Here is a 288,358-nt window from a genome sequence, read left to right on the forward strand (position 1 = left end):
ACTGACTTTTGTTAGTCAAAGCGAGTGTTGGAGCTGGGAGTGGGGGTCTGTGGTGGGACTCTTCAATTCACGGACTCTCCTTAGTGAAGTTCATTTGGTCCTCTCCAATCCCCAGCGTCCCTTTTCCTCCTAGCACCATCCTTCAAGGCCTGTCCTGAATTTAATTTTCCACCGGAGGTTGGCACATAGCTTAAGGCATCCCTTGGGAGCATAAACTGGTAATGACTTGAAATCTTAACCCCTAAAAGGATATTGATATTTTTTCAAAAGGTGCTCAGGAAGGTGTAAAAGAATTAAATCTCTAATGGCTGACTTGTAAATTGGGATTATCTTTATTCTGGAGACTTAGCTTTGCTCAAACATACTTTTTGGGTACAGATCTCCTCTGGGCATTCCTAAGGCCAGAATTACAGGCAAGAAAAAGTGGTCCTGGAGAGGAGGGTGGGTTGCAGTGGGGAGAGATCCATCAGATGGGTGCTCGGTAGGAGGATAGATACTGAAGAGGTGCGGGAGAGGCCAGAAGGCTGAACTTCCACATGGAGACAAACTAGAAGCTGGTTTTATAATCTTCCGTATCTGTCCTTCAGGGAACTTGCAAACTTTCTGGTGGCATGAGATGTAGAATATTACAATACAGATTACATAACAGGTTAAAAGCTGAGTCTTACAATGGTCATATACATGCACACAGGTTCTAGGTTCAAAGTCTCAAAGAAATTAAGTCATTGTGAGAGGATGTAAAATTGTGGACATTTGCCTATTAAGGAGACAAGCAAACTATTTTTTTCCTTTTTCAGATTTTTCAAGTTTTTCAGGTATGTCTGGTCAAGTTTTCTGTGGATATTAGCAACTATCAAGTATGAAGATTATAGAACAACAAAAAAAGCAACATTACATGTTTATGTCTTGCTCTGGAAGTCGAGATTTTTATTTCCTTGTGAAATAGATAATAAAAAAATAAAATTAACAATGTATATACACCATGGTTCTTTGTAACCCGAGTGTCACAAAGAGCTCTATAAAATATCTGAAGTGCTTGAGGTTGCCTAGAGGGAAAAGGTAAAGATTCTCACTACAGAGCTAATAGTTCCTGCTCAACAATTTGAATTTCACTTAAGAATAAACCTGAGAGCCCACATCTGGGAGAGCATGTTTACCTTTAATGTAGCAGTTTGGAGGTGGAGGCATTCCTGGAAGAGAACAATGCCTGATGCATTATAGGCACAAAAATAAAGATTTGTTGATGACACCGAAGCCCTGCCTCCACACCAACATTCTCTCAATTCACAAATACTATCAAAGGAAGAAAACTCTAGAACTCCATTAGAGTGGATATCTCCCCGCTCTTAATCTCCCAGAGATCATTGTTTCCTATTTCCATGGAAACTAGAAGACTTGAAATTGCCAAAACTTGAGAGACACTTGAGATGAAAGCCAGAAAAAAAAAATTAACAAAAGACAAATGTTACAGGCAGCATGTATGACAGTGTGGTAAAGTTTCTGACATTTGTTTGGGAAGATTTTCTTATTTCTTTGCTTGGAAGAATGCAATGATTTCCAGAATGTGGCCATAATAGCTTCACACCATGCTGCTGAATGTTCATCGAGTAGATTTTACTCTTTTCTAGAAAGGAAAGGAAAGACCCATGGGCCTTGGCAGCAATCAAGTGAATGTTAAGCTGTTGGAAATTGCTCTCCTGGCACACCTTGATGTTAACCACAATGAGGAGGCCAGTCTGGCTGAAGTGCCCTTGCTCCCTCCCTTCCATGCAGTGAACAAATATTTATTGAGCACCTACTATTCTCCAGGTAATGTGTCCTACATACAACTAAATGAAAAATTACAACTCAGATAAGAGCCCCTAGGAGAAGTACACGTAACTACTAGAGTGTGTAATAGACAGAACTGACCTGTCAGGGCGGCCAGGCTTTCCTAAGGAAGTGTGATTAAGCCGAGCAGGAGGAAACTAGGCAGTGGTTGTGGGGCCTGGGGAAGGAGAACATTCCAGGGAGCAGGAACTCTTGGGCAAAGGCCTCTGGAGGAAGTGAGTGTTAAAGGAATTGAAAGTAGGCCTGAGTAGCCTGTGTTGGCAGAGCTCCAGAGAGCAAAGGGAATGAACTTGGGGTAAGGCCATTTGGAGAGGTGGGCAGGGACCAGGTCATTCCTAATGCACAGTCTTGAGTCTTGCAGGGCAGGCTTGTTAAGGATTTGGTTTCTAACCCTCCCCTCTCCAGGGTGAACTCAAGCTGTCATAGGAGTGCATGGCATACAGTCCTTGTGTGTGACCTGGGAATGCAGATTTTGTTTCATCTGAAATCTGTCAAAACATTGCCATAGATTTCAGAAGTGAACCACCAAGTTCCAAAGGTTATAATTTCATTAAATGCTTTAAACCTAAATCATGTTCAGTAAATATTATTTTACACATGATGATTCAGTAGGCATCTTGGACTCATCATCACAAATGTCAATTATCATCCTATATTAACCCCTCAGAAGCCAGAGTTTGGTCATCTAATAACTTCTCCATTTTCTGGGACCTAGCTGGAATCTAGGAAGTCTGCAAGAGGCAAAATAAATGTGACAAAGATCGTGTACATTTTAACCAGGTGGGAGATTCTCATTAAGAACTTCGCTGATTTTACTTTACACATAATTGTAGAAATAAGGTTCTCCGGGTTCAGAGGCTACAACATGGGGAGAGCAATAATTCAGAAAGTGAGAAGCGACATTATGGGTGGTTATATGACAATAATTAACAGTAAGAGGGGCTAGGCATGGAGGTACATGCCTGTAGTCTTAGCTACTCAGGAGACTGAGGCAGGAGAATCACTTGAGCCCAGGAGTTTGAGTCCAGCCTCGGCAATACAGCAAGATCGACTCTAAATAAACAACAAAAAAGTGAAAGTAACAGGAAATAGCACAACTGTAAAGGCTGAGACCAACAAACCAAAACAAAACCTAGAACAAACTAAATAAAAAATGGAGGGAAAAGAAGGGAAGGGAAAGAAGGGGAAAGAAGGGAAGGGGAGGGGAGGGAAGTGGGGAGGGAAGGGAAGGGCAAAAGAAATAAAGAGAAAAAGAGAAGAAAAACCAAGCCAGCAATCTGGGTTTTTTGTTATGAACAAGCAACCTTGCGTACCTTAGTAGCTCTTAAGGGCATCATTGTGTTTATAATCAGTCCTTATAATATGCTTAAGAAGTCAAAGAAGTGTGTCATGTTTTAGAAAGATTTCTAGTGTGCAGGGTTAAGCCTGTATTTTTATTTTATTTTGAGACAGAGTCTCACTCAGTCACCCAGAATGGAGTGCAGTGGCGTGATCTCAGCTCACCGCAACCTCTGCCTCCCAGGTTCAAGCCGTCTTGTGCCTCAGCCTCTGGAGTAACTGGGATTACAGGTGCTTGCCACCAAGCCCAGCAAATTTTGTGTATTTTTAATAGAGACAGGGTTTTGCCATGTTGGCCAGGCTGGTCTCAAACTCCGGGCCTCAAATGATCTGCCTGCCTCGGCCTCCCAGAGTGCTGGGATTACAGGTGTGAGCCACCACACATAGCCCCGTTAAGCTTTTAAAAAGATTTTTGGGCCAGGAGCAGTGGCTCATGCCTGTAATCCCAACACTCTGGGAGGCCAAAGCGGGCGGATCACCTGAGGTCGGGAGGTGAAGACCAGCCTGACCAACATGGGGAAACCCCATCTCTACTAAAAATACAAAATTAGCCGGGAATGGTGGCGCATGCCTGTAATCCCAGCTACCTGGGAGGCTGAGACAGGAGAATCGCTTGGACCCCAGAGGCGGAGGTTGTGGGAAGCCGAGATCGCTCCATTGCACTCCAGCCTGGGCAACAAGAACAAAACTCTGTTTCAAAAAAAGAGATGTTTGGTCCTTAAAAAGTACAACTTCAGCTCTTTGGGAAACCTGTCCAATCTGGGTGGTTTTCACAAAAGTTCTGCATAACCATGGTTTTATTGCAACGTGATTCCGTGGGGGTGTGAGTTAATATAGATTTCACGTTGAAAAATGTCTGATACACCAGCTTTTACTGAAACCTCTTCATTTTCACAAGTTATCTAATTCTGGATTTGAACAAAGTCATTGGAAGTGACATTTTTCACATCTGAATTGTCATGATTCCTTTCTTGACAGGGAGTGAATTCTTGAATATTTAAAAATACTGTAGGTGATAAAATGCCGTTAATAAATTTGTTTCAGAATTTGGCTTTCATGTTTAAAATTTTAATTTTCATGTATCTTAAATGCAAATAATCTTTATCTAGGCATAAGGTGCCCCCTAAAGTTACCTGGCTGTCTAGATTTTACATCTTTACTTCCTCCAAATAGGAATGAGAATGAACAAAGTACTATTTGATCACTTTGAAAAATGCTCATTCTATATCCTTACAAAGTGAATTTTGGAATGACATTACTTTCTGTAAATACATCCTTCATACATGTCAGAGCACCTTTTGTCTCCCTAGAGAATATGTCTTAAACCTCTTTTTCTTGTACCATCTCACATTATCAGAGATATCTGCAAGAGAGTGACCTAGTAGGGTGAGGCAATTTTGAGAAAATCATTAATTTTCTAAATTATGATTCTCTATACTAACACTTTTTTAGTGTTTAAAAGTGGGAGTTTTTTCCTAGTTAACACAGGTAAATAAATACTGAAATAAATGTCTTTACATTATCCTATTAAATAGATTAAATAGTATTCTTTTGTTTATCCTGTGACAATCTTAACAAAATAGTTCATAAAAAGTTAGTTATTTAAAAGGGGAAATATTAAGGTTATAAGGAAATGTGGCATTTCCTATTTCTTTTGGCCATCACTGGGTTCTAAGCCTGTTTTGAAGCCTGATGAACCTTCCAGTTTTAAGATGTTTTCATTTAATAAGATCCTCACCATTGCACTTTGCATTGGAGTAACTAACAGAATGATAATAGCCTGGTAACTTTTACTAATATTTAAATGGTATAGAGACTATACGCTAAAATGTTTTTCTTTTCTGAAAATTGACACACGCAAATTATTTAATATTTAATGAAAGCAAATCTCTTTTACTTCTTGAGGGTAGAATTATTGCCCAAATCACAACATTTAAAACAAATTCATTTGTAAGCAATTTTGCCAGCCTGGTTTTTTGGTATATATTGAGATGCAATAATTTATTTTTCAAAATTCCAGCTTGTAACTTTAAAGGCTTCCATCTAAACAGAATACACTGTTCTTAGAAGCAGGTTGGAAAAGATTGGTTGATTGATCAGTGGTTGAATATATTTTCTTATAATTCAGCACATTTTAGAAGGGGACATCTTAAGGAATGAAATAGTGTGGGTTACTGAGTGACAATGTGGTGTGGAATATGATATTTCCCAATTTTGCCTATTCTGAAGAATTATCCAGGGCATGGGTTAAAAAGATAGATTCCAAGCTCCACCCCAGCCCTGCTGAATCAGAATCTCCAGGGGAGAGGTAAAGGAAATGTATATTTTTAACAAGTGCTCAGGGTGATTCTTATGACCTGACAAGTTTGGGAAATACTGGATAATGGAAAAAAATTCTGGCTTTAGAGTGAGACCGACAGAACTTGAATCCTTGCGTGGCCAGATAGCAGCCAAATAACCTTTGGCAAATTTCTCTGAGTCTCAGTTTCTTCGTTTGTTTCTTGTGTAAGAGGCATTAAATGAGTTACTGTTTGTAAAGGACCTAGTATGGTGTCTTTGCCCACTGTCCCAAAATACTAATGGTAAGATATTAGTGGCTTGGCTGGGCACTGTGGCTCACGCCTGTAATCCCAGCACTTTGGGAGGCCGAGGCGGGCAGATCACCTGAGATCAGGAGATCGAGACCATCCTAGCTAACATGGTGAAGCCCTGTCTCTACTAAAAGTACAAAAAATTAGCCAGGCATGGTGGCGGGTGCCTGTAGTCCCAGCTACTCGGGAGGCTGAGGCAGGAGAATGGCGTGAACCTGGGAGGCAGAGCTTGCAGTGAGCTGAGACTGCGCCACTGCACTCCAGCCTCGGCGACAGAGCGAGCTCCTATCTAAAAAAAAAAAAAAAAAAAAAAATTGTGGCTTGATTCTCAAGGATTCAACAAAGTTAAAATGAACCCTCTTCAAAGTTGGAGTAATGGTTTAAATTTTTCAGTTCTGGTTGATCATTCCCTGCTTACCTCTTCCTTTGCACAAGAATCTATTCCATGGAAATGACTGACCAGGAAGACTCTTTTGGCACTTTCTCCTGTTACTGGACATTTTTCACTGATGAAGTATCATCTATTCTCCCTCATTCTTCGCTCTTTTTAGCCATACAGAGTGAGATGCTCTCTCACTGCACAAGAGGGGAGAATGCCTGGTTCATAGGTTAACTATGCTGTTTTAGGCTTTTATTCTCCTCTAAACAAATTATATTCCAGGGAACATAATTGGCTTCGACTACAGTATTAAAAAATATGTCCCAGTATGAAAAAGAGAATGGAAATGAATATAACTTTGTGTCCATCTTCAAATGACTTGAAATTCCTTAGATCTAATTTAATTTCCATGTCTTGGAATCTTCCTACTAATGGCAAATTATTGTCTTAATTAGCTGAGATGACTAGCAATAATGATGAGGCAATGCCATTTTCTCCTGCAGGCCTCCTAAGCGCAGGACCCTGTGAAGTTCTTGTCACCAAAGGGTAGTTTTCAAACTTTAGTGTAAAGATGACTCATGTGGGGAGCCGCTACATGTGTTAATTTCCGTTTCCCAGCTCCAAAGTTGTGTGCATTTTGCCCTGGGGCACTCTAGGGGTCTCTCTTTGAAAACCACTGCTCCAGGAATTTGGTAAACCGCTACCGAATTTAATTCAAAAATTTCATTTCTAAGTTAAAGGAGGGTGGAGGAGCCATAAGAGATCTCTGGCTAGGACTCCACTGCCCTTCTCAAATAAATTCCTTTGCCATTCATCTGTCCATCAACCTATCTATGCATCTGACTGCAGTGGGCTGGGTGCTAGATGTGGTGCTCAGGTGGGTGTTGGGTGGGGTTTTCTCACTTCCTTCAGTTCATCAGTTTAGCTACTGGGAGTACTATTTATGAAGTGGGCCAGGGAGCCTAGCTCCTGACCACACTAGTGATGTGGTGTGATGTGATATGAGTCACTGCATATGGGAAGCAGTAGACTTTCTGTACTTTGATTTCCTACCATTGCCTAATGGTAAACACTGGAGGCGGCTCTATCCCTGATTTGGTCCCTGGGGTAGAAGCCTGCTGGAAAAGGGTAATCATAAGTAATTCAGTAATGATTTCTATGAACACCAGGAAAAACACTATAATTACTCAAAAAAATGAGAGATGGCAGAAGCACTAGCCAAAGATGACACACCATCACTCACTTCTCCCTTGGCTCCTGGGTGTAGCTAACCTCTGGGGAGACAGAAACCTTGCAGGACAATGCTGGGCATTCAGGGACTACAGAAATGGACAAGGCATATACCCAACTGTCAGAGAATTTCTAACCAGGGAAGAGAGGAAGAGGAAAAGAGAGAGAGAGAGAGAAAGAGAAAGGACAATGGCTTAGGCAAGTGTAAACATAACTCTGATGCTAGGCAGAATGGTATAAATGTCACAAGAACGATCCAAAGTGTTAAAGGGGCTTGAGGAGAGAGAGATCACACAGCCAGGTGGGTTTTCCCAGAGGAAGTGGCATTTGAGCAAATCCTTGTAGGAAGGGTAGGAATTTGACAAGTTGCAAGGGAAGGGAGAGACATTTCAGGCAGCAGGAACATCTTGAGCAAATGTGTGGGGTGGAGAAGTCCTGTTGGGACATAACAGAATTCCTGCTGGGGAACTGGGAAACGTTCTGTTGGGTTTTAGTGGGAGGCAAGGCTGAAAAGTTGGGTTTGGTCAAGATCAGATCTGAGTTTGGATTTCTCCCAGTAGGCAGCAGAGAGCCATTTACAGGGACTTAAGCAGGAGGGTGACACAATCCGAAATGTACTTTAGGAAGCACAGCAGCTGGGTGGAGGATGATTTGGAGGAGGAAAGGCTATACAGACACACCAGGGAGGAGGCTCCTGCAGAGTGAAGAGGAGGAATAATTGACTGTGAGCAGCCAGAGGGGCTGGGATAGACAATACAAGTCAACTGTGGGAGTTACAGGAAAGAGGCAAAGGCAGAGGAAAAAGCTTGGGGCCCTGGGAACAGGTGGCAACAGTATCAAAAATATAACGAAAGAAGAGAACCTGGATTCTAGGGAAAGGTGGTTCTTTGGGTTTGAGGTGGCCGTGGGCATCCTGGTGGTGATGGAAAAGTGAGCTGGCCACCAGGAAGAAATACGTGAGCCAGAGAGGGAGATGATACTTTAGGAAACGGTTATAGGGTGGGTGGTGGAAACTCTCCAAGTGGTGGATCAAGCAAAATGAAGAGGACCGTGATAGGCTGCAGGGCAGGGTATACATTAAACAGTTTGAAGGAAGATAAACAAAAAAGAGGGAAAAGAGGAGTTGGAGACACTGGAGGGATGGCAGAATTCCGGGAAACTCAGAGAGGGGCCCAGTTCAAGAGGAGGTCAGTAATCAGCGCCAGAGAGTGCAGGGAGGGCCGGCTGGGTCAGGCTGAACTGGTGGCCCCTCATTTGTCTCTGAATTAGAGAGCTTATAATAGATCCCTCCAGCAAACGACGGTGCCTTAAATCCAGTCTCTTGCTCGTTATAATAACGAAAGCTCTAAAAGTTAGGCACCTCCAAAGGTACCTACTTCCCTGTTCAATGTGAATTAATCTCTTCTACTAACAACCCCTATGACCCTGAATGAGTCATTTATCCTGTCTGGGGGCACCAGTTTTGTCATCGCTGACTTTCCAGTTCAGTGATTCTATGTGTTTATGTGTGAAAATGCTTGCTAATCTACACATTATACAAGCCTAAGTCGTATCATGAACTTCTGAAGAGAATAGAGCCCAACTTGTGTTTTACTTTTAAACTTACTGTCTTCTATACCTATGTTTTACACAATTATAAGATTATTCTTATTTTTAAAGAGATCTAGAAATGAAACCCCTGAAAGAGACTTCTCCCTCTACTTGCCCATAAAGATCCTCCAGTTTTCCGCACAGGCTTTTTCCTAGACATGGAGGAAGTGCCCAGAAAAATACTGGACGGATATACAAAAACATAATGCCACAAAAATTTTCCTAACAAGTAAGGCAGCTGCGGAAAGTCGGCCAGCGTCCCGACCCCAGGGACCTGCAGCCTGGGACTTGTGAAGGCCCACTGTGTAGCTCGAGGTTTCCAGGGCCTCGGCCCCGAATGGGCGATTTTCTTTAAAACGCCGAAGCGCGCTATCCCTTTAAATCCAGGCTGCAAGGCAGGCGGGTGGGGAGCAGCCAATAACCTTAAAAGATGCGAAAGTGTCAAAGGAGATACAGTTTATCTCCAACAATGGGAGCGGATCAGCACCACTGTTTACAGTAAAAACAGAAGGTGGGGCTGGGAGGAAGCCTGTCTCCGACGCGGTAATTAAGTCTGCGGCTTGGAAGCAGATTTGACCGAGCTCTGTGGAGCGCGAACAATGTCCGCAGGGCTCCAGGTTCAGAGAGGGACTCGCTTCTCCGCCTTCGCCCGCGTCCAGGCACCAGCGAGCTGCACTCTGCACTCGCTCTCCCTGGTCCACCCCTACACTGCCCGGACCCGAGGGGACTGGCCCTGCGGGCGCCGCCAAGGCGACTGAGAGCGCGGCGCGCGTCCCGAGCGCCTGGACTCCGCGCAGCCGGGCGCCGCGCACCCGGGTGCCGGGGTGGGAGCCGGGCCGCAGACCCAAGTGCGCCCGAAGCCGCCGTCCGCCGCCTGGCACGCCGTCTGCCGCCTGCTGGGCGATGTGTGCGCGAGCCCGTGGGGCTTGCGCGCGCCCTGCGGCGTGTGTACTCACAAAGGTGTGTCTGCTAACCCCACAGCCCGGGCTGCGTTCCACCCCGAGCTGGAGAAACCCCGGCCTGGAGCGGGGCCTTGTCCGCGCGGCCGCGGGGGCGACAAGGGCGGCCGGAGCTCCTCGACTTCTAGCGGGCGGGTCGGTTTCCTGGCCCGAGGGGCTGAGGCAGCGAGGGCGGGACGGTGGCAGCCGGCACCGGACGCGGGTCGCGCGGCTGCTGGGCACGTTCCGAGCGCTCTGCGTGTTTTCGGGCACAGCCCTGCAGCCGAGACAGAACGGACGCGGGGCTCGGGGATGGGCGCACTGCAGCCACGCGGGGTTAGCAGAGCGGGCGCGCTCCTTCCACACCAGGTCTGCAAAAGTGAAGTGGAAAGCCGCCGCCGAACGCAGCCATCCTCCCCCTTCCCCGCTGCAGCTTCGGCGGGTGGTGGGGAGAGCTCCCCTGGACCGGCTGGAGGGGAAGCTGGCAGGCGCTCGGGTTTGGCCGCGCCTCCTCCGCCTTCCTCTCCACCCGCGTCCCCCGGGGTCCATGCCGCATTTCTTTGTTTTGAAAGCGCCTCCTCCGCCCAGAGGCTTTTCCCCCGAAGGGCAGGGGGACGGGGGGGGTGGGGCATCGGCCCGTGGGCCCCGCCCTCCATTTAGCTCAGAACCCTCCCCTTCGCTCACCCCCTCTTCTCCCCTTTCCTCCCCCGCTGCGACCCACGAGGCGCATCCTCACTTCTCGGACTTCAAAGAGAAGCTGAGAACTGGAGGGGGAAGTGGGGTAGGCAGGGGGCGCAGAGACCCACCCACCTCAGGCCCGGCCCGGCGGCCCGCCCCCTCCCACGGGAACCCCGCCTGACCCCGCCCTCCCCCGCGTCACAGCAGCCTGACATTCTCACAACCCACCGGGCACCAAAACGGCCCGCCCCCGCCACCCCCGTGTCCGCCAAGCGCTCTATTTATGTTTCAGCCCAGCGATTTGCATAGGCCCCGCCCCCGGCCCTAGGTTCCCCCTATCAGAGCCCCGCCCCAGCTTCTGCGTCACAGCGGAGGCCCCACCTCTTGTGCCCATACAAGGAGCGGCGGGCCCTAGATGGCATCGTGGCGTCGCGACGGCGTGTGCGTGTCGCGCTTCCTAGTGCCGTTTATAGGGTCCCGGCACTTCCGCTGTCGGGTTAGAAGCGGCGCGGTCATGGCGGAGCGCGGACAGCAGCCTCCTCCCGCGAAACGGCTTTGCTGCCGGCCGGGCGGCGGCGGCGGCGGCGGGGGCAGCAGCGGCGGCGGCGGCGGCGCGGGTGGCGGCTACAGCTCTGCCTGTCGGCCAGGCCCGCGGGCGGGTGGCGCGGCGGCGGCGGCGGCGTGCGGGGGCGGCGCGGCGCTGGGGTTGCTGCCGCCGGGCAAGACCCAGAGCCCCGAGTCGCTGCTGGACATCGCGGCGCGCAGGGTGGCGGAGAAGTGGCCGTTCCAGCGCGTGGAGGAGCGCTTTGAGCGCATCCCGGAGCCGGTGCAGCGCCGCATAGTCTATTGGTCCTTCCCCCGCAGCGAGCGGGAGATCTGCATGTACTCGTCCTTCAACACCGGCGGCGGCGCCGCGGGCGGCCCCGGCGACGACAGCGGTGGCGGCGGCGGCGCGGGCGGCGGCGGCGGCGGCGGCTCCTCGTCTTCCCCGGCCGCAACCTCGGCGGCCGCAACCTCGGCCGCCGCCGCCGCTGCCGCCGCCGCCGCCGCCGCCGCCGCCGCCGCGGGGGCCGGGGCCCCGTCGGTGGGGGCTGCCGGGGCGGCGGACGGCGGCGACGAGACGCGGCTGCCTTTCCGCCGGGGCATCGCGCTGTTGGAAAGCGGCTGCGTAGACAACGTCCTGCAAGTCGGTGAGTCACGGGGCAGCCGCGAGCCGTCTGTCCGTCCGTCAGTCCCTGGGTGGGGGGGGGGTGCCCGCCTTTCTCCTGCGGACAGCCCCTAGTTCCGCGCGCGCCCGCACCCCTGCGGGTGTCCTCACTGGCCCGGACGGTCCTCCTGAGCGGAGCGCCCATTTCCTCCCTCCCTTCCCTGCCCCCCGTCGCCCCGGACGGGCCAGCGCGAGTGGGAAATGAATCAGCAGGACGCGCCCCTCCGTGGGCTCCGCGCCCCCGGCCCGCGCTCCCCTACCCGCCCTCCTCCGGGGAGCACATCCTGGAGGGCTGTTCGCCGGTTTCGGGGGTGGATGTGGACAAAGGCGCGGGCGGACGGCCGGCCTCCGGCGAGGGTGTGTGTGGCGGGGCTGTGCGGGGCGGGGGAGGGGGCGCGGGCCGCAGACAATGCCGGCCGCGGCCCGGCCGCTCGGCGCTCCCCCCCTCTCCCACTGCCTGTCGCTCGCTCCTTTTTCTTTCTGGCCCCCGCCCCACGCGATTTGAGGGGAGGGGAATACACTTAAAGCCGCTCGGCCGCCGCTCCTCCCAGGGCTCCGACGGGCGAGCGGCCGCGGCGCTCCCGGGTCGCTGTGGCGTCTGGCCCGGGCGAGCTCCACTGGCCGCCCGGGGTTTAAATGTCGTTTTCTTTGCGCCTCCTCAGTCTCCAAGCGGCGCAGAGGAGAGGTGGCGGCGGACCGGACTCCGTCTCCGGAGGGACATCTCGCCCGTAGGACGCTTACTAATTAAAGGGCGCGAGCCTGAGGAGGAGCTGCTAGCGCTTCCCTTTTCTCTGAAGCTGCCTCCAGACACCCCTGTGCGGGCCGCGGCGCAGCCCTTGTGCCCCGCCGCCCGAGTTTTGTTTGCGCTGTGTGGTCAGGTCGTGGTGCCCCGGGCGAGCCGCGGTCGGCAGTTGCGGATTTGCCGCTCGCAGCCAAAGGGGCGAGCGGGCTGCAGGAGCGCGAGGCAGAGGGCTCGGCGGCCGCTCCCGCGTCCCCGCGGCGCGGCAGCCCGGCACGACCCAGCACTTTGTTCTCATTTTCAGGTTTTTTTGTGCCCCTTTCAGTTTTCTGTCACCCTCCGAAAAGGAGAAACCAAACAAAAGAGTCTCTTTCTTTTCAGGGCTTGTAAAGTAGAATATATTTGACAAAGGCGAGAGAAGGACTTGTGATTTAGAGCTGCACAGCCTTCCTTTCTCTGACAGATCCTGAGAGTTTTCTCAAATACCTTAGTTTAAAAGTGTCTCCTGTTCCCCCTCCCCTAAAATGTTCTTTTTCCCCTGTCCAGATCTTTTTCAGCCATAGCGATGGGAATGTTTGAGCCAGACTGAAAAGAACAATGCTGTAGTGAAACTTCCCATTTTTTTCTCCTGATTGCAAATGGCATATTTTCTGACCCCCTCCCATGTTAGTGTACTTGAAATTGTAGCATGGTGAACCCGGCACCGAATGAATGGGGATAGATTTGGACGCATCTCTATCTCTTTGATTGTTAACTTAATCCTTTTTCTCTTTCTGTAGTCAGTTCCTTTTATCCTTCTTTTCTTTGGAAGTGGGGTGGGGGTCTGGATAGGGTCCCCAAGAAAGAATTAAGATTTGTTTTAATCCTGTCTGGTTAATTTGAATTCTAATGCCATCTGCAAACGTGGTTTTCTGCATGGTCATTTATTTCCAAAGGCAGCCCCCAGTGTTGCCTTTTCTATGTTGGGCACTCTTTCCTTCTGTCTAGAGGGGGTTTAGCTTTTGAGGCTATTCATCTATCCTTTTTTCCTTAAAACAAATCTAATTAACATTCTTCCTAGTTATACCTTTTTTTTTGTTTGTTTGTCTGTTTCCTGCCGGTTAGCGATGGATGGAAGCACATCTATGGCTTCTCAGTATAACAAACTAGAGTCTGCGAATTTTTATGGCTTGGCTGGCAATGTTGAGGGTTTTTTTTTTTTTCCCCCTCCCTCTCCCTGTGCTTGACTCCGCTTGCAAGCAATGAGGAATGACAGGAGAGCGCATAGGGAGGGTTTCTTGGCTGATTGCATTTAAGCCAGGAATTCACTGTGAAAATAAAGCCAAGGGGCGATAAATAAAAGAGGCAATCTTCTCTAGGAGACAGACACACAGCGTGGGCTTTGCCTGCTTTCATCAGTGGAAGAGGCCTGGGTGAGTAGTTGTAAAAGAAAATAGTAACTTTTTGAATAGTCCCCAAAGGGGAAGAGGCCACTGAATGGAATTGGCAGTGGTTGACGTGAAGTGGTGTGATGTTTCTCGTGTAGACTGAAGAGTTGACCACCACTTCAGAAACACATACGTGCTAAACAAGTGCTATACAAATTGTGGAAAATATTCTTTTTTCGCCTCTGAGTTCTGCCATTTGCCTTAACTTCGAAGTTGTATTACTTGTTGTGCCAGTCAGCTTTAGAGATGGAAGGCTGTTAAATGCCTGGCAGCTGGCACTGAGAGATAGAACACTTATGATCAGGGTTCCCCCCACCTCCCTTTATGGGGAACAGAGAGAGGGTGGCTAGATTAACCATTTAATTTAGCTTCAAGTAGTGGTTTGAATTGATATGCTAACTTGAAAGGCTTATTTTATAATTTTGATTTGAGGTAGAACGCTTTTGTTTGTTTCAGTTTCTTAAAATGGAAAAGAACAGAATACTTTGTTGATAGCACCATAAAGCAGTTTTCTGGTATTGCAAAATTACAAGTGTACAGAAAGTATTCATTGACTTTTGTAGAGATGACTAAATTATAGCTACAATAGGGAAAATCTAGTTGTTGGACTTTATTTTACATTTATGCTGTTGATAGTTTAAGGATTGAGGGGTTTGTTAGAAATTAAACCTATTGGTAGTTACTGTTTCTCAACTTCTATATTTTAAAAAGAAATTTAAGGGAAAAAAATAAACCTTTGTTATAGTAGTTGTAAGCAATATTTAATTGGCACAGAGCTTGCTCATCAGTTGATTATAGGAAAATTTTAGAGAAAGAGTAGTTGGCTTATTTTTGTTAAGTAATTTATATTGCCGGGCACGGTGGCTCACACCTGTAATCCCCGAACTTTGGGAGGTTGAGGTGGGTGGATCGCTTGAGCTCAGAAGTTCTAGACCAGACTGGGCAACATGGTTAAACCCTGTCCCTACCAAAAATAGAAGAACTTAGCCAGGCATGGTGGTACGCATCTGTGGTCCCAGCTACTTGGGAGGCTGAGGTGGAAGGATCACTTGAGCCCAGGAGGCAGAGGTTGCGGTGAGCTAAGATCGTACCATTGCACTCCAGCCTGGGTGACGGAGTAAGACTCCATCTCAAAAAAGAAAAGAAGAATTGATATTGATATTGGAAGGGAGCTGCCTCTATAGGTGCTGGTATATAAGTATTATCGACATCATTTAAGTAATGATTTAGAAGTTACATAAAAAAAAAATTTCCCCAAGTTATTTTCTGGCGAAGAGCTTCCCTGGTATGACCTGAAACTCAAACTTGGAAAAGAGATAAATTTAATTGGATAAAAATCAAAAGGGCCGGGCGCAGTGAGTCGCGCTTGTAATCCCAGCACTTTGGGAGGCTGAGGTGGGTGGATCATTTGAGGTCAGGAGTTCGAGAGCAGCCTGGCCAACATGGCAAATCTTCGTCTCTACCAAAAAATACAAAAATTAGGCATCGTGGCACATGCCTGTAATCTCAGCTACTTGGGAAGCTGAGGCAGAAGAATGGCTTGAACCCGGGAAGCGGAGGTTGCAGTGAACTGAGATCGCATCATTGCACACTCCAGCCTGCGCAACAGACTGAGACTCTGTCTCAAGAGGAAAAAAAAATCAAAAAGTTTCTGTAGGGCTGAAAACACTACAAATCAAATTTAGCAGTTAATTGGGCCAAATATTTACAGCACATTGGACCAAAGGTTGGTAGAAAACTTACAAAAATTGTCAAGAAGAGAGATGGATAACCCAATAGGAAAATGGGCAGCACATTTCAGAGAGGAAGACATGTAGATGGCCGGTAAACATACTCATCTTCATTCTTACATAAAGAGATGCAAATAGGCTGGGCGTGATGGCTCATGCCTGTAATCCCAGCACTTTGGGAGGCCAAAGTGGGTGGATCACCTGAGGTCAGGGGTTAGAGACCAGCCTGGCCAACAGGGCGAAACCTCATCTCTACTAAAAATACAAAAATTAGCCAGAGCGGTTGCGGGCGTCTGTAATCCCGCCGCTCGGGAGGCTGGGGCAGGAGAATCGTTTGAACCCGGGAAGCAGATGTTACAGTGAGCCGAGATTGCACCACTGCGCTTCAGCCTGGGTGACAGAGCGAGATTCCGTCTCCCCCCCCAAAAAAAACAAAAACAAAAAAAACGAGATGCAAATAAAAATGAGATGCCATTTTCTTCTACCACATTGGTGAAGACTAAAAAGACAATACCCAGAATTGGTTGAAGAGATTTGGGAAAAAGGATTCTGCCTACGCTGCTGCTTGACACCATCTTTTTCTGTCTAAGGAATTTATCCTATAGATAATACTGATATTAGTGTATAATGATGTTCTGTATAGTGATGCTCATTGCAGTGTGGTTTGCAAGAGTAAAAAGCTGGAGTTAACCTAAATTTCTACAGAAGGGAAGTGCCTAAGAAATACTCAGTGGAATACTATGCAACTATGAAAAGATGAATTAGATTTATATGTACTGACAAGGAAAGATGACCAGAATATTTTAAAACAAGTTAAAAACTTCATATAGTATGCTGCAATTTGTATTTAAAACAAAAATACTTGCATATAGATGCATAAAAACATCTGTAAGTCTACACAAGCAATCTTGGAAGTATGGGTATTTTTCGAGAAAAGCAGTTAAGTGAATGGTCAAGGTTTTTGGGGGGGACTTTAACTTTTTACTTTATACCTATTTTATGGTTGGGTTTTTCTTAAAACTAGAGGCATATATTTTTGTAATAAAGAAACTTACAAAAATTATCCTTGAGTTTTTAATTTATATTGTTTTGGTGTGTTCGCATATGTGTGTGTGTGTGTGCTTGAGTGTGTGTGAGGGTCCTTTCTGAAGGAAGGAGATACATTTTAAAAGGAATGGCCTTTTAAATGGCCTATTTTTCTATTTACTTTTGGGAGAAAAGAATATCGCCCAGCATTCCACATAACATTCTGGTAAACACATTCTTACACTCTTTTCATATTCATAACTTAAAGTTTTGTGTGTTTTTTTTTTTTGTGGGGGTGGCAAAGCAGTAAAAGAACATTATTAGAATTAAGATGGGTACAAATTTCAGTCAGATAATTTATTGGTTTTTGAATATTTTGATTTTTCTTTACAGACTAGAGATCACTAAATAAAGACGATTCTGAATGCACATTGAAAATTGGATGCTTGTTTATTGATAGTACATTTCATTGAATGCTTTTTCAAGGTTAATATAGAATAATTTTATGTCAGATCCTACCCTTTTTCTGCCTTTTGATTAATGAAATACACAATACATTTTGAAACCAGTTGCATAGGTATTTTTTATTGTTCTTTTGTGTGAGTTGAGATGTTTGATTTATGTAAGTGATTTTTGAAAGTATTTCAGTATTTGATAGGTCCTTAGTGTTGTTCTGAAGGAAGTTAAATTTTCAGTTTTAGGAATACTTGGAATTTGTTATCATACTTAGTTCTCTGAAGGATAATATTGCTCCATTGAGAAAATCTAAAATGTTCAAGAGACAGTGACAATAATGGAAGGTGAAAATGGCGGATTTGGGTTAAGCAAACATTTTCATTCTTTTTAAAGTCTTTAATTTCTTGCAACTCAGTTGTGTTACAAGTACACCCTGGGATTGAAAAGGCTATCCTCATTATTTTTTTTCCACTTTGCATTGAGTTTCATCTATTTTGCGGTTGTGAGACTGATGCCTGCCTTTTTAGAAACATCAGGATGCCCTTGGAACATGTCCTTTAATAGAATTATTGCAATTAATTGAACAGTTTAAGTCATTATTGTTCTAAGTATGTCCTCACTGATTTTTAAGATTTTTATCCTGGGCCTCTTTTTTTTCCACAAAAATGGATAATCAATTGCTGTCTCAATTCTAACCCTATGAATGTTTCATATGGAAAGATATGGACCAGCATCTCTTTCTGCTTACACTCATATTCACGGTTAAGAATGTGTGATTTCAGCTAGTAATGTGTTCAGTAATAGGCAGTGTAGGAATGACATGTTTTGTTTTATAAGAGTTGTCCCTTTGAAAAATCACATGAGACCAGCCTGGGCAACATGGTGAAACCCTATCTCTACTAAAATGCAAAAATTAGCCGGGCGTAGTGGTACACCGCTGTAATCCCAGCTACTCAGGAGGCTGAGGCGGGAGAATCGCTTGAACCTGGGAGGTGGAGGCTGCAGGCTGCAGTGAGCCGAGATTGTACCACTGTACTCCAGCCTGGGTGACAGAGCGAGAACCTGTCTCAAAAAAAAAATCACATGACTGGATCTGTACTATTTCCACATGCTTTATATTTTTTTGTGTTAGACTGTAAATTTTCTTCACTGAGGCAAAATAAATTTGGTACCTTTATTTTAAGAAGCTTACTTACATATACATATGATAAAACAAACTCAGTGTTAGAAATTTTTATAGGGGCAATCATTAAACTCAAACTGTTGTTGACTTAAACTGTTATATTTAAGAGCACAAATATCCTAAAAATGAAAGATTATAGGTAACTATAAATATCTTAGAAACAAAGCGGGTTATAGGCAGGTCTTTTTAAAAAGGTAGTAAACAGTATGAAACCCACAAAACCGTTTTTAGCTACCTTTCAAATTACTGTGGTATAATTTTTAAAATAGTGCTTTGTCACAACAAAAAGGCTAATTTAGTTTTTGTGATTTATTAATTTTTTAACATGTAAATATTTGGGGATTACTTTAAATTCAAAACCACGAACTGTTTCCCTCTTTAAGTGCATGTGCTTTGAAAAAATCAGTATCAAATGATAATTTGGAGAAAAGTGTTACTGAGTCTTGTCTTGTGAAGAGACGTTTTGTTTGTCAATCCTACCCAGATCTCAAAAGTAAAGTGTGTCTGTTAGATAAAAACCTGGTTGTCTTTTCAGTTTTTGCTTTCAGTGCCCTGTGTTCCTCTAAGAATATGCTTTGTACTTGCTTTTCAGTTCTTTAAAAATAGGACATTTCCTTATTTTTTTTCATCTAGAAAAGATCCCTAAAGCAAGCTTCAGAGACAATACGGTGCAAAATTCCTTGTCATTTTGAACTTTCAGCTGACTGAAAGATTGACTTTCAGCTGATAGTAAACTGTTGCTTGAGTATGCTAAATGTTTTATGTCTGCGGAATTCGCTTAACTAATTTTGTGTCAGCTAATGTATGTGTGTATATATGTCTACAAATATATATATGTGATGATGTCCACAGGTGAACAGAAAAGGAGACAAATTAACCCAGGTGTAATTTGAATGTTGTAACCACATGCATATTTCAGTGACCCCTCTGTACAGATCCACAGTTCATTTCTTCTTAAAATATGCTGAAAGAGGAAAGGTATTTTTGTAAATAAAATACTCTTGCATTATAGTTGTTATCTACTAGTGGAGCTATGGAGATTTCAGAGATAAAAAGATAACTTCAATTTCAGTTTTTCCCATTTTCCTGGTAAGAAAACTGAGGCCCAAACTCGTTGAGTAAATTGTTTAGAGTGGCATAGGAAATGGCAAAGCCGTGTTGCTTATTTTTCCTACTGTTTGGGCCGTGTCTTAGTTTGGTAGTCTCTGAAATCAAGCATATTCTTGAATGTAACTTGAACTCTTTGGAGGGGTTATTTGGCTAACATTTATTGAATGTTAATAAATGTATTCCTAGATAGCATTTTAGTTTCAGGCTAAATTCTAATGGCTGCAGTGCAGTAGTGGTTCTAGCATGCTCAGTTCATGCTAGTGTAAAACATTTGTGGATATTTGGAAATCGTAGTAATGTTTGAGATTAAAGTTCAGAAAAAGGATTGTTAACTACAAAACTGTATTACAGCTGTGTGATTATACAGCAAGTCCTTGAATAACATTGTGTCACTATGTCATTGATGAGAAAATAAAAAAGTCAGTTCTGGCCAGGGCCATTATCTTGGGTGGAGTTTGCATGGTCGGCCTGTGTCTACGTGGGTTTTCTTTGGGTACTCTGGTTTCCTCCTACATCCCAAAGATGTGCACCTTAAGGCAAATTGTCCCATCTAAATGGCCCCAGTCTGAATGAGTGTGGGTGTGTGTGAGTGTGCCCTACAATGGGGGTGCATCCCATCCAGGGTGGGTTCCTGCCTTTCTCCCTGAGCTGCTGGGACAGGCTCTGGCCACCTGCTACCTTGAACTGGAATAACTGGGTGAAGAATTACCTTGTTTTTATTAATCGTCGTAAAATGTATGTACATCTCACATTCATTTCAATGTTTAATATTAGAAGTGTTGTGGTCTTTATTTAGAAGTTTGGTGATGTTTTTGTGACCAGAAATATGCCATAGGAAATTACTGTTTATGTCAATTAGCCTATGATAAATTGGTTTTGTAATATGTCATTTTGATTACAGTCATTTTCCGAGAACCTATTGATGGCATTAAGTGGAGGACTTGCTGTTACATGAATGTATACATATACCCATATAATAAAGAATTTGCTGAAAGTTTGAAGTGCTGATACAGAACAACAGAAGTTTGCTCTCAACTTAGTGTATATATGAAAACTTCTCCAGTATTGTTTGTATTTGACCAGGTTTTTAAAATATAATTTATTGTTTTTGTCAACGTGCCTCCTCCTCCTTCACCGGTAAATAGTATACACATAATCCTTCAGGATGTACCTATACATATATGTACTTCTTTCACATAAATGATGTGGTCTCCAAACTGTAGTACTCTCTGTAACCTTTTTTTTTTTTTTTTTTTTTTTTGAGATGGGGTCTCCCTTTGTTGCCCAGGCTGGAGTGCAGTGGTGCAATCTCAGCTTACTGCAGCCTCTGCCTCCCGGGTTCAAGCGATTCTCTTGCCTCAGCCTCCTGAGTAGCTGGGATTACAGACATGCGCCATGACGCCTGGCTAACTTTTGTATTTTTAGTAGGGTTGGGGTTTCACCATGTTGGCCAGGCTAGTCTTGCACTCCTGACCTCAAGTGATCCACCCACCTCGGCCTCCTAAAATGCTAGGATTCAGATGTGAGTCACCACACCCGGCCTTTAAAGCCTTTTGTATGACTTGGGGCAGTTCTTCACTGAACCAGCTGGATGTGATTTATGGTGAGACTCTTTAACACTTCTACAACATTTACTAATAGTAAGAGTAATAACAACTAACATTTCATAGCACTTAACCAGGTGCCAAATACTGCCCTGGAATATAATCAGAAGAAGTGAGTAAGACCTACTGAGAGTATATTCCACTTCCCTCATTTCCTTTTGTGTTTCTTAACAGCCATATGAGTTAGGGACCATTATTGTTTCCGTTTTACAGATGAGGAAACCGAAACACAGGGAAAAAAGTAGAAATAACTTTTATTGCTGTTAAAAACAGAGCCAGACACATGCAGCCTCTTTGGTTGGTGCTCAAGCAATACTGTCCATGATGCATCATCATTACCTATTCCAGAAGGTTTAGCTTTACAGTGTGTTGCTACTTTCTAGAGTGACTTTCACAGTGGCCTGGATTTTAAATTGTGATCAAAGGTATCATTTTAAAATGTTATTTTTTTCCAATTGAGAGGATTTATTTAAAAATCATAAGGATATTTACACATATTAGGATTTAAAAAAATTTTGGTTGTCTTAAAATGGACATACTATAATATTGATCATCTTAACCATTTTTGTGTGTGTGGTTCAGCAGTGTTAAGTACATTTACATTGTTACGCAAATAATCTCCAGAACTCTAAAATTTTACTTGAAAAACTACTACATTAAAAAAAAATGTCTTTTAGGAATGAATTTCAGCTTTGGAGGATGGTTGTGTTGGGTGATTTTGATCATCTTCCATGAGATGTTAAGTTTTGAAAGAGAAATTAACTTGCAGGTTAGATCTAATCGTATATATGCAGCAAAGTTAGGTTTTCAAAATATATTTGAGAAATTAAATATCTCATTTTAAGGTCCTTTTAAAATGTTACAATTATATTATTTCTTGTTGCTGGTAAAGAGATTTGACATTCTTTGAAAGATAGGGTTTTATCTGTGCAATTCCTGAATGCTGATGTTAATTGGAAGGATGCAGTAGAACCTGTCAGTACATTTAAACTCTTACTAACTGAATAAGCTGATCAGATACTTTGGAAGCTCATTGAGTGAATTAATGTGCTTAAAACTCAGGTGACTGGTTCCCTATTCCTGCCTTGAGAGTCTGTTTACTTAAAGTATTTTTCATTGTTAGTTGGTATCAGATCTCTAATGTTGGAAGATTTTATAGAGAAAATATACATGAGAAGATACCATGTAGAATAAGTCCACAAAAGCAAGTTTTAAATTCTCTTACGTAATTACAATCAGTACAGATTAGAATTTTGTATACGCCAGGTTGTATGTGATAAATGTTTGCTGATAGTTACTAGCATTTTTATGAGTGTAGTACTGTGTAGGGATTCTGTAATTTAGGTATAAGGGGCATACCTGGAGTCTTTTCTGGTGTGGCTGTAGGTCTTTGTTGGTAGAGGCCTGGTCATGCTGAACCTTTACTCCTGCTGCTACCTTTTCTATTAACTCATTTCTACAAAGAATATTGTGATTTTTATAATAAGTACTTGTCATAAAATAAGATTCTAAAACCCAAATATCATGTTTGTAATCTAGTTGTTTTATGTGAGCAAACTTTTAAATATGTAATATGTTAGCCCTGTTCCTTTATGACTTTGTTTTTTAGTGTTCTGCAAGTTTCCTTATCCTTAGCACTTTGGACTTTTTTTTTTTTTTTGGTGAGACAGAGTGTCTCTCTTGTCACCCAGGCTGGAGTGCAGTGGTGCAATCTTGGCTCACTGCAGTCTCCAATCTCCACTTCCTGGGCTAAAGTGATTCTTCTGCCTCAGCCTCCTGAGAAGCTGGGATTACAGGCACGTGCCACCACGCCTGGCTAATTTTTTGTATTTTTAGTAGAGACGGGGTTTCACCATGTTGGCCAGGCTGGTCTGGAACTCTTGCCCTCAGGTGATCCATCCACCTTGGCCTCCCAGAGTGTTGGGATTACAGGTGTGAGCCACTGTGCCTGGCCAGGATTTTGTATTCTTGATGCCATTTTTACAGTTCTTTTTCCCTTCTTCCCCCAAATACCACTTGTGTAATTTTTGTCTGATATACGTTCAGCCCAGTGAACTAGCCAGTCTTTTCACGATTGTGGTTTATACTTTTCTCTAGACAGTGGTGAAGCTGATGAGTGAAATGACCAATGGCTGCTTTGTGATGATGGCAGGGTAGAATCAAGTGAGACTTGAGGGCAGCAGGTGCGGAAGACTGTGAACTCAACTTGCCTCACAGCTCCAGTTTGTTCTTTCTTTCTTTCCTTTCTTCCCTCATTTTCTTTCTTCTTTTCCTCTGTCCTTTCCTTTCTTGGGGATGGGGTGAGGGAAGGGAGGAGAAAGGAGTGTGTGGTAGAAAAGAAGACAAATCAGAAGAGATAAGTAATACCTACTGAGAGTATATTCCATTTCCCTCATTCCCTCCAGTTGTCCCCCTCTTCCTCCAATCACCCTTTAGGGAAATAAAGTTGAGGTCAGAAGGACCTATGTGTTACAGCTGCTGCTTAGCTGCTATTTTTAGCATGGCCCTACATCAGGCTGGCACCAGGCCACGACGGCACAGGGTCAGCACGTTGTGGGACTGCTGGTAAATGTCAAAAACTTAACTTTCAGATATCAAACAAAACTAAATTTCAGACATATTCTGTGCTGTGGTACTCTATTTGCTTTTATTTTTTCTGAAATAGGATGTACATGTTTTTAGAAGTGATTGATCTTTAATAGTAGCCATACATAAATCTTGGAATATGTAATGTATAGTTTATTTTAGGTAGGAGAAAGATTTAAGAATTGTCTTGTCAGGTCAGACGTGTAATCCAGCTCAATACTTTTCATTTTGCGGTGCCACCAAGAGGTGTGAAATTTGCCTGATTTATTTACTATGCCTCGGGGGTTCTTAAAATTGCTGTAGCTGTTGAAGTTGTGGAGTCTGAATTAGTTTATATAATTATAGGTGCCATCAGACATTAAAAAGAAACACATACTGTTTTTCCTACAGTTATCCCTGTTCTCTTGGCTAACTCATTTGTGTGTGTTTAGATTTGGTTAATACTCTAGTAATATATTTAAAACTTACTGTTCATTTTTGTAGGGAGCAGCTAGGTTTTAGTTGAAATATTAGTATCTGGGTCTAGATTCTATACACCCTAGAGCCAGTGTTATGTAGATTGTGTTTGCAAATTGAGTTTAAAGTTTTTGGATGCATATATGAATTTAAGAATGTGGCTATCTGTAAATATGTTGTATTTGTTCTTGAGTAATTTTGGAAAGAAAAATGTCACAAGGTGAATTTGTATCTTTGGAAGGGACTTTAGTAAGAATAGTAATTGTATTCTTTCTATAAAGGTACATAGAAAAACTGAGGGCATGTTGGGGATGATTTGTGTTGTACCATGAGCTACACTGAATACAAATGGAAACGCTGATGATTATTTGCTTATCCAGTGAGTAGTGGTGTAATGTTCTTAAATCCATCAGATGGCAGGATAACGTTTAGTAGTGCAATGATCTGACACCCTTCTTAAGGTAACACAAACTAATTGGCCCAAATAACTAGAAATGGAATCAAACTGATTTTCTTCACATTATCTTTAAGGTAGTTATTGGATGAATTCTGCTGAATTTACTCTTATGGAAATAAGAAAGCTTATGTTGAGGGATTTAGTGAAAGGTGAATTGCTTGGTCTAGTATACAACAGAAGGCAGATGTTTTAGAGTTTATTTACATTCTTACATCTTTTTGTTGAAACAGAGTGTCGCTCTGTGGCCCAGACTGGAGTGCAGTGGCGCGATCTCAGCTCACTGCAACCTCCGCCTCCCGGGTTCAAGTGATTCTCCTGCCTCAGCCTCCCGAGTAGCTGGGATTACAGGCGCCCATCACCACGCCCAGCTAATTTTTGTGTTTTTTTTTTAGTAGAGACGGGGTTTCACCATGTTGGCCAGGCTGGTCTCGAACTCCTGACCTCAGGTGATCCACCCATCTCTGCCTCCCAAAGTGCTGGAATTATAGGCGGTAGCCACCGTGCCTGGCCCACATTCTTAAATCTTAAAACAGATTCTTATATTTTGGATGACAGCAAGTTGGGTAGTTTGCTGAATTATTAGGAAACATAGTGAATATCTTGGGGATAGAATATCAAGTTCATTGAACTATATCATAGTGTAATCTTTCTGTAGTTAGAGGTTATAGTAGATAATTCAAAAGTGGCCTGGAGATAGATTGTCAGCTGACCTATTGATATCAATGTATCTCTCTAGATATGTGTATATGTATAATTTAATATGATGCATAGAACATTGTAGAGTACTGGATGTTAGTGGGTAAGAGACTACCTTTTGTATCTTTAATGCAATTTACGTTTTGTTTAGGTGAGTCATGTAAATTGATGTGAGCTCTAGCTTAACATGCCTTATTAAAACCAAAGCCCAGTAGGTAGTTTGATTAGTGCTGTTTAGAGTTTTTATAAGCAAAGTGCTCAGATGACTTTCCTTATTAGAACTTGTCAGAGCAGTTTCTTTGCAGTTTTCATGGATCTCCCTTAGCAACTTACTAAAGAGGCATTTTGTTTAAGCTGTTTCATAAATAGCAGGAAATTCCAAAGGCCTGGATTGTATTGCATTTTTGCTTTCAATAATGACTACTACTGTGGGGGAAAAAGCCGTTAAAATACTCTATTCATTTTAACAATTTGTAGCAAAGTACTTTTATTTTAAAATGGATGAATTTTTTAAAAAAGTACAGATTCAAGTTTCATTCAAGGTTTTCACTGTTTTCATTAAAATTTTTTGTAGTTTATATTTTAGATGTGTTAGACAACAATTAGTGATATAATAGCTAGTAACTATGAGTTTATTCAAAATTTACTGTTATGTAATTGGGTATGAATTTGTTTCAGTAGCTCATAGCTACTCCGTGTGGCATTTTGCTGAGTGAATTGTACCCATCCCTAAATTACCAAGTTACGCAAAGAGGAGCTGACCTTGAACAACATCTGGCAGTATTACGTGTTGTGCAAGAACAGGAAAGACAAATACCAAGCTCTGTGCAACATTTATGGTGGCATCACCATTGGCTAGGCCATCATCTTCTGTCAGACTCATTGAAATGCCAAGTGGTTGATCATGGAGATGATGCAGGCTGGCCACCAGGTGTCTTTGTTAAGTGGAGAGCTGACCATGGAGCAGTGAGTTTCCATCATTTGGAAGTTTCAGGATGAGAAGTTTCTCATACCAACAAATGTTTGCACTGGAGGGATTGATGTGAAGCAAGTCACCATTGTTGTGAACTTGGATCTCCCTGTAAACCAAGCAGAGGAGCCAGACTATGAGACCTACCTCTGGTGCATAGGGGGCACAGGACAGCTCTAGGAGAAAAAGGCCTCACCTACAACATTATTGAAGCAAATAAGCTGTGCGTGCTTATGAAAATCCAGGACCACTTCAACTTTAAGCATCTGGACCACAAAGATGTGGAAGAAATGGAATATATAGAATATTAAAGAGAAAACTGTATTGTTTGTGAAAATATCCTAATTTATGATAGAATGTCCTGGTGAGTTTTGAAGATAAGTTTTCATGCTGAAAACGTCCACTTTTCGACATGAAACTCACAAACGGCAAAATAAGTGTCATAGTACCCTTGGTTTTAAGACCTGAAGTATTTTTGAAACCAAGTTGATGTTAAGCATGTGATCTTTTTGAATTAAAAAAAAGCAAGATTTGGGCCGGGCATGGTGGCTCACGCCTGTAATCCCAGCACTTTGGGAGGCTGAGGCGGGTGGATCACGAGGTTAGGAGATTGAGACCATCCTGGCTAACACGGTGAAACCCTGTCTCTACTAAAAACACAAAAAGTTAGCCGGGTGTGGTGGCGGGCGCCTGTAGTCCCAGCTACTCGGGAGGCTGAGGCAGGAAAATGGCGTCAACCCGGGAGGTGGAGCTTGCAGTGAGCTGAGATCATGCCACTGCCCTCCAGCCTGGGCAACAGAGTGAGACTGTCTCAAAAAAACAAAAAACAAAAGCAAGATTTAAAAAAGAATGTAGTTTGTATTTTTAAAATAGCATACGTAGGATGAGTCTTGGTGGTAGTGGGTTAAGCCATGGTGGATTAAGCTCTGAAAAACCAAAAAATTCATGTAGCCGTATTTAGATATAGAGAGTTCTCACCCCTACCTCCATTCAGGTATTTGTACTTCATTGGGCTGCTTATTTAATATTCTTGTATAAAAACTTTTCACATCTAGATTTTCCCCCTTCATACTTCCTGTTAAAGATAGGAAACATTATAGTTCAGAATGTAATCTGTAAAAAGTTCAGTATATGACAGTCTATTTTAGGGTCGTTTCAGGGATTTATTGGCTTTACCACATTTAAACTGCTAGTTTAAAAATTTATGAGTTGCTGTTTTCCTCTTCGATCCTTTACAATTGTGCAACAATTAATTTTCTCTTCCTCTTTTGTTTCCCTTGTCTTAGAATTGAGCTTTGAACCCAACTCTTTCAGGAAGCCTTATTTAATAATCCTAAAACATTCTATGTCTTAGATTCATACTGTTTCTTCTTAAAAATCTGTAATAGTAAACCAGATCCATTTAGATAATCTGGCTTCCTTTCTAGATTGAGGGGCATTCTGTCTCTCCAGTGAATGTGGGTAGAACAATCCCTTCTGTAAGGGATTGTTGTGGAGACTGACCCTCGCCTGATTCACGGTCTTTTCCAAATTTGAGAACACAGCTGTGGAACTCATCGTTAATGTAAAAATCGGAGAAAATGAGGGACAGTTTTTTTTAATGAGAAATCAGAATATCCTTTGTAGGATTGTAGATTTCTAAGCATCTTTGATGAAGGAAGCATCAGTTGTCTAATCAAATTGAATCAAAATATGGAGTGCTAACAGATGTAAAAATACTCTACCATACACTGTTATGGAGTAGTCATTTTGAATTTATCATTGTTTAGCAGGTATTTCTAGTCTTGTTTTTTTGGGGTGAGAATTACAGAGCATTTAAATACAAAGTCTTTTTTTGGAGTGAAAGATGAATCTGCTAGTTTGAAAAAAAATTCTGGCAAATTTTAAATCTAGAACAGCCAACTACTGTATTAACAGTGCCAGTGCATTATATGCATAGTAGACATTGAAATGTCACTTGAATGAATGATAGCCTTAGAGTATATGCCAGCCCTGTGGGTGTCTGCATGAAATTCTCTTAATTGAAAAAAATAGCTCCAGTTTCTAATTTCTATTTGATTTTCTGAATGTGAATTGCTGTGGCATAGTCTTTGAGGGAGGTGAATAGGAATATGACTGCTGGATAAGTAGGCTGGTTTTCAGTACTGGGTTTGTCATCAATATATTTCTCCAAATACCGTGTAGGGTTTCTTTTTTTTTTCTTCTCATTTGACGAGACCTTTTCTTTAAGCTTGTTAACTTGCTAGTAGTAGCATCAGGCCAAAAGCTATTCTGAAAGCAATTTATTTATTAGATGATTCCAACTTCTAAACAGAAAGTAACTTGAATATTCCCATATAGAACAGTACTTTTGGGTTACCTAGAAAAATAATTTTGAATTATAAATGCCTTTGTGGGATTAAGTGATTGCTTTTTCCTTCTATTTGATGTTTCATTTTTAAAAGAAATTGGTATAACTAAGTTTAGTTTTTGAAAACTCTCCCTCTCACAGATGATATGCAAAAAAAACACATAACTTCAGAATATCCCACAAGATCTTACACATTGTGAAATGACACTGTCTAATTAATAGGAATGGTTTGCTACACTGGTCTCCAAAATGCTGATGACTTTCTCTTGAGGTAGAATTTGCTTAAGACTCAATTTGCATAACATGGGGTACTCCAGAGCAGTTTTCTGAACAATAATTTAACAATAGGGCTGTACTCTCAGTGCTTGGCCCCTGAGAGGGCTGGGTTATCCAGATATTGTGTGACCACCTGTTCCCATTTGTCCAGTCAGTCTTGGCTTATGTCTCTTTTCCTATACAGTCACCTCTTTCACTTGTACAAGTGTTCCAGTTTGGATAATAAAGTCTATGGTTACCCTAGGCATACATCTTGTTTCTCAGAAGGAAGAGGGCAAGATATAAATCAGTTTAGAATTGTGCGCTATGTGCACTTGTGTGTATAGGGAGAGAGTAAGAGAGGGAAGGTGGTGTTTTTTGGGATTGAAAGGTGACCTTTGGCTTATTTCTGGTCTCCGTCAGTGGGCTCTCCTCAATCTTTCATATATAGGAGATACATTTCTGTCTGTATCTCCTATTCAGACGAAAAGGAAGCAGTTAAGAGATTCTCAGTCTCCATGGGTTTGATGTCACCACCCCTGATTTTTTTTCTCAATTTAAAGATATGTAAATTTTATATTCTTATTTGAAGTTGTATTGTTTTAGCAATCTTAGATTGTTGTTCACAGGTACTGCTTTCATTTTAGGTACTTGCACTTAAGTAACGTATCATTTGCTAATCACATGGTCAGGAGCTTGGGGAAGATACCTGAGCCATTAGGAGGCGTCTTGTCTTACTATCCGTGTGCCTCTAGGCAGGACACTTACTGGCCCTGAACTTCCTCAAGTCCTTATAAAATGGGACTAATTATATCTTTATCACCTCTGTCGTAAGGCTGCTAAGAGGCTCACATGGGAATACATGAAAGTATTTGAATTCTAAATAGTACACAAAAGGGAAATAGATTGTTACACATCACTCCAGTTTTACCTAATTTCCTTCATTTATTCTTCTAGTTTTCTGTATTTTTCAAAAACTCTGTAATCATATATTGATTTCATAATTAGAGAAAGGAAACATTGTTTTAAAAAAATCTGTCTCATTACCATTAAAACACAAATTTCTCTATCCACAGATATATTTTTGTTAATAGTTTATTATAATTGTTGCCTGATCTAGTGCAGCTAAACAGAGCATGTTTTTTATTCATCGAGGTGTATCATGCCTTAATGTCCTAATTTCTCCCTTGTTTTTGACCCTAGTGACTAATGAATTTTTGTCTTCACTTGGAACTCTAGAATTTGCCTGAAAATGGAAAAGGGACAGCTAAAATCAATTCTATGTTATTCATGTGTAGAATGGACAGTTGTGGGCTGACCTCATCACTTAGGGTTTAGTTTCCAGGCTTCCCTGAATATGTACCATGGCAAGTGGAAGATGGAAGAAGATAGAACAACTCTTAGATTTATGTTTGTGAATTCCTTATGTCATATGACTGCACTAAGATCTACATTCCCTTCTTTTGGAAACTTTCATTAATAAATGAAGAGAGTTGGTTAGCATTTCCCCCAATTTAAAGATTTACAAATAAATTATTCAGAAAAATAATTTCAAATAAAATTTTAAGGGCTTATTATGAACTCAAATCTTACTTGTGGTTTTTTCAATTGTATTTTTGGGTATTCTCATAAATCCTTGCCTTGGAAAGTTGTGGTGATATGACCCAGACTACCTATTCCACATTCTATTTTTGCTATCACAGTTTAATATTTTCAGTGAAGTTTAGACTGGATTAGCCATCACATCAAGCATTTCCCCCCTTTCTGACCTGTTAGTGTCCTTTCTGCACTTCTAATTTGTACCATAGAGCGCCATTAAAAAAATTTTATATGCTATGTTTGTACACACATGCATGTGTAAGAGTGGACTTTGTGTATGTATAAGAGTGTTAATCAGCTTGCAAACTTTAGACAGGCAGGGCTCAGCTCTTAGAATCTATATTGCAGCCAGGATGGTGTTGTTCATACCTACCCTGTGCAGAACCTTCAGTGGCGTCCCTTTGTTCAGAGGCCTGAAGTCATTCATGGGTGTACAAGGCCCAGCATGGTCTGGCCTGGACCCTCAGCCACCTTCTGCACAATGTCCTCTCCTGCCTTTCAGATGTGTCTAGGCTGCCCTGCTACCTGCCTTTGCCTATGTTCTTTTTTCTGTCTGGAATGCTCTTCTGTGCTTGGTTCATGCCCTAATTGTCATCTTGGCTCAGAGAAATAATCCTGGCAACAAATTACCTCCTTTGAATCCTAATCATAGTTTTTTGTGTGATTTTTCTTTTTTGGATTGTCCTCTCCCATGAGATTGTAGGCTCCAGGAGAGCAGAAACTGTAAATATGTGTGTGAATATGTATATGTACATCTGTTTGTATCCATGGCTATCAGTATAACCATTTGCACATAGTTGTCTCTCAATAAAAGTTTGTTGAATAAATGGATGAAGGAAGTGGTGTTTTACTTTGGGAATATTTTCATAACTCTCCAGGAGGAGGCATTGCTTTTATTCAGTGGTTCCATCTATCTATTGCTTCACACCCATCACACAAAGAATATGCCAGTTTGAAAAATACAGCCTAGTTTTGTGTGTTTGGCTACTTTGGGCCACTCCCAGATTTTCCAAAGGTACACTTGCATTCACCTTTATGGTTAGAGGCACTTTCTTAGAATCTGAGTTTAAGAAACGGTATGCTATTTTAATTACAGTAAGTACTTTATCAAGGTCAGTTGTCTTAGAATGTGGATTTATATGACATAGTCTCTAATACATTCTGTTTGGCATGTATTACAGGGAAAAACCAAACAGTCCTGTTTGCAGCCAAAGATTGCAAGATGGTGGTAGGTGTGTAGTTAGAGCACGAGACTTTCTTTTGCTCACATGCATAGGTCAGTTCTCTTCTTTCCTGTCTTGTCAGTTCTCTTGGATGAGCAACTGTGTTTGGTCATGGGGGCAAGGCACTGACCTTGGAGCTCATGTGCAGGTCACTGTGGGCCATAGCAAGTCTGCCTGAACTTTTTTTTCCCCGTCTGTTGATCTGTGCATTCTTGCTTATGCTTGAGCTTTTTTTCAGTTTGTTTTTAATCTTTGCTTCCTCAAGTTAACATAAGTAGCAGGGTAGAATGATCTGCCACATGAAAGTCATTTCTGTCTCAAAGTGGTCTTGGAGAAACCTGAAATTTTTCAGTGTCTTGTTTGGGATGAGGATTGGGATGAGCTCTCATTTGAAACACATTTATTTGCCATTTTATATTGTTGCAGCTCAACATATTGACCACCTTTTGGGTAGTACCAGTTCTGTGCTTTACAAGCATGATTTCTAGCTCTCATAACAACTTTGAGGAGAAGGTATTCTCATTCTAAGGCTGAGGAAACAGATATGTTAAGTCACTTGTCAGGAGCATCTGGGAAGTCTGTGCTGGACTTGAACACCTAGGCCTCCCAGCTCTCAAGTGGGATCATGTTGTACTTTGTTTTCCAAGTGTTGCTAGAGGCAGCTTGTCTTTTTGCACATGTGTCATTCACAGTCCTCCTTGGTCTGTGATACCATTCAAATATAGTGGCCTGACCTCTGAGCAGTGTTTCACTACTTCTGAATGTATTATGTTTTATTTTTTTCTCTTTGATAAGTAGTAATGGATGTGTAACCCATTCACGATATAGTACCTTCTTGTTCCTTGGAGCTGATACTACACTCAGTTGAGGGTGACTTTTTCTTTGTTGGACATTTACAAATAATTTCAGTCACAACATTTAGTGACATAAATACTTTGACTTGAAACAATTACCATTTTCTCGATTTTTAGTGGGAGACTGGGGCAATGTGTGTAGGACATCCTTCAGAAACAGATGAGTATAACAAGCTGTGTGAGGCAGTAGAGGTGCACACACCTCAGTTACTGGAAGGCACAACTTCGAGTTCTTGTGGATTGTGTTGGCAGCCCTGTAGATAGATTCAGCAGATGCTGTAGACATTCTCTTACTACCGAATTATAGCTTAAAGACCTAACTCTTAGAGCAAGCCTTAAAATGTGCTTTCCCCGCTTTGTTTTAGGAAACTCTTCTGTTTGCTGATGAGGAAAGGTTATCTTTCCAGGCAGCATCCAGGAATGGTCTTTTGAATGTCTTCATGCCTTCTTGTGACCTCATTCCTGCTGCCATCGTACTTATCCCTGCTCAGATTAACTGCCTGCGTGTTCAACTTTATTCCATAGTTGGATCTACCTGTAGCATTTGCAGCTTTCTGTGTAGACTGGGCACAAGTTAAAAGCTTAGGAAGTCTATATAACTCACCATAATTTTAGCACTTTAACTTATTAAGGTACATGTTTTGGTTATCTGATTTATAGAAGTACCATGTAAAAATCCACCTATGCTGTACAATTGCTGAAATACTGAGTAAGCTCTGCATTTTATGACCAAGTTATAGGATGAATAATTACTCTCTGGAGTGAATGGTTCAAAATGAAATAACTGTATGCCTTAGGTGTGACGTGACACGAGATGTATTTAAGCCCCAAAAGTATGTAATTATCACACTACTCTTGCATAGACACACAAGTACATTTTTGCTTATGGCAAGAGTTTTATGTGCAAAAGAAAACTCACTTTCTGGTAAGCGAAGGAACAGTCCATTATTTTTGAGGGGTTCATAAGTTGTTTGGTATTAGAGGCTCCATTTCAATCCCCCTGCATTTCTTTAGGGTCTAATTTAAATTCATACATCACTTGATTCTAGAGTAAACCATTATCATACCCTGGATTTTGAATATTAAGGACAGTTGAGGGAGTTTCTCAAAGCACCATTTTATGACTTATAGTCTGCCTCTGTATTCAGTGACTTATTATATATTCCATTCTTAGACTGCATTTTGATCATCAACTGTATTAAGGCAATATATGTTGTACTTTATTTTACTTTCTACTGAAAGTAAGAGCTATTTTGTAGTCTATTTAGATTTTTAATTTTATAATCTGGTCTCATTTTACAGATCATGAGTAATTAAAGGTATCTCAAGCTGATTTGTCCTGTTTTTAATTCAGTATTAAAGTATTATTTTAATCACATTAAAAATGTGACTGATATTTTTTGTTTATCACAATTCTACTAGCCCCACTGAGTAACTGCTGCTGTTGAATTAGTGATGGGGTTATATCAGTTTCCCTTGTCAAAGGACCAGATACGTCAGCTTGGGTATTTAGCTTGGTAGTTGTGACTTAGTTTTCTGTTCTCAAGCCCAGGAGATGAGAATTCCTTATTCTGGGTGCCAGTGGAGGCCTACAGTGGCTCCTGGGTGTTCCTTTGGGCTAGAGAAAGTCAAGTTGAGATGCCCCCGGCTTTCAGACTAGAAAAATAAATAGCAGTGATGGTATTGATGTAGCTAAGTGATGTAGCTTACCTGTTTACAGTGCGAATCTCTTGAGAGACTTTAAAACACACACACACACACACACACACACACACACACACACACACACACACACACACACACACACACACTATTAGATGGCAGGAGCCAGAATGTTAACTTAGTTTTGTAACTAAGTGTTAGAGAACAATACATTTAAAGCTTTAAACTTTTAAAAAATATAATTTACAAGTAATTTGTAGAAAAGGATAGTAGATTGCTACCATTATGCTAAATATCAATCTGTTCAGTAAAGAGACTGGCAAATTTTAATTCATCTATAATTTTGCTGTCTGATGTGGTAGCCATGTGGCAGGCTGGAATTGAGATTACTGAAAGTGTAACACATGCACCAGAGTTTGAAGACTTAGTGCAATAAAAAGAATGTAAAACATTATGAACAATTTATTGAAATGATAATATTTGTGTTAAAAGTATTATTAGAATTAATTTAGCCTGTTTATTTTAATTTTTAAAATGTGACTACTAGGAAATTTAAAATTACATAGTGGCTTCATTATTTTTTAATTAGTGCTAGTCTCTAGGCCCTTTGGTCTCATAATAAGTTCTTTCTGTTTATGTATACAATTCAGTTATGATTTGATTACATACTTGATTTTAACTTTTTGCCAGCATAAATCTAAACACTGTAGTGATTCTTAAACCTTAGTTTCAAAACACTGTGTGTGTGTGTCTGTGTGTGTGTTTCGGCAGAGATGGAGCCTTGCTCTGTTGTCCAAGCTGGAGTGCAGTGTCAGAATCATAGCTCACTGCAGCCCCGAACTCGGGTTCAAGTGATCTTCCTGCCTCAGCCTCCCAAATAGCTGGGACTACAGGTGCACGCCACCATGCCCAGCTTCAAACACTTTTTTTAAGTTGCCCTTCACATTATTTGAGACTGTTTTTTATCTTAAATTTTAAGGCAGAAGAACCATCTGCCAATTGATTATTTTGTAGGTTTCAGACTTCATTGGCTGAGTTATTTACAATGAGTTAGAATTCATTTTATTTTCGTAGAAGTTCAGTGGGTTGGTTATGATATTTGGGATTTTATTTCTGGTAAAATACAATGAATGCTATTAATGAAATTATTGAAAGTAAGGGCAAAAACTGCAATTACTTTTGCACCAACCTAATATATTTACTTTAAAAAATCATTCCTTTGGACTTGGCTGTGAAAATTAAAAAAGAGAAAACCCTCATTCCTTAAAAACGTTGGCTTTTATAGTAATAAGCTGTCTTACAGGTTTGATATATATATAATATATATAACATAATATATAATATACATATTTTATATATATAATATATATAACATAATATATAATATATATTATATATATATATTATATATAATATGTATAATATATATATAAATATTTTATATATAATATAAATATATAATTGATAAATAAAAAATATATATTTTATATATAATTATGTAATATATATAATATGTATATAGTGTAAAGACAGAAGAAGTATGGGTTTTCTTGAGTTTCAGTGTTTCTTGGATTTTACTATCCAGTTTATAAAAAGGAGGAGAAACAGACCAACGTAAGATGGTCAATTCTTTGTTTTTTGTAGTATTTTTCAAAATGTAGTCTCCGGTTCAATAGCATCATCATCACCTCTTAATTTGTTAGAGATACACATTCTTGGGCTTCACATAGACATACTGACTGGGAAACTCTGGAGATGGGGCCTAGCATCTGGGTTTTAATAAGCATTCCAGGTGATTCTGATACGCACAGAACCACTGGCCTAATGTAGTGGTCAGGGTCCACCCAGGAAAAGAGAAACTACCCTTAAGTTTTTGAAACAGGAATTCAGTGCAGGGTATTGGTTATTCAGGTTATGCAGCTGAAACAGCAAGGTAGATTGAATGATGAGGGCTTTTAAAGCAGCACGAAAATAATACACAAAGATAATACAGTCACTAGGGTTAGGCTATGGGAATTTAGGAGCCAGGGTTCACCTCAGGAGACTGAAACCTCCTGGTAGGGGCAAGTAGGAGCTGGAGCCATGGAAGCAATGCAGCCATTGCTGGAAACACTACCTAAAGAAGAGATGGAAGGAGTGGGAGAAATGTTGTGAATCCTTCCTTCTCACCTTCCAGTTTTGCACCAGTGCCTCTTGTAGACTGAACCCAGAGAAAAGCCAGCTGATCTAGTAGCCTGAGAAATGGGGTCTGGCAGTGATCAGCTCACTTGAGATATAGAGCTCTCAGAGTGTATCTGTGGGTAAACACACCCAGAACTGGCTCATGTAGTAATTACAGTTTAAAACAAAACATTCTAATATAATTAAAAAATAATCTCAGAATAGAAGACAGTCTTCTTAATGGAATAATCATAGCTTTATGAAAACTAAACCATCCTTTTATAATTTCTCTGTTGGCTAGGGAAATGTTTTCACAAGTGTCTGTAAATTTGGAAACCTTACCTTACACCTTTGAAGGATTAAAAAAAAAATTTCCTGTTTACTCCAGGACCTGTTTTAGCCCTACTCTTCCTAGTTGATGAGTTACCAAGCTGTCCTTGGTTGTTAGCGCCATCTTATGGCAGACGTGGGAAAGTTGCCTCCTCAATTTTTGACAACTTTCCTGGAACATCCCTGGATGGTTTTTCTTATCTCTCCTCTCATTTATTGCTTAAAACTAAGTTCCACCATTTTGTATGTCTTCTTTGCCTCTAGTTATTTCCTTGCCCCCTTTACTTTTCCAGTGTTCTCTTTTTCCTGTTCTTTTTGTTTCAATTGTGATTATACATGGCTGATAAAAGTTACTACAGTGATAGCCCTGTAACAAGGAAAATGCAGCTTGTAGAATTTTAAAGTTAGAAATAATGTCTTGAACCTTTTAAGCCCTTGAAAGGATCTTGAAGATCCCCCAAAATCTGCAAAAAATCATGTATTTCCTCATTCTTTTAAGTTAATGTTTTTTTCCAGACAGTAGTATTTAACTGCTGTTATTTGAAGCAGTATTGTTTTAAAGTATTTATAAGAAATGGAAGCCTAAGAAGCTAACCACAATTTTCCCACTTGATAGGGAACTGTGTTCTGAATTCCAGTTGACTGTCTTAGAATCCAGTTATGTGTTAAATGGTCCAAAATAAAATCTAATATTTACGAATACAAATGAGTCTGGAACATATAGTCGTCTTATATTTAAAAGTTCTGTGTTTTCATTCATTAACTTTTATTCACTTTCCAAATATTAAGAAAATTGTAAATAGGTGAGGAACTGGTATGGTTTTACTTGAGAGCTTTTACCAGTACAAGGAAATGCTGCTAGTAAAAATTTGGAAATGGAGAAGGAGTTCTTTACATTTCTTGAGTTCTGGTGGAAGACCAGTGCTGTTGTTTTGGTTTAAGGTGCTGAGCCAGACGCTATAGAGCAGTGCTTCCCAGTCTCTTTTACCTCATAGCACACAGAAAATAATTTGTACTGCACTGGGGTAGGAGGTGATTTCTAATTGTAGATAAGCTGCTAACAGGCTAGTGATTGGACACTACTGGCTTTGGCTGGCTCAAGAGCTGAGGTTTTGCTGTCTGGGAACTTTAATCTCTCATATGGGGAAGCTCTGCTGTATAGAGGACATTTCAGGTGTAATGAACCTTAGTCTCATTAAGAGCGCAATACATATAACACACATAGTGGTAAATTATGATAGTGATGGTTTGGTGAAATGCTTAAGAAGAATAAGAGAAGTTAGCTCTCAATGAGATGGAAAGGATAAGGCTCTGCAGTGGGAGTGGATCAGAGAGGGCATTCCATCCAGATATGGAGGGACCAAAGGGGGAGTTTGGGGAATGTCAGAGATTTCTCATGTGGTTGGGGTGCAAGATTTGAGGATGCAAATAGGAGACAGGTATAGTGAGAACTACTGTTAAGAAAGAAGGCAGGGGTTCAGGAAGGCCGTATGTGGCTGAATGGACTTGTGACCTTGGGCATCACTGGTAGTTTTTATGCGGTGAATGACGTGATCTGACCGCTCTCCTCCCCTTTAAAAAAATATTCTAGGGCACCTGTAGAATGACCTGGAAGCTGCAAGCAGAGAAATCCCTGGGGAGGGGGAGTGCCTTCATCCAAGCTAGTTAAAGGCGTACACCAGGTGAATGAAGATGGGTGGACTTGCTAAAGAGGGAACCCGCAGATTTTGCTTATGATGTGAAGAAAACCACCTCAGATTTGGAGCCTGGGTGAGGGAAAGGATGATGGGACTGTTTTCAGAATTAGATTCTGTTTGGGAGACAAGGAACTCAATTTTGGATGTGGGTTTGATGCTTGAAGAGCAACAATTGTTAATATTGATAAAGTGCTTTCTAGGGGCCAGGTAGTGATCTAAAGTCTTTACTTTCTAAACTCATTTTATTTTCAAAACGACTGTAAGAAGTAGGTGCTATCAGTTAGTGTCCAGTCAGGAAAATGGAAAAAAAACAAAACAAAACACCAAAAACCTACCATTAGATAGATGTTTTCAGCAGAGAAAGATTTAATGCAGGGTATTGGTTATAGTGATGTTGAAAGGGCTGGAGGAACAAAAAGAAAAAAGTGTGTGTTGGGAGGGTAATGTTGGACCAGAAAAGCAGAGAGAGAGAGAGAGAGAGAGAGGGAGAATGTGTAAATGAATGTTGATTGTTGAATGAGTAAAAAGGAGAAGAGGATGTTATCAAGTGTCAGGTGTCCACTGCTGCATAAAGTGCATGCCCTGCAGGTCTGCTGGAGATCTTCATTGGTTCTGCTGCTTTGGAGCCACCACAGATGATGATGGAGCCTACAGTTATCTGTTGCTGCTGTTGGAGGTATCGCTAGAACCAGGAAACAAAAAAAGGCCCCTTTTCTTTCTCTCACCTTGCAGTCTGTTGACAGTGTTTCCCATGGGTGGAACCCAACTGGAAGCAAGTTGACAAGGGAGTTTGGAAAATATAGTTTATAGACTTCTAGCCCCTTGTAATGCGGAGAAGAATTGAGAACCAACAGAAAAATAACTGGCAGAGGAAGTAATGTTTTTAAGCTTGCTTTGCAGATGTGGAAATAGGCATGGAGAAGGTAAGTAGTTCTCCTAAGGTCACATAGCTATTATTTGGTAGAGTTGGGATGTGAATCCAGGCAGTGTGGTTTCAGAGCCTGTGCTCTTATCTCCTACTTTTTGATCTTGCCCCCACACATGATAATTGTTTGATTTGTCTCCTTACTGCTGAGCACTTCAAATGAGTGGCTGTTTCCATTGATTTTACTTATCTAGCACTTATTTTTATTTTGACTTCTGTTACTGGCTTTAGTTTTTTACCCTCACCTTTGGAATATCTCTCTTCAAGGTCACCACTGATTTTTATAGCCAATACAATGGGTTATTTAAGCTTCTGTTTCTCTTTGATCTTTTCCTGGCTTTTGATAACAGTAGCCATTTATATGGAATTACAACTTTGACTTCTGTGATGTTGAACTTGCTTGTTTTCGCCTTGTCTCACTGAGGCACCTTGGTTTTCTTCTTTCTCTACGCATTCCTTAGACCATTGCCATCTTTTGGATTGAGTTTGAATTTAGGTGTGTTATATAAGAAGCCCCTTAATGTTAATTTTATATTTAAATCAGGACGAATAAAAAGATGAAATACATATATATTCTTGTGGTCTTTTTCCTTGTGTGTGTGTGTTTGTGGGGGAGGGGGGTAAAGTCACAGAGGAGTGGGAGTAGGTCCCAATGTGGACTTTTCCCTGGGCTGAAGGAGAGGGACTTACTTTTGAATACCTACCATGTGCCAGCACTGTGCTAAGTGCTTTAAACACATTGCTTCCTTTTAATTATCCTGTGTGAGATTGGTAGTTACCTTTATTTTACAAATAAAGGTAACTGAAACTGACTTTGTGTGATGAAAAAGTAATAGAAGTGGGATTGAAACCCTCATCTAACTGCTTCTGACAGCCAGGTTCTTTCCTCTGGATCACCTGGAAAAATCTCCAGTTTCTTATCTGTTAAATGAGGAAACTTGGCAAGATAATTTTTAAGGCCCGTTTTTCAGTATCATCCTCCTGATTCTGTAACATACTAATTGTCCTGAGCAGTAGTTACCTCTTTTCTAAGTAAATATTGAAAAAGAAAGTTAGCATCCCACTACAGAAATGTGCTGTATTATTAAGACCAAGAGTACTGACAGGTTATTTGTAAGAAGTTATGAACTAGACAAAGACATTTAAAGTAGTCATGATACTGGATTTTCATGTTTGTTTCCAGGGAACCCCCCTTACCTCCAACTGAGGCTGCTGCCCAGAAGATTAGAAGCTGTGGCTTGTAACGACAGGGGCTCAGGATAAAGCCTTGGGACAACTCCAGTCTAAACAAAAGGCAACCCTGTTATTCTATTATACTTTATGTTGAAAGCATTTGCTCCCAGGTTATTAACTATTATCCTTTCCTCACAGGAAATTTAGTGTGAAATTTGCAAGAAGATCGTGGAAAATATACTTTAAGGACAAGATTCACTGTGGTGCAGTTTGGCACCTTTAGAACGCTAACAGACAAACCTAAAATGATTAACCATTATGTGAGTCTCCCACATGTTTTCACATATGGAAATAGGTGGTTTAAATGGATACCAACATCCTCTCTTGGTATACAGTACTTACCATAAAATATCAAGCGAGTATTCTTAGATATGTATCAGCAAAGTAAGTAAATTTCCAGGCTCTGTAGCATCTTTTACTGTCTTTACTTTATAAACATTCTCCAACCCTTCCTCATTCATGCCTTATTTTTTTAAAATGGGAAATTGAGATATGCCTTCTTACTCACTTTTTTTTTTTTTCTGAGACAGTGTCTCGCTCTGTACCCCAGGCTGGAATGCAATGGCCCCATCTTGGCTCACTGCAGCCTCTGCCTCCCGGATTCAAGCAATTCTCGTGCCTCAGCCACCTTAATAGCTGGAATTACGGGTGTGCGCCACCATGCTGGCTAATTTTTGTATTTTTAGTAGAGATGGGGTTTCGCCATTTTGGCCAGGCTGGTCTCTAACTCCTGACCTCAGGTGATCTGCCCACTTTGGCCTCCCAAAGTGCTGAGATTACAAGTGTGAGCCACTGTGCCCAGCTTTAACTTTTAGTTTTACAGGTTTTCCCTGCAGTAGAAGAAGCTTGCACAGGGAGCCTCAGCTCATGATTTTCCTCCCACCTCTCTGGCCACTCCTTCATTGAGTTTTGGTGCTTCATCCTCTATCTGCCCTCTAAATGTTGGTGTCCCTATCGTCTAAGGCTGGGCACTTTTCTCCTACCTGATGCCCTTTTCTTAGATTATGCCAATTATCCCAAAGCTTTCTGTGCCATCAAGTGATGACTGCAGTTTTTATTTCCAGGTCTGACTGCTCTCCTGATTGCTTGCTTATCTTTTATATCTGTTTAGGTCTGGCAGGCATTTCAAGCCATTTTTAGACTGCTACCCCTGTAAAGTAAGAAAATTTACATCACAACCCAGTACACACATACGTTACTATAAATAACAGAAACAGATTTTCACAAGACAAGACTTATCCCTAAAACATGCCATGCTTGCTGATGTTCTCAATAATACTGTCTCATTTCCATTAAAAAATGCTTTCTGTGACACACAGCATTGGCCTATGACCTCTTAGTGGTTCAGGAACCCACTATTTGAAAAACACTGTTCTTGAGCCACTGTAGATGTTTTTAGAGATGTTGTAGGGAGCCAGCTTACATATTGGAGACTGTGCCCTCCTTTCCCCACCCCACAGGGGGCACTGCCTGCAAGGAAGGTGTTTGATCTGAACCCTCTGAGGCCAATCAAATGGAAAAGGTTTAGTACAGGCTAACAGCACCAGTTTACAAGGCTATCCATACAAGAATGATTACATCAACTCGTGGAAAGTGTCATCATGGAATCAGAGTAACCTCTTGGTTATTTGAAATTGTTTGTTATATAGAATTGGTAAGAATACCCTGTAATCTAGTGACATATAGAACCAGTTTTGAATAGTAACAGAACTGCCTATAAGATTTTATAGTACTTACCTTGCACACTTCTGCTGAGTTCACAAAAGGCTGACTAAACCCTTGTTCTCGGCAATCTCATCTCTGATCCCAAAGTGTTCTCATACTTATTTTAGACTCAACATATTTTCTAATGAAGCTTCTGGAAATAGCTGGTATCATATTACGGAAACTTATTATTGGCACAGTGCCTTAATGATTAGTTGGCTTGGGGGGTGGGGAGAGACCCTAGCTATCAAGGATGGACGTAAAAATACTTTGCTAATATGAGCACTGCTGAGGTTTAAGTCATTCCTGAGGTAAGCTAAAATATGTTTAAAGGTTATTAAAAAGGCACACAGTTTCTCATTTAACATTTTGGTATTAACTTTAGAGGCCAAGAGTTTTAAGTAGTCTCTGTAGGATAGTTTGTTTCCTTCCTTCCTTCCTCCCTTCCCTTTCCTTTTCCTTCCTTCCTTCCTTCCCTCCTTCCTTCCTTCCCTCCTTCCCTCCTTCCTTCCTTCCATTCTTCCTCCCTCCCTCTTTCTTTCTTTTTCTTTCTCTCTCTCCTTCCTTCCTTCCTCCCTCCCTCCCTCCCTCCCTTTCCTTCTTTCTTTTCTTTTCTTTTCTTCCTTTCTTCTTTCCTTTTTTTCTCTCCTTTCTCTCTTTCTTTCTTTTCTGGGTCTCACTGTTTCACCCAGGTTGAAATGCAGTGGCATGATCACAGCTCACTGCAGTACCAACCTCCTGGGCTCAAGCAATCCTCCCACCTCCGCCTCCTGAGTAGCTGGGACTACAGGCACGCACCACCATGCCCGGCCCATAGTTTCTATTTCAGAAAACATAATAGCATACTCCATCCCCTCTAGATTCAAAAGTAACATAATTCTAAAATTGTAGTTGGTAGGTTTTTTGCATATACATGCTTGAATTAGGGCAGCTTAGTATCAAGGATCAGAAAATTATGGCCCACAGGCCAAATCTGGCCTGCCACCTGTTTTTGTGTAGCCTGCAAACTAAGAATGTTTTTTATTTTTATTTTTTAGTGGTTGGAAAAAAAAATCAAAAGAATAATATTTTGTGATGTGAAAATTATATGAAATTCAAATTTCAGAGTCTATAAATAAAGCCTTATTGTAACACATCTATACTCATTAGTTTATGTCTTAGTCCTTTGGGGCTACTGTAGCAAGATACCATAAACTGGATGGCTTATAAACAACAGAAATTTAGTTTCCTATAGTTCTGGAGGCTGGGAAACCCAAGATCAAGGTGCTGGCAAATTCAGTGTCTGGTGTGGGCCCTATTCCTGGTTCGTAGATGACACCTTCTTGTTCTGACCTCACATGATGGGAAGAATGAGGGGGTCATGCATGCCTCTTGTTTAAGGACACTAATCCCATTCATGAGGGTTCTGCCCTCATGACCTAATCGTCCCTCAGAGGTTCTACCACCTAACACCATCACATTGGTAAATTTGGGGGGACAAAAACATTCAGACCATAGCATTTAATGTATTGTCAATGACTAATTTCATGGTCTAATGGCAGAGTTGAGTAGTTATGACAGAAACTTTGGCCTTCAAAGCCTAAGATATTTACTATCTGGCTCTTTACAGAAAAAGTTTGCTGACCCCTGCCCTATTATGGTTCATAGCCTTTTTGAAATGTGACACATGCCAGGCACAGTGGCCCACGCTTATAATCCCAGGATTTTGGGAGGGGAGATCGAGGCTGGCGGATCACCTGAGGTCAGGAGTTCGAGAACAGCCTGGCCAACACGGTGAAACCCCGTCTCTACTAAAAATACAAAAATTAGCCAGATGTGGTGGCAGGTGCTTGTAGTCCCAGCTGTTTGGGAGGCTGAGGCAGGAGAATCAGTTGAACCCAGGAGGCAGAGGTTGCAGTGAGCTGAGATTGCACCACTGCACTCCAGCCTGGGCGACAGAGCGGGACTCTGTCTCAAAAAAAAAAAATTATATATATATATTTTATCAATCAGCTTCTTGGATAGGGAATGGCTGACACCTTGAATTTTGAAAAATGTTTGGGAATGGCAGTTTCTATGGTGTGACACAGAAATATAGCAGTCCTTGATATAGTTGCTGTAATAAGAATGGAACATTCTAAACTTTGTTTCCGATTTGACAGCTCTTTTATTTTTGAGGTATCTCAGATATATTTTGTATGATCCTTCCATTTCACCCTCCCTTGTGTGCTTTTATTTTAATCCATTGAAGACTTTGTCTCACAGTAAACAGTGTGATTATGTTCTCTTCTACCACTTAGCGGTTTTCAGTACTTAGGTTTGTCTAATGGGCTCATCACTGAAAGATGGAGTCAATTCCCTTTGCTGACTTACTAGAGAGTGTGTGCAAATAGCATTAGGTTGGCATAGTGTACTGAAAAGTTCTGTCAGACCACCATATTTGGCAGTAAGTTTGGTAAATGTGTCTAAAATGGGCACATCTGCCCAATACCTTAGTTCCTCTTCTGTAAAGCACCTTAAACCTCCAAATGTATCGTCTATCAGGTGTCTTTTTTTTTAAGATGGTCTCATTCTGTCACCCAGGCTGGCAGTGATTTTGGCTCACTGCAACCTCCACCTCCCAGGCTCAAGTGATCCTCCCACCAGTAGCTGGGACTACAGGCGCCGGGCACCATGCCTAGCTAATTTTTGTATTTTTAATGGAGAGTGGGTTTCACCATGTTGCCCAGTCTGGTTTTGAACTCCTGGGCTCTCAGCGATCTGCCCGCCTTGGCCTCTCAAAGTGCTGGGATTACAAGCGTGAACCACCACACCCAGCCTAAGTGTCATTTTTAATTTCTTTTAACTCTTAGCCAGAAAAGGTTGCATATGTTTTTATGCATTTTTTGAGCAATCTAATATACCAACCTGTACCCACTTTGCCTCTCTTTGTCCTGTATATTTGATTGGATGGGATAGTGGCCGTGCCACGTTTTAGTGTGCTCCAGCAAGACCAAGTTTATGTGTAGGTCTGAAATGTGTGGTATCCTCAGCATTCTTCAAACCTCACAAAGAAGGTGAATAAGCAACTCAAACTCTAAAAAGACAAAACTAGATGTTACAATGTCCACACACTGAAGTTTTTCTCTTAGCTAATTGGAAAGACCCAGAATCTTCTCTTAGAATTTGATATTCCTACTTAGAAATTGTTTTAGAAAGTTTAGCCTTCTAGTTTGTAGTGTATTTAGCTTTCTAGTTTAGCTTTCTAGTTGATAATGTATTTGAAAGAGGCACATGCTGGGTGTGGTGGCTCATGCCTGTAATCTCAGCACTTTGGAGGCTGAGGCGGCAGATGGCTTGAGCCAGGAGCTTGAGACTAGCTTGAGCAACATGGTGAAACCCCATCTCCACAAAAATACAAAAATTAACCAGACGTGATGGCGCACACCTGTAGTCCCAGCTACTTGGGGGGCTGAGGTGAGAGTATTGCTGGAACCCAGGAGGTCGAGGCTGCATGAGCCATAATCTTGCCACTGTACTCCAGCTTGGGTGACAGAGCGATCTGCTGTCTCAAAAAAAAAAAAAAAAAAGGCACAGAAGGCAATGCCTTATATACAGGCACATCCCCAGACAGTGTCAGCTTGATTAAGTGATAGCATGAGGAAGTAAAACCTTTAAAAAGAAAGAAGACTTAAGAATTCAACAAGAGCAGTTTGAGGCCATTTGGTGTGGAGCCATAGCCCCAGACACCTCACCATCCCCTGAGGATTCACTGTGTTACAGCTGAGAGTTTTGATCCCTAAGCGTGAGCCAGTCACTGTTTTCTAGGCATTACGTTTTCTCTTCATAACAATTCTGCAGTGTAGAAATGCTTACATCAGGCCTTAAGTGCCTTTTTTCTTTTTCTTTTTTTTTAATTGGGACAGGGTTTCATTCTGTAGCCCAGGCTAGGTACAGTGGTGCAGTTATAGCTCACTGCAGCCTTGTACTCCTGGGTTCAAGTGATCCTCCCAACTCAGCCTCCTGAGATTACAGGCATGTACCACCATGCTTGGCTATTTCATTTAAACAAAGGTTTTTTAGAGATGGGGTATCACTCTATTGGTCTTGAACTCCTGACCTCAAGTGATCCATCCTCCTGCCTTGGCCTTCCAGAGTCCTGATTTACAGGCATGAGCCACTTTACCCAGGTCCTTACGTGCCTTTTGTTGTTGAGAAGTGCAAGAACATTTTCTCTAGCTTTCTCAAGATTGCATCTACAAGCACAGGAGCTAGGATTTGAACACAGGTAGTCAGAGTCTGGAGTCTATGCTTTCTCCATTATCTCAAAGCCATACAAGAGAACAGGTAGATCACAGAGGCCATATAGTATAGTGGCTAGACTTTTTACCTTCAGATCCCAGTTTTCTTACCTTCTGATTGGTTAACTAATGTTTAGTGCCTCTGTTTCCACATTTATGAAGTACATTTAAAAGTTGTTTGTGGCTGGGCATAGTGGCTCACACCTGTAATCCCAACATTTTGGGAGGCCAAGATGAGACGTATAACTTGAGAACAGGAGTTTGAGACCAGCCTCTGTAACATAGGGAGGCCTCCATCTCTACAAAAAATTAAAAAAATAATTAGCCAGGTGTGGTGGCACATACCTGTAGTCCCAGCTACTTGGGAGGCTGAGGCAGGGGGATCACTTGATGCCAAAAGGTCGAGACTGTAGTAAGCAGTGATAATGCCACTGTACTCCAGCCTGGGTGACAGAGAAAGCACCTGTCTCAAAAACCAAAAGTTTCTACCTACACGGTAGGATTGTTGTGAGGATTCAGTGAGATTTCATGTTTAAATAGCCCAGTGCCCAGCACATGATAAAGAACTCAAAACATGTTAGCTGCTGTATTTTATATAAAACATAATTATTAGTAATTCATAGTAGATAAACCAATAATTCTCCACACTTAAGATAGATATTTTAAAATTTAGAAACATTTTACTCAGTTGAAATAATTTAAAAGTATTCATATTAATTGGTGTAATAAGTTAGGACTTATTTTAGGACTACTGCCAAATGACTATGCAAAATAATTGGCATAGTTATTCTAGATAATTGAAATGTCTTGCTTGATGTAAACAGTAGAAAACAAGAGAGAAAAACCTCTGAGCAGTCTGCCTTTGGTTTTCCCTTATGTTAGCCCTTGAATTTTTAAATAAATTCTTTTAAAATAACGTTTGGGCTTTGGCTCAGTAGGAGGCTTACCTTTTAAATTATCAGTTTGCCTTTTGGGTAAAAATCTATGGATTTTCTATTATGGGGTGTTAGTAGATGAAACAACTCTTACTGCTGGCCAGCTATCAAGAAAGGACATATATCTGGGATGTCATCAGATAATTTTATTTTGATCACATTGCTTGCACAAGAAGCAAGTCAGTCAGCTCTCTGATGGAGATCTGGTAAGGGGAGGAGAAGCAAATGAGAATGTCCTTCACCTTGGAAGTGTAGTTTCTGCTTTGACATCTAGCAGCTGTATGAACTTCTGTAGCTCACTTAAGCTTACCACTTACCACACCTATGATGGGGTGATAATACCTGCCTTGCTTAACTAAAAAGGCTTCTTTGAATATGAAGTGGCATATAATGTGTGAAGGGAGCATGTTGAAAGATACAAAGAAAGGTCTAGATACATTTTAGTTACCAAATAATATTTTGTATGTGATGTCCTTTTTAAACTATAGAGTGTTTACACACATATTCATTGGTGCTTTTAGTGTGTTGTACATCACTTCATTGGGCACTGGATATAGATTATAAGCTTCTTCCTACTATATTGTTCTAAGACCTGAAGACCCAGTGACTTTAATAGCAAATGTAGCAGCCTTGGTTAACTAAAATGCCTCAGTCCCTATTAGAGAATTTATCTTATATAACATTTATTTCAATCAAAATGATCTTTGAGCATAGGTCAGTGAAAGCCAAGTTACTATATTACAGAATTAACTATGTAATTTGGTCATTGGATCAAACTCAAATACATTCTTTCGACATGTCCCAATAAAAGAGCATTCTGTGTTAACCACCACTAACCAAAAGGCCAAATTCTCAGAATCCATTGTAGTAATGTATACTTTATGGTTGGCTACAGTTGAGTATTCCAGGGCTCAGGCTTAGATGACCTGGGGGCTTGCCTGGACTGTTTTGGTTTGGTGCTTTGGGTACCCACCTCTTCTCTCAGAAATACTTTACTATCTTAGAAAGATTTATTTGAAAGTGGACAGCCCTATTTATGTCTGCTTACTTGAGTGGTGGTTTATGATGATCCTGACTGACGGGGCATTAGTTTTTCCCCTTGTATACCTCCTCAAGCACAGCTCTGTATACTTACGTGAGAACCACCCACCATGCGAAAATAAAATGCATCCCTGCCATACCTCAGAAACTGTCAGTCTAGTAGGGGAGATGTTAAGATTTGCAATATTACTAAAAATGATTTTTTTATCTAATGATGTTAGTTTTTTAGATCAAGAGTTAAGTGGTGTAAATGGTTCTTCCTCTTCCCACAGATATTTCACTGGACATCTGAGATGTCAGATTTTACCAAAAAACAAACTACAAAACAGAGGCTATAGCATAAATCAGATTATGGAACATTCCAACTTAAAACTCAAATGGCTTTCCAATTGTATTTAGAATTAAATAACTTCTGAGATAACTTCTAAGACCCTAAGTGAGATCATAACCATTTTTTCTTTTGCATCCTCTGTACAAAAGAACTTGAACTACATCGAACAAATTATGAAACATCCTTATCATTGCACTGTTATTTTTGATTTTTGAAAAAGTTTCAAAGAACACTCAGATTTGTATTCTATTTTAAATTTGCAAATACCCTATGAAATCCTCCCCTCCCATTATTTAAAAGCTGTATAAAAATAATAGAAGCAATGAAACCACATTTTGAAACATGTGCAAGATACTGGGAAATGGGAAAAGTCATTCTATACCATTGTGTTAACCAACCATAGTCACTATTTTAGTGTTTTTCCTCCTTGTATTTCCTATGCATTAAATGCAGGTTTTCATTATTTGTACATTTTTATATCTAGCTCTTTTTGGTTTGACATTGTATGATAAGCATTTTTCTGTTATATACAAGTTATGTGTAAACATAAATAATTCAGTGGATTTATATTTTATTTGACCATTGTCTTATTTTGGACATTTAAATTTGTTTCCAAGTTTTCATTTTATGCATGAGGCTCAGATGGAGTGTCTTTGTGCATGTGGAGTAAGCACTGCCCTTCACTCTGCCCGTATTTTCTTTCGCCTTTAATATAGACTTCCAGAAGAGGAAATGGTGGGCCAAAGGGCATGTTGGATGTTTTTATGGCACTTTCTATGTATTGCTAAATTGCCTACCAGTTTCACACACCAATTGCCAGCAATGGATATTAGCATAGTTTTACAATTTTTTTTTTGCCAATTAACAGCAAAATAAAAAACTAAAGAACCCCTACAAGTTACCTGTTGTTTTAATGTGAAAATTTAAAGTTACTCACAAAGTTAAGTATTTTCCCATATGTTTGCGTATTCATTGCGTCTCCTAGTTTGTGAACTTTACTCCTGTCCTCTTTTTCATCAGTTGGTAAAGGTTGTGGAGGGCCATAGTGGTGGACAGCACGAGCTCTGGGGACAAACTGTCAGGTCTGCACCTGGGCTCTGCCCCAGGGTGGGGAATATGTCCTGGGGACAGAGGAGTGGAATATTTTTTATTTTTAGGAATTCAATTTCTTTCTATTATTTTTTTTCTAAACTTAGAAAAATCCCTTGCCTTTTTAGATGTTTAGTCGCCAGTTCTGAATTTCTTCAAGTTTAGAAAGTTCTTTTACCTCCTTACTCCACCTAGATTTTGTTTTATATTTCAAACTCTTAAAATTGATGACTTTATCAACTATCTACACTTATTATGAAGATGTAACAGGCATTCCTTAGAAATGAAATTTCTCACTTTGAAATTATAAAATTGGCACTGCATTTATAGTAAAACTAGATGTTCAAAAGTTTATTGGGTAATGATGTTTAAATAATTGGCTAATTTCTTTACCTAAATTGCTTTTATTTTAAAGAGAAGCACGTCAGAATTTTATTAGGCATATTAGCTAGTGCATGGCGTGGTGATTTGTTAGGTTTTGGGTATTGTAAGAGAGTTTTATTTGTTTAGAAGTAGTTGGCAAGATATTTATCTTTTGATTTTTTTTCCTAAAGGTGAGTTTTATATAGGAATCTGTACCTCGGGATCACGTGGCTTTGTGTACCAGGCGTCCAGGGAGCAATTAGGAGGGCAATCTGTTAAGTCTTTTGCCTCAGGGCAGAACCATTAGGTGTGCTGTGTATGTGCCTCAAGGGGTGTAAATAACTAAGCTATTCATGTACTCATCAGTTTCCTTTCAAGGCATCTGTGAAACCTTTAATCTGTGGAAGAATCAGAGAAAGTTGACCTATTGTATTATTATCCTCCCTCACCTGAATATTTTGATAAAGTATATTTTAGAATTTACAGATTGGACATTAAGCACATGAACTTTAAATTCCACTTTCCATTTTGATGTGAATGTTCTAAAAGTTCCCTATGATTTAAATGTAAGCAGATCTTTAATGTCTACAGAAGAGATTTTTTTTTTTTGTTGATTTATTATCTTTCGGAGTGAATAAATTCCATTTACTGATGGCTGAGATTTCTCACTGTCATACTACAGAAATGAGCAGCATTCCAGTTTGTTTCCTATATTAATTTTGGGGCATTATTGAAAAGAAATAATCATTCGTTTCCCTTTCTACCATTGCGCATAAATGCCATTTAAATGTGGAGAAATCTCTTCCACCTTAAAAAAAAAGCCCTCCTTTGACACTGAGCCTTTCTACCCCATTCTTACCCTCTGCCCTATTTTTTTTTTTTCATATCCAAATTTCTTCAAAGAGTGATCACATTCACTTTATTTCTTCACCTTGTACTTCATTCTTTTAACTTTGGTCTGCCCCAGCACTCCACTGAACCTGCTAAAGATGCCAGTGTTGCTAAATTCAGTGGGCTCTTCATTCTTCATCTTATTTGACAACTCAGTAGCACTGAACACAGCTGACCACTCTTTCTCATAACAGTCTTTACTGGACTTTGGTAAATCAAGATCTGTTGGTTTTTCTCTTACCTCTTTGGTAACTCCAGTCTTAGTTAAGCCACCTTCCTCTTCCCGCTTTTTGGACCCTTTTCCTACTCTCCTATACTCTCAAACCACTATGTACCAGGTTCAAGTGTTCACTTCTCCTGAGCTCCAGACTCCTGTAGTCCACCTATTCATAGGACATCTTTATTTATTTGTTACACTTGTGCCTCAGACTTAACTATTTTCCTTTCAAACCTGCTTTTCTCTATTAGTTTCCTAGTTCTGTAAATGACACCATCATTTATATCATTTCTGAGTTGTTCAAGTCAGAAAATTAGCAGCGTCTTATCATTTTTACCTCTTCAATATTTCTTTTTTTCATTTAGTTATTTAATTTAGATATGAATTAAGATTTTTTGTGTTTAATTTGTAGGAACATTTCTTAAAAAATTATAAATTATACAAGTCATACATGAATATATTCTTATAAAAATAAAAATATTACCTCTTTGTTACCCATAATTTTCACTTCCTTTCTCCAGAACTAACCACTATTATCAGTTTGGTTGCATACTTCCAGAACTCTTTTTATTCATTTACGTTTAAAAAATTTTAAAAAATACCTTATAGAGTGGGGTCTTAGTATGTTGCCCAGGCTGGTTTTGAACTCCTGGGCCCAAGCAGTCCTCCCACCTTGGCCTTCCAAAGTGCTTGGGATTACAGGCATGAGCCACTGCACCTGGCTCTATTTACATTTAAGTACTGATTTATTGAAGCTTTGCTAGAATGTGTCAGTCACCACTGGGTCTTTTTTTGGAGGGGGAATATTAGAACATTTTGACTACTAAAATTTCTTCTACTCAGTATTTCTTTTTTTTTTTTTTTTTTTTTTTGAGACGGAGTCTCGCTCTGTCGCCCAGGCTGGAGTGCAGTGGCGCGATCTCGGCTCACTGCAAGCTCCGCCTCCCCGGTACTCAGTATTTCTTAAATGAATCCTTTCTTCATCATACTGCTGCTACCACTGGTACCCTAAGTCTAATAATCACGTCTGGTTCATTGCAGTAACTTATTTTCTCTATTTCCACCCTTGTCACTGTGCAAATAAACTATCTTCTACATTGTTACCAAATGATCTTTAAAAATCATCTAATGATCATAATCTTTTCTTGCTTAAAATCTTACTGATTTTTCACCATTCTTAAGGCCAAAGTCTAAAATTCTTACTGTTGTCTACAAGGCCCTTCATCATCTGGCCCCACCTACTTCTTTAATATCATATCTTACTCCCCCCCACTCGTCAACAGAGAACTTTTTTTTGATATCTAAGATTTTTAGCATTAAAATTATAGGATGTAGTAGAAATGAAAGTTTAAAAATATTGCTTGTAAAATTATTCTTCATTTTAATGTATATTCATAATTAGCTCACTTTATGCATATGTGTCAAATGAGATAGTTTTTGTTAGTGTTTATGAACTGTAAAACATTAATGTAAAATATTGTTTCTCTTTACTTTTTGTTTCTATCTTGCCTTTTGCTTTCATCTACTTGATAAAAGATACTATACATGTGGTAATAATTCTGTAGGAATGTTGGAGTAGAATGGACATGATTTTCTAATTTGGAATGTCCTTTGAATGGAAAATTAGAAAACAGTCCATAAAATAAACCATTATGTTAGGGGTGATATGTTCAAAAGAAAAGATTTTTCCGGATCATCTGTAGAGGTCTTTTTAAATTCTTTATGCCTGTGTCTTTAGCTTCCATTTTAAGAAAACATATGGCCGCCATAGAATTGTTTCTTATTTATATTTAATTTATGGATAAACTCAGGGAATCTGCTATTTTAACAGTACTTTTGGCGTTCATACATTTTTCATATAGCCCTTCTGTCTGTAGGAGGGAGGTTAATGCCAAATACCATTATTGCCTGTGAGGAAGACCATCATCTTGTGATTGGACCCATACTAATGAAATATGAATGCTCTAGTTGAGCCATGAATCACATCATTTGTACTTGGTGGAGCAAAATTGCCAGCTTTTTATTTTATTTTATTTATTTTATTTTTTGAGATGGAGTCTCGCTCTGTCGCCCAGGCTGGAGTGCAGTGGCCCGATCTCGGCTTACTGCAAGCTCCGCCTCCCGGGTTCACGCCATTCTCCTGCCTCAGCCTCCCGAGTAGCTGGGACTACAGGCGCTCGCCACCACGCCCGGCTGATTTTTTTGTATTTTTTAGTAGAGACGGGGTTTCACTGTGTTAGCCAGGATGGTCTCAATCTCCTGACCTCATGATCCGCCCGCCTCGGCCTCCCAAAGTGTTGGGATTACAGGCGTGAGCTACCGCGCCCGGCAGGGTTGTTTCTTAAAGGTAAATAAGCTCCCTAAATTTGTCTGTAAATTGGAAGTAACTCCAGTGAAAATGCCAACAGGAATTTTTTTTTGGCTTGACAAACTAAGGCTAAAATTAATATAGAAATGAGCATACAATAATAGGAACACTATGAAAAAGAAGAGTAATGAGAGGTGGGACCAAGTCTATAAGATATTAAAGGGTAAGTCTCTCCGGCCCGGTTTCCCTCGGTGTGCTACTGTGCGCGCGATCCAGCACCATGGGGAAGCGGGACAATCGGGTGGCCTATATGAACCCAATAGCAATGGCGAGATCAAGGGGTCCAATCCAGTCTTCAGGGCCAACAATACAGGATTATCTGAATCGACCAAGGCCTACCTGGGAAGAAGTAAAAGAGCAACTAGAAAAGGAAAAGAAAGGCTCCAAGGCTTTGGCTGAATTTGAAGAAAAAATGAATGAGAACTGGAAGAAAGAACTGGAAAAACACAGAGAGAAATTGTTAAGTGGAAGTGAGAGCTCATCCAAAAAAAGACAGAGAAAGAAAAAAGAAAAGAAGAAATCTGGTAGGTATTCATCTTCTTCTTCATCAAGCTCTGATTCTTCCAGCAGTTCTTCTGATTCTGAAGATGAGGATAAGAAACAAGGAAAACAGAGAAAGAAAAAGAAGAACCGTTCACATAAATCTTCTGAAAGCTCCATGTCAGAAACTGAATCAGACAGTAAGGATAGTTTAAAAAAGAAAAAGAAGTCAAAAGATGGAACTGAGAAAGAAAAGGATATTAAAGGACTCAGCAAAAAGAGAAAGATGTATTCTGAAGATAAACCTTTATCATCTGAGTCCTTGTCAGAATCAGAGTATATTGAGGAGGTGCAAGCAAAAAAGAAGAAAAGCAGTGAAGAACGAGAAAAAGCAACAGAAAAAACAAAAAAGAAAAAGAAGCATAAGAAACACAGTAAGAAGAAGAAAAAGAAGGCTGCTAGTTCAAGTCCTGACTCACCGTAACATTAAGAAAAATCAGGATTCCCTTATAAAGAAAGTGCAATGTCTGAGGAAATTTCAACTGTGAAAACTACAACATATTTACTAAAATGCATGAATTTTCTTGTTTTTAGAATTATTCCTGGACTATTCAGTAGCCACTCAGATGCCACTGTGTGAAAGGGCCATAAATGTTGCCTGCTGCTTGAACATCTATTTTTTTCTCTTCCAGTGCTTGATAACTCTGGGAGATAATACACTGCAGTCGTACTAGTGGTTAAGATATTTGGGAATAAAATTAATACTTTTGACTAGAAGCGTCTAAGGATAAACCAACAGAAATTGAATCTGGATACATCTTTAAGATGTAATCAGAAATGACCAGATGACTCTAGTTAGAATTTTTGAAGGAGGGATTACATTAATATTTCAAAACCCTTACTCTGTAGATAAGTGTATTTTAATTTTTTCCCCTCGTATACTTTTATTTACCTGGGGAAGGAGCTTTTAGGGTTGGGGGGTGGTTTGCTATCTCTTTAGCTAGCAGAATAGTGTGCCTTTGATCCTCACACATCTGTATTATGGACACAGTAGCCATGCTTCACGGGGAGGTCAGAGCTGGCTACCAGCAGTCTTGCCCTTTACTGAGCTTAGTGTCATCTTTGGATGCTGTCATATGCTGCTTTGAGTGAACCAGAGAAACAGCCATTTGCAGCATGAGAAAGCCCCAAAAGCTCTGGGATTTACCTCCACTTCAGTAATAATGAATATTTTTTAGCATTAGAATGTGTTATGTCATTTGAATTAATTTTGACTACACTTTGGCTTGGGAGAGGAATTATTTTAAATAGACATTGGTACTTTTTGAACTTGATAGCTAAAGATTCTAAAATGCATGTTTTATACTAAGTTTTAACCAGTCAGGAAAATTTTATGTAACTAGTGATAGTTTATTTTTTTGTATGAATTTTGTTTAGGCTGCAATGTTTAGCTTTTGTTAACTCCTCACTCTTGCTGTCTTAAGTTCATTACTATGTTTAATGGCCTACTTGCCAAGATATTTAGCATGTAAAAAGCAGGGTTTTGATTAAAAAAAAAAAAGGCTTCATATTGAAGCTGAGACTTACAATAACAAGTTGAGTGGCAAGCCTGGTATGCTGTGTCTTATTGCCAGAATCTTAGTAAATGTAATGTTTAAAAAAAAAAGATATTAAAGGATAGTAAGCTACAATAATTAAAACTGTGTGATGAAGGCACATGTATAGATCTAGATCAGTGAAATAAAATATGAAGACAGGAACCTGGAGACTGCAGAACACACAGAACATGATAAAAGTAGCATTTTAAATCAGTGAGGGAATTTATTCAAAGGGTGTTGGGATAACTGGGTAGCCATCTGGAAAAAAATAAAGTTGGATCTATAATTTATACCTCCACCAGAATGAAATTTAAATGGATCAAACTTTAAAAGGCAAAGTCACAAAAGAAATAGAACTAAGCAGGGGAGAAAACTTGTATAGTTTAGAATGAAAGTTTTTTTTTTCTTGACATAAAACCCTGAAACAATAAAAAAAACAAGATTCATAAGTTAGATTGTATAAAAAATAAAAGATTTTGCATACTTAAAACTACCGCAAGCCACTTTGGGAGGCTGAGGCTGGCGGATCACGAGGTCAGGAGATCGGAGACCAGCCTGGCCATCATGGTGAAACCCCGTCTCTACTAAAAACAAAAAATTAGCCGGGCGTGGCGGCATGTACCTGTAATCCCAGCTACTCAGGAGACTGAGGCAGGAGAATCTCTTGAACCTGTGAAGCAGAGGTTGCAGTGAGCCAAGATCACACCACTGCACTCCAGCCTGGCGACAGAGCGAGACTTCGTCTCAAAAAAAAAAAAACCCCACAAAGTCAAAAGACAAGTTTGAAAAATGTTTACAGCTCCACAAAGATAGACAAATTTCCTTGATGTATGAAAAATGTCAACAAACCAATAAAAAGACTAACAATTCAGTAGAAAAATGGACAAAGAACAAATATGGAGATTCATAGAAATGAGAGATAAATGTACATGATGAGAAGGTGAGGTGCTCACTTGATTTATAAGAGAAATGAAAATTAAAACTACACCAGATGCCATTTTTTAAAAACCTATTACATTGATGAAAATAAAAATTTAGCAAATTGTTAGCCTGAATGGGGAGATAGGTACTTGAATTTTGTGTGGGAATGTAAATTAGGACAGTCTTTATGGAGGATAATTTTATAGAATCCATCAGATTTATAAATGCACAGACCTATTTGACCCAACAATTTAACATCCAGATTTTTATCTTATGCCAAACTGAAATGAAGAATGGCCAAGTTTTATTGAGGCATCATTTATAGTAGCAAAACACTGGAAACAAGCTAAATGTTCATTATAGAAGACTGGTTAAATAAAAATTTGTCCATCGAAGATGGAGTAGCATGTAGTTATTAAAAAAGAATAAGGAAAATACTGATAGAGGATGATGTAGATATTAAATGGGGAAAAAAGTAAAACTCCACAAGATGTAGAACAGTATATGTGTTTTGCTGCCGTTTGAGGAGAAAGGAGAAAATACAGAAATATTTATATGTTGCTTATGTATGCATACAACATTTGTGGATGGATTCACAAGAAAATGGTAGCCTTAATTTACCTTGAGACAAACTGAGGGACAAGGACACCCTTTAATACCTTTCAGATATTTTTTTTTTTTTGAGACAGGGTTTTGCTCTTGTTGCCCAGCCTGGAGTGCAATAGCGTGATCTCAGCTCACCACAACCTCCGCCTCCCAGGTTCAATCGGTTTTCCTGCCTCAGCCTCCCAAGTAGGTGGGATTACAGGCATGCGCCACCACGCCTGGCTAATTTTGTATTTTTTTAGTAGAGATGGGGTTTCTCATATTGGTCAGGCTGGTCTTGAACTCCTGACCTCAGGTGATCTGCCCACCTCGGCCTCCCAAACTGCTGGGATTACAGGCGTGAGCCACCACACCTGGCTACCCTTTCAGTTTTAAGCCATAATAAAAATTACATGAAATTGGGCTGGGCACGATGGCTCACTCCTGTTATCCCAGTGCTTTAGGAGGCTGAGGCAAGAGGATCACTTGAGGCCAGGAGTTCCAGACCAGCCTGGGTAATGTAGCGAGACCCTGTCTCTACAAGAAGATAAAAAAATTAGCTGGGTGTCGTGGTGCGTGCCTATAATCCTAGCTACTCAGGTGGCGGAGGTGAGAGGATTGCCCGAACCCAGGAGTCAAAAGCTGCAGTGAGCTACTGTGATCATGCCTCTCTACTCCAGCCTGGGCAATAGGGTAAGATCCTGTCTCTGAAAAAAAAAAAAAAAAAAAAAAAAGAATGTAAAAAGATAAATAAAGAATAGTTTGGAAGTTAACATTAAGTCTGTATCTTCAGTTTATTACTTCAGAAATGTTTTTCTTACTGCAATTTCAAGGCTAGACCTCGTGTAGGGAAATCTTTTTGTATCCTGGAAGCAATTTTTTTGATTTGTGAAGTGTTTTATTGCCTCTCTTTTCCTTTAAATCTTTATTGTCTAAACGATTGCACTGAAGTAGACTGTCATTTTAAAATTGTAGGGATTTACTTGTGGTCGAGTAATCCATTGCCTTTTATAGTTTCATTTTTCCAAAGGGTCTTTGGACGACTAGTTTTGAGTTGAAAACTATATGAAGACAAATAATTTAATACCACAAAGAAGTGAGGATCCTTTTTTCTAGTGTGTACTGAAAACAGCTCTTTTAGGAATTTTTCATTTCCATTGGTTTTTGTCTTGTGATATATGTCTTTTCATGAGGGATAAATTTTATTTGCACTCACTGTTTATGGAGTATCGAGTAAAAACTAGAACAAAGCAGAACGAACCTTCCTATACAATGCCTTCCCACAAAAACAAATACCTCCCTCAAAAAATTTCTGCTCTGAACATGAAAATGCTTATCTGCAGCTTGACATTATTAGTATGTCTGAGTCCTAGGGTAGGTAGGAGATCCAGGTATTATCATTCAAAAGGAACTGAAAGTGTGAGCACTCTTTGAAAAAGCACTATTAGCAATGTAAATGCCAAGTTACATCTGATAGGCAAACTCTTAAGCCTGTTTGTGTGATATTTAAGGTGAGAAAATAGTTTTGCCTATTCTTTATGACTTTGAATAGCCTTAGGACTATTTCATTCTGTTTATTACTCTGTCTTCATACTAGATTTCTTTTTTTTCTTTTTTGACACGGAGTTTCGCTCCTGTCACCCAGGCTGGAGTGCAGTGGCGTGATCACAGCTTACTGTAACCTCCACCTCCCAGGTTCAAGTGATTCTCTTGCCTCAGCATCCCGAGTAGCTGGGATTACAGGCACCCGCCACCACGCCCAGCTAATTTTTGTATTTTTAGTAGAGACGGGGTTTCGCCCTGTTGGCCAGGCTGGTCTCGAACTCCTGACCTCAGGTGATCCGCCTGCCTCGGCCTCCCAAAGTGCTGGCATTACAGGCATGAGCCACTGCACCCAGCCCACAGACAGTCATTAGTAAGTATTCTCTTGTAAGTTTTCCTAACAATTAACATCTGTGTACATTGGTTTTCTTGCTAAACTTAACTCTAATTTTTGCCAGTACTAATATGTAGTATCCACTCATAGTTTTTAGGACTTCAAAATCTGAGTGTATTGGGTATATGGTATCAGCGTCAGCATTCATATGAAGCCTGAGAGTCCTTTCTGTGTGTCAAGTCAGGAGGTGTAGGTGTAGGAAATGCTGATCCAGGTAGGACTGTTTGGCACCTAGCAGGTACTCAAGAAATGTTTACTGGAAAATGTTAACTTGAATCAAGGGAGATTATACTGTTATGCACTGGCCATTAAGTCTTCACTGTTGACTTTTGCTCTCTTTGGTTTTTATGCCAGAGATTGCTAACCCCTGGTTTAGAATTGTTACTACAAGCATAAAATCATTTATGGGCCGGGCGAGGTGGCTCACGCCTATAGTCCCAGCACTTTGGGAGGCAGAGGCAAGTGGATCGCTTGAACCCAGGAGTTAAGAAAGCCTGGGCAACATGGCGACACGCAGTTTCTAGTACAGAAAAAAAAAAAGAAAAAAAAAATACAGGCCAGGTGTGGTGGCTCACGCCTGTAATCCCAGCACTTTGGGAGGCTGAAGCAGGTGGATCACCTGAAATCAGGAGTTCAAGACCAGCCTGGCCAACACGTCGAAACCCTGTCTCCACTAAAAATACAAAAATAATTTAGCTGGGCGTGGTGGCACGTGCCTGTAATCCCAGCTACTCGGGAGGCTGAGGCAGGAGAATCACTTGAATCCGGGAGGTAGAGGCTGTAGTGAGCCAAGATCGTGCCACTGCACTCCAGCCTGGGCAACAGAGTGAGCCTCTTGTCTCAAACAAAACAAAATAAAACAAAAAACAAAAATTAGCCAGGTGTGGTGGTGAGCGCCTGTAGTCCCTGCTATGTGTATTCATAAACATTTATTGTTCCTTGTAGTATGTAATATATTTGTAGAATGAGTCATTCTGGGACTTACTTTTTAAAGAGTATTTTCCAAATTCTTTTTTAAAGTGAAAATTATCTTCAGCATTTTTTTCCTTTATGACTCTATTGAATTTAAATAAGGCAAGGTACATCTATCCTACACAAAGCTCAAAGTAACATTATGTGTGTCATGGCTTCATATTAAAGGATGAATAAAAGTACATGCTTGCCTCAGTGGTGAGCAGTTGTCCATAGTTTTTTTTGTTCTGTGACATGTGGCTACTTGGCTATGGAAAACTAACACACAGTATATTACCTCTTTGATCATCAGAGTGATATATTTTTCCCTGTTGTTCAGCTGTAACTCCATATAGTCACCCTTTTGAATGCCACAAGAAGGGCTCTTTTTCCCTTTAGTAATTGAGGTATTCATGCAGTGTGGAGTGAATAGATCCCTCCAACACAGTGCATTATATAGTAGTTTTTTGTGTGGATACATGTAATACAATCCGTTCAAAACAAATGTAAAATTTACTAAGGCTTTTCATGTGGAAGTAGAATGCATATATCTTTCTTGATATAACAAATGAATTTGGTTGTAGCTAACGTGTTGTACTAGTAAAGGTCCACCTGCTAAACTTTTTCTTTTTTGTTGAGGTATAGACAGTAGAGTGATACCGATACATGAGGAAAATGAGAACTGGAATGCAGGCCAAAAGCTGGTCCTTTCCAGATGAATGCAACCAAGACTAAGTAGCATCATGTTCATCTGATAGACAAGTGTGGCTGGTGATGGCTGGTCCTGCATGCTGTGTCATGCATGCCGATTCTCTCCACACATAGCTGTCAGTCATTTGGTGACAAAATAGCCAGAAAATGCATCTTTAATATTTTGGATTAGAAAGAGACAATCCTTTCTACCTCAACTTTTCTCTGATATTTTTTCAAAGGAATTGAGTAGTCTGCTGCCCCTTGGCATGGTACTCTGATCAACATTTATAATCTTAAGATGCATTTTTATTTATGATGAGGGACTCACCTAGAGTTACATAGCAATTAGTAATAAAATTGACTAGATTTTAATGATGCCAACGGTTCTTTCTTTAATAATTTCTTCAGTTTTCCAAAATAACAGCAGCAAAGTCGTGATGCCTTATGTGTAGAAAGAAAAAATTTGGGCTGGGCGCAGTGGCTCATGCCCATAATCCCAGCACTTTGGGAGGCTGAGGCAGGTGGACCACCTGAGGTCAGGAGTTTGAGACCAGCCTGGCCAACATGGTGAAACCCCCCTCTACTAAAAATACAAAAAAATTAGCTGGGCATGGTGGTGCACTCTGGTAGTCCCAGCTACTCGGAAGGCTGAGGCAGGAGGATCACTTTAATCTGGGAGGTGGAGGTTACAGTGAGCTGAGATCGTGCCACTGCACTCCAGCCTGGTTAACAGAGCAAGACTCTGTCTAAAAATAAAAAAAAAAGAAAGAAAGAAAGAAAGAAAGAAAGAATTTGGTGTTTAGAGTGCATGGGGAAGTAGGTAGGAAATTAGGGAGCTAATTTATAGCAGATTAAGATACAGAATGTCCGCAAAGTCAGAGAACATAGGATGCATTTAAATAACATGCTCAGTGTTATTTTCTTTAATCTCCAAACACCTTTCCAGGTGAAGTTCCTTTAATTTCAAATCATCGAATCTCATTCTTAACCTGAAAGTGGTACAATAAATACAGTCTCCAAAAAGTCTGGACACACAGGGAAAATTGTGTGTTATTCAGTGATCATCTTACTTGAAAATGTAACTTACATACTTTTAAAAAATAAGTTTATTGTATGTTTATTGAATTTTCAGATACCCTGTATTTTGCTTCTATTTAGGATTTCCTTTCTTTTTAAGTTTCAGGCATAGTGCTAAAATAACTAGGTACAGTCAACAAAGAGACTAGGCAGCTGACAAGCAGCCCCCACCCCACTGGGTTAAAGATCTAGGCAGCCTGGAGGTGGGAGGATAATGAAAGGCAGGTGATGGGAGTGGAGGACCATGTGCCTGGCTGGCTTTCTCTTTACCTCCAGCAGCTGGCGGTAGTCATAATTGAAATCTTGATCTTATTTTGAGTGAATGAAGACCAGGAAAGGTTGATAAATAACAATATTTGTTAATATTTCTTATTCTAATCTGGTACCTACTGATGTAGAAGAACTTTCTCTTTTTTTTTTTGAGACGGAATCTCGCTCTGTTGCCCAGGCTGGAGTGCAGTGGTGCAGTCTCAACTCACTGCAACCTCCGCCTCCCCAGTTCAAGTAGTTCTCCTGTTTCCTCCTTCTCAAGTCCTCCTGAGTAGCTGGGACTACAGGCACATGCTACCACGTCCAGCTAATTTTTGTATTTTTAGTAGAGACGGGGTTTTACCATATTGGTCAGGCTGGTCTCGAACTCCTGACCTCAGGTGATCCACCTGCCTCGGCCTCCCAAAGTGCTGGGATTACAGGGATGAGCCATCACACCTGGCCAGAACTTTTTCTTATACATGCTAATACCTTTTGGGATTGGTTTAAGTAATAGGACATCTTATTTTTTAAAACAAAAAACTTATGCTAACATCAGTAATATTTCTACTGAGAGTGGCCGGGCGCGGTGGCTCACGCCTGTAATCCCAGCACTTTGGGAGGCCGAGGCAGGTGGATCATGAGGTCAGGAGATCGAGACCATCCTGGCTAACAAGGTGAAACCCCGTCTCTACTAAAAATACAAAAAATTAGCCGGGCGCGGTGGCGGGCGCCTGTAGTCCCAGCTACTCGGGAGGCTGAGGCAGGAGAATGGCGTGAACCCGGGAAGCGGAGCTTGCAGTGAGCCGAGATTGCGCCACTGCAGTCCGCAGTCCAGCCTAGGCGACAGAGCGAGACTCCGTCTCAAAAAAAAAAAAAAAAAAAAAAAATTTCTACTGAGAAACACTACTACTTTACTGACACCTAAGAATTCTGCCAGATAAAATGTTGCTTTCTTTGCTAAAACAGAGCTCTTTGATCTTTGCTGGTAAGAATTCTTCTGAACTGAATAAAAGTTTTTAGAACATGCATGGTGGTGAAAAGTATACATAGCCCTTTGAGTCTGGGCAGGGAAGAAAGAAAGTTTCACAAAGGCTAAAACAAGCCACCACTCTCATAAAACCTGATGAACAGTTGAGTCTGAATTCATGAGATTATGGGGTTTAGAAAGTGTGAAGATGGATAGGCGACCAGTTTGGCTTTAGTGAGATTATTGTTTCTGTTTGCTTGGATAAAACTCAGGTGCTGGTGGGGTGACTTTGAATGTTGATGGAATATTAGAACTTTTGTGTCCCCCAAACTGCTTAAATCTTAGGTCTGTTGGACCATATGTAAATGGCCTTCTTTTCATATTCACTTTTTTTGCTCTGCCATCTTGTAAAAATCTTGGAGGAGGCCGGGCGCGGTGGGTCACACCTGTAATCCCAGCACTTTGGGAGGCCGAGGCAGGCGGATCACGAGGTCAGGAGATCGAGACCATCCTGGCTAACATGGTGAAATCCCGTCTCTACTAAAAATACAAAAAATAATTAACTGGGTGTGGCGGCAGGCACCTGTAGTCCCAGCTACTCAGGAGGCTGAGGCAGGAGAATGGCGTGAACCCGGGAGGCGGAGGTTGCAGTGAGCTGAGATCGTGCCACTGCACTCCAACCTGGGAGACAGAGTGAGACTCCGTCTCAAAAAAAAATCTTGGAGGAAACTCCTGCAGTCCTGGGGTTTGACTAAGTGGTCTGTGCAGCCCCTTCCATCTCTAAGGTGCAGTGCAGTCTGTCATTTCTAATGGCAGAACTCCATGGACATGGACAACACAAATACTGGTTAATGGTGTTTGGTATATTCTCTTCAAGAAGACAAATATTTTGAGAAATATTTTTATCAAAAGTGGTAAAAGGGAAACATTTTAGAGTTTAAAGGAGTTCTCCCAAGCCAGCATGTATTCCTGGGTTGTCCGGGAAATTCTCGGCTCACTCTTGAGTTTGACATCACCTTTATAGATGACCATAGTTGAAGCTTAACTATTTCAGGGCGGCATGATAAATGAGAAGAATAATGAAAGGCATCCGATTTGACAGAAAGAACACTTAATTTGTAGTTAGACCTGAGTTTAGATCCTGGTTTTAGCCATTACTACCATTGTGACCTGGGGCCAGTTTTTAACTCCTGTGGGCCTCAGTTGCATTAATTGAGATAATTTGTTTCTAGTATCTTGGCCCCTGCATTGGCATTCTATCAATGTTAATGCTCTTTTCTCTTTCATTGTTTCATACTAGAATGCACATCCTCTGTATAGCACATACTGTCTAACATAACCAGGCAGCGTAGTTTACTTGGCTTCTTCATTGAAAATCCATTCAGTTCTTTTGGGAGGCTTCCCTCAGCCCCTGTGCCCCAGGGTGTGCATAATCCTGCTAGCCATAGTGATGATGTCCACTGGCTCTCTTGTCTTTCGAATAGAGGCAAACACCCCAGACTGTTGGTGCCTGATTGGATTCGACTCATGGCCAGCTTTGGATGTGGGGTTTTCAGTGGGGTTCTTGCACAGGCTCAGGGGGAGAACCCTCCCAATAGCCACACTTCTTGAGGTGGTGGGCACAGGTAGGCATAGGAGGGAATGGAAACAGTGGCACTATTGCCCAGCAATTGGACTATGCTAAAGATGGGAAATATTTGAGGCCTAATCTGCATTTGGTTTTCATATATTTCATACTAATTAGGAACACATTTCAATGCTTTGAAGTTGTAAAAAGCTCTCCTGCATACATTCCAAATTGATGTTTCTCTGCCCTGGATATGCCATACATTTAGAGTACTACATCAGGGAAACACAGACCTCAGAAAGACCTTTGGTTTATCCCCAGTGCATCTGTGGACATTTCTCTTCCTGCTTCTGAGTTATTTGCCCGGAGTGATTTGCCTTTGCTTTGTACCTTGTTAGTTTTTTTCTCTCTCTGTTTAAGCAAGGATTAATGCTTCCTTTAATTGGGCTGTGGCTGTTTTACATGGATTGGTGATTGCAAAGCTTTTTGGAGCAGGTGTGGAGCAATGAATAGTCTTTTTAATTTCATTTTTTGATTTACATTTTTTTTATAACCACTTCTGCAACAAATGGTGAAACTCCATGGCTACCCTCTTTTTCAGTCAATGGTTAATGGTTTTTCCATACTCCCCAGCTGCTTATCATGGGCACAGCTGACAAAACCAGAAGAGCCTTTCTAGTAAGGTGAGCTGAGCTGGCATTTGTACAGGACAAAGGACTTTGGTAGAATTAGGGCTTTGACAAAGTGAACAAATGTAAAGGCAGCTGGAAACTTGAGTGTTGCTAATCAGGAATATATTTTGAGATTCTGAAGTTTCCAAAACATGTGTGTACTTAAGAAAAATAACCCAACAACGTGTGGGTTAATAGATTTTCCTGTTTTAAAAATCCCTTTGTGTGGGTTTTAAAGATGTTTTTCATACTTTTGAACAGTTTACTGTCTCAGAGAACATTACTAGCTCTCATTTTATTTTTGAGGCTCTTTATCCACGTGCTCCTGCCAAATGCCCTCTACCAACCACTCATTTATGGGCCGGTTCCTTTATCTTTAGTTGTTAAGACTCTTTTCAAGGGAGCCTTTGCCTTTTGTTGTATTATTTATGATATTGATAATGAGCATTCTATAGAGTTCAAAAGGACTTGTTCTGATTATTGAGAGTTTACTTCTCTGCTGGTAGTTGCTTATGTCAGAAAATAGCTTTCTATGGTAGATTGGCCATCTGCTTTTGGGAGAAATCTACACTTTCCCCCAGTCAGCAAATGGATAATATCAGTAATAAGATACAGTAAATTGGCTGCCCCAACCAAACAGCATATTTATATAAGTTGCCTGAAAACTAGGGTTGTGTCCATTCCATGTTCTCTTCCATATTTCATGCTGATGAAACTTACGATTATTTTAATTATCACCCCTGCACTAAATAAAATAATGGGATATTTCAAATGTAAGAAATTGAGAAAAAGGGCCATGTGTGATGGCCCATGCCTTTAATCTCAGCACTGTGGGAGGCTGAGGCAGGTGGATTGCTTGAGCTCAGGAGTTTGAGACCAGCCTGGGCAATGTGGTGAAACCCCATCTCTACAAAACATATAAAAAAGTTAGCCAGGTGTGGTGGCATGCACCTGTGGTCCCAGTTACTTGGGAGGCTGAGGTAGGAGGATTGCCAACTTGGCAAAACTCTGCCTCTACTAAAAATACAAAAATTAGGTTGGGCACAGTGGCTCATGCTTGTAATTCCAGCACTTTGGGAGGCCGAGGCGGGCAGATCACCTGAGGTCAGGAATTTGAGACCAGCCTGGGTAACATGGTAAAACCCTGTCTCTATTAAAAATACAAAAAAAAATTAGCTGGGCATGGTGGCGCATCCCTGTAATCCCAGCTACTCGGGAGGTTGAGGCAGGAGAATTGCTTGAACCCAGGAGGTGGAGGTTGCAGTGAGCCGAGATCATGCCACTGCACTCCAGCCTGGGTGACAGAGCGAGACTCCCTCTTTGAGGGGGGGAGAAAAGCACTTTCCTACTACCTAAGTTTTACAGAAGTGATATTTTACCCTTTCTCTCTCTCTCTCTTTTTTTTTTTTTTGAGATGGAGTCTTGCTCTGTTGCCCAGGCTGGAGTGCAGTGGCATGAACTCTGCTCACTGCAACCTCCGCCTCTCGGGCTGAAGTGATTCTCATGCCTCAGTCTCCTGAGTAGCTGGGATTCCAGACACCCACCATGATGCCCAGCTAATTTTTGTATTTTTAGTAAAGATGGGGTTTCATCATGTTGGCCAGACTGGTCTCAAACTCCTGGCCTCATGTGATCCACCCACCTCAGCCTCACAAAGTGCTGGGATCACAGGCATGAGCCACCGTGCCTGGCTAAGTGCTGCTTTTTAAATCAGTTGTGTGTTTGTAAAAGTCTATACTCTAGAACTGTAAGGCAAAGCACTTAACACATGAAACACTACAAGTGTATTTAAAATTGTTTGAATTAGTGGCCTGTCAAAGCTATCCTTTGAAAAACAAAACAAAAAACCTACAAAACCATCTCTACTTTCTCCTTTTCCTCTTGGAAGTTGGAACAGTTCACATTTCAAAACCTTGCTTGAGCTAAGTTCTTAAAAAACCTTGAAAAGACTTACATCAAGTGCTGCATACTGTTATAAAGGCTTTACATGTATTAATTTATTTAAAACTTCCAACAACCCTGTGAGAGATAAACCAAGGCACAGATATTAAGTAATTTGGCTTTGGCCACACAACTAATAAATGGCAGAGCTAGTATTTGAACACACAGTGGCTCAAAAATATCTATACTCTTAACTGCTTTGCTGTGTAGTGACTGAGAGCTTTGAGTTTTCTTGGATCAGAATTGTGGCTTTGGGCATTTTGCTGCAAGGAAACCTTAAAATGGAGATCCATTCTGTTTGCATCCATTGTTTGAAGTAGGAACAATTATGAAATTCGACAATTTGATAAAATTGTGGAATTTTGAACTTAGTTCATGAGTCATCAGAAGGACTTTGCCTTTAATGTGGTTTTCGAATATTCTAGATCAGTGTTTCTTTATTCTTTGTAACTTAAAGTTCTGTAAATGCATTTTGGTGTACCGGGACACATACCTGCAAACTCATTCAGGGAGAAGAAATGAGAGAAGAGATGAAAAATGCTGAAAGTTACCACGTGCCAGTGGAATTTTGGTTTGTTCTTTCACCTTTGAGGGCACTCTGTAGGGCTTCCTCTCATCTAGTTGGGGCTTATCTTTTTGGGAAGGTGCTCTCTCACCAGAGACTTGTTTTCATGGTACCACATTTGTATCCTGAAGTACAAATATACTGTACTTTTCTTGATGCTTTAAGAATCCTGCAGCTTGGCCGGGCGCGGTAGCTCATGCCTGTAATCCTAGCACTTTGGGAGGCTGAGGCAGGCGGATCACGAGGTCAGGAGTTCGAGACCATCCTGGCCAACATGGTGAAACCCTGTCTCTATTAAAAATACAAAAAATTAGCTGGGCATGGTGGTGGGTGCCTGTAATCCTGGCTACTCGGGAGGCTGAGGCAGGAGAATTGCTTTAACCTGGGAGGTGGAGGTTGCAGCCAGCCGAGATTGCACCACTGCACATGAGCCCAGGCGACAGTGCAAGACTCAGTCTCAAAAAAAAAAAAAAAAAAAAAAAGAATCCTGCAGCTTGACAGAAAAGCTGGGAAAGCGAGAAAGTCTTCAGTGATTCAAGGTCTAAATGCATTTGGAAATTATCACGTGGACCAAAAAATCTTGAATCTCAGAATACAATTTTGACAGATTTATTATGTGTTGTGTGTCTGTTTGCTCTGTCTTTGTGTTGGTCTTCCTGTGCAACTGTCAGTGTTGTCAGTAGAGGTTATAGCAGGCCACAGATATATCTTGATGAGGACATGCTGGGCAGAGAATAATTTCTTAGCCATGTGCTGTATATGCATGAGCCTTGATGTACAAAAGAGTGCATGTAGTTTTTGATCTGGGAATAAAAAAAGCAGGTTCTCTGACCAATCTAGGGAATTTCTGTAATGAGAACGTGTCATTAATGACATTTCCTGAGGGCATCTGCAGCATGAGACAGAATAGAATTTTTCTTTCTTTTTTCCATTTGCTGTAGAGTCCCTTTCTTCATCTTCATTCCATATCTTCTTTCCTTTTCTCTGTCAGCCTGCCTGCCTATCTGCCTGCCAGCCAGTCGTCTGCCTGTCTACGTATACATCACACCTTCGCAAAAGTATTCATGGGCAGCTACTGTGCTGTAATGATATTGTGACATTTCAGAGTAATCTACCATATTTGTTTTTTAAAGTTCATTTTTTTCTGTGCTATTTATTTTGACTAAGAAGGTTGCTGTAATTAACCCATACTTTTTAATCCTCTTGTGCCTTTTATAAGGAATAAAATTACTAGAATTCAGAAATAATGTGACTAGCATTGTACTCAAATCATAATTTTTTAAGATTAGATACCTTCAGATACCTTATTCCTCCAGTATTAAATTTGAATCTATGACAGAAATATTTTTAGTGTTTTCCAAAATATTTTTAAAGTGAAAATGTAAGTTCTCATTTGCTTGTACTGTCTTTTTTCCGCTCCTCCTTGAATTTGCCCCTTGCTCTGGAGAGCCTACAAAAGTTAAAACTTTTGTGAATGAGCATTGTCAGAATGCTATCTCAAAAATGGTATTTTTTTTTTCCAGTGGAAAATAACTTTTAAGACCCCACCAGCTGCAAAAACTGTTCCTGGCATTAAGCTCCTTCTTCCTTTGCAATTCGGTCTTTCTTGAGTGGTGCCATGAATGCTGTCTTCTCCTCCATGGTCTGGAAGCAGCCATGGCCAAACTTGGAGGTGGTGTCAATGAACTTAAGGTCAATCTTCTCCAGAGGCCGCCGTTTGGTTGGCACTGGCAAGGACTTGTGAAGGGTGAGCACTTGCTTCTTGGTGTCCACCACACAGTCTTTCAGCATGACAAAGTCATTGGTCACTTCACCATAGTGGACAAAGGCCCCCAGAGGGTGGCTTGTCAGACAGGTCATAGTCAGTGGAGGCATTGTTCTTGATCAGTTTGCTGTCCCTGACAAAGTATCCCTGGCTGATCTTATAGATCTTGTTGATCTCAGTGCTGTGACAGTAACCTTTCTGCCAAATGCATGCCACAGGTAAGGCCACAGGGGCAGGATGCTGTGTCCCAGTACAGGCCACTTTGCACAGGCCTCGATGGGTCTTGTGGGGTAGCTTCTTGGTGTGCCAACGACTGGTGACCCCTTTGTAGCCATTGCCCTTGGTCAACCTGATGACGTCGATCATCTTGTCCTGCTCAAACACTTGGTTCACAGGTACCTGCTGCTCAAGCCTCTCGTGGGCCCAGTCCAGCTTCTTGGCCATGGTGCCTCCCTTTACCTGGATCTCCATCAGGTGGGCCTTCCTCTGGTGCAGAGGAAGCAGGCACATCTGGGTGTAGGCAATGATGCAGATGACTTGGCGGTACTTCTTCATGCTGCTGAAGTCCTTCTCCAGCTGCTTCTTGCCATCCTCATCCTGACATTTCTTGCAGTACTTGGTAAAGGCCTTCTTCTTAGATTTATGCCGGTTTTTATAGAAATGTCTCTTGCATGCATCGCTGATGTGCTCAGCGAAGACAGTATTGAAGGTCTGGAGGCCTCGAGGGGTTTCCACGAAGCCCACAATGGCCACAACCACCATGGGTGGTATCTCCACAATGGTCACAGCCTCTATCACTTCCTTCTTGTTCACCTTGGATCCTGGCCTGTCGACTTCCCGCATGATGTTGGTCATGCCAGCCTTGTATCCCAGGAAGGCTGTGAGGTGGACCAGCTTGGAAGGGTCATCCTTAGGAAAGCTCTTCACCTTCCCATGATGCTTCCTGCTGCGCTGCTGAGGCAGGAAGCCGAGGGACCCATGTCTGGGAGCGGAGAACCTTCTGTGAGACATCATGCCATCAAATCCTGCCGGTAGAGCAAAAAATGGTATTTTCAAAACTTTTTGAGCCAGGGATCCTCTTTGCCATCCAGTGGGCTTGTACGGGTCTACCTTCATTTTGTGTATATTTTCCTTCAAGATTGTATTTCCCTCATAGATTGACATGCATTCGTGTTTTGACATTGAAAATTTGATGAAGTACTTTTTCCAGATAGAACTAAGAAAACTGTGACATTGATAGGGTGGCTGGAGTGTTATGTGAGATATCTTTATGTATAGATACTCTAACTTTCAATGTTGTGTTTTCTAGTAGTGTTGATGAATTTGCAGTGATGAGTCTATAGCTTTCTGCTGATTTCTCTAGTAGTATTGGAGAAAGACGGAAAGCAACACATGGTAGTTGCATCCAAACTGGCTACAGACATGCATCTATATACCTTTTTCTCCTGTATCTTTTATCCTGTAAAGTGGTGTTTGTGATGAATATGCCTGTTCTGGAATATGTCTTTAAAAATTTTTTTAAATGATTATATGAAAATCTATCTTTCTGTAGGGAATTCAGACAACACAGAAAATTGTGAGGAAGCAAAAATCACAGTTAACAGTTTGGTGAGACAGGAGTTGTCACTCTTAACAGTTTGATAATATGCACGCATGTGTGCTCACATGCACATACCAAAACATACACACGTGCCACTCTCATGATATAATGTGAGTAAAGTTATATAACTTCACATTCTGTTTACCGGCATTTATTTATTTATTTATATTGAGATGGAGTTCGGTGTTTTTACGCAGGCTGGAGTGCAATGGCGTGATCGCAGCTCACCGCAACCTCCGCCTCCCAGATTCAAGTGATTCTCCTGCCTCAGCCTCCTGAGTAGCCGGGATTACAGGCATCCGTCACCACCCCCTGCTAATTTTGTATTTTTAGTAGAGACAGGGTTTCTCCATGTTGGTCAGGCTGGTCTCGAACTCCCAACCTCAGGTGATCTGCCCACCTCGGCCTCCTAAAGCACTGGGATTACAGGTGTGAGCCACCGCGCCTGGCCCATCAGCCTTTATTTTTTAACTCAATACTTTGGCTGTTTTCTCCTGTTAATGAATATGATCTAAAATGGCCATGTTGTGTTCTCATATATATATATAAAATCTGTTTCTCAATACCTTTTTATATTTATTTATTTATTTATTTTTTGAGACAGAGTCTCGCTCTGTCACCCAGGCTGGAGTGCAGTGGTGCGATCTTGGCTCACTGCAACCTCCGCCTCCCAGGTTGAAGCGATTCTCCTGCCTCAGCCCTCCCGAGTAGCTGGGACTACAGGCGCACACCACCACTCCCGACTAATTTTTTTTTTTTGTATTTTTAGTAGAGACGGGGTTTCACCACACTGGTCAGGCTGGTCTTGAACTCCTGACCTCATGATCCACCCGCCTCAGCCTCCCAAAGTGCTGGGACCACAGGCGTGAGCCACTGCACCCGGCCTCTCAATACCTTTTTAATAGGTATTCAGTTTTTCACTATTATGAACAATTCTACAATAAACATTATTGGTGTATTCATCTTGCCCAGTTACATTCTGAGGGCAAATTTCTAGAAGTAGAATTGCTTATATAATTTTATTTTACATATAGTTATGCTTTATAGGAATATATTGAGAAATGTTTAATTTTTTTATAGTCAGCGCTCCCAGAAAGCTGATAATTTGTGCCTTTAAAAACCTACTTTTAGGCCGGGCGTGGTGGCGCATGTCTGTAATCCCAGCTGCTCAGGATGCTGAGGCAGGAGAATCACTTGAACTCGGGGGGCGGAGGTTGCAGTGAGCTGAGATGGCGCCATTGCACTCCAGCCTGGGTGACAGAGCGAAACTATCTCAAAAAAAAAAAAAAAATGTACTTTTAGACGGAATGTACTGTGCATCCAGTAGGGCAAAAATCATTCAGATTGCTAGACTTGAGGGTTCTTGGGTCTGGTTTTTTGTAAATTTTTTGTCTTCTTCTTTAGGTCTTTTCCAGATATGCGGCTTTTAATCTACAGGGGGCTTGGAAACAATATAACCAACCTTATTATATGATGTATAAAATAGAAGCAAGCAACCCCTGAGTCAAAGTATATGGAATGTTCTAGTGCTAGGGGTGGGATAGGAACATTGTTGGCTGGTTGAATTTTGCATAGGTAAGGACTTTGTTTTAGTTTGGGGAATATTTATATTGATGCTCTGTTTGATTAAATTATTTCTATTACAGAGCAGCCATTTATTGATGAATATAGGAGACAAAGCCATATAAATGGAGATAAAAGGCAAGCTCTTATGATTAAAAGAAAATTCCCATCCTTTAGGTTGCACCAGTACTCCCAGGAAGTGCTAGTGCAGTGTCTGCCTCCTCACTCCTTCCTTGTCTGGCACATCCCGCTTGGAGTGCTCCTTTTTGGGAGAGTGTGCCCTTGTCTCTGGGCATGTGCCCTGGGCTGTCAGGCAGTGTCTTCTCCAGGGCTGGGAGTGAAGACTCAGCCAAGTCCTGACTGCTTGCACCCTGGCACCCCCAGCATGGGAAGAATTGCCTGGCCTGCTAAGCAATATTAATTCTTCCTCCAGTATTGACTGTTTGATTTATACCAGCACTGGGTGAGTCCTGGGAATTCAGAGCTGACTCAGACCTTTTCCCCATCTTCTTGGGGCTCACTGGGTGGAAAGTAAGATGACTCACATTAAGTACCCTCTGAATGGTGTATATGATATATATGAGGGGGGAATTATCAGTTCTTCCTGAGGATCTGTGAAGTTGTCCAAAAGAGAAAGGGACACTTGGATTCAGTAATGGCAAATGAAAGGAATTAACAAGGCAAATACTGTTAGGAGGGCTTACAGGTGGTTGGCCAGAGGAGGGGGTATGGAAAGGCATTCTAGGCAGCAAGTAAAGCTTGTGCAAAAATGGAGTGTGAAACAGTTACCCCCTTTTTCCAATTCAGATTCTGCACAGCTGCTACAGGGGGTACTAAGTGTTAGAAGAGGGTAGTGCAGGACCCTCTGCACTATGGCAGGTCAGACCATAGTGGACGTTGTGTGCCGTGTTGAGGAGTTGAACTTGATCCTCTGGGGACAGAAGACTACCATCATGAGGCTTTAATTAGCTCTGTGCTTTGATTTATGGGCACAGTCATGATGAACAAATGAAAGCCCATTGTGCTCATTTTGGGGAGTTATAAAATCACTTTTATAAGTTAGGGGATGTGTTAAGCATTAGTACCAAAGGGGGTACATTTATAATGCAACTCATCCTCCTTTCAGTGCTCTCATGGCCTGGAAGGTGAGCAGAAAGAATCTTTTAATAAAGGGGGCACAATTTCAGTCAGATTGTGTAACTTCTCAGTGCTAAGACAACTTATCTAGGTGGTCCAACTTGGTGAAGGTATAAAAGTGTGTTGGTGGGGGGGCACTGGGTGTGTCCTTGCCCAGTCTTACCTGACAGACCAAGAGAGGACAGACAGCAGGCTATGTAAAGAGTAAGAGCAGTCTTTGTGCAGTGCAAAAAAAAGGCCATTTGCTGTGCATTGATTTTTTTCCCCCCATTCATACCTGTACACAGATATGGATCTATCAGGGTGTCATGTTCGAATACTGAGTTAAGCAATATCAGAGTTAAGATAAAAATCAACGGTTTAATTGATTAAATGAGCACAGGGCTATACACATGATGATAGCTCAGTAACTGATTTTTTAAAAACATGAGTTTAAAACAAAATGGATATCAAAAATTAAAAAACACTTGGTTAAAAATTTCTATGCTGCTTTTTGATATATCAGGAAAGATTAATATTTATAATTTCTAATTTATAAATTAAGACATTCTATTCACTTGACCTTTTAAGCAAAGTTTTTATAAGTAAGCCACAGTAGGCCATGAACTACATTAGTTATCTGATAGTAGAGTGTTCTCAGAGAATTTATTTTTCTACAAAATTATTTAGATGTAGTAAAGAAAATTGCTTTACTCAGTGCAGGTGGGGGTGTAGTGGGCTGTTGACTTTGAATACTTTATTAAGCTCTACTTTTTTTTTTATGGGAGGTATTGATTTAAGGCATTCTAAATCATTTATTAGATCAGTATATTGCTTGGAAACTAAAAGATCTGGAGAGTTTGTGCTTCTGTACAAGTCTACAGATAAACCGAGATTGGAAAGTACAGTCTGGTGTTTGGAGGCAGACGTGATCTTGGGCAGGGCGAACCAGAAGGCTGGGTTTAGCTTCTACTTACACCAGCACTGCTAGCTGTGGGCTTTGGATCTATTACTTTTCTTTATCACCTTCATCTTCCTCATTTGTAAAATTATCCCAGCAACACGTAACCTTCCTGACCATGCATATTTATTTTGAGAATTGAATGTTTTTTGGCCAGGTGCAGTGGCTCACGCCTGTAATCCCAGCACTTTGGGAGGCTGAGGCAGGCGGATCACAAGGTCAAGAGATCGAGACTATCCTGGCCAACATGGTGAAACCCTGTCTCTACTAAAAATACAAAAATTAGCTGGGTATGGTGGCGCACACCTGTAGTCCCAGCTACTCAGGAGGCTGAGGCAGGAGAATCACTTGAACCGGGAGGCAGAGGTTGCAGTGAGCCGACATCGCGCCACTGCACTCCAGCCTGGTGACAGAGTGAGACTCTGTCTCAAAAAAAAAAAAAAAAAAAGAGAATTGAATGTTTTCATTCAAATGTGAATACAACATTGTATTTAACTTGGAAATTCTGAACAAATGTAAGATGGCAGTGTTGGTGGCAGATTCTTTTTTCAATGGCATAGTGTCATATTTTAGTTTCATTCATATTGGCCTGGTTTAAATAGTTTACCAAGGTTGGTGGGTTATCTACACTTTAAAATTAATTAAACATTTTAAAATTAAGTTTTTGGTTAAAATTTTTACCTGTTGCTAAATAAAAAATATACAGAAAACACAGATTTTTTTGGGAGAAAGGGGAGTTAAATGAATTATCCGTCTAATGTCTTCCAAATATTCCTTATTAAATTGTTGAAGTGGACATAGTTATTCTCTTAGGAGTATTATAAACATAATAACAATAAATTTGTTTGCCCTTACAGAGTTTAAAATGACTGTTACCAATTTACAGGTTAGGTAGGGAACTGCTTCTCAGAGAGGGTAATGACTTACCCATGATTGTCCCAATATTCAGCAGTAAGATGTGGTACTAGAACTAAGTTCTGTTGCCATATTGTCAATATTTGCCTGAATTTGTTTGTTGTATGAAATAACCAGGTTTTTCAGTTTTGGACATTGGTTTAGACTCAATCTAAAAACCATTAAATTAGTTCAGGCTGTACCTTCCTGTCCGCCAAAAACATTATCCCAGTTGTGTGTAATACTGTATATATATCTAAAACATCTTATACAAATGTTTTTATGTAATCAAAATGAGTTTTCTTAAATTTAAATACATTGGATTTACCACTGATAAATTAGATTTTAATCAGATTCACCTTGAGTGTTATATTAGGGAGTCAGTGAAGTGCCCCCAGGGGGTGGCAATCATGACTATAAATCCTCATTTCAGGAGAAAAATGGCAGTTTGTTTTTGTTGGTCTGCACGTGCTGTGAATCATCAGCCCTGCAGTAGGGTCCTCCAGGGACTGTGGCATGCACAGCCCATCAGTGACAGCCAAGTAGTTGTGAGTGACTTTTTTTTTTTAAGAGGCAGTTTACTTTGTTTTAAAAACATGAACCTTTAAAAGAATTCCAAAAGTAGCACACACATTGAAAATTATAATCAAACATACTAAAGGAAAATGTTAAATGACTCCTAAAATTTTAGCATAGAAGTAATCTTCACCTAAATTTTGAATTAAATCTTTTGTTGTGAGTGACTTCTGAAGGGGATGGAGTCCTTATTGCCTTTTTAGCTCACTAACTCCAAGTGTAGAGAATGGGCTTTATGGTCCAAATCTACTTAATCCACGTTGAGAGGGAACAGAAAAGGAGTTTGGTCGCAGTGCCTAGCACAGAAAGAAATGAAATTTACCTATTAATGTAACTATTAAGAGACTTCCCACTTTACCTTCAAAACAAAAGGAATATCATTTTCATGTCTATACTTAGTCTTCCCTGCTGTCCTGTAAGCCTCTGGTTGCAAAATAGAATCTCAATAGTATTTCAGAGAATGGGACTTCTTGCCATCTGATACCTGTGAAACTCTTAAGTGATCTTGGGCCCTGCTCTCTTGCTGTGGTTCCAGTTGAAGTGTGGAGTCTCACAGCAGGGGTCCCCAACCCCTGGGGCCATGGAACCCTACAGGTCCCTGGCGTTCTAGGAACTGGGCCACACAGCAGGAGGTGAGTGGCAGGCAATTGAGCATTACTGCCTGAGCTCCGCCTCCTGTCAGATCAGCAGAGATTCTGATTCTTATAGGAGGGTGAACCTTATTGTGAACTGTGTATGCAAGGGATCTAGGTTGCACACTCCTTATGAGAATCTAATTCCTGATGATCTGAGGTGGAACAGTTTCATCCTGAAACTATCCCCCTACCCCTAGTTCATGGAAAAATTGTCTTTCATGAATCGGTCCCTGGTGCCGAAAAGGTTGGGGACTGCCGCCTTTATAGCATCAGCTCTCCTTGAGCAACTAGCCAGGCAATGTTGTATAGTGTTTAAGATTTGGGAGCCTTAAGTTCTGCATTTGAATCCTGGTTCCAGCACTTAGTAACTCTTGACCCTGGGCAAGTAACTTAATCTCTTGGAACCTCGTTTTTCCTTATCTGTAAAATTCAATAAAATATTTATCAACGTGCTTAAAAAATGCATAGCACAGTATTGTGGTACCTGATTAGCCCCAGCAGAGGTTCATTACAATTTTGATTTTAGGATTAAAGTAAACATTGTATAATTTCAGTTCTGAGAATAAATTTCTCTGAGTTATGAAGCAAACTGAATTTGTGTACTGGTGTCATTAGGATGCTTTTTAGTGAGAGAAGGAAGGATGACCTTGAGCTTATGGCGGAATGGTAGGGCAGGGGGCTGAAGGAGAGCAAGTTGTGTATAGTTGTTTTTTTTTTTTTTTTTTTTTTTTTTTTGAGACAGAATCTCGCTCTGTCACCCAGGCTGGAGTGCAGTGGTGCGATCTCTGCTCACTGCAACCTCCGCCTCCTGGTTTCAAGTGATTTTCCTGCCTCAGCCTCCCAAGTAGCTTGGACTACAGACGCATGCCACCATGCCAGGCTAATTCTTGTATTTTTTTAGTAGAGACGGGGTTTCTCCATGTTGGGCAGGCTGGTCTCAAACTCCTGACCTCAGGTGATCCACCCGCCTCAGCCTCCCAAAGGGCTGGGATTACAGGTGTGAGCCACTGCGCCTGGCTGTGTATGTTTTTTTTTTTTTTTTTTTTAAAGATAATCAGTGTCTATTATTTGAAAAATGTGTTTTATTTGAAAACACTGAGTTTGTCTAATTATGGATTAAATCCTAATATGTGACTTCGTTGAGAAAATTACTAACATTGGCATTCCAGTTTGTCTCACATACTGAAATCTCCTCTTTATTTACCAGAACAGATTCCATCTCTGTCTTTTGACTGAAGTGAAAACATAAGACCTTCTTTTGCCTTTTCCACAATCTGTCAACACCTACTGAGTTGGACAGAAGGTTTAAGCACAGTGAGGCTTCATCTTCGTGTTCCTGAGGGACCAGAATCCTCTGGTTACAAAGCCCTCAGAGCTAAATTCTTAGTGGGGACACATGTACAGTATCAGTGTACATTCAGGGTTGGTGTTTCTTTGGCTATCTGAGTAACTTTGAACATTACAAAAAGAAATGAAAAACAATCAAAATCTCTTGTCCTAAACACTGTAATTGGTTTCTCCAATTTCTACTTCCCACGTCTGAATGAACTTGTAAGAAGAAAATACTTCCTCTGTAGGTGGCCTGGTCAGGTTGGCCTGATACCTGGAGTGAAAAGATTGGAACAGAGTAAAGAGCACAAATCTGGGACCCTGGAAAACTGCCCTCTGGTCCTGGTTTTGCTGTTTAATGATTGTTATAACTAAACAAGGCAGTTTGCAGATCTGGCTTTAGTTTTCCTACCTGTACACTCGGGGGTATAGATGATCTCCAGAATTACGGAATCACAGGGTTGGAAGTAGCTTTGTGCAACCTTCCTGAGGGGCATGGACGTGATCTTTGAAGCAGTCTTGACAGGTCGCCATTACATCTCCATTTGTCTGTGTTCAGCCTTTGCTTGGCGTCCACTCTAGAGGTGGGGAACCGTTGGTTTTCAAGGTAGTTTTGAGCAACTTAATATTAGGTAGCTTTTCATAGTGTATGCATTCCTTGCCCTCCTGTAGTCCTAATTCTATGTTTTTCATTTTTTATGTGACAAATCTTTAGATATTGAACAAGAATTATGTCAGTTCTCTTTCCAGTTATGCTGCAAAAGCTCTGTCTGCCCTCCCTCCCTCTTTGATGTGATTTCAGACCCTTCACAATTATGCTAGCTTTCCTGAAATGTTCCAGTTTTTCATTGCCACTTTAAAAATGTGATTCTCAGAAAAGCATATAATACTTCAGATAGGAAGTGAGCAGCACAAGGCATGCTAAGAAGGTTTAAAAACTGTAATTTGATGAGTACAGCCCAAGTTGATTTTTTGTTATTGGTTTCTTTTATAGACAGCATCTGTCTGTGACATACTTGATGTTTTATTTCACATGGATTGATTGCTCATCAGCAAGGCCTCACGTTATAGATGGGCAGCTTATTTTTTTGACCCTTGGCAGTGCTTTATATTTTTTCTTTTGTGGATTATTTTATATCTGCTCCTTGTTCTGCCTGCTGAATCCTTCTGAACCTTTCATCTGCTCTGGGAATTAGTGATCCTGTCAGGCTGTTGTCTCCTTATTATCCTTACTGATCATACCTTTGAGTCCATCCCAAGTGGTTGATAAAAATGTTGACCAGGGCAACATGAAGTAGAGGCTCTTGTGGTAAACTGCTGGGGTCTTTCTGCTGTCTTTACATTTGACTGGTGGGGAACCCTGACAGTGTTTCCAGGCTCCTATTGACAATGTGTTTTTATTCTTGGTTAGATGTAATTTAGATGTAATTTGTCTTGCTCTGAAGTCTTGAACTCAGTTTGTTTTCTCATTAATTTATCGTCTTCTGTTTTGAAAATTCTGTATTTGTTTTTATGTTTATAGACGTTTGGATTAGTGGTGTTAGCTATTTTCCCCCCGACAATTATTATGTTCTCGTTAGCTTTTGTGTTAGTGGTCTTTACTAATACTGCCACCAAGCCCTCACCCATCTTTTCTTTGCTTTTTTTTTGCATTCCTGACCTGGAGTGCCTAGTACTGAGTGATAAATGGGGGTTGGGATGGTGGTGCTGGTGGAGCAACAGACGGAAGAAATTTCTTACATTAAGAAGGCTTCCAGTCTTTTTTCCAGAGGTACTGCTACAAATACATGCCAAGATTTTTCAAAAGACTGTAACTTTAAACAGTTTAAGAATATTCTGTTGGAGGTAAAGTTTAAAAAGCAATTCATAAAGAGAAACATACTGAAGTCTTACTCCAGATATCCTGATGGATGCTGTATGTTGAAAAATTACATTTTAGAAAATAAAGGGTATATAGATACCCTTTATTATGAGGTTTCATAAAATATCTCATATATTATGAGGTATATGAGATAGGTTAAAAAATCTGAATGACATTTACCTGAAAAATAGCTAGTAAAAAACATACTGTATAAGAATGTAATGGGATAATGGTGCATCAGAAATACTACATAAATTATCTGTCTAAAGAGAGGTATCCAGATTTGACATGGAGGTAGTTTATAGGGTAGGCCACATCTGCATTATTGTATTTTGTAACTTGTTCTTTGTAATATAATTTACTTAGTTGCATCAACCTATATGACCTTTTCTTAATTTGATATACTACAAAAGAAGCTTTAGCATAAATGTTTTCAAAATAATATCACTGCCCAAATGTCCCATTAAGCCAAGCATTTTATGAATCAGCAAGACCAGTCTCCTCTCCCTGCTGTCATTTCTTTTGTCCTTCCCCTTTTCTCCCTCCTGCCAAGTACTTGCATATCTGTGTGCTTATGTTAGCAGCATCCACACTGATACCTGTTCTCTTTTTTTTTCACCCTAGCTCCAGGGGTAAAAGGAGAGACTGAAAAAAAAATATTCTGGAAGTCTTAGATATGGGATAAAATTCAAGGAAATGATTTCTTATCATCTTGTCACCTTTAAAATGTCGTTAATGGAACATGTACATCCTGAGTTTGTAGATATTTCTGTGTTTGGGATGCCTTTTAGTGTAAAGTATCAAGCAGCAAATAGAGCACACATTCTGTAGAATTAAAGAACCTTAGAAAAGATGACTATGAAAATTTTAAGTACATTTAGGGGAAGGAATGATTCAATGGAGAGAATGAATTTGAAGATATATCCATAAATGCTTGAAGTTCTAATGTGGTTTTTAGTTACAGCAGATCTTTTAAAACTACAATGGAATTTTGCCATTATGTCACTCATTATAGTTGGAATTCTACTTTAACTAGATTTGTTTTCTGATTTATATGAAACCTTAATTGCTTGAAGTATAGACTTAAGTTAAAATTTTGTAGCATGGATTCCAGAGATTCTAGTTTGTTTTTTTTTTCCCCCCAGGAAGAAAAACAGGAAGTACTATGTCCAGAAACTAACCAAATGAAGGTGTTTTTAATGACTAACTTTCTTCAGAGAATAAGATACTGTATGGTTTCTAGATTACAGTGCTTTAGGGCTAAATGTGGAAACTGGAACTCCAATATAAGGTTTTGCACCTTAAAGGTTAAGTATCCATTTGTATCCAATAACAACTTAGGAAATTTAAAGTTGTTATTCCCACAATAATTATTACTTTGTCCCTATGGGAATATTTAGAATTTGTATTTTTGGGCATAATATCTTATTTATATTTCACTGTATTTATAGTTGAACCTTATATCTAAATGAATGAGAGAAATTAACTCATTTTTGTATGTAATTTAATTGTGTAGCATTCACTAATTGCTAATGATTTGCACACATGAACAAATCAAACAAAAATCTCTGCTCTTATGTTGTACACTTAGGTAATAAGGTGGTAAATGCATGTATCTAACTCTGGATCTCATGGTAAAATTAAGAGAGTAATTGTGCATTACACCAGGAATAATGTGCTGTTTACAAGTGGATGTCACTTGCCAAGTTTACACATCTGATTTAGAAGAAACAAAGATTTCAGACTTAATTGAGGACACATGTCTTTGATAGCTTTCTTGAGGTAACTCTAGTCCTTTAAGACTATCTTGAAACCATCAGCAGGATTTATTTTAAAAATCCTCCAGTTGAGGCAGCCATTTAAAATTGAGTAATTATTCCCTGGGGCCCAGTTCTTTATTACCAAAATTATAGCATTTTTAGGGTTTAGAACTCTCTTGGGCTCTTAAAGCCATGTTGTTTAGAAAAATTAAAATGTAAAAAATGGCCTAAGATTTCTAAACCATGTGACCTGTGGTCAGTCCTGTTCCTCTTGCTATAGAGCAGGGGACCATTGTAAACAGGAAAATTCTAATCCATATGCAGCTAGCAACTTCAGCCTTTCACAGACTAACAACTAAGACCACTATGAGCCCTATAGCTCCTTTATTTCTCGCATGGGTGCCTCATCACATGGAGGCCAGGGAAGAAGGAGCCTGGGAAAAGGAACACTTTGTCTTCAGATTTAGAAAGCACACTTGGAAAAGAAAAGAGAATCTTTTGAATAAAATCAGAAGGGAATACACGCCTGTAAACAAGATTCTGGAATCGTACAAAATAATGTATGCTTAGACTCTGCGTGTGAGTGGAAACCTTTTTTGGCCAGTGTAGATTTTTGTCATAAGAGGAAGCAGTTTTTAATGTGCAGTTCTTAGTTTTCAATCTTGGGAGCTTCTTGATAATTAAGTGATGTTTTTGACAGTGAGGAAATTAAATTATGTGGGAATTCACTCCCTGAAGTATATTTTTGAGTAGCTTTCCTTGGATAGTTTAACTGTAGTCTTGTCTTCCCAGGATGAATTAGGTGACTTATTGAGGTCTCTTCAGTAGCCATCTTGGGAGGTTTAAAAAAGTAATTTTTTTTTTTTTTTTGAGACGGAGTCTCGCTCTGCCGCCCAGGCTGGAGTGCAGTGGCGCGATCTTGGCTCACTGCAAGCTCCGCCTCCCGGGTTCACTCCATTCTCTTGCCTCAGCCTCCCGAGCAGCTGGGACTACAGGCGCCTGCCACCACGCCCGGCTAATTTTTGTATTTTTAGTAGAGATGGGGTTTCACCGTATTAGCCAGGATGTTAAAAAAGTATTTTTTGTACCACCGGAAAACTTTCCTTCACATTTTCTCACTTATCAGTTGCATTCTTAAAATGATTGCATTTTTTCCCCTTGTTCCCAATGGTTAAATTTTTATTTACTTTCCGATCTTTAGGGGAAAGAATGGCATAAATTAAGGCAGATGAAAAATTTCAAAGGGCTGCCATCGCCCTCTTGAAGTTCACATTGTCTCCAGCTCCTCTAAGCCATGGCTACCACCTCTCAAGGCAAACTCCCATCCCTGTTTTGCTGTCTTTGGCTAGGATTTGTTGGTAGGCAGCAGACCTTATGGTAGAGGAGGGAAGATGAACTTTAAAGAGAAAAGTTCTATAGCCACTGTTGCTAAAGCTTTTGCTCTTTCTATTCTTTTCTGCCAGTAGCTGCCTCTTTGTTTGCTGGGAGAGAAGTAGAAGAGAGAAGCTAAGTCCAAGAGAGGAGAGGGATTTCACCGCCTCCTTTAGCCTTCTTGCTCCTTTCATGGCTCTGCCCCATATTCTCATTTTCCAAACATTCCAATCACCTAGAGAGGGTTGTTTTTTTGTCTTCGGGTTTTTGGTTGTTTTTATAAAATAGAGTTCTTGGGGCCCACTTTTAGTTATTATACTTAAGGAAGTCTGGGGCTTCAGTCCTGAGAATCTGTGTATTTCTTGAGTTATGCAGGTAATTTTGATGCCCAGTTAGATTTGAGAACTGTAGGATATGTTTCCCACCCTAACCTTTGGAGGTCAGGGTCCTAAGTTATAGGAGTCAATACCAGTAGCAGAAATGGTTGGGCTTACAATATGACAAATAAGGCCATAAATACGAAGGGTTTCCGAACCAACAGCCAGAGCTTCTAGGAGTGAGAGACCAGTTGAACTTAACTGTAATTATCCTGTTGTAGAGGTTAGTTGCTATAATAGCTATATTTAAGGTGTATTAGCTTTTGTCTTCTTTTATATTCCTTTTCATTTGTTGATAGAAAGCTATGTTTGAAGATATGGTGGGTATACTGTAAACTCCAACCACCAAAGATGGGATTAATCAAAATGTATACTTTGTTCACATAAGTGGAATGTCTTAAGTAGATTTTTTAAATAAATAGGATCTACATTTTTCTTCTTTGTAGTGGCCTGTCTAATGGAGTATAGTTTCTTTCATCTTTTTATTAGTGAGAATTTAAATATATTTTGATGACATTTCTCTTTCAATTTCTTCACCACAACCACCATCATCGTCATGGAGAGGCTAATAGACTTTATGAGGGGCTAACTCCTCAGAGGAGGAAGAAATTACAGAGGTGGCATTTGAGCTGAGCCTTTAAAAATAAGAGAAGATTTGCATTAGAGATTGGTATTTTCTGTTCTTGGGAGGGTATTCCAGATACAGGAAAACTTGAGCAAAGACAACAGGCATGTTTGAAAAACAGTAGGCTTTGCTTCCATGAGGCCAAAGTGTAGGCTCTGTAAAACACAAGAGTAGAAGAGTAGATTAGAGACAGAGTGTCAAGAGCTCTAAAGTCATTTCTGTTTGGACTTTATTCTCAGTGTCATAGTTTCTATATGGAAAGGGGCTCAGAGTTTAAAAGAGTAACTCCATAAAAATAATTGTAGCACCACATCTTTATTTGGAAGATTAAAGTCTTTTATTTGAATTATATTTCAGAATCTTAAAATATGTATATGTATCACACAAAGAAAATACCTTTAAAGACTTTTTCTTTATGTATAGTCTGTGGTCCTGTGAGGTCTGGAGCTTGGGACTACTGTGAAATAAATGATAACCTTGTCATTCAGTAGACAGCCTGAGCTGCATTAGGGTCTTCTGCATCTCAGGGTTGGAGGCTTCTCCCTGCTTTGGCAGAATTTCTCTTCCCTCCAGTCTTGGCCTTCTCCATTAACACACAGGTACTTTGAACTTTATGTCTGCAGGTCTGTGTCATTTTGCTATCTCTTTGGGGAACCACCTGCCTAACCTTATGAGGTCCTGTTCAAAACTGTGGTTCTGCTCTTTTCAGCAACTGATCATTATTGCATATCACTGTCTTTTAACATCTACTAAAGCTGAAAACATTTGTATACTTAATATATTAATAGTATATTACTTGTTTATCAGTATGATGGTTTACATAAATGTGAAGCCTAGAAATTTTATAGGGACCTGGTGTAGTAATCCCTAACAGATATTGAAAGAAAGGTAAAAATTAGTTGAAAGGACTAGATCATCCTCATTCCTCACTCATTTTTCCTTAAAGAATATATTAAAAGGCAAAGTTGTCTACAGTCAGTATCAAAATTTTGTTTTAACAATGTTTTCAACATTTTACATCTTTCTGGTAATTTTATGAAGTCTCTGAAGACTAAAATCTGTCATAATTAGTCAGAAGTAATATTTCCGAGTAGGTATTTACTTTCAAAAAGCCTAAGTCTTTAAAGGTGGCATATGATACTATAATTTATCTCAGAAATCTTTTATTTATTTATTTATTTATTTATTTATTTATTTATTTTGAGACAGAGTCTTGCTCTGTCACCCAGGCTGGAGTGCAGTGACATGATCTCGGCTCTCTGCAGCCTCTGCCTCCCGGGTTCAAGCGATTCTCCTGCCTCAGCCTCCTGAGTAGCTGGGATTACAGGTGCCTGCCACCATGCCTGCCTAATTTTTGTATTTTTAGTAGAGACGGTGTTTTGCCATGTTGGCCAGGCTGGTCTCGAACTCCTGACTTCAGGTGATCCACCCACCTCAGCCTCCCAAAGTGCTGGGATTACAGGCGTGAGCCATTGCACCCGGCCTCTCAGAAATCTTAAAAAGGATTTAGTTTCATTTAAAAATAACAAACACAGTTCCCCAAATCTGAAATTTAGTTATTGAAACTGGACCATGTTGTCCATGGAAAACATATCTTACTTTATACCAGATTTTAAAATTAACACTGGTGTAAGTGCAGCCTAAAATTCCTCTGAGCCCCACTTTTACATAAGAAAAATTATTGAATATGATAAAGGTAGCATTTCCAATCAGTGAGAAAAGATAGGTTATTCAATTTGTGTTGGGACTAGTGGATATATATCTAGGAAAAAAAGTACAGACTCTAAATATTGAAAGGTAAAACTGAAAACATAAAAATATTTGAAGAAATCACTGGAAAATTATTCTACAAACTGCATGGGGAATGACAGTCTGTGATAATAGTAACCAAGAACCATGAAAGAATAGATTGGTAACAATTCAGCTACATAAAAATCCCTAAATTTCTCTATGGCAGAAACCATGAAACAGATAAATTTACCAAACTGGAAAAAATTTTCACAAATCATGTCACAAAGAGCTAATTTTCTTAAAATATATAAAAAAGATCTTTCAAAGTGTCATACACAAAACACTGCTTTTCGAAAAACATAAGCTCCTACAAAGCAGTAAGAAAATGATGAACAAATAGAAAAATGGGCAAAGGTGATGATTTAACAGTTCACAGAGAAATACAAATGGCTTCTAAAATATATAAAAAGATGCCCAACTTCGTTCATAATATGAAAAATGTAAATTAAGACTACACTAAGATACAATTTTTCACAGATCTGTTTTCTAAAAATAAAATAAGCTTGAGAGAGAGCCTCTTATCTGAATTCTGGGACAGCCTGATTTGCATGAGGGAAATAGGCATCCTCCTGCACTGCTGGTGGGAGGGTAAAGGTACAGTCTCAGTGGAGGACAGTTTGCTGTTACCTCTCAGAATTACAAATGCATGTGTTTGTTTTGATGTAGCAATTTCCCATCTAGGAATTTATTCTTGAAAGACAGTCATACAAGATTTTCACACCAGCATTATTTGTAATAGCAAAAAGATGGGAAATTACCTAAATGCTCATATATAGGGGACTGCTAAATTGTGGAATTCCATGCAATTCTAAAAAAGAATAAGGAAGCAAAGTAGAGAACATTATGTATAGAGTTTACCATTTTAAAAAGGAGAAAATAGAATATATGTGTATTTCCTTATGTATCACTAAAATACTTCTGGGTGAATACAAGAGAAGTAACAATTTATCATGGGATGAGAACAGGGCAACTGAGGGACGAAGTTGGAGGGAGATTTTGTCACTGTGTACCCTTTTGTTTTGGACCATTTGAAGCTATTGTCTCTTGACAATAATTTCAAGAAGATAAATTATGAAGGAGGGGGTCTAAAAAAGCTTTAAAATACGTTGTTTTAATAAAATGTTTTAATTTCTTTGCTTGAAAATTAACATTGCTTTAAGGGGGAAACAGCAGTTTAGGGGGAGCAAGTGCATTTAATTAAATTGCCTCTTCAGCAGTATTAAAAATCAGTCAGTTGTAAATTGGTGAGGAATATATTAAAACCCTATGGGAGACCAAGTTCTGAAGTTTGCTTCGAAGTTCGACCAGGAAAAGAAGGGGTTAAAGGTGTGATGCAGGTAAAGGAAGGGTTAAGGGCATTATGCAAGCTGTTAAATAAAAAGGAAGTGCATTACAAAATGCTGAGCTCAGGAGTCTGGCTGCCAGCCAAACCTTTGCTTTCCTCACTACAGCTGAGGGCTTTCGAAGCTTCCCACCAGTGGGTTTGTCTGAACTGTTTAGGAATGCGGCCGCGGTCGCCAGCTGACGTCAGCGCCGCCGGTTCAGCCGCAGGCCAGAGTCAGAGACTGACAGCGCGAGGGGCGGGGTTGGGAGTCAGGATGGGGCGAGGCCTGCGTGTGACTGATGGCGCGGGGGCGGGGCGGCGTGTGTGTGACTGACCCGACCGCGCAGAGGCGGGGTGGCACAAGATTTGCGTTTCCTTGATGACTTCTAAATTATGATTATAGATTTTCTTTGTAATGAGGGGAAAGGTTTTTTTTTTTTTTTTTTTTTTTCCCGTTTTTGAAATCCAGGCCTCTGTATTGCTTCACTTTAGGTATTAAGTATAAGCACAAAATTAAATGTAACACATACCAAATTGTCCAACTTCAAAGGCCATTTTGTTTTTGTTTTTGTTTCTGAGAACGAGGGGGCCACAGTAAAAACTTTGGTGATTTTTACCAGTGGAGGGGCTAGGGAGGTGATTTTTGCTGTTTAAGGAGGTTCTCAAATTTACTTACCTGCAGTCCATTTTCATTTCAGAATTGCTACCAGAAAGAAATTGTAAAAGTTTTCAAGCATGATTTTGTAAAGCAAAAGATCAAAAAAGGAGAGAAATTATGTGGAAAATTGGCAAGATTAATTATATCTCTATTAAGACCACCTTTGCGCAAGATAGTTTTGGGTTATTACTGCTGATTTTCAGCCTTTAAAGAAAAATGTGGGTTCTTGGTAGCAACTTACAAGGATGGTGTTTAGAGCTATAGTTCCCCCTTCTCCACCATACCCTGTTTTCTTGATGGTTAATTTTACTTTTAAAAACATTTGTATTTCTTGACTATTTATTAATTAGATCATTTTGCTTAGTCATACCTAAGAGTTTTGTTAGTCTTCGGTTTCTTAGTTGTATGAGTCAGAGTCAGGAATGCAAATTTATTAGCTTTTTGTGGAGAGGGATATGTGGGATGGTGAGAGCTGCGGGTGGGTAAGCATGGAGTGCAATACCAGTTCATAGACAAGGATCTAAAAGGAGCCATTAAGCTCCATGGAAAACATTGTTACTTGATCAGGCCAGTAAAGGAAGACTATTTTGAGTAGCTACTGAAGTTATCTGATAGTTAATTTAATTGATTTGAGTAACTCTTTCAGGGACCCCAGATTTGTAAAAGTGGCACTGTTGTGACTTTTGATAAAGGGAGTTTTAGCCTTTCATGAGAGGAAGCCTTGGACTTATTTGTCCTTCATGTTGAGAAGCTTCCGTATGATCTTCATGGTTTCCTTAGGCACAATCACTGTGATTTCACCTATGTATAGCAGCCCAACTAAGGTGAAGTCAGCATATAGACCAGGAAGATACAAAACTACGAAAACTCAGGACCAGCCTTGGCAAAAGGCAACATGTGTAGCCCTAAATTACCCCGGTACTCTAGTGCTCAGCCCCACATTGACAATTGCACAGAATTTAAGTGTTCTGAGTTTGTGAATAGTATTGTAATAATGGATGTATTTCCTTTTTTTTTTTTTTTTTTTCAGACGGAGTCTCACTCTGTTGCCAGGCTGGAGTGCAGTGGTGCGATCTCGGCTCACTGCAACCTCTGACTCCCTGGTTCAGGCGATTCTCCTGCCTCAGCCTCCCGAGTAGCTGGGATTACAGGCACGTGCCACCATGCCTGGCTAATTTTTGTATTTTTAGTAGAGATGGGGTTTCACCATGTTGGCCAGGATGGTCTCGATCTCCTGACCTCGTGATCCACCCACCTTGGCCTCCCAGAGTGCTGGGATTACAGGCATGAGCCACCGTGCCCGGCGATTTATTTCCTTTTTAAACCATCTGACTAGATTCTAAAGACTGGTGTTTTTCACTTAGATACCTTTTTGTTGATAGTACACTTCATGCAGAATAATTTTAAGAGTACAGAGTTGTAAACTACTGTTACATTGAACTCAAATATTAAGGTCATTTCATTTAATACATAGAATAGCCAACAGGAATATTTGACAGATTGAACATTGAATTAAGAATGAGGTATGAAGTGTGCTTAGTTTGCTAAGTCACCAGTTATACGACTTTGTCCACTTTTAATCTCATCGTGTCTTAGTTTCTCCAGGGGAAAATGCTTTTTATTAGTTTTCCTATAACAGGACTCAAGGCAAAAAACGCTTTTATGAAGACGTAAGAATATTCTGGTTAATAATACACTATGGTTTGGCATGCTTGGAAAGGGCAGCAGAAGAAATGGCAACCTGGTGTGGATGCTGACTGGTCTCTCCATCTCTCTGCTTGTCTGAAGCACTGCAGCAAAGTCGCTGGGAGGTCCTGTGCTCTAGGAGTGGAGCCTTGAGTGATTTGAGTGTGTATTTAGAATGAGGTTTCCTTTCTTTGTTTTTGCCAAATTAGTTATCAGTTCTTCTAAAATACAGTCCTCTCAAAATATGGAGTGAATGTTTGTGTCTTGTTGGATGAGTCTGTATTTGGACTTAAGTGTGACTCAATTGTTTTTTAAACTTTAATGACAACTAAGGTGAGCACATTTTGAGTTACAAAGGATGGGAATACAGTAAAAATTGCTTCCCTGAAGTCTTGATATTAGTGAAGAAACAACCCCCTAATTGGAAGCTTTTGGACAAAGCTAGAATATAGTTTTGCTTCCTGAATACTCTAAAATGTTTCAGGAAATTTCAACCTTGTCTTTAATAAGAACACTTTAAAATTACTTTTGTCTAGTTAACACATGTTTTGAAATATATTGTCTTCAATGTGTTAATCCACTCAGGCTCCTATAACAAAAATACCTTTAACCAGTAGCTTATAAACCATACAAATTTATTTGTCCCAGTTCTGGAGGCTAAGAAGTCCAAGATCAAGGTGCCATCAGATTGGGTGTCTGATGAGGCCCCTTTTCCTGGTTCCTGGATGGCACCTTCTTGCTGTGTCTTCATGTGGTAGAAGGAAAGGATGAAAGGTCTCTCTTGGGCCTCTTTTTAAGGGCCCTAATCCCATTCATGAGGGCTCTACATCCGTGACCTACTTAACCTTGTAAAGGCGGCACATCACCTTGGAGGTGAGGATTTCAACATATGAATTGGGGTTGGGGATAAGTATGCAGACCATAGCATGCATTTTCATTTTCATTCATATATTGAGATTTTAGGAAATTAATCAAAGACATTATAGCTGCTAATACCGATCAAATAACCAATGTAACCACAATAAATTGATTTAATTTCAGCCCACAAGAAATGAAAAATTGATCTTTGTTATGTTAGCCTTGTAACTTTACTTCTGGTAAATCTACAGTTTCTATTAGATGGTTTGAAACTTTGGACAAAGCACGTGATACCTTATTGCTTCCAATGAATCACAGGGAATTGAGATTGGGACCCTATACTGAGATCTCATGATAAAAAGAGAAAAACTTCACAGGAGAAAGTTGAACTGCTTTTTATGCAGGAATAGAACTTCTGGGTTGGTCAGAGTTGCAACTACCATAATTTAGATCTGGCATCGTTTGCTGGGAAATGGGGTCGGGAGAGAAGCAGCATCCTAGGTTTGATCCCCTGAAGACTGATAGCTCAGGTGTAGTGTGATTTTAGTATGTTTCAGGGCTTGAATTTAGAATCTTCCCTTTCCATTTCCTTGCATATCAGGAATTAGTGATGTGGAGGCATTTATTGTTTATGTTATTTGGGGCAGCTGGCAGCACATTTGTGTCTTAGGTTCTGTTTAGTGTTTTAACTATTTGCATATTCTTTTTATGGGCTACTTCTTGGCTTGCGTTGAGATGGAATTGAAGAAAGCAAGTTCCGCAGTGAAAACAGATTGTCAAAACCAGAAAAGAGGCACATTGTGCTCAGTTTTCAAAACTCTTCTGTTAATCTCTGTATTGGTTCCTAAGAACCCTGCTGAAGAATCTATGTTTTCTTAGGAGTGTCCATCTTGAATATTAATTTAAAATGGTTTATTGTGAATTTCCTCTCATTAAGCCTGGTCTTTTGTATTGTTTTCCATTTTATTGTTGAAAGTGTTTATCATTAAAATTTATTTTCTGTTCTCATTCATTCATTCATTCATTCCTTTTGAATACCTACTGTGTGCCAGACTTAAAGTCAGTTGCTGGGTACATATTGCTGAGCAAAAATAAACTTGCAGTATAATGGAAATTAGAGATTTTTTTTTTTATTTCACTATTGTTTATTTTCTTTTTTTTTCCTTATTTTTTCTTTTTTATTATTATTATTATACTTTAAGTTTTAGGGTACATGTGCACAATGTGCAGGTTAGTTACATACGTATACGTGTGCCATGCTGGTGTGCTGCACCCATTAACTTGTCATTTAGCATTAGGTATATCTCCTAATGCTATCCCTCCCCCCTCCCCCCACCCCACAACAGTCCCCAGAGTGTGATGTTCCCCTTCCTGTGTCCATGTGTTCTCATTGTTCAATTGCCATCTATGAGTGAGAACATGCGGTGTTTGGTTTTTTGCACTTGCAATAGTTTACTGAGAATGATGATTTCCAATTTCATCCATGTCCCTATAAAGGACATGAACTCATCATTTTTTATGGCTGCATAGTATTCCATGGTGTATATGTGCCACATTTTCTTAATCCAGTCTATCATTGTTGGACATTTGGCTTGGTTCCAAGTCTTTGCTATTGTGAATAGTGCTGCAGTAAACATATGTGTGCCTGTGTCTTTATAGCAGCATGATTTATAGTCCTTTGGGTATATACCCAGTAATGGAATGGCTGGGTCAAATGGTATTTCTAGTTCTAGATCCCTGAGAAATCGCCACACTGACTTCCACAATGGTTGAACTAGTTTACAGTCCCACCAACAGTGTAAAAATGTTCCTATTTCTCCACATCCTCTCCAGCCCCTGTTGTTTCCTGACTTTTTAATGATTGCCATTCTAATTGGTGTGAGATGGTATCTCATTGTGGTTTTGATTTGCATTTCTCTGATGGCCAGTGATGATGAGCATTTTTTCATGTGTCTTTTGGCTGCATAAATATCTTCTTTTGAGAAGTATCTGTTCATATCCTTTGCCCACTTTTTGATGGGGTTGTTTGTTTTTTTCTTGGAAATTAGAGATGTTAAAGTGTGTGTGAAGGAAGCTCCTGAGGGCAGGAGTGGGGTGGGGGTGGGGCGACCTGATGTATTCAAATAACTGAAAGGAAGGAACGCAGTGTGAGTTGTAGAGCAGAGCAGTATGAGGAGAGAGTGATACCAGATGGGGTAGGAGAAATGGACAGGGCAAAGATCATCCTGTGAGGTAATTCCAGTACATTAAAAGGAATTGACTTGAGTGTAGTGGGAAGCCATCCTCAGGGTGCTATTTGGAGAATATGTTGGTGAGGGCAAGAGTGGAAGCAAGGTGTTCAGTGAAGAGGGTAGTTGTAATAGTTCAGTATTAGCTTGGACTAGGGTGGGGCAGTGATGGAGAGAAGTGGACATATCAGCCCAATTTAGTGATGGCATTGGATGGGATGGGGAAAAAAAAGAAGAAAGAAGCCAAGGTGATTTTGAGGTTTCTATTTTGAGGATCAGGGGTGGTGACTGTTTATTGGAGCTGGGAATGAGGGGGAAAAGAACAGTTTTGGGACGTGACAAATCAAGGGTTTAGTTTTGGACCTGAGTCTGAGCTATGCAGTAGAGAGGTCAGGTAAATAGCATGGCTGAAATCTTTTTTCCTTTGCCCTGTAGAATTAGGGCAGAGGAAAAAAGATATTTCCTGTGCCAACTATAAAATTAGTTATGGTTTTTAAATTTGAAAATACAGGATTTTAGCTCAGACTGAATTACTTTATGGGAGGAGATGTCCGTCTCCTCTGTGGAAGGGGAAGTATTTTGAAATAGTTATAAGCCCAACAAACATATCCCCAAACTGAGGCAGTCAGCATGAGAGAACTCTGCTGTGCTCATTAAATATGGTTGAGAGGTAAACTGAATAAGATTATTTATGTTTCAAAGGGGTCAGCGTTCAATACTGCTGTTGAGTAATAGATTTTTAAGTTTTTCTTTGCTTACTTTTTAGGTTATTTTTCCTTAAGAGATTTTAGATGAGTTACGATAAAAAATGTTGAACACTGTGCCTTGCACCATCTAATCCCTTTCTCTGTGCTATTTTATCTAAACCCTAATTGTCAGAAGAAAGCTGTGAAATAGATGGCATTTTAATCCTGTCTTTATAGATGAGGAAACTGGATTGCGGGGAGGTTAGTACTTGCTCGAGGATACACAGCCAGCAAATGCCATTCCCAGGTTTGACTGGCACCAAAGCTGATGCTCCTCGTACTGTTCCCTATGGCTGCAACACAGAGCTAATAGTTTTGTTTTTGCAGTCTTTTCGGGAATGTGGTGGAGTTCAAGTAGGCTTTTGCATGTTAGTTTATGATCGAAAATGTATGAAGTAGAGCCTAGAAAGTAATTTAGAGATATTTCATATATCAAGAAGGGAGTGTTATTTTGATGTATGACATAGGAATATTTAGGATAAAAACCCTTGGGCTGGGCGCAGTGGCTCATGCCTGTAATTCCAGCACTTTGGGAGGCCGAGGTGGGCGGATCACCTGAGGTCAGGAGATCGAGGCCATCCTGGCCAACATATTGAAACCCTGTCTCTACTGAAATACAAAAATTAGCCGGGCGTGGTGGCACGTGCCTGTAATCCCAGCTACTCGGGAGGCTGAGGCAGGAGAATCGCTTGAACCAGGGAGTCACAGGTTGCAGTGAGCCGAGATCACGCCACTGCACTCCAGCCTGGGCGACAGAGTGAGACTCTGTCTCCAAAAAAAAAAAAAACGCTACTGATTCCTATGTAAGAATATGTTTGTGTGTTGGGATGGATATGACATGGGGACTGATTGGCCATATAAAGGTTCTGGGCCCCATTTCTCTACAGTTCACAAAGGGCACAGTTAAAAAATGGCATAACCAGTCAACTACAGGCCACTTAGTATCTGCTGCTGGATGAGCTCAAGTTAGTTAATGTATATGCTGCATTCTACCTCAGAAGGAATAATTGGATCTTTAAAACTTTAAAAAAGATTTTTGGTTTGTTTTAAACAACTGAGAATGTTAAGGACAAAAAAGACTTCATGAAACATTTACCAATGAAAGGTAATGGGAGCTTAAGTTATTCAAGATAAGTTTATCAGGGCTTAGAATACCAGCAATCTGATGTTACTATAAAACCAAAAGTGTGGATCGTAATCTAAATCTAACCTTCTTACATTTGTGTTGGGTGAGGAGTATGCAGAGTCTAGGAATCACTGGATACAAAAAGGGTTATATGGAAGTGTTCTCTTTGCATGTGAGTTTGTGGAACGAATGGCATTCCTTTGTTGCTGAATTAATCCAGATTCTTGGAAGGAATAGAGAGGAAGGAGGCAGAAAGGCCGGTTTTCACAGTGTTGTTGTACCTGCTGATAACTCACCAAGGCCCTGTTAAGATGAGTCAATTCTAATAACTCTTGGGATTTCCCTACTAGTGAAGCTTCTTTTACAGCTTCATCTCCCCCTCCTCCCGCAGAAACGATGAGACTTCTTGAAATTTTTAATAAGAATTTTAGACACTCTAGCAGTAGTTTCCAGGAGCCACAGCCTCTGATATCATGCTGCTTTTGATCTTCCTCCTAGCTGATTATATCACCTGTTAGAGCTTATACACCTCTGATCTCCTCCTGGGGGTATGATAGAATCCTGTTTCTTGATTCTCTCAGAAGTGATGAGTGACCAGCAGGCAGGCTTTTTAGCCAGGTGCTTAGGACCTCATGCCAATGAGATGAATCAAAGGTTTGATCCCTGTAGGTCCATCCCTCTTGGAGTGATTTAGTTTAGCTCTGCCCCTTCCTTTGGCCTCACGCAGTGCACTAGCCCCAGCTAGCTGCCTTGCCAGCAACCACCATTAGATTGCAAGACAGAATTGAAACACAAATAAGTTGCTAAGACTAGAAAACACAAAGCCTATTTGAAAGAACAGAAGTTGAGGAAGGTAGACAGGGAATGAATGAGAAGTATGAACAGAAAGACAACAAAATAGTGCATAAGGCCGGGCACAGTGGCTACGCCTGTAATCCCAGCACTTCGGGAGGCCGAGGCAAGGTGGATCACCTCGGTCAGTGATCAGGAGTTTGAGACCAGCCTGACCAACATGGTGAAACCTCATCTCTACTAAAAATACAAAAATTAGCCAGGCGTAGTGGCACATGCTTGTAATCCCAGCTACTCGGGAGGCTGAGGCAGGAGAATTGCTTGAACCCGGGAGGTGGAGGTTGCAGTGAGCCGAGATTGTGTCATTGCACTCCAGCCTGGGCAACAAGAGCAAACTCCGTCTCGAAGAAAAAAAAAATAAAAGCGCATACCTTTGTTAGCATCTGCCTGTAGACTAATGGAAATTAGGTTGGAACTGTAGTTGCAGAAATGAAAAGGACTTTGAGTTCACAAAGGAGTTCACTGCCTATATCTGTTAGAAGATCCTGCCTCAATATATATTATCTACATTAAACAGGTTTAGGAGATTATTAAATGAAAATCACTCAAGCGTGCCAACTAAAATTATTCAAGTTCAGTTTCAAAGTGGATTTTTTTAGTATAAATAGATGCAGGTTCCCAAAGAAGCCTTCAAATGGGTAGAAATGCTGTTTTTTCTTTTCCTATGGGTACTGTTTTTAGGTATGGTTAGAGGACACAGTTTCAGAACTGTAGAACACAGTAATTAGAAAGGCTGCCTAAGGGGCTGTGTGGATTGTGTGAGTAGAGTCTGAAACATAAATGAAAAGCAAAAGCTAATCAAAAGAGGTTCATGTTAGCATGTGCTTTTCTTGGTGCTCCATCATTACTGTAGCTAATCGGATCCTTACCACTGAAGTGCATACTTTTAAATTTGTACAGTTAAGGACTTTTGTTTTGAAATACTATAAGCGAATGCATGTCTTTTTCTATATTTAAATAACTGATATACTCAAGAGTTTTGGAGAATGGGTAGATTGTTTATCTGTGAATTTTTAAAGCAGATTGTACATATCACAGTTTTGCTTCATAAGCAAACTGTGTGGTTTTTCTTATTAGGAAGCTTCAAGAAAGACCTTGAAACCAAGTGAAAACCATTGAGGATATCACAGGATGGTAGAGTTTTAGAATTCGAAGGTACTTTATTGGTGATCTAATCAGTCCATCAATTTACATATGAATAACTGAGGCAGTGAGAAATTAAGTGGTTTGCAGAGGTCTAAATATCTAGTAGTGGGAGAATCAAAACCAGGACTACAGGCTTTTAACTTGCAGTCCAGTCCTTTTATCAGCACCAAATATGGTGATTTGAATGTAGATTATGCTAAAGGAATGGGGAATGATAACTGCTTTGTTCATAGCACTCATAAAACCTATCCAGGGATTTTGAAAGGCTCAATAATTTTAACACAAAGAAGGATTCAATACAGAACTAGTCTATGATTTATTTATTTATTTATTTATTTTTTTGAGGCGAAATCTTGCTCTGTCGCCCAGGCTGGAGTGCAATGTTGTGATCTTGGCTCACTGCAACCTCCGCTTCCCGGGTTCAAGTGATTCTCCTGCCTCAGCGTCCGAAGTAGTTGGGATTACAGGTGCCTGCCACCACACCCGGCTACTTTTTTGTATTTTTAGTAGAAATTTTCAAGACCTGGTTGGTCTCGAACTCCTGACCTCAGTTGATCCACCAGCCTCGGCCTCCCAAAGTGCCGGGATTACAGGTGTGAGCCACTGTGCCCGGCCTACTCTATGATTTTTATTTAAATGAAACCTTCTAGTGACTATCTAGATGAGTGAGGGGTCAAGACACAGAAACAAATGTTTCCAAGGGAAGTGGTAGATGGCGATAGAAATATGGATGTGGTACTTTAAGGACAGAGACAAGGGAATGGTCTTTAAGATGCTCTTTAAAATTTTTCAGTGCAGGGATAAAGTGTTATTATTAGAGAAATAATGTTTACTTTACGAGACACCTTGCTTTTCACATCCCTCAGCTCCTGTTTATAACTTACTATTATTTTTTTGAGACAGAGTCTTGCCCTGTCGCCCAGGCTAGAGTGCAGTGGTGCAATCTCGGCTCACTGCAACCTCCACCTCCCAGGTTCAAGCGATTCTCCTGCCTCAGCCTCCTGAGTAGCTGGGACTACAGGTGTGCGCCGCCATGCCTGGCTAATTTTTGTGTTTTTAGTAGAGACAGAATTTCACCATGTTTGCCAGGCTGGTCTTGAACTCCTGACTTCAGGTGATCCCCCTGCCTTGGCCTTCCAAAGTTTTGGGATTACAGGCATGAGCCACCACGCCCGGCCTCCTCTTTATAACTTAGTTGGGTTAGTTTCCATGTATAGTAATGAATTTTCTCTCAGGAAAGCCATTGTGGCCTATAGATTAAAGTTATTTGCCCTTTGTATTTGATACTATCAACATGCCTTGGTGTCTTTAGTCACTCTTTGGATTTGGCTCACCAGAGAGGTTTAGAAAGATTGAAAGATAATTCTACCATTATCTCACTGGTTATATTACTGTTGATGGTATCACATCCATTACAGTTCTCATGAACCACTGAGTAAATCAGTGCTGTGCTCTGGGCTCACTATTAAGTTGATTTTCATTTGTACTCAAGGCTATACCATTTGGATGTTAATATTAAGCTCTGCTTCCAGTCTTCAAGGTCTAGAACTGAGCTGCCCAGTAAGGCAGCCACTAGCCACATGTGGCTATTTAGATTTACATTAATTATAATTAAATAACATGGAACATTCATTTTCTCAGTGATGCATTTCAAGTGCTCAATAGTTACATGTGGCTAGTGGCTAATATATTGAACAGCTCAGGTATAGAACATTTCCATCATTGTAGAAAATTCTATTAGACAGCACTGGTCTAGAATATCATGCCTTGTCCACACAATGCAAGCCTCTCCTGAAAGGCTTTTTTCTTCTGAGGGATGTGCCCTTCAGGACAATGGTAGTTTGTGGCCCTTGCCTTCTGGTTGTATGAATTACAGAACAGGATATACAATAGGTTGATCTGGGCTGGAGTTAGGTGTGCAATTGTGTTAGAAGTAGTTGTGGTTTCATCAATAGAAATATCTTAGAAATTGCAATCAGAAGGTCTGGGTTGAGATCCAACTTTGCCCTTTACTAGAAACATGGATTTGGGTTAACCATTTGACATCTTTGAACTTCAGTTTTTTAACCTGTAACACGAAGATCATATCTCACAGGATTGTTGTGTCATATACATTAGAAAGTACTTTATAAACTGTAAAATCTATTCAGATATTTTTATGGTTATTTTAGGAACACCAAACATTTTAATTTGCAAGAGTAATCTTTAAATTCTTTCATCTTTGCCTGGAGGGCATCACATTGAATTAATTGATAAAGAATGAAAAAATGACTGTACAAAGAACCTAACACATGCTCTAGAGACCAGCACATTGTCTAATGACAGAATAGGATTAAGTGATGGAGCATGTGAAAGACCTACAAAATGATACTAATGTCCAGCTTTTTACTATATATCTGAAAGTTTTAACAATATTGTAGACATTTCACTTGCTCCTAGACCAGTAGATGACTCATTTAACATCAGATAGGAAGAAAGATCACTTATAATAAGGTTTTAAAATGTTCTCCATACAGAAGTTTCTAGTATTTTTTTTACCAGAACACAATTTTTTTTTTTTGATATCACAGTGAATTGGGGCATGGTGTTAAGCATTATCCATGTTTTATACTGACTAAGTAGCAGTAGAACAGAGGCTGCCGGGGAGTGGTGGTAGAGAGTGTGTAGGGAGGTGCACGTTAGAACAATTTGATTTGATAATTGATTATAATGATGATTAATTTTTAATTTTTAATTTTTGTGGGTACATAGTGAGTATGTATATTTATGGACTATATGGGATATTTTGATACAGGCATGGAACATGTAATAATCACATCAGGGTAAATGGCATATCAATCACCTCAAGCATTTATCCTTTGTGCTACAGGCAATCCTGTTATACTCTTTTAGTTATTTTAAAATGTAAAATTAAATTATTTTTGACTATAGTCACCCTGCTGTGCTAACAAATACTAGGTCTTATTCGTTCTATTTTTTTTTTTTCCTTCTTTTGAGATGGAGTCTTGCTCTGTCACCCAGGCTGGAGTGCAGTGGTGGGGTCTTGGATCACTGCAACCTCTGCCTCCCAGGTTCAAGCAGTGCTCATGTCTCAGTCTCCGAGGTGGCTGGAATTACCGGCGCACCCTGCTCAGCTAATTTATTTATTTATTTTTTATTAGAGATGGGGTTTTGCCACGATGCCCAGGCTGGTCTCAAACTCCTGGCCTCAAGTGTTCTGCTGGCCTTGGCCTCCCAAAGTGCTGGGATTACAAGCTAGAGCCACTGTGCCTGGCCTCATTCTGTCTTTGTTTTTGTTTTTGTACCCATTAACCATCCCCACTTTTCTTCCTAGCCTCTGGTAATCATCTTTCTACTCTCTTAATGAGTTCAGTTGTTTTAATTTTTAGGTCCCACAAATAAGTGAGAACATGCAAAGTTTGTCTTTCTATGCCTGGCTTATTTCACTTAACATAATGACCTCCAGTTCCCTTCATGTTGTTGCACATGATAGGATCTCATTTTTTCATGGCTGTATAGTATTCCATTGTGCATATGTATCACATGAAAAAAAATTTTAGGTTCAGGGGTACATGTGAAGATTTGTTACATAGGTAAACTCATGTCATGGGGGTTTGTTGTACAGATTATTTCATCACCCAGGTATTAAACCCAGTACCCAACAGTTATCTTTTCTGCTCCTCTTTCTCCTCCTACACTCAAGTAGGCCCCATTGTCTGTTGTTCCCTTCTTTGTGTCCATGAGTTCTCATCATTTAGCTTCCACTTATAAGTGAGAACATGTTTTATTTGGTTTTCTGTTACTGCATTAGTTTGCTAAGAATAGTGGCCTGTAAGTCCATCCATGTTCCTGTAAAAGACATGAAGTTGTTCTCTTTTATGGCTGCATAGTATTCCATGGTGTATATGTACCACATTTTCTTTAGCCAGTATGTCATCAATGTTGCCCATTTTTTAATCGATTAGATTTTTTCCTCTAGGGTTGTTTGAGCACAGCCTTGTATATTCTGGTTATTAATCCCTTGTCAGGTGGGTAGTTTGCAAATATTTTCTCCCATTCTGCGAGTTGTCTCTTCAGTTTGTTGATCGTTTCCTTTGCTGTGCAGCAGCTTTTAAATAATAAATTGATGTGATCCCATTTGTCCATTTTTGCTTTGGTTGCCTGTGCTTGTGGGATATTACTCAATAAATCTTTGCCCAGCCCAGTGTCCTGGAGAGTTTCCCCAAAGTTTTCCTTTAGAAGTTTAATAGTTCGAGGTCTTAGATTTAAGTGTTTAATCCATTTTGATCTGATTTTTGTATATGGTGAGAGACAGGGGTCTAGTTTCATTCTTTTGCATATGGATATCTAATTTTCCCAGCACCATTTATTGAAGAGACTGTCCTTTTCCCAAAGGATTTTCTTGGCACTTTTGTCAAAAATGAATTCACTGTAGATATATGGATTCATCTCTGGGTTCTCTGTTCTATTCCACTTACTAAGTGTCTATTTTTATGCTGGCACTGTACTGTTTTGGTTACTATAGCTCTGTAGTATAATTTGAAGTCAAGTAATGTTATTCCTCCAGTTTTGTTCTTTTTGCTTAGATAGCTTTGACTATTTTGGGTCTTTTGTGGTTCCATACAAAGTTTAGGATTTTTTTTTCTGTTCCTGTGAAGAACGTCATTGGCATCTTGATTGGTATTGCATTAAGTCTGTAGATTACTTTGGGTAGTGTGGACATTTTAACAATATTGATTCTTCTAATCCATGAACATGGAGTATATTTCCATTTTTGTGTGTGTCTTCTTTTATTTTTTACATTAGTGTTTTATAATTTTCATTCTAGAGATCTTTCACTTCCTTGGTTAATTCCTAGGTATTTTATTTGTAGCTATTGTAAATAAGATTACTTTCTTGATTTTTCAGATTGTTTGCTGTTGGCATATAAAAATGCTACTGATTTTTGTATGTTGATTTTGTATCATGCAACTATACTAAATATGTTTATCAGAACAAATAGTTTTTTAATGGAGTTTTTAGATTTTTCCAAATATAAGGTAATTTGGAAACAAGGATAATTTGACTTCTTCCTTTCCACTTTGGATGCCGTTTCTCTTCTTTTCTTTTCTTTCTTTTTCTTTCTCTTGTCTGATTACTTTAACTAGAACTTCCAGTATTATGTTGAATAATAGTGGTGAGGGCCAGGCGCAGTGGCTCACGCCTGTAATCCCAGCACTTTGGGAGGCCAAGGCAGGTGGATCACCTGAGGTCAGGAGTTTGAGACCAGCCTGGCCAACATAGTGAAACCCCGTCTCTACTAAAAATACAAAAAATTAGCAGGACATGGTGGCGGATGCCTGTAATCCCAGCTACTCGGTAGGCTGAGGCAGGAGAATCGCTTGAACCTGGGAGGTGGAGGTTGCAGTGAGCTGAGATCGTGCTATTGCATTCCATCCTGGGCATCAAGAGTGAAACTCCATCTCAAAAAAAAAACACAAAAAAAAAACAAAACGGCAACAACAAAAAACAGTGGTGAAAATGGGCATCCTTGTTGTTGGTCACTGATAATTAAGAAGCAGTTATAGATGTTGCATTTGTGCTAGTTTCTTATCTTAGGTGATCAGAAAGGAAGTGACAGAGGCAACCACTTTTAGTGAAGATACATGTAGAATCTTCAGCAAGTGATATTGCTACAAATCAGATGGCACCACCCAGATGGTAAGTTCACTGTGTTTATTCCAACTCTGCATTCCACTGTCAGTAGGATGGTTATCTATGCATTCAGCACTGCACAAATTGTACAAGCCAGTGAGCCTTCTGCCCAGAATCATAAAATGAAAGCAAGAATATTGGAAGCCAAAAAGACTTCTTCATATGTTTGAAAGTTCAGCTTTTCCTTTTCATTAAAAATTCACTTCCCCCCACTCCCCATGCAAGAATTTCGATACTGGCTGACGACATTTTATCCCTCAAAAGCCACCTCCTCAATGAACCTTTAGTTGCCTCCTCTCCCCCGTAAATGAGCAGCCCCTCCTCTGTGTCCTTAAATTCCTGTGCCTGTGTTACTGCCAGCAATTTGTGCCTTGATCACTTCTGCTGATGGCCAGTTTTTGAAGCAAGGATGCCTCTGAGTTGCTATCTCAAAAGTACAGTTCTCAAAGAAGGGGACAAAGACTGTGAGGAGGAAGAGGAATTAAAACTTGCTGTGCAGGCTTTGAAGGAACACATAGGAGCAGAAGTTAGAAGGAGATGGACTTTAATATAAGGAGTATCTTTTTCCATCTTTCTAAAAATAAAAGGAACTGCCTAAGTGTTTGAGGTGAGGCTAGGTAACTATTTACCAGAGATGATGTTACAGGGATTAGATATAAGGTACAGGGCTCGATTAGGTTATTTTTTGAGTAGTTACTAGCTCTGAGAGAATTATAATTGCACTTATTGGAAACTTAAGGGCAAACATAAAGGAGAAAATAAAGATGTAGAGAATGTCTTCTGAGGTGGGAAATAGAGAAGCCGGGGCTCAGACCCTGGTCTCGCCTAGGGAGAGCAGACGCTGACAGATAATCTCGGTTTTTTCCTCAGGCACTTCAAGGTCCATTTTAGTTCACTGCTTCTAATCTTGGGCTTCACCTCAGCTGTTTCCCAGAATCTTTCGAACCTCGAAGAGCAAGCTTCACTTTTGGGCTGTTCCAGCTCTGGTGCCAGTAGCCCACTCATGCTATGGAATTACTTTTGTTGAGGAGCTATTATAATATGTAGTTTAAGAGTGTGAGTTCTGAGCCGGTCTACCTAATCTTGGCTCTTTTTTTTTTTTTTTTTGGAGATGGAGTTTTGCTCTGTCACCCAGACTGGAGTGCAGTGGTGCGATCTCGGCTCACTGTAACCTATGCCTGCTGGGTTCCAGCAATTCTCCTGCCTCAGCCTCCTGGATAGCTGGGATTACAGGCGCCCGCCACCACGCCCGTCTAATTTTTGTATTCTTAGTAGAGACAGGGTTTCATTATGTTGACCAGGCTGGTCTCGAACTCCTGATCCACCTGCCTCGGGCTCCCAAAGCGCTGGGATTACAAACGTGAGCCACTGCGCCCGGCACTAATCTTGGCTCTTATGTGTAAACTTTAGCAAGTTAATTAAACTCTCTTTTGTGCCTCAGTTTCCTCACTTGTAAATATTAGGGAATATCTGGGAATAATAACTGGATTTTATCAAAACCAAGACCATTGATTGTAAAATGTGTCATTGCTTTCTGTACCCCTAAGGAAGAAAAAATATTGTCCATGGAACTATGATAGACCACTGAATATTAGTTACATCCCAATTTCAGAGAGGTTAAAATGGAGAAAAAGGTGTATATTCATAGAATTGATGAAATATAGCAGTGGCACATCTACATTTTAGGATTGTTATGAGGAATAAATTGGCATTTGTAAAGCATTTCCACTGGTATCTGGCATAAAATAAATGCTGCAGGGCTGGCTGTTTTTTGAACCTGTGCCAGTTAAAAAAGTTAATTTAGTCATCTAGTCAGTGTTTATGAAGCACCATGCTTAGAAGACACCGTGGTTCTAGACTATAATTCATGCTCTGAGAGTTCTCATGTTCTAGTTATAGGGAAACTCACAAAAAGAGAGAAATCCCCATACAACCTGGAAATGGGAACACAGTTATTTGGGAATTGTATAAGGAGCATAAGGAGTAAGATTAACTTTTGTCAGAGGAGTCAGGAAAAGCTTCAGAGGGAAAGAGGCATTTAAGGTTAACCAGGAAGGAAGAGAAGAGGAGGGTTCATCAGAAAGAGAAGGCCATTGGTAAAGGACATTTTGGGCAGAGGGAACAGAATGTGCAAAAGCACTGGGCTTATAAAAGGGATCAGAATGACAGGAATGTTGAGAGTATATGGGCCTGGTGGCAGCAGATAAATCTGAAGTGGTAAGCTGCCCCTGATTGTGAAGGGTCTTATGTGCTCAGCTAGGAACTTCGAACGTTATGTTCATTTAGTAAGAAATGGGCAGATAACTGGATTTCTTAAATAACGGGGAGTGATGTGAGCAGGATAGCTATCTTTCTTCCTATTTTATTATTATACAATAACAAAATGCCTTCTAGAAGCAGGATCTGCTCTTTTACACTCAGCTATGGAAACCTGGAGGCTGCTTTTAAAACATTTGACACAGTTAAATCCTTCTCTGACATCATGAGGCAGTTTAGGCCATTGCATGATTTGCAAGGTTGTAAAGTGATATTGTGATGAAGTACTATTTTCACAGTACTATTTAAATATAAACACTATACTTATCAAATTAAATGGCAGAATACTGAGTTGTGATACATATAAACCTTCTATATTAAAATAATTTATTTGATAATAATTTCAATGTATAGAAGTTGTGAGAATAATTCAGAGAATAACTGTAAACATGTTACCTCCATTAATGTATTTTTAACATTTTACACCATTTGCTTTACCACTTGATACATTTTTTTCTCTCTGCTCACACATACATACGCACTTATATATGCAAGCAATATTGTTTTTCCAAACCATTTTGGAATATTTTCTTACAAAACTACATACAGACAGCACAGCTGTCACCTTCAATAAATTTAACATTGGTAAAAACTTTTAACTAATCTGTTCATATTCCAGTTTTGTCAATTGATTGAATAATATTCTTCATGGGATTTTTTTTTTCCTTCACAGTAACAGGATCCATTCTAGATCCAGTTATGCATTTAGTTCTCAATGTCTCTTTATCCTCCTTTACTCCGGAGTACTTTGCAGACTTTCTTTATCTTTTATTACAACTGACATTTTAAAGAATAGCATGCCCACCTTTTTCTAATAGAACATTTCTTATTTGGGAATTTTCCTTATTTGAGTTTTTCTTTTTTTTTTTTTTTCTCATGATTAAATTCAGGCTGTGGATTCTCTGCCTGAATACTGTGTAAGTAATGTGTCCTTCTCAGGGTATCACATCTGGAGGCACACAAAATCCATTTGCTCCTTATTGGTAGTGTTAATTGTGATCATCACTCAGTCAAAGCGTTTTCCAATTCACTATGTAGTTACTCTTTTTTCTCTTGGAACTAATAAGCAATCCATGGGGAAACACTTTAAGACCATGACTATATCTTGCTCTTTATCAAAATTTCCCCCTAGACTTGGCATCTATTGATGGTTCATGACTGAATTATCTTTACTACAATGGCTGCAGAATAATTAAATAGCCTACATTTTAAAGTTTTTTGGTGTTTATATATACAGTCATCAGTCATCCCTTTGTATCTGTGAGAGGTTCATTCTAGGAACCTTGTGGATATCAAAATCCTAGGATGCTTAAGTCCCTTATATAAAATGGCATTTGGCTATTTTATATATTGCATATATATTTGCATGTAACATATGTATATTCACTTTAAATAATCTCTGGGTTACTTATAATACCTAATAGAATGCCTACACATAACTTCATTCACATGAATTCAATGTAGTACTCTGTACATGGCAAATTCAAGTTTTACTTTTTGGAACTTCATTGAACTTTTCTCCCCCAGATATTTTTTTTCTTTTTTTATACAGTGTTGCTCTGTCACCTAGGCTGGAGTGTAGTGGCATGTTTGTAACTTATTGCAACCTTGAACTTATGAGATCCACAGATCCTCCTACCTCAGCCTCCCAAGTAGGTGGGACTACAGGCACAAGCCACTGTGCCTCGTTAATTTTTATTTTTTTTTTGTAGAGACAGGGACTCACTTCATTGCCCTGGGTGGTCTCGAACTCCCGGGCTTAAGTGATCCTCCTGCTTTAGCCTCCCAAAGTGCTGACATTACAGTTGTGTGCCACCATGCCAGGATCCCTCAAATATTTTAAATCTATGGTTGGTTGAATCTATGGATGTCAAAGACCAACTGTATTCTAGTGTATATGTTTATTTAATGCTAATAAAACAACTCAAAAAAATCTTAAATTGTCAAACTTCTTATATTTAACATGATTTTTTTTTTCTGACAGAGTCCATAAAAATGGGATTTTATTGTAGGTACCACCTCTTCCATATTGAGAATCCGTTTTCCAGCTACTGGAGATGGCTTTCTTAATTTCTGCTTACTTTGAAAATGGCTCTTGGACAGGTTAGGTATATGCCCATTAGATCTCAACATTATCTATGGAGGGGACCACAGAGAATTTTATGTCTACAGTGGACAGTACACAAGGGAGCTCTAATTTATACAGAACTTCCTTAATCTTTTAGTTTCTGGCAAGAAAGACATTTGTTTTGACTTAAAGTTAAGGACTGTCATATGTTTTTTTGCAAAAAGAAAACACAGTCATGAATACTATGGTGAACTAACTCACTTGGCCTGCTTTGGTTCTCTTAACTGAAGTCCGTGCTCTAGTAATTTTCCTGAGTTTTAAGAGCCATTTTGGTGATTCTCTTAGGCTGTTTTATTTTAGAGATGGGGTCCCACTCTGTCACCCACGCTGGAGCACAGTGATGCAGTCTTAGCTCATTGCAACCTCAAACTTTCAGGCTCAGGTGATTCTCCTGCATCAGTCTCCCAAGTAGCTGGGAGTACAGGTGCACACCGCTACACGCAGCTAACTTAAAACAATTTTTTTTTTTTTTATAGACAGGGTCTGGCTATGTTGATAAGGTTGGTCTCAGACTCCTGACCTTAAGCCATCCTCCCACCTTGACCCCCTAAAGTGTTGGAATTACAGGCATCAGCCACTGTACTCAGTCTCTTAGGCTATTTTATTTTTTAAAAATTACAGGGATGTCAGAAATATTTGAAGGGATACAGAACATGGTCCCATTTCATTAGATATCTTCATATTATAACAACTTACATTGTTTGAGCTTTTAGTTTTCTGTTGTTTTTATTATTTTTTTCTTTCTTTCTGATCTGCTTTCAGTAGTCTTTACATGTTTGATTTCTGGGTAGTTTTGTGTTATTTAATAGCTGTGGCCTGTGCCCCTCACCTTGGCTGTCACTCTTATTGATAAGGCGGGGAAGAGGGAACACTGTAAATTATTTACTACAGGCCCACTACCATTGTTATAAAACAGATTCTCAATGATTTAGAGAAAAACTTACATTTCTTGGGAAATCTTCCATTACATTTTTATCATTTTATGTAAATGGCAGGGAAACCTCAATTTAAAACGAAACCTCTGTGTGTTGGGGGGACAGTCAAGTGTTGCTACTCATTTGAGGTTCATATTCTGACACATTCATTGAGTGCCTGCTTTGCATGGAGCATTGCTCTCCCCTACAGGGGGTAGGGTTTGTTACAGAGAGAATGATGGTGTGCTTCTTGCCTTAATCAAGTGGAACGTTTATCTTGCTTTTGTATTAAAATTTACCTGTATTGTAGTGGCGATGCTTAATTCAAGCCACAAGATGGTAGGGGCAGAGAGCCTATCTGTTTAAGGTAAGAGGTGAGGCCTAATTTAGAGAAGGGCGTTGGGAATGAAGAAGAGGCAGTAGATAAAGAGAAAATTTAGGGGAAGGCCTTGGCAAAATCTGCTTTGGCCGAGATGAAGGAAATGAAGGAATCTGGCATGGCCTGGAAGTGGTGCAGGTTTTGGCGGAAGATAAATTCAGCTATGTACATATCAAGTGTGAGGCGTTAGAGTGCAATATGAGTGGATGTAAATATCTATTTTCCCTGTGGAGCTAGCCAGCAAACATTTGGTCAGGAAGGATGGTGATAAGAAGAAAATAGGGATGAAGATGTAGACTTGAGAGCCGTCCTGTGTGTGTATGTGTCTATGTGTGTGTGTATTGTAGTGCAAGGTGTGGGAATGAAGGCTACTGTCTAGGAGGAAGAAGCATGTGGTAAGGCCTGAGGACAGGGACATCCAAGGACAGGGACACTCCATTGCTCAGCTCCAGTGGGTACTGATCACATTGTCTTTTGTGTGAACGGTATCCCCAGGATTTGTACAGAGGGGCAGATCTGCATGAAGTGAATGCAAACTTGAGAATCATTTAGATACATGAATGGTAAGTGAAAGGTACTGAGAAGAGATGTTCTGAGAGGTCAGTGGAAAATCATGCCAGTGCAGTGTTGCAGAAGCGAAGTCAAAGGGTTTTATGTTGTATTGTCAGATGCTGTAGAAGGGTCAAGGAGAATGAGGCCTGAAAGGAGGCCTTTGTGGTTTGCATTTATGAGATCAGTAATTAATCCTGAGAGAACTCTGACCATGGGATGTTTGGAATGGAAGCCAGATTGAAAGGGGTTAAGCAGGAAGAAGAAAGGTGGGAGGTGGCCTGAGGAGAGTAGCACTGAGACATGATTTTATCAGCTAGTTTCATGACATTGTAGAATATTTCTAGTGAAGGTAATCATATCAAAATGATTTTCCATTTTGGAGTTTGTTTTGAATTGTTGATAGTAATATTCTATAATTTTCCTCATATTTAGGAAAATTTCTCAATTTTCTATAATATTTTGGGAAATTAGTAAGATTCTCAAATTTGGTTTCCTGTTATATTAAATCTTATATTAATCTTAAATCTGATATTAGATCTTATATTTTACATAATATTATAGAAGCTGCTTGTGGTACAGTTGACCTTTATCACAAACCCATTCAACACAAGTTTGAACTGTGTGAGTCTATGTATACGCAGATTTTTTTTTCCAACCAAATGCAGATTGAAAATACAGCATATGGGGGTTCTGCAGGGCTGACTGCAGGAACTTGAGTGTATGAGGATTTTGGTATACTCAGGAGGTCCTAGAACTAATCCCCTCTTATAGTGAGGCATGATTGTATTCCCAGTATACATCTGTAAAACATAGCTATTATGAAAATGAATGATTTTTAAAAGGCTGTCTACAGTGAATTTCAGACTCCAGATACCTTGATCATTCCAATGAAACCGAAGTATTTTCTGATCTTGAATCAATATTTGTATAGTTGTGAAAGTTGCAGTTAGTAATGATGGCTTATGTTTTAAATGTTTAGATCATAGACTTGTGCTACGAAAATAAGAACTTTAAGGAAAAAACTGTTGTATTTGAATCCAGACAGTATTAAATAGGGAGTATACTCTATACAGTCATTACTGGTGTTGGGGCAGAAGGGATATGTATGAGAGGGAAAAGCTTTATTTAAAGGTTTTTATGATTTGCCAAAATATCATCTTATGGGTCGGGCATGGTGGCTCACGCCTGTAATCCCAGCACTTTGGGAGGCCGAGGTGGGTGGATCACGAGGTCAGAAGATTCAGACCAGCCTGGCCAACATGATGAAACCCTGTCTCTACTAAAATACAGAAAAAAATTAGCCAGGGGTGGTGGTACGTGCCTGTAGTCCCAGCTACTCAGGAGGCAGAGGCAGGGGAATCGCTTGAATCTGGGAGGCAGAGGTTGCAGTGAGCCGAGATCGTGCCACTGCACTCCAGCCTGGCGACAGAGCAAGACTCCATCTCCAAAAAAAAAAAAAAAAAAAAAAAAAATCATCTTATGGTAAATAAATCGTGATCTTTTTTTTCTTCCTGTATTGGTTAAAAGTTTGACTACTGGCTGGGCGCAGTAGCTCACCCCTGAAATCCCAGCACTTTGGGAGACCGAGGCAGGCAGATCACAAGGTCAGGAGATAGAGACCATCCTGGCTAATGCGGTGAAACACTGTCTCTACTAAAAATAAAAAAAATTAGCCGGGCGTGGTGGTGGGCGCCTGTAGTCCCAGCTACTCGGGAGGCTGAGGCAGGAGAATGGCCTGAACTCGGGAGGCGGAGCTTGCAGTGAGCCAAGATGGCACCACTGCACTCCAGCCTGGGCGACAGAGTGAGACTCCGTCTCAAAAAAAACAAAACAAAAAAACAAAAAAAACTTTGACTACTTCACCTACCCTCTTAATTCTTCATTAAAGAATGAGGCTTAATTAAGGCATAGCTTGTGTTGACATGGGTATAAAGTCAATGCTTAGTTTGCCTGAAGAAAGTTTCGGGTTTTCTTTTTTCTGTTTTTGTTTTTTTTCTTTTTTGGTCTTTCTTGGGACTGGGCTAAAACTGTAGTGGGTTTTTCTCCTTTCTGTTTTTTTGAACTACATTAGCCATTCACAGAACAGAAGCAAATAGCCATTTTTAAAATTCATGTCTTCAAATGTTAATTTGATGCTTTGAGGCATAAATGACCTTTCTAGCCAGCCCAGACTTGTCAAACAAAGGACTGATAGGAACAAGCTGCTGTTTGTTCTAATACAACAGGCTGTTTTTCATAGAGAATTTCAAAACAATTTTGCTTCCCTCTTCTCTAAAACATTAAATTAAACTTCGGCTTGTGCTAGGTTTGAATTTAGAAACAATTGTGTATACACAACCGTTAAATGGAATCCTGACCACCTGTGCAAAACGAACTGCAGGATTCAGCTTGTAAGCCAAGCCACAGAGTACGTAAGAGTGTTAAAAGAAAGAGAGAAAGAAGACCAAAAACAGTAGATGAGCAGAGTGAGGCATTGTTACATAGCTTCATCTTGTTATCCTTGCATATTAATTGAAACTGGTGAAATGAACTGAATCCGTGTTGTGGAATGACTACTGCACTGGGCACCAAACGATTTGGGTTTTCATCACAGCTTCACAGCTGGCTTATTAGCCTTGGGCCCCAATGCCCCATGTAATCTCCATGAGTTTCTTTATGTCAGATGGGAATCATATTGCCTATCCTGCCCCATGAACAACTGTTCAAGCCTGTTTGTTGTGAGGCACCTATGAGATAATATTCATTTGTCTTAATGATGATGTTGTTAACTTATTCCCAGTTTGTTCCAGATACTGTCTACTGACAGTGATCGTTCTTTTCTTGGTTATGATATAAGGAAGTAGATAAAAGATTTTAGTTTGGGTTTTTCATTGGGTTCTCATGTTCTAAAATAAATGACCAGGAATCAGGAAGCCAACAAAACAAAAAAAACAGTCCACCTGTAAATATTACATAACTCACACCTTCCATACCCTTACCCTCATATAATTTAATGTTCATTTATTTGCCTTGGTTTAGTACTCCATATAGAAGGAAAGAACACATGCTTTGTTTTGGTGGGTCGTTAAATTTTTTCTTCTTCGGAACATGAAAAAGGAAGGAAGGAAACTGTATTCATTTTTGTCTAAGCAAGGATAATGGCCTGTTAATGCAAATAAATGGAAAATATTCTCCATTATGTCTTGAAAATTTGTTTTTCTTAAGTTTTATTACAGAAAGTTTTAGTGCTATCAAAAAAGATTTATATGGAGTACGTTTGGCTTACTACCTTTCATTCCCCCTCTAAGCAAGACATAGAAAATTTCTATATTAATTTATATTTGGGGATTAGGTTTGTTTCTTAGGAGAAAAGGGATCATTTCAAAGTTTGATAGTGTCAAAGAAGAAGTTTCCTATTTACAAGAAGGCATGCGGTGTGGCATTTAATTGTGTGTGCATGTGTGTGTGTGTGAGATGTGTGTAGGAGCAAATAAATTAACTTTGGATCTGTAGTATATAATAGCTTAGCCTCTTGACCACAGAAATAAGATTGATTTATAGACTTAGTTGTTTTTTTTTTTTTTGAGACAGAGTTTTGCTCTTGTTGCCCAGGCTGGAGTGCAATGGCGTGATCTTGGCTCACCGCAACCTCCGCCTCCTGGGTTCAAGCAATTCTCTTGCCTCAGCCTCCCAGGTAGCTGGGATTACAGGCTTGTACCACCATGCCCGGCTAATTTTTTGTAGTTTTAGTGGAGACGGGGTTGCACCATGTTGGCCAGGCTGGTCTCAAACGCCCGACCTCAGGTGATCCACCTGCCTCGGCCTCCCAAAAGTGCTGGGATTACAGGCGTGAGCCACCGTGCCCAGCCTAGACCTAGTTTTTTAAAAAGTACATTTAATTATGTAAATATAAAGAAAACTTGACAAATTTTCAATATTGATAGAAATATATAGATCTTTTTTTCTGATACAAATATCAAACAAAAAATATAAATAAGCAATAAGAAGGAACAATTAATTGATGATCATTTACATAATCACATAACATGCATACATGGCCATGTCCATGTAAAATATCTGTATAATATATATGTATAATAAAAATATATGTATAATAGAAAAATATAATAAAAAATATATGTGTAATAAAAACATATAATAAAATATATGTATAAAATATATGTATTATATATACTATATATAACATCTATAAATATATGTATAATATATACTATATATAACATATATATAAATATATGTATTATATATACTATATATAACATATATAAATATATGTATAATATATATAAAAATATGTATAATACATATATACACATAGTAAAATATGTACATTTTACTATGGAAAACTTTTTAATACTACAGTTACTTAAAGTTTTTTTTATTTCAATAGTTTTTGGGGAACAGGTGGTTTTTGGTTACATGGAGAAGTTCTTTAGTGGTGATTTCTGAGATTTTGGTGTATCTGTCACCTGAGCAGTGTACACTGTACCCAATGTGTAGTCTTTTATCCCTCACCCCCCTTTCACCTTTCCCCCACGAGTCCTCAAAGTCCCTTATATCATTCTTATGCCTTCGCATCCTATAGTTTAGTTCCCACTTGTGAGAACATATGATATTTGGTTTTCCATTCCTGAGTCATTTCACTTAGAACAGTGGTGTTGAGCTCCATCTAAGCTGCTGCAAATACCATTATTTCGTTTCTTTTTATGGCTGAGTAGTATTCCATGGTGTCTATATACCACATTTTCTTCATCCACTTGTTGGTTGATGGGCATTTAGCTTGGTTCCATATTTTTGCAATTGCAAATGGTACTGCTATAACATGTGTGTGCAAGTGAATAGACTTAGTTTTTTTATGGGAGGGGTGGAGTGGAGGATGTGAAAAAAAGAAAATGTTTGTAAAATTAAAATTCTCATAAATTTCACAGGATGCTTTAAATTCTTTATCACAGTTACGAAACAAATACAGATCATTTTATAATTTATGATGAGCTGATAAGGTTTATGAAAATACAATATGCCCTTAAAATACATTTAACCTGTCTTTAAATGCTGTATTCCCTTGACACAATTTAACTCCTTGTGAAAAGACCCTTGTACTGGAAACCGAGAGATATAGTACCTGTGTTCTGGACAGAGTCTAACTACTGGCGAGTTGTATGACCTTGGGCAATTCACTTGACTTCTATGGACCTTCTGTCATTTGATAAATGATTGAAAATATGAAGATGTCTTAAATACTACTTAAAATCTTACTGTTTTTGTCTTTGGGGAGTACTAAAGGCAGTAATGGAATTTATTTTAAGTATATATTTAAAATATGATATTTGTTTTTCCCTTGAAGAGTTTTCATTTAGCCAAATGGATTGATTTAAAGTTTTTGACCACAGCTGCTAAAGAAATGTGTGCACAGCTACTGTTTTGGTAAACACAGACAAGTAACCAGATGGTAGTAATACTTTAAAAAGTTGGTCTATATGGGCTGGGAACCATCCAAATGGAATTTTTAGTGTTTCGCCTAGGTACTTTAGATTTAGTACACACTAAATGAGTTTGAGTGTGTTTTACTACTGCAGTGGCTAGAAAGAACAAATAGAGTATTATGTGGAATACAAATAATGCTTATTAAGCTTGCAGTTGATTCCTTCTGATAGATGTTCCAAATTGCTGTCAGACTATATTTACTTACTCATAAACAGATGTGGTTTTGCTTTAAATCAGGATAACTATTCCAAACTGAGTTATGCATATTTTAAACAACTGTTACGGATTACATTTTAAAATTATTGTTGATTAAGAAGCTGATTTATTATATTTTATAAGGTTCATTTTTGGTGGTAGTTTTAGATGACAGAGAGCTTAGATTTTTTTTTAATTTTTTGAAATCTGATTTAAGGTGGGATATCACCAGTTAAAAATTATTTTCTGGTCTGTAGTCAAGAATTGATATTTAAGATGAGCAATTTGTTATAATTTTAAAATTTTAGTCACTAGGCTGGGCGCAGTGGCTCACGCCTATAATCCCAGCACTTTGGGAGGCCAAGGCGAGCGGATCACCTGAAGTCGGGAGTTCAAGACCAGCCTGACCAACATGGAGAAACCCCGTCTCTACCAAAAATACAAAATTAGCCGGGCGTGGTGGTGCATGCCTGTAATCCCAGCTACCCGGGAGGCTGAGGCAGGAGAATTGCTTGAACCCAGGAGGCAGAAATTACAGTGAGCCGAGATTGCGCCATTGCACTTCAGCTTGGGCAATAAGAGCAAGACTCTGTCTAAAAAAAAAAAAAAAAAATGTAGTCACTAATTATCACTAAATGAGATGTTGGTAGCAGCTTGAACATCAGCTGGCCTGTGCTTTAACTGAACAATACAGTAGTAGTAATCTTAGTGTTAAATTTTACATATTGAAAGTATTAGAAAATATTTCCTTCACTTTAACTTAGTTTTTCCTCCTGGATGTGTTTTTTTAGTTTATTTCTTAAGATCTTTGCTAGGTAGGTGTCACACTGTTCATTAAATATACAGAACTTATATATCCTGCAGATCCTGACATTAGACTGTGAACTCACTTATTTATGGAAGCCCTATTCACTACCAGCTTTTCTGGTCTGATGATAGGTTCTGGCTACTTCCATGAATTTGTATGAGATTACTTACTTCTAGCATTCATGCTCACATGTTTTCACAACAAATACTTATTGAGTTGTTATTACTAAATATTAGGCAATGTGCTGGGGCAAATGGATGACCCTGGTCCTCAGAAGTGTACCTTCTAGTGGAAAGGTAAATGTTAAGTATCTGACAAATGTAAAACTGCAGCTGTGACAAAGTATCAGAAAGTAGAGCAAGATGGTTCTTGCTCCTCAGAAATAGAGCTAGTTCTGTTCATCAATATGAAAACAATGAAACTGGTCTGTCTTTCCAGGTTATAATGATTTTCAGCCTGAAATATTCTTGATGATTTTAATTATGTCGGCCTGCAGTCATTTCCACTGCCCATAATCTAATGTGTTTTGCCTGTTGACATGTTAAAGATGGGAGCCACTTAGAGCCATTCTTCGATCTTGCCCTTCCTACCTCCTCAAACTGAGAGTATGAGCATCTGCTTCAAGGCACACACGTTCCCAATTAGCTGGTGTAAAGTCACACTAAAACCAAGCAAAAAGGGTTCTGCAACATAAGGGAAAGGGAAGTGGAGGCACTAAGATTGCTTCGGCAGCCAAAGGATTCCTTGGGAACTTGTAAAAGGTAGAGTGGGGTGGGTGACAATGAACATGTACTTGTGGGTTTGTTTTCTGGGAATAGTGGAACCTAAACTTCTACATCTGAAAGGAAAATAGATTAACCTTTTTAAAGTTTATTACTGAATTTTTAGGCCTCGTGTTTTGGACATGTGAGTACAAGCCAGTGGTACAGTGCCAGTCATTTACTGCGGGCACCTGAGATTGCTACTGATCTACATCACATCAGCAAGCCAATAGTTGGCATTAGACTATGTAAAAAAACAAAATCCAGGCCGGGTGCGGTGGCTCACGCCTGTAGTCCTAGCACTTTGGGAAGCTGAGGTGGGCAGATTGCTTGAGCCCAGGACTTCAAGACCAGCCTGCGCAACATGGCAAAACCTGGTCTCTATAAAAAATACAAAAATTAGCTGAGCATGGTAGCGTGTGCCTTGGTCCCAGCTGCTTGAGAGGCTGAGGTGGGAGCTTGAGCCTGGGAGGTTGAGGCTGCAGTAAGCTGTGATCATGCCACTGCACTCTTGTCTGGTTGACAGAACCAGACCCTTTCTCCAAAAAAAAAAAAAAAAAAAAAAGAAATCCACTAGTTGACTCCTAGAACCATGAGTGTTCACTAACAAATGTAGATTTATAAAGCCAGAATAATCTTATTTATCTGAATGTCATTAATTACAGCAATAGTAACTATGGTTAGTAACTTACTAACTATAGTAAAGCAGTTCAAACTATTGTGCCAATATGACATTTTTAATTTTCTTAATTGTTTATTGTTAATCTAGTATCACTTAGGTTTGATTAGTGTAATATTGCCATTCAGGGTGTTCTTAAATACTGAACACTCTCAGTTTCCTGCTGAGTATGAAGGTTCATGAACAAAATCAATTATAATTTATATTATGAGGACCATATAACTTAAAGCTGGCTTAGCATATTATTTCTTTGCTATACATCCTATTCAGCTACACCTTCCCCCCATTCAGTAGCTCATTCAGTAACAAATATTGTCAGAGTTTACAGAAAAAAATTACATCTTTAATATGGAATGAATTGCTGATGAAAGATAGTCATGTTCGAAATATGACATTTAACATAAGTGTACAGATTTCCCAGTAAAAGAACAATTCCAGTATTATGGATTTACTAGCAGCTGTTGAAAATTTAACACCTCTTCTGCTTTCTTCCCCCACCTCATGACAACCTAATGTAAAACTATATTCAGGAGTAAGGAATCTAGAATATAAAGTAAATTGTATTAGTAATTGCAGGTCAGAAACTTATATTTAGTTATCAGACTCTGAGTCATGAGTTTTAGTATTCTGTGTGCTGTTCATGTGTGCCTTCTGTTACAGACAACACCAGGGAAGAGACCTAATAAAAAGTCTCATGTTCTTCAAAGAGAATAATTGAGAATAATGCTACTTAAGAGCACGTAATATCAGAGCAAACAGGCAATGAACAACATATAATTCTGTATATTATGCAGAGATATTAAATATACATATTAGTAAGGTAGCAGATGCTGTGGTGCTGAAATTGACATGTAAAATAGTACGCTTTCTCTGCAGGGCTCTGTTCCAGCCAGCACTCCTTTACATGTAATGAATAGTTAATTTTAGTCCTATGGTCCATAGGAGACTGATGGGGGACTGTGAGGAGGAAAGCATTCCAACTCCAAGAACAGCAGGTTGTGCTGAGATGTGCTTTTTAATGGAGAAACATTTTATAACTCTTGGGGGTAAATTTATAAAGACGGTTGTGCATGTGTTTTTGTATTTAAATTAAGGAATTATTAATACAGTTAGACAGCCAGGAGTCTGGCAGCTATATTGCAAAAGGGAAAAGCAGAATTTGTTGACTGGACTGAGCTCAGGAATATCTTGCACTTTTAAGAAAATTCCTATTAAACCTATCCTTTGTCCAAATGGAGCAATTCATCAGAAACAGACATTTGAGAATGTGTTTAGGTAGTTGAAATTTCAGGCTGACTTTTTAAAACTAACCTTTGGCTATATATAGGAAAAGGCAAATGACTTTTATTTTTCTGCCTCACATGGAAGTTCCCTTGCCATTTGAGATTTCCCTATGTTCATAATTCATTAATCCCATCTATCCAGGCAATATCTGGTGAGCATCTGTTATGTACCATTATGTTCTGGGAGCCAAAAATGAATAAAATCAATCTACACCCTCAAGCAGTTTGTAGTCTGCTGGAATGACAGACTTAAAAATGCTTATAACTAAAATATTTTATGTGCAGGACTAGGGTTTTTAAGCTAAAAGGCTGCTTTTTAAATTGTGAAATATAAAGTACATGTAGAACAATGCATAAAACATGTCAACAGTTAAACAGATAGTTATGGGATTATACTTTGTGTATTTTTATGTTTGCTTCTTTTATTCAACATTCTGTGGTTCATCTGTGTTGCTTGTAGCATCATCATTACTGTAGCATACTTTATTTGTTCTACTGTTGGTGGACATTACTGTTGCTTCCAGTTTTTGGCTATCATTAACAATGATGCTAAGAGTGTTCTTGATTATTTGTCTTGGTATGTTTGTGCACGCACCAATAATATATATCTAGGAATGGAATCGTTGGGTCATAGAGAATATACGTAGCTTTTAAGTTTACTAGATAAGTGATTTTCCAATTTAAAAAGACCTTTGAAACGTTTTTCTACATTGGTGGTTTTTAAAGTTATCTATTTTCTCATGGAATTTGGTTTTCTCATGAGAATAAGGTAGGAATGGTTGTATGTTGCTAATATGTAGTTCAAGTGCCCTTTCTACCTAATCTGGATTGCCAGGAATATGCTTGAAATGCCAAATCATGACTTAGTATTTTACTGTGGTAATTGGAGTAGTCTTTGACACATCAGGAAGTATGGGAATATGGGAAAGATCTTTGAGAGTGGAAACTATACCACAGTTTTGTTTAGTGCTAGGTAGGAAAGGTGAAAAAAAAAGCGCGAGAGTATATTAAGTATACAAAAAGCTTAGTGGTTTTAAAATGTTAAGCTCACATTTGGAAGTGTAATTCTATTTTAATCTCTTTCCTAATGGAGGAAGAAAGATGACTGATGTGGTAGGGTAATCTTGTTTGAAAAATTGACAACTCTGGCATACGGCCCAGATCTCTTTTCAGATTTTGTGTGAAAAAGAAAAATGGCAGCCTCTTAGTGCTATTCATTGGTGTAAAAAAAAAAAAAAAAAAAAAAGATATGGTTGAACCTAAGGGTGAAGTGCTAACTCTTCATATAGTAGGAGAGTAGATTAAAAGAGTTAGTGGATATTTCACATAATCAATGTCTCTTACCTTCCCAGACAGGAGAAAGAATGTCATGAGTATTAAAATAATTAGCAGAGCATTAAAGATACCAGGGACATTTAACTTACTTCTTGGCCTCCAAATTCATAAGAAATATGAAGGGTTAAATAAACCTTGCTTTTAAAAATACCTTTTCCCCACAGGTCTATGTGAGAACTGAATTTACAGGGTGCTTGGAGTTTCCTTTTGCTATTCAAAACATGTTAGAGCATGAATGTTTGGGGCGTTCAGGCCCTAAGCTATGTTGGTTGAGTGAAAGGGGAATTTTCTGTTCTATTCAACCAATTCAGGGAACATTTAATGCGTGCCAGCCATGTGCCTGGTCCTGGTAGGTACTGGGGACACAAAGATGAATAAAACAGCTTACAGTCCACTGGAACAGACAGGCATATAAACAATTCACTATAGTGTTGTGTGCTAAGGGCTATAATAGCGATCTGCAGAAAGTACTTTGGTCCACAAAAGAGACAACAAATACTTTTTTGTGTGTGGGGCTGATGAGGTTCTAGGTAACAGTGGCCTTTCGCTGTGTTGAGAAACAAACTTGAAATAGATCATACAGGTAACTAGGGACTTACAGAGAGAGGAGAAGGGGCATATTTGGCAGAGGAAATTGCATGAGCTAAGAGATTTATATTGTTCATCTAGATTAGAGATAATCTACATGAGATTATATTATGTATAAAAATTAAAATCTCCGGCAGTTTAGGCAGTGGGTCAAAGTTCGAAGTTGATAGACTTGATAGCTTTTCCTTTTTTTCTCTCAGCCAAGGATTGGTAATTAGGCAGACTCAACTTGAGCCTGTCCTGGATGTGAGGATAGCTTTATGGTTAGTCTCCGGCCAGTTCATCTCCCTTCCTTTAGAGCTACTTATTAAATGCTTAAATATAAATCATCTGTGTTTAGGAGTGATAAGGAAGAGCTTAATAAGCTCAATCTTTGCCTTATAGGGTGGTGGTTTTCAATCCTCCCCCTATATATTAAGCACAATTGCAAAAAATAAATGTATACATTTGAATATTACTATCAGAAATAAAATAATGGTGGACATAACCTTAAAAATTATCTAGTCTGTCTCCTGCATTCCTATATGTAGGAAATTAAGGCTTAATTGGTTAAATGACACAGCCCATCTTGTAGCCTAGGGCCAGGTACGGATGCGGAGTGTGCAAGGGTTCTGTGACTGCCCAGGCTTATTCCTGTAGTTAAGACTCAATTTCTATATGCCCATGGTTTGAGTATATCACAGGTTAGCCTTCTCACATTTACTGCAATTATGGTTTAGCGAACTTATCTGTTTGACTGAGTTAGAGGCAACATGGTATAGCAGAGTCCGATGAACTGCCACCTTACAGTGTTTGGTCTAGGTGCTGCTGCTGTCCACACAGAAAGCCTATCACTGAGACAGTAAGTATTACGAGGGAAGAAGACTTTATTTGGGTGCTGCTACTGAAGAGATAGGAGATCAGTCTCAAGTCCACCTTTCTGATGGACTAAAATTAAGGGTTTATGTAGCAGAGAAGAAATGTAACCATGTGTGGGAAAATAGGAATTAGCGAGGGGTAAGGAAGAGGAGTTGGTCAACAGAAAGCAGGTGGTCAGTTAGCCAATCATGGTGGGTGTGGGGTCTGATGTCTCATTATTCAGATGTGGTGATCTGGTTAAGTTTCAGTTCCTTGAGACTGTTTGGGAGGTCTGATGGTTGGTTTCTTGAGAAAGGAACTCAAGATAAGAAAATTTTAACTTTCTCAAGTTCTAAGACTGGGAGGGTCAATTTCTGTGTTTATTCAAAAGAAACTGTAAACGTCAGTTCTGTGGGACAGTTGGGCCAGTTTCGGTCCCACCCTTTTTATTGATCAATTCATCATTCATAGGGAATCTGTCTTGTCAGTCTTTCTGGCTGCTTCATGCTTAGGAGGGGTGTTTTGGGCAGCTCCATACCATGGATGAGGAATCAAAGTTTAATCTAATACATAGTTTTCTTCTGAAGCACAATCTTTCTCTCTCTAGTCCTTCACTTCTATCAAAGACAGATCACAGCAGGACCAACCTACCTGCAAAATAAGCTTCAGTCCCATATACTTGGCCTGATTAGTCATGTGAAATGCAACAAGAATCATTGTCTACACAGGCTCTCCTAAATTGGCTTTGCTGGAACCTATCACAAGGCCATTTCAGTCAAAGCCCTGGGAATATGACCAGTTCCTCCAACTGTGTCCTGTTGTGAAGGAAAACAGTTTCTCATTGAACTTATGCAAACAACCACATTACAGTGAATTAAGAATATTCACAAATAGTTTATGAATTCTGGAGAAATTAGGCAGAGGGAGAGAAATGTGCCTTAAATTCTATTTATAAGAGTATACTCTACTCCATTGTTTAAGGCTATAAAAAGCTCAAGAAAAAACGTTCTCCAGACTGAACAATCAGCAATGCTTCAAACAAACAAAACCCATTAAAAATTATTTCAGTCTTCCATTAGTTCAGTGCATGCAATCAGCTCCTACTCTGCTTCATACTAGGTTAGCAATCTTTATGAACACACCAGCCTTTCACTTAGTGTCCTGTAAGATTTCTCTCTAGTCCAATGGCACACTCTCCAAAGTTATCAGAAACCTGTATTCAAGAGTCTTTGTCATGAACTCCCCCAAAGAAGCAAGCACTGGACTGTGGCTGATTATAAGCCACTTTTTGAGAAGAAGCAAAGCAAAACAACAATTGTGGATGAGAAAGACCTTTGGAAAGCCATAAATACACAGTTGATAAGGAAATCTGGTTATTTCTGTGGCATACAACAATTTAGCATAATAATCATAATCATTATAACAACCTAAATGAAGACATACCAGAATTTCAGGAATCACATTCAATTCTGGAATACATACTCATAACACACCTATATAAATATAACCCAAAGAAAGTTAAACACCACTTCAGATTTGAAGTCCATCCTGTATAATTCTAACATAACAGATAAGCCTAGTACAGTTCTCTTGAAGTTCAGGGGACCCAATATCCAGAAAAAGTTAGATTGAGGTCAAAATGACTGAATTTAGAACTTGAAATCTTGCCTTTGGAAAAAGTTTGTCAAATGTCAGAGGTTTACACTTGATATCACAAAATAGGATCATTGGTGTCCATAAAATAGTCATTGATTTAGCTAAAATGATAAGAACATTTACTCTTTGACAGGTAGGAGACTCAGTTTCCCAAGCAATAAGATGTAATGAAGACAGCATGAGGCCAACCACATCTGCCTCTCCTTCCTACATTTTTTCCCTGCAGTTTACTTGAAAAGTAAACAAAAATCTTTTATTATCATTACATAAAAATTTTATTTGAAAGAGAAAACCAATTTTACCTTTGCATGGTACATTATTAATGTTAAAGTTAATTTTAATGAAACATAAATCTAATTTTAATCAGTTTGACTATAAGCTAAGACTTTTTAAAAAATTTTATTATTATTATACTTTAAGTTTTAGGGTACGTGTGCACAATGTGCAGGTTTGTTACATACGTATACGTGTGCCATGTTGGTGTGCTGTACCCATTAACTCGTCATTTAGCATTAGGTATATCTCCTAATGCTATCCCTCCCCCCTCCCCCCACCCCACAACAGTCCCCAGCATGTGATGTTCCCCTTCCTGTGTCCATGTGTTCTCATTGTTCAATTCCCACCTATGAGTGAGAACATGCAGTGTTTGGTTTTTTGTCCCTGCGATAGTTTGCTGAGAATGATGGTTTCCAGTTTCATCCATGTCCCTACAAAGGACATGAACTCATCATAATTTATGGCTGCATAGTATTCCATGGTGTATATGTGCCACATTTTCTTAATCCAGTCTATCGTTGTGGGACATTTAGGTTGGTTCCAAGTCTTTGCTATTGTGAATAGTGCTGCTATAAACATACGTGTGCGTGTGTCTTTATAGAAGCATGATTTATAATCCTTTGGGTATATACCCAGTAATGGGATTGCTGGGTCAAATGGTATTTCTAGTTCTAGATCCCTGAGAAATCGCCACACTGACTTCCACAATGGTTGAACTAGTTTACAGTCCCAAGGTAAGACTTTCATAAACCTTTTTTAATATTTTATAATTTTCTGTTAAAGAGCAGATCAGTGCTCCAAGAAAATCCTGTTATTCCGACATAGGGGCCTAGATGTTGGCCTTGCATCAGTGTGTTTTTGATATTAATGTTTAATTTATAGAAAAACTTTTTAAGTAACCTATTCCCTCAAAATCAGCCCTTACAATCTCAAGTACCCACCTCTTCTGTGATACTCCCTGGGCCTAGAGGGATTGAATAGCTTTAATTTTTTTGGCTGTGTGTCTCATGAGAGCAGTACTTTTTGTGTACTTCTCCCAGGTTTGAAGACGAGGCTTTGAGTAGTGTCAATATTCAAGATTTAGCAGGAGTGGGTACCTTTTTCGGACCTACGAGTCAAAGCCCTGTAACTTAACAGCATATGGATTAGTTAATAGGACATTTATTCTGCAGAAACCCTATCATTCTAACATGTCACAAATTAAAACACTGTGATTTGGTGTCTAGTAGTTGCTGCCTGCAGCATTTCAAACCACTGTATTAAAATAGTTTATGCAATACTCATTGCATATGTCTAATTGCTGGCATTCTAGTGACAGAATTGTGACCAAAAGCGTCAAAAATGTGATAGGTCCTGTGCCAAACTTATCAAAGTAAGACAATTAACTTTTCTCTCTGTCATTTAAAAAAAAGTTTAATGTAAATACCAGTCTTGGAAATTCAGTATGAAGATAAGTGAACCATACAACAAAACAAGGACAAAGAACAAGCAAACAATAATTTCTTTTCAGCTATAAAAAGAGCATCATCATACATCTCCAGGATTGGCTTCTAGATACAGTACTGACAACTATTTAGGTAACTTTCACCATTAGAATCCTCAAATCAGTGCAACATTTGTATATATTTTGTTATAAAGTGTACACCTGGAGTCCCAACAGTGATAAAACGCTTGGGATAAAAAAATCATTGGAAAGTACAAAGTCTCACATTTTTATTGCTACTTAATCCAAGTGAATGTTACTTAATTTTGATAATGGTGAACACAACTAAAGTTTGAAAGCAAATGACAAATTGTTGGAAATGCAGAGGAAACAAAATGACTATTTATAGAACCAAATACAATCCTTCCATTAGAAATTGAAAAACATCATTGGTTTCATACATGTGTGTATGTGTAAGTAAAACCCAAAGAACAAACAGCAGGTAAATGAAAATTGAAAGCAAAAGTAAATAGAAAATGAACCCCAAATTTTTTCTCATACTCAAGGTAAAAAATACTTTACCTTGGGGGTGACAGTGTTATCCAGAGCCTAGAAACACAAATGATGGATATTTTGTTCCTGGTATGCAAATTAATGTATTTAAATCCACCAGTAACACTATACATTTTGTGCAATTAAGGCATTGACTTAAGGTACATGACCAGTAAGTACTTTAGTGCTAGTACTATCTATGCAGAATAGCAAACGTAGTATGAAACAAAGCAATGCAAACATTTATCACATTTACATGTACTCTTGTCGCCAGGCTGAGTGGCATGATCTTGGCTCACTGCAACCTCCACCTCCCGGGTTCAAGTGATTCTCCTGCCTCAGCCTCCTGAGAAGCTGGGACTACAGACGCTCCACCACTCCCAGCTAATTTTTGTATTTTTAGTAGAGACGGGGTTTCACCATGTTGGCCAGGATGGCCTCAATCTCCTGACCTCATGATCCACCTACTTCAGCCTCCCACAGTACCTTCATTTTTAAAAACAGTTTATGTAGACTACTTCTGAAAACTGAGGTATTAGACAAAGCTAGTCATCAGTTCCTTGCTAACTACTTTGTGATCTGTGAATATCAGATGTTCACCTAAGTAAGAATGTTAAAATTAAATACATTGGGCATTTTCATCAATAACTCAGAAAATTCAGGCATTTTCATTAAACCAACAACATTAAATTAATCTTATTTATCAACAAAATCACACAAAGATCATTTTGATTTTGGCTGGGTTTATAGTTTTATAACCTTCTGTGCCAAACCCCAGCACCTCAAAATATCTAGCAGAGACAAATATAAAACCCAGACAAAAATATATACTAACAATTCTGAAGACATTTCTGTTTTTATCTTACAAAAATTTTAAAGCCAGTTCATTTATTAAAGATTTACTTAAGTCACATGAACTTGGAAAATGCTTGGATGTATTTACTTAATTTATGAGTGCTCTTTTATTTATAAGCCAATTTGGTAGACAAAACATAATAACATAAATGTACATACACATAAACACTTCTAAACATGTACACGCACACACACACATGCACACAGAAAGATCCAATAGCTTTTACTTCAGAACCCTAGCCATGCAATAGCAATACCAACTCACTGGTCTACACACATGTTCAAATGGCTAAACCTCATTTGCACTGATAGGTAATCCTGTGAAGGCTATAAACCAAAATTTTGGGTAAAGCTGTTTCCATAGGTGTTTGATTTTTAAAGGCCAAACCCCCTCAGACTCCAAAGAATTCTGGGGCCAAACACAGCACAGAAGAACATCATGTACTAAGCAGGCCCAACCCTGCTTAGAACAGCAGCGTGAAAGCCTGGATACATGGAACTCCATCCTGCTTTCCTGTTCAACAGCAAAATGAGAAGTTAGGAGAGACCTAACTTATGCAGATTCCAAAGAATATTGGGGCCAAACAGTATTAAAAAAAAGTCAGTTTATCAAATTCTGATTTCCCATAACTGTATCAACACATATACAAACAATTACTGAAACACAATCCAACTGCACTGAAACACAATCCAACTGCTGCAGCAACAGACAAGCCCCAAAAGTGTCCAAACTGAAACAGAAAGGTTGCTTTCCTCTCTCAGTCAGTTGGGCTTGTTCAACCTGCAAACAGAAATTCCTTCAGAATTTCTTAGAGGAGCAAATCCAGCTGCTGGTATCCACAAAGGACACTCACTCATCTGAACATAGATGTCAGATTTCAAAGGCTGTTTTTTTCTAGGCAGTCAGGCAGCAGCGTGGCCAAAGAGAGAGACGAAAACCCACCTCCAGCCAAAAAAGGGTCAGGCAGTTTCTTAGGAGGGCTTCTAAGAATTCTCCTGGCTTGCAGCAGCTGACCGGCAAGCAATGTGTTCAGGTCAGGGAATCAAAATCTGTTACTGACATGCTAGAGGTTTGTTTTAGGTCTTGCAAGTAGCTGCACAGAAAGCCAATCACTGAGACAGTGAGTATTGCCAGGGAATAAGGTTTTACTCAGGTGCTGCAGCTAAGGAGATGGGGGAGATCAGTCTCAAATCTATCTCCCTGATGGACTAAAATTAAGGGTTTATATAGCAGGGAAGAAATGTAACCATGTGTGCTAAAATAGGAATTAGGGAGGAGTAAAGAGAAGTTGGTCAGCAGGAAGCAGGTGGTCAGTTAGGCAATTGTGATGGGTGAGGGGTCTGGTGTCTCATTATCCAGATATGGTATCTGGTAATTATAGTTCATTTGAGACTTTCTGGGAGACCTGATGGTTTCTTGAGAAAGGAACTCAGATAAGACAGTTTTAACTTTCTCAAGTTTTAAGACTGGGAGGATCAATTTCTGTGTTTATTCAAAAGAAACCATAAACATCAGTTCTATGTGACAATTGGGCCAGTTTCCATAGTGCATTAGCATCATAGCCTCTCTGAGTTTCCTATTTTCCAAAGGGGGAAAATAATACGTATTTTATTGAGTTGTAAAACTATCAATTGTGAAAAGCACTTAACATAGTACATGACTCTTGTCACTTTCTTCTTTATATATTTGGATTTGTGGGTCAAGTGAGATCATAAAAATCACTTTTCAGAATATCACGTTCTATACAATTGAACATAGGCCTATATTAAATTAGTTTCCTTCTCATTCATTATTTCATTTTCTTCCCTGTAACTGGTTTGTTGAATAACAATGCTACTTCATTAAAATGTTTTGCAAACTTAATTTTTCTTTTTATCAAATACTGTAGTTTTCTAGTAAATGAGATAATGTATATAAATATATACATGTTCTGTTTGGGGGAGGAGGGTAGATGATAATGGTGTTGCTGTGCATTCTGAAAGGATTTGCAACCTGAGAGAGACAGACTGGTTCTGATCTGATACACTTAGTGTCAGTACAATAAACACACTGAACCAAGAAATATATGGGGGTATGATAAGAATATGTATTTGCTATGCAGAAGACAAAAGCATGTTTTAGGAATGAAGAGAAAGGATAAGGCCATAGATGGGAGTGGAAGTTAAGACTAGCCTTGACTAGAAATACTGAAGTAGTCTGAAAAAAATCACAGTTGCAGTAGGAATAGAGAGTAATAGGTATATGTAGGATATTTTGACATTTTTAGTTGTAATGCTGCCTGCAAGGAGAACCTGCTGGCAAACCTCACAAAATTGTAGCACTGTTGCCCTGGTAGTCCTTGTAACCAAAGCATCTCCGTTCCCACTTTAAAGCCCTTTGGCCATCCTATACAATTCCTGTTGGGCATTTACACCTAAGAATGTTGACTCCTGGTAAGTGTTTTGTATAGTCCTGGGTTCATCCTAATGATAGAATAGAGCAGTAATTTAGAAAGTACCTACACCAGTAGGATGCCCACTATTTTATAATTACATTGGTTTCTCATACTATTTCTCTGAAGCTGGGAAAACCATTTATTTTTGTTTGAGTTCTAGGCCCAATTTTTTGCTTAAAGAGGTCACACATTGACTTTCATGTTTAATATTACTGAAAGGTATGTAATGAAGCATTCTTTATTAGGCTTATAAAACTTTTTTAGCAATTTGTTTTTTAAATTTATTTCCAGAGTTTTAATATTTTTAAATTTATTGTTTAGGGATGGGGTCTTACCATGTTGCCCAGGCTGTCCTTGAACTCCTTGGCTCAAGCAGTCTTCCTGCCTCAGCGTCCTGAGTAGCTGAGATTGCAGATGCACGCTATTGTACCCAGAAATACTTTTTTATTTAATTGTTAACAGCCTAGGTTTGAATAAGGCCATATGTACCACTTCACAATTCTCTGGTAAAATTATATCAGTCTGCACCTCAAAAGGTATTTGGTAGTTTGGTTCTACTGAGATTTTGTTGTCATAGTTCCAGAAGTCACATGCCCGGCAAAACTGGGGTTGACAGTATACTGTAAGACTGACTGTACAAAGCTTGATGGGGCACCCATTCCATCACTTTATGCTCTTTTCCCCTCTCCTTGTAAGGGTGGGTACTTTAGGACAGGAACAAGGAGAAGCAAATGGGAAGGCACTCTGAGTGAAACACCTGTTCCCAGTTGATCTCCAGGTGTGACCAGGCAGTAAGCTAATAAGGAAGGATGACTGAATGTATGAATAATCAGTCACCTCACTGCCAGCTTAACCAGAAAGACACAGAGATGGGTTGGGGCATTGAACAGTTTTGGACTGACCCTGCTGAATACAGTATTTCAGTGGAATGAAAGAATAGTTTCCTTTTTAGGAAAATTACGTGTTCCAAATTGATATATCCCTGTCACCACCTCTCAACCTCTTCTTAGAAATTCAATATAATAACAGTCCAGGAGCCTCTTGAGCCTTTCAACATCCTCAGCCCGCTTTTTCCATCCTGCCTTTCTTTCTGCCCTTCTTGGATAATCTTTCCCACTCATTTTTCCCCTCCAACAATCTGGCAGTAGTAGGAAAGGTAGGAAGAAGAATGGTGATTTGTTCAAATTCTTCTTTGCCCCACACATGAAATGGGTACTGCTGAAGGCAGTGAAAAATAGATGGCTGTGGGTGGTTTGTTAGTGACTCATCAGTCTTTCCATTCTGCTGGGAAAGGGAAGGGCTGGGACCAGATGGGAATGCATTCCAGAGACTCTTGCTTTAAATGATTTCTCATTTATGTGATTTATTTAAAAATAAATAATTGCTAGGCCAAGTAAGGGCCACAAAAAAGTATACACTTCATTGAATTGCCACATTGCCACATTTTTCCTAGAGTGGGTTAATAAAGCCTTCTGATAGGGTAGCCACTGGTGGGGATTTTTTTTAAATCATTTCCTGGTGGTGAATTTATGATTATACTTCACTGTACTATGAATGCTTGATCTACATAATCAAGATTAGTATTATTGTTACTAAATACAGGACTCCAAATTTGTGAGTAGTATACAAGACAAATACCACTCTTACCCTCATGAAATAATAAACAATGATTTATGAAGGTAAAGCTTGTGGCAGGGATAAGCCCGTGCTCAATGGAGAAATAAATAAGTGAGTATAGGGAAGAGGAACCCCAGGAACATTTGCCATGGTCATTTTGGGAATACTTGAGTAGTCAAGTGTATTTCTTAGAGCTATCTGTAATTTTTCTTTATTAAATTGAGGTTTGTTTATTTATTTAAGGATAATGTGGTTCCAAGAAGTCTGTTTCCAAGGTCTGTAGTTTGAAGCTCCTTTTACCTTAAAAGTATGTCCTGAACCCTGAAGACTGACCATCTGGCTAGTGTGGTTGTTGTCATTGTGATCAATAAAGACAGCTTTGATTTATGAGCAATTTATCCTGCTTACAACTGCACAGAAGAGGCAGTGGTTCATATTTTGGCTCCTGTTCAGCTGGGGGAACTTGAGCTCCCTTAGTTCTTTCAGAAAGCCTGGCTAGGAAGCTGGCATCATGGCAGGAATGTTTTAGTTAGCTTCAGGAAGTCAGGATACCAATGTCAGAGTAATTCAACTGACAGAATAACTACTTTTTATTTTTTTAATCCAAATTATGCTTTAAATTATGATCCTATTTAAGTATATTATTTAAAAGTTAAAAATGTTATTTAAACATTTCTAAATTTTGAGGGCTTTTTATGAATAACTTGGGGCTTTTGAAGACAGATGCATAAGATACTTCAAAATCAGAAGACATTTTTACTTGGAGTACTAAGTTAACATTGGTCCTGTAAGGGAGGCAAGAGTATTCATGATTATTTGAGGCAGCTCAAATGGGTTTCTCTTTTTTATCTTTCCCAGCATAGACAAACTTCTTGTTTTTGTGAAGGGAAAATACTTTACCCCAGAATGGCAATAAAGATAGAGGAAAGGTTCTTTCTTTTAAATGGAGAAGGCAGATTTCTCATTAGACTTCATTAATTAGTGAAGCTTGTTTTACCCTATAGATTCTGAATGGGTGTAATACTTTCTGCATTGGTTTTTAGAAATTGCTATTTTCTAGATTCATTCAAGAAAGATGAATGTAACCTTCTAAGTTTGGAATTTATAGAGATGGAAAAAATTTTAGCACCTAATAAATTGTTTATTTGTCAGGATGTGCTATAAGTTAAAAGGTGAACTTCTTCCTTTACCCTTTTAGTAGTTACAAATATATATGTAGTATATATTAAAGAATATGTAAGTATGTATGAGTTATAAAACAAAACAATACAAGGAACACTTAGTACCCGCTACTCAACCTTAACAATGTAAGGTTACTGGTACTCTTGGAGCCTTTTGTGTGCCTCTCTCAGATACCTTTACTTCATTTCCCATTTCCCACCCACTGCAGAAATTATCCTGAGCTTTGAGTCAATCATTTTCTTGCTGTTTTAAGGAAAATAATTTCCCACTGAGTGTCCTGTTCCTTTATATACTGTAACCTCCTACTTTTTTCTAGTTTTTCCCCTTAAAAATACTATATTCTGAGATTCATCAAAAGGTTGTGTTTATAGTTCATTCCTATTCATAGCTATATAGTATTCTATATGAATATATTACAGCTTATTGAATCTGCTGCTGGTGGATATTTGGGTTACCAGCTTTTTATTACAAAAATGTTATGAACATTATTTTGCATGTCTCTTGGTGCACGTGTGCAAGTATTTCCCTAGGGTCCTCCTGCCCGTTCTCATGGTATGAAAAAATTCTCTTAATCATTAAATAAAAATATTAGGAATATACTTTAAGTGACCCTGCAGATGTTTGTGGCTTAGATGTTTGTGACCTTTTTGCCACAACTAAGTAACCATATCAAGATTGTCTCTTTTTAAAACTTTGTATTTTGAAATAATTTCAGATTTATAGAAAAGTTGCAAAATAGCACAGAGAGTTCCCATATACTCTTTAACCAACCTCCCCTAATGTTAATATCTGCATTACCATTACCTTGGTACTTTCATCAAAACTAAGAAATAACCTTGGTACAATACCATTAAGTAAACTACAGACTTTATTCAGATTTCCCCAGCATTTCCACTAATATCCTTTTTCTCTTTGAGGATTTAGTCCAGGATACCATATTGTATTTACTCATCATGTTTCCTTAGTTTTCTCCAGTCTACAACAACTTATCTGTCTTTCCTTGTCTTTTATGACCTTGACACTTTTGAAGAGTACTGGTTAGATGCTTTGTAGAAGGACCCTCAATTTGAGTTGTCGATGCTTTTCTTATGATTAGATTGAGACTGTGTGATTTTTGCAGGAATACCACAGAAGTGATGGAGTGTACTTCTCATTGCATTGTATCAGGGAAGTACATGATAGCAACATGATATATTATTGGCTATGCTAACCTTAATCACTGGCTCATTTAAGATGATATCTGCCAAGTTGCTTCACTTTAAAGTTACTATTTTTGCTTTCCATGCTTTTTTCTTTTTCCTTTTTTTAGTTTATTGTTTTTAATCGACATAAAATTGTATGTATTTTACTATGTACAACGTGCTATTTTGAAGTATTATATACATTGTGGGATGACTAAATCTAGCTACTTAACATATATATTACCTCATACAATTATCACTTTTGTGTTTTGTGGTGAGAACACTTTACGTCCACTCTCTCTCTCTTTTTTTTTTTTTTTGTGCCAGGGTCTTACTCTGTCACCTAGTTTGGGTTACAGCGGCGTGATCTTGGCTCACTGCAGCCTGGACCTCCTGGGCTCAAGTGATCCTCCACCTCAACCTCCCAAGTAGCTGTGACTACAGGCATGTGCCACCATGCCTAGCTAATTTTTGTATTTTTTTGTAGAGATGGGGTTTTGCCATGTTGTCCAGGCTGGTCTCAAACTCCTGGGCTCAAGCAGTCCACTTGCCTTGACCTCCCAAAGTGCTGGGATTACAGGTGTAAGCCACCACACCCAGCCACTTTTACTCTCTTAGCATTTTTCAAGAATAACCATGCCTTTTTTTTTTTTAAATTATTATTAGAAGGGAGTCACCAAAGTCCAGTCCACACACTGGGAGGAGAGATTAAACTCCACCTACAGGAGGAGGAGTATCAAATAATTTGTATATATATGCTAAAATCACCACAGTTATTAATAAAATATTGGGGGGGGGAAGATACTTTGAGGCTATGCAGATATTCTGTTTTTCTTTAAAGCTTCACCCACTAATTTTATCATTCATCAGTGAATCTTCTTTGCAGCATTATTACTATGTTATTCTAATGATTAGTTTTATTTCCCTCATTCCTTCTACATTTATTAATTGAAATTCTTCTGTAAGGAAGTTGTGTCCCTTCCCCCATTTATTTATTCAATACTTTATTTATATCAGTATGGTCCATAAATGCTTATTTTATTCTTTGAGTTGTAATCTAACATTGTCACTATTGATTTTGTTGCTCAAATACCTGCAGCCTGTTTGTTGGCAGCTCTTTCAGATTGGGAGAGTTCCCTAAATTTTATTTTATTTTATTTTATTTTATTTTATTTTATTTTATTTTATTTTATTTTATTTTTGAGACGAGTCCTCACTCTTGCCTAGGCTGGAATTCAGTGGCACAATTATGGTTTACTGCAGCCTCAATCTCCTAGGCTCAAGCTATCCTCCTGCTTCAGCCTCCTAAGTAGCTGGGACCACTGGCACATGCCATCACACCCAACTAATTTTTAAATTTTTTGTAGAGATGGGGTCTCCTTATGTTTCCTAGGCTGTTCTTGAACTCCTGGGCTCAGGGCTCACGTGATCTTCCTGCCTTGTCCTCCCAAATTGCTCGGATTATAGGTATGAGCCACCGTGCCTATCCCTAAGTTTTTTTTTTTTTTTTTTTCTTTTCGAGATGGAGTCCCGCTCTGTTGCCCAAGCTGGAATGTGGAATGCAGTGGCGCGATCTTGGCTCACTGCAACCTCTGCCTCCCAGGTTCAAGCAATTGTCCTGCCTCAGCCTCCCAAGTATCTGGGACTAGAGGCATGCACTACCACACCTGGCTAATTTTTTTGTATTTTTAGTAGAGATAGGGTTTCACCATGTTGGTCAGGCTGGTCTCAAACTCCTGACCTGAAATGATCCACCCACCTCGGCCTCCCAAAGTGCTGGGATTACAGGCGTGAGCCACTGCCCCCAGTGAAGGTTTTTTTTTTTTTTTGCACCTCCTTTCTGGCACCATCACATTCTCCAGCTTCATCTTGTAGATTCTTTGTCCCAGTCCTAGAATCAGGCATTCCTTTAAGGAGCTTTGGTTCCCTTTCTTGGGGAGTAGTATTGAGAAACCAAGATCTGGGTGTGTCTTTTTTAAAAAATAGGTATTTGTCTTGGGGAAAAAAATAGCTTTCCTGTGTTAGATTTAAATAGTTTATCCTCAAAGTCATTTTATTTTTGAGAGAAAAGTAATTTATAAAAAAAATAGTTTTCTTCCTTGTTAATATTAGCAGTAGTAATTAAAGATGTTACTACATCATATATTTCTAGTAATAAGTAATTTTAGAATTTTCCTTTTCTAGTTCATGGCACTTTTGTGGAAAACTTGAAAAAGTCCATTCATTTCCTCTAATGATTATTTTCTATGTGGGGTGCAATTGAGAACAATGAAACAAGGACAAAGGAAGGGCCTGTGATGCTGCTGAGCAAAATTCACCAATATCCCCGCACTGAAGCTTAAGCCTGAACTCAGAAGAAAATCTCCGACTTGTACTCGGACCTCATTTACTCTTATTTACACAAAACTCCAAAAACAGTGGTTATCTGGTTTCCAAACTCCTGGAAGATTTAAACCAGCATTTTAGAAGAACCAGAAGGATGCATCTATTAAGTAAGATGTCAGCAATGAGAAGGGGCACCTGACTTCCGCAAGGAAGGAGAGAGGGAGCAGACGGAGCACTTGGCTAGCGGGGCAGTGCAGATCTCTATAGCTAAAGGACTGGTAGCCCAGCTTAGTGAGGCAGTGAGGGCAATACTGGGAGCACCTAGTACAGTAAATTTGTTCATAATGATAACTTTGTGTCATTAAGCAAGTGTTAAGTTAGATTCCCCGCCCCGGCCTTCTCCTCCACCCCCGCCTTCTCTCCCCCCGCCCCCGCCCCCACTGTTAACACTGTTAAGGAAGCTAGGGAAGTGTTGATAAGTTTTCAAAAGACTTTCATCACCTGGTAAAATGAAAATGCTGGTTTCAAGAATAAACCTTTCCTCAGTTATTCAGGCTGAACCTTTTATTCTTTAGAATTATCGAGAGGTGAAGTTTTTGCCTATTTAGTACTACTGTCTGTAAAGTCACAGTCTTGAAAATCGGATCCTCATTTAATCTGATTATGCCAGCATAGTCTTCCCTTAAGGTATCAATCTTTTATTTCTGATTTTCTCCCTTAAAATTATATCATTATAGGGCTGTCATTGTTACACCAGGAGAGTTCAATTTCACAGAAAGATTTTATATATTGGAGGCCTTCTCAAAAAGAATATGAATATAGTTTTCATATATTTATTTAGAAAAAATCTGAAACCAAATTTGTTTTAGGAGAATCATCAAAGGGAATTAAGTGGGATTTCTTAGTTTTTAAGATAATATTTTAAGGCTAATACTTCTCAAATCTGGCTAGATTTTTTACTTTCTTGGTTAACAAAATGCTGAATTTTGATATATAAAAAAGTATGTAAATGTAGACTTGTCCTCCTAATAGACCGGCAGAGGTGACCCCACCAAGGAAAAAAAAAGAAAACAAAAACCTTATTCTTAGAGTAACTGCAGATGTCCCCAGCTAGTTTATAAGTGGTCCAGGTAGCGTTTACAGTTGCTGGGGAATACAGCTGCCACAAGAAATGATTCTCTTAGCCTTTCAAATGAATTTCTCCTGCTGTGCATATGTATATAAAGGTAACTTTGATAGCAGAGTGAAGGATAAGGGAAAGAGGCAAGGTACAAATGTGTTCAGTAGAGGTTGAAAGTGTGGAAAGAATTTGAAAGAATAAATGTTAGGAGGAGAGAGAAGTGAAAGAGAACCAGTTAGACCAGTAGTAAGATACAGCTGTAGCTATCATTTATTGTATCTTTTCTTCTATCATATTTTACAGTACTAACATTTATAGGTTTCTGAAGCAGGGAAATCAATTTCTGTTGAAGATTAAACCTTATCCAATTTCTTTTTTTTTTTTCTTTTTTTTATTATTATTATACTTTAAGTTTTAGGGTACATGTGCACATTGTGCAGGTTAGTTACATATGTATACATGTGCCATGCTGGTGCGCTGCACCCACTAACTCGTCATCTAGCATTAGGTATATCTCCCAATGCTATCCCTCCCCCATCCCCCGACCCCACCACAGTCCCCAGAGTGTGATATTCCCCTTCCTGTGTCCATGTGATCTCATTGTTCATTTCCCACCTATGAGTGAGAATATGCGGTGTTTGTAAACCTTATCCAATTTCTGATTACCTGTCTACTTTAGAGAAAAGAAGCAAATTCATTTTAACCTCAAGTAGCAGGGTTCGTACTGTGCCAAAGAAATTAGTTTGAATTATTATGAAACGTTTGATGAGCTGATGTGTTCGATTTATACATGAATAGCCATTTCCCTTTTCCTCAAAATTCTGGAGCCTGAAAACTAGCCATATATTTCAGTTCTCAGGCAGTTTTCATTTTGTTGTTTTTGTTTTTATTGAGGAATTTTCCTTGACTGTATATCCAATATATTTATATTTTAGGCAAGTAAAGTATCCTTTGTAAACATAACAATTGTGATTGACTAAATAAGTGGCCCCTCTATCTTTTTTTTTATTTTTATTTTTTGAGACAGAGTTTCACTCTTGTTGCCCAGGCTGGAGTGCACTGGCGTGATCTCGGCTCACTACATCCTCTGCCTCCCAGGTTCAAGCAATTCTCCTGCCTTAGCCTCCTGAGTAGCTGGGATTACAGGCACCTGCCTCTATGCCTGGCCAATTTTTTGTATTTTTAGTAGAGATGGGGTTTCACCATGTTGGCCAAGCTGGTCTCGAACTTCTGACCTCAGGTGATCCACAAGCCTCGGCCTCCTAAAGTGCTGGGATTACAGGTGTGAGCCGCTGCACCCAGCCCCATATATCTTTTGACTAGTATCTGATGATACTGAAGTACTGTGTTTTTGTCTGCATTTAATCTGTATGTTATTTTAGTTTTATAATGAAATAGGGCAATAATCAGTCATTGAATCATATATATTATGCCAGTTATTTCTCAAATTTCCCCCTCTTTAATTGCCATTAAAAATCTCTTCTAGAATTATTCTTGTTTTATCATTTGATGCCCCATATTATGTGGACTATATTTAAATCATCACCTATTCTCAAGAATGGATAATAATATAGTCTCTTTGAGGTTGGATACATATATTTGCCTCTGAGTATGTAGATGCTTGGATAAGTATTCTAGTTACCTCTAAATGACTTGAAATATACCAAAAATACATTTTTAATTACAATAAAATTCTTAAAAAGCATCCTCAAAAGTATTTATTATAAACCAAAGAAAAAAATAACGAGGCAAAAGTCTAGGTTTTCACCATGCATTTTGACTATGAGTATATATATTTTGGCTGCTTTTGACTTACTTAGAATCTAAAAATTTTACAGTTTGAGAATCTATGAGGAGATCTGCAAGAATGCCCTTAACCTAAATAAATGAGTAGATAACAGAGATCCTAAACTTTGAAATACTCTACATAATTTTGTGCATATTTGGAGGGGAACATCTGTTGCCCTTTTTCAGATTCTCTAGTGATCTACGCTCCCTCCCAACCTTCTGAAAAAGAAGGTAAGAGACCACTGATCTAGTCCTTCAGCTTTCTTTTTCAGGTATACAGATGAGACCAGGCTGGACGCCGTGGCTCATGCCTGTAATCCCAGCACTTTGGGAGGCTGAGGCAGGTGGATCACTTGAGGTCAGGAGTTGGAGACCAGCCTGGACAACATGGAGAAACCCCGTCTCTACTAAAACTACAAAAATTAGCTGGGCATGGTGGCAGGCACTTGTGGTCCCAGCTACTCGGGAGGCTGAGGCAGGAGAATCACTTGAACCCATGAGGCGGGGGCTACAGTGAGCCGAGATCATGCCACTGCCCTTCAGCCTGGGCAACAGAGCGAGATTCCTTCTCAAAAAAAAAAAAGAAAAAAAAAAAAGGAGGCCAAAGACTCGAGGTAAACAGCTAATTGGTAGCAGAGCTGGGATTAAAACTCAAGTCTCTTTCCCAGGTCAGTTCTAATTCCATTTATACTACCATTCCTCAGACACATATTTGATTCTGAAGCCTAAGCCACTATGTACATAATTGCTACTTAATTAGCACTCTTTCACATTTGAAACCATTTGGGTTTACATTTCTTGTTAAAAAAGAACAGAAGTCAAAAATTTGGCAGTGATTCATAGTTATCTGTTGTAAAATTTATTTTAAATCCTAAAGTTTAGCAACATAAGATAATCATTTTTCATAAATAGCTTTATTTAACAGTTATTTGATATTGAAAGGAAAATTGTAGTTAGATCCCTGGGCCAGTAGCTGATTTTTTTTCTGACTTTTTTCTATAGTGTTGTTATCAGTATCCAACAAACATGCTCTTTTGGGCTAATAAAATGGAATATATCTGTTCCTTTATATTATAGATGCTTTGCTTTCAGAAGAAGTAAGTAAAAACACATTTCTATTTGTGTATAGTAGTATAGTGTATAGTATTAGTGGAATTTTTATGAGATTTTTGCAAAAGTCACACTTTAATCAAGGATATTATCTACAATAAGAGTTTAGTTCTTAGTCACAACTCTTTCATATATGCATCATGGGCAAGATACATAGATCGTTTGCTTTCAGACTTTGCTATCTTGAAGCTTCTCACAATAGAACTCTCTGGTAGAGTATTCAGATTTCATTTAACCTTGTATTAAATAAAAGCTTTACATTTTTATTTATTCATTCACTCAATAAGTATTCATATGTCAGGCACTGTTCTAGGTACTTCTAAGTGCCACCAGATCTTAGCAGTCTTTTTTGCATATAGCCATGGATCTCTGTTGTTGTATTATAGAATAAACTCCAATGCAGTATTTTCATGTTAGACTCTTTCAGGTCCTCCCGCAAAGGGAATTTGAGCTTTGCCACTCAAATTTTAAGGATTTGGATATAAAATATTGTAAACACTTTCTCAGCCATGTGAGTCAAGAGTGTGTGGTATTCTGTTTACTCAAATATTAATAGATATTTCTGGTTGAGAGTATGCCAGATGAAGTTTTGACTGTGCTGCAAATAACAACAGCATTGGTGTATTTTCTTTTGTCTGGCATTATAAGAAGGTTGACTTTCAACGATGTTTACCTTTTCCATTAAATACTTGTTCTTTGGTTCTTTCATAGTGGATGAGGGATATTGATGATGTGGCATCTCCAGCCTTTCAGCCATACATGTCCAGGTAGTCTTGAACTCCTGGAGAAAAATCACAAAATCCTTTCAGTTGGCTCATGCTGATTGATGATTCTAAACTCAGTTGAGCCCATAGTTCTGTTTATCAGCTCTACTGCTTATACTGAATTATGGTTTGTTTTTTTTTAATATCTTACAGCAGTTATTGTAGACCTTTTACTAGTAAATAGAGCTCATTAGGTGTCCTGTTACTGTATGAGTTCTTACAGCGGTTACCATTTTCATGTGCTTTTGAATCTTCAAAAGGTGGTGAAACTTAATCCAAACTTGTAAGACCTTGGGAACCCTTCCCTCTTCTGTTAACATACATAGAACATGGCTTCGGAAATGGGGTCTGTACTGTAGTTTCTCTTCTTTCTAAAATTTACATTGTATTAGATATTATCTCTTCTTATTTCCAAATCCAACTTAATCTGTCTTGTTAACTCAAATTGTCCAATAATGCAGTGACTTCTCAGAACTGGAACCCTGTGTTATTCATGGATGCCTCCCGGGAGACTTGTATATTTCCTGTTACAAAGTAGGGGATTAAGGAAGTGGTTGTTGAGTATCATAATATATAATGTTCATAATATATAATAGATAATAAGAGAAAGAATACATCCTTTTATGTAGCAGACAGACAAGATGATCCATAGGTTTCATTCCGTTTTTTAATGGGTTTTATTTTATGTTTCTATATTATTTATTCTATATTTTTATATATTTTGCATAGATAAACCCTACCTATATTTATGTATTTTGAGATTTCTTTATACAGCTGGAAATTTTGCCAGCTGTATAGAACACAACAAAAAGATATAATGCCCTAAGAATCTCACTTTCAGGCAGATGAGTAAAAATTATGTTGGTAAAAATTAAACACTTACTTGCTTTTGTATTTAATTTTGGAGTTTTTAAAAAATTTCCCCCCAAATGCCAGTGACACAAATGTGACTGCAGCTATTGTCATATTTATCCTTTCTCTCTCCCCTTCCCTGAGCCAAAGCCACCAGGTCATTTGAGATGACCATTGATTCAACCCTGTAGTAGCCAGGCAAGGTCAAAAGTCTTATGCTATATAAGTGAGTATAGCAACTACCACCCCATATCTTGTCATGGTTGGCTCTCTATTACTGCTGCCTCCCTCCATAATTTTTTAGAAATCATTCATTATCTATTTCCCTTATTTAATAAGTGAGAGAAAAAGAGGGAACAAGAAATAGATATTAAATAACTTGCCAGTGGGGCTAGAATTACATAATGGCTGAAATTAGAATCAAGAGTCCCAGTCTCTCTGCCTTGTCTTACTTTTGAGTTGTGTAGCCGGTCCTCTTCTGTGGACTGTGGCTAAGCCATAAGGTGGGTTCAGCATCCAGTGGAAAGCTTTGGAGTGCCCTGTTGCTATAGTAGGCTGGACCAGTCAGTAAGGCAGAGCTGTACTGATGACTGTCAGTGTTTGTACTGGGGGTGTGGTTATTACCAGGCTCTCAGAACAGGTGCTGGAAATCATTTATTAAGTCAAATTCTTCACTCAGGAAGACTTTGAACAGTGAAAGCAGTTTTTTTTTCTTATAAGCAGTATGTGTTCATTGTAGAAATTTCAGGAAAAAACACTCCCCCCAACCAACTAAAGCAAGGAAAATAAAATATTACCTGTAATTACAGTGCTCCAAGATATGGGTGGTAATGACTTAGCCGGTTTTATCTGCCTTTTGAACAGATGACCTCTTTGCTTATTTTTCATCATTATGTATTTAAGAAAAAATGTGCCATTTAGCCAAGGTAAAAATATATCTACCTCACTGTTCTTAAAGCGTACAAATTGGGCAGAGAGGATTTTCTTCCCAGCTGGCTCTCTACAGTAAGGGAAATGACAGTAACTTACAGTCCTTGCAGGAGCTAGTGTTCCTTGAGATTCTTTGAGGAGAGCTGGAGCTCTGACTTCACTTTGCTTGTCAGGCTATAAATTAGTGAAGATGAAAAGCTGTGGTCACTTTTTCTTCCCAAAACAAGAATTACTAGTCTCCTTACTCTTGCATCCAACTTTGAATTAGTTTTCCCCTCAGGGACAAGATAGACTTGAGCTGTAGAAAATAATTTTATATACCTCACATGGAAGGCAAACATTAGGGATAAAAGGGATGTTTTATATTTTAGTAGAGAGAAATCTTCAAAGGGAAGAGTGAAACATTTCTTTAACTGATTAAAACTAAAAGTTATTTTGTGGAAAAATTAAGTCTTCTAAATCCTTTTCATTTTCCTTCAAATTACATTTTTAAAATGTGCTATGTAAAATTGGAACAACAGAAAAAAATGACGGCAGTTCTATTAGTTTGGAAGTATGGATATATTAGCTATGGATTAGCACAACAACAAACCATAGTCCATTATTGTAGTAGAATGCCAGCATGCTCCTGGGAGCTTGGCATTTCCAGCAGCAAGTGCACTTACACTAACGGGCTAGGGTTTTAGTGCATGTGTTGAAAACGCCAAGCTTCCCAGAGTATGTGGCATTTCTATTACAATAATGATGATGGCAGGCATTCCATAAAAGGAGTTGTGATGGTTTGTATGTAGTCAGTTTTTGTCCTTACAGCTGTCCTACAAAATAGGTATTATTATCCCTTTTTATAGATGAAAACATCAAGGCTAAGTTCACCAAACTGAGATAGTGATGGAGCTCGAAGGAAGACCGATCTTGTTTTAAAAAGTGCTAATTCTCTTTCCAGTCCTACCCCACCTTGTGCCATCCTGCATTCTGTTGCCTCTGACTTTCTCATATAAGGTGTACTTTGCCTCAGGTGAAAAATGTGTTACTAAAATAGCTGCCTATATATTTTTTTCATTAATTGAATTGCTTCTAATATACAAGTAACTCCCAATTATGAGGAATCCCAGGGATGTTGTAAAACAGTCTCTTTGCAGAAGTAAATACTCTCTGATTATTTAAAACTTTTAGTATTTTAATTTAGATTTTTAATGAAGATTTTACTGAAAAGATGATCTAGCTTTAAGTATTAATAACTATGATAGTAACAGCTTTTGTTATTATGTTATTTTTACTTTTATTTTGTAATGCTCAGACCAGTTTCTGACTTAGAATGGGAACATTTAGGTTACATAAGAAGCAAGATATTGTATATATTTTTAATATCATGAGTTATACATTCTTCACTGTTCCATTTACTATGTTTGCTCAAATATATCTTGGCTAGAAAAGACTTGTTGAGGCTGTAATTCTAATCCTCTAAGTCAGTGGTTCTCAAACTTTGGTCCCTGGACACCAGCATTATCAGCATCACCTGGGTTAAACCAGAAACCCTGGACATATGGGGTCCAGCAATCTTTGTTATCATATGCACATTCCAGTGTGAGAACCACCGATCTATATGTTCCACATGCCAAGAGTGTGTGTGTGTTCTTTCATCTTAACAAATTCTTCTGGAGTACCTCCTCCAAGATAGTCCTCTGTGATGGGGATTCCACAGACCTCTGCTATCTCTGAGCTTCCCGTTTAGCTTGAAGTATAGAGAGGAGTGGACTCTTAAAAATAGTCTTTCATGAAGTTAAAGTATCCTGGGCTTGGGGCCAGAGCATTTAGTTATTTGTGACTTTTACAGTGCAGGGTGGGCATTACTTGGAAGAACCCCATGAGTTCTTTCATTTGATGTACTTTCGAGGGCCTGGCCTATTCTAAGAACTGTGCTGGATCCTTGGGCTACAGAGATGAAAGAGCTCTGCCTCCAAGCTTCTCAACCCTAGCAGAGTTTACTCAAGTGTCTGGATCTGTTAGTTTGCCTCTCCTTCATCTATCTTTTCTTTTCTTTTCTTTTTAGATGGGGTTTCGCTCTTGTTGCCCAGGCTGGGGTGCAGTGGTGCAATCTAGCTCACTGCAGCCTCTGCCTCCTGGGTTCAAGCGATTCTCCTGCCTCAGCCTCCCAAGTAGCTGGGATTACAGGTGCATGCCAACACACCCGGCTAATTTTTTTTTTTTTTTTTTTTTTTTTTTTTTTTTGCATTTTTAGTAGAGATGAGGTATCTCCATGTTGGCCAGGCTAGTCTCAAAACTCCTGACCTCAAGTGATCCACCTGTCTCGGCCTCCCAAAGTGTTGGGATTACAGGCGTGAGCCACCATGCCTTGCCTCCCTCATCTTTTAAAATCATTTATGTGTTGGAGTAGAAAGGTTTTATTTGTGTAAGTTTATTATTCGAATTGTAGAAACCTTATGTTCCCTTCAGTTCTACTTAATCCAGAGTGTGTTCTACCACGGCCTCTCCTAGAGAACATCAGTTTCTTCACCTGTAGAAAGGGGAATATGATGCCTGCTTTGCAGGATGGTTGTGAGAATTAAGTGGGTTAGAGCCTGGGCATAGGGCAAGGCATTAGGAATGGTTAGCGCCAAAATGTGAGGACTCATGTTGGGGTGAGGGATCAGGTGAGAGCTCCAGAGTGTGGGTGGAAGAATTTGGCTGCCAAAGGCCTACATTTCTCCCCTCCCAGGTCTGAGCATACTTTCCCCTTCCTCTTGGCCCTGGTAAACAGAATTAGTCTCCTGTTTCCTCTTCACCACCACTCCTAAAGCAAACAGCCAAGCATTTCCAAAGGTTGTTTTGCTGTGAGCAGCAATGGGAAATAAATAGGTAAAAGGATCTTCTGCTTCCTCCTCGTTTACACCCGGTCCTTGGGAGGCAAGATAAAGTACGCAGAGATGCCAAGAGTTGCCACTTGGGCACCAAAGGGCTCTAATAAACTTCATCTGCACTTCAGAATTTTGGGACCCAGGTGAGAGGCCAAAGTGAGCAGTGAGAGGAAGCAGCAGTGAACTGAGGTGGGGGCAATGTGGGGTGTGCAGGTGACAAGGGATCCTAGAGAGGAAGGGCTGCAGGGCTGTCCCCACCTTTAAGAAGGGTGGAAGGCCAGAGCTGCTTTCTTTGTATTAGAAAAGGTTGGCATCAGAGAAAGCAGCTTATGTTTAAAAGATTGGGGCAAATAATTTACATTCCTAAGCATTTTGCAGAGTTACAGTTGTGAAAATAATTCAAATTCCACCAATTTTTCTTTTAATCACAACCCCCTCCCCAACTGCCCACCCAGAATTTGAGGCTAGACAATGATTGTTTCCCTTAAGTATGCAAGTTAAAATACAGAAATACATCTTGAAAAATTAGTTGATAGTAATTTGTTGTTGGTGGTAGGGAACCCTTATGTGCTTCAGGATTTGGTATGACGGAGTGATATGACTTTTTTTTTTTTTTTTCTAGTTCAACACTTCCCCTTAAACTAGTGGTACTTCTAGGTGCCCACTGCAGATATCCAAATTAGTGGATGAGAGTCTTATTTTCAAAAATAATTTTAAATAATTATCTAATGCCACTCATATCTAACACAGGTATTCTGATCACTTGGATTCTTGTAAGAAAATGGTGTAAGAATCTACATTAATGAGAAAACAACCAATACTGAGCAGAATGCTGCTGGGAACTCTTAGTTGGGCCCATCCAATGCATGCTCCGTAAATTTTTATGTTGTTTGTATGGTATGCTGTGGTTTACAGTCTGGCCTTTGCATTAATTTGCCATTGTTTTTCTCTCAAATATTAATGAAGTGTAGGAGTGATTGAGTTCTAAATAGGCATTTTTAAGGTAGTCTTAAAATAAAGCTTTTCCTTTAAAAAATATTTTTTTCAGAAAGATGAAAACCACTTCATTAGTGATTGCCGGCAAAATCTCCTAATGTCTTTCTATAAGCTGTTTAAGCTTAGCATTAGAAATTAGTGCTAGAGGATTTAATTAGCCAGCTCACAGGATGCAGTCCCTTTAATTTAGGATTTCCCTTTGAGAAAATTATGGAGTTGAAAAGGAATATGATATTTCATACAAGTTTCCATCTTGGGCCCTTATGTTGTTTGTTCTGCTGATCTGGAAATTGTACATGATTTACATTAAAACTTTTTGTTTTTAATATCGATTATTGTAGTGTGGGGTGTTAGATTATGTGCAATAGTTCTCAGAGTTGGGAAAGGTAAAAGGGTTTTTTTGGGCAATGATTAACTCATCTACTTTACCAGGGTTACATAATCAAGTATTAGTTACTATACATTTAGCTAATGCAGTGGGTTTAGTTAAGCAATGAATACATTATCATGGGAGCATTAACACTTTTGCATTTTTAGACTTGCCTTTAAAAAAATTACAGAAAAACTCCTCACAACCCTTGCCACCCTTTCAGCCATAACATTACATTGCCTTGGTTTCTGCCTTTAATTTCCCTGGGGGTTCTTTTTATTTAGGAAAAGGGTGAAAGATGTATTTGTGTAAGTACTACACCAGTGCTTCTGTTAAATTCTTTTTCAACAAAGAATATGTTACTTGGGTGCCTTGTACACAGGGCGCATATTTTTTTGGAAATAATGTGCCATGAAAGCAGTAGTTTTTAGTGTGCATGTTTATTTCATGTCTGCCAGTTTATTTTAGCTTAGAAATTTCCTAATGCTTTGAGTTTATAACAGTCTTTCAGTTTATAACAGTCTTTCAGTTAACTGAGTGCATATACATAATATGCACAAAATGGCCAACTTTTAGAAATTGTGTATTTTAAAATCCCTTTTTTTTCAGTCTGATATCATGTGTCTCCTTGTTCCCTTTAATATGCAACTAAAATTTAACCTAAGATATGAAAAATATGTTAAGAAAAGCTTAATTTCTTAAGCTTAATTTGGAACGTCAATGAAGAATTAAACATTTGCTTTCTAGAAACCTTAATCTTTGTTAATGTGAAATTAACATAGATGATTTGAATATGTGTTCATGTGTGAGGACTTTGCCCCTTCAGTGTTTCTCTACTGAGTCTTTTTGACCTACTATAAGAGCTAAGTGCAAATAATGCCACATCAATATGGCGTAGAGAAGAGTTCTTTCTTCCGCCTGTTGGCAGTGCATTATAAGAGCAGTTCTTCAACTTTCTGGTATCACTCTTAATAATGGAAGTGCCCATAGCGCTTTTGCTTATGAGAATTATATCTAGTGATATTTACTATGTTTGAAATTAAAAAGAAAAAAATATCTATATCAAATAACAGTAATAAACTCACAACATAATATATCTTTATTAAAAAATCTGCAGTTCTCAAAACAAAATATTTTAGTGAACAGGGTGACATTGTTTTATATTTTTGCAAGCCTATTTAATGTCTGTATCAAAAGAGAGCTGGACTTTGCTGTCTGTCTCTGTATTCAGTTTGTAATGATACTGGAATGTGATATCATTACATTACACATTGCGTACTAATGTGATACTGGAAAACTAAACATACATTAATGAAGAAGATTTTAAAGGGTTAATAATGTCTAGATGTAAGTATTTTTTAAAATATTGATCTTGTGGACCCTCTCAAAGAGACTTAGGGACCTCTTAGGGGTCCCAGGACCATACATTGAGAATCATTGCATTATAACATTTTAGAATCCTATAGTTACTAGAAAAGATTCTCCCCTAATACTTTCTAGTTTCTCTCTGTATGAAAGTAACACTCTTTTACAAAATCAACTATTTGTGAGTTGACAGAACTTAATAGGAAAATGGGGAAAGAGAGCTGGGTTGAGTAAAGGTATAAGTAACTCTTTGAAATACTTTGGTTTTGCCATCAAATAGCAGTGATTCTTCTACTATTGTCTGACTCACTTAACTGAGACATTCTCAGTGATCCCTCTCATTTTCCAAGCCACCTCCACGGGCTAGACCCCTCCTCCCCTCAAGATTCCAGTAGCTTAGAAAAAGAAAGTGTTATGGGTGAAAGGGAATGTGTCCACACCCCTCCCCTGTTTCTCCAGCTGGGAAGGGAAGGAAAGGGAAATAAAATTTAATGAGCACTTTTACTATGTGCCAGGTGCTTTACATATGTTATTTCATTTTAATTCCCCAAACAACCCTAGGAGGTATTTCTAGCCACATTTTGCACACAAATAAAGCAAGATTCAGAGAGGTTAAATATTTAATATAAGATATGTAGCATTTAAGTGGCAGAACCTGATCCAAACCAAAGTCTATTCCCAAGGACTATACAACACCGTGCCTTGGTTTGTGGTTTGTTTTTCTTCAGTTCCTGCAGATTAAAAATGGGGATTCTAACATTTTATTGGGTTCTGTGACAGCATGATGATAAAACAGTTTGACTGCTCTGTGAAGCTCTTGTGGAATTAACTGTCTTTCACAGATTATGTTTTATAAAGTCAAATAAATATTTTAAGAAAAGGTTTATATAATTTATGTTTTAGTTCTACAGTTAATTATCTGTGTTTTTCCACAGAGCGCAGGATTGTCCCTTTTTGTATGCTCAATTCTGTTATATAGAACAGCTAACTATCCTAGAGGAAGATTCTGCATTTGCAGCCCTAAAACAGCTGGTCATCATAGTTTGTCAAAACTCCGGAAAGGCAAAATCAATTCTCAGGAACATTATTTTGTCTTGAAACAAAACCTAAGAGGTATGACCAGCAGGGGGATGTTTTACAGCCTTCTTGGGATTATTGAGGGAGGAACAGTGTCCTTGTTTGTCCTGTGGGTTCTCAGGTATGATTTAGGATCCACAGAGAATGAGTTGGTAGAATTTCAAAGAAGATTTCTCAAATTGGAGAGGCCAAAATACACCACTATACAAGGCTGAAGTAGGCTTGGTTGAATTCCTGCATATTGACTGAGTCAATGTATTGCATAGTCTTATAAAGTAATATACCAGCTGCCCTTTATGTGTATATGTATAATTTTCTGTATTTAAGGTAAAACTTCTCTACTTTAGCATGCTCACCTAAAGGTAAGGGGAACCCCCAGCCCCCGCCCGCCAAACAAAACAAAACGAATAGGCCTCAGAGCATTAAATAGCTGCCACAAAGCTAGTCAAATTAGAGATGGCATTAACTGAGGAAAAGAAGTTTCTATAAAGAAAGTTAGCAGTATAGGAGAGGAGTCATCCTGGTAGCTGATGGTGAAGAAAGGTAACAAAAAGAGCCAACTTTAAAAATACTGCCATCTGCAGTTATCTGTTAGAGTTCTTCCTCATTCAGTAACACCCTAAATGGTCTCCTGATTAGGCGGGCAGAGTAGAATTTGTGACATTTAGAAATATTTCTGTCAAAAATGGTTGAAATTTTTTGGGCATTTGAAAGATAATCTAGAATTACTTGGAAAATGAACATTCATAAAACACCGTAATCTTTGATGATCTCAGAATAATGAGTGTTATGCTGTAAGACATGTATATGTTTATTTGTGCCTTCACATTTCTCTTGGAATTTAAATTGTTTTGGAGGTCACAATATTTTATAGTTTGCTTTTTAAAAAACTTTACAAGAATAGTAAATTTTAAGTAACAAAACTGTATAATATGTGGGATCCCTTCTGCATAATTGTATAATGTCAAGATTCAATATACTTCTTTTCTGACTTGTACTGTATAACTCATGTGAATAAAGCAGGTCATTTTTGCAGAAACCATTTGAGGGCTTCACCAGTTTTTATAAGGCCTCCCCCCAACCTTTTTTTTTTAGACAGAGTCTCACTCTGTCGCCCAGGCTGGAGTGCAGTGGTGCAATCTTGGCTCACTGGCTCACTGCAAGCTCCGCCTCCCGGGTTCACGCCATTCTTCTGCCTCAGCTCCCCGAGTAGCTGGGACTACAAATGCCTGCCCCCATGCCTGGCTGATTTTTTGTATTTTTAGTAGAGACGGGGTTTCAGCGTGTTAGCCAGGATGGTCTCGATCTCCTGACCTCGTGATCCGCCTGCCTCGGCCTCCCAAAGTGCTGGGATTACAGGCATGAGCCACCACTCCTGGCCAATAGTTAAATCAGTCTTTTTTGAAGCATCTGTTATCTCCTGGTAGACTCTTTAAATACTAACTGGTTTAACGCTTGGATCCTTAATTGTCTTGGCTTTGCCTGTAATTAGAATAGTTCTCCATCTTCAAGGTGTGGGGATGGGGAAAAAGTTATCTCCAATATCACTTTTGCAGAGAGACAAAGACATTGAGTTGGTTGGTGAAGAGAGATGTGATAGTGTTAAGTGGGAAGAGACTGATTTTATAAATGGTCAGTTTAGGATAACTGTTTTCCTATTAAGATAACCGGTTTCCCCGTGCAAGTACATATATGACAGGTGGAAAACAGAGTTTGCCTTGAACTAAATGTACAGAATGTGCTTGGGAACTTTCCAGACTCTCTCTTATGCTCCCTTGGTAATTTTTTTGTCTTGATCTGTGCTGTCCCATGAGTTTTTAATTATTATAGGTTTATAGTACATCTGCATATATTACAGCAAGACTGCCCTCATTATTCTTCATTTTTGAGATTTGCTGGGGTGTTTACTTTTTCATGTGACTTTTTCTTCATCGGAACATAGATATTTAAAAATTTTAGAATATATACTATGTACTCTTTCTTTAATTGTGGTTTTTCAGAAAAAGTTGTTGATTAAAAGAGATAAAGGAGACTGGAATATCCATTCTGAAACAGTGAGAATATTTGTGAAAAAAAAACCAAAGATTATTATATGACAGTTCTCAAAATTTCTTATCGTGAAGCAGTAATAGTGACTTGTTTTTAGGGAATGCTCTTTTTTCATTGTTTCATTGGATAAAGATTATTGCAGCACCTTTCTCCTTTTACTAAATGTTGCTGACTAAGAATGATCAAGGTGAAATTATATTACCTCTGAAAGATTTCTTAGGAGTAGCATTTCTTTCAACTGTCTGGCCTGGGTGGACTCTGCATGGGAAGACAGTAAGTGGGGTTCAGATGTCCTGTGTGTAAACTCTTACCATTGTCTGGCCATCATTCTTGAGTTTTACATCTGCAGCTCCATGTGCACCACCCGTTCCAGAGTCCCCACATGGTAGCAATCCTTTTCTTTGTGAATGAAGGGGAACTGGAAGAAACAGTGGCTAGCTAGATGAATTTTATTAAAGTAGCATCAATAGAGGAAGACTGGGAGAGAGCCCAGGGCTTCACTGTGTAGCATTCAAGTTTCTGTCAGGTACCTGAAATCCTGAGGTCAGTCTGAGTCGTGGAGGTTCCCAAAACTATATTCTTCTTACTCCCTTCAGGCTTATCCTTGGCCACTGAATATGGCTTTGAGAGAGAGAGAGAGGGTGGAACTGAATGGATGCTCCCCCTTACCACCCACCCCAATTTAGGATAGCCTTCCTATGCAATGTAGGGAAAGAGAGCATGGAGGAGTTGTCCTCTGGCCAAGCTGGTCAGGACTACCTGGTGGGCACTGGTGGTGGAAGGCAGTTTGCAGTTGATAGTAAGCTGTAGCTAGTGCTATCCAAGGGGGATTGGCCCCCAGGGCAGGGTGAGTGCCTCATGTGTGGACCATTATAGGCAGCAAAATGGCCATTGGTCATGGAGCTCATAGAGCAAGGGTCCCTCAACCCTGGGCCGTGGACCAGTACCAGTGGCATTAGATTCTCATAGGAGCACAAACCCTATTTGGAATTGTGCATGTGAGGGATCTAGGTTGCATGCTCCTTATGAGAATCTAATGCCTGATGATCTGAGGTGGAACAGTAGAACAGTTTCATCCTGAAACCATTCCCTTCCCCCATCCATGGAAAATTATCTAATTGTCTTCCACAAAACTGGTCCCTGGTGCGAAAAAGGTTGGGGACCACTGTCATAGAGGATTTCTGTGTGGGTCTAAGTTTAAGGTATAAGGCCTTTTAAGGCTTTTTCCACCTTGGTAACTTTGTACCGTGTATTTGTGTGTGTGTGTGTGTGTGTGTAATAACTGTACATCTGTATAGCTTTCCTCTGTATGTGACATGGAAGAGAATCATCATTATGAGTTATTTAGGTGGTAGTGTATATGAGATTTGGTGGGCCTTGCAATTCTATAAGCAGTTGCTGCTCATAGACATTGCTGTATTGGGGTATACATTATGCATGTTGCAGAAAGGATTGTCAAATTTAAAAATTTATCTGATCAAAGTTTGTGGAAGGGACTCCCTTAGAGTTGCAGTATTGGTTGGTTGGAGCCAGCTAGTGGCTGCCTAGAATAAAGGTGGGGAGAGTTAGTTTGTTTTTGAGAAGAAAGCTGAGCTAGGTGACTCTGCTTAAAAAAGGAGTAGAAAAAAGAAGAAACCACTGATCCCACTGATCTAGGGGATTATTGTGTTGTATACCACTGATTCAGAGCAGAGTAATGATGGCCTCTTAGTGCGTGATCTAACCACTTCCTATAGGTATGATGGTGTTGTATGGCAATATATGTTTTCATATGGCTGTGTAAAATACTTCAGCATATCAGTTGAATACCATTTATTTATTTTTCTTTTTTTACCTGTAAGGGGGTGGTGGTAGTGGTTAGTGGCCTGAATGTTTTTACTTGAATATAGAGGCTGTCATATTTTTTTCTTGCTGCTGTCAAGTCCCACACATTTCAAAGAATTAGAGCATTTCATAGCATCTGAATGCAGAAGCTAAACCCTCCCTTTCTTTCTTTCACCCTCAAGGTTTCCACTTGAGCGGCACAGTGACAGAACCTGCAATACAATCGGAGCCAGAAACTGTTTGCAACGTGGCCATCAGCTTTGATCGTTGCAAGATTACCTCAGTGACCTGCAGCTGTGGAAACAAGGACATATTTTATTGTGCCCATGTTGTGGCACTGTCTTTATACCGCATCCGCAAGCCAGATCAGGTCAAACTGCATCTTCCTATTTCAGAGACTCTCTTTCAAATGAATAGAGACCAACTGCAAAAGTTTGTACAGTATTTGATCACAGTGCACCACACAGAAGTTTTGCCAACTGCTCAAAAATTAGCAGATGAAATTCTTTCCCAAAATTCAGAAATCAACCAAGTTCATGGTGAGTATAGACATTGACTCTTTAAATTTCCTCTCTGGATCCTTTTTCACTTATAAATTCAATTCTTCTGCATAAAAGTGAATTAAATGTGAAATAGATCATCAGCATTGCTCTTAGTTGGTCAAAAGAGATTTTTACATTTGTATTCTAAAACATTTCTTTTGAAGTGTTTCGTGTTAGGTACCAAGGCTTTTGTGCTCAGAAAAATCATACATGTTAAAGCTTGGTTCTTATACTTCCTTTAAATTTGTCACATTTCATCAAGTACTAGATATTAGTTATGCAGAACACTTACTTAATTCACCCTTGTCAATACACTGACTTGTGCATATTGTGAATTTTTTCATTTTCTTTTAAAATTTATTTTCCAGTGCAGGAAAGCCTCTGACCGGTTGCCTCATATTAGGAAAATAAATTATTTTTGGAAAAACATTATAGCTTGTTTAGAGAGAATTTAGAATATGAATATTTTGTATAAGAAAATACAAAAAGTTTTCTTTTAAAACTTTTATACATTGAACATGTTTTCTCATTTATTTGTGAACGTATTTATCGAGTATTTATTTTATGCAGTGCAAATATGTCAACTCACAAGAATATATAGGTGCAACTTTTCAGAAATATACTTACCACTTATTTCATAGAGTACATTAATATAGGACAAGTAATGTTGCCAAACATAGGTTGCTTGTGCTTTTAAAACATTTGGACATAATTTTAAAAATATTTAAAAATATGTTGAAAAAAGTAATGCAGTTTTGACTAAACAGCTCTGGGACCTAACGTTACATTTCTTTATTTATATTGATTTGAAATCTAGGACTAGTCTCTCAACCCTATTCTTTTAGGTTTTCTTTAGTGGTTAGTTGACAGCAAATAAAAATGTTTTCAGAAAAGCAATTTGAGGTCCTTTTTTGTAAACTTTAAAAATTATGAGATGTAAAAATGTAGAAAAGTACATACAATATGAATGTGCAGATTAACAAAGTGAACTGTCACCCAGGCCAAGAAATAGATGGCTCTTATCACTTGAGAGGGCTCCAAGTACCCCCTTTCAGTCACAAGTTCCTTTCTCTTCCCTTGGTAACCACTGCCTAGTTTTATAGTAATCACTTCTTTGGCGGTTTGTGTTTTGTTGTTTTTGACATTATTAAACATTGGTTTAGTTTTATCTATTTTTAAACTTTGTGTAAATGGAATAATACAGTATGATTCTTGTATTACCTGACTTCTTTCACTCAGAATCATGTTAAGGTTTACCCATATTTTTTCACATACCTGTAATTTATTCATCTGGAGAAGCACTGTCTAATAGAAATATAACATGAGCCTTCCCATAGAAATAGAATATTAACCACATGCATAGTTTTAAATATTTTAATAGCCACATTTTAAGAAGTGAAAAGAAACAAGTAAAATTAATTTTGGTAGTATGTTTTCTTTAGCTCAATATATCTAAAATATCAATCCAACACATATCATAATATTCATAAATATTCAAGAAAAATGTTGTTATTTTACTTTTTTTCATGTTAAGTCTGTGAAATCTGGTTACTGATTCACACGTCACAACATAGCTCAAAACACTAGTAGCCACACTGCAAGTGCTCAGTAGCCACATGTGGCTAGTGGCTGCCATATTGGACAGCACAGCTCTAGAGTCTTCTGAGTATGAGAATACTGCTATTTATTTGTCCTTGTTCATTTTTGATAGGCCTAGTTTTGAAAGGAGCTGCTGTAAACATTCTTTTATAAGTCTCCTGGTGCTGTGAGATACTTTTAATGTGGTTTCTGTGTCAGAGGAAATCTACATAGTTGTATTTCTTCTAGTACTCCCCATATCAGGCTCAGCTTTACTAAAGTAGCTATCATAAGGTGTGTAAAGCGTTTGACTTGGTAGAGTCTGCCAATGTTAAATAACAGGAGTGTAAACAACGCTGCCACAGAGGTACCTTCAGCCCTCCAAAAGCACATGTATTCAAGGACTTTTTCAAGTAGGCTTCTGCTCTGTCATATCATCTGCCTCAAATCTTGCTGCCGTGTGAAAATTCGGGCAGCTAATGGTCATCCCAGAGATTTCTCTGTTTGTGGCTTCTTATTAAATTGTTCAGTGGAAGCAGAGAACAGAATATACCATTTCTTCAAACTTTTATGCATTCTCTCTTTTCCCTCCTTTTTTCCTTAGGTCATGTAATCTGCTAGCATCACTTTGTTCTCTTGAGTTTTAGTAAAACCGAAAGCCTCCATCAGTAATCAGTTGCTTGTTCTGCATTTGTCTTGCTTGTTTTGAAGGATAGTAGCCCCTAAAGTTTCTTATCAGAAAGATTTTTCAATCTATTTTGAAATAATGGAACCAATGAAACAATGTAAACTAAGGTTGGATGAGAGAATGTGTTCACGTGATGTAGTTCTTTCATAGTTTCTAAAATAGGAAAGCCTATCAAGGATAGATTGTAGGTTACCTTTAGACTCAATATGATTTCCTAATAACTTGTGTATAGGAACAGCTTCTCCAGAGCAGCAAACTTGAGCAGTTTATCCCGCCAGCTTTCTCTTCACTTAATTTATCATCAAATTTGCTCCCAGCCTGGAAATGGACCAATTACATGAGCTGCCTTCCTGCCTTCCATTCTAGTTTGACAAGTGGTAAAAAAGAAGAGAGGTAGGAAGCAAGCCACGGTGACCTTAAGTGATGAAATGGGAAATCTGCTCCCTGGAGGGTCTTATTTTAATTGTTAATGACTTAATAGGTGGTGGGATTAAAAATGTTTTGCAGTTACTTGACAACATGATCCCACCTGCCTATAAAGATCTGTATGTAAGCCACTCTCTTTTAAGAAATCTGTTTCTAAAGCAGTACTTTCTTGTGTGGTTTTGTGGATACACTTTTTCTTTGAGACAAAAGTCTTGAACATTAATATTGGGAGGATTTAATTTTTCTCTTTGGAAAAGCATCACTTTTACCTCGCATAGATAAAAGGGTTAAGATATGATTTAGACTTGATTAGTTGGCATCATAAAGACAAGATTTAGCTTATCCAAATCTTTTTTGGAAGAAAGACATAATTTATGAGTAAATACAAAATATGTTGATAACAGTAGGTTTTTCCCCTTTTTCCTTGTGAACTTATCCTATTAGTTGTTCTTAGTAGTTGTTTTTCTTATTATTTTGCAATATTTTATTTTTTAAAGATTTTATCCTGGGGAATTAAAGTTTTTCAAGCCTATTTCACACACATTGTTCTTCACAATTTCCTTGTGAGCAATTTTCTTGTAATTTATAATTGCAATAGTGTGTAGATAAAGAAATCAAGGAGAATGAGTCTACTGACTTATCCAAGGTCACAGATTTAGTGAAGGTTGTTGGAATATAGTTTGTCATCATAATAGTTCAGTCCTTGTCAGTGGACCTTTTAACATTTCAATATGTTTTCATAAAATTTTCCACATAATTTTAATTAGATTATAAAATTAACCACTACATGCTAAAAGAGGCTGTAAGATAGTTAATGTTAATGGCCCACCAAGGAGATTGCCAGTTGTAGTTCTGTATTTTTAAAGCAAAATTGTTTGCTCTTGGTTTTATATTCTAATAAAACTTTCTAGCTTCCATATTCTTAAAAAAGAAGCTGGTATCTTTGCTAAGTACTTTTCTAGAGTCTTATAGATTTCCAAGTACTAACCCCACCCTCGTAGTTAATTAACTTCGTCTTTTCTGTCCTTTATGCTTCCTATTAAAGGAGACGTATTGTAGATTGGTAAACTGTGGTATAGAGACAGAACACTGAACTTGGAATCTAGAGGCCTAGAATCCAATATTGTCTCCACTACATATTACCTGTGTGACCTTGAATGGGACCCATTTTTTCTCATATTTAAAATGCTCTTAATCATCTCTAACAGTGTTGGGATAATTTTAATCATACAATGGATAATTATAAAAAAAGATAACTGACCTTACCTCATGTTGGGGTATCCACAAGTACTCATCACAGTTAAGAAGAGAGAAGCCAGTAAAGGGATGGATAATACTATAATTGGAGGTCAGATTGCTTTCCCTGACTTTCTGGCACATATTTCCTCTCCTACGGCTTTTCGTACACTAATCTTCCTATGGGCTAGCCTGTACTGGGTAGACTACCACAAAGAGGGACAGTCTGATGGGAAACTGTGGCCTTGACCCCAACCTAGAATAGAGGAAAAGAGGAAAGGATCATTTCAGTGGCCCTTTTACTCCCAGGAGCTGGACTAATCCTGAAAGTAGCCTAGACTTACCCCTCACTTCCCTGTCATGTGTCCAGAGATGCCATCTCAGCTAGCCAAATGTAGAAGGCATTTATTCACATATTGGATGAGGGTTGGCACATGACATCTAAGATCTCTTCCAGCTCTGTGTCTTTGCTGGTGGTTATCTACAGAGGCATAGGAGGAACCTAGGCTCCGTACTGCAAAGGCGTACCTTCTGTAGCTTCACCCAGGTGTGCATTCATGTGTTGTTTTTCCATTTCAATTTGTTTGAGCATGGTTCTTATACAACCAAGACCAAGAATTCCATTTAAGTCTGCCTGTCCTGCTTAACCTTGCCTCTGAGTGCCTTTGTGTCCTGGCCGCCTTGTATATCAGTCTATTCAGACTATCTCAGATATTAGCAAACAAACAAGCAAATCTATTCAGCAGTCCCATCTTCATTGCATAGCTCTTCATTTTCATTTGATTATGAGATTTATCAGGCTGAAACTGTGGCCTCTGTATCCTGATAGCTTCTCTAAGCACAATACTTAAGATGTAATAAGCACTCATATTTGTTAAGCAAAAAGTATGACTGTCATTGTTCGTTCTGTTTTGTTCTTAGTAGGAAGTTGGGTATTTATTCTTTAAGGACATGTACACTTTTATGTTCCAAATCTACCAGTGAGTGACAGCTGGAGTCATCTGATGGAGGACTCATGTCACATTTTCCTTCCTTTTATTTCCCTGTGGATGGTTGTGTTTATTGTAATTGGGCTTGCCTTAGCAACCAGTTTTTGCAGGTATCCTAGGGAGGTAATTTGATTATTACTATCATACCCTTTCTATTGTATAATAGAACATTCTGGTGTTGACGGTTGGTAAAACAAAGGTAGGGTCTCCTGATGGTCTATATAATTAGCAAATATATTCTGTAGGAGATAGTTAAAGTTGCTTTCACTATACTATCTTAAAGTGCAGTAGAGTGAAACTTAAAGAAAATTTATAAAAGAAGAATTCATGTAGTAGTATTGAAGTATCTAAAAAGGCAAGTCCTCATTTTTTCCCCATTCCCAACAGCTCCCTTAGTCTCCAAAAGCACCCTTATTCTCACAAGGCAGCCACTGTGGACAGCGTGGTTCATATTCTGAGACATTTTTCCTCACGAACACACATGTGCAGACATGTGCACACATATATATGAAGTTTTAAAATAAATAATTCAGAAAATGGTCTTCAGTTTTTTTCTCTTAATATATCATGAATATCTTATGTTAGTACTGTTATTATATAGTTGTTTTAATTGTAGTACAATATTTCATAGTATGGATATATTTAGCTTTTAACTCACTGAATGACTTTGAGGAGGTTGTTTCCATTTTTCCCTGTATATACACTGTTGCTGTGACCATCTTTATGTGTGAGTGTGTGTGTGTGTGTTTGTGTGTGTGTGTGTGTGTGTGTGAATTTGTATAGATATAACAGATTCTTAGTAGTAGAAATGCCAGAATGAATGATATATGCATTTTGAATTTTGTAAGTACTGCTGAACTTCCCTTCAAAAATTACCAGTTTTGCCCTTAAGTTATAAGTAAAACTTGATGTTTCTATAAGAATGGTTTTAGGCTGGGCTTGGTGGCTCATGCCTGTAATCTTGGGACTTTGGGAGGCCAAGGTGAGTGGATCACTTGATGTCAGGAGTTCAAGACCAGCCTGGCCAACATGGTGAAACCCTGTCTCTAGTAAAAATACAAAAATTAGTCGGGCATGGTGGCGTGTGCCTGTAATCCCAACTACTTGGGAGGCTGAGGCAGGAGAATCACTTGAACTTGGGAGGCGGAGACTGCAGTGAGCCAAGATCGCACCACTGCACTCCAGCCTGGGTGACAGAGCAGGACTCTGTCTCAAAAAAAAAAAAAGTGTTTTAAAAAAACATGGATAGAATCTCTGATCATGTACAGGGGATCCTTTTTTTTTTCTTAATATGAAAAGTTTTTACATTTCACTTTAGTGCCAAAGAAGTAGTGCCAAAGAAGTAGTCTTTGAACTTATGTCTCTTAATTAGGAGGAATTACAAATCTCTAGCCCATGAGGAATTTGTTGGGGAATGCAAAAACAGCCAGGTTACTTTTAGCCCAATACCCTTCATCCTCTCTTCACCTCCACATCTTGCCTTCCCTCACACTCTTTGGTCATCTCTGACACCATCCCAACCCTCATAATTTAAAAAGATTGGTGCCAGCTGTGATCAGTTTCCTCGCCCATCCCTCTCTCATTTAACTGGCCTCCAATCTCTCCAGGTTGACTAGAAGAGCTTATTATTCCCATCTCCCCCACAATGGCGTTTCTCATACCTCCCACTGTAAGGCTATTCAGAGTGTTTAAGAGTTCCAGCTTTGAAGTTGGACAGCCTAAATTAGAATACTGGCCCTTTGCTTTCCAGCTTTGTTAACAGGGCCAAGTAACTGAATGTCTTCAGGCCTCAGTTTTCTTGGTTGTAAAATGTGGACAATGAAGAGTGCCCATTTCATAAGGTCAGGATGGTCAAGGAGTAAAAGTGAGCTGCTATTACCATCATCATTGTGATGTGGCAGTTGATAGGAGTCCTTAAGGGCAGCGGTAAATATTTAAGGAAAATATTTGTGAACCAGCTTTTTTTTTTTAAGTCTTTTAAAAATAATTGGAGCCAACTATTCTTAAAGCCTGCAAACATAGTTGATCTCTTTTAATAAATCTGAAGAGTTGGATTATGTAATAGTAAGACTTCCTGAGAACTTTGCACTTAAATATTTATATTTGTGTACTGAGTAATCATTAATACATTTATTAGATAAGTAATGGAAAATAACTTACCTGAAAAGCACTGTGTTTTTACTCTGCATTTTTTAATGAGCATTGGAGAATGTACAAATACTTTATTGCTTTTTTCCATATAAAATACATGATTATTTCTGTACATGAATACGTATACTATTGAACTGCTGAAGTAAATTAAATAATGAGATGAATAATAAAGTCAGAAGAGAGGAAAATAATAGAGGAGGGGCCATAAACCCTGACAGGTCTATTTGAGTTCCCTGAGATATATGCTGATGGCAGTGCTGCTTATTTACTTCCTTGGCATTTAGCTAAAAGGAAGGTGGTTTGTTGGGGGAGCAGAACCCGGTGCACATCAGCCTTTCCTCTGTCATTAGCCTCCACGGTGAGGAAAATGGCTTGTCCTCTGACAGCTCCTGGAGAGGACACCACACTATATTATGGCAGTAGAATTATGTGGAGTGACCATAGAGGATGGAAGGTGACTAAAGATCTGGCTGTTTCAACTACAACAAAATTGTAAATTGAAATAAAGGCATTACTTACCCCTTTGAAAGGAGACTTTAATTCAGGATAAAACTTAAATCTTTTCTAAAAAGTATGTTTATTGAGTGTACATCATTTTTCAGAGGTCTTCTAGTTCTCTCCTCTCTGCTGTAAAGAAAGACATTTTTTTGAGTCTGAGTCGCTAAAGTTTGTTGTCTTGCCTTTTCCCTCTCAGTGCCAATGGTTGATGTCAGGATTTTGCCCGTAAGACAGGTCGACCAAGGCCTTTGTAAGCCACCGATTTAATGTTTCCTAGCTTTAACAGCAAACACTAAAACTGTAGGAGATGGCCTTCTCTAGGTCCCCAAAAGTGGCTGAATTAATCACCTCTGCAGTGTAGACATCTGCTGCCTAAATTCTGCCTGAATAGGTTGAATTTGAGAAATCAATTTTAACAAAAAGGGACACTGCTACATAAATATAAATTTAAAAGCATTATTTGGAAAACGGTGTTACTGTGGCAGTTGGGTCACAGTTAAGATGAAGATGTTAACTTTGTAAACAAAAGACCTTCACTCTTTCTTGTTTTGAATTTGTTTTCCAGCAAAATAAAATAAAATAAAGCACTAAGTCTTCAATTAGAAGTCAAAGCTGTGAATAGCTCCATGCACCAGACACAGCATAAGCCAATTATAAACGTGTCTTCATAGCCCAGTTTAAAATCTGCATAATGATATGGTGATATCTAACACCTATAAGTAACTGTATCCATGGTGTGAGACAGATACCTCATTCGGTATGGCGTATATATGCTTTATTAGATACACTGGAGAGGTGTCTGTCTGATGCCTCAGGATCATGAATACTTTTAATTATTAAGATCTAGAATGTGCCACCCTGCTTAACATTCTCTCCAAACAGAATTCTACCGCTCCCACCATTTTTATCCCCAGCAAAGATTCTGATTCAGTGGGTCTGAAGTGGTATCTCAGCATCTGTTTTTTACAATATCTCTGGCATTTTGATATGCCCTTACTTTTGAGAACTACTGGGGCAAGCAAGTTTGATGTTGGGATAAATCACAACTAAATCAGAACCAAATCAAGCAGTAGACAGGGGACGCCAAAGACTTAGATAGTGGTCCTTCATGTCCATGAATTCTCCTTTGCTTTCTGCCTGTGACATTACATTACCAAGGTAGGCGGGTAAATCAAATTCACACATCCATCTCTGGGAATGAGAGACCAAATTGTTCTACTTCTTTTTCCAACAGATAATTTGACTTTCCCTGAAGGCCTGAAGAATTAAACTTCAGTAATAAAATGCCCACAAAGATTAATTATACAGTTGTAAATATTATAGCATTTACTATTATAAATAAGAGTAAAAACATGATAGACTTTAAAACATTTTAATGGACCATTTAATTTACATACATTCAGATTCTGGTTCCTGCCCAACGGTGGGAATATCTAACAGCAAATGTATAAATACATGAGTTATGTTTCTTTTTGCATTCCCTTCTCAAAGCTAAATGTTGAGAGGTTTGTCTTTGATTATAGACAGCCGTTAACAAGTAGACATAAATTTTGCAAATCTTACATTTTATATAAGGCTTAGGCAACATTGTAATGCATGTAATCAAGACATGTTAGGATTTAAATAGTTAAAACTATAAGAATAGAAAACCAAATACTGCATGTTCTCACTCGTAAGTGGGAGTTGAACAATGAGAACACATGGACACGGGGAGGGGAACATCACACACCGGGGCCTGTTGGGGAGCGTGGGGGGTTAGGGGAGGGATAGCATTAGGAGAAACACCTAATGTAGATGACGGGTTGATGGGTGCAGCACACCACCATGGCATGTGTATACCTATGTGCATGTTCTGCACATGTATTCCAGAACTTACAGTAAAAATAAATAAATAGTTAAAACTTAGCATTACAGTTAAATACATGAATTTGCACTTTTGGGGGAAATTATTGTTGTAGACATTAAATTTCCTGGTCTATGATGTATAGGGTACATGTCTTATTCCTAAAATGTTGAGTTGTATATAGAGTGAATTTATGTTTTATCTATCTACTAGTTATCTTTGCTTGCAGTCTTATGAGTAAGTCAGGAAGATTTCTGTATCACATGAGCAGATTTCTAATTTTTATTGCTCAGTTAATTTTTTTTCTTACATTATAGAATTTTAGAGTTAAGGAAATGGAGGCCCGAAGAGCTTAAGTTATTTGCTGGAAAATGCATAGTTTTTCCAGACAGTGCCTAGAACTGAAATCTTCTGAATTCTAATCCATCCTCTCAACTGGTATGTAGACTTTGGGCCATTTTTTTTTTTCTCCAGTGCATTTCCCTCTTGCCCAGTACTATCAAGAAGTAAGTTAATTCTAATACTAGCTTACCCCAAAAAAATAAAAATAAAAACCCCAACTTAATGTATCCATTCATTTTTCTGTTGCTTATAACAGAATACCAGAAATTGAGTAATTTATAAAGAAAAGGAAGTTATTTCTTATAGTTCTTGAGACTGAGAAGTCCAAGGTTGAGAGGCTGCATCTTGTGGGAGCCTTCTTGCTGGTGGGGACTCTGTGGGCACAGGGCGTTGCGTGGTAAGGGAGCTGAGCATGCTAACACGCTAGCTTAGGTATCTCTTCCTCTTCTTATAAAGACACCAGTTCCCTCCCATGATAACCCATTAATCCATTAATACATTAATCCAAGAATGGATTAATACATTCACCAGGGCAGAGCCCTCATGGTCCATTCACCTCTTAAAAGGCCCCACCTTTCAATACTGCCACAATGGGGTTTAAATTTCAACATGAGTTTTGGAGGGAACAAGTATTCAAATTTTCTTAAAACTTGAGAAAACATAATTGATGTATTTATACATTTGCTATTAGATTTTTCTCCACTTGAACCAAAATCTGTATCTATGTATGTATATATGTAAATTGTCCATTAAAGCAATTTTAAAATCTGTCATATTTTAAAAATATATAATAGTGTCTGGGTATGGTGGCTCACACCTGTAATCCCAGCACTTTGGGAGGCCGAGGTGGGCAGATCACAAGGTCAGGAGACTGAGACCATCCTAGCTAACAGGATGAAACCCCGTCTCTACTAAAAATACAAAAAAAAAAAAAAATTAGCCGGGCGTGGTGGCGGCTGCCTGTAGTCCCAGCTACTTGGGAGGCTGAGGCAGGAGAATAGCATGAACCCAGGAGGCAGAGCTTGCAGTGAGCCGAGATCGCACCACTGCACTCCAGCCTGGGCAACAGAGCGAGACTCTGTCTCAAAAATAAATAAATAAATAAATAAAATAAAATAAATATATATATAAATAGTGTATTTAAAACCTATCCAATTTTAAGGAAAAATATACATTGTGTAATTCAAGTTAAGAGTAATTTATGTATTCTTCTATCACTTTTCACTATTAGCATGAAAAAAAATAAGTGGATTATATTCTGAAGTTTTTGGAGGGTATCTGAATGGTGACCCCTTTGCCAGTTCAAGCAGGCCACAGAAGACTGGACCAAATTCAGGTCTACTTAAAATATTTGGCTATTTCTGTGGCAAACCAAGCCCCCAAGTCTTATGTGGATATGACCCAAGCAGCTGAAATGCCTTCAGTCATGCCACAGCAGACAACCCCCATCCAAGTAGTTCTGGGGCAGATCTCCTTGTGGATTTTGGCCTTTGGTGATCATAGAGAACAACTTAAAAAAATGACAAAAATTGAGAGAAGTAACCACTGTGAGGCTAGATGTTTTTCGAGATGGAAGACTGTATTATTTAGCTCAGTTTATCAGAAGGAACAGTGGAAATGGATGGTCAGTAGCTAATTAGAGTTTTCCCTGTGAAGAGGATAAGGAGGGATATGTCAGATTTCAAAGGAGGACGTTGGGAAGAATTTAAAAATAAAAGTCAAGATTCTATAGTTGTTTGGAAAGTCTCTTTTGATACATTTATGTAAAGAATCTATAGGTATTTTGTGCAGGGGTGTGTGCATATGTGTCTGTAGAATCAAAAAGATGGGATGGATTAGGGTCTCTGAATTTCTGTGGGATACAGTTATAGACCTAGTAGTTAACTTCGCATCATTGTGTGTCCTTAAAGCTTTCTGTAAAAGAGAGGCATGCTAACAAATGCCTACAAACACACCAGTACCCTTCCTTAAATATTTCTTTGCTTTAGGGTTGACAGCCCCTGCCCTGATGACCTCGGGGCTCAACATCAGCTCTAGGATCCTGGAGTATGTTCATCGGCAGAAAAAGAGAATCTGGAGACTGGATTTAGCAGTGTGGCTGTGTACAAGTCATAACCAACTTGGAACCTATTTCTCCTGTAGAATGGGGATCATGATCTATACGTGCCTCCAGGGGACATTGTGAGGAGAAAATGAGATAATGTTTATGAGGATGCTTTAGAGTGGTTCTTAACTTTTTAAGTAAGAATTCTTTTTCCAGGGGGGAAAATGTATATGTGCATTTCTCCCTCCCTCTTTTCCCCCTTCCTCGCAGTACTTGATCTCCTGATAGTGGCTGGGTGTTAGGAAGCAATGGTGAGCAGGGCAGATACAATTCTTGCTCTCATGGAGCTTCACCTCTATATACTTGTCCAGTGCCTACTTGGAATGACTTTCTCCTTCTTCTGGAAGACTTGGTCTCTCCAACTCTTCCTAAGAGGCCACTCATTTCCTTTGACATCCTTGCTCATTTACTTATGCAGCCTTTAAATGTTGGCCTTCCTTAGGATTTGGTCCTAGATGCTCTTAAACAGTTTACTGCTTCCCATAGTATATCCAGCTTCCTCCTTGAAATCCTCTTCCCTCTTCTCCACTGTCTCAAGGGTATGTCAAATTCACCATATCTAAAACTAAGCTCATGACCTAAACACTGCCCCTCCCGATTTCCAAATCTTGTCCTTCTCTGGTGGTCTGTGTGTCAGTGAGTTTTTCAGTATTCCGTATGGTTGTTTAATCCAGAAACTCATGTCTCTCTCCATCCGTTCATCTCCCGTGCTTCACATATCCACTTACTCACCAAGTTCTTGTTGCATTTATGAAATCTTGTCAGCTTCTCCATTTCTGCTGTCATTGCTGTTTTTCAAGCAACTATCATCACCCTGTGTGCACACCATCAGAATAGCATTATGTATTTTCGCCCCTCAATTCATCCTCCGTATTTCAGATAAAGTGATTTTTTTAGATACGTAAATATATTCACATTGTTCCAAAATTTTAAAAGATGTTTCCTTCCCCCATGTAACTAGGTTACTTGTACTCTTTAAAATGTCCTTCCAAAATATTTTAGGCATGCATAAGGATATACTGACATGTAAGCTCTTTTATAAACCTCAATATTTATATGTATTTTGTTTATTATCATTTTTTATTTGTATAAATTTTGAGGTACAAGAGTAATTTTGTTACATGCATAGATTTCATGGTGGTGTGTAGTCTGGGCTATAGGGCATCCATCACCTGGATAATGTACATTGTACCCATTAAGTAATTTCTTGTCACCCACCCTCCAACTCTTCCAAGTCTTCATTGTCTATCATTCCACACACTCCATGCCCTTCTGTACATAAGCTGCCACTTATCAGTGAGAATATGTGGTATTTGTCTTTCTGTGTCTGATTTGTTTCACTTAATATAATGATGTCTTGTTCCATCTATGGTGCTGCATGGATGTGATTTCATTCTTTTTTTTATGGCCAAATAGTATTTCATTGTGTATCTGTACCACATCATTCACTGATAGACACTTAGATTGATTCCATATCTTTGCTATCATGAAAAATGCTGTGATATAACGTAGGAGTGCAGGTGTCTTTCATATAATGTTTTCTTTTCCTCTGGGTAGATACCCAGTAGTGGGATTGCTGGATGGAATGGTAGTTCTATTTTTAGTAATTTGAGAAATCTCCATACTGTTTTCCATAGATGTTATACTAATTTATATTCCCACCAACTGTGTATAAGAGCTCTATTTTCTCTACATCCTCACCAACATCTGTTATTTTTTGTCTTTTTAATAATAGCAATTCTGACTGGTATAAGATGATATCTCATTGTGGTTTTGACTTGCATTTCTCTCATGGTTAGTGATGTTGAGCATTTTTTCATGTGCCTGTTGGCCATTTGTATGTCTTCTTTTGAAAAATGTCTCATGTCTTTTGCTCACTTTTTAATGGGATTATTTGTGGGGTTTTTTTGTTTGATTTCCTTGTAAATTCTGGATGTTCGTTCCTTGTCAGGTGAATAGTTTGCAAATATTTTCTTCCATTCTGCAGGTTGTCTCTTCACTCTGTTATTTCTTTTGCTGTACAGAAGCTTTTTAGTTTAATTAAGTCCCATTTCTCTATTTTTGTTTCTGTGCTTTTGAGGTCTTTGTCATAAATGCTTTGCCTAGACCAGTGTCCAGGAGAATTTTCCCTAGGTTTTCTTCTAGTATTTTTATAGTTACAGGTCTTACATTTTATGATGAGACGTAGGAGTCCAGTTTTGGTCTTCTGCATGTGGCTATACAATTTTCCCAGCACCATTTATTGAAAAGGGCATCCTTTCCCTAGTGTATATTCTTGTGAATTTTGCGGATGATCAGTTCGTTGTAAATATGTGGCTTTATTTCTGAGTTCTCTGTTATGTTTCATTGGTCTATGTGTCTATTTTTATACTAGCACCAGGCTGTTTTGGTTACTATAGGCTTGTAGTATAATTTGCAGCCAGGTAATATGATGCTTCCAGCTTTGTTCTTTTTATTTATTTGGATTGCTTTGGCTATTTGGCCTCTTTTTTTGGTTCCATATGAATTTTAGGATTGTTTGGTCTAATTCTGTGAAAAATGTCAATATTTGGATAAAGATTGCGTTGAATCTGTAGATTGCTTTGGGCAATAGGGTCATCTTACCTATATTCTTCTGATCCATGAGTATGGGATGTTTTTCCATTTGTTTGTGTCATCTTTAATTTCATTCATCACTGTTTTATAGTTTTTTTGTAGAAATATTTTACCTCCTTGGTTAAATTTATTCTTAAGTATTTTATTTTGTTTTTTGGTACTTACCGTAAGTAGGATTTGGTACTTAGGTAGATTGTTATTGGCGTATAGAAACACTACTTTTTGTATGTTGATTTTGCATCCTGCAACTTTACTGAATTCGTTTATCAAATTGAATCATTTTTTGATGGAGTCTTCAGGTTTTTCTAGATGGAAGATTGTATCATCCGTGAACAGGGATAATTTGACTTCTTCTTTTCCAATTTGGATGCCTTTTATTTATTTCTCTTGACTGATTGCTCTGAGTAGGACTTCCAGCATTATGTTGAATATGAGTGGTGAAAATGGGCATTCCTGTCTTATTCCAGTTCTTAGAATGCTTTCAACTTTTCCCCATTCAGTATGACGTTGGCTGTGGGTATGTCATATATGGCCTTTATTATTGTGAGGTATATTCCTTTTATGCCTAGTTTGCTGAGGGTTTTTTATCGTGAAGAGATGCTGAATTTTACAAATGGTTTTTCTGTCTATTGAGATAATCATATGGTTTTTGTTCTTTATTCTGGTATCACATTTCTCAATTTGCATGTTAAACAATCCTTGCATCCCTGGTGTAAAACCCATTTGATCATGGTGTATAATCTTTCTGACATACTGTTGGATTGGGTTTGCTAGTATTTTTTAAGGAGTTCTATGTCTGTGTTCATCAGGGATATTGGTCTCTAGTTTTCTTTTTGTGTGGTGTCCTTGTCTAGTTTTGGTACCATGCTGACATTAGCCTTGTGTAATGAGTTAGGGAGGATTCTGTCTTCTGATTTTTTGGAACAGTTTCAAGACAATTAGTATTAGTTCTTCTTCCTACGTTTGGTAGAATTAGGCTGTAAATCCATCTGATCCTGGGCTTTTCTTTGCTGGGAGATTCTTTATTACCGATTCAGTGTTGCCACTCATTACTGGTCTGCTCAGGCTTTTCTGTTTCTTCTAGGTTTTCTAGTTTTGGGGCATATAGTTGTTCATAATAGGTCTCTGATCGTCTTCTGTATTTCTGTGATATCAATTTTAATGTCTCTGTTTTCATTTCTGATTTTATTTATTTGGATCTTCTCTCTCCTTTTCTTGGTTAGTCTATCTAGCACAAACATCATTAATTGCCTGAAAAGTGGTACACTGTGTATACTTTTATTCTCCTTGATTTTTTTTTTCAATCAACAGTATGTCCTGGATATCTTTCCATTGTAATGCATGGAGAGTCTCCACATTCATTTTTATGGCTGCATAATATTTCATGGTAGGAATGTTGAAATTGATGCATATCAGGACAAAACATCTTTTATTGTTTAGAGTATTTCTTTCTTCCACTTTGGATAAGTTGTCATGAATTCCCATTCATTACTCTCAGGGAAAAAAACTAAGCTCTTTGCCAACCAAGGCACTCAGTCTGATCCTGCTTCTTTTCTCCAGGATTATCTTGTATTACTCTTCCTCTCATCTTCTATTCTTGGGTTGCATAGACTGCCTTTTATTTCTTCCATGCACCATGTTTTTTCCTGCCTAAGGGCTATGCTCAAGTTCTTCTCACATGCAGACCCTTCTCTCCTTTCCTGACCTTTACTTCATTTTTAATTAGCTTTTAATCCACTTAAGGCAGATCTCAGCTCAGTGCCATTTCATCAAGGTATGCTTACCCTAGCAATCCAAGGCCCAGTCAGAATTCTCTGATGATAGAGTCTTCCATCACCCGGCCCTCTTCCTCTGAGCAGTTATTACCATTTATTATACATTTATATATATGATTATTAGATTGATATTTATCTCAAAAACTTAAAGGAGAGTTTTTCAATTAGTGGGTGGCCACCTGTTATAGCTTATAAAATCAGTTTTAAAAATTGTGACAAGCCCTCTTTAAAAAATGAAATAGAGTAGAAAATATTGAGCCTTTGCTTATAGTAAGGACACTTGCATCAAATTTTTGCAGATTAATCATATGAACACACAGACACATAAGCATATTAGGCATGATGTAAAATATATTTCTTATTGTGGGTCTTGTTCAGCAAAATTTGAAAGCCCCTGAACTAAGTTGTAGATTCAGTGAGGACAGGAATTCTGTCTAGTTTGTACCGCTATTCTATCTCCAAGTCTAGCAGAGAGGCTGGCACTGAGTCAGGCACTCAGTAAATATGCTGACTGGCTGAATGAATGAATGAACATACACTTTTTCAGGCAGGCTCAGGGATCCACTGCCTTCCTCTACTAGGGACTAGTAGGCCTTGGTTCTAAGCAGATGTTAGTGATTATTTCTTTGGTTAATTGAGTCTGCTTTAGATCATTAGAAGACAAGAAAAGTAATACAAAACCACACCTACAGATGTATTTTTTAAGGGTTGATAAGCAGATGAAACACTGAGGATGAACAGTTTTTAGATCTAATTTTTTTTTGTATTACTTATGAATCTTAGACCTTAAAATACCATTTTATTTTATTGGCAAATAATGAAACAATCTTTACCTCCCTAAATATCTGGGTAGTTTTTTAATTTCTAAGGTAGTCTACACACATAGGGCTTATTACTTAGCTGCTATCTTTGTGTGTACTTCAGCAATAAAATATTTATGCAGTTTGGCAAGGTGATACTACAACCTGGTTTAATACAACAGCTGCACTGCCTGTTCCCATGTGGCTTGATTTCCCTTTTTAATCTTCGGTTTTCTGCAACTAAAGACTTATGTCAGCATGTAGTTTATACAGCAGCAGATAATGGTGAAAACTTATTGAATTAACATAGTAAAGAGAGAAATACTCTGCTAAGTTTACTTGTCTCATATTTTTCTAAAGTCTTTGAAAGACATTTTTTCCAGCATGGCCTACACAGCTTTATAAACATCATGTATTTACAATGAAACACTTTTGTGAATTTGATTTTTTAGAGAACCTATAAACTCATCTCCAGAGATAATAGTCTCTGAACCTAAAAAATAGAAATATCTCAATTCTAAAGTAATCTGCATTTGACTTAGCACAAATCAGGAAAGTTCTGGAAATAAGAGTGATCCTTGTATTTAGTTTGTCACAAATTTGTATGTATAATTGAAATTGAGATTGAATTAAAAAGTAGGCAAAAAGAGTCTTAATTAATCCTTTTAGCACAGAGTTTTTATCTAGCCTGTGTGTTATTATTTTTCTTTCTATTTCTAGGTGCTCCTGATCCAACAGCAGGTGCTAGTATAGATGATGAAAACTGCTGGCACTTAGATGAAGAGCAGGTTCAAGAACAGGTTAAACTGTTCCTTTCCCAGGGCGGGTACCACGGATCAGGGAAGCAGCTTAATTTGCTCTTTGCAAAGGTATGATTGTCTATTTCTAAAGAAATATTCTAAATATATACATATATAGGGACTATCTGAATATGATCATGTCTACAATAGGATAAAGACTTTTAAAAATTAAAGAACAGGGTCTTAGCTGACCAATAGAAACTTTTGTATTGTAATGCAAGCTATTTTTTCCTTAGGTGATCTTAGACAAGATATGGGATATTTTTGTCTCTCTCAGTTCCTATCAATAAAATGGTGATAATTTATACAATTTTGAAAAACCTCTTACAATAATAAAAGCAAAATAATTAACAGTGTTATTCAAAATGCCATTTTTTTCAAGTTTTTCCCTTTCTAGTTAATTTTCCCAAGAGAACTTAGTTTTATAATCCCTAAAATGTGCTTTAATTATTTAGTTTAATAATGTCAGTATCTGTAAGTTAATTTCAAAAGCTTGAGTTTTAGAGTCATATAGATCTCAGTTTGAATCCAAGTTCTAGATCTTTCTAAGTATATAAACCTTGGCAAATTATTTGTTAATTTTCTCATTCAGAAAATTAGCTAATAATAACATATCTCCTAAAACTGTTGTGATAATGGTGTTAAATGATGCTGTCTACTGTTCATCTTCATCATTAAAAATTGATGGCTCAATAATTTAATTTATCTGGGTCATAAGTTCCTTGTGAGCGGAAGCTGTGTGTTTTGTTTATACAGAAGTTTCAGTACCATACACACATTTGTAAATACTGGATAAAATGCTTTTTGAATAATATTAAATCATTATATTTTCATTGGGGGTATAGTCATCATTATGATTAATGTATTAACATTGGTTTTAAAGGAACAGATAGCTGTTCATTGATGCTTTTGTTGAATATCTTCTCTAATATTTGTTATAATTAAAAGTTTTTTTTTTAGTTCAAAAGAATTAGAGTAAATCCTGTTACTGGGTATGGCCAGGAATAGTGTATTCTGCTTAATCAATACCATGTTCATAAAGATTTTTCCTGTATACCATATGTAGATTGCAAATTTCCCCAGAATTAGATTACAATAAAATACATTTAACTCTAATACTACTTTACACATGATTTAAGCATTCTTTGGTGATTCACAGGCACTTCAAACTCATGTCATGCCTCCGTGTCAACAGTCTGAAAATTAATTACCATTAGGCTATAGATGTACATGAGTGCTGGTTAAATAGAGAGTTCTGTTTTATATACTTAAGAGTAAAGTGTTTATTTTCATTGCTGTTGCTGTGTAATAGGTTAGAAATCTACCAGAAAAAATAAACATTAAATCAAATCCATAAATACTAATAATGTAAAAGGTTTAGTATATTTAGACACACAGGAAGTATTTCATATATTCTTATGTTAGAAACAGTTCAAAAGATGTATTATTAGCCTGGTGTGCAGTTGTTCTTTTTATCCCTATATATTATATACACATTATGTATGCCATATGAAGTAATAGCAACCTCTAATTTTGGAATTAGCTTAACTTGAAGTTAAGACAGATACGGGTTCTGATCCAAGCTGTTCCCCTTGTCCATTGGGTGAGTTATTTTACTTCTCTGAGGCTTGGTTTTATAATTCATAAAATGGGGATTATAATCTGGCCTATTTTACATGGTTGTTGTGAAAATTAAATAGTAAGTATCAATGTAAAACTCTTTAACATTGTATCCAATAAATGGCAACTCCTTTTCTTCCTCCATCTTCACCTGTTAATGAGTTTTTAGTACTTTGATATTGGGAACAAACTCCTTTATAGGAATACTGAAGTAACGCTCTTGTAAGCACAACCTTTGTGATTCAGGGTAGAAGTGCTTTTGAGTTCTTTATAAAGCTCAAATTCTAAAGCAGGTGAGGAATTTCCATTTCTTGAGGGTGCAGACCTCAGGCAGGATCTATTCTAGATTTGGGCTGCTTTATTGAAGATCTACTATTTTCTCCTTTCCTTGCCTTTCACATAGAGAGTCCTGAAAGAAGGACCAACCACCCCACCTTTTCTACTGCTTGTGACCTTGCTCCAGTAATTTCTTACGGGGAAATTACAGCTGAGATTCTTACTTATTGAATACATAGCAGTATACATTTTTGAAGTGGATGGATTCATTTAGGGCTTGCTGCAGAGAGGCTTACCCTTGTGTTTCCTTTTTCCTTTCTTTTATTTGGGAAATGTAGCATAAGAGTAATGGACAAAACTTAAAGTTCCAACTTGAGAGGCAAAGTTAACTTATTAGATCTGTGGTTATTATTCTGCTTCATGGATCACCCATATAGAGCAGGAGAGTTCTTGAACCTAACAGGCCTGTCCATTTTCTTTTACCATTGCAAAAACAACCCCATCTGAGTGAGTAGAAGTATGCTGCTGCTCTTTATATAAAAAACTTAAGTGAGAGAGAACCTTTATGCAATTACTAATTTATCTCAAAAATTGAAGGACTTGCACAACTGCGAATATACTAAAAACCATTGAATTGTACGTTTTAAATTGGTGAATTGTATGGTATATGAATTATGTCTCAACAAAGCTGTTCCTAAAAAAACTAAAGGCCAAGTGTTATTATTATACACATTATCAGATCTACTTAGAAGATTTCTTGAGTTCTCAATGGACTCTGCATTAGGCTGTGCTTCTCTGATGGTAAGTACAATCAGTTGGAGAGTCAGGAAGGTGCCAAACTGTTTGTCCTGTTTGTTTTGATATTGTATTTCTTTAGGCTAGCAAACTTATGGCATCTTACTAAAATTATGGCATCTTATTTTATGCAAGGAAACAGCAGCACCTTGCTTAAATCTGTTTTGGTATACTAGGTAGGTTCAGATACCTGTTCCCAGTGCCAGATTTTACTTCTGTGGTTTGTCAAAGCATGAATGCCTACTTTGTTGGATGTAATCTTGAATCACAAAGTGTACTTGGTTTAGATAAGAGAGATACTTTGAAGGAGAACTGGAAAAAAAGTTTCTACTGGACATATGAAACACGATTTACTCACCTTAATCAGTGTGTAAGACCCAACCAGAACATTTTTGTAATTGAGAGCATTTTTTCTTCATATGGATTCTAACATATAATTCAAAATAATTAATGGTCATTTCTTTGATTAAATTGCTATTTAGGGTAGGGAGTGGTTTTAAATTTTATATTTTGTTTGCTTAAGAGGGCTGGTGTGAAGGCTTGACATCTCCCCGCCTATCCTCCACCACACACACACACACACACACACGGAGAGAGAGAGAGAGAAACAGAGAAAAGTGGTGGTTTGTCTCTTGTGTTGCTGTGGGGTTTTGTTGTGTTTTCGTTTTGAACAATTTTCTAAAGGTCTGTTTTTCCCCATTAGGTGCGGGAGATGTTAAAGATGAGGGACTCCAATGGGGCCCGCATGTTGACCTTGATAACAGAGCAATTCATGGCTGACCCTCGCCTGTCACTTTGGCGGCAACAAGGCACTGCAATGACTGACAAATACAGGCAGCTCTGGGATGAGCTGGGTAAGCATGTTTCCTCACAAATTACCATTGATTTGCATATGGATAAATACCATAGTCAGATGTTTCAAGAACATGGTCGTAGTATTGCTGAAGAGAGAGCTGCTCATGCATGGAACGTGTTGCCAATATATAGGTTAGAAGCATAGGAGGATTTAGAACTTGGGCTGGCATTTACAGAAAACAACCTTAGCAGGGTTTTGGGGGAATTGCCTGATCTTGAGGAAAGTTAAGTGCAGGAATCTCCCTTTAAGTATTTGGAAAAAAAAAAGCTGTATTATTTTTAAATAGCAGTTTTATATTGTAGAGCTGATTACTTATTTCTAGATTAATATTGTAATTGATTCAGCTAAAATTTAGAGTCTTTCTTCCCCCTTCTCCCCACACTGGAATTATTAAAATTAGTTGGATATTCATTTTATTTTTGGCTGCTATAGATTTAAATGAACTGTCGATCCTCAGAATGGAAAAATACAGCAAATTCTAATATTTATTGCTTCCTAAATTCCTGGTGGTTAAAGATACAAATATAGCAAGTGTTCAAAAAAATGAGAAATCCACTAGTCATGTTCATTAAAAGAATACTGGGAATTTTATTTGGATGAGTCTTGGTACCCAATGTTCATCGCTAGGGAAATAATGAATGATGTATTTATTATCTTGTCTTTTTATTAAGAAATCTATAAGTGACACCTGAAATTTTGACAAATATATCAGTACCTGTATTAATTTTATGAGAAGTAATGTTGTCTATATTTACTAGAAGATCCTAGTCTTAGTGAAATTTTTCTTGGCTAATGATGGACCACATCATGCTGATTGATCCCAGGTGTAGTCTAAACCAAACGATGCTGTTGTCCGTGAAGATACCAAATGACCATGACTGGAAGGGGTATTTGAGATTAGCCGTTTTACAAATAAGGAAACAAGTCCCGAGAGGTTAGGAGACTTCCACAACATGACACTGTGTAATCTAGGGTTATGCAGCAAGTTGGTAAAGGATGTGATATCAGTATTTTCTTTTTCCTATTAATAGGATATACGTTCAGAAGTTGGCTGTGGACAAGTTTGCTACTTGTGAACTATTAGATATTTGTTGACTTTTTCCCTGGCAATTTTCTTAAGTATCTTGTAATAACTTAATCTTGCTGCTTTCTGTGAGTCTCCTGAAATAATGGTAGTGCCCTTCCCCCTAATCAAAATGTAAATCAATCTGTAACTACAATAGATAGTTTCGATGTATTAGAATGATGTTTGGGGGGCACAGTGTGGTGGTTAAATAACACAAGTATAATGCATGGTTTAAATAAGTATTTTCATAAAATCCTAAATGTTTTACTTTTTAAGTAAACCTTTTTCAATTTTGTAACTCTAGTATAGACTTGATTGGTTAGATGCTTTATAAAGTAAAAAGGATTAGCATTAAGAAAACTATAATGAAGGGGATCATTTAAGGAAAAATTATTGAATTAATATTAAATGAATGCAATTTAAAGAGCTTTGGTACTTAGAGAGACTTAGAATTACAAACGACTGTTTAGGAAGAAAATACCAACTAAATTTTTTGGTTACCAAAAAGGGTACTGGTGGTACATACAGTCAAATAAAATTTGCAGTGTTCACATTTAATTCATGGTCAAATGTCACTTTTCCAAGTGGGTTTTGAAAATTACGTACCTTAACCCTCAATCAGAAATATAAATTTTTATTAGGTGGAAGTTTCCACCAGCTGATTCTAGTTATGCCCTCTTATGGACTACTTTCTAATTAAGGACCAGGCTTTATACAAATTCTTTGATTTCAGTCCAGCGTAAAGACCACAACTTCTCGTCCTGTGTGCCCCCCACCCACTGCCCAATCATTACTAGACTGCTAGAAATTCTCCTATGTACTCTGATGGCAAGCAGAGGTCACTTGCCATTTTAATGGGGTCTAAGTTCTGTGAAGAATCTCACGTAGAAGTAACAGTAAGTAGCACATCTTAATATTCATTCACCAAAAAATTAACTGAAAGTTGCTTCTGGACTACAAAAGGAAAGGCTTTTCTTCTTAATAAAATGGGGGAATTTGACTTTGTGCCCCTACACAGGGCTCACATTGCTTCAAGGCTCTGCTTTGGAATTAAATGCTGAGCACTGCCAGATGCCAGACATTGAGAAGAGGCTGAGTTTTGTCGGCAAATGGGATCTGCAAGTTAATTGGTGTTTTCTGCAGGCTTCTGGCTGTGAAATGAAATTGGAAGCCCTTTAGCCACATGGATAATACAGGACCTGAATACAAATGTCACATGTCACCATCAGGACCCACTGTGAGACAATAGTGTTCCCACTCCAACACCGCGCCATTACAGATCATTTAAATATGGGGATTACATTTAAACTAAAAGCCCCATTTGCCTTTTACTGCAATTTAAATGTCCTCTTAGCAAAAGCTAAGTGACAAATTAAATGAAAAAAATGCCCACATTTTTAAAGTTGTAATGCAAAACAACCTTTTATTGCTTCTCATGTGCCACGAATGAATCATTATACTTGTCAACCCTAAACCAAGCCATAATTGGAGCAGCTACTGTTATCAAAGTGGGGCCGCTCTGTGACAGCTTAATAAAGCTGAAACTGTTAAATTAAATCTCAGATGCTTAACTCCTTAGCACTGGTGGATTCGTTGGGTCCATTTCTGGCAGTGACCAGTACACCAGGAAAAAAAAAAAAAAAAAAGATTCCTGGCATGAAAGCCCTAATCTGATGAAAGTGTACAAGCGAGAGTATGCTAGCCAAGTAACTCTGCTTCTTGGCAGATGGATTTGGAGCCATCAGATTGTCAGCCAGAAGATTACAAAATCTTTTTCATATGGCCCAGTGTCCCCCTCCCCAAGATTTACAATTTCCTGCTTACATGTGATCTATGAAAATTTAAATGTTGATGTTTCAAAATTAATTGTAAAAGTAACATTTATTTTAACTTTTTCTTTCTTTCAAGTGAATATATGAAAACTTATTTGTGGTAGCCACAGGCCCAATTTCTTCCCCCCATGCTCCAGCTAACAAAGGGACTGATTATTCTGTTTTTCTTTTCTAATATAAGTGCCTATGACATTCATTTGGTATGAGTTAACTTTTGTGATTTACTCCCTGATTTTCATAATGTAGTATGAAATAGGTACAGATGCATAGTCTTAAGATCCTGTTTATTGCATCTCATTTACAGATACATTTATCTTATACATGAGTCAGTTTTTCAAATATTAATTTTACTTTCTCTACATGGTGTTTATTTTCCCAAACATACACCAGTGTTCTCAAGATGAGTAATGTTGTATCATAATCAGCTATAAGAAAAGGTATATATTAAAATAGAAAGCCCCATTGCAATGGTAGAGGTTGTACGTTTGATAGAAGCTACATATTTAGTAGAATCTATAGAACACACACCTCTTGAATTACATTCTTTATTCTGTGACATGCAAATTTTCTGGAAAGCAGATCACAGAAATAACCTCTGGATTTCCAAGAACAACCCAGTGCTGATTGGGGGTGAGCACACCTATTGTTAGCTGTAATGGCTGTCTGTTCAGCACACTTAATTACTGTGGGGGTCTAGGGATGAGGGGATACACTGTAACCTCGCATCTGTGTTGATGGCTCTCTTTTCTTAAATGTATTCCTAGACTGCAATTTTACTTTGCTTCATAAAACTATAGGTTGTGGCTGCCAGTCTATTAAAACCTAAATAAAATGATGTCATTAGAGGAAACAGTTAAATAACACTTAATTACAGTTTTATCACAGGGAAATATTCTTAAATTTTTATCTTCAACTGTTACATAATATGTTTTTCCCCAAGTTTTAAACACTTAACTTTCTCTCGGAGCTGAGTCACGCGCTTTGCTTTCTAGCATATAAATCCTGTTTCTTAGGGAGCGGGTGGGCTGCCATTGCAAGAGCCTTGCTGCACTGAGCTTTGCTCATTCAGTTCACAAGAACAAGGTGGCATGTCTCAGAGTTCTTTTCACGGCTTCTCATCTGGAGACCTAATTCTGTGTGAACAGAAATAGCCAGAGTTAGATTGTTTTTCTAGTTTGAATTTCATTGTATGATTAGTTTGACCACTAGTTATTAAGCAACAGCTATAATGTTCCTTGGTAGGGTGCTAGATAGATTGAGTGGTATACAGATTCAGGACACTTAGAATTAGAGTAAATCTAACTATGTTTGGCAGTAGAGAACACAGCCTACCCTTTGAGACTATATTTTTTGAATTAACCTGCTCCATGGACCCAAATGCTGTTCCATCTTCCATCCCAGACTCAAATAGTGATTTTTCTGTAACCACCTACATTATTCTTGAATAAGGAGAAAAACATATGCTTAAGTCACACATTCAAAATGATACTTTTAAGTAATTTAGGACAATCTCTGTGTACCAGAAGTAAGATTCTAAAGGCTCTGCTTTACTCTGCTTTATAGGTAATTGTGGAGAAATTTCTGGGGAATGCTGTCTTACATCTTTGAAAGCAGTAGGCTTAATAACTGCCCCCACCAACACCCCCATCCCTGTTTTGAGCTTCTTACTTTAGTTGAGTTATTCAAACTAACTCAAGCTTGCCACATTTTATAGTTGATGGTGGTTAATTAATGGCTAAGGAGCAACTGCTTCTTTTTGAGAACTGGAAAGCTTACCAAAATGGTTCCCCATATACATAGTTACCTCTTTGCTAGTACCATGAAGAAAAAGCAATTCCAAGAGTTCCCTTGCAGCAAAAAGATGTCGGTACACACTTGGTAACTTCCAAATAGCTGGAAGTATAGAGCGTAATTCTAATGAACCACATATCAGGATTGCTTGTCATCTACCTGTTTGTCTTCCCTGGGCATAAGGAGAGGACAGCTTTCCCACAACATAACACTGTCAGTGCTGTGTTGTTAACCTTCTTTCCAGAAGTCTTATTGTGGTCTCTCTATCAGTGTGTATGAAGCACTTGCTATGTCTAGAGGAACAGATGTATTAGATATTTGATTTTGGGGTAGGTGATAGTACCAGTAGCAAGGAGGGGGTAGAGAGATGAAACATTAGGAGATGTGATAAATAAGAACAGCCAAGAATGGATGAAGGAGAACTTTGATAGAGTAATTTCATTACAAATTAGTACAAAGGTTTATAGAAACCAAATTTAATATGGTTTTATAAGATGTTTATGGAGGTGTGTTGCAGGGAAGAAGCAGTGTGAATACTCCAGAAAAAAGAAACAACTTGAACAAAGACAGCAGTGGGCTCAGTGGAGGAGAGTAGAGAGCCTTCAAACTCATTATCAAAACTGTTGAGATTTTCAATCCAACCTTGCTGTTCTGTATTGTTGCTTAAAAGCGGAGAAGAGGGAGATGGTAGACAGGTATCATAAAACCTGGATTTTTGCTTTATTTCTCATTTTGGTCTAGCTCCTAATGATAACATAGTTGCCAACATTTATTTGTCAGGAACTGTGCTAAGCACTTAATGCATGTGTTGTTTTATTTAATCCCTGAAACAATCCTGTGAAATAGGTCCAATTATTTGCCCTCATTTTACAGCCAATAATACTGAGGTTTAAGGAGGCTTGATAACTTGCCCGAGGTCACAGTAGCAAAGCAGGAATTTAATCCCAGGTGTCAGTGACTTCAAAAACATAACCACCAGTCTAGACAATGTCCTCAGCTTTATTATTATTATTATTATTATTATTATCATTATCATTATTATTTTGAGACAGAGTCGCTGTGTCGCCTAGGCTGGAGTTCAGTAGTGCGATCACGGCTCACCACAATCTCTGCCTCCCAGGTTCCAGTAATTCTCCTACCTTAGCCTCCTGGGTAGCTGGGACTACAGGCGCTGGTTGCCACACCTGGCTAATTTTTTGTATTTTTAGTAGAGATGGGGTTTCACTACGTTAACCAGGCTGGTCTCGAACTCCTGACCTCGTGATATGCCCACCTCAGCCTCCCAAAGTGCTAGGATTACAGACATGAGCCACCGTACCTAGCCAGCTTATTGTTAAACACTATTATATGCCTCTCTTCCAGGTAGTCTCTCTACTCGGAGCAGAGCAAGGTCAAAGCGAAGCTCACCTAGTGGGGAATAAACCCTGTAAGAGCTGCCTGGCCTTGTCTGCCTACCCATGGTACCACAATCCTGACTACCATAGTCCGCTGAGCTTACCTAGTCTAGTCGCTAATTTGTACCCATGTTTACAGGGACCCTCTAACTTCAGGTTCTTTGAGAAAACAAGCACATGGATCCAATAGCCAAATACGTGCCATTGACTGAGAACTGTATTAAATAATAAACTTCAGCTTATCATAAATATAGGTACTACATGCTGTAGTATGGGGTACTACTGTAGGATAGAATACAGTGAAGTTTGTATCCCATTTTCAGGTCCCCTTTGGTAAGGAGCCGGTGAAGACCCTTAGCTCATTGTCTTTGCCCTGGCCTGAACTAGGCGCTGATAATGACCACAGAGTTGCCAGCACTAGTTTATCTCATATGGCTCTGTAGGCTCTGCAGACCCCTTCCTGACATAAGCTGTCCTGCTGGGATGGGGTTGTATACTCTGGTCTCAGTTTCTGCTTCTCTCTGCCTTGTTCAGAGTTTCCTGTAAATACAGAGGATTGGTCAATTGTATTGCTGAGAAGGCTTTACTTCCCTCCAGCACTGTTCTCAGAAGGCTCATCTGCTTCTAGGTCCTCATTACTGGGGCATGTTTTCTTTCCCTGTGCTGTCCTACTGCTTTCTGTCTCTTAAAACTCAGAACTCTGTATTCTTGGGTCATAGACCTCGGAGTTCTGCCCTGCTGTGGGGGTGGAAAAGAGGGGTTTATTTTCTGCTTCTTTAAGTAAACAGAGTAATCTCTAGTTTGGGTCAGAAGTAAACCAAAAGAGAGAATGTATGGGCAAACCTAGGATAAATACTTGCTGTGTACTGCTATCAACTATCCTCTTGACTGTGGCTGCTAGGGTTTAATTATCCATTCAGTTACCTGTATAGGGAAGAGTGGAAATAAAGAGAAAAACTTTAAAATACGAATTAAAAAAATAGATTTTCAGGATTAAAAGAGACTTTACAGGTCATTTGATCCTATTGTCTAACCAATTGGAAATTCTTAGTAGTATCCATTGTCTAAACTGTTTCTGTATAGAATTAGATAATTTGTAACAACACTGGAGATTCACCTCCTTGTGTGTTTTTATGAAACCATATGCTAAACATGGAGATTTGGTGAGGAATTAAGATGCTTTAAGGCTCATTGTAATACACTTGAGTGTTACTGTCTTATATATGTTGTGTGTTAGTAGCTTTATTTGTATCAAGAATCGATTCCAGTTACTTTCTTTTATGTCATCTTTCTACTTACAGCATTAGTCCATTGGTAGTAGATACTCTTCTCACATTAGTGGTTAATAGGAATGTCATAGCGTTGGTATAAGGTGTCCTCTTCTTTCTCATAATTCTTAGAAAGGTTCTCTCCCTACTTTTCCTGTTTCCTAAGAGATAGTACTGACCGCACTTGCCTTCAAGAAATGTCCACCAATGGGAATTCTGGCTAGGGAAGTCTCCTTACTAGGCTGTGGATCTAGAGAGTACTATCATGGTAGGGTGGAGGGGGAGAGCGAGAGTGAAAATGAAGCAAGACAAGCTGGGGAAGAAAATTTCCTTTCACCATTTCTTACCCTGAAGTGGCAGCATAGAAAAATTAATGAGGTCTGAGAAGCTTCGTTTTAAGCCATCTGGGATTCCCAGGGGCTTCACAGAGAATCAGGGATGCCAGGAGCAGGAAGGAAAGAAGTGGAAGCAAAGGGAAGGCTGAAGCAGCTCCTTAGGCAGCTCTGTGTATGTGCCAATATCAAGCAAGGTGCTTTATACATGCTATCATAGTTAATTTAAGCTTCGTTAGGCTCATGATGGGGAGGAAAACCCAAGGAAGTTAGAAATGGTTGTCCTTAGAGGGGGGTGTTCAGACACTGCCCTGCAGAGCCCCTAGGTTTGGGGTCAGGGGGAAGCGAGTGCTGAAGGGACGAGGCAGATCCTTCTCAATCAGAGCAGTGTGACTTTACCACATTACTACTAGGGTTTTCATCAAGATTGTTCTGGAGGAAAGGATTCCGATATTATAAATGCATGCTTGATAATCACTATCTTCAGTAGGCTTTTAATAGGTACTCTTGTTAGACATGTACTAAAACAGGGGTTCCCCCATCCCCGGACTGTGGACCAGTATCAGTCCGTGGCCTGTTAGGAACTGAGGCACATAGCAGGAGGTGAGTGGTAGGCAACTGAGCATTACTGCCTGAGTGCTACCTCCTGTCAGATCAGCAGTGGCATTAGATTCTCATAGGAGCACAAACCCTGTTGTGAGCTGCACACATGAGGGATCGAGGTTGCGTGCTCCTTATGAGAATCTAATGCCTAATGATCTGAGGTGGAATAGTTTCATCCCAAAACCATGCCCCGGCAACTGCCACCCCGCCCCCGCCACCAGTACTCATACGTGGAAAAATTTTCTTCCACAAAGCCAGTCCCTGGTGCCAAAAAGGTTGGGGACTGCTGTACTAAAGGATGACTTTTAAATTTATATAAATAGCTTTTTCCTATATACTTTAGGGGAAGGCAAGATGGCAGATGATTTGCAGCAAGTGAACTTTTGTGAGGCTGCTTGCAAGCTTGTCTGATAATTGTATAACACTGTTTTCATGTTTTATTTTAAAATTCCAAAATTAATATAAGAAAAAGACTCTGTATAGTAAAATGCTAGAGCCTTCTGATGTTAATTTGCTTCAGGGAGTTAATAACTGGTCTTAGGGCTATTTTCTTAGACTTTGATCTGGTTGACAGAATACCCAGGGTAATGATACTAGTTGTCTGAAAAATGTAGGTAACTCACTCAGTTCTCTGTGCTTTCTGCTGCAAAGATAACCTTTGAAATAGAAAGCCAAATCTCTGTGATTTTAAGCTATGACTAGCTAGATTAATAAATTTCAAAATTTGCTTCAGCAAACCTGGAGAAGAGAGTGAGAAACATTAATAAAGTAGGAATCAGAGAGAGACCTTGAAGTGGCTTAGATTGGAAGCCATAGTCTTCCTTTGTGTATGATCAAGGGTGGAATGAGTTGAATGGAAGAATCCCAAACAGGGCACTTGGGTCAAATATAAGCTTGGAATGGAGAGAAAATCCTGTTAGGAGGAATACTTCCAAAATGCTCCCAAGAGCACAAAGTCTGTTTCCCCCCGCCACTTTGAAGATGAGATTAATATATCCAGCAACCTGTTCACCAGAACAGATTGACCATGCACTAGAAGATATTCTTTGCTAAGCATTAGGGTCATATGTAGACCACATAATTTGAAAGATTTGCCTGTGTGTTTGGAAACCATTAACCACTCACTGTATTTAATAGTAGTATCGTCAGTTATTGTCTTTATTGGCAAATTTAAACTAATGTCATACCCATCCTTTCTTAATCTTCTTTTTATTCCTGTATTAATGTCTATTTGATAATCTTACCCCTTTTTTCCACTCCTTCCCAAAAATAGTGAAAGTAATTTTTATTTTTCCTATAAAGGTGAAAATATGTGCCTGATATTATAATTGAAGCTCAGTAAATATTTGTGAATTAAAAAGTGAATGAATAATTGAAGTGTAATGCTGACACTTACTTAGAAACATCAAGAAGCAGTTATTTTTGATGTACTGAAAACAATGATTGAAAGGTATTAATCTTTACTGAGTCCTCCATTTTCTTCTTCTGCTTTATCTAGCCTTCTCCACCCATGTGCACAATATTCATGGGTGCCTGTGTGTGCCTGGACACACACACATGCACTCTGAAATACAAACAGTTTAGAGTACAGAAGGGCAATGATTCTCCCTTGCCATCAATGCTGCAGGTAATCTATTGCATTAATCAGCCAGCCAGTGGGAAATGCATGGGGAGTGATTATACTATCATACACAATACAATCAGCATGAAGCACTTGTCAAGACCAATACATCAAAGTTTAATTCACTAATAGAATGAATTAGAGCAAAATGAAACATTCTGTTCTCTAGGAAACCCAACACCCATCATAAGTTCTTTCTGAACTCCACAGAAAAGTCAGTGCATTAAGAAATTGTTTTTTTGAATAAAATTACAGTTCCAATCTGATGAAATATTACAAGCCAGTTTTCTTAGAATTCTTACACAAGTATAGTGCTTAAGTGTCTACCGGACCATCAGCACTCTATACTAATCATCATTGGTAAATATGATTATATTTTAGTGGACTCTTGATTGTCTTTTGTCCTAAATTGGTTCTTCATGGCAAATGAATGGAGGGGCATTGTATCAGTGGCTCAGGGAAGCACTTATGCGTAAATATGGATGGTGGACAGTTGAATAGGAGACAAATTAACAAGAATCTGCTGTTTATAGTGCCCTCAATTGTAGGCTCTGCTACTGTGGAGCTTACAGTCTAGTCAGGAAACAGAATAAATAAATGGAAAATAAAAAGCAACCCTGGACAGCTTAAGACAACTATAGAAACAAGGTTAATATAACGTAGGACATGTTTCGGAAAATTTTGGCAATAGATGTAATATGTTTTATGTATTAGAATAAAATAAGTCACTATTACAAGTCACTATTATGTGTCAGTTGAGTCTTCTGGAAATAGAGTTATATAGACTTTGGAGTCAGGACTATTGGATGAGCCATGAAACTGTTTATGAACGGTTTTTTATGTTTCTTATGCTTAACTGGCTTAGTTGAGCAGCCAGTGCAGAACACATGGAAAATGTTCTTGCAGCTTACCACAGTTCACATTCCTTCAGCTATTGACAGTCCTTTTTGCCTTTTTGTATCTCAAAATAAGAAAGCATCTATCATTGTGCCTTTTTTTCTTTTCTCTGATTTAAAACTTTTTAGTTTTTCCTTAACTCTCTCCTTCCCTCTCTTGAAAAGGAGGAGGGTTAGTGAGAGGTAGAGGAGGTGGCTCTGGTGACCTCCTACAGAACCTGGCTTCCAGTGAGGTTGGGCTGTTTTTGATGTATCTTTCATGTTGACTGACTGCACCAACAAATCAAATGGAATGGGAAGACTACATATCAGATAAGGGCCACAGGTTTATAGGGAGGAAAATTATCCAGGATACCAGTTAATTGTTTTGGAATATCTATGATTTACCTTCCTTCCTTCCTTCCTTCCTTCCTTCCTTCCTTCCTTCCTTCCTTCCTTCCTTCCTTCCTTCCTTCCTTCTTTCCTTGCCTCCCTCCCTCCCTTCCTTCCTCCCTTCCTTCCTTCCTTCCTTCCCTCTCTCTCTCTCTCTCTCTCTTTCTTTCTTTCTTTTTTTGAGACAGTCTCGCTCTGTCACCCAGGCTGGAGTGCAGTGGTGCTATCTGAACTCACTGTAAGCTCCACCTCCCTGGTTCATGCCACTCCTGCCTCAGCTTCCTTAGTAGCTGGGATTACAGGCGTCCACCACCATGCCCAGCTAATTTTTTGTATTTTTAGTAGAGATGGGGTTTCACCATGTTAGCTAGGATGGTCTCGATCTCCTGACCTCATGATCCACCCACCTCGACCTCCCAAAGTGCTGGGATTACAGGCGTGAGCCACTGCGCCCGGCAGATTTATTTTCTTCCTTGACAACAAAAATTTGGTTATTTTACTTTAGAATTTTGTCAGAACTTGGTTAAGTGATAACCAATTGTGTGCCATTTAGCTAACAGTTTTGCCATGCTTGACCGGAGCAATCTCAAAAATTATTTTTGCTGTATTCCCGAGGTTTTATTTTAAAATTTTCCTAGAAATGTTTTAGTGAATTAAAAACTGGCATATCAAATTTAAAGGAGAATGTTTTCCCCAGTTAAAAGTTATTTTCCAGGCCAGGTGTGGTGGCTCACGCCTGTAATCCCAGCCTTTGGGAGGCCGAGGCGGGTGGATTACCTGAGGTTGGGAGTTTGAGACCAGCCTGGCCAACACAGTGAAACCCTATATCTACTGAAAATGCAAAAGTTAGCTGGATGTGGTGGCGCACACTTGTAATCCCGGCTACTTGGGAGGCTAAGGTAGGAGAACTCGAGAGGCAGAGGTTGCAATGAGCCAAGATCACGCCACTGCACTCTAGCCTGGGCAACAGAGTGAGACTCTGTCTCCAAAAAGAAAAAAAAAAAAGTTATTTTCCAAACATGGGATGACTGACATATTAAGACAGCATTGTACTGAGAACAATACTATAATTAGGGTCACAATTTTAGTGTGATTTGACCCAAGAAATTTTGTGACTATAGTTTTGCTAGCACAACTAATTATGCCAGTGATCTCCTATTTGTGACTGCAGTTAGGCATTTCATGGCCTCTAAATAAGTATAATTAGTTAATTGGATCATGCATGAAATTCTAGACTCTTATAATAGCCTCTGAGAACAAAAATAAATATGATAAATATTATGAATTGTTTAATAGCCGTGGAAGCCTGGGAAATACCAAAAGTGATTGTTTTACTTTGCCTGCCATTACTTCATAATGATAAACATAATAAAAAGTAGAAATTAAACTTTCCCTGTAATAACCTTTGTTTTTCTGAATTTGAGACAGAAGAAAGGGAGCCACTGGACTTTCTTATTCACCTTTAGAGAAGGTGATGCTGGTTGTACTGCTCCTCAGCCCCCACCGGCTTCTCCCCAGTCCCCACTGTTAATGGCCCTGTGCTTTCTCCAGTGATATTATACACATAGTTGTTTTCCTGGGATATATGGAGAAGACCAATATTTGTCAAAAATTCCAATGGTATCTTTTATAGAAAGTGCATAGCTTTTACTTAATCAATTCATTGTTCAAAAAACCCCACAAAAGGTACAGCTTTTATTTTAATTACTGAGATGATTATGTTAACAAAAAAACCATGAAGGAGAAGGAACTTGAAAAACAAGTTTTATTGGTGTTGGGGGGTAGCAGTGAACAGCTGATGTATTCAGTCACAAATCCTGATGCTCTACCCAGAAACACACCCCAGCAGGCAAACAGCATACATGTGCATTATTCCAGAAATGCAGACACTGACTTAACTCTAACAGAGCCAATCTCAAGGTTTTCAGAGAAAACAGATTTCTTCTGACTTGAATAATCAATCTTGAATCATAAATTGAGCTTTTATTTATCTACTGTTTCAATCTACAATGAAATTACTTATTTGCTTTGCCTGTCAGTCCTGAAAAATTGCAGTTTTCTTTTGTTAATTTAAGCTATTTGTAGATGGACCTGTGTAAGTTTTTGTTGGATATGCTTTCATATATATGGGAGAGACATGTTCTAAGTACATAAGAACATGTGGTTAAAGTACAGAATTTATTAGCTGTGCATTTAAGGATACTTCATAATTTCAGATGATAATATACTATTTACATTATATGCTGAAATATGAGGAATGGAATGATGATTCTGTCAAGACTAATATCATTTATTTTGGAATTCATATATACATAACTATACATACAAATTCCAACTTACAGAAGAACCTTCTGACCACGTAGCTAGATCGAAGGTTAAACACCATAGTGTTTAAGAATATTGGTTTTAGGGGAACATGAATCTTAGACCAGATCCTGGCTCCCTTAATAGCAGCACAATTTTCTACTTCTCTCTGCACATCAGTTTCCTTATCTATAAAGCGGGCTTCTTTTTCATGTGAGGGTGAAATGTGAAAATACGTGTAAAGCATTCAGTACAGGGTTAGTGTGAAATAAACATTCAATAAATGGCAGCAATTATTGTCAGGTGGATAAGTGTAGATGCCACTCACTTTTAGAAGTATGTTAGCGGAATTAAGTGGAGCAATCTTTGCACCCTAAAGACATTTAAAATTTTAAATGTAGAATCTAATTAGGAATCCAAAATGTGTTACCCGATATTGTTAGGATTTTCTTTGAAGTGATAAAATTAGCATACAAACCAGCATTAAATATTGCAAGGTATATTGAGATACCTTTTATACTATTAAATTTTCATAATGACTTCTTTGTATTGCTTGACTTACAGCTCTTCTCATATGATGAATGGTTTGTTTGAGTTTGATTATTTTAACTAATGACATTCTTATACTCATTTGCAAATAATTTAGTTTTCTATTTTGTAATCTAGCAGATTTATAATCTTTTTTGGTAACTGTGATAGGTTAAAGATGGCCACAGATTCTTTACTACTGTCTCATGAAAATATGAAGTCTTTGTTCCCTCCTCTAGAATCTGGGTGATTTTTATACATGTTTGATCAACAGAATATATCAAAGGATATCTTGGGCCACTTCCTGGGCCCAAACCTTACGTGACTGGCAACATCCACTTCTCATCTCTTCAAAGATCTTGGAGCCCTGAGTTTCTATATATAAGAAGTCTGGCTATCCTGAGTCGGCCTTGCTATCAGAAAGTCCATGCTATCCACATGGAGAGGCCATATTGACACAGGATGAAAGGGGAGAGGAGAGAGAGAATTTCTAACTTACAGAATTGTGAGATACAACGGTGTATTGTTATATTAAGTCACTAAGTTTTAGAGTAGTTTTTATTAACAAGAACAGTGGTTATAAGTCTAACAACACTTCATGCCTTCTTCTAATGGTTATTCTCCAAATGCTAGTAACCCCAGAAATGTAAAATATGATGATGTGTAAGACTGAAGTTCTGTTATTTCACTTAATCATATCCCTTGAATTGGACTAAGTTGGATGTTTGTCAATATTATAGGAAAGAGTATAACACAGTCTTAGAGTATTATACATTTTCATTTTTCATAATATTTCATTTGCAGTAATTCATCATCATCTTCAAACTCTTATGTAAGATTTCACATGGTTTGGCTTCTGAGTTTTTTTCCCCAAAATAAGTTCTGATAACTTTTAATTTTAAGTTTCTATAGAAGACTATGGAACCTGGGCATTAAAACTAAAATGGCAGAGTGGATGGTAGACTAGAAGTGTTTTGGCAAAGATACTGTGGGAGGTGATCCAGAGAGAGGGAAGCCGAAGGAAGAGTACGCACATAGAGAAAATGTTCAGTAACCCTGTTGGGTTGGGGATGTGTTTCAGAAATGCCTCCTGGTGGGAGTAGGTAAGGATGCAGTTGATAATCCAGAAGCTAGGTGATGCACACACCAGTGATTTGAAAATTGCCAAAGCATCTCAGACCTTTAAATCACTCTCTTTGCCTATAGGCCCAGACTGGAGTCCTGGGAGCTAGAGAGAATAATGTCTACAGGAAAACAAAACACATTTAAAAGTCGCTTATTGAAACCAAGGGAAAAGGAGAAATTGAAATGTGTTTCAATGCCAAGTGGAAATTAATTGTTCCAAGAACTCATCATTACAAGTTGCAGAAGTATTTCAAGTTACTGATTTTTGTTTAATATGTTGTCTTGTTTTATTTTATTAAATGTAAAATACTTATAAGGGTATTCAGAGTGATTTTGAGTGATTCTTTAGTCTGAGCACTCCAATTCTGTTTTAACTGTTGATTCTCAATTTCTTCAACATCCAAGTCTTTCATCACAATGGTTTGCAGGAGTGCACCTTTTGAAGCTGTGTGAATTCAACATTTAGCAAGAACACTCAAGTCTAAACAACCCGATGAGGTTAGAAATTATCGTTCCTATTAGTTAAATGAGGGAACTGCCACCACCGAGAGCCTCAGTGTGCTTGCCTAAGGTCTTATGGCTGGTAATCCATATCTTAACCTTTCCAGATCAGACCTTGTTCATCAAAAACTTCTTCTGCTTGGAAACATAAAACAATAAGTGTGTGAGGTGGGGCAAAATGGTGGTGATAATTTGTACATCTGAATGTTTGGTGGAAAAGATTGGCTTTCAAGGAGAAGAGTTCATTCTTGCCACCCACATTTGCCGAGTATGGGTTCTTGTCCACTGGCACTCTGCTTTTGGGGGGATGCAGAAGTAACCAAATGGCTTGCCATGACTATTAGTGTTCTGCCTCAGCAACATTCTTCCCACATTCTCTGACTGGCTAGGTGTAAGATGGGAATAGGTTTAAGACCACTAAGTGGATTGGAACCATTTACTTTGTGTGACGAATGCTTTTTTTTTTTTCTTCCCTGGGGGATTGCCTCCCTAGTTTTGGTTTACTTTGCCTTATATGTTACAGTGCCATCTTTTTGCTAAAATCACTGAGTATGGAATAGGCAGTATTAGAAAGGAGAGTAGAAACATGCTGGATGTTAGAGAAAAGCTAGAGCTGGTATGTGCCAGATGATGCACACACCAGCAATTTGATAATAGCCTTTATGTGCTTTGATGCCTTGAAGCCAGGAAAGTAATTTAAAAGTATTGAACTTGCTTTTATTGTAATTCATAGCAAATAATTAAGTGTTCTTTGTGAAAGAACCAGTAGTACCTGACTAGGTGCCAGGTCCTCTGTTAGGTGCAGAAAATGATGACTTTTCTCACTGAGCCTTCTGTCCTGGTTTGGGCCGAGTCCTTAAAGGGTTACTATTTCAGAGGGACAGCAGAATGAAGTGTTTAATCATCAAATAGCTTTATTTTTAAAGCTACAAATGTTTCAGGCGTATTGAAGGGAAAGGAGATAAATGCCCAAAGTGGGACTCTGAATTAATAAAATTTGGAGAATGACTTGCTCAATTTGGTTAACTTGGTTATTAAGGCTAATTACAGCTTTGTAGTGATGACTGTTAAGATAAAAGACCATATCTATTATAGCTTTGAACTTGAATCTAACATTAAGAACATCTTTTAGGATGAAACCTCTCTTTAGGGAGGTGAGCAATAAAAGAATGTTGCAAGCAAATTAATAAAGGCTTGGTTTTTAAAAAATTTCTCATTCTGCAAAATGGAAATTTTCTAATTAGAGAAATGTAAGCATGCATTTCTGTAAGCATCTGAGTTTTATGGAGTTCTTTTTTCTTCAAAATCATAGAACTCATTGTTTAAAGTTGCCAAGAATATTTAGCATCTTGTTTTTAAGGACCTCAACCTCTCTGAGTTTTAGTTTTCTTATCGCTATGGTCTGAATGTTTGTGTCCTCCCCAAATTTTTTATGTTGAAATTCTAACCCCAAGGTGATGGCATTAGGAGTTGGGGCCCTTGGGAGGTGATCAGATGATAAGGGTGAAGCCCTCGTGAATGTGATTAGTGCTATTGTAAAAGAGGCCTCAGGGAGCTTGCTTACGCCTTTCCCCATGTGAGGACACAATTAGAAGGTGCCATCTATGAGGGGCATGCCCTCACCAGATGCCAAATTTGCACCTTGATGTTGGACTTCCTACCCTCCAGAACTGTAAGCAGTAAATGTTTGTTGTTTATGAGCTACCAAATTTATGGTATTTTTGTTATAGCAGCCTAAATAGACTAAGACACTTACCTTTAAAATAGAATAGTAATTCTGACTGTGAAGGGTTATTGTAACAAGTTAATGATAAATGATTGTAAAGCCCTAAATATGATGCCTCTAGCCTATAGTGGGCACGCAATAAATGGTGACTATTAATGGGAATATGATTATTTAATTTTTAAGGTTGTACAAGTCTTACTATACTATAAAATACATACATACTGTAAGTACTATAAAAATACATACACTAAAATTTTTTAGTGTACAGTTTTGAGTTTGGACAAATGTATATCGTCATGTAACCACCACCACAATCAAGATAGAGAACAGTCTACCACCTCCCAAAAATTCCCTCATGCTGTCCCAGTCCCTAGCAACCACTGATCTGTTCTCAGTCCCTTTAGTTTCGCCATTCCAGAATATCATATCAGTTGAATAATAAGCTTGTGTGTGTATACCCTTTTGATTCTGGCTTCCTTTATTTAGTATTGTATATTTGAGATATTATGTGTACATCAGTGGGTTTTTGTTGTTGTTATTGCTGAGTGGTATCCTCTGTATGAATGTACCATAGTTTGTTTATCCATTCACCAGTTGAAGGACATCTAGATTGGTTCCTGTCTTTCACATTTACAAATTAAGCAGCTATAAACATTCTTGTACAAGTTTTTGTGTGAACATAAATTTGTATTTCTCTTGGGCAAATCCCTAAGAGTGGGATTGCTGGGTCATATGGTCAAAATACATTTAACTTCATGTGAAACCGCCAAACTGTTTGCCAGAGTCTGTGCCATTGTAAACACTCTTCAAACAGCAATTTATGAGCATTCCAGTTGCTCCACATCCTTGCCTGCAGTTGCTGTCAGGTTAAAAATTTTTTTTATAATTGTAGCTATTATAATACGTATATAATGGTATCTCATTGTGATCTTAATTTGTATTTTCTAATGATTAACAATATTGAGTATGTTTTTTGTCTGCAATTTGGCATCTGTGTATTTTCTTTGGTAAAATGTCTTTCTGAATTTTTGCCCTTTTCTGAAAAAATGGACTGTGTGTTTTAAAGCAGTTTTAGATTCACAGAAAAATTGAGCAGAGATTTCCCATATACCCCTTCCCCCGAGCTTATGCATATTCTGTCTCATTATCAATATCCCCCACCAGAGTCATACAACTGATGAACCTACACTGACATTTTATTACCACCCAAAGTCCATAGTTTACATTAGAGGTTCGCTCTTGGTGGTACGCATTTGATGGGTTTGGACAAATGTATAATGATACATGTATCCACCATTAAAGTATCAAACAGAGTAGTTTCACTATGCTAAAAATTCTCTATGCTGTTCCTATTCATCTCTTCCTGCACCCAAACTCCTGGCTACCACTGTTCTTTTTACCATCTCCATAGTTTTCTCTTTTCCAGAATGTCATATAGTTGGAATATTATAGTATGTAGCCTTTTCAGATTGGATCACTTAGTTAATATGCATTTAAGTTTCCTCTATGTGTTTTCTTGGCTTGATAGTCTTTTCTTTGCCCAGTTTTATTGAGTTAAACTCCTTAATGAGTTTTGAGAGGATTTACATATTCTAGATCCAAGTCCTTTATCACATGTACAAGTTGCAGGTATTTTCTCCTAGTCTGTAACTTGTTTTCTCATTCTCTTAACAGTGTCTTTTGTAGAATAAAACTTTTAAATTTTGATGAAGTCTACTTTATCAATTTCATCTTTTATGGGTCATGCTTTTGATTTTGTATGTAACATTATCTTTGCCTAAATCAAGGTTACAATGATTTTCTCCTAAACTTTTTTCTAGCAGTTTTATGGTTTTAATTTTTTTATTTAGGTTCATGATCCACTTTGAGTTTTTTTATAAAGTATATAATATGGATTTTGGTTCATTTTTTTACATGAATATCTAATTGTTCCCAACACCAGTTGTTGAAAAAACTTACCTTTTCTCCACTCAATTGACTTTGAACCTTGAATTGACTATATTTGTATAGGTGTATTTCTGAACTCTATTCTGTTCCTTTGATCTATGTGCCTATCCCTTCATCACTAGTGCAGTTTTGATTACTGTTGCTTTATAGGAAGTCTTAAATCTTTTGTCTTTGTCCTTCTTACAACTTTGCCCTTTTTAAAAATTGTTTTGGCTATTCATTCTATTGCATTTCTTGTCACTATACACACAAACACTGGCTAGGATTTTCAGTGAGGTTATGTAGAATATATAGATCAATTTGGGGAAAATTGACATGTTAACAGTATTGAGTTTTCCAATCCATGAACATGGTAACCTCCCACTTTTCAATATTGTCTTTGATTTCTTCCATCAGCATTTTGTAGTTTTTAACATAGAGACTGCACATGTTTTCTTAGAATTATAAGCCAAGATTTTTTGGTGCTAAGATAAATAGTACTTTGTGGGTAAGTTTTGATTTCCAGTTGTTCATATTTAGCATATATATCTACAGTTTTTTGTTTGATTTAAGTGTTTTTTTTTTTTCATTTGAACTTATCTAATATGACCTTCTTATACTTACTGGTTCTAGGAGCAATTTTGTCCTTTCCACTTGATGTCTTTAATCCCCTTCCCTTGCTTTATTGGCCTGTCTAGAATTTCCAGTGTGATGCTGAATAGAAGTGGTAAGAGCAGACATCTTTGCGTTGTTTCTATCTTAGGGGAAGAATATTCAGTCTTTTGCTATTATTGTGTTAACTATAGGATTTTTTGCAGATGCCCTTTATCAGGTTAAGGAAGTTCGCTCCTATTCCTAGTTTACTGAGAGCTTGCTTTATCATGAAGGAATGTCAAATTTTGCCAAATGATTTTTCTGTATCTGTTGAGATTATTATATGGTTTTTCTTCATTAGTCTAAATATGGTGAATTATACTAATTTATTTTTGAATGTTAAACTAGCTTTGCATTCCTGTGATAAACCCTATGTTGTTGTGTATTTTCCTTTTCTGATATTGCTTAATTAGATTTGCTAATATTTTTGTGGAGGCATTTTACTTCTATGCTCATGAGGGATATTGATCTGCAGTTGAGCCTACTTGTAATGTTTTCATCTGGTTTTAGTATCAGGGTAATAATGCTGGCCTCATACAGTGGGAACCCTTCCCTCCTCTTCCATTTTCTGGAAGACATTGTGTAGAATTGATACTATTTCTTAAATGTTTGGTAGACTTCTCCAGGGAAACATCTGGATCTGTATTGTTAGAGATTTTTAACTGCAAATTTAATTTCTTTAATTAATTTACAACCATTTAGATTATCATATCCTCTTGAGTGAGCTCTGGTAGTTTGTGACTTTCAAGGAATTTTTTCATTTTATCTAAGTTGTAGAATTTATGAGCATGAAGTTGTCCAGAGTATTCCCTTAGGATCCTTTTAGTATCTCTGAGATCTATAATGATGTCACTGCAACCTCCACCTCCCTGGTTCAAGCAATTCCCCTGTCTCAGCCTCCAAAGTAGCTGGGTTTACAGGCACATGCCACTATGCCCAGCTACTTTTTTTTTGTATTTTTAGTTGAGACAGGGTTTCACCATGTTGGCCGTTGGAGTTTCTCAAACTCCTGACCTTAGGCAGTCCACCTGCCTCAGTCTCCCAAAGTGCTGGGATTACAGGCGTGAGCCACTGCCTTCTTGCTGCATCATTCCATGACACAGGACAGAAGGGCAAGACAGTCATGCATGCAAGAGCGTAGGTTAGAGGCCCCAAATCATCCTTTTATCAGAAACCTACTCCTGCGATAACTGACCCACTCCCACCATAACAGCATTAATCCATTCATGAGAGCACAGCTTTCATGACCTAATCACTTCTTAAGGACCTCACCTCTCAACACTGTTGCATTGGGGATCATGTGTCTAACACATGAACTTTGGGGGACACATTCAGACCATAGCAGTATTCAGGTATTTGATAATTTTCTGGCTACTTGTTCTGTTAGTTACTGAAAGAAGAATGTTGAAGTCTCCAAATATAATTGTGGATTTGTCTGTTTCTCCTTTAAGCTCTGTCAGTTTTGCTTCCTGTATTTTGAAGTCTTATTGTGAGGTGCAGCCGAGTCATCTGGGATTATGTCTTTTTGGAAAACTGTCCGTTTTATCTTTATGTAATGCCCCTCTTTATACCTGGTATAGTATTCCTTGTTCTAAAGTTGGCTTTATCTGATACTGATATAGTCATACCAGCTTTATTTTATAGTGTTTTTTCATGGTATATCTTTTTTCTTCCTTTTCCATTTAATCTATGTCATTATATTTACAGTGGATTTCTTATACACAGTATAAGAAAGATTTGGGTCTTGTTTTTTAGCCTGATTTGACCATTTCTTTTAATTTATATGTTTAGACCATTTATATTTTATATAATTATTGATGTGGTTGTTGAATTTAGGTCTACCATTTAATCATTTGTTTTTTGTTTATCCCCTCTGTTTCCATTCATCTCTTCCCTCTCTCTTTCTTTCTTTTGGATTATTTATTTTAAAATGTTTTATTATAATTTAATTTCTATTATCCTTTGTGTTTGTATCTCCTAGAATATTTTTGGTGGTATCAGCATTGTAGTAAACAGACCTAAGCTTTCACAGTCTACTTGAAGTTAATATTTTGCCATGTTAAATGGCATGTAGAGTATAACAAAAATATACATATATATATATATAAAAACTATATATATATATATAGTTTTGTGGTTGTTAGGCTCTACATGCCATTTAACATGGCAAATATATATATATCTTATATATATATATAGTTTATAGATACAGTTTTTATATATATTTTTCCTTTACTCTCCCTTTTTTATGTTATAGTTGTCATGTGCAGTACCTCTATGTGCATTTAAAACTCCACAAAATGGTGCTTAAATTCTTGCTTTTAACCATCATACTTTTAAAGAACTTAAAAGTCAAAAATAATCTATTTACTGAGATATTTTATCATTTCTATTGTTCTTCCTTTATTCCTGAACTTCCAAGTTTCCTTCTGATACTATTTCTCCTCGGCATAAAGAATTTCCTTCAACATTTCTTTTAGAACAGATGTCTTGGCAACGAATACTGTAAATTTTCCCTGATCTGGGTATGGTTATATTTCATCATCACTCCTGAATGATATTTTTGCTGGATATAGAATTCTCATTGACATTTCAGTTTCTTTTAATGCTTTAAAGATATTGTTCCATTGTATTCTGTTTCCTGATGAGAAATTTCTAATTATTCAAGTCACTATTCTTCTATGTATGGTATTTTGATTTTCTCTGTTTTCAAGATTTTTTTTCTTCATCTTTGCTTTTCAGCAGTTTATGATATGTTTGGGAATGGTTTTCTTTGAGTTTATCTTATTTGAGGTTGGCTAAGCTTCTTGGATCTGTAAGTTCATATCTTTCTCCAAATTTGGGAGGTTTTCATTCATGATTTCTTCCAATTTTTTCTTCTCCTCATCTTTTGGGAATCGAAAGACATAAATGTTAAACCTTTTGATATTTTCTTACTTGTTTTTAAGGCTCGGCTCATTTATGCCTAGTTGTTTTTCTCTCTTTTCTTCAGTTGAGATCATTTCTAGCTTCACATTCACTGACTTTTCCCTCTGTCATCTCCGTTCTGCTATTGATCCCATCCAGTTAATTTTTAATTTCAGATATTGTTTTATTGGCCCTAAAATTTCTGTTTAGTTCATTTTTTTATAGTTTATATTTCACTTCTGAAAACTGCCTTTCTATTCCTTTCAATAGTGTTTACTTTCATCTCATGGAGCATAATTACAGTAGTTGGTATAGAGCTTCTGAGTGATAATTCTAACATCTAGTTCATCTTGCTTGGTATCTGTTGACTGTTTTTTCCCCTTGAGAATTGGTCACATTTTGCTGTTTCTTTGTAAGTCACATAATTTTGAGTCCTGGACATTTTGAATATTGTATCATGAGAGCCTGGGGATTGTTTAAAGAATTGAAATCCTCAGGAGATTTTTTTTTAATTATTTAATTATTTATTTATTTATTTATTTATTATTATTATACTTTTAAGTTTTAGGGTACATGTGCACAATGTACAGGTTAGTTACATATGTATACATGTGCCATGCTGGTGTGCTGCACCCACTAACTCGTCATCTAGCATTAGGTATATCTCCAAATGCTATCCCTCCCCCCACCCCACAACAGTCCCCAGAGTGTGATGTTCCCCTTCCTGTGTCCATGTGTTCTCATTGTTCAATTGCCATCTATGAGTGAGAACATGCAGTGTTTGATTTTTTGTTCTTGTGATAGTTTACTGAGAATGATGATTTCCAGTTTCATCCATGTCCCTACAAAGGACATGAACTCATCATTTTTTATGGCTGCATAGTATTCCATGGTGTATATGTGCCACATTTTCTTAATCCAGTGTATGATTGTTGGACATTTGGGTTGGTTCCAAGTCTTTGCTATTGTGAATAATGCCGCAATAAACATACGTGTGCATGTGTCTTTATAGCAGCATGATTTATAGTCCTTTGGGTATATACCCACTAATGGGATGGCTGGGTCAAATGGTATTTCTAGTTCTAGATCCCTGAGGAATCGCCACACTGACTTCCACAATGGTTGAACTAGTTTACAGTCCCACCAACAGTGTAAAAGTGTTCCTATTTCTCCACATCCTCTCCAGCACCTGTTGTTTCCTGACTTTTTAATGATTGCCATTCTAACTGGTGTGAAATGGTATCTCATTGTGGTTTTGATTTGCATTTCTCTGATGGCCAGTGATGGTGAGCATTTTTTCATGTGTTTTTTGGCTACATAAATGTCTTCTTTTGAGAAATGTCTGTTCATGTCCTTTGCCCACTTTTTGATGGGGTTGTTTGTTTTTTCTTGTAAATTTATTTGAGTTCATTGTAGATTCTGGATATTAGCCCTTTGTCAGATGAGTAGGTTGCGAAAATTTTCTCCCATTTTGTAGGTTGCCTGTTCACTCTGATGATAGTTTCTTTTGCTGTGCAGAAGCTCTTTAGTTTAATTAGATCCCATTTGTCAATTTTGGCTTTTTTTGCCATTGCTTTTGGTGTTTTAGACATGAAGTCCTTGCCCATGCCTATGTCCTGAATGGTAATGCCTAGGTTTTCTTCTAGGGTTTTTATGGTTTTAGGTCTAACGTTTAAGTCTTTAATCCATCTTGAATTGATTTTTGTATAAGGTGTAAGGAAGGGATCCAGTTTCAGCTTTCTACATATGGCTAGCCAGTTTTCCCAGCACCATTTATTAAATAGGGAATCCTTTCCCCATTGCTTGTTTTTCTCTTTCCCCATTGCTTGTTTTTCTCATTGATTGTTTTAAAAAATTTCTTAAAGCATGCAACAAACCAGGGTAGATTCAGACCATAAATTGTTTCCCCTCCATTGGGTGATAGTTCCAATGTCAGTTAGTTTTCAAAACCTTGGTTATGCTGCCTTGGATCTGTCTCATGCACATGAAGTGTGACCAGGACTTCTACCAGTTTGTACACAGAATTCAGAGATCCCCGTTTCCACCTCCTGGTTTGGGGGTCCTTTTTCCCTGTGCTTACACCAGCTCAATAAGCGTTCTCAAGTTTTTGCTGCATGTGTCGTTTATAAAGTTCCCTGGATGGGGCTAATTTTATTTCAATGCTAGGAGAAAAAAAAGAAGGGGAAACATAATGGCAAGTCACCCCCATCAGGATTGCTTCTCCAGGTTTTATTTTCTCTCTCCAATCTGCTTGCTCTTACTTTTCAGAATCCTCAGGTTATTAGTTTTTGTATTTTGTCCAAAGTTTTTGTTGTTATCATTGGGAGGGACGGGTGTGGACTTACTCCATCTTCACTAGCCATGTTGTGTTTTTAATTGGCATTTTAAAATATAGAAATGCAGATTGTAAATATCTGTGGCTTAGATGGGTTGTGGCCCTTTTTGTTTTCTGTTGATAAAAGCTATTTGATATTTAAAATAATAGATACTCTTACATAGCAGTCCCCAACCTTTTTGGCACCAGGGACTGGTTTCATGGAAGACAGTTTTTCCACGGATGGGGGGTGGGAGAGGATGCTTTCGGGATGAAACTGTATCACTTCAGATTATCAGGCATTAGTTAGATTCCCATAAGCAGCATGCAACCTAGATCCCTCACATGCGCATTTCACAATAGTATTTGTGTTCCTATGAGAATCTAATGCCACCGCTGATCTGACAGGAGGCAGAACTTAGATGGTAATACTTGTTCGTCTGCCATTCACCTCCTGCTGTGTGGCCAGGTTCCTAACAGGCCATGGCTCAGTTCCTAACAGACCACAGACTGGTACCAGTCTGCAGCCTGGGGGTTGGGGACCCCCGCCCTAATGGAAGAAGCTTGTTTATTTTTAATGAGGAAGAATGTACGCCCTATCTTTTGGATAAATAAAACATAAACAGTTTTCATTCCTACCATTATTATGCATTTAACAAATGATTAAAACATAAACAGACATGCACACATACCTTTTCAAAGAAGTAGTGTTGTGAAAAGCTTTGGAATACTGGTAGCTGTCTTGCTTTGAAATTTAAGTAAAACTTGAACTTTTAAAATTTGTGAAATATTTGCTTGAATTTTCTACTTCTTCGAAGAATGTAGAAAGGAATAATTTATCAGACCTTAATTATTCAAATTATGAATTATGCCTTTATTCTAAATGTATGATTGCCTTTCCTTTGAAAAACTAGGGAAATTTTGATTATGGTTTAGTAATTTTACTCATGAACATATAAATTTAGTGATTTCAACTATATTTTTAAAATCAGTTCCTGATTAAATCATTTAGGGAAGTATGTTTAAATGGATTTTATTTTTGAAAGACGTATTTTACTGGCTTTTTTTTGCCCCAAACTATTCATATTTTACTGACGGATAAATATGCATACTAATTAATAAACATAATAAAGTTTGAAATTATAAGGAGAACAGGAAGTTATTTGTGTCCACTATATGCCTTAATGATTTTATTGTAAAAAGTAATTTTAGAAAGTAAATTCAATTTTTGTGCAGAACCATTTGGAGTGATATATTGCAGTATCCATGTATAGAGTCTGTAAATTGGACACTGGGATTGTATATGTTATTGGCATTTTTGTCTAAAATGTCATACAAGTAAGAAGTTGATTACTATTGGCATTTGTGAAATATGAAGTATATTTTATTATGTAAGAGTATTTGGATATTTGGTTCAAACTTTGGATCTATTGTCCTCCTTTCAATAAACTCTCTGTGGGATTTGTGGCTTATGTTAAGGAGAATTAAGTTATAAAAATGACCGACTTGGATCTCTTTTGAAATTGTTTAAAATTTATAATTAACTTGATAATTTAAAAAATTTAAATTTAAAATTTTAAATATATAAATTACATTTTTAAATTTTAATAAATTTAAACAATTTAACTTGATAAAATTGGATGTTTTTATAATTTTTGAACATTTATTTTCCTTTCCTCCTTTAAATTAGGTGCTCTGTGGATGTGTATAGTTTTAAACCCCCACTGCAAGTTGGAGCAAAAGGCCAGTTGGCTAAAACAGCTGAAGAAATGGAATAGTGTTGATGTCTGTCCATGGGAAGATGGAAATCATGGCAGTGAATTACCCAACTTAACCAATGCTCTGCCTCAGGGTGCAAATGCCAACCAAGGTGAGTCTACCATAATGTTCTGCTTAAATTGTAGCTACTTAATTATGCATATGTGCTTATAATAGTAACTTACAATGTATATGGGAAAATGATTTTACCAACTTAAGAACTTACAACTCCAGTACTTAATATGTGTTGACTGTGAGTGTATGTGTGTCTGTGTGTATGTTTTAAATTTAACTGAGATATTTGTATACTTTTTTATATTCTCAGAATATGGATGGATATAATACTTATTTTATATACTAGTATGTGTTAAAATGGCCTATTAATGATTTATTATGGACATTCTTCTCTAATTTAAAAAGATCATGGAGTAGGATGGTTAATATATTACTTTTAAAACAAACTGTCAAGAGGCTTGAGGAGCTATATGTTTTTATTTTTCTTGATCAATCCATGTTTGATCTATTGCATAATTTAGTCACTTAATTCTTAGTTTTAAAATGTAGTAAGGAAATATTTTATGACTCGACTGAAGGACATAGAATGCTGTTGACATTTTACTGGGAAATTTTTTTATTGTGAGGGGTTGTCTAGCCCACCTGCTGTAGGCTAATAGTGCCCTCCAAGTTTTGGGACAACCAAGAAATGCTCCCAGACATTTCCAAAAGAACCTCTGTCTCATTTCTGTCCTGTTTTTTTTGTTTGTTTTTTTTTGTTTTTTGTTTTTTTTTAGCTTCTCCCTCTCTATTGTACCTATCTATTCAACCCAAGTCTCTCCCATCTTTAAAAAACTTCCTCCCTTGGCCCCATTTTCCCTTCTACCTGCTGCAGAATGTTCTCTTCCCTTTCAAAATGAAATTCTTAAGTAATTATTTCTTGCCAATAGAAATTTTATTAACTAATTCATGACACTATTTTTGCATGATTCAGTGCATTTTTTGGGAGAAAATTTGAAAGATTTTAAAGTCATGATAGAAGCAAGGTGGGAATTAAATAACATTAGGATTCAGAGTCAAGACTACATTCTCTATGTACTAGCCACATGCTGAATTTGTACTACTAGAAATAACTGGAACAATGTGCTGAGTTTGAATGTGATGTTAGTATAGTGTTTTTAGTCTCTGCAAAGAAAGAAAATGATATGTATTACTCCATAGGGACTTTTCCAATCAAAAAGAAGTTTTAGGACTTGAGAAAGACAATTGTCTGACTCTGCCTTGTCTAGAGATATTTGCCATGGGAATTCAATATTTGAAGTCTGTCATATCTTTATTGCCCATGATGATTGTATTTAATAACTTCGAAGAAAATAAATGTATCCCACATACCCCCAGTTTTTTTCCAGGTGCTCAGAATTTTTAAGTTTAATTGTTCAACATTTATTCTCTTCCGTTGCTAGGAAAGGGTATGCCTACATCTACATAGGTAATATCCTTAATCCCCTTCTATTTATACTATGTTTCATTCCCCACTGCTTTTGGGGACTGCTACTCAAACATTTTACATTTTACTTTTTACATTCCATTTATTCTGTTACCCTTGATTAAGCATGAATATTTCATGGCCTTAGAAAGCTGGTAAGAAATGGTCCAGCCTCCAGACTTAAAGAGTTCATTTCGCTTATGGTTTGGCCTAGGTGATACAATTTGGGACCTTGTTTCTAAGGGCAGTGTTTATATCTGTTGGACCGAAAGGCACCAGGGTACCTACTTTTAGCAGAATACCCCCATCCTTCTGAGGGGCTGTCAGAAGAGACATGCCTACAGAGGAGGTCTGGTGTTCATACCTGTAGTGCCCTTCCCTGTAAAGCTCAGCTGGCTCCCCAGGGTAGAGCTTGTGGTGGCCAATAGAGTCCAGCAGCTGTGCCATTGCAGCTGGACTGAGTGTGCACACAGTATAGGCCATGGACGGAATTTCTTGTGTTTACACATTAGAGTGCATGTGAAGGGCTTATCCAGGCTCTGCCTCTGCTGAGGTAATTTTTTAGAATTAATGAATAACAACATTGCAATCTATACCCTTTGAAAGAGAATAATTTTTTAATATACCAAAAGTATAGCCAATTTTATAATTTTTTTAGTAGAAGAACAAAAATATCTCCTTTTTACTTAATTTCCCAAGTTTTCCTTAATCAGCATGTATTACTATTTTGTGTACTTTATGAAAAATTCTTACAAATATGTGTATTTATCATTTAAAAAAATTGCTCAAGATAATTATTTCCCTTTTTTCAATCTTACTGCACAATTGAATAGCCACTGACATTCAAGATTTTAAAAAGTTGACTAATTTTGATACCTAGTCAAACCAAATTTTTAATTGTATATCTTCTATGTCCAGCTACATACTTAATTTTATGTGTTTCCCATATTATTACAGGACTTGTCATTTAAATTTCATTTCATGAGTATTTAGCCTCTTTTGTTGTCATTGGTTTTATTAGAGCTAACCATGTTAAAAGCCTAGTGTGTGTACGCAACATTTCTCTACACTTATATAGTCACATATAAACATGTGAAAGGTTCAGGTATCTATTAATGTTTTATAAAAATGGAATCATGTTAACAGCTTGCTATTTGAGCCAAATCAATAGGCAGACCTCTAACTCACTCTTTTAATACATGCATAATACTAAGTTGCTCTTTTAAAGTCTCGTTTTAGTTTTAAATTTTGTTTCTATGATTTCAGCTTAACAAAATAAATGAAATGACAAAAGATACTTACATGAGGCTAAAAAACACTTATGTGAGGCTTGGACTTTGAAACATTTGATCAATTGACTGTGAGAGGTCACGGAACCAATTTCTTGCTGGGCATGGGTATGTTTATTCTGCTCAGCAAAAAGCCCCAATAGATTCAAAACGTCCTTAAATGTAGGACTTTGCCTTCTCCCTTGCAGTTTCACTATCCATCCACCTCTAGTGAGGAGTCTGGGTGGGAGCCATAACAGATCATCATTATTTATGCCTCTCAAATGATCTATCACACATGCATTTTGATATGTCTACCATTCAGGTACAGATAGCTAAGTTGACCTGAGACCAAACTGAAGTAATGTCTCTTTGTTAAAGACTTGTCAAAAGCCTTTCCAAACCAGCTGAAGTAGCTGAATTTTCAGTAAGGATATCTGTGTTTTAATCTCCACTGTCACTGCCTGATGGTGTGACCTTGGCAAGTCACTTTACTTCCCTTGCTTTTCAGTTCCATCAGCAGAGTAAAGGGGTTGGCGTAGATGAGTTCTCCAGTCTCTTCTTCTCAATTCAGTTGTCCTTTGATTTTTGTGTTTTCCCTTATGTCTGTGCTCAGCCAAAGGTCCGGTGACAGGAAAATGAAATCTTACCAATTAAGGAAGCTCTAGATTTTGCTTCTCATTTAATTAAGTCTCAGAACAATGAGAGGTTATATTTGAACTAGGTTAAGTACACATAAATAAAAATAGTTTGTTAACCTGATTTCCAGTTGAGGATTGCTAAAGTTTGTGCCACAGTTGAAGGTAAGTTTAGAGTGGGAACCCAAGGGGTGGGTGTGCAGGTAGAATTTGAACCATATAATCCTTAGGAATTGAATAATCCCAGGAGTTGAGGTGAGAATATCCTTTATTCCCCAAACATTTCTTTTCTCCGTCAGGTCCTGAAACTTGAACCCTCTTCGGAGTGTATGGCTCTGCTCTTTTGTGATGCCCTGGCATACACTATGCTGGGGACATCACACCAGTCATGGAACCTGCCCAGGAGTCAGGAGGCAGCCTGTAGGGGCAAGGTAAGTGCGCTGGTTTGTTTTGTAGCTATGTTGTGTGGCTTTGTGAAATGTTAAATATATGCATTTATGCCCTTTGGGATATAAAGTGATATTTAAGCATTATATCCCAAGAAGCATAATAGTTTTAATTGTGCAAAACCGCACAATATAGTTAAAAAATACAACCAAAAGCACAACCCTTATGCATATCTTTAAAGGCTGACTGCATAATCCTGAAAGGTTCCATGGCTGGTGTCGCATCTCTTGCATAGTGTTTGTGAGAGCTGTTGATCCCATAAGGGCAGCCCACCACAGCACCTCAGAAGTGGGGAGCAGTGAGTTTTCCTGTGACTTTTGTGCTGAGTGGCTCCTTTGAGTGTATTTGGCATGGAAACTAGACTTGACAATTCTTTTTGCAGGACGCCTTTAACCTTAGCTTTAATGGCTGCAGAATGTTTGTGTTTGATAAACAAGTGAGTGAATGGTGGCTCTTGGGCTGACCTGCCTCTTAGTACTTAGGATGTGAGAGTATTCACCCTTCACCCTTCTGCTTAGGGGGTGCAGGACAATGTGTGTGGGTGTGTTCATGAACATCTGGCCACAGAATGGTATGACTGATTTATTCACATGTGAATAATAGCTGACACGGCTTTCTGAATTGTGGAAAAAACAGATTCATCGAACAGGCCACATCGGACAGTGTTCACCCGAGCCATCGAGGCATGCGATCTCCACTGGCAGGATAGCCACTTGCAGCACATTATCAGCAGTGACCTATACACCAACTACTGTTACCATGACGACACTGAAAACTCCCTCTTCGACTCCCGCGGGTGGCCCCTCTGGCATGGTAAGTGACCAAACCGGAAAGACATTTCCATGACTTACTTCTTTGTTTAGTTTCTATAGCATTACTGGAATGGGAGGTGGAGAACTGAAGGATTCAATGGGAGATGGATGAATGCTTGGCAATAGGAGCTGAGATTTTCATTCAAATCCAAGTTCAGGAATGGTTTCTTGTGTCTTTTTAATAGTATTTTGGGAGAAACATCTTACTATTAAATTCTTTTTTTATGGATATATCTGACAGTGGCAACTTTACCCCCTTGACTTTCTGTTTTAGAACATGTTCCTACAGCCTGTGCAAGAGTGGACGCATTACGTTCTCATGGGTACCCCAGAGAAGCACTGAGACTAGCAATAGCTATTGTTAATACATTAAGACGACAGCAGCAGAAACAGTTGGAAATGTTCCGAACCCAAAAAAAAGGTGAATGTGAAGGAGTTTGTTTCCATTGGAATGGGATTCTTAGTGATGACATTACTAGGTTTTGTGTTCTGGGAGAGATGGCTTTTAGAACTAAAACCATAGATGATGGCTTTACTCGCCATTCATTTAAAATAATGGCTGATCTGTGAGAAATTTGGGGCATCTTTTTCTTAGTTGAATGTTGTAAGCAAAGATTTTTTTTTTTAATCTCTCAGGTTAGTTACTTTTTTAAGGGGGATAATTTTCTTTATTGTTTTAATGACTATTTAGTATGTCTAAATTATTTAAAATGCATGTTAGCTAAATGCCTTATTTTGTGGAAGTGCATTTTAATTCTAACAATAAGGACACAGCCTATGCTTGAATCCCGGCAATCCTAACGTCCCAAATGGGTGCCTTAGGCAATCAGTTGACGTCTCTGTGATTTTGAATTCTCTTCTGTGCAATGAGGCTCAGTAGAGGGCCTATCTCTTAGAGTTGTTGAGAAGATTAAACCAAGTTAATTTCTGTAAAGCACTTAAAGCAAAGCTTGGCACAATGTGTAAGCATTCTAAAACTTTTTAGCTGTAATAATTTGTACATCAGGACATGTTACTATATTTACTTAAAGTGACCAGAATAGAACTGGATTTTTCAAATTCTGTAAATGACATTTGATGAGCTGTCAGCTGAAAGAACACATTTAACTTCTCTTTATCTCAGTTTATTAATCTTTTAAATTTTGAATAACTATTACTGAGTAATAGTAATTGCAAAGGGTTGAATTACATGCACAAGACCCTGATCAGATAAAGAAATGTATATGCTTTTTCTGATTAATCCATGTACATCTTGTTCCTTCTATAGGTATAAATTTTATTTTTATGTTTCTTTAGCAGGTTCGTTTTCACTCTGTGATTTTATTTTTCATTAAGAGGGATAGTTTTAGTTGCTGGGTTTTTGTTTTGGTTTTGGTTTTGGTTATATTTTTGTTTTTAATGCTTGGGTGATTATACACATACTAGAGTATAACTAAAAATTATTAAAAGGCTAGAGGTTGGAGCAAGTGTCTATTGTAACTTTTAACAGTGAAAAAAAGTCAAAAGTTACAGTTGAACCAAAGGAAGAGGGAAGCTCAGATGGGATTGGAATGTGAGAGCCCCGATTGTCGTGACTTTGTCCAGTTCATGATGTTCTTCATATCATCACTGGTGTGTGCAAAATACATTGCTAGGTACTTTGGAAAATTTTTCTGAAATCCTTCTTCCTTCAACACATACACAGTCTATGGTGAAAGGAATTTATTTCTGAATAGTATAAAGGATAATATTCAAACAAAGAGTGCAGGACTTGTTATACTGTGCAAAAAGAGAGCCAGTTCGTGATGATCATCTGATTTTTAAAAAAAATCATATTATACATTTTATGAATAAATGTTGACTTTTAAAATTTGTTTAAAATGTTGTAATAAAAAAGGAAAGTGTAAAAATGTTAGTTAGTTTCCTAACTAACTAATGTTCCTAAACATGTTTACATTTAGGTAAGTTACAGAATATGTTAACTTAGACTCCTTTGATTGTCTTTGAGATAATTCTGTAACCTTTAGGTCTAGACCATTCTTAGACCCATTTCTCTTTTATCTTGCAAGCTATGAAAACTTTTATTTCCAACCATTCTTAGGTATTGCTAGGATTACATGTCTATACCTATGTCTTTCCCTACTTTATTTTTGGTAATTGTTTTTCCGTATTTTAAAAATAGGCTTTTCCATAGCTGTTACAAGTCTAAAGTACCATAACAGCTACTTGTTATGGGCCAAGATTAGTAAATGGAATATCTTATACATTTTCAAAATTATTTGGCATGATGTGTTAGCTTATTGATTCTGAAAAAAAACAGATTTATTTGATTTATTTTTGATTTCTCATATTTCCTCAGTTTCTATCACTTGACAATATATTTGTTTATATAAGCACAGCATTTCCTTTAGCCCCATCCATATATACATACACATATATATACATATATATATGTGTGTGTATATGTATATATGCAAACATATTTATTTGGTTGTTTCCAGGAGTAGTGCTCATGTTTCTTTTTTCCTACTAATTATGTTTATGAAAGCCAGCAACAGAAATTGAATATAAGGACCTTTTCAAGGAATCTAGGACTCGACTTAAATTTCAATACATTGTGCCAAACCGTTTTTCCTCTTTTTTTTTTTTTTGACATGGAGTCTCGCCCTGTCCCCCAGGCTGGAGTGCAGTGGCGCAATCTCGGCTTACTGCAGCCTCTGCATCCTGGGTTCAAGCGATTCTCCTGCCTCAACCTCCCGAGTAGCTGGGATTATAGGCACCCACCACCACGGCCAGCTAATTTTTGTATTTTTAGTACAGACGGGGTTTCACCATGTTGGCCAGGCTGGTCTCGAACTCCTGACCTCGGGTGATCCACCCGCTTCAGCATCCCAGAGTGCTGAGATTACAGGCGTGAGCCACCACGCTGGCCTGTCTTTCATTTTTATGTACTGATAGTTGATTGCTTAAAACCAGAAGACTTGTGAAGGAACATTGGATTCATGGAATGGCTCTTCAGATATTTACATGGCAATATTTTTCTTGTATATTTTATATTGTATGTAAATTTTATTATGTTTTCCTTTAAGAAGGAGCTACTAAAATTGGCCGGGCGTGATGGCACTTGCCTGTAAATCCCAGCTACTTGGGGCTGAGGCAAGAGAATCGCTTGAACCCGGGAGGTGGAGGTTGCAGTGAGCCAAGATCGCACCATTGCACTCCAGGCCGGGCAACAAGAGTGAAACTCCATCTCAAAAAAATGAAAAGAAGGAGCTACTATTATTTATTACTTTAGTAAACACTTAGATGTAAAATACTGCATTATTTACAACAATGGAATATATCTTAAACATAGCTTTTTTTCCCAGCATTCTGCGGTTTAACTTGAAAGCATTATATTCTGTGAAGAAAATGAAAAGGATTATTTCGTTCAAATTATATATAATCGTCTATTATCATTCCCCTTTATGGCAAAGGTTCTCTCTTAAATGGCTTACAGATTCACACTAAGGAAGATTTTCATAAGGTGATGGGGGTAATTTAAGGATATTCATGTGGGAATACAAGTCTAACCCAAGCTACAGCTGCCTTCAAGTCCTCAATTTACATGACCCAGTTAACACTGATTTAGAGAGGTCTCTTCTGCATATCGTGGTAGAGTTACCAATTGATAATTCCAGTGGGACTTCTTAGTCCTCTCTAATGCCCCCTCCTAGGGAAGTGGGGGAGTTGTTCCTAATTTCTCAAAAGAAAATTTGGAATTCATTTTTCCCTATACAACATAATTTAATAGTGTAAGTAGTAATGTTGACTCAGTACCCTAGACACATGAATTAAATAGATGTTTGGGAGCTGTCCTGGAAATTCAGTACCATTTATATTGACTTACAGATGAACCTTTAGAACTCAAAATAGTTGACAAGTTGGGGATTATGGTACCTTTTGATTGGTTTCTTAATTAAAAGAGAATTTCGAACAGAATTCAGAACTGGTTTATCAGGATGCTGCTATTAAATGGTAAAGCCTCTGTTTTCCCCACTTCTTTCCCTTCATCTCCCTTCTACTCCCCCATTTCTCAATTCCCTTTCCTTACACAGAGCTACCCCATAAAAACATAACCTCGATAACCAATCTGGAGGGCTGGGTTGGACATCCCCTGGACCCTGTGGGCACTCTCTTCAGTAGCCTTATGGAAGCCTGCCGCATTGATGATGAGAACCTCTCTGGGTTCTCAGATTTTACAGGTAAAACCATTGACATTTGTCTCATGTGCTTTTCTTTTTCTAAACCCTGAATGGCAGTAGTCATTGTTTTTCTTTACATTATGTTTTATGGAACCATGTAGTTAACAGCACCTTTGGTTAGCAAGAGAGCAAGAAAATGGGCACTGTCATGCTTTCACGCAGGCTGCTACAAAACTGGGAAAAGTCTTAGAGTTGATAGTTGGCAGCCTGTTTCGAGAATCTTAAAAATATTTATTCTCTTCTAACCAGTGATTCTGTATCTACGAATTTATCCACATTTATGACTACTTCTTAGCATAAAGTTATAAAATAAAGATGTACATCTTAGCATTTAGAACTAGAAAATCTAGTTTAGGTGCTTTTCAAATTTGTCTTTGCATTGAAAGTGACTTGTCACTTAAATATTTTAGTCTACTTTAAGGGGGAGTATTAAATGTCATTTAAAACTGTTTTATATCATACATTCCTTGAAAGCTGTGTTTTGAGATTTCACTTTGGCCCATTGAAACTTAAGAATCTTGACTAAAAAGACTGCCCAAGGGCAGTGGGTGGAGGTAAGGCAGGGAGTAACGATGTCCCTTTGTTGCTTCCATGGCTGGATGAGCTCAAGTCTTGCCCCTTCATAATTTGCCCTGTGATAGTTGCCTTCATGGACTGTGGGTAACCCAGACACTGTCAGGAGGGTGAAAGGCATGAGTCTGAATTCACTTTCCTTGGGAGTTTGATGGTTGAAGTTTGTTATAATTTATAATAGAAGCACTTTAATGGAGACAAGAGAATGTTCAAAGAATCATTCCTCTTGTGATAACTGATGACTCTTGGATAATAAAAAGGACTTGAAATTGGGTTATATATGTTATGTTCCCTACTGTTTTTATTATGGAAACGTTTTGAATGCCAGGATTTAAAAAGTGGTGAGTGCAAGTCATCGTGTAATTTTACTATTGTGTAATTAAATTTTGTTTTTCTCTTAAGTATTCTTAGTTCATATTTTCTTAGATTTATAGTTTTCTTTGGTGATTTATTTTCAAGGGAGAAAAGTATTTGTAATGTTATATCCCCCAAAACGTAAACATTTAATCATTCATGGTCATTTTTAAAAAGATACTGGAAGACTGCACTTTAGCCTAAAAAACATGTTTTCTGGCTTTCTCAGCATTAATCCATAATTCATTTGCTTGTACGGGGAAGTATAAATATTTGTACTTATCATATCATCTGCAAAAGTAGTTTCTGAGCTCTGATTTCTTTTGTGGCATTTTGCAGAGAATATGGGACAGTGCAAGTCTCTGGAATACCAGCATCTACCTGCACACAAATTCTTAGAAGAAGGGGAATCCTATTTAACGCTGGCTGTGGAAGTAGCCCTGATAGGGCTAGGACAGCAGCGTATCATGCCTGATGGGCTGTACACACAAGAGAAAGTTTGCCGGAATGAGGAGCAGCTCATTTCTAAGCTTCAGGAAATTGAATTGGATGACACACTGGTGAAAATTTTTCGCAAGCAAGCAGTCTTCCTATTAGAAGGTAGCCTGATACAGAAGTTTTCCACTTATTTAGCCAATTTGACTTAGGTGCTAATCTTTCTTATGTTAAAAGTGCTATCTGAATGCATTTAATATGGTAGTTATCCTGATTGCTATAGTCATGGGGTATCAAAGACATGTTCGCTGTCTAAAAAATAGTGTCACTGAATAAAAAAGCATGGATGTTTAGATTTGTATCATTTGATTTAGGTGGTTATATATGATAGCCTATTACAAAACAGCTGCATTTAATGCCTCAAACCTTGAAAAGAACCTATTTCATTCAGACTGTGTTGTTCCTGAGATAAATGCAATTTTGATATTTAGTGCATTATTATTGGCAGGCATGTTCCTATTTCCTTGATCAATTAAATAATAAAACAGTAATTGGCTGGCCTTCCTCCAAATTATTGGCGGTTACATGACACCTGGGTTTTGAATGTGTCATACGCACACGCTAACAAACGACTGAGGGCTGTGCGAGTGAATTTCTGCTGCACCAACTAGTTATTTCAGAGGATTCATTAGGCACAGATTCATCAAGGAAAAGGTTTCATAGAATCTGAGGCACGGTCTAATTTCCTTCTTCTCATAAAGTTAAGTTTTAAAGGGCCTAACAAATTTTGGCTGACACTATTTTTCAGATTTTTTCCCCTCTGAAAAGGTAAATGTAATTCATGTGGTAGTGTGATCTTTCGTGCAAATTTAGGTGGTGTGTAACTATTGCTTCTGTCTCTCAAGTATATGTGTGTTATTAGTGTGTTATTATGGGATTCTCTGTGATTGATAGCCTCATAAAGTATGTTATATTCATCTTATGTTCAGAACTACTACATATAGGGAAGGGATTTAGATTTTCAGCACCCCTTTTATTTGTCCAAAGCAAAAGATCTACTTAAAAGAAAACATTTTCTTCAAACATACTTTACTTTTATATGTTTTAGAAATGCATTTTAAAGGGAAAATGCTCTTCAGGTAAACCTTCTTAATAGCATGCTTAATTTTGGTAAAAATTCCCAGTGGTAATTTTTTGAAGCACTCTCCTGAACCTGTTTTTTTCCCTGTAAAGATAAAAAGCCCATCTTGACACTTGACAAATTTCAAGAGTGATCCTGATTCTTCAGTTACTGTTTTCTTTCAGTTTTCTCCCATATAATTCCTTATGCTATAAGCAATGTCATTAGTCACAAGCATTTTTTAAATGCTTTCTGTCACTGACTATACTGACTTTTGATTTCTCTTATACTGAAGTTTAGAAAGAAGATCTGTGATTTTCAAAGTTGATAGTGTGTGGTATCTGTATTTACCTTCCTAAATATGTCTCCATGTCCATTTTTCATGAATATTTTTGAACTTTGCCCTAGTCTTGATTCGTCCATCCCTCCCGTCAAACATTTTTATGAGTACTGTGCCTGAGAAGGAGCATTGTTGACTCATCTCTGCCTCTTCTCCTTTCCTGGCCCTGCAAGGCCCACAAAGAGTGAATAGGTGCAGGACAGGAGGCAGTCCAAGGCGGGGAGGCCACAGGGCCATTACTGTAAATGCTAGAAGATTGAGAACTCCATGACTGAATTGACTACACCAGGGCACCAAGTTCTTCGTGCAGTTATACTCTTTGCAAATGTCAGAGGCAAATTAGTTAGCAGGCCCAGATATCTGGAAAGAGGAAGGAGTAACCCAGTATTGTTGCTAGTATTAATCCCTCCTGGCCACAATATTGGATAGATAAATTAGCATATTGAACAAGCACCTCTGGGGAAACTTGGTGCCAAATATCAAGTTGTCATTATTCAGTAGTACACTAGAGTCCAGGAATTACACTAATTATTAATCCACAAATAATTATTGGATACCTGACTGAATGTTTTACTTGTTGAGTGGTATCATAGCAAATAATTGATTATGTATCCTGGATCTCCTGAATAGTACAAAAAAGGTAATTTGGTGGTTTAAGGGGAAACAGTGAAAGAAAATGAAGGAGAAATGAAGACTGTGGCTAATCTATAGATTTGCTATAATTAGTCCTTAAGTAAAATAGTTAGTGTGTTAGATTGGGCTGCCATAACAAAATACCACAGATTGTGTGGCTTAAACAACAGAAATGTATTTCTCACAGTTCTGGAGGCTGGGAAGTTTAGAATCATGGTGCCAGCCTCATCATTGGCTTCTGATGAGGGCACTCTTCCTGTCTTGAAGACAGCTACCTTTTCTCTGTGTCTTCACATGACAGAGAGATCAAGCTCTCTAGTGTCTCTTCTTACAAGGACACTAATCCTGTTGGATCAGGGCCCCACCCTTATGACCTCATTTTACTTTAATGCAGGCCCCAACTTTGGATACAATTACATTGGGGCTGGGGGCTTCCAAATGTGAATTTTGGGAAGAAATACATATTTAGCCTGTAACAGTTAATAACTTAAATAATGTAGCCTTGGTATATGAACAAAAGGTGCAGTCATAATGCTATATGAACTTTTGAAGAATATCAAATCACTAAAACATTTAAAATTAAAGATTAATGGATTTGGTAAAATTAGAGATTTAGATGTTAGTTTAGGTGAAAAAATTTGTATGATTTTAAAGTACTTAAATAATGAATAATTCAAAAATACTATCAAAAAACTCAACTGAATTAAAATAACCTCCATTAAAATGACCTAGAATATATTGTGCTCATAACCAACCACCAGTTCAGTAACTGCTCTTACCATTTCTTCTGAACTGCATTTCTTGCATTCTAAACTCTTCACCACACTGGTTTTTCTCATGGAAAACAAATATAGCATGTCCTCTGAGCAGTGGTGTCATGGTTCATAATTCTAGAAATCATGAAACAGATGTTACCCGAAGGTAACATGGAAACTAATTTATTAAAAACTTTACAGTAACTAAACCTCAGAGTACCTTAGTGCAAAGTGGTTGAACTAACCACTGTGGTTTCCTTTCAGAATTTATTTTAAAAGTCTATGTTGCCGTTCTCAAAGCAGCATTCAGGGAGCACACAGGGGAAGTCAGCTCTGCCACCACGCCTGTCAGAATTTACTAAGAAATGAATTTTGACAGCTTAAGTGTAATTTTGCTTTTAAAATTGGCTTTCAGGAGCCCAAAGAATAGTAAACTTCCAGTTACTTTAATTTTTTTCTTTTGCCTATGATGCGTATGAAATGGGTAACTATTCTTTTTATTAATAATCACTTTCTAGGAATTAATATCTGTTGCCACTCATTAGAGGCAACAATGTGTATAGTTAGAGAGCTGTGGTTCAGAATCCTCCCACACCTCTCACCCCTGATACAGAGCACCATTTTCTGGAAACCTGGCATATTTGTGTCCCTAACCCTTCTTAGGTCCAGGGGTAGTTTCCATAGTTAAGCTGTGGTGTCATCTGTGCATTTACAAATCAAGATGCTCTGATGCCACACATTGAGAGAGGATGTTGCTCAAATGCAGCAAGGTTTTACGCTATAGAGGGTTCCTTTCTCTGAGGCACTTGTATTGTGAATGCTGTCTGCCCCTGAGTTCTGGGTTTTTCATCTAGCTGTGGGACAGTTAGGGGTTTGTTTATGAGGTGAAATCTGTAACGGATGCTATACCCTGAAGAATCTTTTTTGATTAAGGATTATATTCCTTTCTATATCATTTACTTGAAATTCTTATTTGTATATGTTATAACTTTATGTGACATTTTAACAATATGCTTTACAAGAAGTGTTAGTTCATTTTTTAGGAACGTAAAATGTGTATGCTCTCTTCCCACAGCCGGACCATATAGTGGTTTAGGTGAAATAATCCATCGGGAGAGCGTTCCAATGCACACATTTGCCAAGTATCTCTTCACCTCTCTCCTACCTCACGATGCTGAATTGGCATACAAAATTGCACTGAGAGCAATGCGGTATGTATTCACAGCCCAGCTGGGCAGAGGCAGGCCACATTCCCACTGGGAAGCATGGCTGTTAACTGACTTACTCCTTCATGTTTCTTATAGGCAGCAGAAAAGCTAAAGAAACTATGTATTTATGCTTCCTGTATTGTTGTGGAGGTGATTTGCTTGTTGGCTTGTTTTGCTTCTGTTTAAAGTAAGGGAAGGGTTATCCTTGCTGCTATCAGACTCAAGCACACCGTGGCTTTTTCCTACTTTTTCGTGAAGCACAATTCAAGCCAAGTTTAATCATAAAACAGCAACAGTTGAAACCTTCATAAATGATTAATTGTTTTGAAAAAATTGATTTTTGAAGCAGTAGTAAATAGTAAATATACTGGCTTGAATATAATTGAGGGAGACCTTCACACCTGCTGTAATTCCGCATTCCATCAGTAGTGCAGGAAAGCAACTCCCTGTATTGCCAAGGCACATCTGTATTCACTGGAGGCTGAGAGAAGGTGGGACGTGCATTTAGCAGTGAAGGAGTCGCTATTCGGGGTCCTTCAGGCTCTGCCTGCCTCTCTTCTGACTGCTTCCATCTCCTCATCGGTCTCTCCTTTTCAGCAATAACAGTTAGAATATGTTGTTCTCTACCACCCACCTTTTTATTTCTACCTTCTTTTAAAAGTTATTTCACATAATAATTATTTTTATCACAGATTTGTTCAAGGTGAATATTTTAATGAGTTCAAGATTATATTTTAATCTTACAAATAACCTTTAAATTTTAAGGACCTAAAAGGTACATCCATCTTTCTTAAAACATCAGCATTTTCTTTTTCCTTTAAAAAAATTAATAAAACACTCCTGTGCTTCTAATGGAAAGTACAGATCACCTAAGGACAAGCCATGTTGTAGACCTAAAAGCTTGTGTGTGCTGATTAACAGTTTGATCTCAAGAAGCTTTTCATCAAAGATTCTATGTCTGTAATCAGAGAAGTAGATTCTAAAACAAATCCTTGCCTATAAATTACCAGTGTCCCCAAAGTTACCCTGTTCTGAAAGTATTGAGTGTAGCTTATGTGTATAAGGACACCTCTTTTTTATGCAGTGATAAGGATGTGTGTATGTGTCTGTGTGTATACCTATGTGTCAGTGTGTTTTAAGGCTGACATCCTGTAATTTGACATGCTTTCCTTGGCAATATGGAATCTTACTAACCTGCTGGAGAATCTTCTTAAGTATTCTTTTTTCTATTTTTAAAATACCAGAAAATAAGTCAATAACAAACATCAGCAAAAGTCCCCCACCAAATTACATTATACCACTTGGTTTATGTTTTAGAGCACGATTTTAAAATAAGTGGGTTCCTATTTTTATTTTTGGAAGCTGAAATGGAAGCTGTCTTATGAAGACATATGCTCAACTCTATACTTACTCAAATCTTAGGAATTCTAATCTTGTTTTAAAGGGAAGATGTTAATGTTATGGTGCCACCAGATGCTGTTGCTACTACCACTGGCAAAGTTTAAGGGTAAAATAGCATAAAGTTTCTGTGTGGTTCTGGCTTATGTAATGGTATGTGCCAGGCAGAAAGGCTTGCTTTTCTAACACTCACAAACTCATTTATATTTGTCCTTGGTTGCTGCCAAGGCAGTTTCTTAATGGGGAATACTAGCAGGGTACAGGGGAATTTTTTTTCCACTTTCTCTCTTCTATCTGCCACTACTATCCTGCCAAAGGTCTGCCATGGAAGGCAGGTATGTGCCCCACCAGGTATTGCAAGGCAGCCCAGGGAACAGGAAGGAAAAGAGAGATGTAGCTCGCATGCTTCTTAGTCCTTCTGGAAGAGGAAGGCTAAGGAAGGTCATCTTCAGCACTCATTTTCTCATCTTCCCAGGGATGTTGATTAGTTTCTTCTACAGTAAGTCTGGCAAGACCTGCCTGTGAATACGAGGATATTCTGAGTTAAAAAAAAAAAAGCTAAATAGCAACCCTGCCATTATTCTTACTACTTAACTGCCTACCTTGCCACCTTCTCTACTGCTGACATCTTTTTGTTCCTAAATAAAAGGAGAAGAGAATGAGCCATTTGGCTTACCAGGCAATAATTGCTCTTGGGTGGGGCCTTGAGGCCAGCATCACTCCCAGACCCAGCTGACTCTTCTTGGTCTCCAGCTCTTATCTTATTTCATAGTTCTTAACACTGGTGTACTTGACTGAAGGCCGGCATTTTGATGGTTGTAAATAAATTATTTCAGCTTTAGGTACTCTACTAAGCTTTTTGGTACTTTTAGAAGAGATTACTAAATATTTGCTTTGCTTTTAGAAATTTTTTCATCAGCATATTCTTTTTTTATTTGTTTTGAGACAGGGTTTTGCTCTGTTGCCCTGGCTGGAGTGCGGTGTGGTGTAATCATGGCTCCCAGGCTCAGCTGATCCTCCCATCTCAGCCTTCCAAGTAGCTGGGATTACAGGCACATGCCACCACACCCAACTGATTTATATTTTGTAGAAACAGGGTTTCGCCATGACAGTATATTCTTAATAAAAAATCAGAAATCACTCTGAATTTATGCAAAACTGTCAAGGGACAGACACTTAGGTCACATTTATCTTCTGTAATATGGTTGGTAGAACATAGTCTAATGTCAAATTCCTGGAGTCATAAGAAACTAATTGTTCAGAAAGTATGAATGGATGGAAAAGAGGTAATTTTTGTCTTACTTCCCTTCTTGTTTTATGTTTAAATAGGTTAAGCTTATTCATCTTAAGTACTCACTGCTTCCTGACTGTGATCTCAGTCTTAAATATCCATTTCACTATCAGTTTCTGTTGATTTATTTTTTGAGTCATAGAATTCAAAATTTGTAGGTAAACATCAAGACCTGTGTTTAAAAGTTCTTCGGTGTTTGCGTATCTTAATTTATTTGAATATTGTAATTTTCTGAATGGTGCTAAAGAAAGAAAATCTCTTAGGTTTGGGTGATGAACAACTAACAAGGTTTGGGTGATGAACAGTTATTATTAGCAAACAATTAGTAGTCCAAAAAATCTAGGTATTTTGCACCCACACAGCAGAGTATAGCTGTACCAGCCCTTGCTGAACTTGAGTAGAGGCCTGAACATCTACCCACTCCTCTGGCTTCTGTTGGCCAGTCTTTCTGGCCAAGGACATGGTCAAGAAATAACTAGGGGCCACCTTCCTTGTCTTCTCATTATAGGTTACTAGTATTGGAATCTACTGCTCCATCAGGAGACCTCACCCGCCCACACCACATTGCATCAGTTGTTCCCAACCGCTACCCTCGCTGGTTCACTCTAAGCCACATTGAGTCCCAGCAGTGTGAGCTGGCATCCACCATGCTAACTGCAGCCAAAGGTACTGTACTGTCCTGAGGCCTCATAATTGTTTCATTCGTTTGCCTGTTTATTTTTTTTAAGTCTTGTTTTCTATCAAATTCTCAGCAGTGGTGTTAATGTCAGATAGGTTGAAGGGATCTTTTTCTTTAGATGTTAGCTTTTAAGGCAAAACAGGTGGCATTTTCCTCATTTACCTGCATCATTAACTTGCTGCCAGCAGAGTTCAGGTTAGTTACCATGCTAAGAAAATATAAATGGTTGAAATTCAGAAGCAGATTTACAAGTTGGGTTACATTTTTTTCTTCCTGAAATATTCACCAAAAATACATAAGTAGGAACTAGGAGAGCTGTTGCTGTCTCATGTTGGTCCTGGTTCATATGTGCTTTGAGTCATTGAGGGTGTGTCTCAGTGTATCTTTTTTTGTGAAGCCGAGATTCACAGACATTGCAGTAATTATGGGAGCCCTAGTTGTAACACCTGTGCCATCTGTGAACATGTTAGGTAAATTAACTTGTGCTTTATGTTTTGTTTTGTTTCTTTTTTCCCCCTCTGTGTGTGTGTATGGTTGTATGATTTTTGTTTATTTGTTTGTCTTGCTTTGCTTTGATTTGGTTTGGTTTGGTTTTCCCTTGTTCATTGCAGGCGATGTTCGGAGGCTGGAAACAGTATTAGAATCCATCCAGAAAAACATTCACTCCTCATCACACATCTTCAAGCTTGCCCAAGATGCATTTAAAATAGCAACTCTCATGGACAGTTTGCCAGACATCACTCTTTTGAAAGTGTCTCTGGAGCTGGGCCTGCAGGTACATGACTGGTAGTCTTTCCTGGGACATCAAAGACTGCTAAATAAAGGCACCTCTTAGGGTTGTTTTTGTTTGATTGGATTTTTGAGTGCAGGTAAATGACTCTTTGGAGTACAAATCTGTTAGACTTCAGGAGAGAACTGTATTTCAGAGACGTGGTCATTCCCAGCTGAACCAGACTGCTATGTAAGGTGCATGGACTGTACATTTAGCAGCCTAATTTGTGTCTTTCAATTAAAAAAAATCATTTTCTGAATTGCAGCCTTAACGACACTGTTTCTCCTTTGAATGAAGGGAGAAGAATTATTGCTAATAAGAGACTTAAATAAAGCTAGCATGTATAATGAAGATTCAGTTGTTAGGGTTAAATTTTTAGAGGAAGTATAAATTTTTATTGATGTTTGCATTTTCATAATAGATGGGCAGTTCTAGCTCCTTTTAATAACTCTGAGAAAAATAGGTAAAGGAGGAGTGATCGGGCCAGAGTCCAGTTTTAGATTTCAGCAGAACAGAATACCAAGGACATTTTGAGTTCGTCATGCAGATAGATGTTTGCTTCCTTATAGTTTCTGAACAGATCACTGGATAAACCAAGAACTAAAAAGTTTGTTTCATTTTTCTCATGGAATCTCTATTAACATTTGCTTTCTTCCCATTAAAAAGCAGTGAACAAAATTGTTATACCCCAGTTACCTAAAGAATGGGGAGTATAATCCCCTGATTGGATAATTAATCTGGTGTTTTAGTTGTGGATTCTCCCTTACAGTGACTAATAATGTTTAAATAATAGGATCACAGGAAAATGTACCTACCATGGTAACATAGAATACTGTACAAGCAAAGGGTATAGAAGATTGCTTTTAAGCTATATAGTGATGGTTCAGAAGTTTTTTGTTTTTTTTTAATTCTTGTTATTTGGCTAATTTTTGTCACCATTTGCCTCATCTTAAAGATGTGATGCAGAAAGAACCATTAACATGAGCTCTCTTGTTATTTGGAATTCATGGTAAATAGGATATGCACGAGAGCTTATTCCTTGACTCATTCTTTCTAGAACCTAAGAAGGAATCTCACAGGCCCTTTGTGAGTATTTCTAGAACCTAAAAAGGAATCCCACAGGGCCTCTGGGGATATGATGTCCCTGGATATTTTGTGGGTTTTTTTTTTTTTTTTTTTTTGTTGTTGTTGTTGTTTTGTTTTTTCAGATGGAGTCTCACTCTGTCACCCAGGCTGGAGTGCAGGGGTACAATCTCAGCTCACTGCAACCTCTGCCTCCTGGGTTCAAGCAATTCTTCTACTTCAGCCCCCTGAGTAGCTGGGACTACAGGCGCACGCCACCACACCTGGCTAATTTTTATGTTTTTAATAGAGACGGGGTTTCACCATATTGGCCAGGCTGGTCTCAAACTCCTGACCTCGTGATCCATTCCGCCTCAGCCTCCCAAATTGCCAGGATTACAGGCATGAGCCACCGCACCTGACCGTCCCTGGATATTTTGAATCTTTAAAGAATGGGGGAATTATGAAGAGGGAGATATGTTTATTTAGGGACTTCTTGTTAGAAAGTGAAAAACAAAATCAGATCACTAATGATATCAAGGATGATTTTTTCCCCCATAAACCTGGAGTTACCTTCATGGTCACCAGAAAAGAGCAATCAGAGATTGAAGGAATAACTAAAATGATTATTTTAAAATACCTCTTTCCCCACTGAGAGTTCCTGGTTAGAATGAATTCACAGGAGCCTCAGAAATTGAACTATGGAATGTTAAATCTGGGGAGGGAAAAAGGGCATGGGCTGTGTTTAATGCTCCAGTCCAGCCCTCTGATTTTGCAGATGAGAAAAGATAGAGTAACTGGTTCAGATACCACATCTAGTCAGTGGGCCCACCAGGAGGAGAATATGGGCCTCTTGCCAGGAGGAGAATGTGGCTGTGGCAAGGCCACCTGGGGTAGCCATGGACAAATCCAAATTCATATGTAGAGCTTTGCTCTAAATTATGCTTTCATCTTCCTGGTGGTAGACAGTAGGTATGCCTTATATGCCTTATAGTTTATCCCCCCCCTTTTTTTTCATTGACTCAGGATAATTTTCTAAAACATTTTGTTACCCTGTTTTTATAGGTTATGCGAATGACACTGTCAACCTTAAATTGGCGACGGCGGGAGATGGTGAGGTGGCTGGTAACGTGTGCTACTGAAGTCGGTAGGTAAACTCTGGAACAGAAGCTTTCCTAGGTGCCTCATGGTAGGATTTAACTTGTCAGTTACAGACATGTGAACATATTCACTCTTTTATGTTGACTTCTCCAAGGCTCCTTCTAGCAGTCCACAAGGGCTTCCTTCTCCCTGACCCCTTACCCCTAACCTTCAGTTATACATACTTGTATTATTCAACTTGAAATGGTCACATTTGTGAAGCTCCAGCTTCTTATTTAAAATGGTATAAGTCAGTGAGTAAACTGTTTTTATTCAGTTCATATATATAAAGTTACCTAGTTGCACTGTTTTTCTTCTTTATCATCTGAAGGCATACATCATGGTATCCAGCAGAGAAGTGATGACCACTGGGTGTGGTTTAGGTGATCCTCCAGATGTGTGAGCAATTGTAGCTGGCCATAAGAAGATTTCCTGGCTGCCCATAAGCTGCCATTTTGTGAGGCCCTTCAGCTAACTATTTCTCCACTGCAGCAGTAGATCAGTTCAGAAGAAAACTGTACATTCCCAGCAAGAATGCCAACAGAAACAAATGGTTGCTATTTAAAATAAATAGTGGTTAAACGTTCTTTTTTCATATTTGCATCAGAAAGGGATACATACTTCATGCTGAGAAAACACTGCCATCCCAGTGTTTAGATATGACACAGCATATACTATAAAATTATTATTTTTCTTTCACTAACGTATAATGGTTTTTTTATTTTGGAAAAAGGGAAGCTGGTCTCAATATAAAGATTATCTTTACATCATTAAAGTCATGCTTTAGTGAAGCAAAACAAAAATAATACTAATTTAAGAACTGCCACACAACTTCTTTGCCCCTGCCCCAACATATAAACCTGATTTCTCTCTGAGACCTAGTACCTTCTCTTCAAATCATTCACTTTTAGGATTTTCCTACAAGTGAGGGATATTGGGTCTGTGAACGTAAAGTGATTATTTTAAAGACATGGTCAGCCATTTCCAACGTTTGATTCATCTGTAGGTCTGCTTCTATTGACTTTGTTCTCTTGATTATGGGCCACATTTTCCAGCTTCTTTGTGTGTTTTAAACTTTTGTATTATGTGTACTTTTACCTTACACACAAGCACATAAGCCATGTAAAGTCCCTGTTTTGGTGAGGTTGCAATTTTTGAGCCTCAAATTCTGACAGGAAGCCCCAGTGAAGTAGAACTCATTAGCAAAAAGCCATTGTCTGAAATGGCAAGCAGCACAGTACAAATACCAGCTACCAAGAGGATTGGTTCTTTATTATAGCAAGTTCATGTTCCTTTCAGGCATTTCACTGAATAACAATTCATAATGACCTTATTCTTAAAGGTTTCTCACAGGCACATTACTTTACAGGATTTTCTAGCCTAGCTCATGTCCTATGATGGTTAACAATGTAAACACTGGTTGTAAAAGTCAAAATAAGGCAGGACCTCTGGGCAGCCTCCTCGTCAGTAATAGAGCCTGTTTGTGTTCCTTGCAGGGGTTTATGCCCTGGACAGCATCATGCAGACCTGGTTTACACTCTTTACTCCCACCGAGGCCACAAGTATAGTTGCAACTACCGTGATGTCCAACAGCACCATCGTCCGCCTCCACCTGGACTGCCACCAGCAGGAAAAGCTGGCCAGCAGCGCCCGGACACTTGCACTGCAGTGTGCCATGAAGGATCCACAGAACTGTGCCCTCTCTGCGCTAACCCTTTGTGAAAAGGATCACATAGCTTTTGAGACGGCGTACCAAATTGTTCTCGACGCTGCTACGACTGGCATGAGCTATACACAGCTCTTTACAATAGCACGGTACATGGAGCACCGCGGGTACCCCATGAGGGCCTACAAGCTGGCCACCCTGGCCATGACCCATCTCAACCTGAGCTACAATCAGGACACACACCCTGCCATTAATGATGTTTTGTGGGCCTGTGCGCTTAGCCACTCCCTTGGTAAAAATGAGCTTGCAGCTATAATACCTCTGGTGGTCAAGAGTGTCAAGTGTGCAACGGTACTGTCAGACATTTTGCGCAGATGCACTCTGACCACTCCTGGCATGGTGGGACTTCATGGGAGGAGGAACTCTGGTAAGCTCATGTCACTGGACAAAGCCCCCTTGAGGCAACTCTTGGATGCCACGATCGGGGCCTACATCAACACAACGCACTCACGGCTCACACACATCAGTCCTCGGCACTATAGTGAGTTTATAGAGTTCCTCAGCAAAGCCCGAGAGACCTTCTTAATGGCGCATGATGGACACATTCAGTTTACACAGTTTATTGACAACCTGAAACAAATCTACAAAGGCAAAAAGAAACTGATGATGTTGGTTCGGGAGAGGTTTGGTTGATAGATCTTGTATGAATGGGGTGGGGGGTGGGGATGGGAGGGATGGTTTGTTTTTACTTGAGCCTGCCTTTGTACCCTTTTTAACTTAAAGAACAGAGCCACACCGGTATTATATGTGTATAGTTATATTGCGTTTGCAGACTAAATTGTCATGTTGTGAAAGTTTGTGTGTTTTTTATTTTTTCCCTATTTCTTTCTTTCCTTTATTTTATTATTTTTTTTAATTTTTTTTTTCTGGTTTTGTATGAGAGAGAGGTTAAAAAGGTTTGGTTTACACTGAGTATATGTTGTCAAGTGGCAAAAGTCCACATAGCTCTCCTGTTTTCTGTATACGTTCACAGCCTCAAAAAAAATAATTGAAATGGCTTTAAAAACCAAACAAAACACCTCCATCCTGTGATAAGTACCTCGAATGGATTCAGCTTTACTCCTTTGTAACTCATCTTTACATTTTCAGCATATTTAAACAAACCAACAAAATGAAATACTAATAGTAAAAAGGCTGACCCATGTGGCTTTGCAGTGCTGTTCGTCCAGAAGCATGGCACACGATGCTTGTGCATGTGGAAACTTAGCGACTGTCAACATACATTCTCAGGGATTTATCCAAAAAAATTAAAAAAAGAATGAGAGCATTTATTGTACTGTATATATATTATAGTATATGTCTGAATATTGAAAATATAACATTAACTAATTTATAAAAAATATTCTATGTAATGCAAAATACTTGAAGCTGCAGTAGCTTGGTTTTAAACAAAAACAAAAAAAAAACTGAGAGAAAACCTATCAGAAGGACTAAAAGTACGCCTTGCTTCAGGGTTGGCTCAGGTGGTGAACTTCATGCTGGGCATCTATGCAGAGCCACCTTTTGGATTGCATGGTTGGACTGAGATCTATTGGGAGAAATTATATATGTATATATATTTATACAACTTATGTATACATATATATATGTATACACACAGACACACACACACACCACCAACAACCACCACTACACCACACATGCTTATAACAGGCACTAGAATAAAGAGGGACAACAAAATACACAGCCAGAGCAGCAAGCCTTAGCATTAAGAATATACAATATGCCGGAATTGGGGTTCGTGCCTCCTAGCCTAGGAAACTTAAAAGAAATATCCTTTTGACACAAAACACAAAATGTTTTCCAAAACAATTGACATAATGATACATTACGCCTTTGCAGTGAGCTAATAATAAGCTAACCTTTGTGCACAAATAACATTATATATATTATATATCTATTCTGCATAGGTATTTTGACTTTGTGCAGGACAGAAAGTTGTGTAGGTATGACTGTTCTACTTTTCAGTTTTCTTTTTTTTTAATATATTTTATTTTCTCTAGAAATTACTCAAACAAAAGCAGCCTTCTATCTTGCCTTGTCTTAATGCTTTAAAATAACCAAACTGGAGATCTAACTACCAAACTGTTCATTATATTATTAAATACCAACTTTGGTTACAGTATAGTGTCTTTACTTTAGCTGATGGTTCTGTAACCTTGTGCTTTTTAAAGCAATTTTTATGTTTTGGTGCAAAAGTTGTCCAGTGTCTCTTGTTCCCTTCACTAGAGAACATGCTTAGAGGTATGTTTGTAGGTATTTTTGTTTAGAAGAACTATTTCATGCGCTCCATTTTATTTATTATAATAGGTAAAAAGAAAAAAAAAGGTTGTAATTCATCACCCATGTAAACATGCTCATGAAGTTGAAAGTAATTAAGATTTGATACACTGATATCAATTTATTTATGTAACTAAATCACTGTTTTATAAACTTGTTAATGATCAACAATTTTTGTTTTGATTAAAATTAGTTTTTTGAAAGTTGATTCTGCCTCCTTTATGGTATATCTCTTATTGCACCTGAATTTGGTGATTATAGACTTGGGTAGTACTACGCCTCCAAGTGTCTAATACTATATTGACTCATCCAGTAAACGTTTATGTGCTATTTTCCAGGCACTGTGCTAGGCCCTGGAAATGTAATGGTGAACAAAATCAGACCCTGGACCTCACTGTCTGCTTAATGGAGAAGGCAGACATAAGCCAAATAATCACAAAGATAAAATATGAAACAGAATAGTCTGTTTTCTGTCTGAACCCTTGGTCGTTCCTCTAATAAGCTATAATTTAGGATGCTCAGTACTTAATATATTTAATAAAGGCTGAGTTTGTGAGATTTTCTTGTGTGTGTGGTTTAAAAGGAAGTTACATTATAAAGGGCAGATGCTACATGCACACCATAGTCACTTGTATCCAGTATTTCCATCAAGGATCTGTACCCAAAATGATGCAAATAGTTTTTGCGTGTATGTGGTTAAAAACAACATCACATAATTTACCATCTTAGGCATTTTGAAGTGTACAGTTCAGCAGTGTTAAAAATATTTACAAAGTTGTAAAACAGATCTCCAGAATTTTCTCATCTTGCAGAACTGAACTCTATATGCCCATTATGTGACTGCCCTTTTTCTCCTCCCTCCAGCCCCTGCTAGCCACAGCACTCTTGCTTTCTACTGTTACGATATTGTCTGTGATATTTTAGGCACCTCATGTAAGTGGAATCACAAAGTATTTGTCTTTTTGCAATGTTTATTTTACTTTTGTCCTACAGGCTCATCCATGTTGTAGTATGTGAGGGGATTTCCTTCTTTATGGCTGCATAGTTTTTCATTCATGTGTGTCTATATCACATCTAGTTTATTCATCCATCAGTGGACATTTGGATTCCTCCCACTTCTGGCTATTGTGAATAATGCTGCTGTGAACTTGAGGGTGGAAATACCTCTTTGAGGCCCTGCTTTCAATTCTTGTGGCTATATATCCAGAAGTGGGATTGACAAATACTTCTTTTAAATTCACAATTTTCAGAATACTTACTCCTTTGAAATGTTTTAAGTTTTTATTTGACATATAGTCTTAACAGTGGATTCCAAATGTCAAGAGGTTAAGTCGATAGGTGGAAGTTAAAGTAAATGAGTCCATGGTGACATTTAAAATCCCATTAATGCTAAGTAGAAATAAAAATAAAAACCATGAAGTGATTTGAAGGTTGATTCTTTTTTGTAAGTTTATTCTTACTTTTTTGGAAGTTGACATTGCCTGAGGGCAAATACAGTTTATGTGGGTCTACTGAAACGCTGGGACATTTCATAATGAAGTAGACTGTGATACGGTTAGGAAAGATGGCATCAAAGAAAGAAGAAAGGTGACTTCTAATAGTTAAGACTTTGAGATGTCCCCTGATGGAAATTGTTCTGTGTTAACTGGCCATTTTTGCAGAGAGATCTTAAACTCTCATGAGCTTTTAGAATACAGATGGAGACCAAGGATGACACGACTTGCCCACCCCCGTTTTAGCCAACGTTTCTGACCCACCATGCCTTCAACTCCATTTTTACGACTATGGTCAAGTAGACAAAACTGATGTGATTTGTACATGTTTTCTTACCTTCCAATGGGCTAGTGCTAGAAAGACTTCTGAGACTGTTAAAATTGGAATAGCAGAAATGAGAAATAGAAGTGACAAGCTTGGTTAATTCAAAGGCAAGAGAATGTGTTCCTAATTGGGGCCTGGACTGGAATTCTGCATTTCTCGGCTCTTGATTTGTGATTTCATTTGAGAATAGGGGCTATACTTTCAGGGAGAAAATGAATGTTTCATAACTTTCAAATATTAATAAGTCAGTTGAATAAAAATTAACTGAAGTCACTATAGTCACAATATTATAGTAGTGCAGTGTAGTAGCAAAGGAGAACTGAACTTTTTCTAAATTGCTGAAAAAGTTGTTAAATTGCAGCTGGTTCAGAAATTAGATGGTCAGTGAGAAGACGGGAAAATGCAGGGAAAAAATTAAGTAACCTGATACATTTTAATAAATGTGTGACTGAGGTAAAATTTTTATTTAATTTTTATTTTATTTTATGTTCCAGGATACATGTGCAGGATGGGCAGGTTTGTTACATAGGTAAATGTATGCCATGGTGGTTTGCTGCACCCATCAACTTGTCATCTAGGTATTAAGCCCTGGATGCATTAGCTGTTTGTCCTGATGCTCTCTCTCTCCCCAGCACCCCCTTCCCCCAACAGGCCCCAGTGTGTGTTCTCTGAGGTAAAATTTAAGAACTGTTAACACCAGTTGGTAAGTGGACCAGTTCAATCTAGCTTGAGCAAAGAAGAAATGTATTGTATTCTTCAGTGAACATTTTTCTATGAGCCTATCCTGCAATAGGCATGGTTCTAACGCTAAAAAGACAATGCAGAAAGCAAAATGCCTATTCTTACGGAGCATAAATTCTAGTGGGAGGGAGACATATAAAAATGTATTAAATGTATTAACTGGTGATATGTGTTGTAGAGAAAGGCAGGGGGAAAGGGTGTGATTTGAGGTGGAATGATTCTGGAAGACCTTGCTGATGTGACGTCCCCACGGATGCCTGAGGGAAGTGAGGGAGCTGGCCCTGTGAGTGCCTGGGCAGATGTATGTTTGAGGTGGAAGGAACAGCAAGCGCTAAGACCCCGAGGAGGAGGTGTGGAAATGTGCCAGCCTAGTCAGAACAGCCAGCAAAGGAACTGTGGCTGGGGCAGAATGGGGTGGGAGGTGGTGAGGTGGGGCTAAAGAGCAGGAGAGTTAAGTTGCAGCTCCTGGCTTGTAAGTCATGGTAAAGATTTTTGCTCTGTGTTTTTTTTGGTTTTGTTAGTTAGTTTGTTTGTTTTTGAGAGGTAGTTTCACTCTTGTCGCCCAGGCTAGAGTGCAACCTTCCTCATCCTCCTGAGTAGCTGGGATTACAGGTACCCGCCACCACGCCCAGCTCATTTTTTTGTATTTTTAGTAGAGACGGGTTTCACCATGTTGGCCAGGCTGGTCTCAAACTCCTGACTTCAGGCAATCCTCCCACTACGGCCTCCCAAAGTGCTGGGATTACAGGCGTGAGCCACAGCGCCCAGCCTGGTTTTTTTTTTTTTTTTAAGGATCCAAAGTAGAGAAGAATCATATGATCTGACTTTTAAGTGAGATGAGAAGACATTCGCTGGCTGCTGCGTGGTTAGCACAGCCAGGGAGAAGCCGAGAGATGAGAGGCTATTAACAGTAATCCAGGCAAAAAACGATGGTGCTTGGACCCAGTGGGGTCAATGAGGATGGTGACAAGAGTCTGCATCTCATGGAAAGCTGAGCCATTTCCTGATATGAGCATTAGCATGTGAGAAAGAGATGCATCAAAAATGACCATGGAATTTAAACTTGAGCACCTGGAAGGAAGAAGTGGCTGTTAACTGGAATGGAGAAGATTTTGGGAGCAAGCTTTTTGGAGGAAGACCAGGAGTTCAGTAGTGAACATTTTAAATTTGAGATGCCTGTAAGATATCCAAGTGGAGATGTCAAATAGGAGTTAGTCCAGGATAAAGCTCAGGGCTAGATATAAACATCTGGGAGTCTGGTTTTAAAATTTATATAAAACCGTGAGACAAGGTGTGAGTGAAGAGATTTGATCGAAAATTGAGAGTCCTGGAAATGTTCATTTCCTCGATTGAATACTTACTGATGTAAACCTTTGCTAGTCCTTCCTGATTTTTCCTGGCCTTTAAATGCTGGCTCGTTTTATCACTTGGTCCACTGAGCCCTTCTTCTTTGTTCTCTGCATATTGACTTTATTCTCATTAGTTTCTCCACAGATAGAAAACAAACTTCTGATCCTCCCATCTCACAGTTTCTCCATCAGAGGACTGTCTCCTCTTGAGTTCTAGTTTGGAAAATCCCAGAGAAGACTCCACCATGGCTTGGCCCCAGACGTAAGGGGGAGGGTCAGAGAGCACAGATATGGCCAAGCAGGGAGCCCCTACTCACTGAGATGTGGGATTCCAGAGAAGAGAGATTTATTTTCAGCTGTGCAATCATCATTTTGTGTCCGCTGTGCCAGGAACAATAATAACCTGCTGATGGGCAGCCTTACAAATATAACTGCCTTGTGAATATTTTGATCTTCTCCTACTCTGTGCTGTCATTTGGCAAGAATTTCATATTTTTTACATTTTGGAGATCTTGGTTGCTTAAAAGTTAGGAATCAATAATCCCTGTTCCTCTCTATTTTTCTTTTTAATTTTTCTTTTTTTTCTTTTCCCAACTTTTTATTCTGAAGTTTTCAAGCACACAGAAAGGTTGAAAGAGTAGCAAAATGAAAAGCATTACCTTGTAAATATCTCCATAAACTGTAAAACTTGAAGTGTGTTTTGGTGACTTATGTTCATAGGTCTGGTGACACCAGACCCCCTCTATGTAAAAGGCTGGGCTCTGATGGGGTGAATTGCTGCTGCACAGGGAACCCAGTTTTAAAATAGGCAAGGAAGAAAACAGCCTCTTTCCTCTTCTCTTTGTACTCAGAGCCAAACTAGAAACACCTTCCTACTCAAGGCAGAAGCATGAAGAAAAAAAAATAATAATGCTTTTTGAAAGAAATTGCCCTATTTCACTGTGTGTATTAACATTCAGAAAAAAATAATTGGCTCCACTGATAAATTCTAACTTGAAGGATGCAGGTCTTTCAAACATAGGCATGTACAAAAGAATTTTGCTTTTCCTCCACGGATGGTTTTTAAATGGGCTGCTGCCTTGTAAATATGTTCCTTTAAGTAATACAAAAGGTAGAAGAGATGAAATATTCTTCAGAATGGTTTGAACATTGGTTCCATTTTAGAATAGTGCACTACGCACATCGACAGACACTGAAAGGACGTTAGGCACCAGTGCTAGCATTATAGTGGACCTGTAATATGGTTTTGGTTATCACCATAATAACCATCATCATAATAGTTATGGCAACCACATTTTACACTTATTATGTGCCAGACCTTGTTTCTATGTGTTTTATATAGATTAACTCATTTGCTCTTCACAGCAATCCTAGGAGGCATGTATTTATTTTCCTTATTTTACCAGTGAAGAAACTAAGAAACTGAGACACAAGTTGTCCAAAATCACGCAGCTAATAAGTGGCATATTCAAACCCAAGAAACTGGCTTCAAATCACACTCATACGTGGTCATGCTCCACTGCTTCTCATGGACTAATGATTGTGTTTTTGAGCACTTACTATGCTCTTAGTTCCATAGAGGATCCAAAGAAATACAAGACATAGCCCTGACCTTCAAAAAAATTGCTAAAATGAATTTTAAAATGGGTGAAGCAACAAGGTGGTTGGAACTCTTGAACAACTATCTAAATGTTTGCATTTTTGCTCAACAGAACAACATGATATGATCAATTGGATATCCTCCTCACCTGAGTCAAGGAAACCCAATTTTATGTACTGTATGTCTGTATATAGGTGTTCGCATGTCTGTATGTCTGTATATAGGTGTTTGAAATCAAATAGAAGCTTAATAGCTCACCTCACGGTGCCAAGATAGGCAGTCCAGAGCACATCCACATTTTCCATCTCTGGGTCCAAGTTGACTAATCTGGTTGCTGTCATCACATCCGCATCCCAGCCAGTGGTTAGCAGCAGATAGTGGAAGGGGAGTTTTTCATGTAACAAAATATATTTTTATCTCCTTAATATTTGAATCATCTAGTATAGTAGTGTTTGTCAGAGCATGGTTCATGGACTACCTATGTTAGCTAATTCCTGGACCCAACCCCAGACTTAATGATTTTTGATGGTCTTACTAGGGGATGCAGGAATCTGTATAAGGAAGCCTAGTTTTAAAGCTCATTTTTATTTTGTCCTCACATCCAATATTCCCACGTGTTACATAAAGGGTTGATTATGCAACAAGATGGACTGGAAAAAGTAGGCTTGGAGGCTGGGCTCTGGGCAAAGCCAGATCTCAGCCCCCAACGTCAAATCCTGCTTCTTCTCTGCCAGCAACCCTTCACAGGAGCACTTCTCCCTTTGTGAATCCCTCATGCCAGGCAGAGAAACAGCATTTGACATCAAGGGCAGGGAGTGCTACTGCACTGAAATGCTGCATATAACAATGAGGGAATACCTAGAGGCTGGATACTGACGGAGGTTCCTCTTCGTGACAACCATGGGTAGAAACCAAAAAACATTCTGTGAAAGAGTTCTCTTGGAACAAACTTTTTAGACAGGTGTGGCTTCCTATGGCAATCAATACATTATCCCATATACACAGCACCTAAAGAGAACAAATGGGAATATATTGGAGAAGACACTGTAACCTTGTAAGACATGAGCCTTCCTAAAATCATAGTAAGTAAGCAGCCCAAATTGTTTCAGATGGCTCTCAGAGCTGGAATTGCACTTGCATCCACTTTTAAACCATTCAATTGTTCCTGATGATCAAATGCCTTTTTGTCCTTTACACGTCATACTTCAAACCCTCAGGTCCCCTCACTGGCGGTGTGACAAAGCCACCGAGCTTCCATATTGGGAACCAGCACATTTAATTTGTGGATGAAATTCCCCAAATCAATTTTGATTGCTGTCATTCTAGGAGATTTGGGGGACTCAGAACCGATGATGATGTGTGAAAAACACTTCCTTAAACTGCAAGGCAGAGGGCAGAGAATTCACGCTCAAGGTCATCTTGCCCTTCAGGTCCCACCGGGTTTTCATGAGTATCCTGTCAGTGGTTCAGGTGAAATTGAAGTGGGAGTGGTGCATTTCTCTCTATCTCAGTGACCTTCTCAAGTGCCTCTTTCTCTTAGCAGTTTGTCTGGCAGCACTGAAATTCCACCACATGCTTTATAAAGGCAATATATTTGAGCAGTGGTTTGTTCCTTCTGAGGCCTTTCTGGCGGGACTTGGTCTTGCTGTTCACCAGGACCTAGGTAGAGAAAGTGGCCTTCTATAAAGATGGCTTCCTTGACCTATAATGGGGTCTCATCCTGATAAACCTATTGTAAGTTGAAAATATAATAATTTAAAAATGCATTTTATTTTTTTATTTGTACAAATTTATGGAGTGCATGATAAATTGTGTTACATGTATGTAATGTGTAGGGATCAAGTCAGGGTATTTAAGGCCTCTCACCCTAGTATGGAACACTTTTGTTCAATATAGTCATCCTACTCTTCTATCAGATATTGAATGTATTCCTTCTAACCGTAGGTTTGTACCTTTTTACCCACTTCTCCTCTCACATCCCCCCCACTCACCCTTCCTAGTCTCTGTTATCTCTCTTTCCACTCTCTACCTTCATGTGATCAAATGTTTTAGTTCCCACATATATGTGAGAAGAACATGCAATCTTTTTGTGCCTGGCCTATTTTGCTTAAGATACTGCCTCCCAGTTCCAGCTGTGTTGCTGCAAATGACATGATATCATTGTTTTTTTATGGCTGAATAGTATTTCATCGTGTACCATATTTTTCTCATCCATTCTTTTGTTGATGAACACTTAGGTTGATTAGGTTGCTATTATGAATAACACCACAATACACATATGAGTGCATGTATTCATTTGATATATTGACTTCTTTTCATTTGTGTAGATTACAAATAGTGGGATTGCTGGATCAAATGGTAATTCTACTTTGAGTTTTTAAAGAAATGTCCATACTGTTTTCCACAGTGGCTGTACAGTGTCCAAGAGTTGCCCTTTGCATCTTCACCAACATCTATTATATTTTGTCATTTTAATATAACAATTCTGACTAGGGTAAGATGATACCTCATTGTGGTTTTGATTTGTATTTCTCTGATGTTAGTGTGATGTTGAGCATTTTTTACATACACCTAGTGGCCATTGGTATGTCTTCTTCTGAGAAATGTCTATTCATATCATTTGCCCACTTTTTAATGGGATTATTTGATTCATTGTTTTTCCTGTTGAGTTGCTTGAGTTCCTTGTTTATTCTGGATATTAGTTCCCTTTTGGATACATAGTTTGCAAATATTTTCTGCCATTCAGCAGGTTGTCTTTTCATTCTGTTGATTGTTTCTTTGCTGTACAGAAGCTTTTTAGTTTAATATAGTTTCGTTTGTGTGATTTTGTTTTTGTTGCCTGTGCTTTTGAGGTCTTAGTCATAAATTCTTTGCCTAGACCAATGTCCACAAAAGTTTTTTGTAGGTTTTCTTCAGTGTTTTTATAGTTTTGGGTCTTATATTTAAGTATTTAATCCATTTTGAGTTGATTTTTATATGTGGTGAGAGATAGAGGTCCAGTTTAATTCTTCTGCATGTGGCTATACAATTGTCACAGCACCACTTGTTGAAGAGGGTGTAGTATAAGTGAGGTAACATGATGCTTCCAGCTTTGTTCTTTTTGCTCAGAATTGCTTTGGCTATTTGGGCTCTTTTTAAGTTCCATATGAATTTTAGGATTGTTTTTTTGAATTTTGTGAAGAATGATGTTGGTATTTGGATAGATTTTGATTGTGTTGTTTCATGTGGCCTTGCCCACAAAACCATTTTTCCCTCCTAGGTCTCCAGGCCTGTGATGAGGGGAGCTTCCATGAAGATCTTTGGAATGCCCTGGAGACATTTTCTCCATTGTTTCAGCTACTAACATTCGGCTCCTTGTTACTTATGCAAATTTCTGCAGCTGGCTTGAATTTCTCCCCAGAAAATGAGTTTTTCTTTTCTACCACATGGTTAGGCTGCAAATTTTCCAAACTTTCATGTTCTGCTTCCGTTTTAAACATAAGTTGCAATTTCGGATTATCTCTTTGTGAATGCGTATGACTGTATGCTTTTAGAAAAAGCTGGGTCACATCTTGAATGTTTTGTTGCTTAGAAATTTTTTCTACCAGATACCCTAAGTCATCTCTCTCTAGTTCAAAGTTCCACAGATCTCTAGGGTGGGGCAAAATGCCACCAGTCTCTTTGCTAAAGCATAGCAAGAGTGACCTTTGCTCCAGTTCCCAATAAGTTTCTCATCTCCCTCTAAGACCACCTCAGCCTGGAATTCACTGTCCATATCACTATCACCATTTTGGTCAAAACCATTCAACAAGTCTCTAGGAAGTTCTAACCTTTCCCACATCTTCCTGTCTTCTCCTGAGCCCTCCAAACTGTTCCAACCTCTGCCCATTACCCAGTACCAAAGTCACTTCCACATTTTCAGGTTATCTTTGTAGTAGTACCCCATTCTCCTGGTACCAATTTTCTGTATTAGTCCATTTTCATGCTGCTAAAAAGAACTACATGAGACTGGGTAAACAAAATAATTTAATTGACTCACAGTTCTGCATGGTAAGGAGGCCTCAGGAAACTTACAATCATGGCAGAAGGTGAAGAGAAGCAAGCACCTTCTTCCATGGTGGCAGGAGAGAGAGAACAAGGAGGAAACTGCCATAGACTTTTAAACCAATTCACTATCACGATAACAGCATGAGGGAAACCATTCCCATGATTCAATCATCTACCACCAGGTCCCTCCTTCAAAACATGGGGAATTACGATTTGAGATGAGATTGGGTGGGGACACAGAGCCAAACCATGTTACTGCTCGAATGCAGTAAAGAACCTGACAAGCCCTCAGATGCTGCTACTTTTTTTTTTTTTTAATTAAGGAGACACTTTAAATATCCACCTTTCACGATTACCCAGTCATTTGGTGCTCCTGGTTCTGGTAACTTCAAGAGGAGAAAGGCTCTATACCTACTGGTCAGGGAGTAAATATAACCGTTCAACAATAAGTTACTGAAACAAAGAATCTGTTTCATCTTCATTCTCCAGTTAAAGCTATGACAACCAGGTGCTATAGCTCATGCCTATATCCCAGGACTGTGGGAGGCTGAGGTGAGAGGATCGCATGAGGCCAGGAGTTCAAGACCAGCCTGGAAACATACTGACACCCTGTCCCTACAGGCATGGTGGTGTGTGCCTATAGTCCTGGCTACTTGGGAGGCTGCAGCGAGAGGATCACTAGAGCCTAGGAGTTCAAGGGGGCAGCGAGCTATGATGGTGCCACTGCATTCCAGCCTGGGCAATGGAGAGACCCAATCTCTAAAAATAAATAAATAAAAGCTGTGGCAGAGATTGTAATGATTGTGAAGCATCTAAGCCTTATAAAGAGATTGTATGATGTGATAGAAATGCTTTATTCTACCCAGAGCAGGATCTGGATTTCTGAATGATTCTGTAAAACCATGGTGAGGTGGGGACATGGCTTTACCAACGTCATAGGCTTTTCAGTTACTCCTTAGTCCTCTGAGGCTTTCCTCCCTCAACATGGCTGTGTTATGGGGTCTGATCTCATAAATGCTGTTGAAGACAAAGACATTTCTAGGGCTCTTCCTTCTCCTTTTGCAAGCCATGAAAGCCACAACCCTACAATAAGTAAAGAAGGAAATCAAGAAACAGAAACTCGCACTCTGTCATCATATTCCACATTCCAGAGGACACAACTACCCCTCCTTTGTCTGAATCTGTGGCAATGGGGTACATCAGTGGGTGGTAGGATCTTCTCTGGCCCCTGCTTGATACAGCAAGTGGCAGAGATGTGAGGTCAAATGAGGAGCACACATAAATCATCTTTAAAGGCGATAGTGTGTTGAACAGGATGGGAAAGAGAGACTCCAAATGCTACACAGCCTTGTAAGTGTTGATTTCTGTGAAGGAAAAAATAACTCACCCACATACACAATTCTGATTCCAGAGAGAATTTCTGCTGGTCTGAAACCCAGGCTGACCTGTCCCATAGGAATTGCTTGCAAAAGCCTTGTCCGGGGAGAACTAACCTCACTGCAAGATAAGTAATAATAAAAAACATCATCAGCACAGGATCTATACAAACATGTTACCAAAAAAAATAAAAAGATAAAAATCAAGCACCAGAAAAATGTGGCTGCCAAGCACATAAAAATCATGACCCTATTTTCAAAAATGAATGAATTTTTAAAATGTTACACATTAACCTAGGAGCTCAAAGCAGAGACATAAAAGCTCAGGGAAAAAGAGCTCAGCCATTATTATTATTATCATTAATCTCCTTTTGTTAATTCACAAACAGAACTTAAATTGTGTCCATTATGGTTCAGAGTGTGTTTATTAGGTTGGTGCAAAAGTAATTGCTGTTTTTGCCATTAAAAGTAATGGCAAAAACCATTACTTTTTAACATGTATTAACTCATCAAAGGCCTTACAACAGCCCTATTCGGTAGATGTCCTCATTTTACTCATTTTAAAGATGAAGTACCAAAAATCAAATAACTTGACCAGGGTTACATTCTGGTAACCTGGACTTTAGAGCTTTCACTTTTAACCACCATGTTACATTGCCAAGAAGCTGGGAAAGCCAGGTGGGAGGATACAGAGAAATGAAGGCCACATTGAAATAAGCACACAAGGGAATAAACACTGATGAAAACGCGAGAAGGACGCGAAGGAAAGGCTTGAAAAGCAAGTGAAATGAGTTGGAAATGAAGAAGAGTTTGACAAGAAATGTGAAAATAATAGCTAGGGATGTCCATTCAATGAGATCCATAAATAGTATCCCTGTAGAAAAGAATGAAGTAACTAAAAGAGAATACTGAAAGATATTACTCAAGAATATTTGCAGAAAAAAATGAAGACTTGAATTTGTACTAAGAAGACATGCCATATCCCAAGAAAAATGAGCATGCTAAGAATCAAATCATGATACAGTAACAAAAATTCAAAGATAATCCTATGAGCATCTTAACAAAGAGGAAAAATTGCATATACCGAGAAAAATATCAGATTGATATGAAATGTCTCCACAGCAATAATCAACACTTTTCTAAATCATGTAAAGAAAAGGTGAGGAATCTAAGAATTTTATACCCAGAAAACATGTTGGTCACATATAAAAGCAGGAGACAAGCATTTTCAAATATGCAAGACCAGCAACTCTGTCAACCACTTTTTGAAGAAACTACAGAAAGGCAAATTTTGGTTAACTAAGAGATCAGTGGAGAACTTTTGCCAAAAGGAATGGTGGTGACCATTGAACCCATTCAACTGTAGGACTAAGAATTAAAACACCTGTGGAAATTATAGTTGTAATACAGCATGTAAGTGTCATATGCTCTTTCAATGTAGAAGTTATAAATTTCATCATGATGTGAGGTTCTAGACGGTTAAGGAAAGGCAAACACACTAATTTCCAAGTATTTTAGAGCTGGAGGTCAAATGATATTTTTAAAGCAGGTAAATGACAATAGTATAAATATATTTAATTGTAAATAATTAGATAGAGCTATTGAATAGTTTCCAATATATAGTAAGTGGAGAAAAAGCAAGTCAGAATGTGTACAGTATACTTCCATTTATGTAGTGGGGATGATGATAGACATATGCTTATAGATGCATAGGTTATCTCCCAAAGAATATACAAGAAATTGTTAATAATGACAAGAAATGACAAGGAATTGTTTCTTTAGGGAGAAGATCTGCTTGGTTAAGATACAGTGGTAGAAGGGAGACTTAACTTTCCACTTCTGTCTTTAGAATTTTATACCATGAGCTTACATGAACTAATTAATAAATTATTTTTAACCCAGGCTTTGATATATCTTTAAGAGCCTCAGGTTTACAACACTTTTTTCTTTAACGATTTTTCTGGGTCGCTCTATTTCCTGCCTTTTCTGGCTTATTAACTTGACTCTGAGCTCCCTCTGCTAGTCTCCAGATTATCATCTTGCGCCTGCCTGAAGAAATGCACACCATTTTTTTCTTAACATAAGACCTTTAAGGCCCTGGTGAGAATAACCTTTGTTGGAAGAGACCGTCTCTAGTTCTCATCTATACCCCAGCTCACCACCTCTTCTATAGCTTCTTCTTACTAGGTATCCTTTGCCTTGATGTGAAAACCTCTCCTCTCTGGCCTCTGAGATGAATGTGCATGACTCAAGGGAGAGAAGCTTGTCATCAAGAAGGTTGGGGGAAAAGTTGAGGACCACAAAGAGGTTTAATAAAAGTAGCTGTCTTTTTTCTCTGCAGAAAACTTGCAACCCACTGAGGCAGGAATGGTATGCACAAAAGACTGGTGATGTGAGCAGTGCCCTCTTTCTTTATTATGGAATCTAAGAGCTCAATAGAAGCCTCAGACTGACACAGAAGAGCTGGGGGGTGTGAATTGTTCCAAATCACTGCACTTCTATGCATCTTGCAGAATTGTGGACTTTGCAAATGGGCTAGATGGAGCAGCTGCCACCAAGTGAGGTCAAATGCTGCTGATCACTGTGGATGCTTAGTCTCCTCTCATGTTTGTGAATGCTTCTGGCAAGAAGTGCCCTCCTCTCTGATCTCAGACTCCCTTCTCCTGCTAGGTTGCCCAGTTCCTTGGATGGAACACTTGGCTTCCTCCTGAAGGCACCCCAGGAAAAGTGTTTTCCCCACCGGAAGCCTCATTTTTGAAGTCTGATACCAAAACTTACCCTTGGCATGAGGTTGCCAGACTGAGCCAACTACCTGTCCAACAGGTCTCCTCTGGTGTCTTCCACACTGGGGTCTTCTGGTCCTCTTCTCACTTACATCCTTGCTATCTGACTCCCACTGTCCCTGGGATCTACCAAGTGCCAAGCACTGTGCAAAGTGCATCACTTTTCCTACCTTTCATTGGGGCCTACTGATGCCAGACACTGCACTAGGAAGTTTATAAATGAAGTTTCACAACAGCCTTTTGAGGTTGGTGTTTGAGGTTTAAAGAACTTTCAGACATACACAGGCCTGTTTCTACCTGACTCCAAATCTACAATGTTTTGAACTGGGTCAGCATCTTATTCTATCTCCACAGTAATCCTGTGAGGTACTTATTATTATCGATATTTCTAGCACCTACATCACTAAGCATGGTACTATTCTTGAATCTTAAGTGGGCTGACTGAATTGAAAATCAGGAGCTGAGGTTTTAACCATGCACCTGTAGATTTTTTTCTCTCCTTTCTCTGCCTCTTTTCAAACACAGGCAAATGCTGAAGACACAATAGAAGACAGAAGGATTAGCAGAGCCTGTGGACTGAATGTGGTGGCACACTGCTTCCTCTTTTGCCCTCTAAGATCTGAGGAGTAAGGAGTGTCCTGAGGCCTTTGGCCTAGAATTTTGACTTGGGAATGGGAATCTTTGGGAATAAATGAGATTAATGAAAAGGTTGAAGCTAAGATAATTTAAGTAGGGCCACCTTCTTTCTCCCATCTCTATGACATTTATTTATTTATTTTACCATTTCACAACAATGAAATTAAGTCTTTATAGATTCAAATGGCCATGTGGGATGTGGAAAATCTTTAAAGGACTGGGACTACCCAGGTCTCTTGCTGCTTGTTTGAAAGTGTCCCACCTTCTAGCCCTGTTTCTGATGTCCTGTGCTGTAGCCTCCACGGGCTTCTCAAGCCTCCCGTTAATTGCAGAGCCAGTCATAACCAGCAAGAAGAGGTGTATAATAAATATCTCAAGTTCTACCAGTGTAAGGCTCAGTATCACTGCCTGGGTGTTGGAACCAAGACTTGAATTTTAAAATTGTTACTGAGCCTGAGTCCTCACATTGCACCCTGGGAGTTTTATTCCTATTTCTAAAATCTTATCATGTTCCCCTGATTCATGGCCTCTTCCCTTTTCAGGGACAAGACACTGGCATGTTCTTTTGAGTTGCCCTTTTAGTAAATGGGAGGGTTATAATTAACATATACTCAACCACAAGGATATACACGAGCTTGTGGCAGGAGTTATCCCATGTCATCTTCAAGAGTCTTAGAAATTCTTAGAGAAGAACTAAGTAACTTACTCAAGGTCACACAAGTCCAGATCTGCCTGTCGTCAGAGCACTGTGCTTTCTCCCACAACACACAGATAACCTCAGTTGTGCTCTTCTTGGAAAAACAGCTGTAAACATTACATTCAAAGGTTACTTTGTGGGCACAGGTACCCATCAGGGTTCAGCCAGCCATGTTAGTTTTTAAAAACAGTTTTATTCAGAAATAATTTATGGACCATATAATTTGTCCATTTAGAATATACAATTCAATGGTTTTAAATATGCTTTGCAGAGTTGTGCAACCATCACCATAATCTTATTTCAGAACATCTTCTTCACTCCAAAAAGAAATCTTAAAATCATTAACAGTCACTCTCCATTTCTCCCCATCCTCTGCCCTAGGTACCACTGGTTTATATTCTGTCTCTACAGATTTGCTTATTCTGGACATTTCATGTCAATGGAATCAAATGTGGTCTTTTGTACTGGCTTCTTTCAGTTAGCAATATGTTTTCAAAGTTCACCCTTGTAGCATGTATTTGTATTTTATTCCATTTTATTCCTGAGTAATTTTCCATTGTGTGGATATACCACAATTTGTTTATCTATTCATCAGTTTGTGGACACTTGGATTGTCCACTCTGGGCTATTATGAATAATGTTGCCATGTACAAGTTTTGTGGACATATGTTTTAGATTCTCTTGGGTATATACTTAGGAGTGGAATTGCTTGGTTAAACCTCCACGTTTAACACTTTAAGGAGCCATCAGACCATTTTCCAAGCTGGCTGTACCATCTTACACTCCCACTGATAATGTGTGAGAGTTCCAGCCATAGGGTTTTTCTAAGCCATTTTGGTAATCTATTTCATCTGTAGAATGGAACTAATAATATCTACCCTGCTTTGTTTTTGTGAAGGTTGAAGAATCTAGAGTGTAAAAGGGGCCTACTGGAATGGAGGAGGCACTCAATAAATGCAGCTACTTGATTCCCAAACAAAGGGCACAGCTCACAGCACAGCAGCCACAAGGAGCCATCCTGCGCTCAAGGAGTTCTCAGCCTTCAGCTATCTCTTTGGCTGAAGACAGTTTAATGAGTGCTTCTGCCATGTCAAAGAACAGAGCCATACCTCAGTCACCTCAGAACAGAAGTGTTTATTTAGGGGTCTACCTCAACTGGAACCAGAAGTTTGCCAGACTGGAGGTAACCCAGAGTCCAGTTTTTCTCTCTTGCTAATGTGGTGTCTGGGCTTCTCTAGTCTTTTTCCTTTCCCAGGCCTCTTTGCACGGGCCCCCGTCTGTTTGGGCTGAGGGGGTTCTTAGATAACAGTTAGCTTCCTGTCAGTTTTATTCACTGGAGATAGCTTATGAGCTAACTCTAGAGCTCTTGAACTGTGCAGGAATACCATGCATCACCATACTCACTTCTGCCACTACTGGGCTTGGAGAAACACACCTGTCTTATTCCATTTTGTGCTGCTATAACAGAATACCTAAGACTGGATACTTTATAAAGAACAGAAATTTATTTCTCACATTTATGGGGGCTGAGAAGGCCAATATCCAGCAAGTTCATTGTCTGGTAAGGGCCGGGTGTCTGCTTCCAAGAGGTGCTGTGAATGCTGCCTCCTCCGGGATTAAGAATTTAGCAGTGAAGACATAAAAATGCCCCATGGTACAGATTTGGACTATTGTTTCAATTTGGCAAGATGCACATTTAATTTTCAGCAGCCAAGTTCAACCAGACAATCTAGCAACAAGTTTGAACTTTTTCCACTCCGAGCAGCCACTGATCCAAACTCTCCTCTTTATGTCCTTTGAATTCTTCTCTGACAGGTGCTATATGGCCCCCAAATTCTTGCTGTTAGTTGGCTCCTTGCCTTGGCTATGGCATGTGTGGTATAATGGTTTAGAAGAGCCAGAGGTGTGTTTTTCTTTAGACATTGATGTGGCGCTATTGTCCTGTCCCACTCAGGGGCCAGAACTGTCCCTTCTACTGGGCTGGAGAGCATCTTTAGATAGAGGCTTTCTAAGAGGCTGAAAGCTGGGATGGTACTGGACCTCAGAAAACTGGGGCCATGTACAGTATCTTAGTTATGTGGTCAGTTGGGAGCAGTGAAATGTAAACCAATTAAATCAATGAATAATGAGAGGATACTGAGGTCTCCCCAAGCCCATAGAAAGAACTACTTCATAGTGACATAAAATCAGTGACAGTAACACATTTGGTGAAGGCACAAGGGTGTCTAATCTGCAATGCAACTCAGAAAAGAGCACATCTTGGGAGGAAAGAACAATGTGGTTCCACTGACTAGAGGAGAGCCTTGGGACTGGGGACATCAGAATCCTGCACAGAGTGCTGTGAGCACTGCAGACATTGGAAAGGGACCACCCTTTCCTCCCCCATACTCTCCTCTTGATATCAACACATTGACAGGCTGCTTATCCATGGGCCATATGTGACTATACTTGATTTAAGCCCCCATCACTAAGAGAAGTCGCTGAAGATATGAGAGAAGATTGCTTGTAAATCTGGGAGGATAAGGTCTGGCCTGTGGACTGTGGGTCTATTGGTGACTTGAGGTGCCAACAGCCTGCCCTGACACACCCTTCCCCTGGCCATGGGCTGTATTTCCCAACCTTACTCACAGTCTTTGGAGAACAGCCAGTGAGATAAGGAGTTTATGAGCAAGCTGGCTAATGTGGGACCATCAAGGAGATAAATGGATGGGTTTATTCTTAAGCTAGCAACATTGACTGAAAACCATCTGTTTTAGTCCGTTCTCACACTGCTATAAAGAAATACCTGAGACCGGGTAACTTACAAGGGAAAGAGGTTTAATTGACTTGCAGTTCCACATGGCTGAGGAGGCCTCATGAAACTTACAGTCATGGTGGAAAGCGAAGGGGAAGCAAGGACCTTCTTCACATGGTGGCAGGAGAGAGAAACCCAGGGGAAACTGCCATCTATAAAACCATCAGATCTCATGAGAGCTCCCTCACTATCATGAGAACAGCATGGGGGAAACCACCCCCATGATCCAGTCACCCTCCAATGAGGTCTTTCCCTCAATACCTGGGGATTACAGTTCAAAATGAGATTTGGATGGGGACACAAAGCTTAACCACATCACCGTCTTTGTGCCTGCACTGCCATTAGCACTTTCCGTACTTTTTCTTCTTTAATTATCTCAACAACCCCCTGAGTTTAACATTACTCCTCTCACTTTATAGATGAAAGGAATGGGATTCAGAAATGTGAGGTCACCTCTCCATAGTCACACTGCTGGTCAGAATAAGAGATTCATTTTGACCTTTGACAGAGGACACTGACTCAGGCCCAGATTGTCGACCGCAAGCCCTGAACCTCCTTTCCATGCCACTGACCACCCCAGTCCAAGCCCTTCCCTTGAATCATGCAGCCATGGCCCCGTGAGCCAGGGTGACTTCCACCTATGCCAGCCCAGTCCCCGAGCACTGAGGTGGCCAGTTCCTGCTTTGCTGGGACAAAAGTGGCCCTAGGCATTGTTCTCATAACATCCAGAAGGGACGGGGCCTCAATGAGGAGAGACAGGCGACAGCTATCCTCTGTGTCAAGGGGAGGAATTCATTTGTGAAGGCAGCAGCTTCCTGGGAAGGAAATGTGCTGAAAAGGCTCACAGTCAACGCTCTCATCCGCACTCTGGGAGAGAGCAAGGCCATTTCCACTGCAGCCCCCATGCCTCCATGTGAGAGGGGATGATGCAAGGCAAACATCCTGGCCAGGCAGTGGGCCTGGGTGAGGGTCTCCCGGTGGGCCTTGCTGTGCTGCAGCCACAGAGGGCCATGGGGTGTCAGGCTTAGTTCTGAGGTCTGGAATTTTCTATCTGGAAAGCCCTGCACTGCCTTCTCCCCTTCATTCCCAAAGGTCCAATTACACAGTTTCTGGGCAGGCTCCTAAGTATTTGGAGAGACCACAGTGTGCTCCAGGACGCTGGCCACCCCTTCCTTCCAGTGCTGCAGCACCCAGCCATGTTGTGGCTGGCCCACAAGCAGGCTCTGGCCCAACAGCTTCTTTGAATAGATAGAAGCAGGTTATTGACAGAGGTGGACTTGGTAAGGTGGGAGCATTGCCCTTCAAGTTGCGCTGTAGCCTGGTTCCTCCTTCCACATCATTGGGTGGTCATAGGGCTTTTCCACGCATCATCAGTTTCACCATGCAAAATACTTTAATTATCCACAAATATTAAATATCCAGTACATCTAAATCAAAGCTCTACTCATATATTTCAAATCTTGGCCCCTGCTTGACTCTTGCAGCTCTGCATGCATGCACACATGTGCACACACAGCGTAAGCCTGACCTTGGAAGCCTGCAATGGGAAGGTCTCTCTTCCTTGCTCCTCTTCCTCTCTCACTCACCCCATTGCCCTTCTTTTGGTTGTTTTGGGGCCCAGCCTAAGTGAAAGGGGGTTGTGTAAGAAAAAGTGCACAGACCCCAGATGATGAAGCTGTAATCTGGGTCAGGGCCCTCAGGGAGGCCCAAATGGGATGCTTTTGTGGGTTCTTTGGATACTCACCACTACCTGGGGGTCTCTCATTTGCAGTGACTTGCCGTGGCAATGATTTCTTGGGGTGTTTCTTACACCTCTGGGGGCCAGAAGCCCATTCCTCTGTTGGAGTCTCTCCCTCTCTTCCTGCCTTTTCCTCAGGCCGGCTCCTTTCCTGGGGCCCATCTAGAAGCAGGCATGAGCTCAGTCTAAGTTCCGCAGACACAAATCACACTCCTCTGGAGTGCTTTCTTTGAAAGCGCCCTCACTTTGACTCTTCCCACCCCAGGAGACAGCTCCTGACATGGTCCGGCCCTCTCTGAAGAAGACCCTCCTACCAGCCTCTTCATGCTCCTGAACCCTCACTCCGACCAGTTCTCCAGCAATGCCCATCACCACCTCCACGCTACAGGTAAGAGAAGGCTATTTGCTAGACATCCACAGCTCACTTTGGAGCATGGGCTTTGAGCATCTATTGCTCTCAGTTTGGGACCCCAGGCAGTACTGGCAGGAAGAGTCCTGTTTCACAGCTGCTTAGACAGGGAACGCCCAGGGAGACTCTGCATCCCTGGGACATCAGCAGCCCTCAAAGGCAGGCTGGTTGTGCCCTCTCACCAGTGGAATTCCTGGGCCTCATCTCAAGCTTGTCTTTGTTCCTGGATGGACTTAGTCTCCCTGTGAGCCCCACATTCTCCTGTTATATCGTCACTTCTGGGGAAGAGGCAATGTGGGGCTGAAATTCTTCCAAATCAATTTAGCCCAAGCTGCCTTGGCCGGAGAACTGGTCATGGGCACCTCAATACAAGGAAAGTGAACTGTGGTTGGGCTGGAGGCAGGGCGTGACCTCTGTTCTGTTGTATTCAGGGCTGGGGATTTTGGACCACCTTTGGCTGAGCCCCTAAGCAGCTGGGACACATTGGGGATGTCACTCAGCCCCTATGGCCTTCGGCACTTCACGTAAAATGGATTTGGGCTTCATCTCTAAGGGCTCTTCCAGAAGCAACAAGGGGAAAATGAGGTAAATGGGAGTGGGAAAAGACAGCTCCAACCAATGGTTTGTGACTGGATTACTTCAGTGTGTCAGGAGGCCCAAAGGGCGCAGAGACAAAAGCACTGGGAATTTGTCTCCTCTGGGTCTGATGATACCACTCTGGGTCCCCAGTTTCTTCTTCCTCTGTCGTGTTCCATCTTGGAATGGCCGCCATCACCCATGCAGCGGCTGGAAGCAGAATGCAGGCAGGGGCCCGACTTCTCCCCACTCACCCACTACAACAGATCTACAAAGTCCCATGGATTCTGCCTCGAAAATACACCTTCAATGGGCTTATCATCTTTTTTTGTTTTGTCCAGTGAAGACTGATCTGATCCCTTGCCTAGATTCTTTATCTTTCTGACTGTGGCTTAAAACTTTCTTCTCTTTGGAGCCTTCATTGATTAGTTCTTGTTGTCAAATATATTGGTAGTTCCTGTGCTTTTGCCTCATTGTACCTACCAGTGTGTAGTTACATATTTGTGTGATTATTCAAATCATATTTCTCTTCTTCATTTAGACTGTAAAACCCCCAAGGGCAGGGACTGGGTCTGTTTTACTTGTCATGATCTCACAGTGACTAGCACAGAGGCTAGTATTATACATAACAGATACTCATCAAGTGTTTAACAAATGATTAGTGAAAGAATGAACGAATGGGCAATCCCAATAGTCTCCTAAATGATCTCCCAGATCCCAGACTCAGCTCGCTCTAAATTATGCTTCAATTTTCTTACCAAATCTAGGCTCTGAAGTCCTGCAGGCCACAGGAGATAATAAACCTCTAACCTTGGCCCTTCATAATCTAGTCCCAGTTTACATGTTCACCATCCCTGCCCTCTCTAAAGCGTTTTTCAACCTTGGCACTACTGAAATTTTTCACCAGGTAATTTTTTTGTTGTGGGGACTGTCCTGTGAATTGCAGTGTTACTGGCCTCTATGTACTAGATGCCAGTAGTACACACCCCTAATTGTGACAAAAATGTCTCTAGACATTGCCAAATGTCTCCTGGGGGTCAGCTGTTTCCCGTTGACAGCGACTGCCCTAGCCATATCTAAAGCTTTCCCTGAACATGCCGAGCTCTCTGACTCTACAGGTCTTCAGAAGTCCTGTTCCCCAGCCTAGAATGCTATTTCTTCCGGGATTAAGAGATTTCTTATTCATGCTTCCAGACACAACTTGGTTTCCTCCTTTTCTGTGAAAAATTTCCCTAATTTTCCAGGGCAAAAACAAAGGATAATAATGCTGACCCTGTATCCTTGTGAAGACTCTTACAGAGACTGAATGATTCAATGTACATGAAAGGGTTTGGCAGGAAGGCAGGAAAGCAATGTTTGTCGAATGTTCAGGAGGCGTACGGCTGGTGCCCATGGAAGACACAGAATACTTGTCTCCTAATACCTGAAGGATAATCTATGACTGAAAGATTCTCTTTCTTTCTTTCCCTTCCTTCGTTCCTTTGTTCCTTCCTTCCTTCCTTCCTCCCTCCCTCCCCCCTTCTCTTTCTCTTTCTTTCTCTCTTTCTTTCTCTTCCTTCCTTCCTTCCTTCCTTCCTTCCTTCCTTCCTTCCTTCCTTCCTTCCTTCCTTTCTTTCTTTCTTTCTTTCTTTCTTTTCTTTCTTTTTCTTTCCTTTGACGGATTTTCACTCTTGTTGCTCAGAGGCTGGAGTGCAATAGCGCCATCTTAGCTCACCACAACCTCCACCTCCCGGGTTCAAGTGATTCTCCTGCCTCAGCTTCCCAAGTACCTGGGATTACAGGCATGTGCCACCACACCCGGCTAATTTTGTCTTTTTAGTAGAGACGGGTTTCTCCATGTTGGCCAGGCTGGTCTCAAACTCGTGACCTCAGGTGATCCACCCACCTTGGCCTCCCAAAGTGCTGGGATTACTGATGTGAGCCACTGCACCTGGCCTACTCCCCTTCCCTTCCCTTCCCTTCCCTTCCCCTCCTTTCCCTTCCCTTCCCCTCCCTTCCCTTCCCTTCCCCCCTCCTCTCTTCCTTTCTTTCTTTCTTTTGATAGGGTTTTGTTCTGTTACCCAGGCTGCAGTGCAGTGGCACAATCACAATCACAGCTCACTATAGCCTTAACCTTCTGGGCTCAAGCAATCCTCCTGTCTCAGCCTCCTGAGTAGCTGAGACTACAGGCACATGCCACCATGCCAAAAAAAATTTTTTTTAAGAGATAGAGTTTTGCTATGTTGCCCAGGCTGGTCTTGAAGTCTTGAACTCCCGGCCTCAAGCGATCCTCCAGTCTCAGCTTCCCAAAGTGCTGGGATTACAGGTGTGAGCCACTGAGCCCAGCTCGACTGAGAGATTTATTTTGTGAGTTATGAGTGATCTTTCCTGGGAGGTTGATAGTAACTTAACATTAGAAAGGACTGTTAATAAATAGTGGTGTCAGGCTTGTGGTAAAGAGAGCCCCACCCCCCAACCCAGGCATTGGAATATCCAGGCAAAGGCTGAAGACCATCTGTTGGAGGTGCGATGGGGGTCTTCACCTGGCCTGAGAGTTCAATCAGGTGCTGTCGATTCCTTATTGGCTTGAAGATTCTACAACCTGAAATCTTCTCACTGTTTATCAATGAATTGGGTAACTGTTAGACAGTCCTAGATTCAGTGGCCAAGGTAGGCCTGGAAGTACCCCTGGCCAAAATGAAATTCCCTCTTTTAACTGCACCAATTGTTAAAGATCTCTGGCTCTCCTAATGTGGAGGTATTCCTGGTCGGGGCTGGTGGTGGTCACTGTGATCTGCTGTCTGTAACCCCTTTGGGACCCGAGGACCTAGACCCAGCTGTTGGGTGTGCTGCAGGAAGACAGCCCTGAGCGCTCAGCACTCTGGGAAGTGCGTTGCTGAGACAGCCACCCTGCCCAGAGCCAGGCGCCTTCCTGGAGCAGCCCACATCCAAGGACTAATCCACATGGGAGATGTGAAGGCCTGGTTTCCCTCCCTGACTTGGGATGACTCCGTAGGGGCGCTCCAGCTCCACAGCTCCCTGTGCAGTCAGCAGAGGCCTCTGTCGAGACTGCTACTCAGCAGCTCCCTTTTCCAGATGCTCTTTTTCCCTCTGTTGTTGGTCCCCTGAGGACTCCCTAATAAACATGCTGCACACTAATCTCTGTCCTTCTCGGGGAATCCAACTTGGAACAGGGTTCCTTTCTTGCTCCGCCTCTTACCCTTGCTCCATAGCCCTTTAGATTTTTCCCATGTAGATCAGGGCCCTGAGAGCAATGGCCCCTAAAAAGCTGTAGAAGTTCTCGTTAGCCTGTGGTGGGCCAAGGGAAGCTTAGGGAGTTGAATGTAAGTGGCTTTTGAGTGTATGTCTTAGATGTTATGAAGCCTTTGTCTCTGACACTTCCTTGCTGCCCCTGCTTGGAGAATTAGAAGGCTATGGGAGAGCTTTCTCGGAGACTCCTTTATCCTTTGAGTCTCCAAGCTCAGGGCAGTGGGATACTGTGGCAATGCCTTAAAGTCAATAACACTGGGGGGTTTTTGATAATGCAGAGACAAGTATACTTTTGATGTGAACCATAGAATATGCCCCTGGTAAGACTGATAGAGGCCAGAATTTCTACGTAGTTCAGCTGATTCTGGAGTCTAGAGCTGTAACCATTGAACTAAACTATCCCTCCTGTAGGGTGTGGTTCCGAGACAGAGAGGCCCATCTCCAGATTGGAAAAGGATTTAGACAGAAGCATCCCATTCTTAAAAAGCACCCACTTGTAGGGCAGAGGGAGTAAGAAGAAAGAAAATGATGGGGGATTTGCAGGAAAGATGAGGAGGGGATGTGCTGCGGGAAGAACACAAGGCACTCTGGGAACTTTCTCTGGTTTCACCAAAGTTTTATGAGCACTCATGACATCTAGCAAGGACACTGGGAAAACCCTGAGAAAATGCTGATCCTCCACGCCCTCCCACGGGCCTCCACTCTCCTTTCCAGAGGCCTCCTCCAAAGGCCTGGTTTCACTAAATTGCATTTATTCAAATGATGTGTCTCAGAAGGATGCCGGGCCTAGCAGAAATCCTTCAGGGATTGGAACCTGCAGTTCCCCGGAGCGGAAGTATTTCAAACCTGAGGCTTCGGTCACCGAGCCAGACCCTGAGAGGACTGAATGCAAATTTCGTAGTTTAATTTAAATCTGAGCAGGAGAAAAGGTGCGGCAGACTGCACTCTGCCAAAAGCCCCAACTCCCACGTCTCTTGCCTCTGGCTGCAGCAGGCACCATGGAAAGGGGGCAGGGTGGTAAAACAGTCCCCGATGTGTGAGGCTGATTGCATGTTCCTGTACATTCTTGGAAGATTTTCCTTCTTCAGCTTAGACTCTCTTTGCATTTAGTGCGTACCTACTATGCACAGGACACGTAGTTATCTCATCCTTCCAATGAGCAGTAAGGAAGTATCATTGTGCAGACAGTACGAGGAAGTGGAGGTTCAGGATTTATTGAGGTCACACACCTAGGCTTACACCACTGGGTTTCAGATATTCCAGTTTTAGTTCCGGTAAAATCTGCAGCATTCCCATGTTCTTTAGCACCCTTTCCAGGGGTGAACACACATGGATTAAAACCTGGGTGAGGCTCTAGGAGGGACTGCCCCACCAATTTACTGTAGGTTATAAAACACCAAGAACCAGGGCTTATGATGAGACACTGACACCAGCCTCGTGTGCTGATGCTAATGGGCAGCTCTATAATAAATCCCACTGAGCTTTCGAAGATGCATGTGCTGTTTGGAGAAGATATATTGGTTGCTGCTCAAGGTAAATCTTGTCGTTTCTATTTCTCAAAGCATTTGTATCAGGAAATGGGTGCATGGTGCCCTAGTTAGGTGCTGGCAGCTCTACCTGCCCCAGGCCCTTGGGAAATTCCTCCTGGCCCGTCCCCAGCTATGGGTGTCAGCGTGAGCCATTGGAGCCCACCTGTGAGCCCCCACTTGCTTCAGGGATTCATTGATGCTTATTCCCTCTGCCTGGGTTTTCAGGGTTGATGCTCTCATTAAGGAGCACTATATGAGCAAATTTTGTGCTGGGAGGCTGATATGCTCCCGCTAGTGTGTGGCTGGAGCTAGACAGAAAGGCCCTAAGTTGTCTTTCCTGATGAATGGATGTGCATCCAGCCAAGGGGCTGAACCATCAATGGGTCTGCAGGATGCCAGATGGGCAGGTGGCCTCTCTCTGGGCCGCAGGGAGTAGAGGCCCACAAAGGCTGCACTGCCCACACAACAGTCATCTAAAGGGAGGGGCAGAGGAAGGCAGAAATAGGCTCTTCATCTGGTCTTGGACCAACCGCATCTCATGTCCATGGTCCTTCCCTTGAGAAGCAGTGAGAAGGGCATGAAGAAAGAATGTTTTTGGCCAAAAGGCGACCTTTCTGCCTCTAGACAAGATGGGAGTGTTACAGGTTGAATTTTGTCTAACGCCTCCACCACTCCTCAACTGCTCCCTGCCTAAAATTCATATTATTGAAGTCTTCACTCCCAGAACCCCAGGATATGACCTTATTTGGAAATAGGGTCTCTGTAGTTGTAATTAGTTAAGATGAGGTCATTAGGGTAGGCCCTAATCCAAATTGACTGATGTTCTTATAAAATGGGGAAATTTGGACACACAGAAATTGGTGAAGTTGATGTCAGAGACTGGAGTGATGCTTTACAAGCCAAGGAACTCCAAAAGTTGCCAGGACACTCCAGGAAGCTAGGTAAGAGGCATGGAACAGATTCTTTCTCACTTTTCTCAGAAGGAACCAACCCTGCTGACACTTTGATCTTGGATCTTTAGCCTCCAGAGCTGTGGGACAGAACATTTTTGTCGTTAAGCCTGTGGTCATTTGCTATGGTAGCTCTAGCAAACTCACACAGTGTGTAAGCTGCTCAGCTAGGGGCATCTTTATCTCCTCTCCAGGGGGGCAACTCCTGGGTGAATTATCACCCCCTGCCCATGCCAAGGGTGGCAAACTCCCACGTGGTTAATAATAGTGATGATAGTAACTCCTCTGTTTATTTAAAAAAAAATTAGTAAGTTTGAGCATCTGTTATTTATCCAGCATATTCTAGGTGCTGAGGATACAGCAGAGAACATAATGGCCCTCATGGTACTTACATTCTAGAGAGGGAAAGGAGGCAATAAACCCAACGTGTAAGGAAAGTGATGGCTCATCGGGCAGCGATAAGTGTAGTGGAGAGAAATAAAACTAGAGAGGGGAATAAGGACTGCCGGAGGGGATAGGAGCAACTTGTGAAGAAAGCTCTCTAAGAGGGTGACATCCAAGCAAACCTGATGAGGGAGGGAGTGTCAGGAGTGTGTGTATCTGAGGGAGGGCATGCCAGGCCATCAGCCTGGCCCTGAGCAAGACCCTGAGCCTGGGAGACGCCCGGCACGTTTGAGAAACCGTGGGAGCCTGGAGCGCAGGAGTGGCAGGGGTGACGGAGAGCACAGGGGCAGCTGATGAAAATGTGCTCTCCGTTCTGGGGAGTCCAAGCTTGGGTCTCCCTGCAGCTCCGTGCTATGATGAGGAAAGGGACTGGCCTTTCCACCTCCAGGAAACAGGCAGCTCAGTCCTCCTGCACAAGTGGGACCTATGGCTGTAATGTCTGGAGATGTTTGGGACCTGCTAGGAAAAATCGAAAGGTCAGCATTATCCTGATGTCACCAGGTAGAAGCCGGCAAAAGCCCCCTAATCCTTTGGCTCTGACAGGAAGCCATTTTAGGTAGAGCCAGGTTTTTTTCCCTATAGGAAGAAGTCCCTGTCCCCACGGACCCCTCCTCTTCCCCCTTCCCTGAGGCCAGCCTGCCCAGGGAAGAGGTCCTTGAGCTCTGGGGACACAATGGGCCTCTGGATACTGAGCAACCTCACAGCGAGAGACAGCAGGGCCAGTGCAATCTCTTTGAACTCCATCTGTTGCCTGTTGGTAAGGACTGTGTTCCTGTGTTTGAACTTTTACCAGCGATGGTGAAGAAGTAAATTCTATCATTAAGTTTCTCTTCTAATTGTTACAGGTCAGTTCTACTCACTGAGTTGTTTTTTGGCTTCCTCCCAGAAGCAAGGAGATTTGGAGAGAAGAAAGGGAGGCTCTTTGCTTTGGGCCACACAAAGGAGACCTCAGCATGTGTTTTTCTCAGCTTTTTCTCACAACCAAGGACAAGCAGCCATGGTGGAGCAAGTACCTGGATCTGACAGTGGGGATCTGACTATGTCATTATCCTCTCTTGAAAAGTGCAGAGGAGAGGAATCCTTCCACAGAAAATCAAACCAACTGACCAAATACATGTGGAGTTGCCTGTGTTAGGCACCGCGCAACAATGGAGACAATAAGGGCATCCATGTCCAGGTTCCTGCCCCCAAGAGGCTTTCAGTCCCATTGGAGGAGCCAAGGCCCATGTGCACATGGTTTTTGAGGGAAATGAAGATTAAGGAAAAATCAGAGGAATACAGCAAGCACACGTGAGTTTATATCAATTTGTTTTTTTTTTTTTTTCAGAGTGGGAGGGTCTGCACCCAGGGGTCAGTGATTCTGGTTTGAAGGGGAGGAAGGAGTAGAGGATGATGGTGTGTGGGTATCCCCTAATCTGGATGCTGAGACTCCCTGAAGATCCTGTCACCCCCATTTCATTTTAAATGCCACAGATGGGCTCTGAAAGGGCTGGACTGGATGTCTGGATTGAGTTGCTGAGTCAAGAGCACTTCCCAACAGACCTCACGATTGTGCTTCTCTGCAGAGTTGGCTTTGTCTACTGTGAGCCCATTTTGTCTCTTAAATGTCTACAGAGCCTCAGATGGTTTCATCCACAGCCATGTTTAAAATGCCCATGCACATATGTGCATACACACACAAAAACAACTTTGTATTTTCAGTGTTTCTTGCTTAAAGAAAAAGAGGCTGGGCGCGGTGGCTCACACCTGCAATCCCAGCATTTTGGGAGGCTGAGGCAGGTGGATCGCTTGAGCCCAGAGTTTGAGACCAGCCTGGACAACATGGTGAAACCCTATTTCTAAAAAAAACCTGGCCGGGTGCAGTGGCTCTCCCCTGTAATCCCAGCACTTTGGGAGGCCGAGGCGGGCAGACCACCTGAGGTCAGGAGTTCGAGACCAGCCTGGTCAACATGGTGAAACTCCATCTCCACTAAAAATACAAAAAATAGCTGAGCCTGATGGCGCATGCCTGTAATCCCAGCTACTCGGGAGGCTGAGGCAGGAGAATCGCTTGAACCCGGGAGGTGGAGGTTGCAGTGAGCCGAGATCGCACCATTGCACTCCAGCCTGGGTGTCGCAGCGAGACTCTGTCCCCCCACCCCAAACAATAACAACAACAACAAAAACAAACAAAAAAAGAAACAAAACACAAACTCACAAAAATTAGCTGGGCATGGTGGCGCATGGGTGCCTATAATCCCAGCTACTTGGGAGTCTGAGGTGGCAGGATCACTTGAGCCCAGGGGGATTCAGGCTGCAGTGAGCCATGATTGTGCCACTGCACACCACCCTGGGCAACAGTGTAACCACTGAGCTAAGCTATCCCTCCTGCAGGCTGTGGCTTGGAGACAGAGAGGCCTATCTCCAGATTGGAAGATATTCCAACCTAAAAAAGTTAGAATCCAACCTCTGAGCTGTTTCTAGAATGGGCAGATACAGCCTTCCTTTGTATCCCAGACCTTGGAATGCCATGTGTGGCTGCTTAGTTCTGTCTGATCCCTTCTGGTTAACAATGAGCCCCGCCTCCAGCCCAGGCATCTGGCTCATTTCCTGTATCTCCTATTTCTCTGGACATGTGGTGTGCAGTTCCTGGAAGGAGCATGATGTGAACGTAGTGATTAGGGGAGGTGGCAGTTCAGGGAGGCATAAATGCCTTCTGATAAAGGACAGGACACATCCCTTCTGTTGGCCCCTTACCCCCTGCCCTGGAGCAGCCTTGGGGTGGGAGTTTGCGTGCTCATTTGTGAGCATCTTGGACAATCCGCTCCAAGGCAAGGGTGGGTTAACAGTGGCAGAATTAAGAGATGAGAAGATGGCTCTCCATTCGTGTAATGCTCAGGTTCCTTGGGGAATCCTGTCACTTTGGAAAATTAGAAGATTAAACACAGAAGAAAGTCAAAGGACACTCTAGGTTGTAGAAGTTTTTGAAAGAATGTTTGCCGGGGCCTTGGTTAAGCAGCCACCCTTGGTCACGCTGTTCTGGGGAACATCTCATTTTTATTTGCCTTCCCCGACGTGGCACTCCTCCCCCCATCACCCAGGCAAAGAGAATCGCCACACTCAGCCAGGCCTGCCAGTGAAGTTGATTTCTGGCACATTTTCAGTGTGTTTGCTCTTGGGATAAGTGTATATAATCAGTACAGTAGCTCCAGAGTCAGTTTAGTTTCTAATGGGAATTCTGTTTGGCAGGGTCATTGTGGAATGGGTCCTGCAATATACAGTTGCCTAAAACTTAAACACAAACACAGGATGAAGCTGGGCGTGTTGGTGTGCACCTGTGTTCTCAGCGGCTCAGGAGGCCAAGAGGGGAGGATTGCTTGAGCCCAGGAGTTCGAGGCTGCAGTGGGCTACGATTGCACCACCACACTCTAGCCTGGGCAACAGAATGAGACCCCATCTTTAAAGAAGATTAAAATGAAAAACACACGATGAAAGATCTCCTCAGTTTTCTTATTTCCTGTGCAAACGCAGATTCCATTATCAATGAATTTAGTTCAGTAAACATATGTTAAGCACCCTGTAATGTTTAGAATATAAATGCAGTGGTTCTAAGGCAGACTCAAAGGAACAGTGGCTTAAACACAGTGGAAATATGTCTGTCTTGTATAACTGTCTGTGCATAAGCAGCTCAGTTGGCTAGGAAGGTGGCTTCATGGAATCCGGGATGGACAAGCCCTTTCTGTCATTGTTCTCTCCTGTTACTAGGGTGTTCACTCGCTTCTACTTGGACCAACATGGCTGGTCAGCACATCTGTATCCCAGCTAAAGAAAATGAGGACAGAGGAGAGCACGTTCCTCTTCAAGGGAAAAACCTAGAAGCTGCGTATACCCTTTGGTTCACTTCTCATTGGCTAGAACTTTTGCCCATGGCCACTAACACAGGGGAGACTAAGAAATGTAGCTCTTACCAGGTGGCCATGCGCACAGCTAAAAGCCAGCCGTTCTCTTACCAGAAGAAACAAGCAGAGACTGGATGTTAGGGGACAGTTGGCAGTTTCTGTCTTGCATGTGTAATATGTAAGATGATAAGTAGGTGCTGAGTCAGGAGATACAAGATGGGGTCTACTTTCAAAAGATACACTTAATTTAAGGAACCTACAATCTAGCATACTTTATAGAAAATATGCAAGGCAGACTTTGAAAAGGGCTCTTGAAGAACAGAGGAAAGGAAATCTCTGTTGGCATGAAAGAGTTAGGATTGGATCTGGATTTGGCAGGCGGGGAGTACAGGTGGGGAACAGGCAATTGCAGACAGGCAGACTAGATGGAGACCCTGAGGCGGGGGGGAATGATCTGTTTGGGAGTGGTAGAGTCAAGTGGCAGCAGTGGAGGCAGGTGTGCCTGGGTGTAGAGTGGCAAGCTGTGTCAGCCTGGGTGGGCTACCCAGGCCTTTGCAGCATTGTCTGGCCACAAAGGGCCTTTGTCAAAGCTGCACTTGATGGAGGTGATTCTGGAAGCAGTGTAGTCTTTGGATGGGGTGGCAGGGCTGTGAGTGTGCACATGTGTGTGTGCATGTGTGTATGTGTGTACCCATGTGTGTTGGGGGTGTGATGGGGATGTAAGTGATAACACTGTTGGCAAAGAGATAGTAAATAAACCATTTCAAGGTCATGAGACCTAGATTTAAGAGAGGTAGCAGGGAGAATTAAAAGGAAGCAGTGGACTCAAGAGGTTTTTGTCAAATAAAGAGGTAAATAATATTTCTATAGATGCAAGACTTTGGGGAGGAAGTTTAAAGAGAAAGGGCTGTTGGACTCTGAATTGTGATTTTCAATAGGTGAGTCAAGAAGCTTCATTCACAGATGCATACCCACCCTGCGTCTTTCCCTGCCCATCCCTAACTCCTGCACAGATATTTTATAGTCATTGCAGCCCATTAAGAGTTGGCCTTGGTGATTGAGGGACCTGGGGAAATTTCACATCCGAAGATGTCTTAGAGATCTACCTTGAGCTCTTTTGAATAAAGCCAGGAAACTTGATCAGACATTTCTGTTCACTCTCTGTCTTTGTAAATTTATTTTGAAATCTTTACATTTATAAAATAGGAAATGAACTTACGTTATTCAAAAATCCAAAAACATAAAAGATGATGCAGTAAGGATTTCACTTCTGTGTTCCATAGTGTTCAGCTCCCACCTGAAGTCCACACATTAATCACTTTTATTATGAGTGTTTATAGAGTTTCTTATCCCCTCTATCATCTTGATCAGTTATCTCTTTATTTGACTGAATTCACTTAAATCCATTGCTTTCTTTCCATTCCTACTGTTACCTCTCTCTCAAATACAAAGTCTCGTGTGTCTTTATTGTCTCTTTGCTAATATTTTACTCAGGTTTACCCTCACCATTCCCCCAACATGTGTATGCACACACACATACACACATGTGCACACTCAAAGCCCTGCCACCCCGTCCAAAAACTACACTGCTTCCAGAGTCATCACCTTCATGCAGCTTTGACAAAATCTCTCTGTGGCTAGACAATGCTGCATAAGCCTGAGTGGCCCACATAGGGTGATCCAGCTCACCTCTCTACAGCCAGGCACACCTACCTCCATTCCTGCCACTTAAATATCACTCCCGAACAGACCATTCCTCCCCGCCTCAGAGTCTCCATCTAGTCCCCGTGTCTGCAATTGCCCATTCCCCTCCTGTACTCCCCACCCACCAAATCCAGATCAAATTCTAACTCTTTCATGCCAACAGAGATTTCCTTTCCTCTGTTCTTCAAGAGCCCTTTTCAAAGTTTGCCTTGTCATGTGTTAAAATGTATAGTAGGTCACAAACTGATTTATGGGAAGATTGGAGAGATGTTTGATCTTGGAATAGGATAGGATTTTTTTTTTTTAACTAACAGAAAGACCCCAGAATCACTTCATTTGTCTGAGTGAGGAGCTCTTTATTTGAAGGGGTTCTAATTTGGGTGAGCTGAAGCTCCCGCCATTCTAGGCCATGCTGAAAGCCAGGGAGGTTAGAGATACCCAGTGGTGTGCTGGAACTAGGTCTCACTGGCTCATGAAAGTCAATTGCAAACATCTCTTCCTAATTTCTCATTCAGTGAGGTTACAATGGTAGTTTGAAATGGCCATGGTGGGAGTATTTACACCACAGAAACTGGCATTAATTCAGGCCATTCTCGCCCTGGGAGGCCAGAACGCTGCTGGAGACATTAATTCAGATTGGTCATATTTGTTTTGTGGAGATCTTCATTAATCTTGGTGAGTTTCTTGCCATTTGTCACCCATGTCTTTAGCTTGCTGTCTTCTATCCCCAGGTACCATCTCACTTGCTCATTCTTCCTTTTCTTTTATCTCCTTCTCAGTTCATCAGTTCAGGTTTAACCAAATAGACCAAACCCAATGCCATCCTTTCACTTTACTCACTTTACAAATGTTACTCACTGTGTCATCCTGCATCTGCTACTAGTTTTCTTTTGTATACTATTAATAACAATTGTTCCTACAATTTTCTTGATTCAGCCTAAAATAGCTTAATCCAGCTTTCACCAAACAGCTTTACTCTTGGGCTTTCTGAGTAAAATGTTGGTCTGGCTCTTTGGTTTACAAGTCATGATAGTCACTGTTGCATTTTGAAACAGCAGATGATCTTTGGGGTTGGAAAAAGTGACTAATCTGGAAGACCTTTTTGAATATTTTTAGGGCAGAATGTTAGGTGTAGGGTATTAAAGTAAGGGAAACATTGAAGTTAACTTTGAAATGTTAAACAGAAAGGGTGAGCTGATGTTAAGTCAGTAATTGAATTAGGAAAATAAGAGGGGCTTGTTTAAGGGGGCATGGCTTGATTTTAGATATGCTTTGTTTAAGATAAGGTAGTGTGGCATAGAGAAAAAAATATGACTTGAACTCAGAACACCTGGGATGGAACCTAAACTATAAAAGACATGTTTTGGCTGGGCGTGGTGGCTCACTCCTGTAATCCCAGCACTTTGGGAGGCTGAGGCTGGCAGATCACTTGAGGTTAGGAATTCGAGACCAGCCTTGCCAACATGGTGAAACCCCGTCTCTACTAAAAATACAAAAATTAGCCGGGCATGGTGGTGGGCACTTGTAATCCCAGTTGGGGGGGCTGAGGCAGGAAAATTGGTTGAATCTGGGAGGTGGAGGTTGCAGTGAGCTGAGATGGTGCCACTGCACTTCAGCCTGGGTGATAGAGTGAGACTCCGTCTCAAAAAAAAAAAAAAAAAAAAGACATGTTTTGAGGATGTGTGCCCAATCCATGCATCTTTCCCTGAGAATTGCCTCTCCTGCATCCATGTTTGGTACTTTCTAATCCACCTCTACCAGCTCCTGGCTATAGTTGATGGGGTCAGGAGTTGTTACCTGATAGGAGCTGGTGAATCCAAATCTCTCTCATGAGAATTTGGAATTAGTAGACATGACTATGATCAGTCTTTGTGTATATTGGACTTGTAAGGGTGCTGTAGTCTGGGGGGACAAGGAAGCCATTTTTGAGCCTCCATGATGATATGATGGAGCATGATGAGCAAGGCGAGAGGGCCGGTCTGCAGCTGCAGAGAGAGGCAGGAGGGTGGAACAGGTGGTTAGTTAGTGAGGAGCAGGGATGACGCACAATCTGATGAGGGAAGGAGAAAGAAAGTAGCTGCCTTGATCTGCTGGTTCGCCAGACCTAGTTCCAGCTTCTCATGGCTCTTACTCTTGAGTTCTAGGAGACATCCTGCTTACCTTATAATAAGGTCTGCTTCTACTTGTTAACCTGAGGAATTTCTGCTTCATGGAGCTAACACAGTCCTAAGACCCTGGCTCTGCTGCTTGCTGTTTCAAGCCTTAACTAAGTCACAGAGCTCACTTTGCAGATGGGTTTTAGTTTCTTCATCTGTAAAATGAGGGTAATAATGTTTATCTTTTTGGGTTGTATGAAGATTATGTAAGATACTCTATGATAAGCACTTAGAAAAGTGCCTGGTATTTAATAATCACTGAGTGAATGTGAGGTAATATTATTTTGTGAAAACATCTATTAGGGTGCCTGGCATTTGACAGGAAACTGACAGTTACTAGGTGACAAATATAAGCTCTCTTGAGTCTTCATACCCTTACTCTTCTCTCGGCCTAGAATGCCCTTTGCCATTGCATCCGCCGGGCCACCTGCCACTTGGCCCTTCCTTTGAGGTCTCCTTGGTGGGTACTCCTCTATGGTGGCAATTGTTATCCTTCATTATTGTTGTTTACTTATGTCTCCTCTCTAAACTTTGATTCATTAAAGGAAGTCAAGTTTTTCTTGGTACTCAATTTTTAGTAACATCATGCATGACAAGGTCACTATAAATGTTTGATAAATTAAAGGGTGGATGAAGACATACAGTCTAGACTTTGGGGTCAAAGACATCACATGGGGACCATCTACTCTAAAAGGATACTTGAAGTTAGAGGTGTGAATGAGATCACCAGAGGACTGTAGCATGAGCAGAGAAGAGGATGAAGGCAGAATGTGACAAAAGCTTATTGAATGGGAAGGAGTGGGCTCAGAGGAGGCAGCAAACCTAAAAAAAAGTAGGGTAAGGATGGGGTACGTGAAGGAGTAAGAGAATGCAGAGAAGTAGAAACTAAGAAAGAAGAAACACGGCAAATTTAAGAAGTGGTGAGAAGTGTTAAAACATCATATAATCTGAGAATAAGATGTTTTAGACAGATATTGCACCTTGGAGGCCATTAATGAGGTATTTAAAAGCAGATTCAAAAGATTGGCTAAAGAGAAAGCCAGATTCTAATGTATTTGTGTTGATGGTAAGTATACACTGTTCCTAAGCTGGGTACAGTGGCTCATACCTGTAATCCCAGCAACTTGGGAGGCTGAAGCAGGAGGATCACTTGAAGCCAAGAGTTCAAGACCAGCCTGGGCAACATGGTGAGACCCCTGTCTCAAAAAAAGTATACACGGCTACTTTGGTAATTCAATAAAAAATGAAGAGGGAGAAAGCATGTTGAAAATATGTGTTAGGATAAAGAACATTGGAGAAAGTATTATGCTCGCCCTACCTTCAAGTGAGTAGGCTCTCTAAACTGTCCTTTTGCTATGTAAAGTAATGCTATACTTATATTTTCTCCATTTGCCATTTTAATGAAGTTTCTCCTGAGCTACTCTTCAGTAAACAAGCTTTTATTTACTATTTTCTCTACTCTTTATGATCTTAGATACTGGTAGTCTTATTTCTGCTAATTTTTCTTATTTTATTTTATTTTATTTTATTATTATTATACTTTAAGTTTTAGGGTAACCCCATCCATCCATCCACCCACCCACCTACCACATATCCATCCATCCACATGTTCATTCTTCCATAAAATAAATATTAATAAGGCCACTATTAAGATCTAGGCACTACCTTAGGAAATTTAGAGAACCAAGACTGCCCTCAAGGAGTTTCTAGTCTAGTTGAGAAGATTAGAACACACTGGCTGCCTTCTCTGGAGTATTCTAGTTTCATTCTTTTGGAAGTTGGAGCCACCTCTTGATACCCCAGATACTGTGGTGGTGTGCTTGACCCCAGGGATTCATAATGGTTGACCAGCCTAGAGCTCATCCAGCAAGTCAGAAACCAGGCTCCATGGAAGCAGTTTGTCCAATAGCAAGCCAGAGACAAAGGCAATAGGCTGTATGGTTTGGGAGCCTCTCTGTGAAAGAGCTGTGTGCATTATTCATGGCTTGTCATTTGCAGTCAAAGAGACAGACTGCCCTCTGACATCTCTGAAGAAGTTCATGATTTATTGGAGGCATCAGAAGAAATATAAAACTAAATAGTAATATAATCCCCTGGGGGAAGTCTTACTTTGGTATTTTACATAATATTAGAAACTCAGCAAATAGTTTCCCTGAGATAAAAACTTTGGCAAACATTCGACTGAAATGTTTGAGAAGTGAAACCATTCAAGTTTTTGTGTCAGGAGACTTGAGTCTCATCCAGCCTTCTAAATATCAAAATTTGAAAAATCCCTGAATACAAAGGAATAGGAAGTCTGTAATTCAAACAACACAATATCAGCAGCTCTATCCCCGGTTCTGGAAATTGTGGGGGATTTTGAAGTCTTCCTCTTTGTGCCTTTCCCCACACCACCAAAACAAGTAATAACACTTTAATTGTGATTCTTTGTTATCAGAAGTGAAGAAATATGCTGGATCTTAGGTGTCTCTGTGTGATCATACCTGTACAATTTAGGAAGAAGATTGTGCTTTTGTTTTGCTTTTACAATTAACAGAAGATCCAACTATAAGGTATTTAAATGATGAGTTGGACTTTATTTTCCTCAAATAACAAGAAGTGTGGAGGTGGACAGCCCAAGACTGATCCCGCTGCTCTGAGATGCTATCAGTTGCTTTGGATCATCCTGTTCCATCATTCTTAGCATGCAGCTTCAAGCTTCCTGTTTGCAAGACTGCTCCAGACAGGAAGAAGGGGGAATGCCAGTCTTTTCCTTGAGACCCTTTGTCTTTTTACTTGGAAAGGGAAGTGTTTCCCTGTGACGTCCACTGACCAGAACATGGCCATTGCTGGCTGGAACGTGGCTAGGAAAACTGAGTACTGATGTTCCTTGAATTAGGATGGGATCACACCCCCAGTAAACCCATCGTGTGTTGGAAATACCATGAGTTGACAATGCATTTAATAGACTTAAACTACCAAACATCATAGCTTAGCCTAGCCTCTCTTAAACATGTTCAGAATACCTACATCATCCTACAATTGGGCAATATCATCTAACACAAAGCCTATATTTTAATAAAATGTTAAATGTCTCATGTAATTTATTGAATATTGTACTGAAAGTGAAAGAACAGAATGATTGTATGGGTACTTGAAGTACGGTTTCCACTGAATATCTTTCACTTTTGCACCATCATAAAATTAAAAAATTGTACATCCAACCATAGTAATTCAGGGACCACCTGTATTTAGCTTTAGCCTCTATGTTAGAGAAAGGTAAGGAAAAATGTGGTTGAAATTGGATAAGTAAGCCATCCTATAGTAGTCAGAGAAACATTCTGGCATTTTTGAAGTACAAGAACTCATTACAGGCTGGCTGTAGTTGTTCACACCTGGAATTTCAGGGCTTTGGGAGGCTGAGATGGAAGAATTGCTTGAGGCCAGGAGTTCAAGACCATCTGGAGCAACATAGTGAGATCCGATCTCTATGAAAAAAAAAATTAGGTGGGCATGGTGGTACATACCTTTATTCCCAGCTACTTGGGGATACTTGGGAGGCTGAGGCAGGAAGATCCCTTGAGCCCAGAAGTTCAAGGCTGCAGTGAGCTATGATTGTGCCACTGCACTACAACCTGGGCAACAGAGCAAGACCCTGTCTCCAAGACAAAAACAAAAACAAAAAACCCAAAACCAAAAACTCATATATACTTCCTCTTTTTAATGAATCAGTGAATTAAACCTAATGATTAATAGATGGCCCCAAAGTAGCTATGCTTGGCAAACAATTGTATCTCAACAGAGTTTTCATAACAATTTTATTAAGAAGCACAATGTTTCATAATGTTTTAGTTCAACTGAGAGCTAGGGAGTGAAGAACATGGTGGGAAAAGGGAAAAAGTAGAATCTCTTCTTTTCCCTGAGCAAATGGAGCAGGCTTGACTTCAGCTCACTGGGCAATAACCCTTGGGCTAAGGGAGAGACAGATAAGCCACTTAGGGTGATTTGGTATGAGCCTCTGATAAAAATCTAAAAGAAGCTCTCCTGAAAGTGTATTCCAATTCAAGTCCTCTCTGGGAATTCTACATGTGCTTATGGTGACATGTGCCATGGAAATAGAGTGGCCAATTTGGTTGCCAAGACATTTGCCGCCCTGCTCTGAAGGTTTCGGCAACAGGTGCCATGCTATCTTCCCTGTCTGCTGGGATCTAAATTGAGTGTTGGGTAAACTTGGTCATATGGCTGGGCCTCACAGCTTCAATTTTGGATTAGGTGGTTAATTCATCACATCCCAGCAATCTAATGGTTAAAATATGAGTTTCCTCTACCCCACATGACCAGATCTGCTCTCTTCCCTCCTTCCCTCTCCCTACCTGCCCAGTGGGCTCAGGATGGAGCAAGAAGGAATTTCTAAGCATCCTTCCTGGGCTCCCAAAGGCTATCCTATCAAGTTAGCCAGACTCCCTTTAGCTGGACTTGTGTTTGCCTTATGGAAATAACTTCTAGGAGATAATGTTGAATAGACCTTTCACAGACAGGAGGAAAGAGAATATTCAGGCAGTATAAACCCCATCATAAGGCTGAGGATAGCAGAACTTCAGGACATGTGACGCTGGGGCCAGGATAGAGATGAAGATGTTAGTTATCTTTAGGATAAGATTGTTTACGGACCATTTTATGAAATCCTGAAAACAGTGGATTATAAAACAAAGGTTCTTTTTTGTATCTGTTTGTTCATTTTTAGAGAGAGAGTCTTGTTCTGTCACCCAAGCTGACGTGCAGTGGCACGATCATAGCTCACTGCAGCCTTGAACTCCTTAGTTCAAAGGATCCTCCCACCTCAGCCTCCCTAGTAGCTGGGACTACAGGCATGTGCCACCATGCCAGTCTAATTTTTTTATTTTTTGTATAGATGGGATCTTGCTATGTTGCCCAAGCTGGTCTCAAACTCCTGGCATAAACCTCCCACCTTGGTCTCCCAAAGCACTGGGATTATAGGCATGAACCACCATGCGTGGCCCAAAGATTCTTTAAATGAAGCAGCCTCTCAGGATTTATTTTAATTGTGTTATGGGTAGCTTCTCTCTGAGGAAAAAAGATGAAAAATAAGAAAAAAAGAAGAAATCAATATCATGCACAAACCATATTTTTTTTGTTTGTTTGTTTGTTTGTCTTTTGAGACAGGGTCTTGCTCTATAACCCAGGCAGGAGTGTAGTTGTGCAATCTTGGCTCACTGTAGCCTCAACCTCCCCAGCTCAAGTGATCTTCTCACCCACCTTCTGAGTAGCTGGGACCACAGGTGCATACCAACACACCCAGCTAATTTTTGTATTTTTAGTAAAGACTGGGTTTTGCCATGTTGCCCAGGCTAGTCTTGAACTCCTAGACTCAAGCAATCTGCCTGCCTCAGCCTCCCAAAGTGCTGGGATTACAGGCATGAGCCACCACACCCAGCCAACCATATGATTTAATCTTCACAATAATCCTATGAAGAGAAATCTACTGAGAAAAGTGGTGCTCAGAGAGGTTATGCACTACCTAGTGTTACACAGCTGCTGTGGGGCAGGTCAGCATCTGTAAAATCCCACATGCCTTTGCACGGGACCGCCTTTCAGAGTCCTTATCTAGCTGACTTGTTAGAGAATCCCTAAACTTAGAAGTTCCCTAACCTATTCAGGAAAGACATCGCTAAGCAACATTTGGAAGGAGAGATGGTGAAGAAGTGCCCTTTGTCCTTCAGACCGAAAGCACCAGGCTGACAGCCCCTTTAGGGGAAAACATTCTTATATGGACCAAAATGGCTGTGGAGTTCAGCTAAAGTCACTTTCCTAGTTCCATCTGGAAGCTCTTCACCAGCATAATTTCATTCCAGCCAAATGTAATTAAGAATTTGATTTGATTAAAAAACAAATCGAAGGAGAGAAATGAGGTTTCTCCTCATTCCCTCCCTTTCTTCACAAATAGGGCACTCATTAACAAGTCACGTGCAGGTGACCAGTTCAAGGGAGCTGCCCTCCCCACTTGGCCACACTTCCTAAAGAACAATGGCTGGAGGGGGGCGAAAGGGGGGCAAGGGGGGGCAATTCCTGCCAGAGGTCAAGAAACTCAGCAAATAAACGCGAAGGATTTTTAAGTTTCTAATTTGGCTTCAAGATACTAGCAAAACACAGCAGCTGCACAACCTCTCCAGGAACAAGATGTCCACTTAATTAAAGCATGGCCAGGCGGTGGGTGTCTCCCAGGGAGTGAGACTCAGCAATACTGGGTACTGATCAAACTAGACCTGCTGCCAAGAGAAACAGTGGTCAGCAGGGATCCTCAGCTCACCTCTTTGGAAAAACGGGGCTCCAAAGCCAATTTTGGAAAAAAAAAAAAAAAAAGAAGAGGAAAAAAGTAGAGTGAGAGGAAAGGATTTGTGATATTGTATTATTGGCCACGACTCAAATAATCTGCCTCTGACCTACTCCATCTTATCTCAGAGGCTCTAATGAGAATTGTGTGGTGAGCTTTTTATAAAGGGCAATTTAAAATGAGAACAGGGAGGTTAGATACTATGTGGGATGCTCCTGTCGGATTTCTGCCCAGACACACCCTCTCGTCAGCTCCCCTGCTCGTGGGAATACTCCTTTATTCATTTCTGAATCTGCCTCTTTCCCCCTCTTTGAAGAAGCCCCTGTAGTATAAGTCTACATGAAAACTAAGCTGAGCAGAAGCTGGGACCACTTTCCAATGCTCCTATGTAATCAAATTAAGACAGCAGTTACTGAAAAGAGGTGGAACTTATAAGAAAAGCTCCAGAATGTAGGACGATTACAGAATGGGACTGAAGCAGGACTCCTACGGCTAAGGTGGTGGTTTAGCTGCTCAGCAATGCCACGATGGACGCAGGCTTTCTATTCTTCCATTACATCATTGCTAGAGCATTGCCTTTTGTCTTCATGTTTGGTGACTCAGATGCAAGACGGTTACTGCAGGTCCAAATGCCATGTGTACGCTCAAGGCAGAGAACAGGGTAAAAGAGATGGTGTTAGTCCTGTCTGTTTCATCTTATCAGGAAAGCAAAAACCTTTCCTGAGATCCCAGAAAACTACTTATATTTTATTGACCAAAAACCACCACATGGTCACCCCTGGCTGCAAAGGAGACTGGGAAAGTGAGTATTTATCTGGAAACCTGGCTGATCTGGTCAAAACTGGAATTCCATTTACAAGAAAGACGGGGGGATGAATATTAAGTAGGGAATAAACAGTGTCTTCTGTAGGAGCTTAGACTACTGCGTAATAGCAAGGTCTAGTAAAGGAAATAAAAACCACTCTAGGTGTATCAAACAGAGAGAATTCAATGCAGGGATTTTGCTGTGGTTGTTGGGCAAAAAGTGTCAGAAGGGCCAAAGGCAGGTGGTCGGGGGAGGGGGGAAGAAAAATGAAGTTACCCAGGCATTAGGAATCACAGGAAGCAGGAAGTCCCTACCAACCTTAGGCTGAAGGGAATATAGAAATAAATTGTTTTATTGTGCTTCACTTTATTACACATTGCAGATGTTGTATTTTTTACAAATTGAAGGTTTGTGGCAATCCTGTCTCCAGCAAGTCGGCAGCATTTTTCCAACGGCATGTTCTCCTTCATGTCTCTGTGTCATATTTTGGCAATTCCCTCAACATTTCAAACTTTTAAATTATCATTATATCTGTTATGGTGACCTGTGATCAGTGATCTTTGATATTACTATTGTATTTGTTTTGGGGTGCCATGAAACCTGCCCATATAAGACGGCAAACTTAATTGTTAAATGTTGTGTGTGTTCTGACTGCTCCTCTGACTGGCTATTCCCCATTTCTCTATTCCCTGAGATACAACAATATGGAAATTAGGCCAATTAATAAGCCTACACTAGTCTCTAAGTGTTCAAGTGAAAGAAAGATTTGTACATCTTTCACTTTAAATCAAAAGCTAGAAATGATTAAGCTTAGTGAAGAAGGCACGCTGAAAGCTGAGACAGGCCAAAAGCTGGGCCTCTTGGGACAAACAGTTTGCCAAGCTGCAAATGCAAAGGAAAAGTTCTTGAAGGAAATTCAAAGTGCTATTCCAATGAACTCATGAATGATAAGAAGGTGAAATAGCGTTATTGTTGATATGGAGAAGGTTTTAGTAGTCTGGTTAGAAGATCAAACTAGCCACAACATTTCCTTAAGCCAAACTCTATTCCAGAGCCAGGCCCTAACACTCTTTAATTCAGAAGGGTGAGACAGGTGAGGAAGCTGCAGAAGAAAAGTTGGAAGCCTAGCAGAAGTTGGTGTATAAGGTTTAAAGAAAAAATCTGTCTTCATAACAGAAGTGCAAGGTGAACAAGCAAGTGCTGATGGAGAAGCTGCAGCAAGTTATCCAGAAGATCTAGCTAAGATCATTGATGACAGTGGCTACATTACAGAGTTTTCAAAGTAGATGAAGCAGCCTTGTATTGGAAGAATATGCCATCTAGGACTTTCATAGCTAAGGAAGAGAAGTCAATGCCTGGCATCAAAGCTTCAAAGAACAGGCTGACTCTTTTGTTATGGACTAACATAGCTGGGGACTTTAAATCAAAGCCAATGCTCATTTACCAAATTTCAAATATCCTGAGGCCTTTAAGAATTACGAGATATCTACGCTGCCTATGCTCTATAAATGGAAGAACAAAGCCTGGATGACAGCACATCTGTTTACAGCATGGTTTACCGAATATTTTAAGCCTGCTATTGAGAACTACTGCACAGAAAAAACATTCATTTCAAAGTATTATTGACAATGTACCTGGTCAGAGACAGTGTACCTCTATCAGAGCTCTGATAGAGATGTTCAAAGTGATAAATCTTGTTTTCATGCCTGCTAACACAACACTCATTCTGTAGCTCATGAATCAAGAAGTAATTTTGACTGTCAAGTCTTATTATTTAAGAAGTAAATTTTGCAAGACTATAGCTGCCATAGGTAGTGATTCCTCTGATGAATCTGGGTAAATCAAAAACCTTCCAGAAAGGATTTACCATTCTCGATACCATTAAGAATATTCATTGTTCATGCGAGGGACTAAAATAACCAACATTAACAGGAGTTTGGAGCATTGATTTGGAGTTGATTCCAACCCTCATGGATGACTTTGTGGGGTTCATGACTTCCATGGAGGAAATAATTGCAGATGTTGTGGAAATAGCAAGAGAATTAGAATTGGAAGTGCAGCCTGAGGGTGTGACTGAATTGCTGCAATCTCATGATCAAGTTTGAATGGATGAGGTGTTGCTTCTTATGGATGGGCAAAGAAAATGATTTCTTGAGATGGAATATACGCCTCATGAAGATGCCATGAACATTGTTAAAATGACAAGATATTTAAAATATTACATAAATTTAGTTGTTTATGTAAGTTGTTTATGTAAGCTGTTTATGGAAGCAGTGGCAGGGTTGGAGAAGACTGACTCCAATTTTGAAAGAAGTTCTGTTGTGGGCAAAATGCTATCAAACAGCTTCACATGCTACAGAGAAATCTTTCATGAAAAAAAAAGAGTCAATTGATGCAACAAACTTCACTGCAGTTTTATTTTCATAAATTGCCACGGCCACTCTAACCTTCAGCAACTACAACCCTGATCACTCAGAGGCCACCCACATTGAGGCAAGACCCTCCACCAGCAAAAAGATTATGACTCACTGATGGCTCAGATGATTGTTAGCATTTTTTAGCAATAAAGTGTTTTTAAGTTAGGGTATATACTTTTATTTAGACATAATGCTACTACCGCACACTTAATAGTCTGCCACGTAGTGTAAACATAACTTTTATAAGCACTGGAAAACAAAAAATTTCATGTGACTTGCTTTATTGTGATATTCATTTTATTGCGGTGGTCTGGAACCAAACCTGCAATATGTGTGAGGTATGCTTGCATAATGTTACACAAAACTCAGGATTACTGAACTCCTGAACTGCTGGGGTATACCTGCTGCTGCTGCTGTTGCTCCTGCTGCTGCCACCTTAGGGAAGCCAGAAGCCTGTGCTCTCATTGACATTGCAGGGACCCTGGGATCCTGTGGCAAGAGACAGAGACCATAAGCACTAAGCTGCCAAAGCTGCTGCCACTACTGTCCAGGAACCCAAGAGTGTCCCCCTGGCCTGCTACTGCTGCTGCCACTGATGATACCAGAAAGAACAAAAAGATGCCTTCTCACTTCATCCCTGTTTCCAGTCTCCTGACAGTGCTGACATTGGCAGAAGCTAACTGGAAGCCAGCTGGTGCGGGAATTGACCAGGGAAATGTTTGCAGCCTTCAGTTGCCACATGGGAGCACAGATAGCCAGAGTGTTCTGGACAAATGATGCCATAGGCATCACCCTCTGCAGGGTATGAGGAGGCAGCGGTTGATGCTGTCTGGTTTGTGAGGCAGCAGGAGTGATACATTGTCTTTTGTCTGCACTGACCAGTTAAGGGACTGGTGACAAGAGTAACCCAACTTCAAATACTAATCTAGTGGGGAATCCAGAAATAATTATTAATTTTACATCCAAAGGACTGGATTCTAGATGAAAAAGATCTTTTCATTTATTTCTACTCTAAATGACCAGAACATTTCAAGTTGAGTGAATTTTTAAAGTGTCTGTCATTAACACTCTCTCATGTTTGATGTCATATTGGGAGTATTGAAAAAGAGGAAGACTCTGTTGAAGGTGGTTCAGGCCAAAGGATCTATGTCAGTGAACAAACTGTGTTGAAGAATTAGTCCCACAATTCTCTTGCAGTGGGTTTATTAAGGTCATCAGAGAAGAAACCATAGTAAGCTAATTATGGCCATATATCCCCTCTACTGTCATTGTGTCCCTCTGTTTGAATGTAGGACTCTGTGGTTCACCATGACAGTAAATCACCATGGTAGGAGACTGGCTGGAGAGCGTTAGCTTCAGGGACAGTTTAGAGCATCCAGTTCTGAGGGTACAAGTGGACAGAGGAGTTTGTATCCCCATATCCAGATATATTTGAGTACTGGGAAACTCAGGGCTTGAAATGTCAGCTGGGAGCAGATGTAGGGATGAGAGTGCAGGCATATAGATCAGGAACCTCAGGTAAGCAACCCCAGGGGCTTCTGGGGGACCTCTTTGCAATCTTGACCTCCTTTAAAACTGCATCTGGCAGGAGAATCACTTGAACCTGGGAGGTGGAGGTTGTGGTGAGCCAAGATCGTTCCATTGCATTCCAGCCTGGATAAAAAGAGCAAAACTCCATCTCAAAAAAAAAAACAAAACAAAACAAACAAACAAACAAAAAACAGCACTCCTGGAAAATCTGAATGCTTGGGCACAGAGAAAATTGCCATGGGGTGAAACAAGTGCCCACAGCTGCCCTTTGGGACAGGATGGGAAGGGAAGTGCAGGAACTCGTGATATTAATGATGACCCTTCACATTTGTGGAGCACTTTATGGTTTACAAGGTGCTTTTCTATAATCTTAATGATGAATTTCACATGGGAGTCACTTGATTTACAGGTGAGGTGTTCCAGTGATTTTATTGCAAACTTCCCCCAATTTAATGCACATGCGCATGCCTGGCATGTGCTGTGGGGCTGCTCAGCAGGGCTGGTAGCTGACCGTTGGCTGGAAGTTCAACGGGGCTGATGGCCCAGAATGTCTGCAGGTGGCCTCCCCATGTGGCTTGGGCTTCTCAGCACATGGCAACTGGGTCCTGAGAGGGGGCATGAGAGAGTGAGTTTCAAGAGACAGGGGTGGAAGTTTGAGATGACGTATGATCTATCCATGGCTGATAGTGAGTGTCATCTCCTTGGCATTCTGTCAGTCAAGCAAGTCACAAAGCCTGGCTGAGATTTTAGTGGAAGAAATAAACTGCAAGAAGAGTAGTGAATTGGGGGCCATCTTTAACACAGTAGGTATTATGAGCCCTATTTGACATATTTTATACCAAATTAACTTGCTTGAAGCAATCTAGTGAGCAAGTGCCAGAACTGAATTGAATTGGAACATAGGTTTGCTGACTCAAAACACAGTATTCTTATACCAGGTCCCTCTTATCTTAGCCAGGTCCCTCTCCTGGCTATCTTGTTTGGCTGTAATTATCTCCCATGGCCCTACTCAAGACAAACAGCATACTTAATCCATACCAGAAGGTCTGCCATTCTAGGTCTCAAATGAAAAAAGAGGGGCAGCCCCTCCTCAGACCCTGAGAGGCTTTGACCCCAATTGCCCCTTTAAGTAGCACCCGTTCTATCTCCATGCCTTCTGGGATACTCCATTGCCAGCCACAGTCCCACATGCTTGAGACAGTAGAGTGAGGGACAGAACAGAAGAAAATGGTGAAGGATGCTGGGAAACTCCTTCTTGCTGGGAACCTTGTCCTTGGAAGGGGTTGGGGTGTAGAGGATGGGCATCTACAGGGTGTTGCTGAAAAACTGTCAGGGGGCACTTCATGTTGGTGCCGTGGTCAATGGCCAGAAGTCCCCTCTTATCAATGGCCAGATGCCAACTCATTGATGATACAGGACAGGGGCTGCCATCTTGAATCTCTTGGGCAATGCTTGGCTGAGCCTTCCCCTGATGCCTTTAGGATTGCATTCATCCACTGAGTGCAGGCTTTGGGGCCCATGAGTGGCCCAGGGGTGAGGCAGAGGTGGCCTCTGGCTGCTTGGTTCTGCCTTCTCCACTGTTGTCTCATCACTCCCATGTTGCTCCTTTCTTCTTCCTCTGAGCCCCTTGAGTGGTCTCCCTCCCGCTTTGTCCCATCACTCTAAAGTTAAGATTTGAGGAATGGCTGAATGAGTCAGTGTTCTCCAGAGAAACAACCAACAGGATGTACACACAGAAAAAGATTTATTCTAAGGAATTGGCTCAAATGATTATTAATGGCAAGCCCCAATATCTGTAGGGTAAGTTAGCAGGCTAGAGACCTGGGAGAGCTGATGGTGTAGTTCCAAACCAAGTTGGAGGCCCTGAAAACCAGGAGAGCCAATGTTTCCATTTCAGTCTGAAGGCAGGAACAATTCTCCCTTACTCAGAGGAGAGTCAGCCTTTTTGTTCTATTCAGGCACTCAACTGATTGGTGGAGTGCCCCCCAATTCCCCACGTTGGGGAGGACACTCTGCTTTACTCAGTCTGCAGATTCAAATGTTAGTCTTATGCAGAAGCACCCTCATAGACACACCTAGAACTGTGCTTGGCCAAATGTCTGGACACACTGTGGCCCAGTCAAGTTGACACATAAAGTTCAGTATCACAATAGTCACCATGTGCATCTTTGCTGGAAGTGGAGCCTGGGGTGGAGAAATGTTCCTATAAAGCACAAGGAGAAAACCAAGGCCCCTGGGCTGGCAGGTGAACCATCAGCACTGGTTGCTGTAAAATTACAAGGGACTCTCCAAATCTTTCCCCCAGTGATTCTATTTTGCCTTCAGCACAAAATCACGTCTTTGCCTCCCAAAACGTCTCATTGCCTCTTCTGTGTTCAGCTTGTCTCTGACCACTTTTACTGCCCTGCTCCACCATCCTTCTATACCCACCTACTCTCAGCTCCTGACTGTGCTGGGTGTATTCACACCTCCAGGCCTTTGAATGTGCTGTTCTCTCTGCCTGGAACACCCTTACCTACCTTCTCCACCTGGCAACCTGTATTTGTCTTTCAAGATTTAGCTTAAGTATTATTAAATGAGTTAATAATTATAATGCATCCAGAACCTGGCACAGGCACTGTTTAAATGTTTGAAACTATGAGTATTGGTATTCAGATTTATATCACCTTATTCATTCATTCAGTTAACAAATATGTGTCAGGTGCTATACTAGGTGCTGAGATACAGGAGTCAAGGTGTACATGGTTCTATGGAGCATGTATTTCAAGAGAGGAGACAGACAAAAATCCAAGTAAAGAGACAAATACATAAAATACATTAAAACTGTGGCAATATGAAGAAAGAAACCAACAAGCAATATATACAGAAAATAATGAAAGTGGCTCTCCTTTGATAGGTCGTTGAGGATGATCTGATTAACACATTTGGGCCAAGACATGACAGATGAGAAGGAAAAAGTCACACCCATAAGGATCGGGGGACAGTTATCTAGAGAGAGAAATGGCAGGGCAGAGGCCCTGAGTGTAGCCTGGGTGTTTGAAGAACTGATGAAAGGCATAAGGAACCAGAACAGAACATGCGGGTGAAAGGACAAGGACAAGGTTGGAGAAAGCTGGGTCTGCCTTCTCTAACTTCCCAGGTGTGCCTTTACCACTGACTTCACAGGGGCTGTCAGCCTGGCTTTGCACTGGCCTGGAGACTCCCTGAGGGCACAGACTGTCTGTCTCAGAACTGAGAGCAGGCTTGGCAACTAGAAGACACTCAGTCAATTTTGCTAAAGGACTTAACACAGTCTTTGACTTTTAGCTATGCCAGGTGTGCTCCCCAAGGAAACTGAGCCCTGGAGGATGGAGACTCTGTCTACACGCCTCTTCATCTCTGCATCTCTGGCTCCCAGCCTGAGCCGCGACATAGTAGATACTCATTAACACCTGCTGTTCGCATGAGTAAATTTTACTTTATTTGGCTCCTTCATGGCTTCCAGAGCAGAGCTGGGCAGAGTTGATGACCAACAAGTACTTTCTATATGATGAATGGTCCACAGTGAGTTGGGCTTAAGCTTTACTTCTGGAGGAGAATGTGACAGAACGGAACAGGAGAGAAGGCCAAGGGCATGAAGGATGGCAAGGTTTCCCATGAAGGTAGATGGCAGCTTCATATTTATGAAAAGTTATGCACTGAGCTGTCACCCCAACTATGCAGATAACATTTATGCTTCTGTTTTCAGGACTCGTCTGTTATGCTTTTCAATGATTAGCCATTCTTATACTTGGGCTAGCTCTGCCCCCTCCCTCTCCCCATTTTATTCATGTATGTGTGTATCTGATTCTAAGTGAATGGAGCGTAAGTTTCCCTTTGAGGATTTTTTTTTCTTTTGGAATTATGTAGTTTTATAAGTATATTGTCTTTACTTCTGCATTAAACTAGTTTACTAAACTGTTTCTGGAAAACAAAACCACAACTTTGGTTTGTTTCACAGTTCATTTAAACAACAGCATTTGTTGCTCCCATTTAAGCAAAAAGGGAATATTTAGTCTCTTTTTTAGGCTGGCAGCTCAGCAAATTACAGAAGGATGGTTTGCTGTGGTTTTGGGTTTCTCTTTAAGTTCCTGATTGAGGCACAGATGTTGGAAAATGGTGGGGAGGGGGGTCCCTAAATATGGGGGGAGTGGTAGGAGGTTTCTGAATGGCAGGAAGCAGGCTGCTTGGCTTGAAGGACAGCAGAGGAGGAGACCTAAAGGGAATCAACAGAAGCAGCAAAATTCTGTGGCCCTTCATGGCAACACAAAAGCTTCAGGGTCAAGAGGCAGAGAAAGCATTTTTAAAAATATGATCTGTGAGTATAATGACTGTAAGTTAGCTGTTTGAAACTTGAGATGGTTTAGGGCTATATTGTTATTTATTTATTTCTCCATATTTTTCCAGGAAGAATTTTGAAATATTTAGCTGCTCATCACCTGCTGAGGAACTTTAAAGAATCGATGTGTGGTCTAACTCCAAGGTCCTGATGCCCTTGGTCTGTGGTGTCATTTGGACATCAGGATTTTTAAAAGCTCCTCAGATGATTTTGAAGTGCAGGCAATTTCAAGGTCACTGATTTAAGTGACATATAAAACCAGATACAATGCAAAAAAGGCAAAATAGAATCAGTAATAAATGGATGAAGAAATTAAGACAGTGGAGAAATGCAGGTAGAAAAGAGAAGTGGAAGCCAGCGGTGAGGTGATAATATCGAGTTTTAGGTCCATATGATGAATGAGAAGAAGGTTCTCAGGAGAAGTCTCACAGTCTCTGGTCCTGAGACCATAGAGAAAGTTATCTGGTTATTCACCATAAAAAGTGAATTGTGTACAGTTTAGCAAAGATCTTTAAGGATAGAAGTCTACCACCTTCAGTTCTGACAGCATGAAGCTCTCCCAGGTGCATAATGGACTTTGAGTTTTTAAATCAATTGGGTACACAAAAGAAGGTGCTTTGACATATGCTGGCCATGCTGTGAAAATCTCAGGGGAAAGTAGGGCTTTAGATACTGACCCGGATTTGAGCAGCTAACAACCTTCTTTACCAAACTTGCAGCTTGGGATAATCATGTTCCAAGATTTAAAGATGGAATATAGTGTGTTAGTGAGGAATTTGACTTCCTGTGTACCACTTACCTATTATGTGATCCTGGCCATGATAGTTAACATTTCTGAGTCTCAGTTATTTAATTTCTAAAGTGGATATAATCATGGTAACTATGATAATAACATTATTTTGATGTTTAAGGGAGATAAACCATGTAAATAATATGGAATAATCTCAGCATGTAGAAAATGTCCAGAAATGCTACCTATTATGAATACTGTCATCTTCCCTCACTGATCTGGCTAAACTCAGGTTTTCTCATACAGGATTTTCTCAAAGCAAAGAGTAATTAAAATGTTATTTAAATTTCATACAATCCTAACTGGACTCCCCTGGTTTATTCAGGTGGCCTGGGGTGAAACCTGGACATTGGTTTGTTAAAAAACAAAAAAACTAAAAACAAAACTCTCCAGATGATTCTGAAGTGCAGCGCAGGCTGAGAAGCAGTCTTGGCATCTGATTTTATTTTAGCTGCTCTCCTAATAGCTTCCAGCTGCCCCTTCAGCAATCTAGTCTTCAGGCTTATCTGAGACCCACTTCACAACTGCTCAGATTCTAGACAACTGCCTTTTGCTTTCACAGTTTTTGTTTTTCTTGTCCAAGGTAAACATGGATTATTACTTTTATTTAATTGTTTTTTTAATTATCATTTTTTTCTAATTATAAGAATCCATGTTAACTTTGGTTCCCTACCCAGAGATAAATACTGCAACGAGTATGTTACATTTTCATCTAATCTTTGGTTTGCACCAATGTTGTAAAAATGCAAGTTTTAAAATTGCAGAATTGATTTTGAAATCTGCTTTTTTTGCTTAACTTTTTATCAGAAGCAAAGTCTCATATGCTAAGGATTTTTGAAAGCATAATGATTTTTTCTTGTTCATGATTCTGACGTCTCTCATTGTATTTTACCATTTCTTTATTATCAGTTGTATTAGCTCCCTAGGGCTGCTGTAACAAAGCACCACAGACTGGGTAGCTTAAAGCCACAGAAATTTATTCCCACTGTCCTGGAGGCTGGAAGTCCAAAATCAAGGTGTAGGCAGGCTTGGTTCCTTCCAGAAGCTCTGAGGGAGAATCTGTTCCATGCTGCTCTCTTAGCTTCTGACAGTGCCTGACAATCTTTGGTTCCTTGACTTGTAGAAACATCACTGTAATATCTGTTTCTGTCTTCCTATGGTGTTCTCTCTGTTTCCTGCTGTGTTTCTATGTCCAAATTTCCTTCTTCTTATAAGGACACCAGTCACTGGATTAGGATTCACTTTAATATAGTATGACCTCATCTTAACTTGATGACATCTGTAAAGACTGTTTCTAAAGAAGGCCACATTCACAGGTTCTAGGGGTTAGGACTTGAACATATTGTTTCAGGGGACATAATTTAATCCAAGGGCATCAGCCAACTATTATGTCCACCCATCTTTTTAAGGAACCAGAAAAGTTTTAAAGCTTCTTGTTATTTCTATGTGTCAGCTCTCTATAATCTCCCATCCAGCTGCGAGTTCAGACAGGTGCTGAAAAAGCCAGGCCAAGGACAAAAATGGAGGGGAGGTCAATTTCTGTCCTCTCCAGACACCCACCTTCCTTGGGCAAGCAGGGAGAGGCAAGCTCTGTGGGGGTGGCCCTAGGGAAGTGCAGGAGGGGACAGATAAGGAAGGGATGAAAGCCACAGGTGGTGGCGGGAGCAGGGCTGAGGGCTTCCTGCAGCTGCTCAGCCACCTGGCTAGACAGTTGTTCTCCCTATCGGGGAGCTATGTAAGGCAAGGACTGCTTGACTTATCACAGCCTTGCTTAGGATGCCAAAATGCCTGGTCAAACCTGTCAATTCACTTCAGCAACTGTTCTCAGGGCTGGGGAGAGTGGGATTGGAGGTGTAGAATCACCAAACTGGTTGTTTATAGTGACTGCCTTCTTTAGACAAGAATTGACCCAAGTGTACCAAATGTTACTGATTCAGCTGGGATGGTTTAGTGCAGGGGTCACTTACAACAGCCTGCAGCCCAAATCTGGTCTGCTGCCTGCTTTGTACAGGGAGCTAAGAAAGATTTTTTTACACATGAACATTTGCAATTATTTGGTCATAGGGAACACTAACTTTGAACCCCAAATAAGCAAAATGTTATCCCCACAAATGAATTTCATGTTTCTCATTATTAGACCTGTATTATAAAAAAATCATACTCAATGATTATTATCATATTTTGAATTTCATCAATAAAATTTTGTGAGAATTGGTTTTCTATCTTGTCAGGTAAGTACCTAAATTATAGCTTCAATTTTACTTCTTGGCTTGCAAGTCTACAATTTAATCCCTGGTCTAGTCAGGTAGCCTCAAACACCAACAACACACACCAGAGAACGCTGAAAGGCTCTTAGAAACACAGATTGCTGGGCCCCAGCCCTGGGGTTTCTGATTCAGTAAGTCTGGGGTGGGACCCAGGAATGTCCATTTCTAGCAAGTTTCTAGATGCTGTGGATGCTGCTGGTTGGGAGCCACATTTTGAGAACCTCTGGTTTAGTCAATCGATCAGTTAACAAACATTGCTCTAAGAAGCAACATCTCGTAGTGTTCACAAGACTAGATGCGAGAATCAGAACGGCATCATTTCTCGATTCTGCCACTAACTAACTCTGTGATCTTGGGCATGTTATTTATGTTTCCTGAGCCTTCTCGTTTCCTCGTTTGTAAAATGGGGATAATGCAAGTTGCCTACCTCACAAGGGTTGTAAAGATTTAAATGAAATCAAGCTTGTAAAGCTGTTCACACACATTGGCTAGTTTTCAAACCCCTGCCCTCAGACAAACTTACAATTTGGGGCTGTGGAAATGAGACTAACTTTAGTGAACAGTACCGAGTGCTGAGGGCTGTGAACAGGAAGCTCAGAGGAACAGTCCTGCAGAGCTTCCTGTAGGAAGTGAGGGATGAGCTGAGCATATGAGAGGGATGGGAAAGCAAGTGGGACAATTTGTGAGACTTGGAGATGGAAATGAGATTGGCATGCTTTTTGGACAGAGGATTTCAGACTGCCCGGTGGGTAGGAAGAGCTGCCAAGTGGTATGGGAGGCAGAGGAATAGTTGTGCCAGCTTCTGGAGGTCCAGTGAGAGTTTCACGGTGCAGATGCAGTGTGTGTGGGCAAGACTTTGGAGTCCTAAAAACTGCTCTTGGGATTTCATTAAAACTTGGGAGGTTGGGGAAGCTGAAATGCCCTATTTCTCAAACCCCAGCTCCACTTCTTGGGGCTGCTCAGTGGGCGGGCCTCATCCCCATGTCTCCATTCTGTTTACCCCACATGCATTCCTGTTGTTTGGTTAGAGCTGCTGCCTGGCAGAGAAGCTTGGGAAGCTTTGCTCTGTCTTCTAAGAAACAGGAAGTCATTATTTGCCCAAAGCAAACAAACTCACAAACTGCAGGGTTCATGTTCAGTCCAAAGCTGGAGTCCCAGGAGGTGAGCGTGTGGGCCAAGGATGTGGGGATCTGAGCAAAGAATCCTTTCCCTTCCCCTCCTCCCCTGGCCAAATCAACAACTGCCATCTTTTCATAGTAGTGATTTGCAGGAAACCTGAGCTAAGTAATCCACACACAATGTATAGATGCTGAGCTGCACTTTCTTCCCCAGACAGCATCCATTCCCAAGTGAGGCTTTTCTTCCCATGACATCAGCAAAACCATTTCCATTATTCCTGGAATTGGAGGATAATTAACCTTCCACATGCCCTGTTTCTTTCATCTAGGAAAAGAGAAGAAGGGAATGAGCATGTATTGGAAACCCACTGTGTGCCCTGCCCTGTGCTTGGCACCAACCTTGCCTAGGCTACTTCACTGAAATCTTGCAACAACCCTGTCAAATAGACACTATTGTTTGCAATCTACAGATGAGAAAAAACCAAGGCTCTGAAAGAATGGGTCACTTTCTCAATGTCACTGAGTAGAGCTGCCATTTGAATTCATGTCTGGCCAATTCTGCATGCAGTCAATGCCATGTGGTTCCCTGTTACTTTTAGAGTTCCTGCTAATGCCTTCTCTCCCCCCTAGACCTCCTTGAAAAAGTGTTGTTTTTAAAAAGTCCCATTTCTTAAAAAATGGGACTTAACAGCTTTTCAGCGGCATTTGTACTTCATGAGGCTGATGAAATAGACCCTGTCTTACTTAGGTGGGGCTTGCAGGAGAAAATTTTGAGAGAATGGTGGCCCTTGAAGAACATGTCATATGAAAAGGATGCTTAAAAGGACAAAGTCTACCAGATTCACTATTTACCTTATTCAGGCAGAGCAGAGGGAGGCAGTGGGTAGAGGGGAACTGTGGGAGCACATCCCCAATCTCCTGGTGGTGTGGAGAAGGCCTGTACCTAACCTGGGCTTGTATAAACCACGTATTCAAAGCACGACTTTTTAAAATATATAGAGCATGGCGGCCTCTGGAGCTAGAATGCTTGGGTTCAAATCTTGGCTTTGCAATTCACTCGCTGTGTGCCTTTTCAGCACCTCAGTTTCTTCATCTGTAAAATGGGGAAGAAATAGTTCCTACTTCACAGGGGTGTAAAATGCTTATAAAAAGGGCCTGGAACATGTGACCATGGGACTCAGGAGCTGCTGGAATGCAGGAAGAGGGTAGCCTCCCCTCCCAGCCTGGGAGTGAGGGGCCCCTGCCCAAACCTGAAGCTCTACTGGCTCCCTGCCCTGGACCCATCCCAAGACCCACACAGATCAACTGGGTGTGATCTCAGTAAGGCCAAATCTTTCTTCTTGACAGATCTTTGGCCTATTGTAGCAAAACCTCTCAGGCCAAACCCTTGAAATATTTAAGTATGTTTGTTCTAAACAATTAATTATTAATGAGTCGTAGTCTTCAACATTATATCAGTTTCTCCATTCAGGCTTTAAGATGAAAAGCAGGAACTGCAACCAAGATTGGAAAATGAAAAAGAGACAAAAAGATCTCTTTTGTGCTCATCTTCTCCAACTTTATAGCAACCCCCTCCCCACCTGGCTTCTCATGTTCTCTGTGGTTTGCCCTGCCTGGCTTAGGTCTTCTGCCACAGGGAGGGCCCAGCTGATGGGTGGAGTGTTATGAACTTGGAGCTGTGGTTGGCATGAGTACCTGAGAGACTGAGGAGGGACTCTTTGAGATATTACTTCTTTACCTCTACCTGAAGAATTCTTCAATTAACAAGACAATACTTATAATTATATAACAAGCTGAGTCTTCATAATGCTCATTACTGGTCAGTAACTATAATAATAATAATAATAATAATAATATCAATGATGATTGCAATTTTTTATGCTTACTACATCCCAGGCATGCTGCTAAGCATGTAAGTATGATGTTATCAGTGAGGTCTTTCTATTGCAAGTGATGGAGAACCCAGACACAGCAGATGCTGCTGGTGCCCACCATACCCTCTTGGGCCCATCATTTCTGTGTCTACCAACTCAACTTCCAGCTGCCAGCTCCTGCAACTCTTTGAGGGCCTTTTCTGGAAGCAGAAGCCCATTGCCTATGTGCGGGTCTGGCCAGAGTGGTAGGGAGGTAATGCCCTTCACCCTACCCTAGAGCAGCCCTCAACAAATGACAGATGGAACCTGGTGGGTCAAGACCGCTTCCCTTGGCCTCAGGTGGGACAACTCCAGGGTGGTGTGATTTGCAGTTTCCCAGAGCTCCTCCCCAGAATTATGTTCCAGCTTCTCCCAGTGGCACTGATGGAATAAGGGAAAATGCACTGGCTTCCTTCCCTCCCCTGGCTCACGCCCCGCTCTTCCTCCTCCTGTGTTTCCTGGGGTCATCTCCCAAATAAACTACTTGTAGTTGAGTTTTTGCCTTAGGGTCGGCTTCTGGGGAAAATAAACAAAAACTCCCGAATTAAACTGTCTTAAGGTTAAAAAAGGAATGTATTAGCTCACGTAATAAAAAGTGTAGCTTCAGGATTGGCTCAATTCAGGGTTCAAATGCTGTTCACTCCCCTACCCCCACATCCACCCCCATTCTCCTCTTCTGGTTTTGTACCTTCCAGTTTTCTAGAAGCTCTCCAGGCAGCTTCAGGGCCACATTATCACAATGGCCAAACCGGGGGCAGAGCAAGGCCAACTCCTTGATATAAAATCCTGGAGAGACTTGAGTCCTATTGGTCTGGACTGGCCAGACATGAGCCATGGGCCACTCTTAAAGCAGTCCTGGTGGCCAGGCAGGTGGTGTGTGGAGGTTGCCCATCCTGAGCCAGGTGTTCTGCCCCTGGGAGGTCTGAGGCTGAGGGCTGGGGAGGGGTGGTTCCTCAGGGAAGAAAGGGAGAGTAGTTACTCTGGAGGGACCTGGCTGGCAAAAACAGCAGGTAGCCACCCATATTCATGCACTGTGCATTTCTTCACCTGTAAGTTGGCTTTCTGTCCACTCACAGGTGAGTCTACCGAGGCTTGGGACAGTTATTTGTCCAAGGCCATTCAACTGAAAAGGGGCAGAGGAGTGACCTGGGCCCCCTGATGCAGCTGTTCCCAACACTCTTTCTCTGGTACCTATATTGACTTAAATGCATTTTAACTTAAAACTCATGAACATGCATTTATTTCCCATCCTTTTGCTTTAGGACCAAACCTCGTTTTTCAGTGTGGACTCTACTTATTCCAGATTCCCCCATCCTTCTGGTATAAAACATTCTTGAAATACCTTGTCTATGATTTCTAACGTCAGTGTCTTTAGATGGAGAACTTAAAATGCTTGGTAAACAATCTGAGTCTGGAATTCTTTTAGATGTTCACATGCCTCTCCTCAATCTTTTACATTTGTCTCCCTCCATTGCTATCTAATTTGACAGTAATCTTTTTTGGAAACTTGCCTTCATTGAGCTTTTCCAAAGCAATCAACTTAATTTTCATGGAAACAAAAAGTTCTCTCTCTCTCTCTTTTTTTTTTGTGTGTGTGCTTTACCAGTTTACAGGATAGTTAATTAAATTACTTGATCACAGTGACACACACAGCTGGCATTGGTAGGTTTGGGAACACACATAGCCGACTCTTGGTTGGCATGCAGCTCAGCTGGCAGAAGACTGCCCAGGCTTCCCAGAGGGATGAACTGCAGCTGAGAGGCTCCGCCTGCTGTGGCAGCAGAGGACAGACTGGATGGAGAGGAAAGGGCTTGTTAGCCAACTGGGCCAGTTGCTTGGGGGAAGCTGTCTGGGAGCATTTTTCCTGGGATATGAAAGGTGCTTCGAAGTGGTGACTGCTAGGAGCCACCACGGGTGTTAGCTATAGAACATTCCTTCTGTGCAAGCATTCCTGCCTAGTGCTCTGAGAATGTGCGGGAAGAGAGAGCACCACATGCCTTGATTATTCCTAAGGCTGCAGAAATGACTTGTCTCTCATTTGATTGAGAGCTTCAATGTCAAGCAAGAACTAAGGTTGGGAAGGTTCTGTGACCTTGTGACTTTTCCGGTGGTCTCAGAGTGTGTATGCACTTGATGCTCTTTTATGTGTATTGGTGAATAAGGGAAATTTATTTAAGGTCATTACTGCCTATGTATGCTTTTGTGTAAATTAGAAAAAGCTATTCTCTTTGGATAGATGAGTTAGAAAAAGGTGCTCTCTCTGGACACATAAGCCCTCTTTTCCAGGCCAACACAGCTTCTTGGCAGAGCACGCAGCTTGGCTGGTGGAGCATGAACTCAATTGCCACCTTCCTCATCTCCTCATCCAGGTGCCTTTAGGCAGTGCACAAGCTGTACAAAGGCCGGCCTTTGCAATGTTTTAATCTCTTATTAGTCCCTGGAGTTCTAGGCTGAGGGACAGGGTGCAGTAGTGCAAGTGTGGAGGATGCATCTCTACCAGCAGCAGCAGCTGCAGCTGCAGTCCTGGAAATTTGCTAGAAATGTAAATTCATGGGTGCTGCCCCAGAACTGCTGAATCAGAATCCCTGGGGATGGGGACCAGGCATCTGTGTTTTAGGGTTCCCCCTAGGTGAGTCCCATGCTTGCCAAGGTTGAGAAACACCGCAGTCCCTGAGCCTGACTAAAACTGCGAGCACAGTGGAGCCTTCCCAGTTGGTGGGTTTGGGTCCATCTCAGCCTCGTTCCCCTGGCCCCTGGGAGCTCCCACTTGTGCTGGACATGACTTGTGAATATCACCACTGGGCTTGCCTCAACAAGCACAGCCCCTGCATTTCTCATGACATTTTTACTTCGTGGGAATGAGGAAAACTATTCACTTCCTGGAGCAGAGGAGTCTGACTAACCCTAGGCAGAGCAGGGCCTCACGATCTAGAGGGTTGAGTGACCCTCAGAGTTGGGTGGAGAGGACACAGGAGTCTGAGTGAGAGTGTTTAGGAATGTGGGTAAGCAAATTCTCACACCATGGGCTAGTGCATCCTGCTGCTGGTGTCCTTGAACCAAAGCGAAGGCTTAGGGGATGCTCAGTCCTTGCTTCCCCAAAGAGAACAGCTTCTTTATTCTCTGGGACCAGACTGATGTCCTTGTGAGCCCAAGACCATCTCTCCCACTCCATCCCATTCCTCCAAGCAGCACAGATATAACGTGTTTTGTCAATGCTCTCTCTGTCCTGCTCATTTTAAACTGTCTTCGTCTTGTAGACATTTTATTTCTTTCAAGTCTGAGCCTCTCTGGAGGCTGCTTCGTCTTTCTGCTTCCTTCTTTCTAAAATGGCGTGGAGGTGGGGAATGGAATTGTGGCCATTCATCAGCTCAGCGTCTTGAGGATGATGATGAGGATTATGCAGGCAGAATAATGCCTCCCAGAGGCAGAGAGACCATGGGTGGAGTTTAGACCACCAGAAATCTGTGTTAAAAACTCAGTGAGGTCTAGTGCACACTTTAGTATTTAAAGCAATAGGAATTAGAGGCACAAAAAGCAAAGCAAAACAAAACAAAACTCTTTAAATTTGAAAAGAGGAAGAATTGGGCCAGCTTTGTTCTCCTTTCAAGCTCCTGTGAAAAGAACTTTGAAAGGAGTTGATTACATTGCAGAAATTGAGAGAATTTCCCTACCCTCCCAAAGTGCTGGACTCAGCCCACATACCCCCAGAAGGTGCTGAGACCCCAGGGCCCACCAGGGAGCACTGAATCCTGTGCTGGACAGAGTGTTTTGTTATTAGAGAGCCGTGGATTCAACAAGGACCACCATTTACATACTTACTGTGCGACCTTGATTGAGTTTCTGAACTTCTCTGAGCCTATCAGTCAAATTTGACAAGTTACTACATGGTAATATCAAGTAGGTACACGGTACAGAGGCAGTGTAAGAATTAAGAGGATGGATCGAGGTACTGGCACAAAGTAGGCATTCAAATGTTAGCTCCTTTCCTCCACTAATCACTTGTCTACACAACATTCCTTATGTTATGTTATGTCATGTTATGTTACTCTGTGGGGAGGTCTAGTGAATGATGGTTAAGAGTTGGTGCTCGCAGTGAATAAGGCTGGAATTCCGGCTCCCCGCTTTTCCAGCAGTGTGAACGGGGGGTGAGTTGCTTAGTTTCTGTAACCCTCAGTATCTTCCTTTGTAAGAGTAGAGGTCACCTTAGCACTTATCCTTTTTTTTTTTTTTTTTTTTTTTTTTTTGAGACAGAGTCTCGTTCTTTAGCCCAGGCCGGAGTGCAGTGGCATGATTTCTGCTCACTGCAAGCTCTGCCTCCTGGGTTCACGCCATTCTCCTGCCTCAGCCTCCCGAGTAGCTGGGACTACAGGCGCCCGCCTACTTTTTTGTAATTTTAGTAGAGACGGGGTTTCACCGTGTTAGCCAGGATGGTCTCGAGCTCCTGACCTCTTGATCCTCCCGCCTCGGCCTCCCAAAGGGCTGGGATTACAGAGCACTTATCTTCAACAATTGTTGAGAGGATAAGATAATGTGTACAGAACTGTGCTTAGAACAGTGACTGGCACATAGTTATATATGAAAGCTACTAAGATAATGATTGTATGTAAGCATGGAATGCTTCAGTTGTCATGCATGCAGAGGCTGTTCCAGGTCCTTTGTTAGGTGCCAAGGACACAAAGAACCAAGGAGCCACAGTTTGGGGCTGTGAGGATCATCCAGTCTAGTTGTGGAGACAGAAAGTTAGGCAAATGTTTCTTTCATCTTGCAACAGGTGAATGATGACAGCTGCAGGCCAGGCCAGAGCACACAGGAGAGTGTGCAGCGGTGGGAGGCAGGGAGGCAATGGAGGGACCGGGTGGGAATGACGGTCCAAGCAAGGCCGGTGCAGAGGCGCAGCCTGGGAGGCTGGAGTGAGCAAAGCAAGTCGCAGGCATTGGTGGCTGGGAACACAGTTGGAGACCCTGGAGCCCATCCAGAGCTGAGGCAGAAGAGGCAAGGGTGAAGGTGAACTGGATTATCAACTTCAACCAGCAACCACTTTTGTCTATATCCTGAGCCCCTACAGCAGTGCCTGGCACTTGGAAAACAATAAATAATTGGTTGACTAAAGGAAAGTGAAAGAAGAGGTTACAATGGACGCAAGAAGAGATAATGACCCCAGTAACACCTCTGAGGGAGCCAGAGAGGGGAGGCCCTGAGCGATGGGTGGAGGTGGTGCCCAGCCTCCCCTCTGACAGGAGGCGGGAGATGAGGGTATGTGGGAAACACACTTGTGGGGCAGTGGTGAGGGTGGGGGAGGAGGAGCTGATGAGGGCCTGCCTCAGGCCTTGGCGAGCTGGGAGGTGGAGCCACCGCCCTGCTGGGGATGAAGGATAGCGATGGAGGAGAGCGCCCTGGGGGAACGCCTCCATTTTGAGTTGGCGGTGACGAGGAATGGGAAGAGAGCTCCCAGGGACTGGAGGCATGACTGAAGGGCCAGAACAGGTGGACGGTGGAGTTGGGAAGGGCACCATGGGCGCCACGGTGGCACTTTTCTCTCGCATACCTCACCTGCCTGGTGTGGGCGCAGGGAAGGGGACTGGGGGTCCATCAGAGCTTACTGTGGCACCGGGCCAGCGTGAAGGAGCAAAGCAACAGGCCACGGGGCCTCTACTGGGGAGAGAAAAGCAGAGAGAAAGGACCCAGCCACTTCCGAGAGGAAGGAGGTCAGGAGGCTAGGAGGCTGAGGCCAGAAGAGCAATAGTGGGGGTTCTATTTCCTCTCACAGATGGAGGTTTCTTGCCTTTGCTGGAATTCTTCCCCTACCACCATCTCTGTATGTACAATTTTCTCATCCTTCAAGGCTTCACTCAAATGTCATTTGAACTTCTCAGAGGTAAAATTGCTCCCTCTGTTGAACTCCTATCTTCCTTGGGGCTGTAATTATTTGCCCATGTCATTCTCATCTTTCTCATGTACGCTCCTGAGGACCACCTCAGGTTTCAACTCCACTGCCCCCACGGACGCTGCTGAACTGCTTCTTGTGCAGGGCAGGTAAACATTTGTGACATGAAACCATCACTTCTAACAGAATCAATTCTATGTCTGATTGATGTTCCCTTAGAATTAAAAAAATAATTCTATCTGTGGATTCTCGTTCTGTAGAAAGGCAATGTTGCATGAGAGAAAGCATATACATTTTGAATCAGGGAAACGTGGCTTTCCTTATTGGGATAATGCATTGATGTCCTAGTGACCAGAAATGGTATGTAAATTAGCAAGGCATGCACTTGCGCATATCATAACAGATCACAAAAAGACACCCCTTGCTTTGGGATGCTACAGACGCCACAAAGACAAAGAATTTGCATGTGGATTTCAGTCCTCACGTGCCTTGCAGCCAGACACCTTTTTGCAGAGCACATCTGTAAATTGTGGCCTCCGTAAAATACCTGGCATACAGTAGGTATTAAATAAAAGTAGCAATTATATTTATAGTTATTATTAGTACATCATTATTATTATTATATACAGCACCCACCTGGCATTGCATGCAGACAGATCCTTGGATTAACATTCCTCTGCAGTTGAAGTTTTTCTATTTTAAAGATTTAAATCATAGGCACATAGTAGCACAGTCTGTCTTGAAGAAGAAAAATGAAAGGCTGTAGTAAATGATGCTATTAGAATTATACTTTCCTCATTACAGAAGTAATATGACCCTGCTTTGGGGCTCCAAGCTCTCACTGATGCTGAAATTTAAAATACAGGGTCTAGACCAGAACCCCAGAGTAAAAGGAGTGATTGTAAGAAGTCATATAAATGGATTTGATCTCTTGTTAGTGGTCCGTATTCTCTTGGTAGGGCTAGAGAAGTCAACTTATTATCAATAAAAAAGAATAAACACTTTATAGGAAGCTATTTTCTCTGTCACAAAATGTTTTATATGCCTGTCAATAATTGTAACTGTTAAATATGACATATTGATGAATATAGTGGGACAAAAGGATGCTTTTTTCTGATTAGGGTGGAAAGATTTTAGTCTTTATTTTATGGATGGAAGTAATCCAACTCACAAACTTCAGCTATCTATAATCTTCTATGGGAAGGCAATAAAAGAAAAAGAAGAAAAAGAAAATTCTGAAAGGAGCTCTTTCAGCTAAGAGCCCAAGCCTGTGGAACTTGCCCTTCTCACAACTGGCTCCTACGGCTGCCTGGTGGACCTCAGAACCATTGCAGCCCTTGGTTCTTTGTCAGACCTGCGGGTAGGGTACACATAGTGACTGTACGGTTGAGGGGCCCATCCTCCTGGGCACCGGCATTTGTCTCTTACTCACTCATGGAGATAAACTTGGCTGTCTACTTGACCAGAAGTAGCAGTTGGAATGTCTATGGGTGAGAACAGAGAAAGCCAGAGACTCCTGCATTTGATTGTTAGAAAGACAATCAAATGGTTCTCTCTACAGAAACATTGTAAGAACAGTGCAACAAACAACCATTGATCCTTCTGGTGGATCCACTGGCTGTTACTATTTTGCCACATTTATTTTCTCTCTCTGTAAATGTCCCTATACACATACATATATACATTTTTATTATTTTTGCTAAGCCATTTGAG

At 39.7% G+C, this 288,358-nt stretch overlaps 1 protein-coding gene, 1 long non-coding RNA gene and 3 pseudogenes across 7 annotated transcripts, besides 14 other annotated features; 3 read left to right on the top strand and 2 right to left on the bottom strand.

Annotated features, from left to right (window-relative positions):
* Positions 1-309: 309 nt before the first annotated feature.
* Positions 310-11,032, bottom strand: LOC105378994 (uncharacterized). 2 transcript variants are annotated; one of them, XR_007058781.1, is made up of 2 exons: positions 10,956-11,032; positions 310-603 (listed from the first exon to the last, which is right to left on the bottom strand). It is a non-coding gene; the product is annotated as an uncharacterized LOC105378994 (long non-coding RNA). The 2 variants fall into 2 exon arrangements; XR_007058780.1 differs by lacking the exon at positions 10,956-11,032 and adding an exon at positions 10,581-10,654.
* Positions 9,164-9,734: an enhancer, noted in NCBI's record as "NANOG-H3K27ac hESC enhancer chr5:60626175-60626745 (GRCh37/hg19 assembly coordinates)". NCBI's record gives its function as "activates a minimal SCP1, AML or CMV promoter by ChIP-STARR-seq in naive H9 embryonic stem cells {active_cell/tissue: H9 hESC(naive)}" and the evidence as "EXISTENCE:reporter gene assay evidence [ECO:0000049][PMID:30033119]".
* Positions 9,164-10,118: a biological region, named in NCBI's record as "NANOG-H3K27ac hESC enhancer GRCh37_chr5:60626175-60626745".
* Positions 9,418-9,712: a silencer, noted in NCBI's record as "tiled region #180; K562 Repressive non-DNase unmatched - State 4:PromP, and HepG2 Repressive non-DNase unmatched - State 4:PromP". NCBI's record gives its function as "represses a minimal TATA promoter and a strong SV40 promoter by Sharpr-MPRA in K562 cells, with weak repression in HepG2 cells {active_cell/tissue: HepG2 | K562}" and the evidence as "EXISTENCE:reporter gene assay evidence [ECO:0000049][PMID:27701403]".
* Positions 9,539-10,118: a silencer, noted in NCBI's record as "silent region_16044". NCBI's record gives its function as "represses an Ori minimal core promoter by ATAC-STARR-seq in GM12878 lymphoblastoid cells {active_cell/tissue: GM12878}" and the evidence as "EXISTENCE:reporter gene assay evidence [ECO:0000049][PMID:35858748]".
* Positions 10,149-10,218: a silencer, noted in NCBI's record as "silent region_16045". NCBI's record gives its function as "represses an Ori minimal core promoter by ATAC-STARR-seq in GM12878 lymphoblastoid cells {active_cell/tissue: GM12878}" and the evidence as "EXISTENCE:reporter gene assay evidence [ECO:0000049][PMID:35858748]".
* Positions 10,429-10,828: a silencer, noted in NCBI's record as "silent region_16046". NCBI's record gives its function as "represses an Ori minimal core promoter by ATAC-STARR-seq in GM12878 lymphoblastoid cells {active_cell/tissue: GM12878}" and the evidence as "EXISTENCE:reporter gene assay evidence [ECO:0000049][PMID:35858748]".
* Positions 10,939-11,078: a silencer, noted in NCBI's record as "silent region_16047". NCBI's record gives its function as "represses an Ori minimal core promoter by ATAC-STARR-seq in GM12878 lymphoblastoid cells {active_cell/tissue: GM12878}" and the evidence as "EXISTENCE:reporter gene assay evidence [ECO:0000049][PMID:35858748]".
* ZSWIM6 (zinc finger SWIM-type containing 6) lies at positions 11,074-224,988 on the top strand. 5 transcript variants are annotated; one of them, NM_020928.2, is made up of 14 exons: positions 11,074-11,764; positions 151,497-151,853; positions 169,602-169,750; positions 173,076-173,226; positions 200,079-200,258; positions 204,616-204,792; positions 205,066-205,212; positions 208,868-209,014; positions 210,281-210,541; positions 214,300-214,435; positions 217,630-217,787; positions 218,412-218,575; positions 220,700-220,781; positions 222,271-224,988. In NM_020928.2, exons 1-14 carry the CDS (start codon positions 11,089-11,091, stop codon positions 223,131-223,133), a joined length of 3,648 nt encoding a protein of 1,215 aa, NP_065979.1. In that variant the 5' UTR covers positions 11,074-11,088; the 3' UTR covers positions 223,134-224,988. The 5 variants fall into 5 exon arrangements, with proteins under 5 accessions (NP_065979.1, XP_047273409.1, XP_024301907.1 ...); XM_047417453.1 differs by lacking the exon at positions 11,074-11,764 and adding an exon at positions 143,009-147,477 and having other exon boundaries at positions 221,106-224,988; XM_024446139.2 differs by lacking the exon at positions 11,074-11,764 and adding an exon at positions 143,009-147,477.
* Positions 11,859-11,968: a silencer, noted in NCBI's record as "silent region_16048". NCBI's record gives its function as "represses an Ori minimal core promoter by ATAC-STARR-seq in GM12878 lymphoblastoid cells {active_cell/tissue: GM12878}" and the evidence as "EXISTENCE:reporter gene assay evidence [ECO:0000049][PMID:35858748]".
* Positions 12,729-12,848: a silencer, noted in NCBI's record as "silent region_16049". NCBI's record gives its function as "represses an Ori minimal core promoter by ATAC-STARR-seq in GM12878 lymphoblastoid cells {active_cell/tissue: GM12878}" and the evidence as "EXISTENCE:reporter gene assay evidence [ECO:0000049][PMID:35858748]".
* On the top strand, positions 25,942-26,714 carry LOC100421309 (DEAD-box helicase 25 pseudogene; annotated as a pseudogene).
* Positions 53,874-55,848, top strand: LOC100421561 (family with sequence similarity 133 member B pseudogene; annotated as a pseudogene).
* On the bottom strand, positions 69,432-70,713 carry RPL3P6 (ribosomal protein L3 pseudogene 6; annotated as a pseudogene).
* Positions 86,827-88,026: an enhancer, noted in NCBI's record as "P300/CBP strongly-dependent group 1 enhancer chr5:60703838-60705037 (GRCh37/hg19 assembly coordinates)". NCBI's record gives its function as "activates an origin of replication core promoter dependent on BRD2, BRD4, P300/CBP, MED14 and CDK7 cofactors, with strong dependence on P300/CBP, by STARR-seq in HCT116 cells {active_cell/tissue: HCT116}" and the evidence as "EXISTENCE:reporter gene assay evidence [ECO:0000049][PMID:35650434]".
* Positions 87,452-87,842: a silencer, noted in NCBI's record as "fragment chr5:60704463-60704853 (GRCh37/hg19 assembly coordinates)". NCBI's record gives its function as "represses an EF-1alpha promoter that drives an FKBP-Casp9 reporter gene in an ReSE screen in HepG2 liver carcinoma cells {active_cell/tissue: HepG2}" and the evidence as "EXISTENCE:reporter gene assay evidence [ECO:0000049][PMID:32094911]".
* Positions 94,408-95,034: an enhancer, noted in NCBI's record as "NANOG-H3K27ac-H3K4me1 hESC enhancer chr5:60711419-60712045 (GRCh37/hg19 assembly coordinates)". NCBI's record gives its function as "activates a minimal SCP1, AML or CMV promoter by ChIP-STARR-seq in naive H9 embryonic stem cells {active_cell/tissue: H9 hESC(naive)}" and the evidence as "EXISTENCE:reporter gene assay evidence [ECO:0000049][PMID:30033119]".
* Positions 95,035-95,662: an enhancer, noted in NCBI's record as "NANOG-H3K27ac hESC enhancer chr5:60712046-60712673 (GRCh37/hg19 assembly coordinates)". NCBI's record gives its function as "activates a minimal SCP1, AML or CMV promoter by ChIP-STARR-seq in naive H9 embryonic stem cells {active_cell/tissue: H9 hESC(naive)}" and the evidence as "EXISTENCE:reporter gene assay evidence [ECO:0000049][PMID:30033119]".
* Positions 95,663-96,289: an enhancer, noted in NCBI's record as "H3K27ac hESC enhancer chr5:60712674-60713300 (GRCh37/hg19 assembly coordinates)". NCBI's record gives its function as "activates a minimal SCP1, AML or CMV promoter by ChIP-STARR-seq in naive H9 embryonic stem cells {active_cell/tissue: H9 hESC(naive)}" and the evidence as "EXISTENCE:reporter gene assay evidence [ECO:0000049][PMID:30033119]".

This window comes from Homo sapiens, chromosome 5 (genome assembly GCF_000001405.40).
Source record: "Homo sapiens chromosome 5, GRCh38.p14 Primary Assembly".
Classification (NCBI taxonomy): domain Eukaryota; kingdom Metazoa; phylum Chordata; class Mammalia; order Primates; family Hominidae; genus Homo; species Homo sapiens.

What these genes read in the sequence shown, in the direction of transcription:
- ZSWIM6 (NM_020928.2), top strand. Translation starts at nt 11,089, where the DNA reads ATGGCGGAGCGCGGACAGCAGCCTCCTCCCGCGAAACGGCTTTGCTGC. An exon ending in GGGTGCAAATGCCAACCAAG is followed by an intron (nt 200,259 to 204,615) that starts GTGAGTCTACCA and finishes TGGAAAAAACAG; the next exon opens with ATTCATCGAACAGGCCACAT. An exon ending in GTTCCGAACCCAAAAAAAAG is followed by an intron (nt 205,213 to 208,867) that starts GTGAATGTGAAG and finishes TTCCTTACACAG; the next exon opens with AGCTACCCCATAAAAACATA.